Source organism: Cydia strobilella, chromosome 27 (assembly GCF_947568885.1).
Source record: "Cydia strobilella chromosome 27, ilCydStro3.1, whole genome shotgun sequence".
NCBI lineage: Eukaryota > Metazoa > Arthropoda > Insecta > Lepidoptera > Tortricidae > Cydia > Cydia strobilella.
This window is the reverse complement of record NC_086067.1, coordinates 1,141,134-1,391,360: the sequence shown is the minus strand read 5'-3', so window position 1 is coordinate 1,391,360 and position 250,227 is coordinate 1,141,134. Positions and strand designations below refer to the sequence as shown.

The window sequence follows — 250,227 nt, the reverse complement described above, 5'->3', positions numbered from 1 at the left end:
AAATATTAGTTACTATCGCGGTACCTAACCGAAGACAATATTATTTTATGTCTTTTAATTATTCCATTTCAAGTATAATCCAGTGCAGCGTCGATTATGCGTAAACTACAGTTAGTCGTTTTTATAGAAGTACCTGAAACCAGAAAAAATGCATTAAGTACCTAAAATACCAACTGTTCTTTCTTCTTCTCTTCTTTCTCGGAAGAATCGGTATCAGGAAGACTAGAGGTATTAAACCTCGTAAGACCCAGGGCAATTTGCGCGCTTTTGAATTTGGAACTTTCTTTTATTTCTATATGAGTTCAAAGAACTAAACAATGTTTCAAAAAAGTCATAAAAAATAAGTATTAATTTCTTTCAAATTCAAAACCCAATAAAAATGGAGAACAGCTGGAAGTACCAAAACTCAAAACTTCTCAAAAATCTATGAAAACCTCGGGTAGCCCCTTAATAAGTTTGTTATTTTACTTTTGATTAATATAAAACTTACTTTAAATAGGAATAATTCTTAGAAAACCAATTCCCGTGCCAACAAAATCCAATTCCCATGGACAGAAAACATCCCGTGCCCGGATCGAATTTTCAAACTGAAATATCTTTCAAAATTTCATTGATATTTTGTACCCTGAGAGAATATTGGCTTCGTTTTATTTTTCTACGCACGAAGGAAAAGGACCCTCCAGCAGAACATTAAGAAGGCGACGAACGCGGGATGGGAGTTCATGGCAACCCTCAATAGGGACCCATGGGGGCGCCCATACAGAATGGACCATGGACTCCATGGAGCCAGAACTCCTTCGAAGAGTGGTTGAGGGCCTGTTCCCGGAGGCGCCAGACTTCGTCCCACCGGCGATGGCCACCTTAGCAGCGGACCGTCCATATAGTCGTCGTCCCCATCACGGATGACGAGATAAGATGGGCCATGGACCGGGAATTCAATTCAATAATAATAATATATACAAGCCTTCAATCAATTTTTCAGGTAGTATGGCTCCATCGATACTGTCGATGATTTCGCCAACGTCAAAGTGGGATCCACGTGGGATCGAATTAATATTTCTTGATTAAAACATATCGGCCATCGGCCATAGCCAGTGTACGGTAAACAATAAAATTATGGGCCTCTAGGGCTCTAGCCAGACACGGTTAGAGGTAGAAATATCAAATGCTCTTAGAGCACGACGTTGTTCGGTGGTTGTTGTAGTTGTCTCGTAAAACCGATAGCTGGATTTTACGAGAAGCACGTGGACTACCGGCCGTTGACTCCAAAATGGTGGTTAAACACGCTTTGAGATTAATTCTCCATTCACTGCACACTACCACATTAGATTACTGTATAATAAAGCTATCGATATTACACATTAAACAATATTTATGAGCAAAAAACAAAGGAATTAATTACGAGGCTACTATCAAGATGGCGTTCGAACCGGAAGTCCTATACAAGCCTTATTGAGGTTACTTTGGGACGAAGTCGATTTGTGTACCCCCTAATTTATTTATTTCCATATAATGGCTAGCTAAAGATAAAAGGCGAATGTTTAAAAAATATATACATACCATGTAACCATTAGTTATTGAAGAAACCAAATACCGCTACAATTACGACTGTAGTGACCCCTGTGACAAACGCAATCACCGTCATTATCGCCGCCCACGCCCAGCCTTCCCACGGCCAACAATCTTCTGATATTTGGCGTGCTACCAAAGAGAATAGATAATATAGCGTTATTATTCCTCCACATCACACTGGCTTCATGTCAAACTCGTTCTGCGGTCGCGCCTTTGGAACCGACTCCCCTTAATATTAAAAAAGCCCCAAATAAGTTCCCTTTTAAGAAATCAGTACGTGCTTTCTTTGGTGATAGAATGAAGGATTCTTAGTTTTAGTTTTATAATTTATATATTATATTGTATATATTAGGTATATGTATATATATTATATGTATTGTATATGTTTTTTGATGGTCTTGCATATGTATATTAAATTTTAATTTAGCTTTGCGTATTATATTTTGTTAGTAGCCCACAATCTCTCTGCTTTGCCCTAAGGTTGACTGGTAGAGAATGCTTTTGGCATTAAGTCCACCTTTTGTGCAATAAAGATTAAATAAATAAAATAAATAAATTATTGTCATAGTAAACTTTGTGGTCACAGTAAATTTACCATCTATCGACACACGATTAAGACTAAAAATGTATGAAAAAAAAAATAGATTTATAAATATAAGTCGCTTAACTTCAAATTCGGGTAAATTCATTTGTCAGATTATACGGTTTTGGTATTAAGAAAAGGTAAAAGGGTAGATATTTGCTGAGGGGATAACCTATGGATAAATGTTTTTTTTATTATTAGAACACGATATGACTTTGACCCCTGTTCTTTCACTAATGTGTGTTAAAATTGTTTAACTTCAAACGGTGTCTTCAACGCCAGTATAGGCCAAAGGTGTGGCGCCATCTATTAGAGTAGGTATAACTTTTTCTGGACATTCCGTGGCATAGAGTAACGGAGTTATATCTATCTTTGTTCCGAGGCACGTTTTTTTCTTAGAATTGAATTGGTGCAAAAACAAATTATATGAACAATCAATACCATACAATCTTAAAAATATAAGATTGAAGCAAATTGTAATTTTTTTGTTTTTTATGAAAAATAAACAGTTTTTTTTCCGTGTACTTAAATAATAATAATAATTCAGCCTACATACGTCCCACTCCTGGGCAGAGGCCTCCACTAATGAGCGAGAATGCTTAGGTTATTGTTTGTTTCAATTAAAATTATCCTAAAAGTTGATTGATGAATGAAAAGATACATCACAGTCACAAACTGAAAGTAACCTTAAGTTGCAATGGGTTAAGTCAGCAAAGTTTTTGAAAAATCGTAGCATTTTTTTTAGATCACATACGAATAGCAATTTTAGGCCTTTGTCTCTAGTAAATAATTTAATCGATTCAAATCTTAATTACCTAAACAACTTTCTATTGATAGTATAAAATCACGAATAAATAGATATAAAACGCACCAATATTTTTTGATAATGAAAATTCTGAAAACTGAAATACATACATACATATAATCACGCCTATTTCCCGGAGGGGTAGGCAGATACCACGGATTTCCACTTGCTACGATCCTGACATACCTCTTTCGCTTCCTTCACTTTCATAACATTCCTCATACACGCTCGCTCTTGCTCTTGACCTGACCTTTCTTCAGGATTTCCCCGATCTGATCAGAGAAAGTCCGCCGAGGTCTGCCCCTTCCAACTCCCGTTTCTACCTCTCCCATATACACTCTCTTTGTTAGCCTTCTTTCACTCATTCTTTGCACGTGTCCAAACCATCGCAACATACCTTTCTCAATTTTTGTCACTACATCTTCGCTCAGTCCACACTTTTCAAACTAAAATGCGCGGGATTATAATAAGGTGTAAAAAAATGTGGCATTTTATACAGAAATTTCATGGCTGCTCTTGCTTGACGCCACCGTGTGCAAAAATTATTGCACAAAACATCGCAAAATACCTCGGATAGTAAAAGATAATAATAATAATAATAATAATAAAGCCTTTATTTCCTTAACTTACAAAAAAATATTTACAGTTGTGTTTAGTTTTAAAGAGTATATATATCTAACTTAATAAGCTAAGGCCCCTTTCTGGGTATAGGCCTCCTCCAATAGTCTCCAGACTTTTCGGTCTCCTGCTTTGCTTTTCCAGTTCTTTCCTGCCGTATTTTCTATGTCATCAGCCCACCGTTCTCGGGGGCGCCCTTTACCTCTATAGTTGACTGGGCCAGACCATGTAGTAACCTTTTTCGTCCATCTATCGTTTGGTGCTCGTGCCACATGTCCAGCCCACATCCATTTCAGATGCAGGGAATGCTGTAGAGCATCTATGACGTTTGTTCGTTTTCGGATATCTACACATTTTTGTCTATCGCTGAGTTTGATGTTAAAGATAGGCTACTCAAATTCGATTTTTTTAAGAATTAATTTCCAGCAAGTCGAAATCGTCTTAATACCTTCATTTGGTTCTAAATTAGTGTAATCCGAGTTTGCTCCATTCCAGGAGTTGTAGAAACATTTATTCTCTTTTTTAGTTTTTTGCTTGTAGTTTCTAAACAGGGACCGGCCCGCTATCCCTTATCGGGGTTTTATAAGGGTATTGCATAAGGCTTAACTCACCATACCCTTTGCCAGACGAAACCCTTTGTTTTGGTTTTAAAAACCCTTATATAAAGCTACCACATTTGAGTAATCGGTAGCCCAAATACCCTTACAAAACCCTTATCATCCGCTCACCAACACCTTGCATATTGCTTATAAGGGTTAGCCTTATAAAGGGCTTCCCTTTTAGCATATAAGCGTGCTAATTTAAGTCGTCTACCTTGGTCATAAAGCACCACTTACTTCGAATCCGAGCGTTCGTCGGCGGCGACGGCGGCGTTCTTTGACTAGGCACGTATTTTCTTTCCTTTTCATACACTACCGTAGGTATATACTAATCCTGTCTCTTTCACGCAAAGGGAAACCTTTATAAAAAGCGCTTAAAGATAAGGGTAACCCTTATTAAGAGCTAGCCTTATTTTTGGTTAGCTTTTCGGTAAGGGTTAGTCAAAGGTAAGGGTATGAATGGGCTTGCAGTTCAAAAGGGAAAGTCTTTCAATGTGTTAGCCGTGTTTAAGTGTCACCCATTGAAAGGGTTTTATCGCGGAAAGGGTTGTCCGGTCCCTGTTTCTAAAACGGTACGTCAGACGGAAAATTTGCTACAATCATGATAAAATTTGACATCTGAGGATCCGAAAGATACCTTAATATGAATTCTTAGTCAAATATTGTCAAAAATAGCCGCCACTTTTTTTTGTATAATCGCGTTTTTTTTGTATAACCTTGCTGGTAGTGACATTGTAATTGAAGGTGGGTTATTGAGTGGTTTTTACAATTCACAGGATTTCATTGCAGTATTCATAATATGTGTATAAAATGACTAATTACTGTATTTATTTTTACAATTTACTAACTAATTCCTTTATTGGGCATAACAGTAAACTATAAATAAACCTAAAAATAATAATATTATAAACTATAGTTTGTCAAATGACTGCCTCATTTCAAACATAGACAGAGAGAATCATACTATCTTTGTCATACACTAGTACTAGCGCCCAAAAGAAAGGGATGAGTATAATTTTCCTGGTTGTTACTGACTGACAAATTAGTTTGACCAACTATACAAATGAAAAATGAAAATAAAAAACAATTTATTTGGTTTACAATGTGCATTTAAATGGCAATAGGGTTGGAACCTTCTTTTAAGTATAAAATATACTTGTGGCAGAAGGCCCCGCTCTTCCATAATTTGAAGGGGTACAGTACAACCAAATTTTATTTAAAATGTTACAATATGTGCAATATGTTACTTATAATTTACTATAAGACATGCTATAAATTAATTTGTCCATACATTAAATTACATTAAATAAACTTAAAGTATGTAAAGGCTTTAAATAAAAAACGTCCCCCAAGTCAGTGTGCCCAGAAGACTGGCCGCATTACCACGTTGGATGGCAATGCTTATCCTTTGAGCAAAATACTGGCCAGCCCTCTGGGTGCCTCTGGTCACCTGTGGCATCTATGCGCGTCGCTAGGTCTTTGTAAAGCCGACGCGCGCTTGGTCCCCACGGCCGCCCAGCGTTTCGATTCAGCGTTAGCCACTGCCTAAGGTGGCGTATTTGCGGAGTTTAAATGTTATTAATGTGTATTTGACGGATGAATAATGACATTTTTGTATATGTGTTTAAGTTTGACATCCAATCTTCTGCTCTGTTTCGTTTAATTTAATTTATAGTTTGTCAAAGGACTGTCTCATTTCAAACATGACATTACACTAATACTAGCACCCAAAAAAAAGCATGAGAATAGTTTTTTTTGTTCTTATTTACTGCCAATTTGGTTTGACCAAGTATATATGTGTGATGTCTGTTGATTTGACCTGACCTTATTTGATTGTTTTTGTTTTGTTTTAATGTTTTTTATTTTATATGTTTAATTCTGATTGTATGTATTATCTCTACCACATAAGCGTTTTGGCATTCTTAGCTGTAAGTTTATATATGTGACTGAAATAAAGAAATAAAATTAGGTAAGTATAAAATTAGGTAGGTAAGTACTTTCGACTATTTCATTATTTTCCACTGTTTTTTTGACGTGATCTGGTCCTGGCAGAAAATCAGAGCTTTTCCTAATGGGTGAAGCGTAATACTGAGCCAGAACCTTTTTGTTTTGCTGCGACGCACACAGGATTTTTATTTGTATAAAACAGTATTTTTATGTATTTTTTCCTTTTTCTCTATTTCGTAAAAACTAAAAATCTGTGTGACTATTATTTGTTGTTGTAATTTTAATTTTTTTCTGGATTGTTCTGTGTACCTATGTCATTTCTGTATTTGAATATTTTGTGTGTATTGTCGCAAACAAATAAACAGTTTATCTATCTATCTATCAAATACTTGCAAATACTATGTGCACTTACCCGAATGATATATAAGTGTATACGGCCGGGACGCTCTCAGGATCTGGGGGTTCCCGGAATTAATTTTTTCTGTTGCACAGAAAAGTTGAGTACCATTATCAGATATGTTCCAACGTTTCGCCACCGCAAGCCTTGAATAGCCGTAGGCGAATCCTACCCTGATCGTTGCAAATCGTTTTGTTTTATTACCTGAAAATATATCTTTATTAACAGTAGCATTAGGTACAATATCATTGGTGTTTTATTAATTTATCATAACATAAATTAAAAAGGAGATGGCGGGACGACTTGGACGCATTCTGCCCCAAATGGTGGGAAGATGGCGATGACAGGGTCGAGTGGAGAAAACGAGGGGAGGCCTTTGCCCAGCAGTGGGACACCAAAATAGGCTAATAAAAAAAAAAAAAAAAAAAAAAAAAATATTAGTAGGAACGTGTCCACTGTCCAGGGTGGAGCAAAATCCTAAATTCTTGAATACCTATAGCAATGGAACACCACTAAAGGGATGTCTAATTTTTAATTATTTAACCAAATCAAATCAAATGCATAGTGACAGATGCAGCCTACAAAACAAAAAAAACATAATCTTATGCATAATTAGATAAAATTGATTTGGTCCTATTATTTTGATCGTAAATTAACACACTTTCAGATGTTTTATTCAAATTCGAGCAGAATTTTAGTTTTAAAAAGTTACATTTGTTTTAAGACAAACTGGCGGAAAATTTGGAAAATCTGGAAAAGTTGGTGATTTAGGCGGTTTTTTTTTCAGGGTTTGCAATTATTTTATATTAAAAACCTTTTTCATAGGTATATCACAAATAGTGTACCTTTCTGATAGTCGTAAGATTTTTTATATGTATATCTCTTACTCAAAAATATATAAAATATGATAAAATTTATTTTACAGTAAAATTTGACCCGTGCAACGTACATTTAAAAAAATATTGTTTATGTTATCATATAGCATGATATTTTATTAACATCAATTGGTGCTTATAAAATCTAAAGTTTTTTTTTTAATTAATTAAAATTTTGGTAATTGTATTTCAATTTAAAATTAATTTTAATTTTATTCTTAATTTTTAATTTTATGTTTCACAGCTTTTCTAAGCCATGTTGATTGATGAATAAAGTATATAGGTAATAATAATAATTTACTTCACCGTGCTTTCAGTATTAACAGCCTCTTAACAAGAAGGAAATTTGTAAACGAACTTTGGAAGGGATTTGCACATAGCTTCGTCCATGCAGAAAATTGTACACGCAAAAAGGTCAGATTATTTGCTTAAAAAAATGTGTAGGCAAAGGATTAATACCATTTCAATATACGTAGCAAAATATTGAACATAGTACTCACCTTGTACATGATACCAGGACAAGAAATGGTCTCTAATTGCCATTGCCCAACAGTTGATATCTATGGGAGTTTTCTCGTTGTAATAAAAACTTGCGTCTGGCCGTATAAACAATAAATAGTCAGAGCCGACTGGAAAAGAGTATAATTATGGACATGTTAATTTATTTTCAGGCAATTAAGTCCCTCTCAGTCGAATTCAAATTTTAGTTACTCGATCCGTTTTCGATATGATAGGTACTGATCTGTCAGTGTCAAAATTGACATTTCTTCAACAAACGTCACTTTTGACACTGATCAGTATTAAGGTAAACGCGCCCAAGTAGCACAGTAGCTGTATAGCAGCCGAATAATGTCTGGATAATTGATTATCTCTTACCCAGTCATTATTCGGCTGCTATACAGCTATGTGCTACTTGGGCAGCTATCAACGACCCATCGAAAATCTGCAGGTATTACCGATCTATTTAAGTAATTAGATATGTTTTCGTTGCATTAGGTAGCATCGTTGCAGCGGTAGGTAGATACATTTTCACAAGCGTTTGTTCTTTGGGTATCGGGTAGTTTAACGTTATTTTGAGTAGTAGTTCGAAAAAAATATAAAATATGCAAAACACGACTCGGGTGGCGTAGACGCAGGGTTTGTCATACTGGCGCTTGTACTTTCAAGTAAGAACGTGACTTTTCTGTTTAAAACATTACTGTACTTTACTTTTTATTGCTAAATGTATTCATTCAATTGTAAATTCTTGTTTTTACATCACAATTTATCTAAAAAAAGACTTTTTAAACCATAAAACTTTAAACTAAAATAGGACGGTGATAGCTTCACCACTTTTGGATGCAGCAGCTATCAACGATCCGTAAGTCGGTAACGACCACAACGTAATGTTTAGTTTTTCACTATTTTATATTATTATAACAAACAAGTATTTTTATGGACCTTTTTAAACTCAAACAATTAGTCTTTTTAAAAATCTATTACCGACATTTTTTTTTAATGATGAATAGGCAGGCGTTTAACCACGATCCCACCTGATGGTAAGTGATGATGTGGTCTACGGTGGAGCACGCTGACTATGAGATACCTATTAACTCTTGCCTTGAAGAGCCCCAAATTGTACTCATGCGGAAACACAGACTCGGGCATGGCGTTCCACTCCTTGGCAGTTCGCATAAGAAAACTTAAACTTGAACTTAATGTTATGTACTTATGTTATGTTCTTATGTCGTCATATTTTATCTCTTTTTGTATTAGTTTGTGTAAACGATGTGTAATTTTATTTTTCGCCATATTTTATGTCTCTTTTATGTTGCTTTCTTTTTGTCTGTTACCTTCCGTGATTCTCACCTGATGATCTCATCGGAAGATCAGCGCTGGAAGTCGCCAGCAGCATGCTGAGATGGGGCCATTTCGTGACACTTTATTTTCATGTTCTTTTAATGTATGTCTATTGTCTGTGTGTTTACGAATAAAGTATTCTATTCTATTCTATTCTATTCTAAATGTGGACATACACATTATTATCTAGTTTTCTTATTTTAGCGTTGTAAAATTACCCACAAATATGATATTTTTGGAGCACCGTTTGGTTTGGACTGACATAGCTGGCAAAGGTGAAGAGGGATATGGAAGAAGTCCAAATCCCACCTAAGATGACCCAGGACCGAGAAGCCTGGCGAAATATAACTAGGAGAGCCGACCCCAAATAATGGGAAAAGGACAAGGAGAAGAAGAAGAAACTGCGTACATATGCTTATATTTTTTTATGTTACATACTTACTTAGTTGAGTACTAAGATTATTTATTTAGTTGTGATAATATATATATATATATATATATATATATATATATATATATATGTATATTTATAGGTATATATTTGTGTTTATATGGATATGTATTGTATATATATATATGTTTATTTTATATTCTAGATTACAGGTTTTCATTATTTACGTTTGTAATAATTGAACCATAATTTACTTTCTGTTCATAGTTTTCGTTTGTCTATCTTGATCTGTTTATTGTTTCATTCTCAATTGCTCAAAGGTTGACTGGAAGAGATCCCTTATAGGGATAAGTCCGCCTTTGTACATTGTATATATTTATGTTCTTCTATTGTGTTTGTAATCTGTCTTATGTACAATAAAGTGTTTACATACATACATACAAACTGGTTACAAGGTCAATTAAATAAAAATAATATTTTTTTATGACTCGGTAATGCATTTTATGTTCGTGCTTACATATTTGTGGTATTTTCTATAAAAAAGGACCTTAATGTCGATGGCGCTTACGCCAGTATAAACGATGCTCCGATATATACTCTTCGACTGTGTAATATGCCTTATGCAGTAGACCAGATTTAACATATTTTTTAAGTCCAGGAAATGGTAAACTTATTGTAGAACTGTATACACTGTCCTAGAAAAGATTTCTTCACTCTCTTAACACGCGATCTAGTTATTGCTATTTTGTGATTATTTCTAGCACTGTGCATTTTCTGAAAGTTTTGTACATTTTTTAGAGCATATAATATGCAGTCATATATGTATTGTGATGCCATTGTTAGTATATTTATTTCTCTGAAACGTTCTCTTAATGAAACACGTGACGCTAAATTATATATGTTCCGCACTGCTTTTTTTTCCAATACAAAAATGGTTTGTATCGGTAGCTTTACCCCAGACTAGAATTGCATATGACATTAGGCTGTGGAAATAGCTAAAATACACCATTCGGGCTGTTTCCACGTTAGTTAGTTGCCTAATCCTTCTGACTGCGTATGCTGCCGAACTCAATCGGTTTCCTATTTACCCCAGTATTTACCCCAGATCAGTTCACGTTGCTACTCTTATTGTTACTTACCCAGAACCTCCGGTTTTTCATAATAAACAATTGTAATGTTGTTGCTAGATTGTGTACTTATCATAGTGCCGTCAACATTTTTCTTCAAATTACAATAAACAATTGTATTATTATGTTTGAGCTGAAGCGGCATTGACATTTTGAGCGTTTTGTTCTGAGGATGTCCTTCCCTTCGATTATATATGGAATATTCTATGGAACAACAAGACATGTTATTGTAAAATTGGTTCAAATATTTATTCAATAATATCAATGTTTTATTAGTCGAAATAGCAACACGCAATATTGGCTTATAGGGGATATTACTGCAATGTTCTGCCACCAGAGTGCAGCACAAGCCTTTTTAATAAATAGAGTAACTTATACCTATAACAGGTTTGTGACAAGTTTTCAGAGATAATAAAATATGACATTGATGCATCAAAGCGGTTTGTTTACAGAGGACCCACAGGGAAACGAGAATCCGAAATTTCGCTATCTGCCTCTTTATCGATCGAATATGCAAGAGTGACAGAGATAATAATAATATATTCTTTATTGTGCACCACATAATAAAAAAAGAATACAGCTAAAGAACACACATTACATGAGAGATGAGAGATGTTTGATAACGAAATTTCGATTTCCTTGTTTTGCGATAGACCCTCAGATTGTGGTAGCGGCGCCCCCTACGCAGAGTTTCGCGTAATATTCCCTATTAGATCTATTCGGTCGCCGAGCACTTGCGAATGGGTGCTATAACCCTGGTTAGCGTCCTAAAAGCAGTTTTCATCCAATACAACGTAATATTAAGACTTCAGTTACCCATATACCTAAAAATAAAAACTAATAAGGTTAAGCAAGTTTTTCTCCTCCCCCTGACGCATGAAATGAAATATGTCCCGGTTGACGGTTTTTTTTTTTGGTCAAGAATTAATCCATGATTCTAACTATTACCTAAATGTTTTTTATTTAAAGTCCGTCTGTTATGTAAAACTGTGTGTATTAAGAAATCGCACTCGCACAGCTATACTCGTAACTTAAGTAGTAATAACTTACTTTACAATGGTGGAAGGTAGAGTACATGAAGGGTACAGTCGCCATCAGATATATCGTAGCGGCCGAAGCGCTCACAAATATCTGAACACGCCTCTATTGTCAAGGCGTTAGAGTGCGTGTTCAGATATTTTTGAGCACCTTGGCTGCTCGGATATATCTGATGGCGACTGTACACGGAAAGAACATGTCTAGTCACTTTTTTTTTCGGAAAATGAGATTTTAATCTCAAAATGTAGAGCCCTTAATGAACTATTAGTTACAACTTCTGTTACCGCTGCAATTATAAATATACACTCAGTCACAGTCACATACACACACACACGAGCACGCACACACAATCATAGCTTATAAAATATTGTATGTTTAACTTTAGTGCTAATATTTGTTGCTTGCAACATTTTATGATAAGTTTGTCTATGGCGCGCTGTCAGCGCTCTCTTCAAGTGCCATAACCGATTGTAGTAGCTTTTAATTTATCTTTCAATTAAAGTTAATTTTTTGTATAAATCTAATCGCATTTTGATTCAAACATGCGAATGTTGGTCCTTCGAGCCGGATCTTCACGTCAAAATTATACTTTCTAAATATACATATAAAATAAAATAGTCACCAGTCTTCGAGATGTTTCAATACCTACCCCGTACATTATTGTCATTGGTACAGAGATACCATGACAACTCATCCCCTATCTCCATCCCTTCTGCCAGGCAAATGAATTCTATATACGGTTTTCCGTGCTCCACAAATTTTTCCGGGATCACCTTTAACTTATTGGAATCGTTGCCTGAAAAAAAGTTAACCTGAATATTGTTTCGGTGCCCTTCAGTGACCACTGTTAAAGTGGGACATAAAATAGTAGAAAATAAATGAGGGCGCCACTTCCTACGTAACTGTCATATTTTTTAACGTAAACTGCTTAAACATGGAAAAAATTTAGTATGGAATTTTTTAGTTTAATTTTATTTAATTTCTATTATTTTATGTCGCACTGTACCAGTCAGTTTAAAAGTGTTTATGCAAAAGAAGCGGACCTCAGAATGGTTCCTATGAAGTTGTCGTCAATAGAACTTGATGACAGATTTTGTTAGCGTTTGACACATAACCTAACATTTTACGAAGGTTATTTTCGCTGAAATATTAATAATTAACATTTAATTGTCATTTATCTACTAAAAATTTAAGAACATGTAGATAACAAGATACCTATTTTTTTTACATGGGTAGTATAAGGTTTTATTATAATTATAAGAAAAATAATTAATGAAAAAAAGTAAAACTAAATTACAACAAATACAATATTACCCCCCACTCTGATTATCCCCCGGACCAAATGTGCCAAAAATACTGGCGGCATTACCTCGCTGAATGGCCAGGGATATCTTTTGGACGAGGAAAGAACCAGAGCGAGGGTCGCCGCCCCTTTCCCTTAAGCGTCGCCCTATATCCTTAATAAAGGCTTTGGCCTCGGCCTCGGCACACCAAGGCCCAGCCGTCTCGACGGCAACCGGGACAAAATCGTACACCTGTTCAAGGTTCGCGTACTTGCTGTGCTACGTGCTATGTGCTACCTGTTTAAATAAAAATTTATATAAATATAATATTTAAGTATATAAACTGTTGATAAGGTCATGGTTGTCCTTTTAAAAAGCGAGATTACGAAGTAATGTAGGTAAAACGGTTTATTTACACTGTTTGCAAGTTCTATTGACGACGACTTTACATAAGACTATCCTGCTCGGTCATTTCCCCTCACCCCTCATGACCGATCCAGTTATACTAGATTCATGAGGTATAGGTATTTCCACGGGAGTTGAGGTGAATGAAAAAGTGAATGAATGAAATGAGTGAGTGAACGTGAATGTAAATAAAAACGCTTAATTATATTTTTAATAGGTATGAAAAACAGTAAAAACAAGGCAATTTCATCTTCATCTTTCATTTCATTACTTATTCTTTTTGGTTCCTATTCATAATAATTAAGCGTATCTGACTTTATTTATTCATATAAGCCATTAATTTAAATAAAATCGGTCGAGATATTTTATTTGCTGTTTTGTTTTAAGTCGATGAATTAATTATTTTTTCCCTCACTAGCTCGGAAAGCCGTCTTTTATCTTTTTAACAAGCGGGGAAAAAAGCATTTTATCCACTAGTGGGGAAAGTAAATTGAAGTGAATAAAAAAGTGAATGAATGAAATGAGTGAGTGAACGTGAATGTAAATAAAAACGCTTAATTATATTTTTAATAGGTATGAAAAACAGTAAAAACAAGGCAATTTATTACTTATTCTTTTTGGTTCCTATTCATAATAATTAAGCGTATCTGACTTTATTTATTCATATAAGCCATTAATTTAAATAAAATCGGTCGAGATATTTTATTTGCTGTTTTGTTTTAAGTCGATGAATTAATTATTTTTCCCCTCACTAGCTCGAAAAGCCGTCTTTTATCCTTTAAAACAAGCGGGGAAAAACGCATTTTATCCACTAGTGGGGAAAGTAATTTGACCTTGAATGGAGCGTGTTTAAGTAGCTTGACAGATAACAAAACGTAAAACGCTCATAATAATGGTTCGTTCGATATTAATTATCATTAAATAAATGGTTTGAGAATCTAATAAAAAATACCAAATTTAGCTTTATTTAATAATTTTAAGTCATAAACCTTAAAATTCCATAAGAAACGTTAGATTTTTTATAATGATGTTAAATATAATTCTGAACGCACAAGTTAAATCGATGCAATTTCAAAACGCAACGTTGACATTTCATACGTCAGGTCAGAACAGAAATGTCAACATTGTCAACAATTATTTACTTAAAAACAATTCTCACCGACTCACGTAAAAATCAGAATTTTCAGTGTTTTCTGTTATAATATCGTACAAAATAAGTGATTCCAGTGATGAAGATGATCTAACGCCTGTGGATGTTGCACTTTCCTCGCTATAGTGAGAGGAAAAGTTTTGTGTTACACACGGGTGCAAATGTATTTTACTTCTCGTGTGTTGAAACACTTGCTACGCTCAGGATTCTATTTTAGAACCACTCGCTTCGCTCGTGGTTCAACTATAGAATCCTTTCGCTTGTTCGTGTTTCAATTCCACACTCGCGGGTAAAATACAACTTTGCACCCTTGTATAACAAATAACTATTTTCCCTCACTAGCTCGGAAAGCCGTCTTTTATCCTTTAAAACAAGCGGGGAAAAAAGCATTTTATCCACTAGTGGGGAAAGTAAATTGACCTTGGATGGAGCGTGTTTAAGTAGCTTGACAGATAACAAAACGTAAAACACTCATGATAATGGTTCGTTTTATATTAATTATCATTAAATAATTGGTTTGTGAATTTAATAAAAAATACCAAATTTAGCTTTATTTAATGATTTTAAGTCATAAGCCTTAAATTCCATAAGAAACATTTGTTTTTTTTTTTAAATGATGTTGAATGCAATTCTGAACGCACAAGTTGAGTCGATGCAATTTCAAAACGCATCGTCAAAAATGTCAACATTGTCAACCAAAATTTCTCGCCGAATCCGACACGTAAAAATACACAACTTCCAGAGTTTTCTGTTATAATATCGTATTATCGTAAAAAAACGAGTGATTCCAGCGATGAAGATGACCTAACGCCTGTGGATATTGCACTTTCCTCGCTATAGTGAGGGGAAAAGTTTTGTGCTTCACACGGATGCAAATGTATTTTACTTCTCGTGTGTTGAATTGAAACACTCGCGGGTAAAATACAACTTTGCACCCTTGTATAACAAATAACTATTGAATGTACATATGAATTATGATTACGTCAGAATAGTAATAATCACAATTGTTTTATTTCCCATTTTGTGACAACCCTAGCATATTTGTATGTGACAGCGTAAGTACCTACACTGGCGGCGGCATCGCGCGACATCAAAGGCGTTGCGCTACTGTAGGGAAGAATAATAAACAGAACGCCACGCACCGCCCCACCCCGACTCGAATTACCTTGCCCCGCGACAGCAGATTGACGGCCGTTTGCCGGCCGCTCAGTACTATTTTTAAGCAACTTACTCACACTATGACGCATGACGCGTGTACAGACGGGCCGTTCACACATAGCAACGCAAGTGATTTTTGATGTATAGCGTGTCCGCCTTGTGACAGAGAGCTATTCTGAATTAGTTCATAATGAATCTTATTTCGTGCTCAATAGAGTAGTGATTTAATAAACGCTACCTATCGTCTGCGGTTTTTAAACAAAAGATAAGACGGTAATCCGTAGAAGCTCACGGAAGAAAATAGAAACTATATCAAGGTATTAGGAGCTTTAAATACGACTACAAATGTACGGTTAGTAGCAACAAGACAGTGTAGGTACTTACGGTGATTCTGATTTTATTATCTCTTGTAAAGCGATAAAGGATCTCACGTTAGACCGGGCCGTGACCGGGCCGGAGCTTCCGGCGCTTACTTTTATATGGCATGACAGGTGATCACGTGATGCATAGAAAACAAAGCGTCGGAAGCTCCGGCCCGGACACGGCCCGGTCTAACGTGAGTCATCCTTAACTGGACAAGTACCACGTGTGTGGACTACCGGCCGTTGACTCCAAAATGGTGGCTAAACGCATTTCAAGATTAATTCTCCATTCACTGCACACTACCACATTAGTTTACTGTATAATAAGCTATCGATATTACACTTTAATTGTAGTTTATGTGACTGCTGCATAATGAAAGGCATACGAGTGTGGGTATAAACCCACAAGAAACGAATGAAAAAATATTAAAATCGGTGACACGTACTTTGTACCATGAGTGCGCTCTGCCAGACTGACGCCACTGGCGGGCGGTGGTCGACATCCTTATATGAGGACCAGGGCGAGAAAAATTCCGTGCCGTTTTCGTCTTTGGAGTATAGCAAATCGTACACCTCGTATCTGAGAAAAGGATCAGAATAGCATATATTAACTAACAGCAAGGATAAATGCAGTTTATTTTTATAAAATAGAATACCGATGTCAACTCAAAAGATTTGATATACATTTTTATGATAGACATATGCACTACATTTGCATGCATTTTTCTCTTTATTTATTATTCATCTTAGGCTAGGTCATTAATAATCCATACGTTAAGGATGACTCACGTTAGACCGGGCCGTGTCCGGGCCGGAGCTTCCGGCGCTTACTTTTCTATGACATGACAGGTGATCACGTGATGCTTTCCATAGAAAACGAAGCGCCGGAAGCTCCGGCCCGGATACGGCCCGGTCTAACGTGAGTCTTCCTTTAATATTATAAATGCGAAAGAATGCGGGAGATGGAATTGAGATAATATCTGATTTCTGATTTCTGAATTAATGAATTGCCTGTTAATTGATGTAAGCAATTAAGCATATGTTCAAATTGAATGATTGCCATTAGACTTTATCCAGGCGCTATACTTACTCTAGCTGATGTCACTTATTCCACGTGAGTAACGTAGACAAAGTCGCGGGCAAAAGGTTGTATGAATATAAAAGTAAAATATAATTACACTTACAAAACAATACGAAAAATAGGTACCTATATAAACATTATAAGAAACCTAACCTTGGGTGCCGCAGAGTAAGGAACCGACGTACTTTAATCACCGTGTCCAAAATTACCGCCTTCTGCATCTCACAACACAACCCAGCGAGAGTCTCTCTAGGTGTTGGTCGAGGTCGACTCTTCGCTATGAGATTGTTCGCTGACATGAGTATCGGGATTATAATCGTCGAGTCAACATCCCACATGGCGGTTATCTCGTGAGCCGTCTAATTCTTAACACCAAATGTGAGTTGTAATTTTAAATGATTAAGAGTTAGGAGCATTTAAAAATTTGTATAAAAGATGTTTTTCGCATCAACTTTTTACAATAATCAAAAAATCAAAAAAAGTCAAATGTAGGCATAGCTATCTATTTCTATCTTTTCCATAATGTCAATATCCAGAGAGGAAAATCGGGACTACGTTTGTGTAGAGAAGCGGCCGTCTCGGCCTTTCCTCTTAAGCCTAGGAGGATATAACCAAACGGAGTAGCCATTGACAGGCATTCCCCTCTGTCGAAAATAGTCGGCCAATAGTCATACACAATGTATGGACTGACGTTGATCTGACATGGCTATTTTGACGTTACGTATACATTTGACGTTCCCCTCCCCGCAAAAATTGGCAGACTTTTTTGTACAGCAAATTACAGACGTGTCGGCTCCGTTTCAATTCAATATATTCTTTATTCAAATAGGCCTTAGCAACAAGCACTTTTAAATTGTCAAGTTTTAAATATTACCTTAATCTAAATATCAGAGCAATTTATTGATGCAGTTATTATTATTCTTAAAAACATTGAATTATTATAGATATGTCAAAAGGATCGTCAAACACCAAAATTGTATAAAAAATACTAGTCTAGAAACTTTCTAGAATAAAAATCTAAATGTCAAAAAATACGGATTACCTAATATAGGTATTCATTGAATTATCAATTTCATCATTATTAACACAATAATAAATAATTAATTATTTTCAATCACAATCCCACGGTGTTTCATCATTCATGTAGTCTTGTGTGCTATAATAGGCTTTAGAGATAAGTTTACGTTTTACATATTTTTTAAATTTATTAACAGATAATTCAGTGATGATATATCCTCTTAGTTTGGTTATATCCTCCTAGTCTTAAGCAGATTTGGTCAATAAAATTGTTTGACGAACGCTAGTACATTCTTCTATGCGCAAGTCTATCAGCACTTTTATTTACTATTTGTTTACTATTAAATAGTTTTATTTCAGTTTTTTCTAAAATAGTTTAGTAACACACTCACGTGTTGCTGTATTGGACTTCAGATGCCACGGTCAAGGGAGCTGTAACAATATAAAATATTTAATAATCAATCATTAACAAAATAAAATACTTTGATGAAAAATTTCACAACCAAAGTTCATCGCATACTAATCGCAATTTACCCAGAAACAGCTGGTTTGCATTTCCATCATTGCACTACGGAGTTCCGTAAGCGTAAAGATGGCGGGCGGGTTCACATATACTAATCTATGGGCGGGTGGACCGTGGACCTTAATCCCCCCATTCACACTCCTACAATGCAGTCCGCCTCGCAGGACTGCGGAGTAGGATAGCTCACACACTTCATACATTGCAGTCCTACCTACCAGAGGACCTACCACAAAAGACGAAAATCAAAATTTCGCTATCTGCCTCCCTATCGCTCTTGCGATAAACTAGAATATCCAGTGATAGAGAGGCAGATAAAGAAGTTACGCTTTTCGTTTTTCGCGGTAGGCCCTCGTGTCGGTGCTCTTGTAATACCGTTATGTGCTATTTCTAAAAAAATATATAGATATTTTGGTGATTTTTGATCACATACACAGCATATTCCTTTATATATTTCAATAAAACCTGCTAAGCCCGTGTTTTTCATTGTAAAGAAAATGGCGGACTGCAGTCCTGCATTTACATTCACGGTCCAATTCGCTACACGACAGTCCTGCTACGCAGGACGTCATTCCACAGACAATCAATATTAGTAGTACTCTATGTTATTATGTCACGTCGTCCACAACGTGTCCCGTCCCGAACTATGCTAACCCGCACACTCCGCTGGCTCCACAGAAAACCAGCGCCGTTGACCACGCAAGTCGTGCCAGCTGCATTGCTGAGTGGAGACCATTTCGGCTTCACATCTCTATTTCTACTGTTTCGTTTATCTTTGTCTTGAATTTGCTATATGTGTGTTGTATTGATGTGTTGTCTGAATAAATGATTTCTATTCTATTCTATTCTATTCTAATCTGCGCGGCGGACTGCAAGCTGTGGGCGGGGATTGTAGGACTTGTAGGACCCAAGAGGCCAAGAGGCATCTTACCTGAGTTTTGTAGGACGCCATGTAGTCCGCGACCACATTCACAATACTACATAATCAGGCGGACGGCGAGGCGGACTACCATGTAGGAGTGTAAATGGGGGGCTTTAGGGCCACCCGGCCAACCCTCACTAGAGTTTTTTGAGCGTACATGGAATTGGCTTTTTGTGTTTTAGAATAGAATAGAATAGAAACATATTTATTCAGGCAACACATCATTATTACGTTACAAAGATACATTAAAAAAACAAACAAAACAACAAGAAAAAAAAAAGTGAGAAGTGAAAAATACAAAACTAATAGATAAGGATGTGAGGCTGAAATGGTCTCCACTCAGCAATGCAGTTTATGCCTTTGCGTAAAATCTATAGCAATAATAACTGCTGTTGGATCTACGAATAAAAAAAAATTAGGTAATGTATGTATTTCAGTGTATCTTTGAAATAAATTAGTGTAACTCTTCCTAAAATGAGCTAGGTATTTTAAAACCGCCAATAAGCGGGTTCCCTTTATTTGGCATTACCTTTATTTTGTCCGAAACGCTTTTCGCATAACAGACTTCGCACAATTGGTTTTCAATGAATGTTAATGTAGCAGAAACCTTAGGTATTTGTTATAATAATAAAAAATACGAATATTAATTTGTTGAAAAATAAGTTAGCGTAGTATTGTTTACGCCGATTGTCTTTACGAATAAACCTTTAGTCATAAGCTTTCTTGCTTTGACTTTATATGAGTTACTCGAAATAAAAAATGTTTTAATTTAATTTCCGTTTCCGTCGGTCGGCGTAGCTATATCAATGCAAGTCTATGAACGCGCACACAGTTACGCTGACGGAACGCGCGTGATTTGGTATTGGATTTGGTTCGTCGATCGAGCAGTTTCCAGCCTAACAGAAGTGCGCGAATCTTTCCATTCCTTCCTTCATGTGTACGATACATGCACGCCTCGGGGTGGCGTCAAGCGACAACTACCGAAAGACGTTCCATCTTAACTGCACCAGTCACAAGTTGTATTGCAAATTCACCATTAACAGCATAAGCATCAAATAAGCAAACAAATGATAACAATAAAAAAAATAAAAAAAAACAATCACTAAACAACGAGCACTAATTTTTATTTATTATTGTTTTCCATCTATTTTGTTACACTAGCAGCTCTTGGAGCTAATGCGTGTTAATGTAGTAAATCAGTTTGAAATTTCTTCTTCTCTCTTTTTTTTAAATATTATCATTAATTTACTTGTTCATAAATTTTGTCATTAAATTGTATAATCTTAGTTTCAGTTTTAGTTTGTAATCGCCTTGTTAATTTACGAATGTGCATGTACTGCATGTTGTTTCTCTCAGAGCAATAATTGTGTTACCTATAAGTGGAAACTGTTCTGGCTGTTGTGTCAATTCAATTTGTTAAACTATATGTGTGATTATATGCTGTTTGTTTCCCTTTGCAATAAATAAAAATAAATAAATTAACAATGTGACCATACTAAACAAATCTTTTATCAAGCAGACGCCTGCGAACGATACTACAAATTTTTATATTAAAGGTAAAATTCACCGATTCTGGCAGGACTTGAACCTACGACCCTTGCAATCCGTGTTACCCTATTGCAAAATAATAGTCAAGCCAATTCGAGCGATTGCATTCATAGGTGCATTACGTCATTTTTTTTTAAATGGTTAAAGGATGACTCACGTTAGACCGGGACGTGACCGGGCCGGAGCTTCCGGCGCTTACTTTTCTATGACATGACAGGTGATCACGTGATGCTTTCCATAGAAAACGAAGCGCCGGAAGCTCCGGCACGGTCACGGCCCGGTCTAACGTGAGTCATCCTTTACCCGCCAACCTAAAATAAGTCTTTTTTTAAAAAGCTCGGTTTAGTGAGAGGTAATCTGATTCCTATTAATAGTACTTATACTGAGATACACTAAATGTAGGTTCATACAATATTTTTATAATAAATTATTTCGTTAAAGTCGGGGTCCATCCGTCATACGTTCCATTCCGTGTGGCCCCGGGTTCCGTTGGTCATATTGTGGTTTTCATACTTAATCAGTTTATATTACGTTCTCATTTTAAAACTACTTGATGGAATGTAATAAAACTTTGCACATACAATGATATGAGGTATATCTAGGTCTAAGATTAGTTTATATAGCTCTAGTATATAAAACAATCGAAATAGAGCAAAAACAAGTTTTGTATGAAAAACTTAAATTCGGTGTATTTTTTTACTACGGTATCTGAAGTTAACATAAACAATATACCTTATCCTATTGTAAGTACTAAGTTTCAGAGTAATCTAAAATATGAAGAACCGAGCTTGCCGGGGACTCTTAACAGATCAATACAAAACAAATATCATCAATACTAATTACAGGAAAAACTCCTTCCTTCTAAGAGCTGGTAAGTCTTTCAATCAGCTTTGCAAACATCATGATCTCATCGATATGTTCTGCGATAGCTTTAGTTCGATACGTAAGCTAATTACTCAGGACTTTTCCCACTGTTAAGTGTTAACAGTGGAAAAAGTGTTAACTCAACATTGTATCTCTATCCTGTTCTTTTTTCTCTCTTTTGTTCTTCTTGTTAACTGTTTAAACCAATTTTCCCTCTCTAGTAAGATAAGTAAAGTATATTTATAAGTTAGTAAGTATTATTAGTTGTAATTTCGCACACCATGCACTTTACGCAGTTTCTATCTGTGGAAACTTGTAATTGGCTCACTGCTATTATGTTATTACCTAACGTGTTACTTCAGCTGTAAGTTTTCCTAATAAATAAAATAAAATAAAATAAATAATGACGTCCGAGAATATATTTATTAATTTTAATAAAGATTGCTTTTATTAATTTCTTCCCCTTCTTAAAAAAATAATACTTACAGTAGATCGCAGCAACTAATAAACTCATGACGAGTAAATATTTCGAAAACGGTAGAAACTCTTTAATTTTGACCATAATTAGTTCTCAAAGAGCTGGCAAGCACGTTCGATTCTTTAGATGCGCTGTCGTAATATAAACGTAAGCATGTGCGTCATGGTAATGCCTTTTTATTAAGTAGGTAAGGTTGGTCTTTACCGACTTAACTTCTTAGAATTCCGTAGCAAATAATGGAGAAACTGCGTTACAGTTTCATCATATTCATCCGTATTGTCGAAAATCATTTTACTTGGATAATGTTTTTTTTTATCTGGCTTTTACTCCCCGCAATTTTGCACAGGGTGAATTTGCCAATGTCGGTTTTTGACTTTCACACGTGAGGAGAATGTTCGGTTTGGATAATGATTATTATGGAATTTGGAACATTCATAAGACACGTGTTTTTAAGCCGTTACGTAGTAAAATTTTACATTTTACAGAGGCCTAACGAACCAGCCCGGCCTAGCCAAGGTGACAATCGCTATCGCTTCGCCATCGAATCGCTTAGTGTCTCTCTATCGGCGTGCTTCGCCCTTTCTAGACTCGCGCCATCTCTAACGCCTCAAAACCTCAGAATAGCGTACTATGGGTATTTCCACTCAATTTTAACTCAAGGTGTAGAACTATGGGCTACTGCAGCTGAATGCAGTAGACTATTTAGATTACAAAAACGTGCCCTTAGGATAATTTCAAATAAACCTTAAGATTATCCAGCGCAGTCATTGTTTAAAGAGCACAAAATACTTACGCTACCATGTGTTTACATACTAACAGCCTGCAAATATGTAAGGTCTAATCTGGGGTTATATACAACTCGCGGGCAGAACCATGGCCGCAACACGCGCGGCGAGCACCTCCTGCTGGTCCCGCGCTGCCGTCTGGCCAAGGCTCGGAAGTCACTCGGTGTCATGGGTGTAAGGATTTATAACACCCTTCCCAAAGAGGTCATTGACTCAGCTAGTGAGGCAATATTTGTAAGCAAACTTAAGAAAATGCTAATGTGTTTAGCTTGTTACACAATAAACGAATTTATATTCAGAACTGCTGATGTCCCAAACTGATGTAATTTCAAAAATAAATTAAAACAATGTAAAATAAAATATTTAATTGTGATAATCTACTCTATTATGTATTATTGTGATAATGATGTGTATGCTGTGTGACGTGTAAAATTATTTAATAATGTTATCAATAACTTTCTCATTCTCTCATTCTCTATCACTCTTCCATATTAGTGCGACAGTGACAGTTGCGTTTCGATCGCTACGGAGCGTTAGCGATTGGCGTGTTGGCTACGCGGCCTGCCGGCCTAGCCAAGGTGACAATCGCTATCGCTTCGCCATCGAATCGCTTAGTGTCTCTCTATCACTCTTGCATATTAGTGCGACAGTGAGAGTTGCGTTTCGATCGCTACGGAGCGTTAGCGATTGGCGTGTTGGCTACGCGGCCTGCCGGCCTAGCCAAGGTGACAATCGCTATCGCTTCGCCATCGAATCGCTTAGTGTCTCTCTATCACTCTTGCATATTAGTGCGACAGTGAGAGTTGCGTTTCGATCGCTACGGAGCGTTAGCGATTGGCGTGTTGGCTACGCGGCCTGCCGGCCTAGCCAAGGTGACAATCGCTATCGCTTCGACAACGAAACGCTTTGTGTCTCTCTATCACTCTTCCATATTAGTGCGACAGTGACAGTTGCGTTTCGATCGCTACGGAGCGTTAGCGATTGGCGTGTTGGCTACGCGGCCTGCCGGCCTAGCCAAGGTGACAATCGCTATCGCTTCGACAACGAAACGCTTTGTGTCTCTCTATCACTCTTCCATATTAGTGCGACAGTGACAGTTGCGTTTCGATCGCTACGGAGCGTTAGCGATTGGCGTGTTGGCTACGCGGCCTACCGGCCTAGCCAAGGTGACAATCGCTATCGCTTCGGCAACGAAACGCTTTGTGTCTCTCTATCACTCTTCCATATTAGTGCGACAGTGACAGTTGCGTTTCGATCGCTACGGAGCGTTAGCGATTGGCGTGTTGGCTACGCGGCCGCCCGCGCAGCATGGTTCCCCTATCACTAAGGCCGTCACTTTCGCACTCACATACTTGTTAGAACGTGACAGGCATGGTGATAAGCGTACCGTGCTACGACCCCTAAATGCCAAAAAGATAATTTTTATCAAATCAATATAATTCGAAGGGTTTTTGAAAATAACTTTTGGTCGGTTCATCCATTGTTATACGCACGTTGGATTTCCTATGTCTATCTATCGTTCAAACTCAATATTAAGTATTTTATTACTGGGCGTGCGTATTGCTAAATATTTACTTATTCCATTTGAAAAAATATAGTAAGAAAATGTTATTGATTTAAACCATATTTTAATAAGCGAAATTTAAATAACTTGTAGTAAAAATTGTTATTTTTGTATAAAAAAGAACTATGCCGTATTTAATCTAAGTTGACAGATTAAACTGGTTGTAAAAAATGGACAACCGTCCAACCACTGACAGCAATGACAGGGCATCTTAGCGGTCTAGTAAAAGTTTCGGTTTTCGAGATGACGAAACTTTAACTAGACCTATTAGGTATATTTTATGTACCATACCAGCCTTAGGTGTGCTCTGTCGGTGTTTTTAAAGTTGTCTATTAATTACCGGCCAAGTGCGAGTCGGACTCGCGCACCGAGGGTTCCGTACATTACATAATTTTAACAATGTATTTTTTATGTGAAACGTGAGTGAAAGGTAAATTGCGGTTTACGATTTATCACGTATTAAAAAAAAAACTACTTACTAGATCTCGTTCAAACCAATTTTCGGTAAAAGTTTGCATGGTAATGTGCATCATATATTTTTTTCAGTTTTATCATTCTCTTATTTTAGAAGTTACAGGGGGGGCGACACACATTTTACCACTTTGGAAGTGTCTCTAGCGCAAATTATTCAGTTTAGAAAAAAATGATATTAGAAACCTCAATATCATTTTTGAGGTCTTCAAAAATGATAGATATAGATACCCCAAACGTATGGGTTTGATGAAAAAAATATTTTTGAGTTTCAGTTCCAAGTAAACCCCCCAAATTTTTTGTTTTTTTTTTCTATTTTTGTGTAAAAATCTTAATGCAGTTCACAGAATACATCTACTTACCAAGTTTCAACAGTATATAGTTCTTATTGTTTCAGAGAAAAGTGGCTGTGACATACGGATGGACAGACAGACATGAAGAATCTATAAGGGTTCCGTATTTTGCCATTTGGCTACGGAACCGTCTGTACAATGGGGAATGTTCCGAAGAACTTTTTGATCTGGTGCCATCGTCTCGTTTCTATCACCGCACCTCCCGCCAAAGGAGCAAAGCTCATCCTCACTGCTTAGACACATGGCACACCATGAATAAGCGGGCATCCCGCTCGTTTCTTCCCAGAACGTGCAGAATGTGGAATGAGTTGCCTCCTGAGGTATTTCCTTTGTGCTACGACATGGGATTCTTCAAGAAGCGGGTATTTAGGGTTCTCAAGGGTCGGCAATTCTTAAGTGGCTCCTGTGATGTTGCTTACGTCCATGGGCGACGATGACTGCTTCCCATCAGGCGGCTCGTCTGCTCGTTTGCTGAATATCACATAAAAAAAAAAAGAAAAAAAAAAACCCTAACAAGTGATTATCCCTATACCAAAGTTATGAATGCGTAAGTAATGCTGTCTGTCTGAATGTCTGTCTGTCTATTACCTCTTCACACTTGAACCACAGAATCGAGTTTGAAGCCCGGGGAAGGACACAGGATAGTTTTTTATCATAATCATCATTCCAAGCAGACAAAGTTCCTCGCAGAATAACTGCTTTTTAATTTAGGGTTGACTTGTTTTAATTAAAACTTATACTATCAGATACCTATAGCAGATAGTTGACAGCAAAAAGCGGTAATTTTAAAAATACGTTTATGTCAGAGCCATCTACCGAAACATTATGATATTTTTTCCTTTGCACCTATATTCATCCCAATGCATAATCTGACCGCTATTACCAAGACAGAAGGTCACGTTTTGATTAAAAACGTATTAACCTGGTTCAATCAATGAAGTAATAGCAGTTTCAACACTTTTAATTTACTTGCACAGTCATTGGCTTAAGATGTAATTGGTATTGATTCATTTTTTCAATTAACAGATTTTATGATTTATGTACCTACACAAACAGAAAGAAATAGTTATTTGTGCAACAAGAGAGGAAAGGTGGTTTTTCTTGCGAGTGTTTATTTTGAGTCCCGAGAAAGCGAAAGATTCTATAATTGAATCACGAGCGAAGCGAGTGATTCTAAGGTAGAATCATGAGCTTAGCGAGGGACTCAAAAACACGAGATGTAAAATAATTTTGCTCTCGTGTTGCACACATAATTTTTCACCTCAGTAGTGAGAACATATTAAAGGTTAAAATGTATTTCGAATTACACAGAATAAACAAAAAAAAAGTAATATAATACCATACCATACCATACCAAAACCATACCATACCATACCATACCAAACCATACCATACCATACCATACCATACCATACCATACCATACCATACCATAAATAAAATGTAATAAAAGTATAAAGTGGCAGTTCATGGCCTTCACTAAATTAAAAAGCTACATTGTTTCACTCCCTGGAGTGAGGAAAGTCGCACTTTCCTCACTCCAGGGAGTGACGAAAATAGGCTTGTTCGGGCTGCTGAGGTGAAAATTAAATTGTAAAAAGGTACATTTTTCTGCAAGCGTACAAGGTCATGATTTTGTACAAGCCCCGAGGTGTATTTTAATTTATTTGTTGGTACACTAACAAATAGGTTTGCAACAAAAACACGACAAAACAGTGGTTTAAAAAATTTACACTTCTTGCAAATTAGCCCTTGAACTTAGGGAATCCCATGCCCCAATGACCTTCGATCTGAATCCCTTAGTTTTCTAATACCTTTTGTAGCTTATAATATTATAACAGCATGGGCTTTAAGCAATATAGTATCCCATATTCACTTATAAGTTCATTGTTTTTTAGATATTTGGCATCAAAGATGAACAATTTTAGGCCAAAAAACTGGTTTTGTGTTACTTAGTTTAAAATTAAAATCTTTGACACATTTTTTGAGCCATCAAAGATGGACCCAAATGTGTAGATTTCGTATATGTAAGATCCTTCACAGCAATCTAGTTACGAAAAAAGTGTTTTTAGACACTTTAAAAAAATATATTAAAAGAACAAGTAAGTATTCATTTCATTCAAAAGCCGGTAGACAAGAATAGAGATAAAAGATTGAATAACCGATGGCCGTTTGTCTTATAATTCTATCTGTAGTGCAAATATAGGAGATACGCTTCAAAACCCAAGAATGTCCAGATTTGAAAGAATCAGATTTTTAATATTTATTTTAGAAAACGCCCAGGGGCCCGTTTCTCGAACTAATATTATACTAATATTATTAGTCCACGAACTGTCAAATCGTATGGGTTACCATGGCAACACACTAATAATATTAGACTAATGCCTATGGATGGTATAGAAAGGATGCCAATCTCTTATGGCAGAATTGTTGCAAAAGTGACCGCTTTCAGCTTTAAATAATAGTTCCTAATCCCTCCGGTGGCGCTAGTTAGGCTCTGGGACATGAGTATAACATGAACCATATAAGGCAACAAATAACCCGACCAAATTACGTTGGTTGTTTTTGGTAGTATTTCGGTGTATGGTGGCGCCGCCTAATTACTGTTTTTTGATGGACACTTTTCATACATAGAGATCTGGCTCCTTTATATAGTCTCCATGCTAATGCCGTTCGAGATATGGGCCCCTGGTAGGATCCTACTTATACTACATCCGCTAGGTCCGGCCGCGGGGGCGCGCCCGGGCGCCGTCTTTAGCGGGCACGCACAAACAACAAGCATTATTTATTATTTTTCTTTTTTGTTTCTCTGTTTTGTATATGACGGCGCCCCCCCTCCCAAACGTGACGCCATCTAGATTTAACGCTGCAAACTAAAGTGACACAGACGAGAGTGAAGTTGCTAATTTCACTCTGGCGGAACGTCAAGGCATTGCCGGCGGCCATATTGATTACGACAGTTGTCAATAGAGGAGCGCGTGACAAGGCATTGACGGATCGCCGACGCCTGTTAACTAAATCTAGCTTAATTGTATCAGATTGCGAATTAAAATTATATTCGATTATAAAATAACGTATTAGGCACCTGATTGAAGATCATTGTGATATTATTTCTGTAATTGGATAATTATACTACGTAATTATTTCATACGAAGATTCGTTTAATTTGAGTTCCAACGCCCATAGTACTACGTATCATGGGAGACACCGATAATGGCGATAAAGAGCCTTCATATAAGTAATAATCATAATTTTCTATTTGTGTGTGCTAACGAATAAATTATTTCTATTCTATTCTATTCTATTCTATTGATTATGACTATACGTACGCACACAAAAAAAATTTTGTCGGTCCGACAGCTGACGCGGGGCTCCGACATGGCTGAATTTATCGGAAGCGCTTTCCTATATCTGATGTCAGAAGGCGTCTATGAGAAAAACAGCTGCAGGAGAGTACCATATGGCATCAATCAAGTCCGTTTTTTTGAGTTATCTATCGTAAGTAATAAATACAGAAAAACACATATCTCAAATTTTAATTTCATCTGACATCCGATATCGGATCGGGCAATGTGAAAACGCTCGAGTTTCATTACTTGAACCCGATTCAGATTAAAAATCTATTACGGTTTTGGTCTTATTTTGATACGACCATGAATATCGCTCAAGCTGATCGGTGCATGCGAAATGAGGTGGAAATCGTGCGTGAGATGCGCGCCAATCAGCAAGACGAAGGTCGTGTCAAAACCAGTTCAAATTCGTAACAAGTTTCAATTCTGAAAGCCTACCGCGAACACCGAAATTCGTAAATTGCGGGCATCCTACTCTTTTACTCCAATTATGACGTAATTAGAATGACGGAGAAAGATGCCCGCAATTTGAGAACGTCGGTGTTCGCGGTAGGTCCATCGGATTGCTTAGCTCAGTTTCTCATGGTATTGCTATTACCTACAGTAAAGGATGGATCAAAAATACGCTGATAAAAAATAAGTGCATATAAATTGTTGATTATTTTAACAATGGTTTGTGTTTGTGTATCCAAGTCAAAAGCTCGCTCCAGACTACGCGGCGCGAAGCCGCGAACGCGAGTGTGGAGTCGATTTCGCTGATTAGCGAACTACTCCACACTCACGTTCGCGGCTTCGCGCCGCAATTCGCGCACGAGTGTGGAGGGCCGTAAAGGAGAATATTTTGAAAGATGATATGTTTCAGGGTAATGAATGAATTTAGTTTCAAGTAACTATCCTGTTAGTGGACTTACTTAATGATTGTAGTTTTAATTTTAAGGGGATCCCATGCCCCAATGACCTTCGATCTGAATCCCTTAGTTTTCTAATGTTTTTTGTAGCTAATTGTAAAAGATGAATAAGAAATTAGTTTCTAAAACTATTTTTTTAACGTATACCGGGTCATCCTGTATTGTTTTATGTGTAACAATCTCAGGCGATATAAAATTCTTAACAATCGTTTTCACATAAAGGTTTTATCTTTATGTGAAAAGTTTCAACATCAACATAAAGTTAACTTTTTGTAGTTGGAAGAGCGATACAAGGTAACATACTTGCTTTTTCTAATATGTGGTATTTCCTATAAAAAGGGACCTTATTGTCGATGGCGCTTACGCTATTATAAACGATGCTCTGATATAAATACAATGCCGCGCGACGCTGTGCGGCGTAAGCGCCATCGACAATAAGGTCCCTTTTCATAGAAAATGCCCCATATTAGTTGCCGTAGATTCAGAGAGCGGATTTTTTGAAAAATCGTACCTATGTTTTAGATCACAATATGGTTACATAAATTTTAATTAGCAATATTGAGGATTTTCTAGTGACTTCATCGATTTAAATTATGATTATTTGACTTTCGCTCAATACAAAAAATCAAGTACCATATATGTTCTAAAACGCGCTTTAAATATTTGTACACAAAAGCTATAAAACTGAAAATGTGTTCTCTTCGCCGTAATAAGAAAATGCGCAATTTTATTTTTGAGGGAATTCATCGATTACTGTTTAGGGTTCCGTACACAAAGGGTAAAAACGGGACCCTATTACTAAGACTCCGCTGTCCGTCTGTCCGTCTGTCACCAGGCTGTATCTCATGAACCGTGATAGCTAGACAGTTGAAATTTTCACAGATGATGTATTTCTGTTGCCGCTATAACAACAAATACGAAAAACAGAATAATATAAATATTTAAATGGGGCTCCCATACGACAAACGTGACTTTTTTGCTGGTTTTTTCCGTAATGGTACGGAACCCTTCGTAGTCACATTACTCAGTATAAGTTACTCAGTATAATCCGAAAACCTCGCTGGCAACGGGAATAAATCAATATAATTTAAAATCAATAATAAATCAATAGCATAATATCAATTTTATGGGAGTGCATGGCTTTTTGTTGACATCATTCGTGTGGTGTGAATCATAACTCATAAAGATCTTTTGACGAGTCTTATAAATCGAAGAACACCGGTGGCATGCACGAAAAAGTGTCACGTTATGTACAGATCTCCATGGAAACGTTGTGGACAGATCTCCATGGTAACTAAAAGTATGCAATTTTTCATCAATGTTTTCTTATGACGTTATCACGCAAAATTATCGTCCGTAAACCAACTTTACAGACAACCATATTTTTTTTACAGGATGCAGCCACTAAGATTTCTTTTCGCACTGCTTCTAGCAATATTGGCCACCACAGTGCTATGTTACCCTGTATGTATTTTTACATTGTGTGAATACAGGATGGCTCAAAGTTACGATGACATTTTTTTTTATTGCTACATATTGATGGCTCTTTTTTTTTCATCAGATTAGATAAAATTTGGTAAGAATGAAATGATCCTTAGTCTGGACGGAAAAAATACGAAATCTCATTAGGGATTAATAATTGGCCACTCCTAACAAATCAGTTGTTATACTAATTGTTGTTATATAATATTCAAATTAATTAAATTATTAAATAAGATACATTACATAACAAAACAAGGCAAAAAAATATCCAAAAAAAATTGTTCATTGTACTTTTGGGTCACCCTGCCAAAACGATTAATAATTAATATTATATCAAACGTCAAACTTGGATAATAAAAAGATTAAAAATTTGTACCTATTCGTATTCGTAAATTTATTGAATCCATGGTAGGTACACAGGTGTTAAATGTGTTATTTTCTATAAAAAGGAACCTTATTTTTGATGGCGCTTACGCCATTATAAACGATGCTCCGATATAAATACAATGCCGCGCGACGCTGTGCGGCGTAAGCGCCATCGACAATAAGGTCCCTTTTCATAGAAAATGCCCCAAATAATAGTCTGTTTCACATGATCCCTGGTAGGGCACGGAAATTATCTTAAATCTAAAGATTGATTTATAAGATTGCCAATCAAAACAATAAGTGACCATTGTGACGACGACTTTTTTAATAGTGGGAAATTGTGTATGGGATAATATTTAAAGCCGCGGGTGGGGCATATTTATAGAAAAGTTATACGTGTCAGTCATGTAAACCGTTTATTGCATTAAAACTATAACTCCCTAGGGAGTTACATCATTCTTATACAATCCATAACTCTCGCGGAAACAATATTTACCATTCAGTACACCCGCATGAAATAAGATCTTGCAAACTCTAGTCTTTAATTCACGAGTTATAGGCCCCGTTTACATAATTTTGGTTATCCCCCTTCGTTGCACAATGTACTATTAGAGCTTCTTTTAAATATTCCGTCGCTGTAATACGTTACTATTAAATGAATTATACGTTACTGTTAAATTAATTATACGTTACTGTTAAATTTCATCTTACAGGGCAAGCAAATTCTGCGACAGGATGTGAGTTGAAATAAATTTGTTAATTCTGTGATTAAATTATGTGATTAACACCGGGGGTAGCACGGTCGCATTTTTATCGCTTGTCGCCATGCCTGTCACGTTCTAACAAGTATGTAAGTGCGAAAGTGACGGGCATAGTGATAGACGACAAAAATGGAACCGTGCTGCGCCCGGCTGCCGCCATGCAATCGAAGTTACGCTCTCATTTTAAAATGAAATTTGTGGTATTTTCTATAAAAAGGGACCTTATTGTCGATGGCGCTTACGCCATTATAAACGATGCTCCTATATAAATACAATGCCGCGCGACGCTGTGCGGCGTAAGCGCCATCGACAATAAGGTCCCTTTTCATAGAAAATGTCCCATATTTAGGAATACCTCTAATTTATTAAATAAATAAATACATTTTTATAACAAAACTTCCGTGAGACACAGACATATTAAATATATTAATAACGGGTCACGGTACGGGTCGGGGTACGAAGTGAAACATGTCGAGCGTTTTTCGACTTAAAATACGTGAGTGACCCGTTGTAAATATATTTTAATAAATAAATATATAATAAATAGGTTATATACAAATAAACAGGAAATACATCTAAATGAATAGGTGTTGCATTTTTTAATTTCAGGACAATCAGGAGCAAGCTGATGGGGTGAGTTGTTGGGTGATAGCGCGCGATTTCTCGTCCGTGCGTCTAAAGTGTCTAAACCCTAATTACTGCAAATTCAGAAAATAAGCAAGTTAATAATTAAAAAAACACGATCAAGTAAGTTCCGAACAACTGACAGGCTCAGGCTGATATCGTCCGGCGGACTGATAATCAGTGGGCTCTTTTAGAAGTTCTTGAACTTGCATATGTCTCTCATTGCAGCCTAAGCCTGATGGAGTGAGTGAATATATATATATATGTATTATAATAGAGCATTCATACATTATTTACAATGAAATAGTTTTTTTTATACAAAAAAAGTTATTTTTAATAATATAACTTTTTAATATTACGTATCTCTGATTCCAGGATGGAAATAATGACGTGAGTTAAAATTATTTATACAACATATAATAGTAAAAAGTAAAAATTGTGTTGAAGATATTTGCTTATGTCATTTACAGTACAATACAAAATACGCTTTATTGTATAGCACATAGAACAAACAACAGGCGGACTTATTGCAAAAAAAGCTTTAGGCCTAAGGAGAAACGCGATAATCGAAATTTCGTTATCTGCCTCTCTATCGATCGAATATGCAAATACAAGAGTGATAGGAGAGGCAGAAACCGAACTTTCGATTTTCGTATTTCGCGGTAGGCCCTGTGTTTGTGCTAGTGAGGCCCTCTTCGCAGTGTTACATAATTTTCCCTATTGCAAATTGCTTGCAACTTAAGGGGCCCACTAATTGTCAGTCCGCCGGACGATATCATACTGTCAGCTAGAACAAAAGTTGACAGTATCGAACAACTGACAGGCTGATATCGTCCGGCTGACTGATAATCAGTGGGCTCTTTTAGAAGTTCTTGAACTTGCATATGTTTCTCATTGCAGCCTAAGCCTGATGGAGTGAGTGAATATATATATGTATTATAATAGAGCATTCATACATTATTTACAATGAAATAGTTTTTTTTATACAAAAAAAGTTATTTTTAATAATATAACTTTTTAATATTACGTATCTGTGATTCCAGGATGGAAATAATGAAGTGAGTTGAAATTATTTATACAACATATAATAGTAAAAAGTATAGATTGTGTTAGATATATTTGCTTATGTCATTTACAGTACAATATAAAATACGCTTTATTTTATAGCACATAGAACAAACAACAGGCGGACTTATTGCAAAAAAAGCTTTAGGCTTAACGCGAAACGCGAAAATCGAAATTTCGTTATCTGCCTCTCTATCGATCGAATATGCAAATACAAGAGTGATAGGAGAGGCAGAAACCGAACTTTCGATTTTCGTATTTCGCGGTAGGCCCTGTGTTTGTGCTAGTGAGGCCCTCTTCGCAGTGTTACATAATTTTCCCTATTGCAAATTGCTTGCAACTTAAGGGGCCCACTAATTGTCAGTCCGCCGGACGCCGGACGATATCATACTGTCAGCTAGAACAAAAGTTGACAGTATCGAACAACTGACAGGCTGATATCGTCCGGCTGACTGATAATCAGTGGGCTTTTTTAAAAGTTCTTGAACTTGCATATGTTTCTCATTGCAGCCTAAGCCTGATGGAGTGAGTGAATATATATATACATATATTATATAGTTAAAGCATTCATACATTATTTACAAAGAAATAGTTTTTTTATGTAAAAGTTTTGCTTTTTTTACTTATTGAACGTATATGTGATTTCAGGATGGAAACAATGAAGTGAGTTAAAATTATTTATACAACATATATATAGTATAAAGTAAAGATTGTGTTAAAGATATTTGCTTATGTTATTTACAGTACAATACAAAAATGCTCTTTATGGTATAGCACAAAGAAGAAACAACAGGCGGACTTATCGCAAAAAAAGCTTTACCACTGATTATCAGTCCGCCGGATATCAGCCTGTCAGCCAGAAAAAAAGTTGACAGTTCCGAACAACTGACAGGCTCAGGCTGATATCGTCCGGCGGACTGATAATCAGTGGGCTCTTTAAGAAGTTCTTGAACTTGCATATGTTTCTCATTGCAGCCTAAGCCTGATGGAGTGAGTGAATATATGTATATATATATATATATATATATATATATATATATATATATATATATATATATATATATATATATATATATATATATATATATATGTATTATATAATAAAGCGTTCATACATTATTTACAGGGAAATAGTTTTTTATACGAAAAAGTTTTTTTTTTTTAATTATAATATAACTTTCTAATATTACGTATCTGTGATTCCAGGATGGAAATAATGAAGTGAGTTGAAATTATTTATACAACATATAATAGTAAAAAGTAAAAATTGTGTTAAATATATTTGCTTATGTTATTTAGAGTACAATATAAAAATACGCTTTATTGTATAGCACATAGAACAAACAACAGGCGGACTTATTGCAAAAAAAGCTTGAGGCCTAACGCGAAACGCGAAAATCGAAATGTCGTTATCTGCCTCTCTATCGATCGAATATGCAAATACAAGAGTGATAGGAGAGGCAGAAACCGAACTTTCGATTTTCGTGTTTCGCGGTAGGCCCTGTGTTTGTGCTAGTGACGCCCTCTACGCAGAGTGTTGCGTAATATTTCCTATTGGAACTTGCTTGCAACTTAAGCGGCCCACTGATTATCAGTCCGCCGGACAATATCAGCCTGTCAGCTAGAACAAAAGTTGACAGTTATGAACAACTGACAGGCTCAGGCTGATATCGTCCGGCGGACTGATAATCAGTGGGCTCTTTTAGAAGTTCTTAAACTTGCTTATGTTTCTCATTGCAGCCTAAGCCTGATGGAGTGAGTGAATATATATTATATAATAAATCATTCATACATTATTTAAAAGGAAATAGTTTTTTATATAAAATTTTTTTTTATAACTTTTTAATATTACGTATCTGTGATTCCAGGATGGAAATAATGAAGTGAGTTGAAATTATTTATACAATATATAATATGTAGTAAAAAGTAGAGATTGTGTTAAAGATATTTGCTTATGTTATAAGAAAGAAATTAATTGCATTTTATATGGGTGATACTTCTAGCGCAGGTTCGGGCTCGGCTTACTATAGTTGTCCTTTATAGGTGTATTTGCTTTTTGTTTTTTTTTTTTTTTTTTTTCTGTTTAATCTTTAAAGTTTTGTGCAGTCAGCGGTTGAAGTGCATGGTTACTTTCTGAATGAATTCCATTCCTGTTGTGTCTATGCGGTTTTGCAGCTGGCAGTACACACTAACCTTGGCTTGTGCTGTCGGTACTTGTGTGTTGAACTGAATTTTAGTTATATTTGATTTTTGTATATTTAATTTTTATAAGTGAGAACCTGTAATTGGCTCTGTAATTCTATTGTAGCTTTAAAAATGTTTATAGCTGTTGGTTTTCCATGTATGAAATAAAAATAAAATAAAATACAGTGCAAATACTCTTTATTGTATAGCACATAGAAGAAACAACAGGCGGACTTATCGCAAGAAAAGCTTTAGGCCTATTGCGAAACGCGAAAATCGAAATTTCGGTATCTGCCTCTCTATCGATCGAACATGCAAGAGTGATAGGAGAGGCAGAAACCGATTTTTTCATTTTCGTGTTTCGCGGTAGGCCCTGTGTTTGTGCTAGTGACACCCTCTACTCAGAGTGTTGCATAATATTCCCTATTGCAACTTGCTTGCAACTTAAGGGACCCATTGATTATCAGTCCGCCGGACGATATCAGCCTGCCTGATGAGCTAGAACAAAAAATTTATAGCTCCGAACAACTGACAGGCTGATATCGTCCGGCGGACTGATAATAAGTGGGCTCTTTTAGAAGTTCTTGAGCTTGCATATGTTTCTCATTGCAGCCTAAGCCTGATGGAGTGAGTGAATATATATTTATTATATAATAAAGCTTTCATACATTAGTTACAAGGAATTTTATAAATAAAAGATTTTTTTAATATAACTTTTTAATATTACGTATCTGTGATTCCAGGATGGAAATAATGAAGTGAGTTAAAATTATTTATACAACATAAATAATAGCAAAAAGTAAAGATTGTGTTAAAGATATTTGCTTATCTTATTTACAGTACAATATAAAAATACGCTTTATTGTATAGCACATAGAACAAACAACAGGCGGACTTATTGCAAAAAAAGCTTGAGGCCTAACGCGAAACGCGAAAATCGAAATTTTGTTATCTGCCTCTCTATCGATCGAATATGCAAATGCAAGGGTGATAGGAGAGGCAGAAACCGAACTTTCGATTTTCGTGTTTCGCGGTAGGCCCTGTGTTTATGCTAGTGAGGCCCTCTACGCAGAGTGTTACATAATTTTCCCTATTGCAACTTGCTTGCAACTTAAGGGGTCCACTGATTATCAGTCCGCCGGATATCAGCCTGTCAGCTAGAACAAAAAGTTGACAGTTCCGAACAACTGACAGGCTCGGGCTGATATCGTCCGGCGGACTGATAATTAGTGGGCTCTTTTAGAAGTTCTTGAACTTGCATATGTTTCTCATTGCAGCCTAAGCCTGATGGGGTGAGTAAATATATATATATATATATTATTATAATAAAGCATTCATACATTATTTACAAGAAAATAGTTTTTTTATACAAAAAAGTTTTTTTAAATAATATAACTTTTTAATATTACGTATCTGTGATTCCAGGATGGAAATAATGAAGTGAGTTGAAATTATTTATACAACATATAATAGTAAAAAGTAAAGATTGGGTTAAAGATATTTGCTTATGTTATTTACAGTACAATTTAACCATATAATTTAATCTCATTAAGACGAAGTAACCAACAATTCCCTTCACGACTATCCAGTACAATATTCACCTCTATAACTCGAATAAATAGGCGTATTTTTATCACCTATCTCGAAGTTACGTTTACTAACAAATCTCTGTAACTCGAAAAACACAATAAAACCATACTTTACATACTTGTATAATTACCTCTCTCTGATACAAATATTTTATGCGTTTTACCTCTGTAAAACTTTAATAACAAAACTTCCGTGAGACACAGACATATTAAATATATTAATAACGAGTCACGGTACGGGTCGGGGTACAGATACGGAGTGAAACATGTCGAGCGTTTTTCAACTTAAAATACGTGTGACCCGTTATAAAAAAAAATAGCAATATATAATAAGTGGGTTATTTACAAATAAACAGGAAATACATCTAACTGAATAGGTTTTTACTGTTGCATTTTTTAATTTCAGAACAATCAGGAGCAAGCTGTTGGGGTGAGTTGTTGGGTGATAGCGCGCGATTTCTCGTCCGTGTGTCTAAAGTGTCTAAACCCTAATTACTGCAAATTCAGAAAAATAGCAAGTTATTAATTAAAAAAACACGATCAAGTAAGTTCCGAACAACTGACAGGCTCAGGCTGATATCGTCCGGCGGACTGATAATCAGTGGGTTCTTGTAGAAGTTCTTGAACTTGCATAATTTTCTCATTGCAGCCTAAGCCTGACGGGGTGAGTGAATATATATAATATATACATATATTATAATAAAGCATTCATACATTATTTACAAGAAATTTTTTTTATACAAAAAAGTTTTTTTAAATAATATAACTTTTTAATATTACGTATCTGTGATTCCAGGATGGAAATAATGAAGTGAGTTGAAATTATTTATACAACATATAATACTAAAAAGTAAAGATTGTGTTAAAGATATTTGCTTATGTTATTTACAGTACAATTTAACAATATAATTTAATCTCATTAAGACGAAGTAACCAACAATTCCCTTCACGACTATCCAGTAGGTACAATATTTACCTGTATAACTCAAATAAATAGGCGTATTTATATCACCTCCATATAACGAAGTTATTTTTACTAACAAACCTCTGTAACTCGAAAAACACAATAAACCTATACTTTACGCATTTGTATAATTACCTCTCTCTGATACGAATGTTTCATGCGTTTTATATTTTAATTTTTATAAGTCAATGATTTTACAATGAGTTTTATTTTTTTGACAACATTATTTTATAAAAAAATTTTATAGTTTTTATTTTAACGATTTTATAAATGTCAGTAACGTCCAAATATTCTTTATAAATTGCTGTTTTGTTTTATTTTATTTATTTATTTGATTTTAATTATGATTTTTTACATTGTGATATGTGGACCTATGTTGTCTTTTAAATAAACTGATTTATTATTATTGTTATTTACCTCTGTAACTCGAAACCTCTTTAAGACGAACAAAAATCTATAAGAACCTCCCTAAGTCGATGCCCTCTATTTAGACGAAACTTCGTTACCACAAAGTTTTTGGCATTTCCCTTGAGATTCGTGCTATCGATGTTCCACTGTATACCCAACAAATTTTTATTGGCATTTTTTCCTGTGAAACAATTTTTTTTATGTTACATTTAAACCAACGCAATCACAATCTATGTTATTTACATATTGACCGGGATATAGACCGTAAAACCTTGTCGGTTATAATAGATATATAATTTTTATATATACAAATCAATAAATATTATAGGACAATTTTTACACAGGCTTTGATATTAAAGTTGCAATTTTATCATTTCAGGATGCCAGTAAAACCGTAAGTCAAAATATTATAATTATCGATGTTATTTACAAACAAAAAGGAAATTTGTCTAAATAAATCACACCTCTATCTTGATATTATTTTTAAATATTTAAAACTTTTCCAAATTTACATTGCAATTTAATTTGCGGTTGTTTATTATACATGAAATTTTTATGAGATTATACTAAAAACACCTTATTTTATCCATCCATACTAATATTATAAATGCGAAAGTCTGTCTGTCTGTCTGTCTGTCTGTGTGTTCCCTCTTCACGCTTAAACCGCTGAATAGATTTAGATGAAATTTAGCATAGAGATAGGTTGAGTCCCTGAGAAGGACATAGGATAGTTTTAACCCCGAAAATCATCATCATCATCACCTTAAGAAAGTAAAAAGCGGGGTGGAATTGAGATAATTAATGAAGTGCCTGCTAATTTGTGTGCATAATAATAATATGCTCAAGTTGAATTATTGCTATGAGATTTTTGCAGGCGCTATACTGCTGTTACTAAGTCCACGCAGACGAAGTCGCGGGCAAAAGCTAGTATAAAATAAAAATTGTCAAAATCGGTTCCTATGATAAAGAGCTATCCCTGAAAAACCAACATACATACAAGCCGCACAAATTAATTAGCCAATTTGCCGATAGATGGGGCGCTGTACACCATTATAGTTAGTATACTTAAGGTCAAAAGTCTTTCGTGTTTATAGTTACATGAGATAATTAAAAGTTGGTACGGAAATCTCGATGCGCGAGTTAAACAAACTCGCACTTAGAGTTTTGAATGATTCACGGTTAGTTTCACTAGACTTATATTGAACGGGATATAGACCGTGATTACCTTTTGTATTATTTGTGAGCTCCCGATATTTCGACGCAGTTACATGCATCATGTTCACGGGTGACTGAAGATAGCGGGTGGGTGTCAGTTGTGTAGACAGCGCTCGGTCTACCCTCATTCTTGCGCGTCGGCTGCGTTCCCTTTAAACGTTACCATCGGTCGCATTCACACTTGTTGGTCCGGTCGCGTTCACACTCGTTGGTCTGTCCAAACACACTACACTCACGGTGTCACTACGCGTGTTTGATTCGGATATCACTGGTTTTTTTACACAAACAAATAACAGGATTCCACTCATTTGACAGTAATAATAATACAAAAGGTAATCACGGTCTATATCCCGTTCAATATAAGTCTAGTGAAACTCGCACTTGACCGGTTTTTTAAATATTAATATTATAAAGGATGCCTCACGCCAACTAGTATCTTTCTAGTCATACTTTTTCCAACGCAATCTAAATCTGTTAGGTATTTATTATTTGTTTATTTACAAATAGGTAAACTGAACAATGTGACATTAAATACCTACATATTTGAGTTTTAAACTTGTAATTTTATGATTTCAGGGAGGCGAAAAAGATGTAAGTTATAATTTTACAAAATACATAATGTATGTTACTTACAAATAAATAGGAAATTAAATGAAATAAATAGGTTTTTATTGTTGCATTTTTCTTTTTCAGAAAGAACCTTCGAAAGTGAGTTGTTGGATGACAGTGGGTTGAAAATCAATCCGAAAAAAACTTAAGTTAAATTAAATAAACAAGATTAGTAACCAGCCACAACAACGAATAATTGGGTTACGAAGAAACAATTTTATTTTAATTGACAAGTTTTCATATAAAAAAAACGTATTATTTCATCCGACACAATCTAATTCTTATTTCAAATGATAATCTGAATTAAGACTTTATTTGGTACAAATTAAATGAAAACATATAGCATAAAATACCTAAGTAAATATATTTTTCACTTGCAAATGTATGATTCCAGGTTGATAATTTAGTAAGTTGAACAACATAATTATTAAACATCTATATGTAGGTTATTTACAAATAAATATAGAAATACAATAAAACCAGATTAAGAAGATTTTTATGAAAAGGAAACTTGAAAAAAAATGTTAGGCACTATGATTCACTAACGTCTTATTTTTTCGAGATATTACGAGGTCCTTAAAAACTCACTTTCCATTAATCGATAGGTCTGAAACTTTACATACATATATGTAAGTCATATTAAATCACATTTAAAATCGGGTCTATGGCGAATTTATTTATTTACCTGTGTCGAAACGTCGGTAAATAAAGGTAACAAAATAAATTCGATAATTTAAATGTGATTTAAAATGTGTTCAAAACGCGAAAGTTTTAAATAATTAAATGTTATATATTATATGTAAATTGGGGGATAATGCAATATTAAGGATGACTCGCGCTAGACCGGGCCGGGGCCGGGCGGGATGATTTATGTATCCAGAGCAATGGATGATTTATGTATCCATGCCAAATTGCAGCTTTCTAGCACTAACGATCACGGTGCAAAGCTAATATAATAAACATATTTTGGTGATTCTAGAACGATGATGCTTCGGTAAGTTAAAACCACACAAATCAAGTATATTTAGCTATCTACAGAGTTATGTGCAATTTAAACCTTGTCTTAGACAATCTTCTTTTTCTACCTGGCGTTATCCCGGGCTTTGCCAGGGTCCGCTTTCCTACTAGCCTTTCTCCACTTTGCGCGATCCTGGGCGTCCTGTCGTGTGAGCCCGTTTACGCTCATATCGACTTTCACGATATCGAGCCATCGCTTTTTTTGGTCTGCCGTGGGGCCGTCAAGGGCTAGGTTAAGGCATATGTTTCCTACGTAGTCAGCTGGCCTGCGACAAACGTGGCCAAACCACCGGGGGCGACATTCTTGGAGCTTCTCCGCTACGTCACGGACTGCGAGACTGCCACGGATGTACTCGGATGCGGTCAGCGCGCGTAACGCCGCACAACCACCGCAGCATCTTCATCTCTGTAACGCGAAGCTCCTGAACGTGCCTTCCAAGTTTGACAAGTGAAGAAAATAATAAATATTAATTTAAAACTGAAAATATTACACATACATACATACATAAATAATCACGCCTATTTCCCGGAGTGGTAAGCAGAGACCACGGATTTCCACTTGCTACGATCCTGACATACTTCTTTCGCTTACTTCACTTTCATAACATTCCTCATACACGCTCGCCGGTTTAGGGTGCTCTTGACCTGGCCTTTCTTCAGGATTTCCCCGATCTGATCGAAATGTATCTTTAAGTCCGAGTCTGCTCTCGTAAATATGGTTCAGTTTCCGAGTGTTTTTTTTTCTTCATGGCATTTGCCCTTGATTAATCATCATCATCATCATGTCAGCCGATAGACGTCCACTGCTGGACATAGGCCTCCCCCAAGGCTCGCCACTCCGACCGATCCTGTGCCGCTCGCAACCACCGAATTCCCGCGACCGCTCCATCTCGTTGGAGGCCTACCGGCAGTTCGTCTTCCGGTACGCGGACGCCACTCCAGAACCTTCCGGCCCCACCGGCCATCAGTTCTGCGAGCAATGTGCCCCGCCCACTGCCACTTAAGGTTTGCAATTCTGCGAGCTATGTCGGTGACCCTAGTTCTACTGCGGATATCATCATTTCTGACTCTATCACGCAGAGAAACCCCGAGCATAGCTCTCTCCATTAATACATGATACGTCTCCTTGATTAATACGTGTAAAAAATATCATATTGCATTACATAAATCTTCAAATACTTGTGTAATTTTGAGCATCTTCTGCTCAAAATCTTTTGCCAAGTCTTCACTATGACATTGATGCATCAAGGCGGTTTGTTTACAAGTGTCCTACCGCGAAACGCGAAAATCGAAATTTCTTCATCTGCCTCTCTATCGATCGAATATAGGAGAGGCGGAAACTGAACTTTCGATTTTCGTATTTCGCTGTAGGCCCTGTGTTTGTGCTAGTGACACCCTCTACGCATAGTGTTGAGTAATATTCCCTATTGCAACTTGCTTGCAACTTAAGGAGCCCACTGACGATATCAGCCTGTCAGCTAGAACAAAAGCTGATAGTTCCGAACATCTGACAGGCTGATATCGTCCGGCGGACTGATAATCAGTGGGCTCTTTTAGAAGTTCTTGAACTTGCATATGTTTCTTATTGCAGCCTAAGCCTGATGAAGTGAGTGAATATATATAAATTATATAATAAAGCATTCATACATTATTTACAAGGAAATTGTTTTTTCATATAAAAGTTTTGTTTTTTTACTTTTTGAACGTATCAGTGATTTCAGGATGGAAACAATGAAGTGAGTTAAAATTATTTATACAACATATATAATATAGTAAAAAGTAAAGATTGTGTTAAAGATATTTGCTTAGGTTTTTTACAGTACAATACAAAAATGCTCTTTATGGTATAGCACAAAGAAGAAACAACAGGCGGACTTATAGCAAAAAAAGCTTTACCACTGATTATCAGTCCGCCGGATATCAGCCTGTCATCTAGAACAAAAGTTGACAGTATCGATCAAGTGACAGGCTGATATCGTCTGGCGGACTAATAATCAGTGGGGTCTTTTAGAAGTTCTTGAACTTTGCATATGTTTCTCATTGCAACCTAAGCCTGATGGAGTGAGTGAATATATATATATTATATAGTTAAAGCATTCATACATTTTTACAAGGAAATAGTTTTTTTATATAAAAGTTTTGTTTTTTTACTTTTTGAACGTATCTGTGATTTCAGGATGGAAACAATGAAGTGAGTTAAAATTATTTATACAACATATATAATATAGTAAAAAGTAAAGAATGTGTTAAAGATATTTGCTTATGTTATTTACAGTACAATACAAAAATGCTCTTTATGGTATAGCACAAAGAAGAAACAACAGGCGGAGTTATAGCAAAAAAAGCTTTACCACTAATTATAGGTCCGCCGGATATAAGCCTGTTAGCCAGAACAAAAAGTTGACAGTTCCGAACAACTGACTGGCTCAGGCTGATATCGTCCGGCGGATTGATAATCAGTGGGCTCTTTTAGAAGTTCTTGAACTTGCATATGTTCCTCATTGCAGCCTAAGCCTGATGGGGTTAGTGAATATATATACATATATATTATAATAAAGCATTCATACATTATTTACAAGGCAATAATTTTTTTATACAAAAAAGTTTTTTTAAATAATATAACTTTTTAATATTACGTATCTGTGATTCCAGGATGGAAATAATGAAGTGAGTTGAAATTATTTATACAACATATAATAGTAAAAAGTAAAGATTTTGTTAAAGATATTTTCCCCTCACTAGCTCGGAAAGTTGTCGTTTATCCTTCAATACAAGCGGGGAAAAACGCGTTTTATCCACTAGTGGGGAAAGTAATTTGACCTTGGATGGAGCGTGTTTAAGTAGCTTGACAGATAACAAAACGTAAAACGCTCATGATAATGGTTCGTTCGATGTTAATTATCATTAAATAAATGGTTTGAGAATCTAATAAAAAATACCAAATTTAGCTTTATTTAATGATTGATGATTAAAATTCCATAAGAAACGTTTTTTTTTATAATGATGTTAAATATAATTCTGAACGCACAAGTTGAGTCGATGCAATTTCAAAACGCATCGTTGACATTTCATACAACAGAAATGTCAACATTGTCAGCAAATTTTTTACTTAAAACCTTTTCTCACCGACTCGCGTAAAAATACACAACTTCCAGAGTTTTCTGTTATAATATCGTAAAGAAATGAGTGATTCCAGTGATGAAGATGATCTAACGCCTGTGGATGTTGCACTTTCCTCGCTATAGTGAGGTGAAAAGTTTTGTGTTACACACGGGCGCAAATGTATTTTACTTCTCGTGTGTTGAAACACTCGCTACGCTCAGGATTCTATTTTAGAACTACTCGCTTCGCTCGTGGTTCACCTATAGAATCCTTTCGCTTGCTCGTGTTTCAATTCTACACTCGCGGGTAAAATACAACTTTGCACCCTTGTATAACAAATAACTATTGCTTATGTTACTTACAGTACAATATAAAAATACGCTTTATTGTATATCACATAGAACAAACAACAGGCGGACAATGTCAGCCTGTCAGTTGGAACAAAAATTTGACAGTTCCGAACAACAGACAGGCTGAATAATGATATCATCCGGCTGACTGATAATCAGTGGGCTCTTTTAGAAGTTCTTGAACTTGCATATGTTTCTCATTGCAGCCTAAGCCTGATGGAGTGAGTGAATATATACCTATATACACGTATATTATATAAAACATTAATACATTATTTACAAGGAATTAATTTTATAAATAAATGATTTTTTTATATAACTTTTTAATATTACGTATCTGTGATTTCAGGATGGAAATAATAAAGTGAGTTGAAATTATTTATACAACATATACAGTTGGCTAAAAAATAAGTGCATTCCTGTTGCCAGGAAGATTTTGGGATTATACTGAGCAACTTTTACTATGGGACCAACCACGAAATCGCGAAATCAAAACCTCCCTGACAACGGTAATGCACTTAGTCTTTAGCCATCCTGTATATACAGGCAAATTGAACTTTCATTTTTCTGATTGCAGCCTAAACCTGACGAAGTGAGTTAATATATTATATAAACCATTCATGTATTATTTACAAGCAATTTTTTTTTTATAAGTAAAAAAGTTTTTAATTTATTTTAAATAATATATATTTTTGATATTACGTATCTGTGATTCCAGGATGGACAGGATAAAGTGAGTTGACATTATATATGTATATTGTTAACTGATAATTTATAAACCTATATTATATTAAGAACCGGGCAAGTGCGAGTTAGACTCGCTCACCGAGGGTCCCGTACTTTTTAGTATTTGTTGTTATAGCGGCAACAGAAATACATCATCTGTGAAAGTTTCCACTGTCTAATAGCTATCGCGGTTCATGAGATATAGCCTGGTGACAGACAGACGGACAGCGGAGTCTTAGTAATAGGGTCCCGTTTTTACCCTTTAGGTACGGAACCCTAATTACACTACATAATACACAACCTGCGGCCGTAGCACGGTCGCATTTTTATCACCTATCACCATGCCTGTCACGTTCTAATAAGTATGTAAGTGTGAAAGTGACAGGCGATATCATCATCATATCATCATATCATTATTCATAAAAAAACAATTTTACATTGTTGGGAAAAAAATATATATAAAAAAAATTAAAAAAAATTAGAAAATAAAATAAAATTAGAAATTAGATAAAAATGGAACCATGCTGCCACCGCTGGAGGTTGATTATAATTTAACAATTTGTCACGCTTTGAGCTTGTTTTGATACGAGCTTAAAAAACGCGCACGCTGATTTGTGCCAGGGATGTTGCGAATATTCGCATCCGCATCCGCAACCGCGGAACTTCCGCATTATTTTCAACATCCGCATCCGCATCCGCATTAAGCTCCGCATCGATTTTATCGGATGTGGAACAGGTAGGTACAGGAACGTCTTAGCGGCGGCGTAAGTGCTCGGTAATTTCGTCATTAGCCAATAGAAAGTGTAATATTTGACGTTTTTTATGTGCCTAATCTCGACATCCGCATCCGCATCCGCGGACGTGAGCCTCTAAAAATCCGCAACATCCCTGATTGGTGCATGCGAAATGAAGTGAAAGTCGTGCGTGCGATGCGCGCCAATCACAAAGGCGATCGTCAGTCATATTAAAATCAGTTCAAAGTTGTTAGTTACGATTTAGTTGAAATTTGGTATAGAGATAGTTTAAGTCCCGGGGAAGGACATAGTTTTTATCCCAGAAATAATCCTTTGTGGGGGTGAAAAGGGGGGTGGAAGTTTGTATGGGGAATCGATACAAAGCAGATTGAATAGTAAATTTTAATACGCTACCCAATTAAATTACTAATTCCACACAGACGAAGCCGCGGGCAAAAGCTAGTTAGAAATAACACAAAAATGACAGTATATTTCACAGGTAAAATGATACCCAAAAGCTTACTTAATAAAAGTTCCTTGTAGGTAGGTATCACATCCGGGGCAAAATTTGGAAATGTGTGTGTGACATTAAATCATAAAGTTTTGCTTGCGTACTAATTTTAATGAAGGTTGATAAAATGATAATGAATAATGTCAGTGACGTCAGTTAGCCGCGACCACGACCAGTGAAACCTGTGTCGAAACGTCGGTAAATAAAGGTAACAAAATAAATTCGCGATAGACCCGTTTGTAAATGTGATTTGATATGTGTTCAAACCGCGAAAGTTTAAAATGTTATAATGAATAATGTAATTTTATTTATGGATAAATATGTAAAAATAAATATTCAAATATATTTTTGACCTTAAATTATATTTGTGATTCCAGGGTGACAATGCTGATAAGGTGAGTTAAAATCATTGTGGTTAAGATATCTGGCTTAGATATGATAAAGATAAAGATAAAGATAAAAATCAATTTATTCAAGTAGGATCTGTTGGATCACTTTTGCATCGTCAAAAATCTACATATTATCTTACACGAAATTAATACCAAACTAGAAATAAAGCATGCATGCGCATAAAGTGCGATTACCTAATGGTAGTTACATAAAAATTATACATACCTACTTGTTGGCTGAATCAGCATTTTGCATCGTCAAAAACAAAATTATAAGCACAATAATCAAATTCTAACAATAATAGGTATATAATAAATTTACAATAATTTCCAAAACAGACAAAAAAGAAGTTTTAGGTAGTTACATTAAACAGTTATTTAAAGGTCTAATTTATATAAAAATAATTAATTATTAAGCTTCATGCAGTCGTTCTTGTTTTGATTCAATTTAAGCCAAGCAGTTTTATCGTTAAGATAGTCTTCGACACTGTAGTATCCTTTTTTCATTAAGGAGGTTTTTAAATATTGTTTTAAAGCTTTCATTGACAAATTAAACACCTCTTTGGGCAATTTGTTATAGAATAATATACATTGTCCCGGAAAAGATTTATAAATTTTACGCACACGAAACTTGTGCATTGCAATTTTATGATTGTGTCTAGTACTATTCATTTTGTATTCATGATCTGTAGTTAGTGTCAATAAGTGACTTTTCTTCAACCAAAAACTTCACTTTCATTTTATTTATTTTATTATTGAAACCAGTTACACAGCATTACAGTATTACTATGTACTAAAAGGGGCCCACTGACTATCACTCCGCCAGACGATATCGACTTGTCAGTTAGAACAAAAATTTGAAAGTTCCGAAAAATTGACAGGCCGATATCGTCCGGCGGACTGATAGTCAGTGGGACTCTTAAGGCACTGACAGATCAGATCCATATCGCATTCACATACATAGGTAATTAAGTATATTTTTTTTGTATCTTTAATAATAAGCTTTTAAGAAACTAACAAATTTGGAACAATGTGTCTAAATAAAGAAATTATTTATTTATTTATAACCTAAACTTTGACATAGATATCGATACATATAGCATTGCGATACAGCGGGGAAATGCCGCCATCATCCTTGGTACAATGCCTCAAGGGCCTATTTTAGATTTAAGCTAGTTATTAATTTCGTTTACGTAGTACCACTGTATATGTATATCTTGTAGATATCGATTATATATAGGTACGACATTAAAAGTATATTACTTGGAATATACTTATATTATTACATTGTTAGTTAGTTCGTTATTTAGCTAAATATTAGTACAAATGAAGTTGAACTCTACATGTTAAATTATGGATTTATTTTATTATCTATTTTTCAGGACAAAGTGGAAGAGGTTACGGCCAGAGTAAGTGATTTTTTATCACACTTGTCTTTTAGTCTCTAGCAGTCGACTATTCAAGAAAAATTGGTACTTCCCAACCTGGTTCTATACCCTACTATCCTACCGACTGCGCCATGTAAAGTACTTATTTGGGCAGTGTTGCGAACGCAACCTTTTATTTGTATAATGCAGTAGCTAAACGCAGCCGTCGGGCTCGGTTAATATGCGGAGGCTTTTTTAAAAGCACCAATAGGAGCGCTCCACATAACTTGTATCGCGGCCAATTAGAGGCACCTAAATTTAAACCTTTTTACTATTCAAATTTCGCTTAATCACTCGCATCAGCCTCCATACTATTACCACCACTTCTACACCTTTAACCGTTTTCGTCAACTGTACCTTGTAACGTAACCAGCACCTATTCAAGATTATAAGTTTACTTCAAATCGAAGTATTATTATTTGTCGTCGAGACGCTAAGACTATTTATTCATAATCAGTCCTAACCACATATCATGCATAAGTCTACCCACACAAAGAACCTATGTTAGAACATAACTGATCTTATTTGTTTTAAAATTGAACGAAACAAAATAAAAGCGACTCTGTTTCCTTTAATAATGACTTAAATTTCATTGGAGGTAGTGTGTACTACTATTAGGACCGTGGGACGTCATAGATTAAATAAAGGGCCTTCCAACGCAAGTGCACTTTTTCCTGTGAGTTAAGAGGAAGGACGTTGACTTCATGGAACATATTTCTACACGATTTATTGTATATTGAGCATAGCTATATCCCTTCGTTTGACTTTTATAATGATTATAAAATCGAAAAAAATCAAACAGGGGCATTAATAGCTGTGGTTAATAAACATTAAATCGCCTTAAAATTCATTTTTTAATACCAAGTGAATTATGTTTACAGTTGGAAGTAAGTGCTATTCATTTATGGAATAACTAATAATAAATTATATTTCACCAGTAATTCTACATAATGTATGTCAATATCACTATTAAGTATTTCTATTTTGAACATTTTAATAATATCTTTTAATTTACAGCTGGATGTAAGTACTTTATACTTGTACTTTTCCATTTATCATACAAGTGCAAGCTATTTATTTGATTTTTATTTTTGCATCACAAATTTTACTACAAGAATGTCAATTATTTTTGTTCCTAATATAGCCCGAAAAAGATACTCCAGTAAGTATAAATAATTAGTATAATAATAAAAGTATTAAACGGTCTAATACCCAAAAAACCGGGCCTTTAGTTAGTTATGCTGGGCATTTTCCGCAAATCGACATCCAATGTGCCTATTTTGCGCAAAGTCTTCAGGTTGCTAGTTGCCTCTTTTAGTGTGCATGGATTACCTAGGTATTTGCTCCTATACACTTCTACCTGTTTACAGTCTAGGAGAATATGTTTTGTTGTTTCTTCTTCTTCCATGCACGCTCTGCACATGGGGCTATCAGTTTTACCCATATTATGTAGGTGTTTGTTTAGTGTGTTATGTCCTGTTATTAATCCTACTATTTAACCGGGCCTTATTGACCTTTCTGTGGGACTGGTCGATCTGTGTAAATTGTCTTATGATATTAGAATAGAATATAATGGTTTTTATTCGTAAACACACAGAAAATAGACATACATTAAAAGAACATAGTGAAAATGCCTCAGGCGTTAAATCCGCCATTTGTACTCTTTTTGTGTAAATTTGTGCAATAAAGTTTAAATAAATAAATAAAATAAAGTGTCACGAAAGGGCCCCATCTCAGCATGCTGCTGGCGACTTCCAGCGCTGATCTTCTTACATTTATTTAATGATTTATTTTTATTTATTTAGTTATGAGCTATGTATAACCCAGTAATACCATTTTGTTACTTGCCCAAACATTATTATCCTTAGAAATCGATTCAAGTTTAACCATTTGTTATGGTTTTATACTGGTTTTGATATGACCCTCACTCCTGTGTCGTTGACTCGTTTATCAGCATCAGTCGTAGTATTCGAGGTCGTATCATAATAAAATCAAAATCGTAACAAGTTGTTAAGTCTTAATCGAGTTCCTAGTGTCTAATATTCTCTAATATTAAAAATATATATGTTTTCATTACAGCCAGTGGTTAGTACGTTAATTATTTTTATTTAGTTATAGCCAATATATTTTGCATTTATACATTAAGTAATGTTAGGTAATAGTTTTTTATTAATTGTGGTCGACAGCTAAAAAAAATATCTCTATGATTGCAATAAGTACAAATAAATTTATTTAGTAATAATAAATAATAATAATCCCTCAAAAGTTTTCAACGTACGAATTTATACTTGTAATTTACATTTACAGTTGTAATTGTAGTAATTCGTTTTTTTTACACCGGGATAAACTGACTCGTTTTTTTATAGCATAATTAAGAATACATTTTTTTTTCTGTTTCTAGAATGCGGTACGTAAATGGCTTTCAATACATAAGATGTATTTTACCTTAATTTATTGAAGGACTCTAAATTAGTTTTGTTTTTATGCAGATTACCGTAAGTATAATTTCAAATCGAAATTATTTAGTTTTGATTTTATGGTCTACCTATAAATTTAATATTTCACATAAAGAAAAAGAAAATTAATTGAATAGGAAATTAACATTAAATTGATCAAAGTTTGTTGGGTGATTGAAGGTTTGACTACAATATTCTTTTTAATTAACAGGACCGATATGTAAGTTTCTAAATGTTACAATAATATTTTTAAATAATTAAAAAAAAATATTTATTACTTGATGACAATGATGACGTAATACGTACTTGTGTGATTATTAAAATTATATTTTTCTTCTCTCGGCGCATCACAAAAAGTGAGTATACATTTAAGTTGTTATTTTTATTTTTACGCGTTTTGGGGCCACACAAAATAAGCACTTCAAAAGGGAAGGGACAAAGGGAAGGGCGGATAGATTATTGACCGACCGAGAGCGAAGGACTCCGTTTTAGCTCTAGCAAAAATGCTTTCTTATGTCCGGTTGTTCTCTACAGGTCACTTGGTAGGCTGATTTGCTAGGTTCGATAATTAATAAATATATTAGTGTATATAAGCCCCAGGGGATGATACGAAGGGTTCTCGGGGGTGTAAAGCAGAAGACCGATATATAGGTTTATTACCGGACTGACATTACAATAATGCCGGCGCCAGAGGGCGCGCGGAGAGACTTAACCCTACCCTCTACCATTATACATACATAACATATATATGTAGTATTATTTTGTCCATTCAGTTTTCATTTTCAAAATTGTGGAGCCATGGGGTATCCCGAGTCCTACTACACCTAATAGAGCCACTAGTTTTTAAAGGGAATATTCAGTTAATTAAATACAAGTAAAAATGCATGAAAATAAAACAATTAATAGATACAATATGATAATTATAACTCTTCTTTCTTTCTAGTAAAAGGGGGTAAGTGGTTTCATTAGTTACTACTTTCTAGTAAAATAAAATATTACTGTTGTTTTTGGTAATTAATTTATTATCTTGTCAACAGGGACCGGTAAGTTATTTTAGTTTAGTATTGCATTAAATTTAGTATATATTTTAAACATAAGTATCAAACTGATTTTTACTTATTTTGCTGTATATATTTTATGCAAAATTCCGCAACATGGTTAGGAGCCTAGCTAAGTTAACAATCTTACGTCGAAAAACACCAAACAAACAGAAGAAAATAATAAAAAGAATCAGGCTTATGCTGAAATCCAATTAATCCGCGAAAATATAATTATTACCATTATTTAACTATAAATATTTTCATTATTTAAGTTTTTTTAAAAAACGATTTTCATTTTGGCTAAGCCCACTGTCTGGTTCGTCTGTCTATTACTCGAATGAATAAAAACGAGAGGAAAATCGACGAACGAAGGCGCTCTCCTTGCCATGAAATGCAGTGAAATGCAATTGCAATGCAGTTATGCCAATTTTTTGAACACACGATTTTACGGAAATTTAAATACTAGAATTTTAGATATTTATTTTTTTGATTTTTTGCCCAAAATAACAAATATGGGTTTCTTTTTAGCAAACTGTAAGTTGACTTACTGTACTTTCACAAATATTTAAGTTTATAAAATTCAATATGATGTGTTACTTTGTAATTTGTGGTTTGTAGTTTAAACATTTTTATTTTGTATTCTTCCAGGAAACGGTAAGTTCTTAAAGTGGCTGATTTATGTTTATCGCAAATTTCAAAACGATCAAACTCTATCAGCTTTTGGCCTTGAAAACAATTAGACTACGATGATAATAGCGTCCATAGGCCACGGTAACAACAATTAGACTACGATGATAATAGCGTCCATAGGCTACGGTAACTGCTTACCATCAGGCGGGCCGTATGCTTGATTGCCACCGACGTGGTATAAAAAAAAATTAAATAATTATGCTTTTAAATTTTTGGCGTGCTTCTTAACATTGTGTGTAGGTATTATGAAAACAGAAAATGTTTGGAATAAAATATGTATGAATAAATTAAATACATGAATAACAGAAAATGATTATTTTTTGTTTCAGATGGAAGTTAGTTGGTTTTCAATGATTTTAAATAATATTATTTAACCGATATATTGTAGGCAACTATATGAAGAGGAATCATAATTAATTTCTGAATATTTAATTTTACAACATATATTTCAAATTCCCAAAATATTTTTAAATCATGAATTATATTTTCAGATGAACGTAAGTGGAAATTGGATTTATTTAAATCACGTTTAATTTGAAACCTTGTACTCTACCCTCTACCCGTTACATTCTAATCAAAACATTTTTATTTTATTATATATGTACATTTATATACCTATTACATTTTGTACCTGTAATTACCAGCTGGCGCATTTTATTATTATTTTATTAATAATTTCTACATTTTTACAGTTTACGGTAATTCTTATTTTTTTTAATGTTATAATTAAACTAATAAAATATTTTGTTACCTAATTCATAATATATTTACCTACTAACATAGCGAATGTACATTTTTAGCTTTCGGTAAGTATTTCGCTATCTGTTATTATTAGGTAGATGTTTATGGCAGCACCAGTCTCTCTCGCTATAACGTAAATCCTTAAGGAGTTCGTTTAGGAGGTGCAAGTGCGCACTGCTTGCTCTTAGAGCTGGTCAAAGACGCCTAGTCTTACTAAGATGGCATATAGTCGAGAAATTCGGACGGGCACCGCCGTGGCGGGGTGGCCTAGGGGTTCATGGCGTTAGCCGCGATAGCTAAAGACGCCGGTTCGAATCCGGCCTTCACCACTGGAGGGCTTCGTCACTTTTTCTTTAATATATGACATCTATTACAGTTTTTAGATGTTTATTATTAAAATCAAAATTTCATGTGTCAAGTTATAAAAATACATATCTTTATCCAAATTATAACTATAACTTGTGTAGATTGTGATATTAGAAAAAAAAAACAGAAACCATCTCTACCCCAGACTCAATGTTAAAATTGTATTACATTGATTTGTTTTCATTTACAAGTCAAGTTTAAAGAGCGTGGTTTAGAAATGGATATTTATTCTCATAGTATAAAATGAGAATGAACAGTATATATCTTGTATGTAAATAAAGAGTTTAATTCTTCAATAATAAATATATATATATATAATAAATACAATATAAATTATCCTAAACTAACTTACACGAATTTATATTACAATTGTCAATACATATAAATAACATTATTTAATAAATTCAAAAATGCAATTTTATTACATAATTTTATTTACATTACATTATCAAATAGATTCGAAAATACAATTTAAAAATGTCTGAGTAAGTAATCATATGTCAACAATTTTATCCATTTATGTCAAAACAAAATTCGGGAATAATTATTTACTAGTATCTCCTAAGGATTGTCATGATCTAAATAATGGTCTGATTTATTTCCGTATTTCCGGTCTTCAGGGGCACAACTTCTACAAACGGTGCACCAAATTTCATGCGATTTTAGATAATTGCTGGCTAAGTTGGAACAACGAATTCAATGATGATGAGGATCAGTCAAATGCCGCAACATATTGCAAATCGCATGTGCATTTCGGTGACGTTTGGAGAGGCCATTACATTTTAATAATTAGACCAAGATAAATCTGCAAAGATTTTGATAGCACACGCAGTGCTAGTGTTATTTTAAACGTCAAACTTCTATGAAATTATGACGAGTTCTATCACCACTTTCTAAATTTTTTTTTATTAATTCTGTTATTTTTATTTCAAAACTAACGCAGAACGGTGAAGTAAGTATTATTAAATTTATTTATTGTTAATATCTTAATATTATTCATATAAATATACATAGCTAACCATATATTTCTTGTTTTTTAGCATGTTGTGAGTATTATTATAATGACTTAATACACTTTATATTTACCTAAAATTGAGTTTTAAGATACAATTTTTTTATTTTTTTATAAATAATGAAAAAATTAAAAAATATATCTTACTTACCTATTTGTTTTAGCGAGTATATGTAAGTTACTTAATTAATATTCGTTATATTTAAATACATAATAAATAAATAAATATTATAGGACATTTTTACACAGATTGACTAAGTCCCACGGTAAGCTCAAGAAGGCTTGTGTTGTAGGTACTCAGACAACGATATATATAATATACAAATACATAAAAAACACCCATGACTCAGGAACAAATATCTGTGCTTATCACACAAATAAATGCCCTTACCGGGATTATATTTATTTTGTTTTAATTAGTATATTCACAAAAGCGTAATTATTAATTATAAAAATTAAATAACCTATCCAGGAGCTTCCAGATCTATGATATCCATTGTTTTATTACGTAATGGTGATAATATGTTTATTTAATATCATCATAACACTTATATCACTACGACGTACGTAATTTAATATTAATTCAGTATAATTTTGCCTCCAGTTGGTCATGTAAATACAATCTAATTCTTTCGGAATCTGTCCTCGACATCTATCAGAAAGGTCCCTATTACAGCGTAATCAAAATTTTTAATAAAATACCAATCTCTTTAAAAACAATTGAGAAACCAAATCTTTTTATAAACTCTTTAAAATCATTCTTACTGGAGAAATGTTATTATGCAGTATAAGAGTTTATGAAATGTAGCCACAACAATTTAAATTAACAACTTGTAGATTTATATTTAAGATTTAGTTAATATTGTAAAATACAGTTGCTAAAATATGTAATTTGCTATGTCCTGATCAGGGTCCATGAGATACTGTAACTTTATTTATAACAATTGTATATTGATGAATACCATGGTTGCAATAAAGTATAAAATAAAATAAAATAAAATGTCCAAAATGTCCGTATATCTAATGTTCATTGTTTTATTATTGCATTTTACGTCTGAGCTCTGAGCTATTTTGGTTGTGCACAGTCAACTATATTATTTATGATAATAAGCTTTTTCATAAATTTTATTGTATTAATTTTAATTTACAGTCCGAGGTAAACCTTTAATAAATAAAAATAATAAATGACATATTCTTTTCTGAGGAATATGTTCGGAAGTGAACTATTCGTGCCGAATCTATGTTATACCTAAACGCTAAAAATCTTAAGGGGCCCACTGACTATCAGTCCGCCGGACGATATCGGCCTGTCAGTTAGAACAAAAATTTGACAGTTCCGAACAACTGACAGGCCGATATCGTCCGGCGGACTGATAGTCAATGAACCCCTTTAGGTCCCTTTAAGTACGGTACCTTTATCATATTTAATTTTGTGTACAAAAAAGTCTGCCGATTTTTGCGGGGGAGGGGAACGTCAAATGTATACGTAACGTAAAAATAGCCATGTCAAATAAACGTCAGTCCATACATTGTGTATGACCATTGCCCGACTATTTTCGACAGGGGAACGCCTGTTAATGGCTACTCCGTTTGGTTATATCCTAGTATTTAAGGTGTAGTATTTAATTTAATTGCATTCACATTAATCGAATTTCATTAGGTACCTATTTATAAATTAAATTATTTTCAGTTATGGGTATGCATACTTTTTTTATTTAAAGCATAAGTAAAGTTTTAATATAATAATAATTATTTAAAGACCCCCAATAAGTGCCGGAAACAGAAGGAGGAACATTTCCTAAAATGACAGTAATAAGACATTAAAATATTTTATATTTCTAATATGTTTCTTTATAATAAATATAAATCTTTGATTAAATATAGACAATATGTTTTTTAATTACAGAAAACTGTAAGTAAATATAATGTTTTTACTGTTTTTTTTTAAGTTATCATTTCAATGTCGCGAACACAAAAATAAATTATCATTATTATTTCAGCGTTATGTAAGTACATAACTGTATTGATGTGGAATAATACAACTATACTCAACAAAACATACTAAAACGCTATATTTTTTATCCTGCAGACACCTGTAAGTACAATATATATAATATTTTAAATAATTTGGATTTCGTTTCATCTTTAATGACCATTACTGTTTTTTTCTTAGCGTCCAACGGTGAGTTCTTTGTTTTGATCAGATATATTGTAAAATATTGACTTGCAAATTTTAATAAATAAAATGGATTATTCTCCCGCATAAATAAATATTATAAATAAATAAATATTATAAATAAATAAATATTATAGGGACATTCTTACACAAAACACAAATTAACTAAGTCCCACGGTAAGCTCAAGAAGGCTTGTGTTGTGGGTACTCAGACAACGATATATATAATACCATAGAGTAACTTATACTAGAGCGGTTACTGTCATAGTAAATTTTGTAACCCCAGTAAATTCACTGCCATCTGTCGACACACTTTAAAACTAAAAATAAATATTTATAAAAATACGATAAAATGTATTTAAATATGGATAAATGATTTTTTTTATTTGCATTAATTATTTTTATGATTTTGACCTATATTCTTTCACTGATATGCGTTAAATTTGTTAAATAACAAACGAAACCGTCAACGCCATCTATACGACAGTAGGCCAAAGCTAGTAGCGCCCTCTGAACGAGAATCAAATTTTCTTGATTTTCGAGGCACGTTTTTTTCTTAGACTATCCATCTATTACGGAGTTATATCTGTCTTTGGTAAGAGTTTGAGTTTAGAGAGAATATTGTAAAATATTGACTTGAAAATTTTAATAAATAAATATTATAGGGACATTCTTACACAAAACACAAATTGACTAAGTCCCACGGTAAGCTCAAGAAGGCTTGTGTTGTGGGTACTCAGACAACGATATATATAATACTTATACAAATACTTAAATACATGAAAACATCCATGACTCAGGAACAAATATCTGTGCTCATCACACAAATAAATGCCCTTACCGGGATTCGAACCCAGGACCATCGGCTTCACAGGCAGGGTCACTACCCACTAGGCCAGACTGATCGTCAATCAGATATTTTTATTTTATGATATAATACTTAGTCGTCGTAAGTCAGATATATTTTTATTTTAAGATTCTTTCAGCACACCTCTTTTTTTACCTTCAAAAATGTTTATAAATTAACAAAAAATTAATGATGATTTTTTATATATTTTCAGATAGTAAGTAGTTTCAGCTGTTAACATTTACCCATAAACTTAAAATAATTTGAAATTAAAAACCGTAAACATAAAAAATTATATGTTTTTATTCGTTTATATAGCCAGGGGTAAGTTACTATTTACAGTATTTTCTTTTGTCTGCTGAGTATTTAAGTTTTCACATCACCAATTCGAAAAAGGGCTTTTTCTTCCCTGCTAGGAGGGATCAAAGTGGCAGTTTTCTTCTCTGCTAGGAGGGATCAAAGTAACACTTTTCTGTTCTAGGACACTATTTCAACATATTTTGCGCATTTTTTTTTAGCTTAAATAATATTTTTAAACATTATAATTACCTCATAATAGGTGATGTCAAAAGCAATATGTGTCACATGGTAGCAAAATTATTTCCATCTTAGGCGTAACAGATTGGAATCCCTCACTTCGCTCAGGATTCTACTTTAGAGATTCAATTGTACGCCCTCGCCGTAAATATGTCATTTTGCTCCCTTGTGACACAATCTACTATTGTATACCATCCCCATTGGGATCGTTTGTGTAATCCCCGTCGAGAGCAACCTTTTCCCAACTCAAGAGCAATATTTTGCCTACTCAAGAGCAACCTTTTGTCGACTCAAGATCAACATTTTTCCTACCTACTCAAGAGCTATTTCGACCATCTCCATGTGTCGGATGATGGAGCTCAAGGGCAGCTATTTAGATTCCTTCAGAAAAGATAGAGATAGAGAGAAGACCAGCTCCACAGTCAGGGCTCGGAACCGGTATTTTTTAAAAACCCCGAAATAGCCCAATATTTTGAATTTATTTTTTTATGCTCATTACGTAGGACCGAATCATGTATTTAGGAAACAATTTTGCATTATTAAAACGTCCCATTAAAAAATTAAATTATAAACAAAAGAACGAAAAAGAACGTAATAATACCGGTATTTTTGTATGGAGCAAATACCGGTTTCCGACCCCTGTCCACAGTCCTTCATTCTCTGTCTGGCGAGGGCGTGACATTCACACATTAGGTGTATTGTCTCTTCTTCGCCACACTAACGCTTATTATAATTATTTAATTTTCAGTGCCTTTGCATCACCCGAGCTCCACTGTCTAACCTAAAGAAGTATGGAAACTTAAAATTCAAGTTCATTAAGGTACGTTAGCTAAAAATCAAAAGTAATGCGCTTATACTGATCGACACAATAAATAATAGTACTACCGTACAGAAAGGAAACTTTCTACATATGGATGGTATAGAAAGGAAGGATGCCAATCTCTTATGGCCAAGAATCTTATTGGCAGAATTGTTGCAAAAGTGACCGCTTTCAGCTTTAAATAATAGTTCCTAATCGCTCCGGTGGCGCTAGGTAGGCTCTGAGACCAAAGAGTATTGCATAGAGTAACTTATACTAGAGCGGTACTGTCATAGTAAATTATGTAACCCCAGTAAATTCACTGCCATCTGTCGACACACTTTAAAACTATAAATAAATATTTATAAAAATACGATAAAATGTGTTTAAATATGGATAAATGTTTTTTTTTTATTTGCATTAATTATTTTTATGATTTTGACCCATGTTCTTTCACTGATATGCGTTAAAATTGTTAAATAACAAACGAAACCGTCAACGCCATCTATACGACAGTAAGCCAAAGCTAGTAGCGCCCTCTGAACGAGAATAAAATTTTTTTGATTTTCTAGGCACGTTTTTTCCTTAGACTGTATCCATCTATTACGGAGTTATATCTATCTTTGAGTATTGTAATATATAGGAGACTCTATGACATGAACCATAGAGGTATAATAATGTAGAGATGAAACGGGGGAGGGGCAAATAACCCGACCAAATTACGTAGGTTGTTTCTGATATGTTGTCAGGAATGTTAAAACGTGTTTTTAATTTTGTCGCATTGCGTATGTTCTGTCCCTCACGGTCGCACGGGTGCACATCTATATAAAATACTAGGTGTATGGTCTAGGTACTTCAGTGTTTAGTGGCGCCGCCTATTTACTGTTTTTTACGGTCACTTTTTGATACATGAAGATTCATTTCCTTTCTACCTTCCATATTTCTACAAAACCGAAGTTTGACAGCGGTTCAGGGTCGAATCTATGGATGGTATAGAAAGGATGCCAATCTCTTATGGCAGAATTGTTACAAAAGTGACCGCTTTCAACTTTAAATAATAGTTCTTAATCTCTCCGGTGGCGCTAGTATGGTATAACATGAACCATATAAGGCAACAAATAACCCGACCAAATTACGTAAGTTGTTTTTGGTAGTAATTCGGTGTATGGTGGCGCCGCCTAATTACTGTTTTTTGATGGACACTTTTCATACATAGAGATTTGGCTCCTTTATATAGTCTCCATGGTCGAATCATGCTGTCCCTTTAAACTTCTTTTCCAAGCTATTTTATTTTAGGGAGGTCGCAGTTCTAACCTAATCTAACCAATTTATTCACGGTTTTCGATTCTCCAGGGGCCGCAGTTCAAACATAACCGAAACCACTGTTTTGCTAGGTATTTTATTCAACGGAGGGACCAGTATCATTTCATTCAGTCGCGACACATGGGACATCTAGTGTCGAGTAGCAGTACTGATAGTTACGTTACTTGACGCTAGATGTAGACTACGAAAATAGTAGTCTTTTTGGTAACAAAACCGATGTATGGAGTGAGCACTATATGTCTTCTTAATATCCGTAACACACTACCGCACCGCATCGCGACCTTAGTGCGCCGCACCCGTAAGTGAGAGCGACGAAAAAATATATTTTTCTTGCTCTCACTTATGTTATGAGTGCAGCGCACCGTGACCTTGGTGCGGTGCGGTAGTGTGTTACGGCTATAATTCTCTGTAGCCCGTTCCAGACTACGCGGCGAAAAGCCGCGAACGCGAGTGTGGAGACGATTTCGCTGATTAGCGAACCAGACTCCACGCTAGCGTTCGCGGCTTCGCGCCGCGATTCGCGCACGAGTGCTTTTGGTAGAAGCCCTTTACCGACGGAGGATCTCATGTTACAGGTGACGACGCCGCGCTACGTGACTGACGCGACAAGCGGCACGACGACCGTCTGCCCGCCCTGCGTGTGCCCCAACTGCTGACGAGTTATGCCCGATTTATAATAAATTATATAAATGACACAGTCTTTTATTGTTTTACTAACGACCCGCCCCAGCTTCGCACGGGTTAGACAAAACCTTAACAAATGAATATACACATGATATGATATACACCTAAACCTTTCTCAAGAATCACTATATTGATAGGTGTAAACCGCATGAATATCCGTTTAGTAATTTTCACATACATACACACAGACACGAAGCGGGGGACTTTGTTTTGTAAGGTACAAATTGCATACATACATATAATCACGCCTATTTCCCGGAGAGGACGGTAGGCAGAGACCACGGATTATTTTATTTATTTTAAACTTTATTGCACAAGAACAAGAAGAAAGTACAAAAGGCGGACTTTTAATGCCACCACCACCACTGGTTGTTTTGTTTTTGTTAGTTAATGCTATATATTATACTATCTGACCAAAGAGTATAATAGTATATGTATAGTAATAGTATATGTATATGAATCTGACTGCTAAGTTGGCATTGGCAGCAAGCCGAACATGGAGACTATATAAAGAAGCCAAATCTCTATGTATGAAAAGTGTCCATCAAAAAACAGTAATTAGGCGGCGCCACCATACACCGAAATACTACCAAAACAACCTACGTAATTTGGTCGGGTTATTTGTTGCCTTACATGTTATGGATGGTATAGAAAGGATCGCAATCTCTTATGGCAGAATTGTTGTAAAACTGACCGCGTTAAGCTTTAAATAATAGTTCCTAATCTCTCCGGTGGCGCTAGTTAGGCTCTGGGACATGAGTATAACATGAACCATATAAGGCAACAAATAACCCGACCAAATTACGTAGGTTGTTTTTGGTAGTATTTCGGTGCATGGTGGCGCCGCCTAATTACTGTTTTTTGATGGTCACTTTTCATACATAGAGATTTGGCTCCTTTATACAGTCTCCATGTTACATGTTATACTCACGTCCCAGAGCGTAACTAGCGCCACCGGAGAGATTAGGAACTATTATTTAAAGCTGAAAGCGGTCACTTTTGCAACAATTCTGCCATAAGAGATTGGCATCCTTTCTATACCATCCATAAAGACGAATCTCACTAAATGTCACGAGGAGGGGGGTTTTGGCAAATATCTACTGACAAGATTTGCTTGACCAACTATAGTTCCGCCTTTATATATTTAGTCACATGATACGGGATAAATGCAGTAACAAAACGCTAAGTGTCATTGTCTCCATAGATAAAACACAATAAGGCATTTTCTCAGGGCATTTTTCTCTGTATTACTAACGCAGAGTTACCAACAAAACAATTTTTTTTAAAGAAAATATATAATTTCAAATTATTTGTAAACTAAATGTTCATTCAGGAAAATAAGTACCTTTATTGTAATTTATATCAAATGGTAAATAAAGACATTTTCAAAACAACGGACAGTTCTTTTACAAGCTAATATTTCAATTTCTAGTTTCTCACATTGGCATTACTGTATTCATCTCAAAAGTTATTTGTAAAAGCCTTAACTCACTGACTATACAAAATTTAAAACGTCAAAGAACTAGACTGTTTTGTGAAAATTTTCTCATAAAATTTTATTTAAATAGTTTAATTACTAAATTATTATGTCCGACAACAAAGATGCGACTAAAAAGGAGGTCGATCCGGAATTGGACGATTTACTCGACAGTAAGTTCTTAAAATAATCTTGTGATTCATTACCTAATAAGTATAACCTTTATTTTTTATTTCCGCTTGTAAAGTACCTTAAATATTTGCATACTAACAAGCATTACGTACAATAATGAACTTTGTCAATACGAGAACGGGTAAAACGAAGAATGACGAAATTTCGTCATTAGCCGGGTTCACAGAGCGAGCATACGCGCGAGGCAACTTCCTTGCTTACAAAACGGACAGCGTAGACGTAAGACGTGCCTCTGCTCTGCCTCGGCCGAGGCGCGCGTGTTTTACACTGGCCGTTTTGTGCGCGAGGAAATTGCCTCGCGCGTAAGCTCTCTCTGTGTGGATCCGGTTATTAAGAAGCTTTTCACTTATGTCCTGGCTTACGTTGGTTTAGAATAGAATAGAATAGAATTCTTTGTTGCGAAACCATGGTACATAGAGTTGTTACAGCAAAAGTACTTTTTACAGCTTACTTTTACAATAATTAGTCATTGTGTACTTGGTTTCATTATCTTCAGTATTATCATATTTGTGACGTTTTCAATCAAAAGGTACCACATTGTCGCTTAACATAAGGACGAAAATTGCTTATATCTTTATACGAAAAACCTGTCAGAGCGTCCTTATGGCAAGCGACAATGTGGTACCTTTGACTTGAAAATGACACATTTGACCATGTGAGCATAAAGGGGCCCACTGATTATCAGTCCGCCGAATGATATCAGCCTGTCAGTTAAAACAAAAATTTGACAGTTCCGAACAACTGACAGGCGGATACCGTCCAGCGGACTGGTAATCAGTGCCCCTTAACAGTTTTCCTAATAAAATAAACTTTTTACTTTCCCCAATTATTTTCACTATAAATAAATGTATTTTCTTTGAAAATTTGCTTGACGTGAAATGAATAGATAAACAAATAATTCATAAAGTGTGACAATAATATAAAGTTAGTGTAATGTTATAAACCACTTGCATACAATGCTTACCATCAAGCGGGCCGTATGTTTGATTGCCACCGACGTGGTATAAAAAAAAATACACTGAAGTCTAAAGTATAGGGGTTAGGGTTAGGTCTCACAAATCCACTGCTAAAAAGCCGCTACCATACAATCAAAGTTACACTCGTTTTAAAACAAATATGTCAAATATTAATTTAATTATAAAAGAATAAAATAAATAAAAAAGCCTTTTATTTCTGGGTAATAAAACTTAATCTAAAAATTTAAACCTAATTTGTATAATATTGAAAAATTACTCCAGAACCCTCCTAGGAGGTGTAGGCCTCTTCCAGATTCTTCCATTTTTTTCGTTCTTGGGCCTCCCATATCCAGTTGGCCCCTGCTATTTTAATTATGTCGTCCGACCAGCGTGCCAATGGCCGTCTTCTCTTCCTCTTTCCGTCTGGACCTTTCCAGGCCGTTGTGTGAAAAGTCCACCTCTCATCCTGGAGTCTGGCAACATGGCCAGCCCATCTCCATTTGTGTTTCTGGGCCTGGCTTAGTGCGTCTATAATCTTAGTTTTTTCTCGGTTTATGGAATGTCTGATCTTGTAAATTTTTCTTATTTTAATTATATAATTAATTAATTACTTTATATTAATTTCTTTTAAAATTAGTGTAACTTTGATTGTATGACAGCGGTTACGTTTATGTGACTCATAAATACTGTAGCTAGAATAATACTCTTTGGGCTATTAAATCAATTTCACTTGATTAACAATGATTGATTCCAGGTGCTCTCCAAGACATGACGAAGAAGCCGCCCGCAGCCGGAGAGACACAGGAGCCGGTGTGGAGCGAGGAGTTTGTTAAGGAAGCAGCGGCGCAGTTTGAGAGCAACATGGCCGCTTTGCTTGGCAGCTTCAGTGGTGTACCTGGTGAACGTAAGTAGAGTTTATGACCTCTAGTCACCCAGAGGACTACCTGTCACTAAGTTGCGTTACAGCATAAAACTCTGGGGAAACAGGTACAAATACAATGTGGAATGGAAGCCATGTTTATAATACAAAAAAGGGCTATTTGAACATTAGTTCTCATTCCCTCGTATGAGACTTGTAGCGAACATTTTATGCCACTTAAGATTTTAACCTTAAGTGGCAGTGGGCGGGGCACATTGCTCGCAGAACTGATGGCCGGTGGAGCCGGAAGGTTCTGGAGTGGCGTCCGCATACCGGAAGACGAACTGCCGGTAGGCCTCCAACAAGATGGAGCGACGACCTGGTGAAGGTCGCGGGAATTCGGTGGTTGCGAGCGGCACAGGATCGGTCGGAGTGGCGAGCCTTGGGGGAGGCCTATGTCCAGCAGTGGACGTCTATCGCCTGACATGATGATGATGATGAAGATTTTAACAGTGCTCTGTGTGTACAATTGTACATACTTGTTTTTCTCACGTAATTTATCAAGCACTTAAAACACTATGAAAGTCAGAAAGAGCAGGGAATGTCATCTAGATGGAAAGACATACAAAACAAGATAGTGCCAAGACTAAATATTATGAAACTTGCGGCTTTTTATCAGTGTCTTGTTGTTAAATAGTCTGCCATCCATACTAATATTATAAATGCGAAAGTGTGTCTGTCTGTCTGTCTGTCTGTTACCTCCGATTTAGTTGAAATTTGGTATAGAGATAGTTTGAGTCCCGGGGAAGGACATGGGGTAGTTTTTATACCAGTAGTCATCCTTTAAGGGGGTGGAAGTTTGTATGGGGAATCGAAAAAAAGCATATTAGATAAAAAATAAGCTACCCAAATTCAGCAGTCTGCGCCGGTCCGTCACCGTCAACGCAAGCTCCTGATGACGGTCCTCGGTACGGAGTGAAACATGTCGAGCGTTTTTCGACTTAAAATACGTGAGTGACCCTTTATTAATATGTTTAATATGTCTGGGTCTCACGGAAGTTTTGTTATTAAAACTACCCAAATTACTAACACCACGCAGACGAAGTCGCGGGCAAAAGCTATTACAATATAAAACTATTGTCAACCATTGCGTTTTCAATGCAAGACTAAAAGAGTTTCTTTTACAAAAATGTTATTATTCTGTAATACATTTCATAGATGATAAGAATATTAAATTAAGTTTTTTTTTTCTTGTATAGTAACTGCCAATAGTGCCAATATGACCCAAACAACAATAATCATAATCATAATCATAAATATCATAATCATTTTATTGGTAAAGCTAATTTACATGTCAGTCTGGGTGCAACTTAAAAAAATTACTGGAAATAAATAATCCTTACATAGTAAGCGCAATCACATTACATAACAATTTAATTATATAAATCTTACTTAATTATAAAAGTCAACACTTAATAGAAAGTAATCAAGTAATTTTTACAATTATAATTCCTTGGTCATTATGAACTCGTCATAATTGTAGAACGGGCGCTCAATAAGCCATCTTTTTAGGCGGTGCTTAAAGCTGCTTACATTAGGAGCCGCAGTTATATTTTTTGGTAGGTGGTTATATACCTTGGGGCCCGTCACAAGAGTCAGTTTCGAGGACTTGGCTAGCCTGCGGTTGATAGAAACGAGCTTATCTGCATTTCGAGTATTGCGACCATGTAGACAGAGACAGTGTTCTCTGTGCTCAACGATGTGCAGTGAGGAAGGTCTCCTGAGGGCCACACCCTGAGGGTTAGAAGTGGCAAAACATTGGCAGACAAAAATTTAGTTTTAAAAAGTTTGATCCCTTTACACGAACAAGAAGAAGAAGTGCCTATATGACTTAAATGATCTCATTAATCTAGACACGTAATAATTATTAATAATACCTAAATATATTATTATCTGTGTCTATCTTGCTGTTATTTTATTTTGAGGTTTTGAAATAAAGATTTGTTGTGTAATTATATAATAAATAAATAATTTTATGATTAAAAACATTTTGTGTTTCAGAGCAAGAAATCAGCCAGGAGCAGATAGCACAGACATTCTCGAAAATGGCTGGTGAGTAAATTTATTCTCTAAAGTCCAATGTGCATTATAATGTATCAATCAATTAATCAATCAATCAATTTATTTTGCTATAATAAGGGTTGGTTTACAGGTGTTATTACAATAAGTATTTTTATGTACACTCCTTAATTAGCCATAATCTATAGCATGCAAAATATTCACAATTATTTACATATGTACAAATACAATTTAAACTTAACTAAAAAATAAATAATATTATCAGCCAATTAATAAATATTTCTAACCTTATTGCATTATAATATACATTAATATAGCAAAAAATCATTCAATTTATAAAATCTGCATTCTAAAAGCCACTCACGTATTTTTTTATTAAATTGGTTATCGGACACTTCTTTAAGCTGTTGTGGTATTTTATTATATATTATACACTCCGTTTCAATCTAATTTGAACCTTTCATAAACCCAATAAAGTAGCATTTTTGTTTTTTTTTTAATTGCTGTCTCAAACGAAACTGCCTTTACGGTCCCCACGACTTCGCGCGGCGGCGGCAGCGGCGAGCGGCGGCCATAGGTTGGAGCGAGACACAGCGATCGGACCTTTCGTTCCCACCTATGGCCGCCGCGCGATGTCGTGGCCGAGCCGTTATTACGAGGTTAAGATTGTCCCATTATGTAGTTATGTAACTATGTTTGTAAGGGTCAAATCTTGCAAGTTAAATTTGACCCATTTCCCGGTTTCCGATGAAGTTGAAAATTTGCATAAATATTATGGTACCATCGAGCTGATGATGGAGACAGGAGGTGGCCGTAGGAACTCTGTGATAAAACAACGAAACCTAATTGTGTTTGGGGTTTTTAGAAGTGTCTCGATGAGTACTAGTTGCCTGTGGAAAAAAAAAGTAAAGTCAGCGATAAAAGTTTATACCAAAAGTAAATTTTTTGTCAAAAACTTATTACTCATATTGATTGTATGTGATGTGCAGAGGCGGCGGCCGCGGTGCTGAAGCCGGCGGGCGCGGGGGGTGCGGGGGGCGCGGGCGGCGCGGACGGCAGCGAAGCCCCCGCGGCGGACCCTGCTAAAATCGACGAGGTACGCTTTGGAAATTACGCTTTGTATGGGTGCGGCTTTTTGGCAACAAGTTCGTGTGACTCTTGTGAATCTTTTATTATTATTGACAGGTGTCAGCAGCCATATCCCAGACCTTACAAAACCTGAGCTCAAACTCTGAAGGTCTACAAACGCCTTTCAGCGACCAAGACCTCGCGAATATGTTTGGCAACTTCAATCTCGGAGAAAACCAGGTGAGGATCTACCATCATACTCATACTCATACATACCTCAAAGAGTTATTGTTATCTTTATTCATTTAAGAGTCCCCGGCAAGCTCGGCCGAATTGCACCTTCCCATACAAATGTAGTACCATACCTTATAGACAAACATACATATAAATTTCATAAACTTAAAAATTAAACGCTATTTTGGCAATAGAACGTCGTGGCTCCGTTGAATCGTTAACGTGAATTATCATTTCCTCTGTCGAAAATAATTATCATTTCTTCTGTCGGTTCTTATCGATATTTTAGAATCGATGCCGTGTTCTAATCGATCTGTGAATCGATGCTTTTGAATCGTTTCGCGCGGCTTATGTTTCTCATCACTAAATTACGCTCGTGACGTCAAAGTACCTACGCAAAATGTTACACGCTCGGTCTCCCTACAAATTGCCGAGCTCTTTACTTCTATCTTGATATAGTTCTGTGGTAGTCATCTTCCTCGCGTTGTCCCGGCATTTTGCCACGGCTCATGGGAGCCTGGGGTCCGCTTGGCAACTAATCCCGAGAATTGGCGTAGGCACTAGTTTTTACGAAAGCGACTGCCATCTGACCTTCCAACCCAGAGGGGAAACTAGGCCTTGTTGGGATTAGTCCGGTTTCCTCACGATGTTTTCCTTCACCGAAAAGCGACTGGTAAATATCAAATGATATTTCGTACATAAGTTCCGAAAAACTCATTGGTACGAGCCAGGGTTTGAACCAGGGACCGGACAACCCTTTCCGCGATAAAACCTTTTCAATGGGCGACACTTAAACACGGCTAACACATTGAAAGACTTTCCCTTTTGAACTGCAAGCCCATTCATACCCCTACCTTTGACTAACCCTTACCGAAAAGCTAACCAAAAATAAGGCTAGCCCTTAATAAGGGTTACCCTTATCTTTAAGCGCTTTTTATAAAGGTTTCCCTTTGCGTGTAAGAGACAGGATTAGTATATATCTACGGTAGTGTATGAAAAGGAAAGAAAATACGTGCCTAGTCAAAGAACGCCGCCGTCGCCGCCGATGATCGCTCGGATTCGAAGTAATGTGTGCTTTATGAACAAGGTAGACGACTTAAATTAGCACGCTTATATGCTAAAAGGGAAGCCCTTTATAAGGCTAACCCTTATAAGCAATATGCAAGGTGTTGGTGAGCGGATGATAAGGGTTTTGTAAGGGTATTTGGGCTACCGATTACTCAAATGTGGTAGCTTTATATAAGGGTTTTTAAAAGCAAAACAAAGGGTTTCGTCTGGCAAAGGGTATGGTGAGTTAAGCCTTATGCAATACCCTTATAAAACCCCGATAAGGGATAGCGGGCCGGTCCCTGGTTTGAACCTGCGACCTTCGGATTGCAAGTCGCACGCTCTTACCGCTAGGCCACCAGCGCTTGTTCTGTGGTACTGTGGTGTGGCACCAGTTCTGTGGTTGTACCGCTCTCATTTAAAACTACGTGTTGGATTGTAATGAAACTTTGCACATACAATGACATGAGGTATATCTAGGTCTGAAATTATTTTACATAGCTCCAGTTTATAAATCAAGCGAAATGGAGCAAAAACAATTTTTTTATGAAAAACTTAAATTCGCTGTATTTTTTTTAAATGGTATCTAAAGCTACATAAACTAATTACAGACATAGATATACCTTATCCGCTCCCCCCCCCCCTTTCACCCCCTTAAAGGATGACTTCTGGGATAAAGACTTCCCTATGTCCTTCCCCCGGACTCAAACTATTTCTATACCAAACTTCAACTAAATCAGTTCAGCGGTTTAAGCGTGAAGAGGTGACAGACAGACAGACACTTTCGCATTTGTAATATTAGTATGGATGTTCTAGGAAGGCAACATGTTCCTCCCCTTCATGCAAGGGATGATGCAGTCCCTCCTCTCTAAGGAGGTCCTCTACCCCTCCTTGAAGGAATTAGTGGACAAGTACCCCGCCTGGCTCGAAGAGAACAAGGGGAAAGTGCCCCAGGATGACTATGACAGGTGGGCATTTTGAATTAATTGTTATATTTCAGGCACATGTTCCTCCTCTAAGAAGGTAATCTACTCCTTGAAGGAGTTGGTGGACAAGTACCCCGCCTGGCTCGAAGAGAACAAGGGGAAAGTGCCCCAGGATGACTATGACAGGTGGGCATTTTGAATTAATTGTTATATTTCAGGCACATGTTCCTCCTCTAAGAAGGTAATCTACTCCTTGAAGGAGTTGGTGGACAAGTACCCCGCCTGGCTCGAAGAGAACAAGGGGAAAGTACCCCAGGATGACTACGACAGGTAGGCATTTTGGATTCATTGTTATATTTCATTAACAACATGTTTCTCCACTTCCTCCTCTAAGGAGGTCCTCTACTCCTTGAAAGAGTTAGTAGACAAGTACCCCGCCTGGCTCGAGGAGAACAAGGGGAAATTGCCCCGGGATGACTAGGACAGGTGGGCATTTTCGATTAAACTTTGTACGAATTCCAGAAGTGAAATGTAGAAGAAAATTAAACGATTGAAAACAATTATCGTTCCAAAAACTTGTTATTTAACTGTACAGCGAATAAAATAGTTTGTGACTCCCCCCTCCCCCTTGTCACAACATGTCACATTTTCTTGACCCCTAAACTCAGTCTGTTAGCGCTGTGGCAACACCGCTAGCTTCGCCAACCAATGATGTGTGGAAACGCAGCCCTGCAGCCCCAAGATGCCAACATAGACGGCGGGATCGGCGTCCAACCAGAAAGCGCGATGCTAGCGCCAGAGTTTCACACACACGACGCATCTTCGGGCATCGCTGCGAGCGCATCGCTCTCTTGCAATATAACCACCACGATAAACGCGCGTGTCCTAGACATAGAACCTATACATATAGTTATTGTACATTATAATAAAACCCATTAAAATGGTAATCTCAAGTTGATACCTTGTCTTATTTAAACAGCGCAAATAGGCGCTAACACAGTCAAATAGTCTATTAACATGGTCGGTTTTTAAAATTTTGTTATATACATTTGTAGTTGTTGATCCACCCATTTAAAATCTAATTTCTTGTCAGATACTGCCGGCAGCAGGAGCTGATGCAGCAGGTCTGCGCTGAGCTGGAACCGGAGCAGGAATCTGACCCTGAAGATGTCAAGAGGAAACGGTTCGAAGTGGTCCTTGAACTCATGCAGAAGGTAGCTTTCAACCCTTTACCCGCCAAAGTCAATTGACGCGCGCGGCTCCTATTAACCTCCCGACGGGATCCTATTACCAAAGATAGATATAACTCCGTAATAGATGGATACAGTCTAAGGAAAAAACGTGCCTCGAAAATCAAGAATATTTGATTCTCGTTCAGAGGGCGCTACTAGTTTTGGCCTACAGTCGTATAGATGGCGTTGACGGTTTCGTTCGTTATTTAACAATTTTAACGCATATCAGTGAAAGAACATGGGTCAAAATCATTAAAATAATTAATGCAAATAAAAAAAATCATTTATCTATATTTAAATACATTCTATCGTATGTTTATAAATCTTCATTTTTAGTTTTAAAGTGTGTCGACAGATGGCAGTGAATTTACTGGGGTTACAAAATTTACTATGACAGTACCGCTCTAGTATAAGTTACTCTATGCTATTAATAAGACTCAGCTGTCCGTCTGTCACCAGGCTGTATCTCATGAACCGTGGTAGTTTGAAATTTTCACAGATGATGTATTTCTGTTGCCGCTATAACAACAAATACTAGAAACAGAATTAAATAAATATTTAAGTGGGGCTCCCATACAACAGACGTAATTTTTTTGCCGTTTTTTGCGTAATGGTACGGAACCCTTCGTGCGCGAGTCCGACTCGCACTTGGCCGGTTTTATAATTTCGTCCTATTGCGCATGTTCTGTCCCTTACGGGCGCACGCGTATGGCCCGTTTACAGAAAATGTTTGATTTTCTATAATTTTGACAGAAATTTATACATATTTTATTTTCCAGATGCAAGACTTAGGCCAACCGCCCACAGAGCTGGTTGGTGACATGGCCGTGCCCCCGCAAGGGTTCGCCGCACCCGACAACTCACAGTGCAGCGTCATGTAGTGACATGACATGACAGGTGACATGATGACAGATTGATGACGAGAGATACGGTATACTGCCAACTTTCACATTTATTTAATCTTTATTGCACAAAAGAAAACTTATCGTACAAAAGGTGGACTTAATGCCAAAAGCAAACTCTACCAACAAGTTTGAGAACAAATACAATTAATTTATTAAATATTTTGATTTGTGTTGTGTTGTATTTTGATTAGCTAAAGACGCCGGTTCGAATCCGGCCTTCACCACTGGAGGGCTTCGTCACTTTTTCTTTAATATATGACATCTATTACAGTTTTTAATTCATAGTCTACCAGTCAACCTAAGGGCAAAGCAGAGATTGTGGACGGTGCTAACTAATACTAACAAAATATAAAACGCAAAGCTAAATTAAAATTTAACACATATGCAAGACCATCGAAATATATACAATACACATAATATATATAAAATATAATATATAAATTATAAAACTATAACTACGAATCATTCATTCGATCAGCAAAGAAAGCACGTACAGATTAAAACATAAACATATTTATTCCTCTTTACAAATTTAAGTTGATGCTTACACATAATAATTTCTATAACTACCTTTTTCTATAACTACCATTGTACCTAGCTGTAAGTGTTTAGTGAGTAAGTTCTTTTTTGTAACTGAGGTGGCGCTGTTTGTAGAAGGTCTTTACAATAAATAAATGTCTTTTTTCTTTCTAATAAAGAGCTATAAGTACAGTGCAGAATTTGAAAGAACAGGGTTTGTGCCTTTCAGTTGACCTGGTTCCTACACTAGGCGGGGCCTGTCCCGCAGGAAAAACCACTTACACACAATTACACGTACACATTTATATTATTCAAACCTAACAGCGGTTTCACATTGGTACGCCCATAGAGTAACTTATACTAGAGCGGTACTGTCATAGTAAATTTTGTAACCCCAGTAAATTCACTGCCATCTGTCGACACACTTTAAAACTAAAAATAAATATTTATAAAAATACGATAAAATGTATTTAGATATGGATAAATGATTTATTTATTTGCATTAATTATTTTTATGATTTTGACCCATGTTCTTTTACTAATATGCGTTAAAATTGTTAAATAAACGAAACCGTCAACGCCATCTATACGACAGTAAGCCAAAGCTAGTAGCGCCCTCTGAACGAGAATCAAATTTTCTTGATTTTCGAGGCACGTTTTTTCCTTAGACTGTATCCATCTATTACGGAGTTATATCTATCTTTGGTACGCCTATATGCGTCTATACCAGATAGCTCACTCCGCGATATCGTCGCGTCGCTACAAGTACACGCGGCCCACACCAATTTTGGTGTCTAGCCATAGTGGTTGCCGCGCACCGCTACGGAACGGACGCTTGCGCCACCTAGCGGTCATATCTGTCGTTATAGACGCGTTTTATTAGAGTGAATCTTCTGTACCTAATACTGCTATTTATTCTGTGTTTTTAAAAACCAGCTTTTACGCGCGTAAATTCTGATTTTCAATACGCCCAATTGTTAATCGTTGAGTGAATCTAGTTCAATTAACTAGCGGCCTAGACATCAAATTGGATGCCGGCGTTTAATGAACAGCCTAGGCGACTAATTAGCTGGCTAATTTAACCAGATGGCTGCGACATATACGTCACTAAATGTATACTTACTAAATAAACCCTGATTCCATTGGAGTTAGGTAGGCATACTAGAATAGTCCGCACTTACCCCAACGTACCTTTTTGAAATGTACATGTTGGCAATATACCGATCTTATTGTTCGTATGTATAAATTATATAATATATATTATATTTATTATACTTTTAGTAAACTAATGTAGAAGCCATATTGTTATAAAAATAACTGTATGACTATAAATTATGACAGTTTGACATACTTTTTTTAAAACATTTTTCAATATTTTACGAGTTCCCGAAGTTTTACAAGGGACTACAGTATGTACAGGTTTTTAAAGGGTCGGCAACGCGCATGTGACACCTCTGGAGGTGCCGGCGTCCATCGGGTACGGTGACCGCTTACCATCAGGCGGGATGTATGCTTGTTTGACACCGACGTGGTATAAAAAATCACCAGCGTCCATATGCTACTGCGTTCTATTACATTAAAAAGATCAAATTGTCATAATTTGTATGTATTCAGTATCACAACTATTGGTGCTTAGTGAGTATGTTAAGCTGTGTTTATACCCTGATCAACGAGGATCGAAACCTTTAAAATATTATTACCGCTTAGTTTCTTGTAATAGTTTATGTTTACAAACAGCAGAAACTGGACAATGTTTGATTTTTAACGGCCTTTTAGACCAGGTGGTAGTGACCCCAGTAAATCGCAGGATTACAGAGCGCTTGCATTAGTTGTAGGATTTATTTTCAATATAAAGGTTTTTTTCTCATACAAATCAATAATTCGACAGTTACAACATTAGGAAGAAAATTTTAGGTGCCGGATTATCGAGCGCCTACTGTATCTTTCTATTATATTATGTCGTCTTTAGTACCACAACATAAGCTTGTTATGGGACTAAGCCAATTTTGTGTAAAATTGTTCCATAATCATTATTTATACTTATTTATTTATTATGCCATTTGGGTGAACGCCTGCTGCTTAGCGCTGAGTAAGGAATGCAAACCGGTTTTTAATTATATGGAAAAACCGGTTAATAACCGGTTATTAACCAAAATTTCGTACAAATAAAAACCGGTTTGCATTCCCTAGCGCTGAGTAATTTATAAAAGATTTCTTACTTTCTTTGCGAAAATACTAGAAAAGGAATCAGTTAAAAATTGATATCTTCAGGTGACCTCGTTGATCGGATTACACATGAGACTAAAATGTATGATACGGTTTAAACGGTGTGTGTTTTTATAGCATTTCTATTAAAGTGAGGTGTTGACTGGTGTAACTATGGATGTGTATTTGTAATTGACAATTAGTAGTAGTAGTAGTAATAATAGCTATTTATGCAACAAGTGCGGAAATCATCTTTACGCACGTGTATCATACAATGTTTACTATGCATTGTGCGAGTAAATAAAAAAAAAACATATAATGGCAAATAAGTTTAATTATTAAAATATTGTAAACAAAAAGCACTAGTGCGGAAAAGTGCGAGAAAGTAGCACCATATGTACTGTAAAAAAAAATTAAAACAAAAAGCACTAGTGCGGAAAAGTAGTACTTTCCGCATGATATGGCTCCGTAGGAAACGCACTTTTCGAGCACATGCATTGTAAAACTCTTTATTGTACAAAAATAAACATACGGCCAAGGAATTAATTTCAATACGATTTCGTACATTGTCACCGTGAAAATAGTATATAAGTAAATGGTACGCTTTTAAGTGGAAATGCCCAGATGCGTAAAATCTAAGACAATTTCGTGCTTCGAATTTGACAGGTAAACGAGATGGCGCTGTACAGCTCCATACATTTTGAGCATGGAGACTGTATAAAGGAGCCAACTCTCTATGTATGAAAAGTGTCCATCAAAAAACAGTAATTAGGCGGCGCCACCATACACCGAAATACTACCAAAAACAACCTACGTAATTTGGTCGGGTTATTTGTTGCCTTATATGGTACATGTCATACTCATGTCCCGGAGCCTAACTAGCGCCACCGGAGAGATTAGGAACTATTATTTAAAGCTGAAAGCGGTCACTTTTGCAACAATTCTGCCTTAAGAGATTGGCATCCTTTCTATACCATCCATACGCAAGACAAATGGCGCAGTACAGCGCCATCTGTTTTAAATGTCAAACTAAGGGGAACGTTTTTTTCTTAGACTTTACCTCTCTATTACAATTAATTCTCTTTGCTACTGTATAACATCGTCTAGATCTATTACTCGACTTGTGTCAGATTGTCCTATAACTATAATATAAATGTGGCATTTTCAATCAAAAGGGTACTTATTGTCGGTTAAGGCGCTATTTCCATACAGCTTCAATTTGAAATCAACCTTATCGCCAAGCGACAATGTGGTACCTTTTGGTTGAAAAAGTCACATATATAACTATAACTATTAAATAATATATATTTATAAAAAAAGCTTGACCAGCTATAGTTGCACCAGAATATCGGTCAATTTTAAATTGTGAATTTTTATATAAAACCCTCAGACTTATTGTATTGGTGGAAGTATTTTAATGTTTTAAACCGCTTTTGACATTTAATTTTTAGTGCCAAAGACTTTAAAGAATAACACTTATATAAATAATTTCACATCACAATATTATATAAAGACAAAAATATGTACATTTTAAATATACTAAACCGGGTCACTCACATATTAAATTATTTTATTTTAAAACGGGTCACTCACGTTTATAAAGTCGATGATTGCTCGACATGTTTCGCTCCGTAACGAGGAGCATTTCAAAGAGCGTTAGCGTGAGTGACCCGGAATATATTTAATATGTCAGTGCCTTACGGAAGTTTTGTTATGTTTACTTTGTATACTACATATTTAAGACTGTGACTCACATCGCTATTTAAATGTAAACAGCGTGACACTCAAAAATCTGTACATGATCGATCGACGCCTTAATATTCGTGTTTAGATGTTTTTGGGTATCTTGTTCGCCCAGATATATTCGACGACGTGGTCAAAAAATGTAAATTAGACATTTAAAAAAAAACGATTGTTTAAAAAATAAATTATGAAACTTAAAATTATGTAACAAATTATAATCAATACTTGCAGTGATTATTTTAGATTAATTAACTAATTTTAAAAAATCAGAAAAATAGTAAGTACCTATATTGGCAACTATATTATCTTTTAAAATATATAAAAAGCTATTTGGTTTTAATTTGGTGGTTTACAACGTTTGCGAACACTACGATTAGGTAAATTTCTGGTAAGGTTAATGTGGAGTATATCGTATATAAGGGAAGACCGTCTACAAGCTCTTTCGTCGCTTTTAAAGACGCAAGAGGCGTTTGCAGTGGCGTAACTAGGTGGGGGCAGAGGGGGCATGCCCGCCAAAATGGGCAAAAGGCAGCAGCAGGGAAACTTGTCAGTCGTCAGGGGGCGCAAATTTGGTGACTGCCCCGGGCGCCATATTCTCTAGCTACGCCATTGTGCGTTTGTACAATCAAGTGTAAAAATATTGGTGCACACATCATACTCAAAAATATGTCCCATAGCTCTTATGTCAGCGAATTAAGAACTATGGGACATATTTTTCAGTAAGTTATATGCACCCATATTTCTACCCGTGACTAAGGAGCGAAACACTTCCTTTCTGTGTCTGAGCGACGTACAGTCAAGGGCATAAATATATATACATTCCCAAAGTTTTAAAAATATGTGTACGCTCTTACACCTTAGACAATAAAGTCGTGTTCACATATTTTTGAGCCATTTGTCTGGATCGATATTTTTGCCTTCGACTGTACGTATACAAATACGATTCTTGTCCTATGACGATCTTCTGCGCAATACATTTTATATGACGATCTTTCCCACATTGACCTTACTACTGATTTAATTTCTGTACCATATAAAATTGTGGGTACAGAAGTCGATGCGATTCTTTATTGTGTACATATTTACGACATTGTGACAATTAAACCGCGTCGCATACAATTGACAGTTCGCTGGTGACATCGCCATTTAGTAAATGTCACTGGTTGTCCTTAAAGCATGTTGAATTTGCCTTCAGTTTGTATAAGAGTATGCGAATTGAAACTCACTCTTTAATAACTAAAAGTATTGTCGTTTTGTACTATTATTGACATTTGTGACGTTTTCAAGTAAAAGGTAACTTAATTGTTAAGTATAAGGCGCTAATATGTGCCGTTTTCAAGCAAAAGGTACCACATTGTCGCTTATCATAAGGACATTCTGACAGGTTTTTCGTATAAAGATACAAGCAATTTTCGCCCTTATGGTAAGCGAACGTGGTACCTTTTGATTGAAAACGTCACATATTATAAAAATAGCACTAGAAATCATTCTTATTGGCTATGTGTGCGATAGTGGCGCCCGCCAAGCGGCTATGTGACATACCCAGTGATTAGATATTATATTAGTGAGCGCTATCAACACATTTATTTCTTCTTTTATCACACTTAGGACATAGCCAATAGACATTGTGGTACCTTTTGCCCGAATATGTCACAAATATTTTATATTATTTGTTTGTGAAGGTAACGGATTTTCTGTCCGTAATTGATTTTATTTATGCACATATTGTATAGTTGCGTTATTTAAATTATAATTACATTTGTTTAGTTGACTGGTTGTTTCATTCTTTGGACGTTCCTAATTCCTATTTAGATCACAAAAAGACAATAAGTCAGTATTTATAAAGTTACATAGAAATTTGACAGGTACGATGACATTGCCACACTTTGTCATTTCAAATGCTATGCAGAGTTAGCTTGGTCCGTTTTTAGGGTTCCGTACCCAAAGGATAAAACGGGACCCTATTACTAAGACTCCGCTATAAGTACAGGTACTATACAATGTGTATGGCCTTTTTTTTTTTTTTTAACGTTGGGGAAATGCGTTTACGCATGCCACCTGGTCCGGGGGAACCAGGAGGGATGACGGACTAACCAGAGGACTACCGTCTAAAACCACCAACGAGTGCCGAATCCGCCTTAGATGGGGTGCCGCAGGGTCGCTAAAAGCATTCGACCGCAAGCGCCCCAGCGGGCGGCCCGCAGGCCGTGAGCATTTTTGGGTGCCACTTGGTGAGTGACCCGTCCTGTGAGCTAGAAAAACCGCAGGGACTCCCCCGGAGCCCTGCGCAGCCCGCTACGGTGGAGGCAGCAGGCGCGCATAGCGCCTGGCTCTGCCCCCAGCCCGTCGTCGGCGGAGTGGATGCGCTACAATGTGTATGGCCTAGCTAACTTAGCGGTTTCACTCACGTATTTTTTAGTCACTCGCGCGACATGTTTCGGAGAGCCTAGGTTTCCATTTTCAAGCACTAACAGTGCCTGAGTGAGTAGCGGTCACGACGGGTGGGCGTCACGAACTCCCCGAAACATACGTAGGCTCTCCGAAACATGTCGCGCGAGTGACTAAAAATACGTGAGTGAAACCGCTAAGTTAGTATGTCTCACGATAGTTTAAATTCGATTAATGTGTATGGCCGGTGTGAGTTGTTTGCGTTGCGGGTCCAAAACGACATCTCTATTTGGGGCATTTTCTTTGAATATAGGGACCTTATTGTCGATGGCGCTTACGTCGCACAGCGTCGCGCGGCATTGTATTTATATCGGAGCATCGATTATAATGGCGTAAGCGCCATCGACAATAAGGTCCCTTTTTATAGAAAATACCACATTTACGTTTTGGTACATTAGCATATTAATGTACAGCGTTAATTTAAATTGTTACGTCAATCCGAACTAGAAACGTCTTGGGTTTTAACAATCGGAATAATTACCCATTGTCGCCCTAATGCATATAAAACGAAAACAAATTTGAATATGGAACAACTTGAAACACGTAAAAAGCATTTTTTTTAGGGTTCCGTACCCAAAGGGTAAAAACGGGACTATTACTAAGACTCCGCTGTCCGTCTGTCTGTCACCAGGCTGTATCTCATGAACCGAGATAGTTAGACAGTTGAAATTTTCACAGATGTATTTCTGTTGCCGCTATAACAACAAATACTAAAAAACAGAATAAAATAAATATTTGTGTCGTTTTCAAGCAAAAGGTACCACATGTTAGATTATTTTAAACCGGGTCACTCACGGGTCCTCGTAAATTGAACCGAAACATGTCGAGCTATTCGACTTAATAATACGTGAGTGACCCGGTTTAAAATAATCTAATATGTTTGAGTCTCACGGGAGTTTTATAGTTAAAAGGTACCAGGTATTGTCGCTTGCCATAAAGCCGCTCTGACAGGGTTTTCGTATAAAGATACAAGCAACTGTCGTCCTTATGGTAAGCGACATAGACATAGTATAGTATAGTAGTTATAGACATGAAACCGAGCGACCAGGGGTAAGAGAAAGACATATTCATGTATTGACAGGTTAATGTATGGCGGCATAATCCTTTTTCTTTTTCACTCTTATTAATTTCGGTATTTCGCCATCGCCTCCTACCTATGCTGCCATAACCCGACATGCATGAACATAAACCCGGTCGGTGATAAGGACAAAGCATGACACTATTTTCTCTTTCCTCTTATAGTAATCGCAATAAGACTATCTTTCTCTATCAAAGAGTGTCAGGCCCTTGGTAAGCGACAATGTGGTACCTTTTGATTAAAAACGTCACATTTAGGGGTGAGGTTTGCGTAGTAATATAAGATATAAATATAAGTTGTCGATGTACGTTGAGTTAGTTACATTATAGACGCTCACGAGCAAGCACGTGTGTTTCACTTCTCCGAGTCCCATACTTACCACAGGGGGCTCCCATACAAAAAACTTGTTTTTTTGCCGTTTTTATAGATAATGGTACGGAACCTTTTGTGCGTGAGTCCGACTCGCACTTGGCCGGTTTTTTTAGAAATGAAAAGTAGGTCCAATAATTTATTTGTAAATTTAAATAAAAAATTACATATTATCGTAAACACGTGTCGGCAAACCAGTTATAAAATATACTTATTTATAAGTAATGGATCTTGTGTGAAGGGCCAGAAGGTGTACGACCGGACTGGTGATACTTGTTTTGATGGTATTTCCCCGAGCCAGGTTGAAATTTAAATAAGCAATAAGTTAAAGATTAAAGTAAATACTTATGATGATGGAGAAGACCGGCAATAGGTACGGTACCGTGCCACGCTCTTCCCTGCTATACAGGATGATGCAGTAAAACAAATACTTCTGCACAACACGTATAATTTGTTAAGCACTGGCTCTAAATTTAACATAAAACACAAAAAAAATACACATGGAATTTAAAAAATTATTATAACCAAAACAAATTATTTTTCTGTCCGCTTTCCGCACTGGCGTGAACAGGTGTACGTGCGAAAGATAACGGCGTATAAATTTAGCTGTAGAAGGAAAGAAATGGATTAATGAGATGGAGATTATGGACGATAATGGCTGTTTCAACGGGTGATAGGTGCCTAAATTTAATGCCGAATATTAGTTTCGTCTGACAATTAGGGGCTATTAGAATTTTGAAAATGCCGTAAAGAAATGCGGAATACGGATAACAGCGGCTTTACAGAATTAAAAGAAATATGGCACAAAAAATAACAATGAACAATTATAGGATAATTAAACGGGAACCGATCCCATACCGTTAAAAGAATATTCAAGCTCCGTAGACGATGACAATTTGCTTGTTCCTTTCCAAAGAAAACGTTCGGCCAACCAACGCTGTACCGTGACCTATCGAACCACGCAGTATGCGGGCTCGTGTCCTCCGTGGGTCTGATAGTACCTGACCGCCGGTCGACGACCATCCACTGCCGACTGCCCGTCGGCGGTTGTGCCTTGTCGTTGATACGGCCACCACGTACCACCGGAGCACTGCTCGACGGTGGCCTTAAAAAGGGTCCTGGTGCAGGCAACTACGGCCAACAAGGCCGCGGAACGACGGGAAGAAAAGCGCACTCCAAGTTATTATTGGCAACTTCCGAAGAAAACGTTCCTCTCGATTAAAGGTTTACTTGACGGAAACAAGGAAAAAATTGAAAAAATATTCGCGGACCACGAACAGACCTTTCCACGTCAATCTCAAAATCAATCTGAAGTCCTCCGAAGAAAACAAATTTCTTCTTTCCGAATCAGAATTGAAATTCAAAATTTAACGCAATTGTAACCTGCCTACATCGAAAATATCACAGTCCAAAAAAAGGTTCCATGTGTTTTTTATAAAGCGCCATCTAAGAGAATTCCGCGCTAACGATAACCCACTAGCCCTCGCATAACAAACCACGAAAAAAACCCGAAGAAATACGCAAAGTACGTTGATATGGAAGAAGTTCCACAAACCACCGATAGATGGCAAAAAAATAAATATGTAGCGAACGCTACAATGATCAATCCAAATGGGTCAGTAGGGAGAAGTCAGAAACTATCTGTTCTTAGGAACCATGGCTTGGTGGTCTAGCGGTAAGGGCGTACGACTTGCAATCTGCATATCGCGGGTACAAACCCTGGCCTCGTCGAAACTTATGTACGAAATATCTTTGATATTTACCAGTCGCTTTTTTCGGTGAAGGAAACCGGACTAAGCCCAATAAGGCCTAGTTTCCCCTCTGAGTTGGAAGGCCAGATGTCAGTCGCTTTTGTAAAAACTAGTACCCACATCAATTCTTGGGATTCGTTGCCAAGCGGACCCCAGGCTCCCATGAGCCGTGGCAAAATGCCGGGACAACGCGAGGAAGATGAGGATGGCGTTCAATTTTTTCAAATTTTTTATTCAAATTTCAGGATCATATCACAGGAATATTGACCAGGTTCGATTCCCGGTTATGTATGAGTTAAAAGAAAAGTTTGAATGTCATTATTATTAAATCTAAAATCGACGCCATGGTTCCTAAGAACAGATTTCGCTATCTCTCATAGTTTCTGACTTCTCCCTACTGACCCATTTGGATTGATCACCCTGTATAGGTTGATAATTAATATTTTTCAACTCTTGATCACCGATTAAAATTTACCGTGTATTAATCACCTTGCGGTTTCTTCCATTAAGGTTTTACCAAAAGCGTCAAAAAGAGGATAATTATCAGTGACCATAATAATGATGACGTAAAATACGTCACATCAATTCACGTCAATTAGAACTTAAGAGGCCGTAGTCGATTTTGGAGCAAAAATGTAAAATTGATAGATTTAGTCGTTGAAATTATACGTTTTGTTACGTAATATCTAAATAACAAGTATTGGGTTCTATTAGCACGTCTTCTCATCTTGCCTTTTAATAATGAGGTCGCGAGCGTGCGTCCCCGGTAATATATGAAGAGAAGGGGCAGTTTTAAATATTCATCAAAAAATGATGGTGGTAAATTATACAAATTGATGTATAAGAATAGTTTCAGCAAATGTTGTAGATTGTTTAAGTATCAAAATTAAGTTGAAATTAAGTCGATTTTCAGAGAAATTGTCACTTGTTTTGAAGTAATTTCTGGAGAAAATTGATTTCGTTTAACTTTCATTTCCTCGAACTCTTAGTCATATAACAAAAATGTAATCTGATAAAGGTCAAGTCCAGAATATGTGTAATACAAATTTACCATTTTTAGCAGTCCCAACTTTACGAAATTTACAAATGAGAGCGACAAAATCAGTGCTTTACGCGTGTTTTCCTAAACGTCCATTAGAAAAAAAATCATTACTACTTTAGTGAGTCTGTTTTCAAAAAACTGATCTGATAAAAGGCTGATAAGAAGACGTGCTAATAGAAACCAGTACTTGTTATTTTAATTAGGTAACAAAAGGTGTACAATTTCACCGACTAAATCTATCAATTTTACAATTTTGCGACTAAAATCGACACCGGCCTCTTAAATCTAATTTAAGAACCCATTTGTGAGTGATTAATCATGAATATCAGGATTAAACGACTTCCTATACCTAACTGTTCTAAATTGATATTCAGAAATAAAACTATGAAAACGGATTATATCGCGTATATTGAATTTATAATACGTTTCGAACTCTTTACAGCGTTCGTGGTCAACAGGTTGATATTCAGAATTAGTGACGATGGTTTTTAAATAATGTGATTCATTTTTTCCATGAAAAATTCTTCGGCCGTTTCAAGGTTACATGTCACAAAATTTGAGTTGAATTGGGCCCCTGTTCAAAAACTATGAATTTGTTGGGTTTGAGCATTAACTAGATACTAGAGCATATCTAAAATACCGATCAAGTGCAAGGCCGGCTGGCGTACTGCGGGCATTTTTCTCTTTTACTCCAATTAAGGCGTAATTAGAGAGACAGAGACAGATGCCCACGATTTGCGAACTTCGATTTTCGCGGTAGCCCCTTTGAGGATTGTTCCTAACCTAATAAGTTTTTGCATTGCATTTTCGGTACAAGCTTATTTTATCTCTAACTGTACTTTTCTTTCCATAGGCAAATACTTTAATACTCATCGAGACAATTCTAACAACCCCAAACGGTTGAAATTTGGTATATAGATAGTTTGAGTCCCGGGGAAGGACATAGGGTAGTTTTTATCCCAGAAGTCATCCTTTATGGGGGTGAAAAGGGGGGGTGGAAGTTTGTATGGGGAATCGATAAAAAGCAGATTGGATAAAAAACAATAAGCTACTCAAATTACTAACTCCACGCAGACAAAGTCGCGGGCAAAAGATAGTAGTACTATCATAGTACTATATACTACCTACAAAAGTATACCTAACCTTTGTATAGGTAGTTGCGTTCCACACTTCGCCGCGGCAAACTCGGTAAGTTAGTTCAAACAGATTCAACTTAATATGCGAAACATCGCAAAATGGCGTAAACATTCCATTCACGTTGGCTTGTGTCAACCTGCCAGCTAGTGCCGTGGGAATGTTCCCGAGAACGTACCAGGATTTCTCCGCTTTAGGGAATTTTGAATTTAACTAGATTACATAAGTAATGTTTCAAGTTTTTCGCGTTATCCTCATTCTGTGAGGCGATACTTGACGCATTTTAAGGTAACATTCTTTCTTAGAAAATACTAGCGACCCATCCCGGCTTCGCACGAGTAGTTCAACTAATTTACACAAAACCTTTACAAATTATACGTATAAACCTTCCTTTTAAATCAATCTATCTATTAAAAAAATCGTATCAAAATCCGTTGCCTAGTTTTAAAGATCTAAGCATACATATATAGGGACAGACATACATACAGAGCGGAAAGCGACTTTGTTTTATACTACGTAGTGATAATAATTAATTTATAGTTTTACTCATTATATTGTAATGGCATGAGCATATTAATATTGTTTTTATGGCGTCTAGTTCTAGTAAATAATTCTCTCCCCTCTAGTACAGTCGCCATCAGATATATCGGAGCGGCTAAGGCGCTCACAAATATCTGAACACGCCTCTATTGTCAGAGCGTTAGAGTGCATGTTCAGATATTGTGAACACCTCGGCTGCTCCGATATATCTGATGGCGACTGTACATAAGTAATTAAAATTATATTAAACACACCATTATTATTACGATCTGAGGAGGAGCGGTGTCTCGTGACATAGGTATTACTATACTTAAAAAGAGGCACCAACCTGATTCTTGTTAAATAACTCGTGATATTTAATAAATCATTTTTATTAGGGTTCCGTACCCAAAGGGTAAAAACGGGACCCTATTACTAAGACTCCGCTGTCCGTCTGTCCGGCTGTCCGGCTGTCCGTCTGAAACGGCAAAAAAATCACGTTTGTTGTATGGGAGCCCCACTTAAATATTTATTTAATTCTGTTTTTAGTATTTGTTGTTATAGCGGCAACAGAAATAAATAAAAATTTCAACTGTCTAGCTATCACGGTTCATGAGATACAGCCTGGTGACAGACGGACAGACAGACAGACACCGGAGTCTTAGTAATAGGGTCCCGTTTTTACCCTTTGGGTACGGAACCCTAAAAATGTGGTCTTTACCTACAACTTTCAATAAAACTTTGTTAGACTTGTTAGACACAACAATTTTCAAAAAATTCCTACATTCTAGATTTTTTTACAATGTAAATGTCAATAAATTAGTATATATACTTGTTTAATACCGGCCTTCTACCATAATAAATTTCTTTGTAATAAAAACTGTAAATGGCAATTTAATTATGACAGCGCGTTTAAGTCTTTTACTACCAACTAACCTCGTATTTACCTGCGGCTTCGTCTGCGTGAGATGATAATTTCCGTGATAAAAACTATCCTATACTTATCTTTCTCCGGGACTCAGACTATTCCCACACCTAATTTCATCTAAATCCGTTCAGTATTTTAAGCGTAAAAAAAGCCACAGACAGAAAGGCAGAGTTACTATCGCATTTACATATAATATTGTAGGACTTCCGGTTCGAGCGCCATCTTGATAGTTAGCATCGTGATTAATTACTTTGTTTTTTGCTTATTAATATTGTTTAAAGTGTAATATCGATAGCTTATTATACAGTAAACTAATGTGGTAGTGTGCAGAGAATGGAGAATTAATTTAGAAGCGCGTTTAACCACCATCTTGGAGTCAACGGCCGGTAGTCCACGTGCTTCTTGTAAAGTCTAGCTATCGATTTACAAGAGCTAACATATCACCGTACACGGTCTTGTACAACCGTACAATTTTTGTCGTTTGTAAACCTCTTAATACCTTGATACTGGCGAAATAGTCCCACTGGGCTGAAGCCATAATTTTAAAAGAAGAAGATATAATATTGTATATAACACGGTGTAACATGAGGAAACCGAATAATTTCAACAGCATATTCCTGATCATATTTAAACACTAAAATGTCCTATAAACTTTTCTGTAATTCGCCTAGTTTCAGAGTTAATACCAATTAAAAAAAAAAACAAGTCGTCGTAACACTGTAAAAACTAGGTTTTACGAAAAAAAAGTTAGTCTATTTTAAGTGACAAGTTTACCAATAACATTTACTTTTTATATACAAATACATTTAAAAAATCTAAAAAAAAAACCAAAAAAACTTATTACATTATTTCCTTCTTTTGGCCTTATTTAAACACTAAAATGTCCTATAAACTTTTCTGTAATTTGCCTAGTTTCAGAGTTAATACCAATTAAAAAAAAAACAAGTCAAGTCGTAACACTGTAAAAACTAGGTTTTACGAAAAAAAAGTTAAAGTCTATTTTAAGTGACAAGTTTACCAATAACATTTACTTTTTATATACAAAAACATATAAAAAATCTAAAAAAAAAAGCAAAAAAACTTATTACATTTTTTCCTTCTTTTGGCCTCAGAAAGGCGTGGTTAAAATCTTTCGGTTTCCTCGTGAACACCTGGTATAGTAGAATCATTTAGAATCATTTATTCATAAATAAATATTATATAGGGATTATTTATTTATTTACCTACTTATTATTAGATAATTTTTATTCAGCAAATAACGTAAAATTATTCAATAAACTACGTAGCTAAATAAAACGCTCGCCGCGTTATGATTTACTTATTTAAATATTCAACAGTAAAAATTTATGTGAATGATTGTTTTTGATCATTTTCGTTTATTGAGTTGTCATTTCAAAGATCGATATTGGGTAAATATCATGATCATGACGTGAATCAAATGAGATGAACTATTAACATCTATTAAATATCAATCAATAATTAGAGCATTTTCTATGAAAAGGGACCTTATTGTCGATGGCGCTTACGCCGCACAGCGTCGCGCGGCATTGTATTTATATCGGAGTATCGTTTATAACGGCGTAAGCGCCATCGACTATAAGGTCCCTTTTTATAGAAAATACCACAATTGTGTATGCCGTAACCGTACTGTATACCGTACCTAAGTTACGCACATGTGTACTAAAATTAGTGTTCGACCGAAAACGGTTTGTAATGCCTAAACCGAAGCCAAAGATTCGGTTCAGACTTACGGCCCAATTCTAATAGCTAAAGACGTCACAGCGATACGATACCGATCAGTCAATGTCAAAAGTGTAATTTCTTTTTCATTATTATTTACAACGACGGGACTTAATCGCGTAAAATAGTTTTAAATTTACCTCCGACGTTTCGAGGACGGCGTTGTCCCCGTGGTCGTCTTCTCCGAGACCACGGGGACGCCTGCGCAGTTTTGGCAACTGCACAGGTAAAACGTAGCGTGTGTGGCATTCGACTGTGCAGTTTTATAACCAGCTTCGACTGTGCAGTTGAACTGTACATGCAAAACTGCGCAGGCGTACCCTAGTGTGTATGGCCAGCTTGTATTGTATACAGGCCAATAAATAATGCAGGGCTGACGTCTCCCTCGACATTCTGCTGACGCGAGTTGTGATGTCACACCATACATGTTATGCTCAGGGTTGTCAAAAACAAATTATTGGCCGTGTGCAAATAAAACTTAAATGAACCTGAAATAAAACTATGTAAACGCTCATAATTTAAAACTAATACGGGACTTAATCGCGTACAAACTTACGTTTATTTATGGCCTGACGTTTCGAACGTGACGTTACGTTCGTGGTCACAGGCAGACTGGCGAGGAATTGTATCAACATCTTCTTGCCGCGCGGGTTTTGCGAACTACCCGCACTTGATCTTGATTATTAACTTGTACGCTAGGGTTGTCACTTGGCCTACACAACACTCACGACATCCAATGGTATGTGGCGGGATGTTTTTTCCCCCTTACATTTGCTAATTACTGGATTCCACAAAGACGAAATCCCCTGTCCCTCATTTTGATTGAAATTTCGATGTTTTCTGATTTCAATTGCTTCACGTACCTTCCTTCCTTCGTTTTAAATTATGAGTGAAAATCGTGTTAGTTTAAATCAGTATATAATATGTAAATATGTAAACGCAACCTAAAGATTGTCTGGAAGAGATCGCTATTTAGCGATAAGACCGCCTGTTGTTTAACATCTTCTTTTCTGTATTATTTGTATTGTTTTCTGTAATGAGGTGTGCAATAAAGCTAGAGTATTTGTATTTTATTTTATTATTGTAAACATATTATATCTCGTATATGGATTTAAAATACATTCCGTTTCGAACCCTTTACAGCGTTCGTGGTTAACGGGAGACTGAAGAAAAATCCATCCATCATCATCATCATTCCATCCATGTTTGTAATCTGATATGCAATAAACAATTCTATTCTATTTTATTCTAAAATATATACCTCTGTCATAATTACAATGTGCAAAACTACCCACATACAAAAATAATACATATTTTGAGTGTCCGATTTATTGTGATAAAATATCAATTTTCTATTTATTTGACTACTTACATTTTGTTATAAAACTCGACATATGTTTTCATTCCAATATAATCTTAGCATCAATATCAGTATCTCCAAATATAACAGGTATTCTAATGTTTTATTATAAAAACAGTATTAGCCATTAATCAATTAATCGTACCATTCGTGAATTTGTGCGCAAATGAGATGATTTACAACTGAAATTTACTACACCCTAATCTGATTCGAAAAACCCCCCAAATTCTGGAAATTCCTAAAACACAACGCGCTTTATATTTAAATCGTTGCCCCTAACCTAGCCAGTGGTCATTAACTCATTACTCATTACCGGTTCAGTGGCAGCCCTAGCTACCACCAGCGCACGCGCATCTCAAGTCCGTCATAGTTTGACAGTCGCGGCGCGGAGCGGTCATTACGTCCGCGAGAAAGTGTGTGCTCTGTTTATATTTGAGGATATTTTTTTTATCAAGTGAGTATTATATTTAGATTTAATTTATTTAATGAACCTAAACAATTTTTTTATGTGTGTATATTAGTAGTTGTGATTTATAAAATTGAATAAGTATTAATTAAATAGGTAGTCATTGCAATTTTTTTTTAAACAATATACTTATTTTCAAAAATTTCATAAAAATGTTAGGAAGGAATAAAACGTGAAAATAGTTTAGGAATATTGAAGTATATCAGGTATTTTTTTATTTTATTTTAGATATTTTTTATATTAATAAAGTCATTTGAGAGTTATAATCAAAGATATATAGAATTTAATGTGACTTATAGTAAACATTATATTTTATTATCAAAGTTTAATTCAAAAACAATTAGTAATATATAGTTTACCTAATTTTATTATCATATTTATCACCTATGAATATATAAGCAGCTTCTTATGGAATGGTAAAGGAATACATACCTAAACTTCATCATAAATGTTGCAGTATTATTTTTACTGTGGGACTTAATCAATCTGTGTAAGAATGTCCTATAATTTTTTTTTTATGTTATGTAAGTGAAGGAAGCGAAAGAGGTATGTCAGGATCGTAGCAAGTGGAAATCCGTGGTCTCTGCCTACCCCTCCGGGAAATAGGCGTGATTATATGTATGTATGTTTATATGTGTTATTTTTAGAAACTAATCAAAAATCAAGTAAAATATGAACCCTTTGTAAATAAAATAATGTCTAACTTACATTGTTACTTTTATTAGAATAAAATAATAACCATGTTTCTTGTTATTGTGACGTAGGTTACACAAGAAGTACATAAATTATAATCTTTATTCATTTATGGAATATGTATGTATGTATAAACTCTTTATTGTACAAAACACAGCACAAATATGGCACAGAAATAGGCAGTACAAAGGCGAACTTATCCCTTTAAGGGAATATGTAATATTCTTTTTCAAATTCCAAATAGGAAAAATGAAGGTAGATTTCGTTTAAGCTAATTTTGTACCAATAGGAACAGGGGGAGGAACGGAGGGGGCAAAATGAGGGGTTGTCATTTTAGACGTCATATATTCATAGACATTTGATATTAATTATGACTTTCCCACACTTCAGAGTATGATTGGTCCGACTAATCTGTAAATGTCTAGTTTCAAACCTACAAGATTAGATAGATCCAAATTGAGATATAAATACGCATATCATGCAACATGGCTCATAACAGTGAAAGTTAGTTAATTATTAGTTTAGCTGTTTTCTAGAGTACCCGCAACGTTCAAGATTACGAGCAATCAAGTCGAATTTATTCTAAGATTCAAAAGCAGCAAGTAAGTTTGGTCTCGTATGGAACACACAACTTTTTAAATCAAATCAAAATCAAAAATCATTTTTTGTAACTTAACTAAATAATATGTTGGCGACACCAGTTTTTTGTTGAAAATAATATGAAAAGTACAGGGGAAAAACGGTAATTTGTCAATTTTATGACATGCAGAAATACTTATATTTAAGCTCTTTTGACGAAAAAAATATTCGCCTGATTTTGTTTCTCAATGAACGTACCTCAGAACGTTTAGTTGACAAACCAATGTTTACCAAATTAATATTTCCTCTCATATTCATTTAGATGCGGAATATAAAAAATTAAATTAAAATAAACAATAAATATTTGGGAAAGTAAAACATCATCAAATGGTGTGAACTAAACTATATTTTCATGTAACTATTAGATTAAGGAACTCCAAATTGTGTTATATGTTACGTACTTAATATACCTAATTATAGAACTTAGTGTAAAAAGAGATTGATATATAACTCCACAGTCAAACTAATTACAGTTTTGTGGAGCTTTGTTAAATTGTAATTTTTAACATTTGATTATAATAAATAAATAAAAAACCGGCCAAGTGCGAGTCAGACTCGCGTTCCAAGGGTTCCGTACATTACACAATTTAAACAATGTATTTTTTATGCGAAATGTCTTTAAAAAACCCGTAGGGGTCGGATCAAAAACTAAGTAATTAATTCCGACTCACGCTTGACTGCACTAATAGGTTTTCCTATGATCTATAGGTAAAGATCTATTTTGTGTATTTTTTTCTAAATTTTTGGCCCAGTAGTTTCGGAGATAAAGGGGGGGGGGGTCATTTTTAGCCTATTTTCTTGAATAACTTCTAAACTGTTTATCATAAAATTATATAAAAAATATATTTGAGATTCTCACAATGAGCTCTTTCATTTGATATGTAACACGATATAGTTTGACAAACTTTATTTTTTAATTTTTTCATTTACCCCCTAAGTGGCCCCCATGTTTAAAATTAATTTGTTTACGTTACATGTCCATCTTTGGGTCACAAACTTACATATGTGTACCAAATTTCAACTGAATTGGTCCAGTAGTTTTGGAGAAAATAGGCTGTGACATACGGACAGACAGACCGACAGACAGACAGACCGACAGACAGACAGGCAGACAGACGGACAGACAGACAGCGAAGTCTTAGTAATAGAGTCCCGTTTTTATCCCAAAGGGTACGGAACCCTAAAAAAACCGGCCAAGTGCGAGTCGGACTCGCCCGCCGAGGGTTCCGTACTTTTTAGTAGGTATTTGTTGTTATAGCGGCAACAGAAATGCATCATCTGTGAAAATTTCAACTGTCTAGCTATCACGGTTCATGATATACAGCCTGGTGACAGACAGACGGACAGCGGAGTCTTAGTAATAGTCCCGTTTTTACCCTTTGCGTACGGAACCCTAAAAAAAAGGCTTTTTACGTTTTTCAAGTTGTTCCATATTCAAATTTGTTTTCGTTTTATATGTATTATGGCGACAATGGGTAATTATTCCGATTGTTAAAACCCAAGACGTTTCTAGTTCGGATTGACGTAACAATTTAAATTAACGCTGTACATTAATATGCTAATGTACCAAAACGTAAATGTGGTATTTTCTATAAAAAGGGACCTTATTGTCGATGGCGCTTACGCCATTATAATCGATGCTCCGATATAAATACAATGCCGCGCGACGCTGTGCGGCGTAAGCGCCATCGACAATAAGGTCCCTATTCATAGAAAATGCCCCAAATAGAGATGTCGTTTTGGACCCGCAACGCAAACAACTCACACCGGCCATACACATTAATCGAATTTAAACTATCGTGAGACATACTAACTTAGCGGTTTCACTCACGTATTTTTAGTCACTCGCGCGACATGTTTCGGAGAGCCTACGTATGTATCGGGGTACGTGACGCCCACCCGTCGTGACCGCTACTCACTCAGGCACTGTTAGTGCTTGAAAATGGAGACCTAGGCTCTCCGAAACATGACGCGCGAGTGACTAAAAATACGTAAGTGAAACCGCTAAGTATAGTACCTGTACTTATGTAATTATGCTATGTTATCATTCGTATCTTTCCATCGCAAAGTTATTAGAATCTAAAGCTAACTAAATTGTGAACGCGCTAAAAAAACTAAATTGTTACATAATTTTATCAGTATTTGGACTCATAAGATAACTGGATTATACAATATAAGTTTACCTTTTTTATGAATTTATTATTTGTTTTATACTATTTTACAAACACAAATTTAAAACTATTTAACTAACCTAAGACCCGTTCTGCGGCATGCCTGGTCCAAAAGTCCCCATCACACTCGCAGCGTTGCCGCGCTGTATGGCGATGGAGACTTGTTGGACAAGCCAAGACCCAGATCGGGGATCGCTCCCCCTCTCTCTCAGCCGCCGACCCAGTTCTCTGAACAATAAATTATTATTAATTATTATTTATTGAAATATTAAATAACAAATAACAAAATTAAATAACTATGACAGAAGTAACTAGTTAGAGGCACAGTAAATACATAACACGTAGAACCGAACCGAACATTGCACGTAGAACCGAACCGAACATTGTACGTAGAACCGATGGCCGTTGGGCGGAAAGATTCTCGAGTGGCGACCACGTACCGGAAGGCGCAGCGTGGGTAGGCCCCCCACAAGGTGGACTGATGACCTGGTACAGGTCGCGGGAATCCGCTGGATGCGGGTGGCGCAAGACCATTGTGGCACTGGCACTACTGGCACTCTTTGGGGGAGGCCTATGTCCAGCAGTGGACGCCCTCTGGCTGATATGATGATGAAATACATAACTGAATAATTGCATAAAATAGGGCATAGGTCAAATTGCACTTTAGTAATGACTTCAAATACTTATTTAAATAATTACCAACGGTAATTATTATTCAATTTAACGTTCTCTAGATAATTCTATGTGTAAATATTTTGCGTTACAAATTGATATTAATTAGGAAATTGTACAATTAATTGATAAATAGTTAATTAGTGTATAATTGCTTAAAAGCCTTAATTAAGTGTAGAATGTTTAAGTCATGTGTCATATTGCATTATAATTTATGTTTAGATTGTTAAGAATCGAAAGTACGAGTAAGTTATTATGTTCAATGCTTATACGATTTGAAAAAAAAAAACTTTTTTCAAGATAATTTTAAAAATTCCTGTCGTATGTATTTATTTTATTTGTAATTTTTTTTGTGCCTAAAATACTGAGCAAAAAGCCGCTAAGTAGATCAAAATCGACCAAGGGGTTCAAGAGATATCACAGTTTTAGGAATTTCTAAATAAATGTTGGTTAACAACGAATCTTTTTAAGCTCGAGTTACTTCAAATTTAGCATCTTGGGCTCCCCTGGTATTAACATTGTTTAATTATTTCGTTAAAAGCGTATTATTAAAATAATGACAACGGAGGGCTATATGGGGACCGTGTGAGAGAGACAATTTTTTTTTTATTGCAACAACTAATATTATAAATAACAATTAAATTGTAAAATTTAATTGTTATTTCGGGTCGGGTGTAAACCCGTAAGTTATATTTAACCTAGATAAAATCTATAAAAGAGCTTAATTTACAAATAGGAGTCAGAGATAGCGAAAAAGTTTAAGGAAATAAGAGCTGGGGGTGCACTAAACTTCATAAACTATTTTTGACACTTCTGCTTGCTCAATTAGGTAGATTTTTTTTATTTAGTTATTCTGGAATTATTGCCTTCAAAATAAAATAAAAATCGAACGCGCTCGAGTAAGTCAAGGTAGCGATTTTTTTTGCAACTGTGACCCTGCCACCCTTACGGATCGCTAAAATCGTCAGATTGTTGAAATGGGTACTATTTAACAAGTAATTAATCCACCATATCTTAATCTGACGCGCTCGAGTATTTCAATTCTATTCTGACGGGCTGTCCTAAACTCCCTGCTCGGTGTCAAGGACGCATACTTGGTGGAGGTACTTAACAGGATGCAAGTTATCCCCCATATCTTAATCTGACGCGCTCGAGTGACTCCAGAAATCCCCTCTTGGGCTCCCCGACAACAAATGTCTACAATTTTATGTAGGTAGGTATTATAGCACAGTAGTTTTCCCACTATGCATTTCACAATGCAAGATGCAAATAGGAAATCAGAAGATGCTCATAGCCTAAACCAGTAATGTAGGTATGCTAATGGCAAATGCATGATATTTGTAATTTAAATTATCTGTATTAAAAGCCTCACGAATAGCGCGCAATAGTGATTTATATGATAAAGACTATATACATACTTAGGTACCGTAAAATGGGGGGAGTAGGAGCAAAACTGACATTCAAACCTCGATAACATTTTATTTTTACATATGCAAACTGAATGGTGTATAGTATAATAAGTGTTCCGGACGTTTGTATTTTAGTTTTTATTTTATTTTGGGTAGTTCCATTTCATAACTTTGACGATAAACAGGAAAAACCACCTCATCCCGTAGTCCCTCGTAATTGGGGTGAGATGGGTTTTTATACAAAGGTGATTTTGGAAGATTGTTGGATCGTTTTTTTTAAATTAAATATTACTATAGCTCCATTTTAATTTGGAATACAATATTTTTGTGGAAGTAGCCCTAAAAACCCATCTCACCCCCCTTTCAAACCTTCTCTCCCCATTCATAACACAACTCTCCCCGCGAACCCTACTCACCCCATTTTACGGTACCTAAAGAATAACCACAACGTTTTCAACTTCTGCTTGAGTGAGGCAACAGATTTCGATTTCCTTACGTCCACTGGTAGATCATTCCACAGCTTAACCAAATTAACTGAGTAGGCAGTGAAAGACCGATATTGAAGTACGCACGCGACTTGAGCTTACTGTGGGACTAGGGTTGCCACCCATACTATAATATATAGTATCGTACTATATTTTAGTCACTTGTACTATATATTATACAAAAACAATATAGTACGAAAAATACTATATTTTCATCACTCAAGAATGGGGTATAAGCCCACTCCTGACTACGCGGCGCGAAGCCGCGAACGCGAGTGTGGAGTCGATTTCACTGATTAGCGAACTAGACTCCACATTCGCGTTCGCGGCTTCGCGCCGCGATTCGCGCATGAGTGTGGAGGGCCCTATACAAATGTCACTGATATCGCATCGTATGCGACTTGGATTTTTAATCCGCCTCGAGTCGGCGTCCTACTTTTTTTTTCCCAGTAAATACTATATTTTTTCAATATTTTGACAAAAATACTATATGTGTATAGAAAAAAGGTGGCAACCCTAGTGGGACTTTCAATTTGTGTAGGTAATAATACATCAAAACGTCAAATTGTGTATTTTATACATCTGTATCTCATTCGCGCCATACACACACCTACCTATATTATATGTAACATACTATTTATTATAATTTATATTAAAGTCAGAAACAATACATATGTGTCGTTTTCAAGTAAAAGGTACCACTTTGTCGCTTACCATAAGGACGCTTTGATAGGTTATTTGTATTCACAGAAAACTAGCAAATTTCGTCCTTATGGTAAGCGACAATGTGGTACCTTTTACTTGAAAATGTCACATATATTATATTATGTATATAAGTGTCATCATTATGTCCCTGCTAAAGAAAAGAAATAAAATACAAACAAAGTTAGATTAAGTCTTCGTCAACACATGTACGCGAAATGAAAAACAAAAACATAACAAACAACTTGACTTAAGCGCTTATTAAGGGGCCCACTGACTATCAGTCCGCCGGACGATATCGGCCTGTCAGTTAGAACAAAAATTTGACAGTTTCGAACAACTGACAGGCCGATATCGTCCGGCGGACTGATAGTCAGTGGGCCCCTTTAGTGTGAAAATAGGTAAGCATTGAATATTTTTGGCAATTCGAGACAAAGTATTTTTTTACATTTCAAATATTGTTATCGATGTTCTTATATTTTATCGGGAAACTCAAGTGTTCGAAAATCCATGACGCCGGCCCCGTCCACCCGACACCGGTGGCTGGCTCGGCAACCGTACCTATAGATTGAACGTAAAGAAAGACCGAAGCCCTCGTACGCGTATACGTATAACGCGTCTGGCCAACTCTATCGTAGCACCTGCAATAGTCTTTAAGACCAAGTTCGGCCTGGCCAGCCACATTCGAGCTCATAATAGGCGTAATCCATAATTGCTGAGGTCGCCGTTATCGAAACCGATGAGGAGGACTATATATATATACATATATATATATAGATTGAATAAGCGCTTTATAACAAACGAATCACGACATAGACATAAACAGGTAAAAAATTTACATTATTTTAAGTGGATAACAGGTGTAAGACACCGCCCAAACTGGTTTAAATTACGAAAACGCCTTGCGTAGAATACGTCACTACGTTGTAAGCAAGTCGATGAATTCGATAAAAAATGTGCATTTTTAGGGTTTCGTATCCAAAGGGTAAAAATAGGACCCTTTTACTAAGACTCCGCTGTCCGTCTGTCTGTCACCAGGCTGTATCTCATGAACCGTTATAGCTAGACAGTTGAAATTTTCACAGATGATGTAGATCATTCTACTGTTGCCGCTATAACAACAAATACTAAACAGTACGGAACCCTCGGTGTATTGTATTGTATTGTAGTTCGGGCGATTTTCCGCAACTCGACGACTGGCGCCTATTTTGCGTGACATGGGGGTGGGCTAGTCCTGCCAGCCCAGCTCCTCGAGGAAACCTATCAAACCTTTGATGTTGAGTAGGACCTCGGGGAGGTCTCTCGGGGATCCGAGATGTTTTGCCCTGTATGGGGCCACTCCGCTGCACTCCAGCACCACGTGAGAGGCTGTTTCTTCTGTCTCCATGCATCCTCTGCATAGGGGACTGTCTGTGACACCTGTTATAAAAAGATGTTTGTTAAATAGTCCATGACCTGTTATGACACTGGTCACCATGCTCAGTCGGGTCTTTCCTAATTGAAGGAGCACCCTTGTGAGCTTTCCGCTGATGCCAGGCATGGCTTGTTTGGCCTGTCTGCATCCAGTCTGGTTTAGCCAATGTTCTGTGTGTAGTTTCCCTGTACGTGCCAGCAGCATTGAGCGTACCTTGCTAAACGGTATCGGGAGGATCGGTTCTGGGCCAATCGCTCCCGCACTCGATCCTTGCCTGGCAAGCTCGTCCGCAGCATCGTTACCCCGGGATCCGCTGTGTCCTTTGATCCATTGTAGGGTGATCTTATTGTTATGACATACCTCCATTAGTCGTTCGTGGCATTCGTGTATAAGTTTGGATGTGACTATATGGCTTTTTAGAGCCATCAAGACTGCTCTACTGTCGGAGAGTATGCGGATGGAGGATCCTACTACCTTCCTTGCAGTGATGGCAGCCGCCGCGTTTATGATGCCCATGCACTCAGCCTGGAATACCGAGTTATGGGCTCCTAGCGGAGTGGTAATTGACATGTTCAGGTCTTCTGAGAAGGTTCCAGAGCCCGATCCGCTGTCTGTTTTGGACCCATCAGTGAAGATTCTGAGCTCCCGAGGATTGAGTCCTTCGTAATTGTCGTCCTCGTATAACTGTATTTTGTACCTTTTGTCGAAGATAGCTTGTTTATGAATCCGATCCGTGCCCGAATTGAGCACTGGAAATTCGTCATATACCTTAGCCAGGCAAGTTGTGTGAAGAGCTCCTATGATGTTGGACCATATATTAAGGGCTCGCAGCCTTACCGCTGAGAGACTGGCCTCTTGTTGTATGTGTAGGTGCAGCGGTGGAAGGCTTAACATGACCTCCATGGCTGCAGTCGGTGTGGACCTCGTACAGCCAGTGGTGGCCGCGCATGCGAGCCTTTGGAGTCTTTGTATCTTGTCTCGTACGTTGCCTAGGTTTGTTGCCTCGGTGTGCGAGTCCGAATCGCACTTAGCCGGTTTTTTTTAAATAGGTATATATTTTTGCATACAAATACACTAATTTTAATGAAACCTCATACTGGGAAAAAGGTGGTGGATATAGGGCGTGTCAAAGAATTAAAAGCTCAAAATTGTCGGATTAAAAGCATTTCGTCCAAGAACTTAAAACTTGTGTAGGTTTTATTACCAAAGACCGGAAAAACGCCCGTCATTTCGAAAACATAACCATAAAATATACTAATCTATGAACATAACCTCGTTCCGTACAACCATACTAGAGTTAGACATAGTATATACAAGTATATACATTAGTTATACACGCCCCACGGAGCGACCGGGGGTAAGAGAAAGAATATTCATATAAAATTTGGGGAGCATAGGATTTTTTCTCTTTCACTCTTATAAATTTCGGTATTTCGCCATCACCTACCTACGGTGATAAGGACAAAGCATGGCACTATTTTCTCTTTCCTCTTATAGGAATCGCAATAAGACTATCTTTCTCTATCAAAGAGTGTCAGGCCCTTATTGAGTACAACAGAGGCTTCCTTATTTATGTTACCAATATCAACGTCCGTCTTAGAGGATATAAAATAAATAAATAATAATTTACATAATAAATAACCGAGTAAAGTAGGATTAAAAGTCCGAGTTAGAGGTGACTTTGGAAATTAATTGTATCGAGCGAAGTGTCATAATTCGTATATCGGAAGCTATGTTGTTAAAGATAATATAGTCAAGAACTTCATATATTTTTTCCACGTCTACGAATATCAACGCCTCTTAGAAAAACATGATCATATAAGGAGATTTTTCGCCTTCTGGCTCAGGGAACCGCCTGAAGTTCGTCTTTTCTGGGTTAGATTTTTTTGCCATGCAGATTTCTAGAGAAAAAATACGTGTTATTTTTACTTCTATCCGATATCGGGTCAGACAATGTGAACACGTTCTTACTAGTTTATTCAGAGTCCAGTGACTTTTGACTCCCATTAAGCAAATGTGCCATTTAAATACGTTATTTAGTTGCTGATTTAACGTCATAGCGCTCGTGATGTGCCCATAACCGGTAGGTATTGGCTAGACATATTATATGTTAGACATATACCGCCACGTGGAATGGAACCTTAGGACTATAATAATACAGATTTAGATAATATGAAAGTTGGTTTTTAGGGTTCCGTACCCAAAGGGTAAAAACGGGACCCTATTACTAAGACTCCGCTGTCCGTCTGTCCATCTGTCTGTCTGTCCGTCTGTCTGTCTGTCACCAGCCTGTATCTGATGAACCGTGACAGATGATCTATTTCTATTGCCGCTATAATAACAAATACTAAAAAGTACAGAACCCTCGGTGCGCGAATCCGACTCGCACTTGGCCGGTTTTATTATTGATTGGTACATAATGTCATCGTGACACTTCGCATCTGCTTTAGCTATGTGCACGATAGTGGTGTACGATAGTGGTGCCCGATGGTGCCTATGGGACACATTAGTATTTGACATAATTCGCGTTCCCCTCTGTCGAAAATAGTCGGCCAATGGTCATACACAATGTATGGACTGACTGACGTTTATCTGACATGGTTATGTTTACGTTACGTATACATTTGACGTTCCCCTCCCTCGCAAAAATCGGCAGACTACGTACAGAAAATTACAGACATGGTGTCTCCGTTTGGTTATATCCTCTAAGTCATGAAATACACCATTTTTCAAATATCAATAAAATAAATCTAATAGTTTTAGAGTAAAATTACTGTGACATACGGATAAACAGACGGACATATATGGGGTTCATTTTTTGCCGTTCTGTGGACGAAAAAGCATGACCTAGAAAGGCAGATTATCTTGGGTCTAAAGCCTGCTCCAGACTACGCGGCGCGAAGCCGCGAACGCGAGTGTGGAGTCGATTTCGCTGATTAGCGAACTAGACTCCACACTCGCGTTCGCGGCTTCGCGCCACGAGTGTGAAGGGGGCTAAATGGATGGCAAGCGTGCGCGAGGAAAAGCCCCACGAGATGGTCTGATGTTGTAAAGAGGGTGGTTGGCGGCAACATGCAGTGGCCCATATGACCGCACAATATGTGACGTTTTCAATCAAAAGGTACCAAAGTATGGATGGTATAGAAAGGATGCCAATCTTTTATGGCAGAATTGTTGCAAAAGTGACCGCTTTCAGCTTTAAATAATAGTTCCTAATCTCTCCGGTGGCGCTAGTTAGGCTCTGGGACATGAGTATAACATGAACTAACAAATAACCCGACCAAATTACGTAGGTTGTTTTTGGTAGTAATTCGGTGTACGGTGGCGCCGCCTAATTACTGTTTTTTGATGGACACTTTTGATACATAGAGATTTGGCTCCTTTATATAGTCTCCATGTACCAAAGGTTGATTTCTAATTGAAGCTATATGGAAATAGCGCCTGACTGACAAGCGACAATAAGTACCCTGGTTGAAAATGGGACATATGGAGACAAAGCATGGTCGCGATCCTCAGCAATGAGGAACCGAGGAAGAAGAAATACGGAACCCTAAAAGCCATATTTAACATCTAGCTTTGTTGACATGTCATATTTATGTAAAACGTATGTTAAGTAGGTAATCTGGTTATGTAAAATAGATATATAATTGACTAACGCCAAATTAAGATAGTTAGGATAGGTACATACGAGTATCAACTATATTTTTCACATCACCAATTCGAAAAAGGGCTTTTTCTTCCCTGCTAGGAGGGATCAAAGTAGGGTTGCCACCCATACTATAATATAGTATCGTACTATATTTTAGCATAGAGTCACTGATACTAGAGCGTTACTGTCATAGTAAATTTTGTAACCCCAGTAAATTCACTGCCATCTGTCGACACACTTTAAAACTAAAAATGAAGATTTATAAAAATACGATAAAATGTATTTAAATATGGATAAATGATTTTTTTTAAATAAATAAAATAAAAAATTTTATTTGCATTAATTATTTTTATGATTTTGACCCATGTTCTTTCACTGATATGCGTTAAAATTGTTAAATAACAAACAAAACCGTCAACGCCATCTATACGACTGTAGGCCAAAACTAGTAGCGCCCTCTGAACGAGAATCAAATTTTCTTGATTTTCGAGGCACGTTTTTTCCTTAGACTGTATATTATACAAAATCAATATAGTACGAAAAATACTATATTTTCATCACTTAAGAATGGGGTATACAAATGTCACCGATATCGCATCGTATGCGACTTGGATTTTTAATTCGCCTCAAATCGGCCCTATTTTTTTTCCAAACTTCCCAGTAAATACTATATTTTTTCAATATTTTGACAAATATGTGTATAGAAAAAAGGTGGCAACCCTAGATGAAAGTAACACTTCTGTTTTAGGACACTATTTTAACATTTTTTTGCGCATTATTTTTTTAGCTTAAATAATATTTTTAAATATTATAATTACCTCATAGGTGATGTGAAAAGTAATATGTGTCACATGGTAGCAAAATTATTTCAATCTTGGGCGTATACTACATACTTGAATCCCTCACTACGCTCAGGATTCTACTTTAGAATCCCTCGCTACTCTTGGGATTCTATTATAGAATCCTTCGCTTCGTTTAGGATTCAATTGTACGCCCTCGCCGTAAATAGGTCATTTTGCTTTCTTGTGACATAATCTACCTACTTTTTCAGGGGGACTAGCACAGGTGACAATCGTTGGCAGAAAACGCCCATCGAAACTTATAGTATTTTATACAATCGTGATATATATAGGTAATGGAGAGCTTTTCAGTCGAGTATGCTGAGTGGCCTTATAGGGTCCAAGATTGAAAAGCTTGATTATATCACTATTGACTATATTGTATACAATATCTATCTACGAGTCAACAAAAATAATACTTTAAACTAGTAGAATTATATTAGGTAAACAAACCAAAAGTATACAGCTAAGATACTTTTGGTTCCCTTTTAATAGAAAATGCCCCAATTGTTCTTATTCTTATTTTATAGGCATAAAACAATAACAAATAAGAGAGGTATGGGCACTGTGAATGACATCTCGCTTTGTGTGGTAGGGCACAGCACAGCGGATGTCATTCCAGATCTAGAGCAGAGCCCAACTGGGGAGGTACCTCCACCTTACAGAAAACCGCAGCCAAATAACACTAGACCCTACTAATAGTGTTGTGTTCCCGCCGGTGAGTAAGGTTGCCAGAGCTCGAGGGAGAGGAGTGTTAGGGTCGGCATGCGCATGTAACTCCTCTGGAGTTGCAGGCGTACATAGGCTACGGAGACTGCTTAACATCAGGCGGGCTGTATGCTTGTTTGCCACCGACGTAGTATAAAAAAAAAAGTCCGCTTGGCAACTAATCCCGAGAATTGGCATAGGCACTAGTTTTTACGAAAGCGACTGCCATCCGACCTTCCAACGCAGAGGGGAAACTAGGCCTTGTTGGGATTAGTCCGGTTTCCTCACGATGTTTTCCTTCACCGAAGAGCGACTGGTAAATATCAAATTATATTTCGTATATAAGTTTCGAAAAACTCATTGGTACGAGCCGGGGTTTGAACCCGCAACCTTTGGATTGAAAGCACGCTCTTACCGTTAGGCCACCAGCGATTCTACCTATGTATTTTTATAGGCTTTAAACAATAACAATATAACTATGAAAACGGATTATATCGCGTATATTGAATTTATAATACATCCCGACGTTTCGAACTCTTCAGCGTTCGTGGTCGGTTCGTGTCACCCGTTGACCACGAACGCTGTAAAGAGTTCGAAACGTCGGGATGTATTATAAATTCAATATACGCGATATAATCCGTTTTCATAGTTTTATTTCATGAGTAACTATCGCGGTAACCGAAGACAATATTAATAACAATATAAATTATATCCAAATTTTCCAATGATTTCGCGACCATGAGTTCATAACATCCTTATTTACCTACTAGTAAGTTTAATGACTATCCTCACCCTGCCAACACGTGACTAGTTATAACATCAACACTCATAAATCGAGATCAATGGATCTTATACAGTGTGGAAAGAATTAATAGGCCCTGGAGGGAAAGTACCTCAAAACCTTAAGGCCCCTTAGCACGAGAGCTTAAAAAGCGTTGCGTGTGGGACGCACCCATAAGACAAGTAAGAGCGAGAAAGAGATATTGCTTTCTCGCTCTTACTTATGGGTGCGTCCCACACGCAACGCTTTTTAAGCTCTCGTGCGAATGGGGCCTAAGTAAGCTCATTTTTGAAAATAAACAAAACTGCATTCAAAGATTTTGCATTTTTTTTTTTCAATTTGGCTTGTCTAAAAATATTCTTGAATACTAATAAATATTGGATTTTATGGATATTTTGTACGACAGACGAGTGTAAGGCCTAATGTTTCTTGGAGAAATATAATCGAATAGTAGATTAAAAAAGCGGTTTTTTAATCTATTATTCGAAAAATTTTTAGTCGGTTTGATTCCAGGGTGAAATAATCGAATTTCAAAAAATCTTTGAATGCAATTTGTTTCTATTAAAAATAAAAGAATGTTTGAGCAAAATGAGTTAACTTAAGGTTTTAAGGTACATTTCCTCCAGGGCCCACTCATTCTTTCCACACTGTATATCTTAGGAATAAAATATAATACTAGTTAACAGGTGGACAGTGGACAGTAGTACGCCAAACATCACGTTTTCGTAAACAAACATCTAAAAACTTAAGGCCACACTACTTAAAAAGTCAAAAAGCTACGAACATAATAGCAATCTTAACTGAATTTAGTCCTTATTGTCTTCGAGTTAAAGTTCACAATTTTTTAGTGAACAGGACGGTGGTATGCAATAAGTGTTCAGTAAACATTTCATTGGTCGACAATTTATTTATTTAGATTAGCCAATATTTGATTCAGACAAAGTATTGATGACGTCTTTAAAAAGTGTTCCGATCGAATATGATGACGTAATATTATCACGTTTATCTATATCTGACAAGTTCGCCTTATTTGTACCATGGAGACTATATAAAGGAGCCAAATCTCTATGTATGAAAAGTTGATGAAAAGTGTCCATCAAAAAACAGTAATTAGGCGGCGCCACCATACACCGAAATACTACCAAAAACAACCTACGTAATTTGGTCGGGTTATTTGTTGCCTTATATGGTTCATGTTATACTCATGTCCCAGAGCCTAGCGCCACCGGAGAGATTAGGAACTATTATTTAAAGATGAAAGCGGTCACTTTTGCAACAATTCTGCCATAAGAGATTGGCATCCTTTCTATACCATCCATAATTTGTACAAATGATGCGTTTTTCTCTTGTTTTATGTTTTTTTTTGTACAATAAAGAGTTTTACTACTACTACTACTACTGACTAAGCTGAGTTTTTATCCAAATAGGTGCTATAAGTTCTATTGACCAATTTGCTAAAGTCGTCGTCAATAGAACTTGCAAATAATGTAAACACCATTTTACTTTCATTACTTCGTAATCTCGCTCTTTAAAAGGACAACCATGACCTTATCAACAGTCTATATGTGGTCTATATACTTAAATATTTTATTTATATAAATTTTTAGTTAAATAAAATGTTAATTATTAATATTGCATGGAAAATAACCTTAACTAACATAGCGGTTTCACTCACGGTTTCACTAAAGTGACTAAAAACACGTGAGTGAAACTGCTGTGTTAGTTAAGTTAATATGTCTCAAGATATTTTAAATTCGAAAATAACCTTCGTAAAAATGTTAGGTTATGTGTCAAACGCTAACAAAATCTGTCATATTTGTTAACATTATTTGCAAGTTCTATTGACGACGACTTTACCTAATCGTTGTGTACCGACTTATCTGTTTTTGTGCTAATTTTGAACTATAACTGGTGGCTGTGTGAACTGCATAGAGTAACTTATACTAGAGCGGTACTGTCATAGTAAATTTTGTAACCCCAGTAAATTCACTGCCATCTGTCGACACACTTTAAAACTAAAAATGAAGATTTATAAAAATACGATAGAATGTATTTAAATATAGATAAATGATTTTTTTTTATTTGCATTAATTATTTTTATGATTTTGACCCATGTTCTTTCACTGATATGCGTTAAAATTGTTAAATAACAAACGAAACCGTCAACGCCATCTATACGACTGTAGGCCAAAACTAGTAGCGCCCTCTGAACGAGAATCAAAATTTTTCTTGAAGCGAGTTTTTTCTGTATCCATCTATTACGGAGTTATATATATCTTTGGTGAACTGTAGACCTCGCAAGTATAACTTAAAACTGAATAAATGTAATGGCTCCGCCATTTTTATAAATTTCCAAAAACTGAATTTGTAAAAAAAATGTATTTAAACATCGAACCTGCTCACAAAATTTCACGAGAATCGGTTGAGAATTGCGACCGGGGGAGGACATCTGGACATTCTGGACATATGAGAACATTTAATTTGCCCAAGCTGAAACGGAGACTTCGCTAACTCTCGGTCAATTAAGATCGGTGTAATATTTTTTTAAATTGTAATTCAGAATCGGAATCAGATCATTTATTTGCTTTCACGTATAAATACATGCAAATACAGTTACATTATACTCTAATAAAGTACTTACATGCTAAGATTGCTTATTCTAAGGTTATGTATGTAAGTTATGCATAATTATTAAGATTATAGGTACGTACATGTCATTCAATGGGATTAAAGAAAAAAAACCATTACAATAATTTAATGTCAAGAGTAATTAGTTAAGTGCATTCACAAAAAAATCATTAATTGTGTAATACGGCCTATTAAATAGTAAAGTAGTCTTTTACTAACAAAACTTCCGTGAGACACAGACATATTAAATATATGAATAACGGGTCACTCACGTGTTTTAAGTCGAAAACGCTCGACATGTTTCACTCCGTACCGAGGAGCGTCATCAGGAGCTTGCGTCGACGGTGACGGACCGGCGCAGACTGCGGGCCGCAGCCCTCCGCGCCCAATGACTCGGCGGTACGGAGTGAAACATGTCGAGCGTTTTCGACTTAAAACACATGAGTGACCCGTTATTAATATATTTAATAGTCTGTTACTTTTTAATTAACATTCGTTTAAGGCGCTTCGCGCAGTTTTTGGCCAAAAACTGTTACTTTTTAGAGCTTATAACTTCTAAATGAGTCAACCAAAAATTATGAAAAAAATATATATGCATCTTCACTCTATGGACAACAATCGCAACATTCGACTTTTTTCCTGAAATTTGTAGTTTCACCGAAAAAAAAATAACACGACAGGCCGTTTTGCGGCTAACTTTGCTTATAACTTCTAAACGGCTTAATCGATTAAAATTATTTTTAAACTAACAAATATGTTTTAACAGGTTCTACAAATGCAACATAGCTTTTCTTAATCAAAAAATATTTTCTTAAGAAATCGAACGTTTTTCCACATTTCATGCGTATGCAGCCTGAAAATGGCGTGGCCGGCACCCGGCAGTCGTGTGCCAGCTTTGAGACGAGGAGGCTGTGTCGCTCGTCGCTCCGTGCCTTCCTTGCACTATGTTCGCTTATGCACAAGCAAAGTGCTATAATATCGGAGTTATTGTGGCCAAAGAATAAATAACTGCAGAGCGCTGATTTGGTTACGACGCGCATTAGCGAGCGCAACACGGTATTTTGCGGTCTATTACAATGAATGCAATGATAATATCCGTATATATTATACTATAATATACGTATGTTTGAGAATACTTCATTTGAAATAAATAAATAAATGTTTTCTAACCGACATATTATAATGTCATTCAAGTTTTACGTTTTGAATAATGTTCCATTCCATCTCGAAACAATAAATAATTGATTTAACATAAGCTACCTATTACCTATTACGTTGTATGTATGAATAGTACCTGTTAAAAACATTGTTTTTGTAGTTTAAAAATAATTTTAATCGATTAAGAACTAGCAAAACGGCCTATCGTATTTTTATTTACAGAAAAACTTACTATTAAGTTTATTGTAGGTTTAGTTAAGTAGTAATTAGTGTTAAATAATGTAATTGTAGTTATGTCTGTAAATTTTTCATGGGTGATCCTTGCCGGTTAATAAACGTTTTATTATTTTATTATTATTTGTATCTCCTTCTGGATTTCAGTAATAATTTCATTGGGTCAACTTGGTGTATTATGTCTTCTAAATGGGTAAACAAAAAATTATGAAAAAAATATATATGAATCTTCATTTATTGTTCAACAATTATAAAATTTAACTTATTTCCTGATATTTATAGTTTTACCGTAATAAAAATAATAAAACAGGCCATTTTGCGGCTAACTTTGGTTATTTTTACTAAACGGCTAAATCAATTAAAATTATTTTTAAACTAACAATAATGTTTTAATAGCTGACGGTCTTTCCACCGCGATACAACCGGCCGACGATTTGTTTTATTAACAATATCATCTAAACTACCATCTGACAAAGTATGAAATGGGATGCGATGACTGAAAAGATTTTTTTACATGTTCATGTGACCAGCTAACGGTCCACCGAGATACAACCGGCTGACCATTTTTTTAATTCACAATAGCATCTAAACTATCATCTGACAGAGTATCAAGCGGGAGGCGATAACAATTTTTTTTGCGTGTTTCGGTGGCTGCCATTCCTCAACCCATCAACGGAGCGGCAGCTGACGTCCACAGGGGTTCATCATACATAGCCATTAACCACTAAAAAAATAAATGACTGCAAAGCGCTGATTTGGTTGTGGCGCGCTTGTAATAAAAACCGGCCAAGTGCGAGTCGGAGTCGCGTTCCAAGGGTTCCGTACATTACTCAAATTAAACAATTTATTTTTTATGTGAAACGTGCGTGAAATGTCTTTAATAAACCCGTAGGGGTTAGATCAAAAACTAAATAATTAAGTCCGACTCACGCTTGACTGCTTATTTCTAATAAATTTTCCTGTGATCTATAGGTAAAGATCTATTTTGTGTATTTTTTTCAAAATTTTATACCCAGTAGTTACGGAGATAAAGGGGGGAATGCTCATTTTTTGCCTATTTTCGTGAATAACTTCTAAACAATTTAAAAGTGCTTGTTGCTAGGCCTATTTGAATAAAGAATATATTGAATTGAATTGAATTGACTGTTTATCATAAAATTATAAAAAATATACATTTGAGATTCTCACAATAAGCTCTTTCATTTGATATGTAACACGATATAGTTTGAAAAACTTTTTTTTTTTAATTTTCTCTTTTACCCCCCAAAAGTGGCCCCCGTGTTTAAAATTAATTTGTTTACGTTACATGTCCGTCTTTGGGTCACAAACTTACATATATACACCAAATTTCAACTTAATTGGTTCAGTCGTTTCCGAGAAAATAGGCTGTGACAGACGGACAGACACACAGACAGACGCACGAGTGATCCTATAAGGGGTCCGTTTTTTCCTTTTGAGGTACGGAACCCTAATAATGATCATGTTCCCACGTAATGATTGAGAAAACTTCGAACTTCGAAAAATAACACATTTGTAGTAGTATATGAAGCTAGTAGGTACTTTAATTTTATAAGTTAACTATTAATGGCATTATTTATATTTATTTATTACGGATAAAAAAACTGTATAAAATAAACGCCTCAATTTAGTACATACCAAGCTTTAGCTATAAATCTTAATCCGTCGATTTGACTTAGGTATTTATTTGTAAGAAACAAATAAAACACAAATTAACTAATTGAGGCTTGTAAAGTATAATGCATAAGGGAATATATTTTTATTATAATTTACGACCTCCACTACACGCATGATCTACTCATACTCAAACAACAAAATATCTGCAAAAGATACACAAATACGAGGTATAGCGCCAAATGCCGCGCGCCTCTGGGCTGTAGGTTATTCTTTGAACCTCGTTCCGCCGCAGTCGCCGCACCGAGACGAAATTCACGTACGATCGCAGTGAGCGGGGTGCGGGTACAGAGACGCTGAGACGCTCAAGGCCAAATCAGCGAGAATCGTCTTAACAAGATTTAGTACTTGCACCTCATAATAAATAAATAAAAAGGGATACCTTTAATAACAAGTTAATCCGTGGAGTTAAATAGTTGCCAAGCTAAGTCAATTTACTTTAATTTCTAAGTTAATGTTATGTTTGACGCCATGAAGTGTTTGTTTGTAAATCCCTATTATAAAAATAAATGCTATGAAATTATAAATATTTTGACGAACGCAAGTCTTCATCGAGTTTACCAGTCTTATTTGTTTACCGGTTTCTGAAGGTAGTTATTATTTTATTATATATATAGGTACATTGGATAAGGATACCGGTTTTGTAAACTACCTACTTAATCGTCAAAAACCTGTTTTAATAATTAGATCTACGCGTTACCCTTTAACCCTATATTGCTGTTGCTCAAATGTTATTTACACTCATTGACATAGTATATACAAGTAGTTATAGACGCGCCACCGAGCGACCGGGGGTAAGAGAAAGAATATTCATATAAAATTTGGGCAGCATAGGATTTTTTCTATTTCACTCTTATAAATTTCGGTATTTTGCCATCACCTATGATGCCACCCGGTCGGTGATAAGGACAAAGCATGGCACTATTTTCTCTTTCCTCTTATAGGAATCGCAATAAGACTATCTTTCTCTATCAAAGTGTCAGGCCCTTATTTACACTAGATAGGTACGTACGAGTTTCATAATTCATAATTCTTTATTGCAACCATGGTACAGTATAGATGTAAATTATAATATACAATGTCTCACATGGACCCTGTAAGGGCACATCATATCAACTGCTTACTCATAACATATTATTATTATATTTATTGTATTGTATGTAGCAAATTATTAATTTATCTAAAAAAATATCAGGTCATAAAACAATTATTCTAATTACACATGAGATCATTAATAAATAAATTATTGTACAATAATCATATTATAAAATTGTTTTGTTATAAATTTAGGTAAGTATGTATGTCATAGTAATTTAAATAAGTATGTCATTTCTTGCCTCAAGCCTACGGACAGGGGTCCGAAACTCCTCGCTTCGGGCAAACTCGGCTCCGTTCGGCCAAAGATAGATATAACTCCGTAATAGATGGATACAGTCTAAGGAAAAAACGTGCCTCGAAAAGCAAGAAAATTTGATTCTCGATCAGAGGGCGCTACTAGCTTTGGCCTACTGTCGTATAGATGGCGTTGACGGTTTCGTTTGTTTTTTAACAAGTTTAACGCATATCAGTGAAAGAACATGGGTCAAAATCATAAAAATAATTAATGCAAATAAAAAAAAACATTTATCCATATTTAAATACATTTTATCGTATTTTTATAAATATTTATTTTTAGTTTTAAAGTGTGTCGACAGATGGCAGTGAATTTACTGGGGTTACAAAATTTACTATGACAGTACCGCTCTAGTATAAGTTACTCTATGATGTTATTTACACTCATTGACATAGTATATACAAGTAGTTATAGACGCGCCACCGAGCGACCAGGGGTAAGAGAAAGAATATTCATATAAAATTTGGGCAGCATAGGATTTTTTCTATTTCACTCTTATAAATTTCGGTATTTTGCCATCACCTATGATGCCACCCGGTCGGTGATAAGGACAAAGCATGGCACTATTTTCTCTTTCCTCTTATAGGAATCGCAATAAGACTATCTTTCTCTATCAAAGTGTCAGGCCCTTGTTTACACTAGATAGGTACTTAAGAGTTTCATAATTCATAATTCTTTATTGCAACCATGGTACAGTATAGATGTAAATTATAATATACAATGTCTCACATGGACCCTGTAAGGGCACATCATATCAACTGCTTACTCATAACATATTATTATTATATTTATTGTATTGTATGTAGCAAATTATTAATTTATCTAAAAAAATATCAGGTCATAAAACAATTATTCTAATTACACATGAGATCATTAATAAATAAATTATTGTACAATATTCATATTATAAAATTGTTTTGTTATAAATTTAGGTAAGTATGTATGTCATAGTAATTTAAATAAGTATGTCATTTCTTGCCTCAAGCCTACGGGCAGGGGTCCGAAACTCCTCGCTTCGGGCAAACTCGGCTCCGTTCGGCCAAAGATAGATATCTCCGTAATAGATGGATACAGTCTAAGGAAAAAACGTGCCTCGAAAAGCAAGAAAATTTTATTCTCGATCAGAGGGCGCTACTAGCTTTGGCCTACTGTCGTATAGATGGCGTTGACGGTTTCGTTTGTTTTTTAACAAGTTTAACGCATATCAGTGAAAGAACATGGGTCAAAATCATAAAAATAATTAATGCAAATAAAAAAAATCATTTATCCATATTTAAATACATTTTATCGTATTTTTATAAATATTTATTTTTAGTTTTAAAGTGTGTCGACAGATGGCAGTGAATTTACTGGGGTTACAAAATTTACTATGACAGTACCGCTCTAGTATAAGTTACTCTATGATGTTATTTACACTCATTGACATAGTATATACAAGTAGTTATAGACGCGCCACCGAGCGACCAGGGGTAAGAGAAAGAATATTCATATAAAATTTGGGCAGCATAGGATTTTTTCTATTTCACTCTTAAAAATTTCGGTATTTCGCCATCACCTACCTATGATGCCACCCGGTCGGTGATAAGGACAAAGCATGGCACTAATTTCTCTTTCCTCTTATAGGAATCGCAATAAGACTATCTTTCTCTATCAAAGTGTCAGGCCCTTGTTTACACTAGATAGGTACTTACGAGTTTCTTGTCTCAAGCCTACGGGCAGGGGTCCGAAACTCCTCGCTTCGGGCAAACTCGGCTCCGTTCGGCTCAGCATTGCTCCGAACAATTATTAGGGTTGGCACAACCTGACGTCCTTTTGAGTGCACGACCACAGATAAGAAAGATAATGATTTGAATTTTGCCAACCCTAAATAGCCGAAAGGGATAGTGCCATATATTAGAAAGGGATAGCATTGATTCGACCCTGAACCGCTGTCAAACTTCGGTTTTGTAGGAAGTTTCCTTTCTGTACGGTAGTACTATTATTTAATTTTATTCTGTGTTACGGGTCAGGTAGGTATTAGGGTGGTCCAAAAAACTTTTTTTTTAGCGTGGTCTAACACTAAATAAGATTGCAATGAGGGCTATCGTGTTTTTGCTCACCAGTTGGCGCCTCTGTTCAATCAATCTTTAAGTAGTATGGCTCCATCGGTACTGTCGATGATTTCGCCAACGTCAAAGTGGGATCCACGTGGGATCGAATTAATACTTCTTGATTTTCTTCAGCCAGTGTACGGTAAATAAAATTATGGGCCTCTAGGGCTCTAGCCAGACACGGTTAGAGGTAGAAATACCAAATGCTCTTAGAGCACGACGTTGTTCGGTAGTTATTGTTGTTGTTGTCTCGTAAAACCGATAGCTGGATTTTACGAGAAGCACGTGGACTATCGGCCGTTGACTCCAAAATGGTGGTTAAACACGCTTTGAGATTAATTCTCCATTCACTGTACACTACCAAATTAGATTACTGTATAATAAAGCTATCGATATTACACTTTAAACAATATTAATGAACAAAAAATAAAGGAATTAATCACGAGGCTACTATCAAGATGGCGTTCGAACCGGAAGTCCCGGCGCCTCTGTTGATGGTGGTCCAAAAGACTAAAGAACAGTTGTCAGTCATTGAAGTGACAAGTGACATTTGACATTTCGAACTATGGAAAAGACCACCATCTACACTAGCGCCCCTAGCGGCGAATTCATACGCGTTAGCCCTCATTGATACTTATTACATGTTGAACTAGCAATATTTGCATTAATTATTTTTATATTATTTTGACCCATGTTCTTTCACTGATATGAGTTAAAATTGTTAAATAACAAACGAAACCGTCAACTCCATCTATCCAAGTGTAGGCCAAAAGTAGTGGCGCCATCTGATCAAGAATCAAATTTTCTTGATTTTCGAGGCACGTTTTTTCCTTAGACTATCGATCTATTACGGAGTTATATCTATATTTGGTTTACGGTACCTACCTAATATTTGATGACCTTAGCACATTTAATTTAAAAGTGCTTCTTTTTCTTGATGGACTTGAGGGCGGTGTTTCCCGTAGCCAATGTCACGTAAAAGGGTAGGAACAAAATAAATGCTCTTAGAGCACGACGCTGTTCGGTGGTTGTTGTAGTTGTCTCGTAAAACCGATAGCTGGATTTTACGAGTAGCACGTGGACTACCGGCCGTTGACTCCAAAATGGTGGTTAAACACGCTTTGAGATTAATTCTCCATTCACTGCACACTACCACATTAGATTATTGTATAATAAAGCTATCGATATTACACTTTAAACAATATTAATGAGCAAAAAACAAAGGAATTAATCACGAGGCTACTATCAAGATGGCGTTCGAACCGGAAGTCTTAAAAGTGCTTGTTGCTAGGCCTATTTGAATAAAGAATATTTTGACCTTGACTTTGACTTTGACTGTATTACTACAAATAAAATATATTCTATTCTATTCTATTCTATTCTACTGTTAATTGTAATGTTTTCTTCATTAAGTTGACCTCAGGTTAATGTATTTAAGCACTTTGACAGCAACTCATTACTTTATAACGACTAGTAGGTGTTTTTTCCACGTCAATATAAAATTATATAGAATAGAATAGAATAGTTTATTACTCAAACAGTTTTACAAATCATAGTTACGGGGCCCCGCACTAGGTTGCACCTGTATCGCGGGGAACCAGTTACATTTGTACAACAGAATTTCGTTTCGTATGCAAGTCATACTTTATCATATAACATAAATTTAATACTTAAAACTAAAAATATAAATATTTTTTTTATATATATTAGCCTATTTTGGTGTCCCACTGCTGGGCAAAGGCCTCCCCTCGTTTTCTCCACTCGACCCTGTCATCGCCATTTTCCCACCATTTGGGGTAGAATGCGTCCAAGTCGTCCCGCCATCTCCTTTTTGGTCTGCCTGAACCCCGGCCTGCACCGTCTATGGTGCTCCGTGGGTCCCACTCAGTAACCATTTTGGCCCACCTTTCCGGGTGCATGCGACAGACATGTCCCGCCCAGTCCCACTTAAGCTTAACGGTCTTGACACCTACATCTGCAACTCTAGTTCTGGAGCGTAGTTCCGTGTTTCTGATTCGATCAGTTCTACGAACACCTAATATACTACGCTCCATAGCTCGCTGGCAAACCTTGAGTTTCGATTTTAGGGCCTCAGTTAATGACCAAGTTTGTGCACCGTAAGTTAGGATGGGCAGGATGCACATGTCAATATTATTTTATAAATTAATATATTTAATTGATTGAGTACCTTAAGAATTGAAAAGCACGATATAAAAACGAATATCCGTCCACTATTGACCGGTATACAAAGGTGATATATATACATGCCTATGATAAAATTACAAAACAGTTAAAAACCCACATAAGTCTAGTCACTAACTATGGCGGAACACAAGAAAGACACAAACCAAACATACCTATACCTACATACATAAATATGTAAATAGACTGCTAAAATCGTATTCCCGTCTTTGGGCTCGCATGAATGAATAATCTCAAACGAAACCACTCTGAACAGAATCGTAACCTGTTCTATATTCATTTATTTTATATATTTATGAAATATGTATGCTAGTTGTACAGTATCTATGGGCTACTAGTTTCCTGAAATTAAGATTTTCATTTCATTAACTCCTGTTTTTTTTGTTCCAGTCATGATTTCGGACTCCGAGCTCCATGAGCCCAAACAGGGCGGCGACATCACATTCATGGACATGATCGACGAGGCCGAGGCTCGCGGCGAGTCCCAAATACAGAAGTTCTTATCTGGATCCACGATATTTCTCACTGGAGGAACTGGGTTCTTGGGGAAACTGCTGGTGGAGAAGTTACTAAGGTAAAACAAACATAGTTGAGGAGGCCTAAGTCCACCGCGAGTCCCAGATACAGAAGTTCCTGTCTGGATCCTCAATTCTTGTGACGGGGGGAACTGGGTTCTTGGGGTAACTGCTGGTCGAGAAATTACTAAGGTAAGTCAATGTGAAGCAAAATAGACATCGCATCATGGTTGACGAGGCCGAAGTGAGTCCCAGATACTATAAAGTTCTAGTATAGCTTATAATAAGTACTGTGGTATTGTGGGGCCCTCAAATTTAGTTCAAAACCTCGAGTTTATACTATACCAAAGCTAGGTTTTGGCCTAGGCGTTCGTACCTAGTATAGGAATTTGTGTTAGGTTCAATGAAATAACAATTATGTACAAAAATCTGATGAAAGAAATTTTTGCCAATCGCTTTTACGACAATTTTACTTACTCTTTTAACGAAAAATTGCCATTAAAATTCAAGTGATTGTAGTGAAAGCTTAGACAGCGTAGCCTAGACCCACCGACATAGATCTAATCCACACTCTAAAAAGACCTATCTTCATTCCCATCCAAGGCGCTTAATCCCTTTCAATATCCATTGACGAAATCCTCAAATCCATAGAGTAACTTATACTAGAGCGGTACTGTCATAGTAAATTTTGTAACCCCAGTAAATTCACTGCCATCTGTCGACACACTTTAAAACTAAAAATGAAGATTTATAAAAATACGATAGAATGTATTTAAATATAGATAAATGTTTTTTTTTATTTGCATTAATTATTTTTATGATTTTGACCCATGTTCTTTCACTGATATGCGTTAAAATTGTTAAATAACAAACGAAACCGTCAACGCCATCTATACGACTGTAGGCCAAAACTAGTAGCGCCCTCTGAACGAGAATCAAATTTTCTTGATTTTCGAGGCACGTTTTTTCCTTAGACTGTATCCATCTATTACGGAGTTATATCTATCTTTGTCAAATCGAACTAAAAGTTGTAAGTCATCGAACGCTAAAGGCACTTGCGTCATTTTGAAACTATGTCCTAAATGTGCGCTGGCGACCGTGGCATGTATGCGTGCGTCACATCACAAGTAGATTAGTTAATTAATCCGTATGTCTTATACAATACCGTTTAACCTTTAAGGTTGGAATTAGGTGAGGAATTTTAATGGTGTCGGAACTGTGTCGAAAAAAAGCGTAAATATAACAAAAACTTTAGTTAGAACTACTTCTATAGATAGACTGTGCGTGTTGGAGTGTCTGCCATCTTGTGACCTGAATTGAAAGCGAAAACAATTCCAACTCCAGCTTCCAACCCAAGTAGCAAAGTGACGTCAGCGACGTCATAATGACGTAACAATGACGTCATTATGACGCCATAAAGACGTCCCTGACGTCATAATGACTATTTCTATATTTAGAGACCGTGCGTATTGATTGGTCTGCCATCTCGTGACCTGGAATTCACGCTTCTAATAAGGTCTGCAGGTGCTGCCACTATAACTTCACTCTGGCTCTATTTCGCATAGTAGGGTCTGCCATCTAGTGGCTTAAATCTAAATAAGTGCGAGTGGGACTCGCGCACGAAGGGTTCCGTGCCATTATGCAAAAAATCGGGAAAAAAACCTTTAATTTTTTTTTAATTCGCTTGTTTCACTTCACCCGGAAATCGAACCGACTAAAAATAAAAAAAATAATAAACGCTATTTTATTCTACTATTCGATAAAGTCAATGTTAGTGATAACATTTCTCCAAGAAACATTAGATCTTACACTCGTCTGTCGTACAAAATATCCGTAAAATCGAATATTTATTATAAAAAAAAAAGTTACAAGCATAATTGAAAAAGAAATGAAAAATCTTTGAATGCAAACATTGTTTATTATCAAAAATAAAATAATGTTTCCTTCAAGCAAAATGAGCTAACTTAAGGTTTTGAGGTACTTTCCCTCCGGGGCCCATTCATTCTTTCCATGTACCTATAATCTAATCTACCTATATGATCTACACTATATTATACATTCAGCGGTCGCTCCGTCAGTGATGCAATACCGTTAGAACGCGTACGCACTGTACCATCGTCAACACAATTAAGAAGAAAGGGGACAACCGGTTTTCCATAAAATTATAGTCCCCGTTTTCTTCTCTGGATTATAGAATATATAGAACTAGCTTTTGCCCGCGACTTCGTCTGCGTGGAGTAAGTAATTTGGGTAGCTTATTTTTTATCCAATCTGCTTTTTATAGATTTTCCATAAGAAACTTCCACCCCCCTTTTCACTCCCTTAAAGGATGATTTCTGAGATAAATTAAACTACCCTATGTCCTGCCCCGGGACTCAAACTATCTCTATACAAAATTTCAAATTTATCGGTTCAGCGGTTTAAGCGTGAAGACGTAACAGAAAGACAGACAGACAGACACACTTTCGCATTTATAATATTAGTATTGATGGATTTTTATGCAGTTTGATGTTTTACGATCTTTTGATTATTATAAGAATAAGGAGCGAAAAACTAATTCCATACAAATTTGTATGCGGCTCCTAACTAATTGCAAGTGGAGTTGCAGGCGTCCATAGGCTACGGTGACTGCTTTCAGTCAGGCGGGCCGTATGCTTGTTTGCCACCGATGTGGTATAAAAAAGTTGTTAATATACATCAAATTGCGTAAAAAAAATCTATAAGTAACAATCGGGAAGGAGGAAAATGGGGACAACGTTTGTATGGAGAAGCGGTCGCGCGCTATCGTCTACTTTCCTCTTGACTTGAGTGATGATGTTAGTACGCAACTGGCGTCAAAAGTGACCAGTCATTAGACGTGGAAGCGTAATCTAACACAAAATTGACCAATACTAGTCCACATTTCTGTGCAATAGGGGTTATAATGATAACAATTATTAAGCGCAAGCCACAGTATAGTCGTTCGATTTGTAGCTGGCCCCGAACGACATCCTGTGATTGTTGTAAAATCGCACGTGCTACTACCTGCATTAAAAATGGTTCAGTCACTAACCGATTATTGAATTACAACTATGGAAATTGCAATAAATTCATTTATTTCTCAATAAGTATTACAGTTTCTATTACAATCGAATATTAAAATGAATACATATTAAGATCGTCAATATATAATAATGTACAATTAAAGTATTTATAGAATTAATTGGCAATAAGATTCAAAATGAACAAATGGGAAAATAATTTGCGATTTTTTGGTCCCTCTACGGTTACTGAGTGCCGGCCAGTCGAACGCTACAGAACCAGTCTAAAATGTGTCATCGAGATGCGTATAGTGTTTAGATTTCAAACAGTCCCCTTTCGGCTTATGCCAAAGCATAGACAAATCTATTGTTAAATGAAACCGCACGTGCTACTTACTAGCATAAAAAAATGGTAGGGCCGTTTTAACCGGTTATTGAATTACCACTCTATGAAGATTCCAATATGGTTTAAAATGAACTAATGGGAAAACATATTCCATAGCTGTGTGGTCTTTGCGGTTACTGAGTGGCGGCGAGTCGAACGCTACTAAACCAGTCTGAAATGTGTCATCGAGATGCGTAACAAAGGCGCGTTATCGGAGAGCACACCTACACTGGTTTTTTGAGCGTTGGACTAGCCCGCGCTCAGGTGCCAACTAGAATTACACGACCCTTTTTAGGGTTCCGTACCCAAAGGGTAAAAACGGGACCCTATTACTAAGACTCCGCTGTCTGTCCGTCTGTCTGTCAGCAGGCTGTATCTCATGAACTGTGATTTTCAACTGTCTAGCAGTTGAAATTTTCACAGATAATGTATTTCTGTTGCCGCTATAACAACATATACTAAGTACGGAACCCTCGGTGGGCGAGTCCGACTCGCACTTGTCCGGTTTTTTTGAGGTAGTGGCACGTGCGGTTTTACTTAACAATAGACAAAGGAGTTCGGGGCCAGCTACAAACCGAACAACAATACACAACGTGTATTTTTAATACGACCCTTTAAGGGGCCCAGTTATCAGTTCGCCGGACGATATCGGCCTGTCAGTTGTTCGGAACTGTCAAATTTTTGATCTAACAGGCCGATATCGTCCGGCGGACTGATAGTCAGTGGGCCCCTTTAGGCTTCGTCAAGTCTTCCGTACTTACCTACCTTGGTTTTCGATATTCTATCTGAAATTATAAAAGAGCTATAGGAAAATACGGTACCTACACGGCGGGAAGTTGATAGCTCGAGATATTTTATTGAAGAAATTTGAACTTAAAAAATTTTTTCGCGATTTCGTGGCTGGTCCCATAGTAAAAGTTGCTCAGTATAATCCCAAAACCTCCCTAGCAACGGGAATGGACTTATGTTTTAGTCACCGTGTATATGTTTCTCTAATAATTATCTGGTGATTATTTTAAACTAGCTGTGCCCGCGGCTCCGCCCGCGTGGAATTCGGTCTGTGTCAATAAGCGGCTAATTCACTCCTAATTTTCTCTCTCTCCCCTGGAGGTGGAACTTGAAGTAAAGCTGACAGATGGATACGCTAGTTTTAAATACAGTCAAATACCCTATTCCATAATATATATATATATAGAGTCCTCCATGTCGTGTCCGACAATGGCGACCTTTACAAATTCCTCTGATGAGCACGTGTATGGCTCGCAAAACCGAACTTTGTTTTAAAATCCGGTCGCACTGTGCACAATAAAGCTTCCCTTGTTGCTTCCTTAGTAACCTGTGTAACAACCACAATCAGCTCAGAGCCTAGCCATAAGATAATTATGCAAACAAGTGTAATAGCAAATTAATAAATTATTACCAACATGGCACCACGGAAACATCAGATCGTATCGTTCCGTAAGTTATGGACTTCTTTCTTAGATTTGTATATGATTTTGCATAATCTGCACTTTGTTGCATTTGCTATCTGTTAGTGCATTAAGATTTACATAATTCATTAAATACCTACAGAGAATCTTCAAGTCAAATAAAGATAAAGATAGTTTATTAGTAGTATGCATATTACAATGCGCTTATGAACGTCAAATAAAGCTACTCCAGCTCTAACCCTATACCTCTGCCTTGAGAAGATTTAAATCCCCTCTCAACTGGAGGAGGGCATTCCAATATGGGACCGGCAATAAACTCAGCGGCAAATTGATATGAATTAACCCTTTACCAAAATTGAAATGGAACTGGGCAGGCCATATTATAAGAACAAACAAAGACAAATGGGCCAAAGATGTGAATCACCAAGTCCATCACATCATGTGATGGATTGGTGTCCTAAGTACAATAAGAGGAAACAAGGAGGTCAATACTGTAGATGGGAGGACGACATAAAGAAAACAGCAGGAACAACATGGATGAGAATAGCAAGAGACCGATTAGCATGGAGAAATCTTGGGGAGGCCTATGCTGCAAAGCAAGACAATCTGCAGAAACGACATAACCGGTGCCAAAAGAAAAAATAGAATAAAAAGAAGAAATATTATAAAATAAATAAATAAATATGTAAGTAAACATAAGTTTAGGTACTAGAAATATGTATGTAAGTTAGATTGTTAATAAAGGCTTTTATTATTATTATGTGTATCTCCGTTTTAAAACTCTCGGGTCTTTCGATCCCGGTCATTTATAAGGCGTGCGTGGGGATATAGATCCAACGCGTAGAGGCCGTTTGGAGAGATTTGATGTCATGTAGAACGCCTGCTGGAACCCATTCATGGGTACATCAATAGATACCCGTGAACCGGTTTCAGCAGGCATTGGAAGCTATTGTAGAGAATATGGACAGAGTACTGGTCTATGGTTTAAGTTTGGGTGGAAAAAAGTCTGGGCTATTGCAAAGAAGTCCGGACACCTGCCATAACATTGCTTGCACAAGTTATCGAGGCAGGCGGTGACTCGCCACTCGTTAGATGGGCACCTGATGCGCCATCGTAAAGACGGCCAGGCGCAACACCGGCGTGAGCGGCTCAGGGGTGTCGAGAGGTATGCTGCGCTTTCTCCGAAGTTACTCGCGGCGTTATGCCCTTTAACACTTCCACCCCTGGAGCATATAGCTCTTACGACTCCCCTCTGGACATCCAATGAAGGCAAGCCAGAGCTGAGAGTCCTGCGGGTCCCCTTGGGACAACATTTCCTGGGGATGAAAATTATGGAATTTTGTCTATGAATGAAAAACACAATTATTACTAGGTAAGTAAATGATAACTTTATTAGAATCCATATTGTTGCTTCATCTTTCTTCCTATAACATTAAAGATTTTGTGCTATCATGATATTATTTTTCTTTCAGGTACAGGGACAACTACGGATAACAAACATGAAAAAATGTTATTTCATTTGTTGTGTGAATCCATCTACACCAACAAGACATCCACTGCTGGACATAGGCCTCCCCAGGGATCTCCACAACGACTGGTCTTGCAAGACCGGCCAAAATATCGAGAAATAAATAATATAAATAAACATGATAAATATCCCGTTTTCTATAATAGTTATAATTAGAAGGCCATGCAATGTTGTTACTCACTGTACCTACTTGAATCCAAAAAAAAATATAAAAAAAGTTTTAATTTTATTTTACAATTACTACTTTATTATTAGTACATTACGATACAAGTACGAAAAGTAGGAAATTGGCAACGAGTGGCGATAAATTGAAACACGACCGAAGGAAGTGTTTTAATCGACACGAGTTGCGAATTACCTTTTCGCACGTGTATTGTACAACGTTTTACAGTACATAATTATGGCCCTTTACATTTTCGACATATGCACGTATTGTACTAATTACCGCACTAGGGCGGTAACGTATATGTAGCACCATATGTACTAAAAAGTATTTTACAGTACATATGGTGCAACTTTCTCGCCCTAGTGCGTAAAGAGCACTTTTCATGCATATGTCGAAAGTTTAAAGGGCCATATGTACTGCAAAACGTTGTACGATACACGTGCGAATAGGTTATTCGCAACTCGTGTCGATTTAAAACACTCTCTGCGGTCGTGTTTTAATCTGTCGCCACTCGTTTCGAATTTTCTCTTTTCCGCACTTGTATCGTAAATAACTATTTCAAACTGCAAGGGTACGATGATAGATCTCAATTCAATATAATTTTGCAACATTTGGCATTATTAGGTTATAAATTGTATGGAGATGAAATCTATCATCGTACCCTTCCAGTTTGAAAAATACTATAGAGGCTGGGCAGTAAGGGATTGCTTTTCTTGTAGAACTATATTTAGCGCTTTAAAAAAAAACTGATACCTGACACTTACAAACCTGGACTTCCTTGGGCTAGTGCTACTAAGAATCGTCAGTATTCTCCATCCTTTCCGAGTTGGAAGAACCCAAAGAGGTGAGATTTGTGAAAGTCAGGTTTTCAATATATGTGGCGTTTTCAACCAAACGGGTACCTACTTATTGTTGTCATATTTCCATAAAGCTTCAAAATGAAATCAACCTAATCGACAACCGACAATGTGGTACCTTTTAGTTCAAAACGTCACATATTTTTATAAAATGTTATAAACTAATTTATTAATAATAATGAATATCTGGGAGAAAAAGAAAACATAAGTAAAAACTCAAAAATGCTCGTTTTCCCAGAGATAAGACCTAGCTAGATCGAACCCCTTACAGCAAATTTCATCGAAATCGTTAGAGCCGTTTCCGATATCACTGAAATATATTTCGGTTATATCGGAATCGGACAAGAATTCGAAGAATAAAAGGTATAAGAAACATAAGATAACACAAAAAGGACAAAAAAAAGTACCCCTGATGTACCAGTCTCGAACCCGAATCCTCTTGCACGTATTTCCACGAACATACCGCAACGCCATTGCATCATACTTACACTGCATGAAATTGTCTACTACAAGCAATCACGGAAACACTGTTTGCATGTGTGAGTAATAGTAGGAAATAGCATGACAGAAACACTCTGTCGACTTTAAAAGTGTTTTTTACACTAATGAAGTATTCAATGTTTATTATAATAGTTCAATATTTATGTAAAGAGTGCGCTAAACATACTTTTAAGTATACAGATACCAACACTATTCCACAAAAAAATAAAACCTGAAAATTTGCGAAAGTGACGCCATCTAGCGGGGTTTAAGCTTTGGGTAACCTAGTCGAACCACCTTAATGATAAATGTAATTGACAGTAAATTAACAATTCTATTGGATGACGTCATAAAAGACGATACCAATAAACAACTTCCTTATTTAACAGAAGTGATAATTAGGTAAACCAACATATACATACCTATATCGCGGTGTCCCATCGGTTACTAATCGTAATCGATTATCATCGGGAAGAACTGGCGGAAAAAAAATTAAAGGAATTTGAATCTTATGTTATTTTATTTTAAGTTCAAATTTCTTTAATAACATATCTCGAGCTATCAACTACCCGCCGTGTAGGTACCGTATTTTCCTACAGCTCTTTTATAATTTCAAATAGAATATCGAAAACCAAGGTAGGTAAGTACGGGAGACTTGACGAAGCCTAAAGGGGCCCACTGACTATCAGTCCGCCGGCTGTCAGTTAGAACAGAAATTTGACAGTTCCGAACAACTGACAGGCCGATATCGTCCGGCGGACTGATAAGTGGGCCCCTTAAAAGGTCGTATTAAAAATACACGCTGTGTATTGTCGTTCGGTTTGTAGCTGGCCCCGAACTCCTTTGTCTATTGTTAAGTAAAACCGCACGTGCCACTACCTGAAAAAAAAACCGGACAAGTGCGAGTCGGACTCGCCCACCGTGGGTTCCGTACTTTTTAGTACTTATTGTTATAGCGGCAACAATAATTCATTATTTGTGAAAATTTCAACTGTCTAGCTATCACGGTTGATGAGATACAGCCTGCTGACAGACAGACGGACAGCGGAGTCTTAGTAATAGGATCCCGTTTTTACCCTTTGGGTACGGAACCCAAAAAGAAACTGATATGACTTTGACTAGTAGTAGAATACCCTATTATATCAATATCAATTAGCAGAACCATTCAAATTTATATTAACGTAGTGTCATCTCACGTGTGCTACAATATTAGACCACGTTAATTTTAGCGTGGCCACAGAATACGTAATAGTACCTACTACCGTACAGAAAAGAAACTTACAAAACCGAAGTTTGACAGCGATCCATCAGGGAAGAACAAGGGCCTGACTCCTGACACTCTTTGATAGAGAAAGGTAGTCTTATTGTGATTCCTATAAGAAGAAAAAGAAAATAGTGCCATGCTTTGTCCTTATCACCGACCGGGTGGCATCATAGGTAGGATGCGATGGCGAAATACCGAAATTTATATAAGAGTGAAAGAGAAAAAATCCTATGCTGCCCAAATATTATATGAATATTCTTTCTCTTACCCCCGGTCGCTCCGTGGAGCGTCTATAACTACTTGCATATTATACTATGTCTATGGAGAAGAATCATGCTTACCCTTTCTAATGTGACACTATCCCTTTCAGCTATTTAGGGTTGTTAAAATTCAAGTCATTATCTTATCTGTGGTTGTGCACGCAAAAGGACGTCAAGTTGTGCCAACCCTAATAATTGCTCGTAGCTATGCTGAGCCGAACGGAACCGAGAATGCCCGAAAGGATCAGTTTCGCCCCACTGGCGTGGCCAAAATTAGCACCTATGACCTGCTCAACAACCATTTATTAGGGTTCCGTACCTCAAAAGGAAAAAAACGGAACCCTTATTTATAGGATCACTCGTGCGTCTATCTGTCTGTCTGCCTGTTCGTCTGTCACAGCCCATTTTCTCCAAAACTACTAGACCAATTAAGTTGAAATTTGGTACACATATGCAAAATTTGTGACCCAAAGACGGGCATGTAACATAAACAAATTAATTCTAAACAACACTTTTGGGGGGTAAATAAGAAAATTTAAAAATAAAGTTTTTCAAACTATATCGTGTTACATATCAAATTAAACCGGCCAAGTACGAGTCAGACTCGAGCACCGAGGGTTCCGTACTTTTTAGTATTTGTTGTTATAGCGGCAACAGAAATACATCATCTGTGAAAATTTCAACTGTCTATTAGCTATCACGGTTCATGAGATACAGCCTGGTGACAGACAGACGGACAGCGGAGTATTAGTAATAGTCCCGTTTTTATCCTTTGGGTACGGAACCCTAAAAAGAGCTTATTTAGAGAATCGCAAATATATATTTTTGGTAATTAGAACATAAATAGTTTAGACGTTTCTTTAAAAAAATAGACAAAAAATGACCATTCCCCCCTCCCCTTTATCTCCGAAACTACTTGGGTAAATTTAAAAAAAAAATACACAAAATTCTTTACCTATAGATGACAGGAAAACCTTAACATTAAATCATTTTACGGTTTAGACTCACTTGTTTTTGTCACTCGCGCGATATGTGACTAAAACAAGTGAGTCTAAACCGTAAAATGATTTAATGTTAGTATGTCTCACAACAGTTTAAATTCGATTACAGGAAAACCTTTTAGAAATGTGCACTCAAGCGTGAGTCAGACTTAATTTCTTAGTTTTTGATATGGGTATGGGTATAGGTTTTTTAAAGACATTTTCTTCACGTTTCACATTTAAAAAAAAAACGTTAAAAATTATGTAATGTACAGAACCCTTTGAACGCGAGTCTGACTCGCACTAAACACATAAAAAACACTACACAAATATACTTATATATGTGTGAAAAGTAGCAAGTACTATTTACCTATCTAAAAATAGTTATGCACTTCCTATCGTTTGTATGTAAAGTGCTATTTTATTAGTGTTTATAACTTGACAACATAGTAATTTAATGGTAAAATATACATTGTTTTATGAAGTAATATTTTACGTTTTATGGCTGTTTACCTTTGCACCCGTAGTCCATGATTTAAAGGTTTTTAATATACATATTAGCTACTTTTACGTAAGTAGATTCATGGAGAAAAATTAAACTGAAAATAGTAACTTTGGTCCTGAAAAAATCATTATAGAATTTAATTGTTCGAATATTTTAATTCTAATTTCTTACTCTTGAAACAGCCAAATTTTTTTTCGCTGTTTCGGGGTTGGTCCCATAGTAAAAGTTGCTGAATATAATCGCAAAACCTCCCTGGCAACGAGAATGCACTTATTTTTTAGCTACCGTGTATGTATCTAAGTATGTATTTATCTATATAAGTATGTATATCGTCACCTAAGGTCTGTTTTTAGGGTTCCGTACCTAAAGGGTAAAAACGCGACCCTATTACTAAGACTCCGCTGTCCGTCTGTCCGTCTGTCCGTCTGTCTGTCTGTCACCAGGCTGTATCTCATGAACCGTGATAGCTAGACAGTTGAAATTTTCACAGATGATGTATTTCTGTTGCCGCTATAACAACAAATACCAAAAACAGAATAATATAAATATTTAAATGGGGCTCCCATACAACAAACGTGATATTTTTGCTGTTTTTTCCGTAATGGTACGGAACCCTTCGTGCGCGAGTCCGACTCGCACTTAGCCGGTTTTTTTATTCCGTAGACTAAAATGATGTTTCATGTGTAAGACATGACATTTCTTAGTACCACATGAAATGTCATTTTAGTCTACGGAATTATGGATGGTATAGAAAGGGTGCCAATCTCTTATGGCAGAATTGTTACAAAAGTGACCGCTTTCAGCTTTAAATAATAGTTCCTAATCTCTCCGGTGGCGCTAGTTAGGCTCTGGGACATGAGTATAATATCATAGAGTAACTTATACTAGAGCGGTACTGTCATAGTAAATTTTGTAACCCCAGTAAATTCACTGCCATCTGTCGACACACTTCAAAACTAAAAAGAAGATTTATAAAAATACGATAGAATGTATTTAAATATAGATAAATGATTTCTTTTATTTGCATTAATTATTTTTATGATTTTGACCCATGTTCTTTCACTGATATGCCTTAAAATTGTTAAATAACAAACGAAACCGTCAACGCCATCTATACGACTGTAGGCCAAAACTAGTAGCGCCCTCTGAACGAGAATCAAATTTTCTTGATTTTCGAGGCACGTTTTTTCCTTAGACTGTATCCATCTATTACGGAGTTATATCTATCTTTGATAATATGAACCATATAAGGCAACAAATAACCCGACCAAATTACGTAGGTTGTTTTTGGTAGTATTTCGGTGTATGGTGGCGCCGTCTAATTACTGTTTGTTTTGTGGACACTTTTCATACATAGAGATTTGGCTCCTTTGTACAGTCTCAATGTACGGAATGATAAAACAGAATATAGTAGTACCCATAATAGTACAAGCTTTGCTTAGTTTGGACTCCTAACTTTGGAGAACTCGATCTGCGTAAAAATGCCCCCAAAATATTTATTCATATTTAAATGACGCTAATCTCAGTTTAAATTCTAAAAAGTCTTATATTCGTAACCTCCTTTTTAAAAGTCGGTTAAGATGAATGCAAGTAACGGATTAATGGACGTTCTAAGAAACCCCGTTAGAGTTCTATTGATGCCAAAAAAAAAACCGGCCAAGTGCGAGTCGGACTCGCGCACCGAGGGTTCCGTACTTTTTAGTATTTGTTGTTATAGCGGCAACAGAAATACATTATCTGTGAAAATTTCAACTGCTAGACAGTTGAAAATCACAGTTCATGAGATACAGCCTGCTGACAGACAGACGGACAGACAGCGGAGTCTTAGTAATAGGGTCCCGTTTTTACCCTTTGGGTACGGAACCCTGAAAAGATGCCATTTAGGCGATTCACACATTGACAATGCTTGTCAATGTGTGCGATATGCGTGTGTGTTAATTCGATGGTCGCTTGTAGTGACAAAATATGAACTTTCGTGGCCCCCAATTTAATATTATTTGACAACTGTGAAATGACTAAGTGCCAATTGCACCATCCGCATTTCACAAACTGATCAACGTCGCCGGCGCGCCGCGCTATCAAACTTTCCATACAATAATTTTGCGAACTAACGATGACAAACAGTTTGGTGCAACCGATCCTAATATGACCCAATAACACCACCGGCAGGGGTGCGAATCTCCTCGCTTCGGGCAAGCACGGCTCCGTTCGGCTCAGCATTGCTCCGCGCAATTATTAGGGTTGGCACAACTTGACATCCCTTTAGTTTGCGTGCACGACCACAGATAAGATAATGACTTGAATTTTGACAACGCTAAATAGCCGAAAGGGATAGTACCATATATTAGAAAGGGATAGCATGATTCGACCCTGAACCGCTGTCAACCTTCTGTTTTATAGGAAGTTTCCTTTCGGTACGATAGTACCTATATACTATTATTTATTTCAATTTATTTTGTGCCACCGGGCCACACAGCTAATATAAAACCTATGGTCATTGGGTCAATCATGACGCCATCAGACATATCGGGGCGGCCGAGGTGCTCATAAATTTCTGAACAAGCACTACGCCTTAATAAAAGAGGGTTAAGATATTTGTAAACACCTTGACCGCTCCGTTATATCTGATACAATGACATATGAATACACTTGACACTTGACGGATTAAAGATACCTAGTAACACTACTTGAATACTTTCTAAATAACTGTTGTCTGTAAATAATTGATTGTAGGTGTGTCAGCGACAGTATTCTTGTGGCAATAAATATTCTTTTTCATTCCCGACAACTACTTGCGTGGTCGTATCGTAGCCATGCGAATGAAACCTTTCACACAAACACGTACTCTCCAATCGTCCGCTCTCGGACACTCCTCAACAATTTTTTATCTTTTGCACCTGACTGCGACTTGCTTGCCGACAAAAATTATAAATTTTTAAAGATTTTTTTACGTTTTTGTGAATCAACATAGGTAGCTTATTAATTATTGTCTTATTTATCGTATAACTTTATTACATATAGCTTTAATTACTTAGTTTTACAGCGCATTGGCGCCCTTAGCTGTAATGCTGTCAAATTTTATTTCAATAAATAAGTGTGGCATGTCATTAGCTCTGTGAACGGTTATTTGCAAATGTCAAACTAACTTTTTGAACAATCGTCCACACTCCACACTAATAATTGACAATACGTTAACTAGTGAGTTGTTTTTTTAGAGTTCCGTACCCAAAGGGTAAAAGTAAAAACGGGACCCTATTATTATTACTCCACTGTCCGTCTGTTTGTCACCAGGCTGTATCTCATGAACCGTGATAGCTAGACAGTTGAAATTTTCACAAGGATGTATTTCTGTTGCCGCTTAACAACAAATACTAAAACCGGCCAAGTGCGAGTCGGACTCGCGCACCGAGGGTTCCGTACTTTTTTGTATTTGTTGTTATAGCGGCAAGAGAAATACATCATCTGTGAAAATTTCAACTGTCTAGCTATCACGGTTCATGAGATACAGCCTGGTGACAGACAGACAGACGGACAACGGAGTCTTAGTAGTAGGGTCCCGTTTTTACCCTTTGGGTACGGAACCCTAAAAAAACTACAGTTTATACTTCTATAGTCATGTATAATCGGTTAAATTACTCCCCACTATTTCATACTGAAACCAGTGGGGCGAAACTCCTCCTTTCGGGCATTCTCGGCTCCGTTCGGCTCAGCATAGCTCCGAGCAATTATTAGGGTTGGCACAAATTTGACGTCCCTTTGCGTGCACGACCACAGATAATGACTTGAATTTTGACAACTAAATAGCCGAAAGGGATAGTGCCATACATTAGAAAGGGACAGCATGATTCGTCCCTGAATCGCTGTCAAACTTCGGCTTTGTAGGAAGTGTCCGGTAGTACTATTATTTATTCTGTGCTAAAACTACCACATTTATGAGAATCAAGGGCCGTTAGGGCAAGGGACACTCTTTGATAGAGAAAGATAGTCTTATTGCGATTCCTATAAGAGGAAAGAGAAAATAGATGCTTTGTCCTTATCACCGACCGGGTTTTTTTCATGGTCGGGTTATGGCAGCATAGGTAGGAGGCGATGGCGAAATACAGAGATTTATAAGAGTGAAAGAGAAAAAGGAAATGCTGCCATACATTAACCTGTCAATACATGAATATGTCTTTCTCTTACCCCTGGTCGCTCGGTTTCATGTCTACGGGAGACTTATATAAGTCTGTAACGTTACGAATATATAACTGTTACGAATGCTGTAAAGGGTTCGAAACTGAATGTATTTTAAATCCATATGTACGAGATAGAGTATAATACGTTTACAATAATAAAATACAATACAAGTACTCTTTATTGCACCGCCCCCGAAGACCCCGCCCGACGTTGCTTAACTTCGGTCAAAAATCACCTTATGGGAGCCCCACTTAAATCTCTATTTTATTCTGTTTTTAGTATCTGTTACAATACTACTATACTATACTATGTCTATGATGGGAGCAGAACGTATCGCGATCCGTGTCTTTCATTCTTTCGTGGATTTGCCTCTCCTCCAGTTTGCAAAGACAATTATAACTAAATTTGGATTTTCCCTATCCCTCCTCAGAATCAGCGAAACAAAAAAATCGTCATACTATTTGGTCTCCATTCCGGCCTTCACACACTGACTATAATTTAAGCATGCGGCGCACGTATCGATAGCCTTACGAATTACGAATGTTCGCTGCCCGCTGCCCAGCGTAAATCAATCCGATTGTTTTGTTTAGAGCCATTGAGAGCATACCGAATTAATTATACAGTATATTCTAATTTTATTGTCTCCGCTACCCAAAGATTGTCTGGAAGAGATTCTCAAGCGATTAGACCGCCTGTTGTTATCTATCCAATTGTCTATTTGTTTCTGTACTTGCTTTGTATAACGGTGTGAGGTGTACAATAAAGAATAAAAAAATATGTCGTTTTCAAAAGCATATGGTACCACATTGTCGCTTGCCATAAGGACGGTCTGACAGGTTTTTCGTATAAAGATACAAGCAATTTTCATCCTTATGGTAAGCGACAATGTGGTACCTTTTGATTGAAAACGTCACATATATAAAAAACCCGACAAGTGCGAGTCGGACTCGCCCACCGAGAGTTCTGTACTTTTTAGTATTTGTTGTTATAGCGGCAACAGAAATACATCATCTGTGAAAATTTCAACTGTCTAGCTATCACGGTTCATGAGATACAGCCTGGTGACAGACAGAGGGACAGCGGAGTCTTAGTAATAGGGTCCCGTTTTTACCCTTTGAGTGCGGAACCCTAAAAAATAAAATTGAATTTCGTAAACTTTAAAATGGTAAATCTCGTTAAGCAGATCTTGAAGAGACCAAGTCAAATCGCGTTTTAAGCATGTTAATCAATAATCAATCATATTATAATTGTAGGTACTGGCGTTGATGATAATAGGGAATATTACGCGAAACTCTCCGTAGGGGGCGCCACTATCACAATCTGAGGGTCCACTGCGAAACAAGAAAATCGAAATTTCGTTATCAACTCTCTATCACTGATTTTCGCGTTTCCCGGTAGGCCTTTGTAAACAAACCGCCTTGATATTTTATTATCTGTGAAAACTTGTCAACAGTTAAAGGCACAGTATATGGATGGTATAGAAAGGATCGCAATCTCTTATGGCAGAATTGTTGTAAAACTGACCGCGTTAAGCTTTAAATAATAGTTCCTAATCTCTCCGGTGGCGCTAGTTAGGCTCTGGGACATGAGTATAACATGAACCATATAAGGCAACAAATAACCCGACCAAATTACGTAGGTTGTTTTTGGTAGTATTTCGGTGCATGGTGGCGCCGCCTAATTACTGTTTTTTGATGGTCACTTTTCATACATAGAGATTTGGCTCCTTTATACAGTCTCCATGGCACAGTATGTATAAGTTACTCTATGGTTCACGATACGTGCTAGTGCTGCACTCTGGCGGCAGAACATTGCAGTAATACCCCCTATTGTAGACCTTAATTGGATTATTTTTATTTTCAGAACATGTCCAGACATAAAGAAGATCTATCTTCTGGCGCGACCAAAGAAGAACAAAGAAGTACAGAAAAGACTACAGGAACAATTTGATGACCCGGTTAGTATTCCAATTATATTTTTAATAATTAATTTAAAAAATCCTGATCAAAACCTTCACCGTCGTCTAATGACTTAAAATCTATCTGAGAAGGTTGTGTATCACAAATCGTTTATAGAAAACTACACTCAAATTATCTGTTTGGGAGCTACATTGCCACATACACACATACAGATGCAAAAATATACATGCTGAACTAATAACAACCCTCTTTTTGCGAAGGGAGTCTATACCGAATGTGTATAGGGTTTTATTTTTATAAATTTCAAATCCATATTTTCTGAAGTTTCAGTTCTGGAGTTTCAATTCGTAATTTTCAAATTGGTACCATTTTGTTATTATAATCGCATCTCGCTGAAACCAATATAAGTGTGAGCTAGATACGCTGCGAGTGTTATAAAAAGGAAATCAAATAGAGATCAATTCTGAGAATTCGAATGGCTCTTAAGGAAAAATGAACGCACAATGTGTACAAGATGCTGCGATGCATTCAAATGCATAATGCGTAATCTTTCTGCTTTAAAATGCATCTAAACCAATATTTTGCATTTACATTCATCTATAGTGTAATCTTTTGAATAAATGATTTATTCACTTGAATACAGCGTATGCCTTATATACTATAGTTTACACACAGCTTTACAATAAAGAAATCTTATCTTATCTTATCTTATCTTTGTCAAAGGACTGTCTCATTTCAAACATAGACGCACCCAAAAAAAAGTGGTTCTTATTTACTGCCAATTTGATTTGATCAACTATATATTCTGCCATTTGGCATGTGAAACTTGGATTGTATACATGTAAAACAAAAGCCCCTAATCGTAGCCGATCCCAGCGTTTTCCCGCTTTGAAGAGGAAAGCGACTGCGAACAGAGAATCCGCCAAATGTCAAAAAGCATACGGCCCGCATGTGTCAAAGATTCGGAAGTTCTTTCAGCGCAATCTCATAAAAACCAATTCTCTTCTTCCAATGTAGACTCCGAATTCACTAGTTTTTTTTTTATAATACTGGTTTTTTCTTTGTTACAGCTATACGAACGCCTACGCAAGCAGGTCCCCGAATTCATGTCAAAGATCGGTGTGGTCGAAGGGGACGTGGGGAAAGTGGGGCTCGGGATCAGCGAGAGTGACCGACAAACCGTTGTTGATGAGGTAATAACTTCACAAATATATTTCAAAACGTACACACACATCACAAGCTGCATATACTCAAAACTCTAAAGCTGTTCTCTATTCTGAGTTGGCGGTGGGTGCTGCATCTGAGCGCTTGCGCCATCGACCCTGAGCGTTGGGAGGAGATTGCTGGAAGGTCATCTTGGCGTTCTACCATCCATAACGGTGTCAAAATATTTAAAGATAACCGCCTCACCAGCCTAGACATAAAACGCCAGTTGCGGAAAGAAAGACCTAAGCCCTCCTACGTGTACACGTTTAACGCAGCTGGCCAACTTTATTGTAACACGTGCAATAGAGCATTTAAGAACAAGTTCGGCCTGGCCAGCCACATTAGGGCTCACGCTAGACAACGTCCATAATGATTACCTATATTTAGGGTCGCCGTCATCGAAAACGATGAGGACTATATATACTCAAAATATGATCGTTAGGAGAAACATAGGTATGCACTCTCCTCTTTCTCTCACATGTTCTTCCCAGTATTCTAATTCAGGACTTCCAGCACCTACATAGATAGAATAATAACATTTTATTCGTAAGCACAAACAAACAGGACATTACATAATATAAATAATGGCGTCCACGCCATAATAACTTACTTGAGGTCTAGCAATCTTCGGTACCTACATATCTGTTGGCTAGAGCATCCATCCATTCCATTCCATTTTTAGCATTAGCAGATCACTCCACTTATTAATTATTAACTAAGCACTGTGGCGTAGGTAGGCGTGGGCGAATGGTGCCTTCGCCCACGGCCTCGCACTTAGGGGGGTCTCGTAAAGCCAACCTTTTTATTACCTTGGAAAAACACATTGAAAAGGGCCTCGCAGATGTGATTTTCGCCCATGGCTAGATTAGTTCACGCTAAGTGGACTTCCCAGGTAGCAAAATGACGTCAAATGACGTCAGCGACGTCATAATGACGGCAATATTACGTCATTATGACGTCATTTGACGTCATTTTGCTACCTGGGTAAGCATTACAGAAATGTAAAACATTATGTCTTGTTCTCCTCAGGTTGACGTGATATTCCACGGCGCAGCCACACTCCGCTTCAACGAACCTCTTCGGGATGCAGTATTCATAAACGTCAGAGGAACGAAAGAAATGATGCTTTTAGCCCGAGCCTGTACCAAGCTGAAGGCGATGGTCCACATTTCCACGGCATACAGGTATACAACAGCGTTTTGACGAAAGATACCGGTGGGTAGGCCTCTCCAAGAAACACATCTATACTAGGTGCACCCTCGTCCAAGTCTTCTCTTGCGATTTTGACCAGATAAAAGTAATCATATTTAAAAACTAAGTTAATAAAAATAATCCTGTAACAAATGACATTATTAAACCCGACCCACTGAAACTGGTCTCTTTTTTTTCTCTGGCTTTTTCTAGTGGGCCTTACGGCAAAGTCGCCGAAGCCGTGAAGCCGTGAGGTCCCATTTAAAAGGCCCTAATTCACTAGCTTTCCTGGCTGTCATGCTTCAAAACTTGTATCATCAAATAAGGCGTGTCACCAAATAATGCAAGTTTACCTTAGTTATATTTTTTGTAATAAATGCCTATTAAATTAAATCTTCGTCCACAGCAACTGCAACCTGAGCGAGATAGACGAGGTATTCTACGAGAGCCCCATCCCCGGAGACAAGCTCATCGATCTAGCAGAGAGCCTGGATGAGAAGACGATTAACAGCATCACGCCTGGGTAAGATGTAGAGCGAGATAGCAGCATGTAGAGCAAGATAGACGAGGTGTCCTATGAGGGCCCATCCCTGGTCACAAAATTATTGATCTAGCAGAGAGCATGGATGAGAAGACGATTAACAGCATCACGCCTGGGTAAGATGTAGAGCGAGATAGCAGCATGTAGAGCAAGATAGACGAGGTGTCCTATGAGGGCCCATCCCTGGTCACAAAATTATTGTTTTAGCACTGAGCCTACACACAGAATATATAATAGTACTAGGTACAGAAGACTCACTCCCTAACAAAACGCGACTACTACGGGCAAGGCGGCGCAAGCGCGTGCAGGCGTCCGTTCCATAGCGGTGTGCGGCAATTACTATGGCAAAACCTCAAAATTGAGGCAGCCGCAGGTACTTGTAGCGACGCGACGAAATCGCGGAGTGAGACACGCCTGGCCTAGATGAGAAAACGCTGAAACAGCTTTACACCTGGGTAAATACAACATCAAAATTGAGGTGACTGCGGCTAATTTCAGTACTGCAAGCATTATCAACTCATGAGAATTCATTTCCCGTTGTATTACCTATCTGAAAACCAACTGGTTATAGCAATAAGATATAAAGTGCAAAGTGGATAAAGGGCAAAGTGGATAATCCTTGTGTGCTCTCGAGCATACGGCTGTTCGTCCCCAACGACTATGTGCGCGCGGGCGCTCGACGCCGGCACGCGCTTTTCGCAGTCCCCGTGACGCGCACGCAGTACGCGCGCCGAGCGCCCACGTCGAGAGCCCTCGAACTTCTAAACGGTTTAGTTGGCTCGGTCCAGGATGCTGACCTTTTTAATGACAAGTTGTGTCTTTTGTGCTCAAAAATATCCCAATATTTAAATGTTTTTGTCACACGTCCCTAGACTGAGGCGGTTGGGAGATATGCCCGAATGTTGTTTTATTATGTTTAATTATGTTATTTATGATGAATTGTTTGGTTTGTTGTGTTTTACTTGTCTTGGGTTGTGTATGAAATGTTTTTTCCTATGTCATGGCGTTTGGCCTCCGCTGTGAGCCGGACATGTTTTTGTAAATAAATAAATAATAATAATAATAAAGTAAAGGATCACCATTTTCGTATCCAAGTTGGTAGTGGAATGTCTTTTATCCTTACTGCCATCAACAGATCATTTAGGACTTTTAATAATATAAGAGTATTTGTCAGAAAATTCAGCTTCCGTGTGGCAAAAAGCTTTATAAAAAAAGTAGTTTATAGTTTATTTGCCAAAGTGTACAAGTTTTTCTTAACCTATAACTAGGCTATGCCTGTCTTGTGGAGTCAGATTGAAAACAATACTAATTTGAATTACATCCTACGCTGAAGTTTTGATTATCTAATAATTCTAATATGTATTTTATATATGTACTATTTTTTTTTAATAGTCATAGGCTTAATCTAAACAGGAACAATCACAATTTAGGTAGAGTAAGAGCTTTAGATTTCTCTTCTTACCCATTTCCCTTTTTTACCCCTGTGGATCGTGATTACATATGGCCTGTTTTTAATCTACATAACCTTATACCTTCAAACGAGCAATTCTTGTATATATCTATCTATCTATATATATATATATATATTTCGGGGATCTCGGAAACGGCTCTAACGATCTCGATGAAATTTTGCTATATGGGGGTTTTCGGGGACGAAAAATCGTTCCAGCTAGGTCTAATCTCTGGGAAAACGCGCGTTTTGAGATCACTCGTATATGTTTTCCGAGCGAAGCTCGGTCTCCCAGATATTCATAATTGATGCGGATAATCAAAGCTAATGTTTAATGTTTTCCATTACAGACTGATCGGAGACTTCCCCAACACGTATGCGTACACCAAGGGCGTGGCCGAGGATGTGCTACAGAAGTACTCTCAGGGTCTACCAGTGGCTGTAGTCAGACCTTCGATTGGTAAGTCAGGATTTGTTCTCATTTCTAAAGCAGGCGTCCAACCGGCAGCGATCAGAAACTAAAATTACAGCTTTATTTTCCTAATTTGTCCAATATTGGTACAAAGAAGGATGATTAGGTACATAGTAAACTGGTAAACTGTCATTTTAGTATTTGGATAAAAACAAAGCTTAGAGATTACAAGGACTTTTTTATTTACGTAATTTTTTTTACATCTACCTACGTAGTCGATCATTAGTAGCTTTTTCGCTGCCGGTTGTATTGTAGAATAGCTGCCATAACACATGGATTATTGGTTCAGAATTCTACAGATAGTTTTCGTCAAGATTAATTTCATCTACATACATGTGTGTAAATAATTCTTTTATTTATCTAGTGATCGGAACAGCGAAGGATCCAGTAGCCGGGTGGATTGACAACGTATACGGACCTACAGGGGTAAGTAAAAGGATAAACTGATTTGCAAAAAAAACCATTAAATTAAGAGGTCCCCAAACTGTCAAGGTTATCTAAAACCGAATCAGAGCACCCCGCTATCCACGTGGTCTTGTCTGTCGTACCCCTAGAGAGCAATTGCGAAAACGGAGGCGCGGAGGGAGGCCCGCCCACGCCCGCTCACTACAATTTGCTCCGCAGCTTCGGCTTGCTTTTCCAATGATATACTAAGTAAGCCCTGTTAATCTAATTCTAAGAATACAGGTAGTAGTTTTATTTTACTAAATCGATTGCCATCTAACCAACCAAATCAAATAAGACCGGATTTCTCACGTTTTTCTGCAAAACGAACTGATAAATGTTAAATGAGATATTTCAAGAAACTCATTTATACCTTCGATTCTTGCTGAAGCCAGTTGCCTTGGCCACAAGCGCTGTATCCTATTTCGACCAGTTGCTCGAGCGTAGCAAAGCTCTCATCTACCTACAGGTAGACTTTCTCAATCGATTCTTGTGAAATTTTGAAAGCATTTCGACAGGTTTTGGATATTTATCAAATTTGCGGAGCATTTTTCCTGATATTTTTTTTTTACTACGTCGGTGGCAAACAAGCATACGACCCGCCTGATGTTGAGCAGTCTCCGTAGCCTATGTACGCCTGCAACTCCGAGGAGTTACATGCGCGTTGCCGACCCTAACACTCCGCACCCTCGTGGAGCTCTGGCAACCTTACTCACCGGCAGGAAAACAACACTATGAGTAGGGTCTAGTGATATTTGGCTGCGGTTTTCTGTAAGGTGGAGGTACTTCCCCAGTTGGGTTCTTCTCTAGATCTGGAATGTCATCCGCTGTCCTGTGCCCTACCACAAAAAGCGAGATGTCATTCACAGTGCCCATACCTCTCCTTCGGGCTTAGTTTATGGACATACCCAGGTCCGGACGTAGTTTAAGCACATACCCGGGTCCAAAGGACATACGTACCCGGGTCCTAGGACATACCCGGGTCCTAGGACATACCCGGGTCCAAAAATAATTGTTTGCTCTAAATACTTTTTCTCCTCTTACCAGGTGATAGTAGGCGCCGAGCTCGGCCTCCTGCACGTGCTGCACGCGGCGCCGCAAGCGTCCGCGTCGCTGGTGCCGGGCGACGCGGTCGCCGCCGCCTGCGTGGCCGCGGCCTGGAGCGTGTCGCGCGCCGAGAACCACCAGGCGCCGCCCCGGGACGCCCCGCCACTCTACCACTGTGTGTGTTCCGAGACGGCTCCTATTACATGGAGTAAGTTTTGTCAGTCAGTGTTGCTCTCGACGCCCTTTTGGGAGGGTGTGAGAGGGCTCTTCCGCATCCCTGCTGTGGAGCCCGTATGGTGTCGCACCCCACTTTGTGGGTTGGTCGTTCGCCGTCATTTTGGGGTCGGCTGTGTGTCCTAGTAAGTTTTGTCTTCTACCTCTATCTGTCTGTCTTTAAAACAATCCCAGCATCTCCACCAACTGAAGTAAACGCCTTAATAAAGAATTTTTAGTAGATGAAAATTAGTAAGTAATAAAAATAATAATAATTGGATCTCATCTTAATTGAAGTAACTTAATTTTAATTACAAGTTTACTGTATACTGAATCAATGTTTAATGTATGTTGTTCCCAAACAAATATTTGGAACTGTATAAAATAAATAAATATTAGGGGACATCTTACACAAATCAACCTAGCATCAAACTAAGCAAAGCTTGTACTATGGGTGCTAGGCGACGATATACATATATATGTCGCAGACCGTTTGTTATGACGGCTGCGTCTGATGGAATGTCAAGCAATGTCAAATATTCAGATTATCTATGCTTGAGTGTGTTTGACTGCGATACAGTGACGTTAGTTTCAATGACTCGAACAGCTGTCATGATTGTATAATTGTACCTGGCTGATTAAAACGACAGTTTTGAAAGAAGGAGCGGTGATTTTGAGAGGGGCCGTCATTTATGAAAGAAAAATAGAAAAGCTAATGTATCGCAGTCAACTACACTGCATTCCAGTTATTAATTAATTAAATAAAGTTAAGGTTTGTCATATCAAACGTGGTTATTATTAAACTACATAATGGCGGATAACCCGCCGACATCAGAAGTGGTCAACCCAGACCGTTTGGAAAGAGAACCCAGCCCCGTGGTCGGCAAGCTTTTGCCAAGACGAGACAATCGTGATTGTATACCTTTAGAGCCAGCAAAAGAGCAGAATGACAACGAAGATGGTGGGCAAAAGTGGCGTCTTATGTTAGAACAACAAAATCAAAACTTCCTAACATTGTTAGAAGCAATTAAACCGCAGACTCCGACAACCAAGATGATCCAGCTGCCAGAATTTGACCCAGATAAGCATGATTTGAATGCAAAGGCCTGGATTACAACCGCTGACATGTGTATCACCGACAATGGCTTAAATGGTTCGTCATTAATAAATGTGCTAAGCCGCGCGTTAAAAGGTCAGGCATCAGCATGGCTTTCAGAAATCTCATTCCCAGGGATAACATGGAACGAATTTAAAGATATTTTCGTCACAAGATATGACTGCCCAGAGACAACAGCGGCTTCACTTATAAACCTAAACAACAGCACGCCAAAAGAAGGTGAGTGTCTGGCAGCCTACTCCTCCAGAATAATGACGTCGCTTATGTCGCGAATGAAAGACTTAACACAAGAGCAGATTGTTATTTCAATCGTTTTAGCACACATATCACGTTTAGACCCTCGTGTGCCACGACTAGCTTATACGACGGAAATTCAAACTAGACGTAAGCTACAACAAGAGCTACGTGCATTGTCCTTTTTGAAACGGAAATTACCCGACACGAAAACCGAAACAGACTTCGGAAACAAACGATTTAAGACTAACAGCCATATCAGATGCTTCAATTGTGGAATGACAGGACACAAAGCACATCTGTGTCATCATCAATACAAAAGAAATTCGAAGATAGATGTAACACGCCAACCAACGAATACAATGTCGTCGAAAACTTCAACCAAGGACGACAACAGTAACGTCACATGCTACAGATGTAATGCTCGAGGCCACTACGCAAACAGATGCCCAGCAGCGGGCAGTCATGCTCGTCCCGGTAGTGGCGGTACTAACAGCAACAACAGAAGCAGCTCTGGTGCAGCACCCGAACAACGTCGCGTAAACGTATGCATGGTCAATGCACCTATGGGAAAGCTCAGTCACTCTGGTAAAGTATTCGATTTTTTTTACGATTCCGGAGCCGAATGTTCGTTGATTAGACATAGTGCCTCTTCTAGATTTAATGGTGAGCGTACTTGTGCTGTTGTTACTATGACAGGCATTGGACAAACATCTATTAATAGTTATTTAAAAATTTCAACCAGTATTCTTATTGACAATATTAACTTGAATATACTACTACCTGACAGTTACCTTCAGCATGATATTATTATAGGACGCGAAATTTTAAACAACAATATTGCTATTATTATGACATCCGCTACTTTATTACTCACAAAAGTCAATAACAAGAAAATTGCAACAGCAGTTTTAATGTCCAACGTAGAGTCGACAGTTAAATCGCAAGAAGGAGAGGTAGAGTTAATGGTAGAGCCCGTGGTAGGGCCAAACATAGAACTAGCCGTACAATTAATTGAACCGCCGGTAAAACAAAACTTAACAAAAGATCTACCAGATTTCAACAACATTGACACTGATGTTCCTCCCGAATATAGATCCCAACTAGTTGGTATCTTGAATGACTTTAGTGACAACTTTACCATTGGAACACCTCCTCACCCTGCCGTTATAGAACCAATGCAGATTCGTCTTAAGGACCCAAACAAAACAGTTTGCCGACGTCCTTATCGCTTAAGCCCAGATGAAAGACAAATAGTACGTAATAAAGTCAATGAACTGCTCGCATCCAATGTCATACGCCCAAGTTCGTCACCATTTGCAAGCCCTATACTCCTTGTGAAGAAGAAGGACGGCTCAGATCGTATGTGTGTGGATTATCGTGAACTAAATGACAACACTGTTGCAGACAGATTCCCATTACCATTAATATCTGACCAGATAAATAGGCTTCAAGGCGCTCGTTACTTCACAACCCTTGATATGGCCAGTGGGTTTCATCAGATACCGGTACATGCAGATTCTATCGAAAGAACTGCTTTCGTAACACCAGACGGGCAGTACGAATACCTGACTATGCCCTTTGGTCTTCGGAATGGGCCCTCGGTTTTTCAACGCGCTGTCAATAAAGCATTAGGAGATCTCGCTACCAAATTCGTTGTAGTCTACATGGATGACATAATGATTGTGGCTTCCGATATTAAACAAGGCTTGCAGAGGCTTCGCATAGTTCTAGACATTTTAACGAAATCTGGATTTTCATTTAACTTAAAAAAATGTTCGTTTCTTAAACAAAGAGTGGAGTATCTTGGTTATGAGGTTACGTGTGGCGAAATCCGACCAAACCCAAAAAAAATAGCGGCGCTAGTTGATACCCCGCCACCAACAACAGTCACCCAGCTTCGACAATTTATCGGTTTGGCCTCGTATTTCCGCCAGTTTATCCCTAAGTTTTCCCAAGTGATGGCGCCCTTATATGCACTCACAAACGTCTCTAAAGGTAACATTTCATGGGAGAGTTCACATGAAAAAATCAGACAAATTGTAATTTCGATTTTAACAAGTAACCCAGTCTTGTCAATCTTCGACCCGAATTATCCATTAGAATTGCATACTGACGCCAGTTCCATTGGGTATGGTGGAATTTTAATTCAGAAAAAGGATGGAAAACGTTACGTAGTTGCCTACTTTAGTAAGCGCACCACAACTGCAGAATCAAGGTATCACTCTTATGAATTGGAGACTCTCGCAGTAGTAAACGCAATAAGACATTTTAGGCATTATTTGTACGGGCGAAAATTTACAGTAATGACGGACTGTAATGCACTTCAGTCAACACGTAAAAAGTTAGACCTTACCCCAAGAGTACACAGATGGTGGGCATTTTTGCAATCGTTTGACTTTGACATTATACATGTTGAAGGGAAGCGGATGCAACATGCTGACTTTTTCTCTAGGAATCCCATTTCGGATCGTGAGGATAATCCTGAGGATAAAATAAATAATTTAATCAGTAGAAGAGAACAAAGAACTATTAACATTGCTAATCTTTCATCCAATTGGTTGGTAGCTGAACAACATCGAGATGAGGAAATTTCTCAACTAATATCTAAAATTAAAAACGGCGACCTTGACACTGAAATTGCCAAAACGTACGAACTCAGGTCCGGTATATTACATAGAAAAATTCAGCGCTATAACAAAAGTCGGTGTCTTCCCATATTGCCCAGAGCACTAAGATGGTCTGTTGTACATACTACACATGAGTCCTTAATGCATTTGGGATGGGAGAAAACTTTGGAAAAGATGTACGATGCATACTGGTTCGAGAATATGTCAAAATTTGTTAGAAAGTTCGTGGATAACTGTGTAACTTGCAAAATCGCAAAGTCACACACGGGTAGAGTTCAAGCAGAACTGCATCCTATTCCAAAGGTTGCCATTCCCTGGCATACACTCCATGTTGACGTTACTGGAAAGCTAAGTGGCAAAAATGATACAAAAGAATATGTTCTCGTTGTTATCGATGCTTTTACGAAATTCGTTTTGCTTCACCATACCCTGCACATCGATACCGTTAGTAGTATCCGAGCACTCAAAAATTGTGTTGCTCTATTTGGGGCACCAACTCGGATCATAGCTGACCAAGGTCGCTGTTTCGCCAGTACTGATTTTCGTGAGTTTTGTACAACTCATAACATAAGTTTACACTTAATTGCTTCTGGCAGTTCAAGGGCGAATGGACAGGTGGAGCGAGTCATGAGTACACTAAAGAATATGTTTACAGCAGTAGAAACGAGTAAGGATCGTTCATGGCAAGACTCGCTTCCAGACGTACAGCTAGCTCTTAACTGCACAGTTAGTAGGGTTACTAAATACAGTCCCTTAGAATTGCTAATAGGAAGAGTCGCGCGCCCCCTTAATTTAATGTTTTCAGATGAACCTGAAGTCGATATTAACCTAGCTAGATCTAGAGCTACCGAGAATATGACAAGATGCGCAACCTACGACAAAACGCGATTCGATTCCAATAAAGCCAAATTTACCCGTTTCGTTGTTGGTGATTTTGTACTTATCTCTAACGAAGAAAGAAATCAAACAAAACTTGATCCGAAGTATAAGGGACCTTTTAGGGTAGTAGAAGTGTTGGACGGCGATAGATATGTATTGAAGTCTCTCTTGGGTAATCGTCAGTACAAGTATGCTCACGATAGGTTACGGAAAATGCCTGATATTGTACGTCCCATAAATCTAGACAGTAAAGATATAGATGATGCGGAGACGGGAACAAGTTCGCAACATTCAGTCTAAATTAGAACCTTTCTTTTTTAAGTTACAAATAGTTAAACGCTCACAAACGACATCAATCAATGTATGAATTTGCACTGGTGGTTAGCCAGTGTTGCAGATTGCGGGTTACGCAATGAGTAGTAGTTTTTCATTGGTGGTTAACCGATGATGCAGATTGCGGGTTACGCAATGAGTAGTAGTTTTTCATTGGTGGTTAACCGATGATGCAGATTGCGGGTTACGCAATGAGTAGTAGTTTTTCATTGGTGGTTAACCGATGATGCAGATTGCAGGATACGCAATGAGTAGTAGTTTTTCATTGGTGGTTAACCGATGATGCAGATTGCGGGTTACGCAATGAGTAGTGGTTTTTCATTGGTGGTTAACCAATGATGCAGATTGCGGGTTACGCAATGAGGACTGTGTGTTGATAGCTGAGCGTGATGTCGTTTTTGGCGGTTAGCCATCCTGGTACTGAGAATTGCATAATAGTTCTAAATAAATAATCTATTTTGCGATCTTTTTTGCGTATGATTTTGCAAATTGGTATAATATGCAAAAAGAGAATTATTGCGAACTTGTTTGTCTTTGATAAAATTGTACCAGATTGATCCAAAGGAATTTAATTGTGCATTAAACACGCATGGCAAGCCATTGCTACAGCTTTTCGAAATTCACAACCTGCTTATTACTGATTTTCACTAATCACTTATGGCTATGGTCAGGATAGCCGAGTGACCTGTTATTCTCGTGGAACTTTCACTTACAGGTACGCCTTCCCACGGGGGCGTGTGAAATGTCAGAATGGCCGTGTCGCAGACCGTTTGTTATGACGGCTGCGTCTAATGGAATGTCAAGCAATGTCAAATATTCAGATTATCTATGCTTGAGTGTGTTTGACTACGATACAGTGACGTTAGTTTCAATGACTCGAACAGCTGTCATGATTGTATAATTGTACCTGGCTGATTAAAACGACAGTTTTGAAAGAAGGAGCGGTGATTTTGAGAGGGGCCGTCATTTATGAAAGAAAAATAGAAAAGCTAATGTATCGCAGTCAACTACACTGCATTCCAGTTATTAATTAATTAAATAAAGTTAAGGTTTGTCATATCAAACGTGGTTATTATTAAACTACATAATGGCGGATAACCCGCCGACATATATAAATACATACTTATATACATAGACAACACCCATGACTCAGGAACAAATATTTGTGTTCATCACACAAATAAATGCCCTTACCGGGATTCGAACCCAGGACCATTGGCTTCACAGGCAGGGTCACTACCAACTAGGCCACACCGGTCGTCAAATGTTGTATAATTTATTATTGCATTTTATTAGGTTACTGTTGTTGTTACTAACATAATGTATAAGCTATAACTAACAAATTTATGGACCATATGTTGTCTCAAATCAAAAGTTTTAAAAAAGTTTATTCGTTCTCTGAGATTTAAATTCAAAATTCCAAAACAAAGTTATAAACAGCATTGTGCAAAACTTCATCTGCTACCTCTCTACATCCGGCGTAATATATCCGACGTAATATATATTATGAAAATTGCTCAGAACCATGTAGACTGTCCTGATCTACTAGCCAACTTGAATTTCACAGTCCCCCCACGCATATCCTCTCGCACCAAAAAAACCTTCCATATTCCCTCCGTTCATACTAATTACAGGAAAAACTCCTTCCTTCTAAGAGCTGGTAAGTCTTTCAATCAGCTTTGCAAACATCATGATCTCATCGATCTGTTCTGCGATAGCTTTAGTTCGATACGTAAGCTAATGACTCAGGACTTTTCCCACTGTTAAGTGTTAACAGTGGAAAAAGTGTTAACTCAACATTGTATCTCTATCCTGTTCTTTTTTCTCTCTTTTGTTCTTCTTGTTAACTGTTTAAACCAATTTTCCCTCTAGTAAGATAAGTAAAGGATATTTATAAATTAGTAAGTATTATTAGTTGTAATTTCGCACACCATGCACTTTACGCAGTTTCTATCTGTGGAAACTTGTAATTGGCTCACTGCTTCTATGTTATTACCTAACGTGTTACTTCAGCTGTAAGTTTTCCTAATAAATAAAATAAAAAATAAAAATAAAATAAAATAAAGAAATTATAGTTGACATTGTTTGTAGTTCCTAATTCATCTTATTTCTATTTTGATTTGATTTGATCCTTTCTTTAAATTTAGCTTAACTATTCTGTTTAAAATAGGTAAAAAATTACATCTTATTATTTAGTAAGTAACAAAAACGTTTGTAAGTGGTCCTAATTACTAACTTGCGCCCTCTATTCCAGCTAAATTCATGTCCCTAGCCGAGACCCACGGGCTGAGCGTGCCCCCCGCACAGGCCGTGTGGTACTACATGCTGACGCTGACTAACTCCAAGGCCATGTACACCTTCCTCGCGCTGCTGCTGCACTGGATCCCTGCTTACATCATCGACGGAGTGTGTATGGTCCTCGGGAAGAAACCACAGTGAGTATCCTCCCTAACTAGCTAGTTGTACGTCAAAAGAAAAATTAATAATTTATTTTTTGGTTTTCTTTAAATTACCACCATAGCGGAGGTTGAATTTTCGGTCGCGGAGTGTGGCTGAAATTTGCGTGCAGAATGCCAATCAAAAAAATTAACGAGGTTAATAAGCGCTCGTGCTGAAGAAAGAGACGTATAGGGCGCGCTACGCGCGCTCCAATGCCGGGCGCCCTCATACTAAAAGTCGGCCCCAACCCGGCTTTAAGGGGTGTTGCGCGCGCATTAATGACGGGCACCTTTGGACCTAAGAGTATAAATCGTAAAACTAAAATTTTTTTTAACATCATCATTCCTCGCAGACGAAATCGCAAGCATATATATGGTCAATATGGAGAAGACCAATATATATAATTATATAATTTTTTTGGTTAAGAAGACCGTCATAAGGCAAGAACTATTATCGTAAGTCAAGTATGTAAACAAACGCAAGAGTTAGACGTGACGAAAGAGTTTTGTAGACGGTCTTACCTGATAGACGGTTCTCCACATTGACCTTAAACTCAAAATCTTTCCAGATTAAGAAAAGCCTACACAAAAATCGAGCAATTCGCGGCCGTGATAGAATTCTTCGCGCTCCGCGAATGGCGTTTCCACAATAGCAACATGACGCGCCTCTACAACGAGTTGTGTGACGCCGACAAGCATATCTATGACTTCGACACCAGCGCCATCGACTGGAACGAGTTCTTTGCGAACTACATGAAGGGAATTAGGGTTTATCTCTTAAAAGATCCAGTTACTACTATACCGGAGAGTATTAAGAGGTATAAAAGGCTTATGTGGCTGCATTATGCGCTGTTAACTGTAATTGGTTTGTTAGTGTTGAGGTTTTTATGGTTTATTGTGTCGTTATTCTTTTGAGTATGTGGATCATTGACGTCTCTGAGGACGGGCCTTGCGGGCACTAAGAATTGCTAGTTCAGCGTTGTGCTTCACGAATTCGAGCGAGCGTAGCGCGCGCTAATTTCGACCAATCGCGCGCGATGCGAACTCATCAACCAATAGCTTTGTAGCCACCAATGTACTGGACCCATTCTTATTGTCCATGATTGCCCGTAAGGCCCGTCCTTAGATATAATACGTCAATGATGTGGATAGTTTAGAGAGGTTAATTAGATGGGTGTATTGAAAGGGTGCATAAAAATGTGTTTGGGCCATTTTCATCAAAAGGATACTTATTGTCGGCGTCGGCGCTATTTCCATACAGCTTAAATTTGACTGGACAAACGGCAATCACCTTTTGGTTTAAAACGGCACATTTGGTTACTAGACCAGCGGTGGAACAAAAATGGGTTTTGATAATATTAAAGTTTTTTCTTTTTCGATATGTCATTGTTAGCATGTTAAATAAGACTTTCGTAAAAAGTTAGAAATTTTTAGGGTGAGCGTTCGGATATATTGAAATATTTTAATTTCTGCTAATAACTTTGTAAATATAGAATTAAAGTTACAAAAAACTTTAACATATTCAATACCACTTTAATTTATACACAATATTCGGTTTTTAGAAATCTGGAACATGTGCTTTCTGGTGAACTTAAAAACATGAATTATTTTGTAAATAAATAATTAGAGTAGCTGATATTGCAAAATTACGATATTATGGATCAGCTTATTATCCTTGTAAAAAATTAGAAATGTAGACAATGTGCTTCTCTAGATATTGATATCTGGTTAAGCAGTATAGCCAATATTGAATTAAAGTTTGTAGAGTTAATATTAAACGGTCATGACAATGATCTTAGTTCCCACACAAAAGATTAGAAATATAAAATTTGTGCGTCACTAAATACTGATACGTATGCATTCCGTGCTTATATTTACGTTACATTTCAAACGCGCGGCATGGTTGCGCGCGCCGCGCTGTGCGCCGCCGAGGCAGCGATCAAACGGTACTGATATATAGGTAGATCAACGGTATATAGATCAACGGGCTAGCGGGTAACCTAACCTTGCTAGACGCGTGCAAAATAATATTTAACAAAATTCAAAAAAATGTTCTAAAAGCAATCTGTATTTTTAACAGGTTAAAATTAAGTATCTAAATAGTCATAAAAATAATAAACCAGAACATTTGGTCGAGTCGTGTCTTTAACCTTGCCAGGCGATCTAAAAAGTATGGCACTTACTTGCACGCAAAATTAAGTTTGTTTACTATACAAATTGTATGCATTACAAAGTTATCTTTGCACACAAAATTAAGTTTCTCTACTATACAAAGCGTATGCATCGCAGTTATTTTTGCACGCAAAATTATGTTTGTCTACTAAACAAAGTGTATGCATTACAAAGTTATTTTTGTAGTAAATTAAAGACCACTAGGTAGGATGTACAGTCAGCAATACTATTCGCTTAGCACCTTTGCATACAAACCTATACAGGGGTGGTATCTTTTCTCTGCAGCTAACTGTACAATGTGATTGTAACTATGAGGATGGTGTATATTTATGATGTATGAGGACATTTCTATTAAAAGTTATGTTAGATTTTGAAATTTTTATATTGAGTATATCTACTTATATAAAAATTTGAATTTTGGTTATGGATTTTATATTATATAACATACAAAAAAAAACAACAATAAACAAAAAAATATATATAGGGCTGTATCTCCTAAACCGTCCGTCGCAGCGCAAAATAATAACATTTTCGTCCGCCTGCAGTGGACCCTTAATAAACATTTTAAAAAAAAACAAAGAAAAAAAAACAGAAAAAATATTTACAGGGCTGTATCTCCTAAACCGTTCGTTATAGCGCAAAAATAATCAAATTTTCGTTCCCCTATCAGAAGCCCCTAAGTAACATACAAAAAACACAATGAAAACATAAAAGAAAAAAACAAAGAAAACAATCTTTTTATAGGGCTGTATCTCCTAAACCGTGCGTCGGAGCGCAAAAAAAGTAAAATGTTCGTTCCCCTCTAAAAAAGATAGATATAACTCCGTAATAGATGGATACAGTCTAAGGAAAAAACGTGCCTCGAAAATCACGAAAATTTGATTCTCGATCAGAGGGCGCCACTAGTTTTGGCTTACTCTCGTATAGATGGCGTTGACGGTTTCGTTTGTTATTTATAATTTTAACGCATATCAGTGAAAGAACATGGGTCAAAATCATATAAAAATAATTAATGCAAATAAAAAAATCATTTATCCATATTTAAATACATTTTAACGTATTTTTATAAATCTTCATTTTTAGTTTTAAAGTATGTCGATAGATGGCAGTGAATTTAAAGCGGTTACAAAATTTACTATGACAGTACCACTCTATCTTATTATATCCTCTTTGCCTCTAAGAAACCCTTTTTTAATATGAGAAAAAACAAAAAAAAAACGAAAAAAATATTTACACGGCTGTAACTCCTAAACCGTGCGTCGTAGCGCAAAAATAATCAAAATTTCATTCCACTTTAAGAAACCCTTAATTTATATTTAAAAAAAAAAAATCTTTATAAGGCTGTATCTCCTAAACCGTGCATCGTAGCGCAAAATAATAAAATTTTCGTTCCATTGCAGTGGACCCTTAGTTAACATTAAAAAAAAAACAAAAAAAAAACAGAAAAATATCTTTACAGGGCTGTCTCTCCTAAACCGTGCGTTGAAGCGCAAAAATAATCTAATTTTCATTCTCGTTTGAGAAACCCGTAAGTAACATTCAAAAAATACAATGAAAAACAAAAAAGAAAACAAAAAATTAAAACATCTTTATAGGGTTGTATCTTTTAAATATTAATAAGGGTTTCTTAAAGTGGAACGAAAATTTAATTATTTTTGCTCTTCGCTCCGACGCACGGTTTAGGAGATACAACCCTATAAACATTTTTTTCTTTGTTTGTTTTCTTTTTAGTTTTTCATTGTGTGTTTTGTATGTTACTTAGGGGCTTTTCAAAGGGGAACGAAAATTAGATTATTTTTGCGCTACAACGCACGGTTTAGGAGATACAACCCTATAAAGATTTTTTATTTTTTTGTTTTCTTCTTTGTTGTTCGATTATGTTTTTTGAATGTTACTTACGGGTTTCTCAAAGGGGAACGAAAATTAGATTAGTTTTGCGCTACAACGCACGGTTTACGAGATACAGCCCTGTCATAGGACATTTCGATGCTAGTGCGGAAAGTGTGTCATTATTAGACATTTCCGCACGTGTATCGAACGACGTTTTTCAATACAGTTGCGAAAAAATAAGAAAAACAACAAGTAAGGAATTCGAAACTTTTATATTATTAATTCTGTGACATCATTGACATTGACATTATGAAGAGGTGTTTTTTTAGCTGGGTGTTATTATTATTGAACCCACTTTAATGAGTTTTTTTTTAAATGCATGTTCTATAAGACAATTGTACATATAAAACATTGTACTATTATTACCCAAATATCGTTAATTACGATTATTTGTGTATCGTACATTTATAAAAACAATATCGAATGTTGCCTTTGGAAATTTAAAGCAGAAATAAAAAACGCCTCTCCTTTGACAGGCGTTCCGTTCTATTCAGACAACTTATTAAGAACGGTTTTTCAATATTCAATATATAAAAAAATAGACGTGTTATAATGATGAAGAGGTAAGTAATAAAATATGAAATATGTATATTTTTCGTATTCTTACTTTAACAGTAGGTTTTTATGTTGATTACTGAGTATTGAGTATTGAAATAATCGTTAATAACGATATTTAGGTAATAATAGTACAATGTTTTATATTTGTAAAACAATACAATGTGTATAATGTTGTATGTAGTGGGTTCAATAATAATAACAAAATCCATTCTAGTCGAATAAAAGCTATAAAAACACCTCTTCATAATGTCAATGTCAATAATTAGAGTTTTGAATGATTCGCGGTGGTTTTGAAATATCGGGAGCTCACAAATAATACAAAAGGTAATCACGGTCTATATCCCGGTCAATATAAGTCTAATGTCAATAATGTCACAGAATTAATAATATAAAAGTTTCGAATTCCTTACTTGTTGTTTTTCGCAAAGGTATTAAAAAACGTCGTTCGATACACGTGCGGAAATGTCATTCTTCGAAAGTATGTAAAGTATGACATACTTTCCGCACTAGCATCGAAATGTACTTTCTGTTTTTTTTTTTTTCTTTTTTTTTAATGTTAACTAAGGGTCCACTGCAATGGAACGAAAATTTTATTATTTTGCGCTACGATGCACGGTTTAGGAGATACAGCCTTATAAAGATTTTCTGTGTTTTTTTTAAATATATTACTTAAGGGATTCTTAGTGGAATGAAAATTTGATTATTTTTGCGCTCCGTCGCACGGTTTAGGAGATACAACCCTATAAAGATTTTTTCTTTGTTTTTCTTTTTAGTTTTTCATTGTGTTTTCTGTATGTTACTTAGGGGTTTCTCAAAGGGGAACGAAAATTAGATTATTTTTGCGCTACAACGCACGGTTTAGGAGATACAGCCCTCTAAAAAAAAATTTTCTGTTTTTTTTTCTTTTCTTTTTAAATGTTAATTAAGTTGAAAGAAAATTTTATTATTTTACTCTACGACCCACGGTTCAGAGATACAGCCTTATAAAGACTTTTTTGGTATTTTTTTTTTTATATTACGACGCTCGGCTTAGGAGATACAGCCGTGTAGAGTTTTTTTTCTTATTGTGTTTCATTGTGTTTTTTGTATATTAAAAGTGTTTTTAAAGGGGAACGAAAATTTTATTATTTTTGCGCTACGACGCGCGACGGACGGGTTAGGAGATACAGCCCTATATTTCTTTTTTTGTATATTTATATAATATAAAATTCAATAACCAAACTTCAACTTTATATATAAGTAGATATATTTAATATAAAAATTTCAAAATCGAACATAATTTAATAATAGCGTCGTAGCGTAAAATAATAAAATTTTCGTTCAACTTAATTAACATTTAAAAAGAAAAGAAAAAAAAACAAAAATTTTTTTAGAGGGCTGTATCTCCTAAACCGTGCGACGGAGCGCAAAAATAATCAAATTTTCGTTCCACTAAGAAACCCTTAATTAATATATTTAAAAAAAAAAACACAAAAAACCTTTTTAATTCTGTATCTCCTAAACCGTGTGCCGTAGCGCAAAATAATAAACATTTTCGTTCGCCTGCAGTGGACCCTTAATAAACATTAAAAAAAAAAACAAATAGAAAAAAAAACAGAAAAAAATATTTACAGGGCTTAAATAATCAAATTTTCGTTCCCTTAACAGAAGCCCTTAAGTAACATACAAAAAACACAATAAATAACATACATCATAAATATACACCATCGTCATAGTTACAATCACATTGTACAGTCAGCTGCAGAGAAAAGATACCACCCCTGTAAAGAAGTTTGTATGCAACGGTGCTAAGCGAATAGTGATAGAAATGATGATAATTTAGTATAATTTCATAATGACATAATAATATAATATAAGTATGTACCTATTTAATGATATAATTCGTAATGAAACATTTGATAGAATTGTATAATAACAGAAAGATGAATATGTAGAATTATATTAGTGTATAATCACATGAAATAATTACTAACAACACTATTAGCACGTAAGGTTTATCTGTAAGTGCTGATATGTATAATAATAAACAAATAGTATTGCTGACTGTACATCCTACCCAGTAGTCTTTAATTTACTGTACTACAAAAATAACTTTGTAATGCATACAATTACTATAGTAGACAAACTTAATTTTACGTACGAGTAAGTGCCATACGTTACTTTTTAGCTCTTCTGGCAAGGTCAAAGACCCGACCAAATGTTCAGGCTTATTTTTTTGTGACTATTTAGATACTTCAACCTGTAAAAATTACAGATTGCCTCACGAACTTTTTTGGAGCCCTAAAAAATCTTAAAAAATATAAGGGTTGATTTAGCCCCGCTACCCTGCAGCCAGACCTCCAGTGCTGAGTTAGGGTATGATAGGAGAAGTATCAGGCAAATTTTCAGCTTGCCTCAAGGACCTACTCCAAAATGTCTACCAGCTCTCGGACCACTAAGTAACTACAAATAATCAGTCCACATAACAAACATTTTGTACTCATTTTGAAGTCATAATTACATTAATTTCTCGTAATATCGGCATCTAATTTATGTGCACGGTAAACAAACTAATGAATGACAAGAAAAGTACGAAGTACTTACGAAGCTGAGCGGGGGGTGGGGCGACCGGGCGAGGTACCTATAGGTATAGATAGATACGAATGCTACGATAGGCTCCCGCGTGCCGCGCCGGCACCTTGGCGGACCAGCGCGGCGTATGTATGAATTTCGCGCCTTTTTAAATAGATTTGGCTATAACAATGGAAGCTACACACAGAAATTTCTTACTTTTCATAATATGGTTGCATATATTATTTTATAGTATGAAACTTATCTTTATAGACTTTAATTCAATATTGGACCTTACAGGACAAAAAACGCATATTAAAATTTAAGCAGCAATCCTATTTTTCTAATTTTTCGGCTTTGTCTATTAACTTAAGAATTTAGAGATATTATTGTGGATTTTTTAAACTTTAATTCAATATCGACAAAATAATAAGCTAATTTTAGTTTGACAAAGAAGCACGTTAAATTTTTTTCTAAAAATGTAACAGTTTAAAGAGTCATACATAATTTAAACGATGAAGCTTAAACTTTGCACTTTAATTCAATATTCAAAAAGCATCAATCAAAATATATAAATACCTAATTTATACCTAACGCTCGTTCTAACTTTTCCTCTTAAATTACAAATATGCTTAAAACATGTCCCCTGCCATATAAGCATCACTTTTCCTTCTTTAGAATTATCATAACTTTAAGGTCAAAAATATGGTCCCACTATCGGTCTATACATTATTGTGTCGTCACTTTGATAAGGTCTCGTCTGTCATACTGCTATCAATTATTGTTTCGGTATTGGTATTATTGATACACAAATATACAAATTATATACGAAAATTTAAACAAATACTTTAGGTTTAGCAAATAAACTAGTTTTATTTTCAAAGACTAAAAGAGTAGAATCTGATTGTATAACAGAATTTTGGACGTATAATAGAAATAATGGATAATTTTATTTAAGTACTTTTTGGTTACTTTGCGTGATAAAAAGCACTTTATCTACACATATCAATTACCCTCTATGACGATCTCTGAAAAATAAAGGAATTTAATTTGACCTAATTTCATTGTATCGGTCGAGATAACGTTTTATTTGAAGTGAAAGGCACTGTTTGTGGTTCCTGAACACATATAGAACTTGAGAGAGATGTGTGTAGACAAAGCAGTGTAATTTAACTGTACATAACTAGGCATTAAAACACGTGATGTTTTTTGAAACTCGCACGCTCGTTTCATAAACCCTTTACTCGTATTTTAATGCCTTCCATTATACGTAGCAATGACAGACTATACTATAAAATGACAGTTTGCAGGGATTAAACGTACAATGATAGTTATAAAAAATGGTATTTGCTCACATTGTATCTAAGGTGATTTGTGTAAATTATGTGATAACTTAATTAAATTTAAGTGTTGTTGTATTTATGAAGATGTAATAAATTGTAAAAAATATAATAAATAATTGATATTAGTTTTTAGTTTAATTGATATTAATGTGAGTTTATTAGGAGAGTTACAAATAAATAAATGTTCAAATCAGTTTCATTTTTTTATTAAAACTTTGTTTCAAATACAAAATGGCCACGACAACACACAACAATTGTTTTGTTAAATTTTGGTTGCAAGACGAGTAAAACGAGTTATATTTAACTGCATAAATTGACAAAAATAAGAATAGGAACTAAAACCGTGCAAATATTTTTGAAAGTAGAGTTATTGGTCAAACATGATAAAAACCATTCTGGTTCACTGTTCACCATAGGCTCACTGCTCACTTCTCAAACTCATCTACCCCCGCAGATACATTTTTATGTAGCACATCATGAACGTAACGAAATACGTTGATTCACTGTGTACTACTGGTTCACTGTTCACTTCTCGAACTGGTTCAATCTTCGCAAACTCGTAACTTCCATGCCGTAGATCTTAAACGTTGCCGTTTCCTCCTTAAATGTTACCTGCAACAAATTTCATACAAAATGTCCAATACATTGCTTTCGCTGCTTAAGTATCAATACTATTAACCTGTTCGACGCCGTGTCAAACACAAAAGCTGTCATCCAGACGCCACGTCACCGAAGTGTCAAAACTGAAATTGAACTTTATGCACATGCATGTAGGTCTATGTTGCTCTGCGGTCTATGACCGATTAATCGGTCTTTGGTGTTGAACCTACGGTGCGTTTATATAGGTCACTGGCTTCCAAAAAAAAAGGTGGTGACATTGACGTCTGACAGTTCAGTGACCGTAAAACCATGGAGACTATATAAAGGAGCCAAATCTCTATGTATGAAAAGTGTCCATCAAAAAACAGTAATTAGGCGGCGCTACCATACACCGAAATACTACCAAAAACAACCTACGTAATTTGGTCGGGTTATTTGTTGGTTCATGTTATACTCATGTCCCAGATCCTAACTAGCGCCACCGGAGAGATTAGGAACTATTATTTAAAGCTGAAAGCGGTCACTTTTGCAACAATTCTTCCTTAAGAGATTGGCATCCTTTCTATACCATCCATAGCGTTGAACCTACGGTGCGTTTATATAGGTCACTGGCGTCCAAAAGGTGAAGTGACATTGACGTCTGACAGTTCAGTGACCGCAAAACATATGGCACAGTACAGAGCCATCTGTGTTGGATGTCAAACTACGCACTTTTTTTCTTACCCCCTTATTGATAAACGTCTACCAAAGATAGATATAACTCCGTAATAGATGGATACAGTCTAAGGAAAAAACGTGCCTCGAAAATCACGAAAATTTGATTCTCGATCAGAGGGCGCCACTAGTTTGGCCTACACTCGTATAGAGGGCGTTGACGGTTTCGTTTGTTATTTATAATTTTAACGCATATCAGTGAAAGAACATGGGTCAAAATCATAAAAAATAATTAATGCAAATAAAAAAATCATTTATCCATATTTAAATACATTTGATCGTATTTTTATAAATATTAATTTTTAGTTTTAAAGTGTGTCGACAGATGGCAGTGAATTTACTGGGGTTACAAAATTTACTATGACAGTACCGCTCTAGTATAAGTTACTCTATGCGTCTACTAAAGTTGACAAGCCGCTAATAATGGGTTGTCCCTTTCCATCATACCAATACGTCGGAAAGGGACAAACGATTATAGCGGCTTGTTAACTTTAGTAGGCGTTTATGAATAAACATCAAACATTTATTCAGCAAATAGGATACAGGGGCACTTTCACATGTAAATTTTTACAAACAATAAAATTAACCCAAAATTACAAAAAAAAAACTATTACATAAATATAAATGTCAAATTACACAAAAAAAGCTAATAACAACAGAAGTACTAACATTGTTTAGAGATGTAAAAGTCTCTAGGTGTCAGAGATAAAATGTATATAATAATAAAAAAGATCATCAAATTATCCAGAGATGTAAAGGGTGGAGACTTGAATTGTTATATAATTAATAAAAAGACAAGATATTAAACTAGAACTCTACCTCTCTAATACAATAAATTTTCTTTGGCTCTACATGGCTCTACTATAGGCATCTTAGCTTAGGCTCCACAATTAGTATTCTTTTGCTAAAAGTTTATAACAGAAAAAATATAAATTTCTCACTCACCTTGGACTCTTTACGTTCATTGCCCTGCTCGGCCTGTCAAATAAGGATAGTTAAATAATGATTCGGTTTTATTTAGGGCATTTTCTATGAAAAGGGACCTTATTGTCGATGGCGCTTACGCCGCACAGCGTCGCGCGACATTGTATTTATATCGGAGCTTCGTTAATAATGGCGTAAGCGCCATCGACAATAAGATCCCTTTTTATAGTATATATATTTTATATTATATATTTTTTTTCGATATTTGCGGTAGATCCTCTGCTTAAAAAAACCTCCTCTACCTCCTCCTCCTCTATTTAGAAAAATAATTACAGTTGGTCCTAAATAAAAAAAAGAAATGAAATGAAAATTAAATAGTATTGGAATAAAGAATACCTCTTGCTCAGCCTTGATCACGGGCGGTATGTTTGCGACGAGCTTCTCCGCTAGAGATTGAACCTGTAGCAAGCAGATAATGTAGTTTTAATTAGAGTTTTGAATGATTCACGGTTAGTTTCACTAGACTTATATTGACCGGGATATAGACCGTGATTACCTTTTGTATTATTTGTGAGCTCCCGATATTTCGACGCAGTTACATGCATCATGTTCACGGGTGACTGAAGATAGCGGGTGGGTGTCAAAGTTGTGTAGACAGCGCTCTGTCTACCCTCATTCTTGCGCGTCGGCTGCGTTCACTTTCAACGTTACCAACGGTCGCATTCACACTTGTTGGTCCGGTCGCGTTCACACTCGTCGGTCTGTCCAAACACACTACACTCACGGTGTCACTACGGGTGTTTGATTCGGATATCACTGGCGTGCGTCGAAATATCGGGAGCTCACAAATAATACAAAAGGTAATCACGGTCTATATCCCGGTCAATATAAGTCTAATGTAGTTTTAACTTTTTATATGAGGCATTTTCTATGAAAAGGGACCTTATTGTCGATGGCACATTCCCAAAGTTTCAAAAATATGTGTACGCTCTTACAACTTAGACAATAAAGTCGTGTTCACATATTTTTGAGCCCAAGAACAAATTAAATTATTTTCTATGAAAATATTTTAATTTGTATTTTTTCCAGTAGACACACCAGCTCTAGCTCCAGCAGCAGCAGATTCCAGATATAAATGCTATAGACACTGGAGGCTTTGGTCATTTTTAGGATTCCGTACCCAAAGGGTAATAACTAATAACGGGACCCTATTACTAAGACTCCGCTGTCCGTCTGTCCGTCCGTCTCTCTGTCACCAGGCTGTATCTCATGAACCGTGATAGCTAGACAGTTTAAATTTTCACAGATGATGTATTTCTGTTGCCGCTGTAACAACAAATACTAAAAACAGAATAATATAAATATTTAAATGGGGCTCCCATACAACAAACGTGATTTTTTGCTGTTTTTTTCGTAATGGTACGGAACCCTTCGTGCGCGAATCCGACTCGCACTTGGCCGGTTTTTTCCTTCGTATATGACATTTATTTGTCTGGATCGATATTTTTTCCTTCGACTGTAACTAAAAATGTTATTTATTCAGGGACCGTAATTATATATCCGCAATGCAGGCTTCGTCAGGCGAACACAAAATCACAATCAGCTACAGGCTTCGTCACAAAATAATACCACAATAACATATCGCCGCTATACTTCTGCAACACTAGGCAAAAACACCCGTATTCCGAATGAAAGAGAAGCGACATTTCCATCAAATGATTGTTGCAGATATGAGGTTGAGTAAGCATAGCGACGATATAATATAATATATAATAATGTAACTTAGGCTAGAAACGACAAATTCCAATCCTACACACCGTGGGCTGGTAAAACTCGACAGATTTTAAAGGTATATGCTTGACCGTATTTAGGCACTAAAGTGAGGCATTTTCTATGAAATGGGACCTTATTGTCGATAGCGCTTACGCCGCACAGCGTCGCGCGGCATTTATATCGGAGCATCGTTTATAATGGAGTAAGCGTCATCGACAATAAGGGCCCTTTTTATAGGAAATACGACAAATATCATACATTTTTTCTGAAATCGGTCTTGTTTTAGATGAGATTTTTTGTGACAATTTGTTTATGTAATAACTTGAAAAACGCCATTTTGGCTGCGACGCTGCCACCGTATGACTTGGTTTAGAACTTTAGACATACCATAGAGTAACTTATACTAGAGCGGTACTGTCATAGTAAATTTTGTAACCCCAGTAAATTCACTGCCATCTGTCGACACACTTTAAAACTAAAAATGAAGATTTATAAAAATACGATAGAATGTATTTAAATATAGATAAATGTTTTTTTTATTTGCATTAATTATTTTTATGATTTTGACCCATGTTCTTTCACTGATATGCGTTAAAATTGTTAAATAACAAACGAAACCGTCAACGCCATCTATACGACTGTAGGCCAAAACTAGTAGCGCCCTCTGAACGAGAATCAAATTTTCTTGATTTTCGAGGCACGTTTTTTCCTTAGACTGTATCCATCTATTACGGAGTTATATCTATCTTTGGACATACTATACCTACTGACAGACATTAAACTTTTAAATGAAATTTTAAAAAACTTTTACTTATTCATTGTAATGTTTTTTTTTTCACCAAGATGTAAACAGAACCAACGTGTCGTGTACGGAAAACGCATTTTTTTTTTAAATCAAAAACTTGCCTGATTTGACCAAAACACACAACATTTTTTTGCTCCTTATGACCTCAGGAATGCCTGGTTAAAATCTGTCTGGTTTTAACAGCCCACAGTGTACATAACGTTAGAAAGATGATGACTTTTATGACTTATGTAAGATAGTTGTAATACTTTAATTTGTAATTGTTATTTATAAAATTGTAATTGTGATATAATGTAAAATTCAAACGCAATATGACTATGCATGACTTACTGTAGGATATTGCGAGAAGCAAGCGCGTGCGTGTCCGATACAGGGAGGTGGTACAGCTCGCCCGTAGCGGTCGCGGTCCGACGCGTCGAACATGTAAAACCCTGGGATAAAAACGTTCCAGTTTATAACACAGATGAACCTTATCGACGCCGTGACACAAAAGCTGTCATCCAGACGCCACGTCACCGAAGTGTCAAAACTGAAATTGAACTTTATACACATGCATGTAGGTGTATGTTGCTCTGTGGTCTATGACCGATTAATAGGTCTTTGGCGTTGAACCTACGGTGCGTATATATCGGTCATTGTCGTCCAAAAAGTTAATGCTCATTACATCAAACATTTATTCAGCAAATAGGCCACAGGGGCACTTTAACATGTAAATTTTTACAAGCAATAAAATTAACCAAAAATTACAAAAAAAAAACAATTACAAATATGGAATCAATGAAATATTAGATACTTTGTTAGAAATGTATCCAGTATCCTGTCGAAGTACACAAAAAAAAAATATATACAAACAACAGACAAGTACTAAAATGTGACGTTTTCAACTAAAAGGTACCACATTGTCGCTTGTCGATAAGGTTGATTTCTAATTGAAGCTATTTGGAAATAGCGTTTTACTGACAAGCGACAATAAGTACCCTTTTGGTTGAAAATGGCACAAATTGTTTAGAGATGTAAAAGTCTCTATTCGGTCAGGATCCTTATAATACGAGTATACAGACAAGAGGTTAAACACACACGTCGCAACTTATCGCAAATTCAAAACCAGTTTTTGATAAGTTTTCGTAATGCACACAAAGTTTTTTTTGTACATGTGTTGTGATTAGCGTTGAAAAAACCGGGAAAATTTCAAAACGGCTCGTTTTTTTCAAGTTTCTTTAGAAAATAACAATGTTTTTTACAATATACTTAATTAGGAATTTAAACAGGTAGGTTAAGGTTGCATGTTTTCATCCCTACTTGTGATCGTCATGAATAAATATCTTTTACAGTACATATGGTGCTACTTTCTCGCACTAGTGCGTAAAAGAGCACTTTTCGCGCATATGTCGAAAGTTTAAAGGGCCATATGTACTGTAAAACGTTGTACGATACACGTGCGAATAGGTAATTCGCAACTCGTGTCGATTTAAAACACTCCCTGCGGTCGTGTTTTAATTTTTCGCCACTCGTTTCGAATTTCCTCTTTTCCGCACTTGTATCGTAAATAACTATTATCTTATATTATAAGTTGTATCATATAAGAGCTGCCATTTAGCACTGACCTCTGGGCGTCTTGAAGAGTGCGACAGCGAAATCTCCATCCCCCGCCACCAGCACGCCGTGCCTCTCTTCTCTGAAGAACGCCGTCAGCTGCCAATACAACCGATGAGAGTTTTTATCGATTTATTGAGGGAGCACTCAAAGCCTACATATTTCTGTATGGCTCTAGTTATGCTTTTATTCTACTTCTTTTTTAGGGTTCCGTACCTCAAAAGGAAAAAACGGAACCCTTAGTAATTTAGTCATTTATTCAATATTGCATTGTCATGTACATAATAAGGTGTTACATTTCATATAGCCAATTCATGACACCCTGTAAGGGCACACAATAGTACAGTTTTTCTATTCTATTAATTCTAATCTACATATTGTAATTAAGGTAACATAATAAAAATAACATATTAGCGTATCAGTGGTTTAGTAACCTATTAGTTAGTCTAATAAATTAATTTAGTAACTTCAACAATAGCGACGTCAACAATGCACCGATAATAATGTCTGATTGAATTAACTTGTCAAATTATTATAATTATTATTTATTTAATGAATGTCAATTAATATTAAAGTGATGGCAGCAATATGTCAAGTTAACAGTCTTACACTAATTCGGTGTCATATTTATCTAACGTATTATCTTCCAGGAATGATTCGACTTATAGGATCACTCGTGCGTCTGTCTGTCTGTCCGTCCGTCTGTCACAGCTTATTTTCTCCGAAACTACTGGTCCAATTAAGTTGAAATTTGGTATACATATGTAAGTTTGTGACCCAAAGACGGACATGTAACGTAAAGAAATAAATTTTAAACACGGGGGCCACTGTGGGGGGTAAATGAGAAAATTAAAAAATAAAGTTTTTCAAACTATATCGTGTTATATATCAAATGAAAGAGCTCATTATGAGAATCTCAAATATATTTTTTTTATAATGTTAGGATAAACAGTTTAGAAGTTATTCAAGAAAATAGGCAAAAAATTATCATCCCCCCTTTATCTCCGAAACTACTGGGTCAAAAATTTTGAAAAAAATACACAAAGATCTTTACCTATAGATCACAGGAAAACCTATTAGAAATGTGCAGTCAAGCGTGAGTCCGACTTAATTACTTAGTTTTTGATCCGACCCCTACGGGTTTTTTAAAGACATTTCACTCACGTGTCACATAAAAAATACATTGTTGAAACTGTGTAATGTACGGAACCCTTGGCTTGAAACGCGAGTCCGACTCGCACTTGGCCGGTTTTTCCAGTTTGACAATACTTTTTACCGTTTATTAAACTCTCTAAATATAAGGGTTGTTACTTTTTAGCGTTTATTTAACCATAAAAGTGGTATTTTCTATAAAAAGGGACCTTATTGTCGATGGCACTTACGTCATTATTAACGATGCTCCGATATAATAGTACGCAATTTGACATGTAATTATTAAGTATTCGCGAAATGTTGTAATTTGTAATTTAGTAAAATTTTGAGTAGTTTTAGGATACTTTTTTATAGTTTTAGGATAGTTTTTGCTCCTTATATTTCTTTCTTGCTGTGCATGCTTGCTTTGGATGGCATTCTTATGCAATACCTACCACTCATGTACTCTTTGTAACTATGTTGAATGTTCTGTTTAGTGTGCCTTAAAAAAAAAAAAAAAATACAATGCCGCGCGACGCTGTGCGGCGTAAGCACCATCGACAATAAGGTCCCTTTTCATAGAAAATGCCCCAAATATGAAGGGGGTTGTCTACCTGTTCGTTCAGGTTGGACTCCACGTTGCCTTCTTGTCGCGGCTTAAACACCACCACGCGACACACGCAGTTGCCCGGCGTGTAGAACTTGCGAAGGATCTGCAACGAAAGTTGTAATTAATCTTCAAAGTTTGAAATATGTAATCATCTTCCTCGCGTTATCCCGGCATTTTGCCACGGCTCATGGGAGCCTGCACGAGGTCCGCTTGACAACTAAATCCTAAGAATTGACGTAGGCACTAGTTTTTACGAAAGCGACTGCCATCTGACCTTCCGACCCAGAGGAGGAACTAGGCCTTGTTAGGATCAGTCCGGTTTCCTCACGATGTTTTCCTTCACCGAAAAGCGGCTGGTAAATATCAAATAAAGTCATTGGTACGAGCCGGGGTTTGAATCCGCGACCTCCGGATTGAAAGTCGCACGCTCTTACCGCTAGGCCACCAGCGCTCGCTAAAGTTTGAAATAAAATATGTACCCCACAAAATCCTTAACCTTCATATTATCGTCACGTGACAACCAAAACTCACTAATTACTACCACAAGTTAATAGCCATAGCATATTAATATATGATAAGGTTGATTTTTGTTAAATTATTTTTTGATAAATTTTTTGATTTTAGTGAGTTTTGGCTGTCACCTGACGATACGTATGGTATGTTTAATTTTTTTTTGTCATAATGCATCTAATAACCATCAGAGCCCGGAATTTTCGCGGCAAATCAAAAGATTGCCACAATCTAATAGTTAGTGTTAGCAAAATTTTTTTTTCGATATCGATATTAGTTGTGTAATAGGAGAAAAAAACTGTCAAAGAAATAAAGTAAAAAATATTTAATAAATAAAAAATACGCGTGTTTCCGTTTGAATAGAGCAACGCACGGATTGCGGAGGTTGCGGATTCAAGTCCTGCCGGAAGCGTAACTTTCCATTTTTTCCTTTAATATAAAATTAGAAGTATCGCTCGCAGACGTATCTGCATGTTAAAAAAATTATTTATTCTAAGGTTAATAAAAACATAATGAAATAAAATGAAACCTGTTCTATCTGAAGTATTTTAGTGTCCTTTGGCCTGTAGTGCAAGTAGCTGTCTTGGTACAGCTGGTCTCCACTCAGCAGAACAGCGTCCATAGTGGAGGAGCACCAGCGGCAGACATCTTGGACGCGGGACATCGCCACCGCCATCACAGCACACGCTAGGGCCTGGAAAATTTTAGATTGTAAAATGTTTGTTTCATAAAACTTAGCAAAACTTTGTTAAATTTTTCTCTTTCTAACAAACACAAATTTCACAAAGGGCCTGACACTCTTTGATAGAAAAAGATAGTCTTATTGCGATTCCTATAAGAGGAAAGAGAAAATAGTGCCATGCTTTGTCCTTATCACCGACCGGGTGGCATCATAGGTAGGAGGCGATGGCGAAATACCGAAATTTATAAGAGTGAAAGAGAAAAAATCCTATGCTGCCCAAATTTTATATGAATATTGTTTCTCTTACCCCCGGTCGCTTGGTGGCGCGTCTATAACTACTTGTATAAACTATGTCTATGATGGATAATGATAACTTGTAAACTGCGCCGACTTGGTGGCGCCACTATAACGTCGAAGGTTTTTTAGCCGTTGATAATCGTTGTCCATATCTGTCATGTGTAAATTGGTTGAAATATGACGATATTTCCTAATGAAGTCAAAAAAAATCACGCTGGCTAAGAGCTTTAATCGAAAACGCTGCCCAATCCGTTTGAGATATAAAGTTCCGTTTTGAGCCATATAACTTGTATGAAATGTGAAAGACGCTAACTTCCGTTAGTTTCCTATTTTACCACCTTATGCGCTGCGATCGATTTTCTTACCCCCACCATGCACTTCGCATAATGTCAATAGGCATTAAAAATGCGAAAGTACCTAACTGTCTGTCGATTTCAGATGAAATTTGGTTTGGAGATAGTTTGAGCCCCGGCAAAGTACATAGGATAATTTGTATTAATCGTCATCATTCCACGCAGACGAAGTTGCGGCCGAAAGCTAGTATTATAATCCATATCCATACTTAATATTATAAATGCGAAAGTCTGTCTGTCTGTCTGTCTGTGTGTTACCTCTTCACGCTTAAACCGCTGAACCGATTTAGTTGAAATTTGGTATACAGATAGTTTGAGTCCCGGGGAAGGACATAGGATACTTTTTATCCCAGAACTCACCCCTCAAGCTTGGTATGGGGATAGTTTGAGCTGTGGGAAGGGATATAGAATAATTTTATCCCCGAAATCATCCCTTAAGGGTGTAAAAAATGGGGTGGAAATGTATAGTGTGGAACAATTTGGGGGTGAAAAAAGGATGTATTAAAAAGCAGATTTGTTTAAGAATTAAGGTACCCAAATTACTAATTCCACGCAGACGAAGTCGCGGGCAAAAGCTAGTATGATATAAACTATAATTTTCCCACCCTAATTAGATCAAGAAATACTGAAGTAAATACCTGGTGACCGCGGGAACCGTGAGGGAACTTGCGACAAGCGATGGAATGGCGCGCGCTCAGGAACTGTGAGCCATCTTGCAGGACCAGCCAGCCGTTTGCGTTGCGACGACCTGAAATAACAGTCCGTTTAAGCTGACCCTGCATAGACAAAGTGTGGCTTTGACTTGACTTAATGAGTATGAGTAGGTATTTGTGAGGGCTTCCACAGTGCGCCGCCATCTAGATCGTTCTTGAGCTTCGTGCTTGAGTTTGCTCCAAGTCTTCACAATAGCCTTCGCGTCTACAATAATAGTATTGCCAAGCCTGCTTTGGACGGCATCGTTTTCGATTTCCTTGAGGATTGAAGTCTAGGGCAAAGTGTGGCAATGGCACTATCATATCTTCATAGGGATTAAAGTTTAAGATTTTCTTTTCCTTAGCATCCCTGGCCCTCTGAGCATCTTTACAGGTGATGCCACCAGGACGCTTCCCTGTCTCCAATGGTAGAAGGTGATGACTCACCTCTCAGCTTGGCTTGTTCTTTCTCCCTGCGTGGCCCTCTGGGCATCCTTACAGGTGATACCACCAGACGGATGCTTTGTCTCCAGTGGTAGACGGTGATGAGATGACTCACCTCTCAGCTTGGCTTGTCCCTAGTCCCTGCTTGGCTCTCTGAGCATCCTTACAAGTGATGCCGCCAGACAGATGCTTCCTGTCTCCAATGGTAGACGGTGATGAGATGACTCACCTCTCCGCTTGGCTTGTTCTTTCTCCCTGCGTGGCCCTCTGAGCATCCTTACAAGTGATGCCGCCAGACGGATGCTTTGTCTCCAATGGTAGACGGTGATGACTCACCTCTGAGCTTGGTTTGCTCCTTGTCCTGAGCCTCCGTGGCCCTCTGAGCATCCTTACAGGTGATACCACCAGGTGGATGCTTTCTGTCTACCTCGGATGCTCGCCGTTTCAGACCGTCGACGCCAACCTGAGTAAATATTGTTGAGTTAATACGGTAACGAGTCTGGTGCCTTCGTTGTAGTACTAATCTCACATCAATAAAACAAAGGGTTAGGTTTCTAAAAAAGTGTTTTGATGAAATAATACGACGTAGCGGCAAACCATGTACAAGATGGGACGAAGACATCAAAAAAACGTCTGGAAAAAACTGGATCCGAATGGCTCAAGACAGAGACAAGTGGAAATCGATGGAGGAGGCCTTCACCCAGAAGGGGTCTAACGCACAAAACAAGAATATATAAAAAACCTAAAACAAATTTCAAATAAAAATGTTTTCTTTATACAATACGAGTATATGTAACTAGGAAAACTCAGTGCTTAGAATAAAAGGCTTTTTTATTTTTATTTTATTTATTTAATACTTTTTTCACATCACCAATTCGAAAAAGGGCTTTTTCTTCCCTGCTAGGAGGGATCAATGTGGCACTTTCCTTCCCTGCTAGGAGGGATCAAAGTAACTTTTCTGTTCTAGGACACTATTTAAAAAAAAAACTCATTTTTTTTAGCTTAAATAATAGTTTTAAACATTATAATTACCTCATAGGTGATGTAAAAAGCAATAGGTATGTGTCACATAGTAGCAAAATTATTTCCATCTTGGGCGTTACACACTTGAATCCCTCACTACGCTCAGGATTCTACTTTAGACCCCTCGCTACTCTCGGGATTCTATTATAGAATCCTTCGCTTCGTTTAGGATTCAATTGTACGCCCTCGCCGTAAATATGTCACTATTTTTAATAATTGCTTAGTAATTCGAATATAATGTGTCTTTCTCCTCTAACTTTTGAACCGGGAGTATACAATAAAAATTATAAAATTTTGAACATGATCGGTTAATCCAATCAATCATGAGTTTTTTTTTCAAAAAACTTATTTTCTAATTAAGAGGACGTAAGTGACGGGAAGATGGCTTTTTATATCGTATGAAAGACTGAAGGTACGGAACTTTCCATTAAGTGCCCGACACGCACTTGGCCAGTTTTTTTGTAAAACCCCATATCACATACTATAGCTATAGCTACTAATAGTAGCCGGCACCACTTTAACATCAGGCGTAGATTGCGTTGGTTCCTTCAGTAACTTCCTGATGGGTGCCACATGCGTGTAGCTGTCTAGATAGCTCACCTTGCTAGTGGCGGGCACCAGTTTCACATCAGGCGTAGACTTCACTAATGGTGGATCCTTCAGTAACTTCTTGATGGGTGCCACATGCACGGAGATGTTGTAGAGATGGTAGTTCTTCTTTAGACGGTCTTTAGGAGGGATGTTTTGGAGGTAGCTGTTGATATTTAATATATTTTACAGTACATAAGGGGCTACTTTACCGCACTAGTGCGATAATTAGCACATTACGCAACTATGTCGAAAATTTAAAGGGCCATGTGTACTGTAAAACGTAGTACGATACATGTGCGAATAGGTAATTCGCAACTCGTGTCGATTTAAAACACTCCCTTCGGTCGTGTTTTAATTTATCGCCACTTGTTTCGAATTCCCTATTTTTCGCACTTGTATCGTAATGTACTATTACAGTATATGGTGCTACTTTACCGCACTGCGATAATTAGCACATTACGTAACTATGTTTAAAAAAAATGTCGAAAATTTAAAGGGCCATATGTACTGTAAACCGTTGTACGATACATGTGCGAATAGGTAATTCTAAACTCGTGTCGATTTAAAACACTCCCTTCGGTCGTGTTTTAATTTATCGCCACTCGTTTCCTATTTTTCGCACTTGTATCGTAATAAAAAAAATATCGTTTATTTCAGGCTTTTAGCCCATAATACAACATGACGTCACAAAATAATAATAAAAGCAAAATTAAAATACAATACAAAAATAATGTAATGCATCGCACTATTACCGAAAACAGACAAAGTTTATTATAGTAAAATAATGTCTACAGATCGTAGTTTCTATAATAGAAAACTGCGTGAAGTTGAAATTGAAATCAAAAAACATTGTAGGTACAGACAGTAGTGCATAATTATTTACAGTACATATGGTGCTACTTTCTCTCACTAGTGCGTAAAAGAGCACTTTTCGTGCATATGTCGTAAGTTTAAAGGGCCATATGTACTGTAAAACGTTGTACGATACACGTGCGAATAGGTAATTCGCAACTCGTGTCAATTTAAAACACTCCCTGCGGTGGTGTTTTAATTTATCGCCACTCGTTTCGAATTTCCTTTTTTCCACACTTGTATCGTAAATAACTATTTCCATCGTATTTTCACGGAAACGTAAGAACGTGTCTTGCTATTTCAGTCAATCTCGGTACAAATAGTACTGAGGTTGACTGAGGTAACATGATAAATACGAACGTTTCCGAGAAAATACGATGGAAAACAATTACTCACTACATCTGTAACATCAATCATGATTGTATAGAGAGAGTATAGAGTCATAGAATGTATTGGTTCTCTTATATTCCACGACTCTTTCTTTCCGCACACTATACAAGATTTTTTTTATATTTAATCAAAATTGATTATAATATGTTTTTGCCAACATTTGCCAAGAGTTAAAAGTACTATTTAGTAACTTACGCATGCGCCAAAAGTTTTGGAGACGTGAACGTGAGAACACACGCCGTTCCAACATCCTAAAAACAATAGTAGATTGTTAACCAAGGGATGAAAGGCACTCATTCCTGCCGAGGTGTTTTGGCGCTCGAACGCAGTGAGAGCGACAATAATCCGAGGCTCAAATGATGCCTTTCACCCGAGTTAAACTCTACTTTTCATTTCGAATACGAGGAAAGTAAAATGCATGTGATTTTTTAAAAACATGACTAAGTATACATCTTTATAGTATTTCTTGAGGGTACTTTCAATTAACAATTTAGGCAAAAGTATCGTTATTTATGGAATGGAGAATGGAAAGTCAAATATCAGAATGGAAATTGTATAACAAATCCATTTGAACTCAAATTTCAATTGCTTAAAAAAATCGTACTTCGAACAGTTCGAACGTTAAAACGCTTTAGTGCACACGTATCATTTTCTGCACACCTTTTAGAACAATAATAATCTTTCAGAGCATGAGAAATGAAAAATATTATTATCCTCTAGCGTCCCACAGTCGAGGAATTAAAGGAATGAACGAAGGATTGGAGTGAATGAATTTATTAGGAAAATTGAACTAAAGTAATGAAATATTGAACGAATAGATGAATGAAAGAATGAAATAACTGAAGATCAAATGAAATAGTTGAATGAAAGAACCTTTCTCTTTGATGATATTTATCGTAAGGATTCGCCTAGCATCATTACATTAGTTTTACATTTCTTAGTAATCTTCAAAATATTTATATCAGTACGGTTTCACTCACTATTATTTGCCTCGTCGCTCGGCGGGCGGCGCGGGCAGTGCACTACGTACAACCGCCGCGGACACTCGTGCCTGAGGAAGGATTCCCGAAGAATCCAAAACATGTCGCCAAAAGCGACTAAAAATAATAGTGAGTGAAACCGTACTGATCTAAATATTTTGAAATATGTCTCACGATAGTTTAAGTTCGATTATTACCCGCAAAGATAGATATAACTCCGTAATAGATGGATACAGTCTAAGGAAAAAACGTGCCTCAAAAATCACGAAAATTTTATTCTCGATCAGATGGCGCCACTAGTTATGGCCTACTCTCGTATAGAGGGCGTTGACGGTTTCGTTTGTTATTTATAATTTTAACGCATATCAGTGAAAGAACATGGGTCAAAATCATATAAAAATAATTAATGCAAATAAAAAAATCATTTTTCCATATTTAAATACATTTTAAAGTATTTTTATAAATCTTCATTTTTAGTTTTAAAGTATGTCGATAGATGGCAGTGAATTTACAGTGGTTACAAAATTTACTATGACAGTACCGCTCTACCTTATTATATCGTCTTTGTTACCCGTATATCTTTTTTTTTTTAATCTTTATTAAAGGGCTTTTTCGAGTGAACGAATATGTCGCCCCAACCCGTATATGTCGCTTTTTGTACTTTCAAAGACCGTTGATAAGAGACGTTGACCGTTGTAATGAATGAATGAAAGAACGAATGAATGAACTAAAGATTAAACGAATGACTGTAATGTTACCCGTCCGTCCGTCCTCAAGCCGGTGGGTCCAGCAGCATGCGGCTCCAGCATATAGTATGGCGGTGTCGGACCTCTTGCGGACCATATGGCCGCCGCGAACGGTGCACACCATACAATTCCGTGCGTGTTGCGGCGCGTGAAGAAGTGGTCTATGGCCGATCTGGAACATGGAAGGCAAGGTCGTGTCCGCAGATGGTCAAGGCGGCAATTCATTATCTACAGCAATCTTAGAATATTTTGATCAGTTCAGTTCAGTTCATTCAATTTTAATTTTCATCTGCACTTGTAGGTTATAGGGTAGTTAAGGCGGTTCCCTGAGCCAGAAGGCGAAAAATCTCCTTATATGATCCTGTTTTTCTAAGAGGCGTTGATATTCGTAGACGTGGAAAAAATATATGTAGTTCTTGACTATATTATCTTTAATATCATAGCTTCCGATACACGAATTATGACACTTCGCTCGATACAATTAATTCCCAAAGTAACCTCTAACTCGGACTTTTAATCCAACTTTACTCGGTTATTTATTATGTGATACTATAAAAAAAAAAGAAGAAAAAACAATCTTAACTAAAATAGTAATTTCATAGCTTTCGAATTTCGATATTGTAGGGTAACGTTTTTAAAATAAATAAAAATCGACAAAATTCGATCAAAATTGAAACTTTGCGCGCATGATCTTTCCCGTTCTTTCTTGCGAAATGTGACAGAGAGAGCGGCAAACCGATGGAACGGCCTTAACAATTTTTTATTAACTTTTTGAACACTTTTGCTCAAGCGTCAAAACGTGGCCAATATCTTGACTAAGTGAATAATAACGTATATAAAACTTATCTGTCAGCAGGACAATTGCTTTGACAGCGTCCGTCATGACCACTTTAGTGGTCGCTGGCGTGGCAGGCACGACAGCACACGGCCTATTTAGTGGCTCTTGGCGTCCAAAAGGTTCATGGTACCAGCCGATCAGGTTTGTTTTGAGAATCAAATGTCTTTATGGGACCCATTGTCTTAAAGCAATACAAAAGTCACAAATTATAGTCAGCCTGGCACCCGCACTTTACTGACGAAACGCTTCTAACAAAATAGCAATACATCGTGACGTCACCATGTAACGTCGCTATTGCTTAGAAGCCGTCGCGATTTTGTCGGTGAAATGTTGCGTTTATATATATAGGTATTGCTGCTGTACAATATTATTTTTAATAAAATGTAAAGAATCGAATGGTAACACTATTTTTTCCCTTCTTGAATATTTATAAAGCCGGACACGTGCGAGTTGCGAGTCGGACTCGCCCACCGAGGGTTCCGTACTTTTTAGTAGGTATTTGTTGTTAAAATGGCGATGACAGGGTCGAGTGGAGAAAACGAGGGGAGGCCAAAATAGGCTAATATAAAAAAAAAAATTGTTGTTATAGCGGCAACAGAAATACATCATCTGTGAAAATGTCAACTGTCTAGCTATCACGATTCATGAGAAACAACATGGTGACAGACAGACAGACGGACAGCGGAGTCTTAGTAATAGGGTCCCGTTTTTACCCTTTGGGTACGGAACCCTAAAAACGCTCATAACACCACCTACACACAGGTAAGGAAGTTGTAAGTATTCTCGTTTAACTGGCATACTAACACTTAAAATTGATCGACCATTAAACAACATTGAAATATAAACTACCTCAACGTGTCGGCACCCTCGGGTTTGACCTGCTCGATCCGTCCGCCCGACACCTCCTGCAGGTCGAAACGGACGTAGTTCGAGCCCAGGATGAAACGCTTCATGACCTGTTACAAATACAACTCGTTTTTTTAATAAAGAAAGTAATGATTAAAAACTCCGTAATAAAACTTGCACAAATGCAATTTTGATTTATCAAATTAAAAATTCAAAACTCAATGGAACAGGAGACTTTTTTACAGGCCTCTGGGCTGCTAGTGGATAACATTTTTAGGCCTCCACTAACCCACCCAAAGATCTATAAAAAGATTACCACTCATCTTTAAATCGTTATTTTGTCAAACCGAAATTGCTTTGACTCGGCAATTTTTGAATTTTATTTCTATTTAGAGGACGATTTTACTGAAGATACAGATGTGCAAGATGCGAAAAAATTCCAGTGGTTCTTAAAAAAAAACTTCAAAATTTTAATGAAAGTTGGACATGTAAAGTTTAGACCATCAGTAATCGAAGGTATTCTGGAGGGCCACGCATTGCAGCAATGGTTATTCCTACCTGTAAGGGCATCAGCACATCATCTCCAGGTCTAAACTCGTAGCCAAGGTTGTTGATGGACGCCGTGAACAGCTTGCAGCCCTCTGATATCACCTAGATGTTAAGGATAAATCGTGTATAAGTGAGACTATAAGAAACACTAGGAACATGAATTAATCTTACGCTTAAGACATACTAACTACACTACTAGCTATATACTCGGAGTACCTAAGCGAAATGGAATAATAAAAACCGGACAAGTGCGAGTCGGACTCGCCCACCGAGGGTTCCGTACTTTTTAGTATTTGTTGTTATAGCGGCAACAGAAATACATATGATCTGTGAAAATTTCAACTGTCTAGCTATCACGGTTGATAAAATACAGCCTGGTGACAGACAGACGGACAGACAAACAGACGGTCAGACGGACAGAGGAGTCTGAGTCTGAGTAATAGGGTCCCGTTTTTACCCTTTGGGTTACGGAACCCTAAAAAGAGGAAATCCTAAGCTCATTCAAATTCGTCGGCATAGCTCAGAACGTTGGTATTTGGGCACAACCGTACCGATGGCCGCTGGGTCAGATTATTTTACAATGGCAATCGCGAAGCATAAGCACGGGACCGCTCTCAGCAAGATAAATAAAATAAAAAAATAACAATAATTTTATTGACAGAAGCATGTACAAAATAGGTGTTGAAGTCCCTGACTTTTGAGCTAGGTAAGAACCTGTGTTACAGAAGTCAGTGTCCTCTCCCAGACAATGATTCACGGTTAGTTTCACTAGACTTATATTAAAAAAGGTAATCACGGTCTATATCCCGGTCAATATAAGTCTAATGAAAACCGTATAGAAAACAGGAAATAATACATTATAGCTTAATAACTAAGATGGAGAGAATCTTGTCAAAATCGCAGTTGCTGATCAAAAACGGGTTGCGATTTTCATTAGATGGGAATGAGAGCAGAATGGAATCAATCGTGGAGAATCTGCAGGAGTAATATTTCGGGGGGAGGAAAACTTTCTAACCTGATCGATGGTGTTCCTTGTCCAGAGATGCGGCTGACGTACGTGGGACATGCAAGCACCGGTGATTGCACTTGCGGCTGACTGCAGTATTGCATCACGACAGAACCTGATACAAAGGGAAATATTATAGTCATACTTGTTATGAACAAAATGCTGCACTTCATGATAAAAGCAAGCCGCTTTGCACAGTGATAGTAGGGACCAAATTGAGCGATTTGACCCGCAGCAGCGGCAGTTTCACCCCTTAGGAACAGAGATGGCGCCACTTCTTTAAAAAATATTTCAAAAAATTCTACAAACTAAACCAATGAACCGATTTAAATATTTAATATCTCAAATGAAAGCTCATTATATACGTTACTTTTAAAAAAATACTCAAAAAAAATATACTGAATACTTTTGACAAAAAACGGCATCCTAAGTTTTTTTTTTTACTCGATTCATAGTTTTTACTTGATTTCTCAAAAAAAATGTATGGAACATGAATAGTTTAATGCATGTATATATTACTGAATAAATAACAAGTATTATAAAAAAAACCCGACACCGATACCTCTCATACTTCACGAAATATGAAAGTTTGAATGTGAGTGTAAATTTCTTCAAAATATATTTCAAAAAATTCTACAAGCTAAACTATTTCACCGATTTCAATGTTTAATATCTAAAATAAAAGCTCATTATATACATTACTTATAAAAAAATACTCAAAAACATATACTAAATACTTTTGGCAAAAAACGGCATCTTAAGTTTTTTTTTCTTACTCGATTGATAGTTTTGACTTGATTTCTTAAAAATAAATTATGGAACATGAATAGTTTAATACATGTATATATTACTGAATAAATAACAAGTATTATAAAAAAAACCCAACACCTATACCTTTTATTCTTCACGAAATATTTAAGTTCAATTATGCACGCTCTTACAAATAAATTTATTTAAAAGAAATCTTGAACCGCAGTAAGTGCACTGATTTTAATATGGAATGTGTCATATGAAAAGAAATCACCCAATTTAGTTTATTTAATGAAAAATAAATAAATAAAACCTGAATAAAGTTTTTTCCTGGTGCTGAATTACAAAAAAATATAACAAAATAGAAATTCTTTCTATTTAAAGTGACTACATTCGTAAACAAAAAACATGTCCTCTTCGGGTTCACCGGTAGATGTAGAACTGAAAAAGAAAAGTCGTTTTGAAGGACTCGTATCTTTCCAATACTACAAAATCACCGATCATACATGAACTGGTTGCTGTAGATTACTGTTGAATTATTTTTGTGCCTGTAAATTACTGTTGAATTATTTTTGTGCCTAGCTGATTACCATTAAACTTATAATTTTGTGCCAAACCTATAATCAGTGGTCAGCAACTCAGCATGCAAAATAACCCTGGATTGAAAATTACATTAACTTAATTTTGATTTGTACAGCCACCTTTGCATGATTTACACTGGGCTGTGCATGGTAAGCTGACGCGACGACAGTCGACACCCACAACGCATAGTTTCGCAGCCAGATTTGGAGCCACAATGGTCCAAGAGGCTTAATTGCGACCAAATCGCTGTAACTGCCGACAATTCTGCAGTGCAACTCTCTTTTTCCTTAGTCCATGCCTAAGAAGATGTACATGGTATGGAAACTTCTGGTTCCAGAGGAGCGTTTCCCCATATATGGCCCGCTTGGTAAGCTGCTCGAAGTGCATGTTTATAGAGAGCAGCTGATATAGGTGGCAGGCTTGTCACAAGCTTGTTTTTTGAAATTGTAACTATAGCAAAACAATAACACAAATCTAGGGTTACTTTATACTAAAATTAATATATGTAGGTGCACACCTAACAACTGACAAAATCAAAAACTTAAAAGTTGACGTACTCCTATTTTCCCGTCTTTTTATAGTGGCCAGAGAAAGGCAGCTTGATCTGAACGAATTCTTCCAGTACGAAAACCAAATTTGTCCACCTTCGTTGTCAGTCAATGGAGGGCTTCGTTCAGGGAACAAATCTCTCGGCCAATTTCAAAGCAGATGATTTGGCCGAGAAATTGGAACCTGCCTACCCTGCCACCTTCATCATTTATTTATTTATTTTATTCAAACAAAACTTATACAGTCTGACAGTATACACCAAATCACTGTAAAATCTAGAGCTTTCAACTTATTAGCTAAGGTACACAACACTTTACAATAACAATTTTATAACCACTACCATCCATCGCCTCGCAATACTTCAGACAAATATTACATACACTTGCCCATCGACTTGCAAACAAATCACTTTCAGGAGCCCATGACAGAAGCGCGTTCAGAAATTTTAGAGCGCGAATGAGAGGAGATTTTTGGTGTGCTACAGTGCGCGTTGCTGGGACTGCAAGAAGGTTATGGTGTCTGGGCCTAAGTTCCTGCTTGGATAGGAAAGGTGCAGACAGCCTCACTATCTGTGACACTAGGTCGGGGCAGTCGGAATCATGCACTTCAAGCAGCTTACCAAGCGGGCCATATATGGGGAAACGCTCTGAAACCAGAAGTTTCCATACCACGTCCATCTTCTTGGGATGGACTAAGGAAAAAGAGAGTTGGACTCCAGAATGGTCGGCAGTTACAGCGATTTGGTCGCAATGAAGCCTCTTGGACCATTGTGGCTGCAAATCTGGCTGCGAAACTATGCGTTGTGGGTGTCGTCGCGTCAGCTTACCATGCACAGCCCAGTGTAAATCATGCAAAGGTGGCTGTACAAATCAAAAGTAAGTTAATGTAGTTCTCAATCCAGGGTTATTTTGCATGCTGACCACTGATTATAGGTCTGGCACAAAATTATAGGTTTAATGGTAATCAGCTAGGCACAAATATAATTCAACAGTAATCTACAGCAACCAGTTCATGTATGATCGGTGATTTTGTAGTATTGAAATGGTACGAGTGCTTCAAAACGACTTTTCTTTTTCAGTTCTACATCTACCGAAGAGGACATTTAAGTTTTTTGTTTACAAATGTAGTGACTTTAAATAAAAATCATTTCTATTTTGTTATATTTTTTTTGTAATTCAGCACCAGGAAAAAACTTTATTCAGTTTTTATTTATTTATTTATTTATTATTTATTAAAATAAATTGGGTGATTTCTTTTCATATGACACATTTCATATTAAAATCAGTGCACTTACTGCGGTTGAAGATTTCTTTTAAATAAATTTATTTGTAAGAGCGTGCATAATTGAACTTAAATATTTCGTGAAGAATAAAAGGTATCGGTGTCGGGTTTTTTTTATAATACTTGTTATTTATTCAGTAATATATACATGTATTAAACTATTCGTTCCATAATTTTTTTTAAGAAATCAAGTAAAAACTATCAATCGAGTAAGAAAAAAAACTTAAGATGCCGTTTTTTGCCAAAAGTATTCAGTATATGTTTTATGAGTATTTTTTTATAAGTAAAGTATATAATGAGCTTTTATTTTAGATATTAAACATTGAAATTGGTCAAATAGTTTAGCTTGTAGAATTTTTTGAAATATATTTTGAAGAAATTTACACTCACATTCGAACTTTCATATTTCGTAAAGTATGAGAGGTATCGGTGTCGAGTTTTTTGTGTAATACTTGGTGTTTATTCAGTAATATGCACATGTATTAAACTATTCATGTTCTATACATTTTTTTTGAGAAATCAAGTAAAAACTATGAATCGAGTAAAAAAAAAACTTAGGATGCCGGTTTTTGTCAAAAGTATTCAGTATATTTTTTTTTAGTATTTTTTTAAAAGTAACGTATATAATGAGCTTTCATTTGAGATATTAAATATTTAAATCGGTTCATTGGTTTAGCTTGTAGAATTTTTTGAAATATTTTTTAAAGAAGTGGCGCCATCTCTGTTCCTAAGGGGTGAAACTTGCGCTGCTGCGGGTCAAATCACTCAGTTTGGTCCCTTCTATCACTGTGCAAAGCGGCTTGCTTTTATCATGAAGTGCAGCATCCGGGCAAAAAATGGCCATAACAAGTATGACTATTAAGTCTGGTTATGCCGGTGACTTGCGAACACGACGAGCGAAGCGAGGAGGAGTGTGTTAGGTGAACTGTGACCAAAATTATGCAAATTTAATTATGCAATTTATTCAAATATAGTATAAAGTTATTTAATATTAAAAAATAACAATTATAACGCGCCAACCACAAACGTCAAGCCAAGCTCGCGTATTGGACGACTTCATTGCTGCACCCGTTGAGCCAATCACGGCTCCGAATCGCAACGCGCTGCGCGTGAGCGACCGTATACAGATACGTTCCCGCCGCTCCCGCGCAGTCCGGCAACCGACGCGGTACAATTGATACACCTCAATCTAATATTCTGTTAATTCTTAAAAGTAATCAGTGTTTAACTCTTAAATTATCCAATTGTGTACTCTACCAGTGCAATACTTAGCAGAATACACTTTTAATCTGATATGTGTGTCTTTTCACTTTAAAATATAGCCTCGTCATCGAACCCCGAGCTAGCTGGCGCTACAAAATGGCTGCCCAAGTGTGAGGCTATAGTGAAAAAGTGAACATTTGTGCCGTGATTCGTTAAAATAAACAATATAGTGTAATAAAATGCCGCCTAAATCAAGGAGAAATCGACGTGTGTCGACGCCGACGCCAGATGACCTCGAGCCCGCTCGAGAAGGTTCTTTCACCAGAGATGACGTCGCGACGCTAGTGGAGTCGTTACAACGGTCGCAAACCAACGCCTTCAGGGAACTGCTGGAAAGCGTCATCACAACCTCTAGGCACCCGTCGTCGTCTACTACATCGACACCGTTTCCGCTTCCAGTAGAAGGAGGAAATTTCTCTCGCTGCAAAGCTCGATTCGCTGGAAATTCAGAGGAGTCCATCGAAGGTTTTATTGACGCCATTGAAGCCTACAAAGATTGTGCAAATATCTCGGACGATAACGCCATTCGAGGGTTATCTATGCTATTAACGCATTCAGCCGCAGATTGGTGGCAGGGCATAAAACCTGAGACAACTTCATGGGCCGAAGTAATTGACAGCTTGCGCCATACCTACGGCGACAATCGAGCTCCGCCGCGCATTTACCGCGACCTATTTGCTACACCTCAAGGCGACGAAAACACTCATATTTACGTCGCGAAGTGTCGAGCGCTGTTTTCAAAATTGCCGCGCAACGAGTTAACTGAGAAAACACAGTTAGACATGGTGTACGGACTTCTACACAAACGAATACGTAAACGTGTTAAGAGGGAAGAGTGCGCAACGTTTAAGATATTGTTACAAAAGGCGCGCGCTGTCGAAGAATCGTTGAACGAGAGTACGAACGATACAAAGGCCGCCGCTTCCAAGAACGTGAGCCACGCCTCGCCGAGTCGACCCGTCGCCGTGTCAAAGCCGCCGCGCGCTACCGCGAGCGCGAGCGCCGCGCCGCCGCCCCGCGAGCCCCGCGCGCCTCCGCCGCGTCTTTCAGATGATAACAGTGATAATAACAATACCGCGTCCGCCGCGAAAAAGTCGTATAGTAAGAAGTGCGGGTATTGTAAACGTTACGGGCACGTAAAAGAAGAATGTAGAAAGTTAAGTAAAGACTCTAGCACGTCTAACGATAATAATAATAATAACGCATCAGATGTTAATGTTTTACGTTGTTATGGATGTGGTCAAATTGGTGTTATACGCGCAAATTGCGAAAAATGTAATGCTACATTCTGTACTGTCAACTGCAGCATGGATTCGTCCAATCCAGGGTTAAAGGGCACTGGTAAGCAGTCTAAGAAGCTCTCCCCGGTGAGTAGTTCACTTAACACTATACCTTATGTTCAAAATGAGAAGCTTGACGAGACCTTTTTGTCTCTCACTGATTTTCGACATGCACTTCCTGCAAATTTTTTTGGTGACGGTTTAGTAGCAAGGCCGGTGACGCCCCGCGCCGCCGACAGCTCCCAGGACGACCCCGTAGTTGTTCAACAATCGTGCACACTTTTTGCAAAGTCCTTTATTGATAACAGTGATAAGCAAGTAAATAGTTCCCATAGTAAGGAAATGTCATTTTGCACTGTATCAAATAATATTAGTAACATCCCTGTGCTGCCAGAGCAGGTCATTGACGCCAAATCTAGGTTGACTACAGCTGTTTTTGGAACAGCTGATATCAGTATTAAGAATGGTCACAGTATAACTAACTACAGTATGTCATCTTTGGGTCACAGTATAGATAATTCCAGTATGTCAACCACAGCTTGTGAGGGAATTCTATTTTCAGCTGTGAATTTTTCAGGGACAAACCAGAAGGTTGAGGACTCCACGGAGCCTGCACCTGGAGCCCAGATTGACCAGAATGACTCTGAGGACCCCGTGTTGGATTTATTTGACACTTATGAGGAATACACAAATAGACATCAGCGGCCAATTTTAGGGATTGGAATCCTGGACATGCAAGGTATTGCCTTAGTGGATACTGGTGCAAAGAGAAGCTTGGCAAGTCAGAAGCTCTACTCACTGTTACTTGAGAAAAAGCAACAGTTCTGCGAGAAGCAAATGAGAGTGAGATTCGCTGATGGTTTACCTCAAATTAGAAATGTGCTCAATATTACCTTAGATGTCAAAGTGAAGGATAGAGTAATACCTCAAGAGTTCCTGATCTTACCTGAAGCTGAAGAAAATGAAACTTTACTGGGAATCGATTTTCTAAAAGCATCTCGCCTCAACCTGGACTTTGATACCCATACTTGGTGTTTTCCTGGTGGTGAGAGGTATCCCATACAGTATGAATCTGACATGCCAACGCAATTGTCAATTGCTACAAGCAATATACTTCATGCTGAAGAAGGATCAATGCTCAGCGAAGGTGAAAAGATTAAATTAGCCAAAGTGTTAGAGAGAAATAGTGCAGTCTTCAGTCTAGGGGGAGCGCCCACTCCAATTGTTGAACATCATATTGACACTGGAGACCATGCACCTATATCTGTACCTCCATACCGGCTCACACCTGCAAAGAAGGAAATAATGAAAGCGGAGATTGAGAAGATGCTCCGGGAAGGGATAATAGAGGAATGTGAATCTGCTTGGACCTCACCGGCAGTTCTTGTCCCTAAGAAGAATAATACTGTCAGATTCTGTGCTGATTATAGAAAGCTGAATAGCATCACAAAGACAGATAACTATCCCTTACCCTTAATTGATGAGCTGCTGCAGTCGACCGGAAGACATTGCTACATAAGTACCATAGATCTGAGATCCGGATACTGGCAAGTAAGTGTGAATCCAGCTGATCGAGATAAGACCTCGGTGATCACACCATTCGGTACCTACCGTTTTGTACGGATGCCATTCGGTTTAAAGAATGCACCTGCAACCTTCCAGCGGTTGATGGATAAATTCAAATCCGGTGCCAGCTTGCAAAATACTACAGTTCTAGCTTACCTGGACGATCTCCTGGTGATATCTGACAGTTTCGAGAAACACCTGCAAGACCTGCAACTTGTGTTTGACCGACTACGTCAGTTTGGCTTAAGAGCAAACCGAGAGAAATGTGTTTTTGCCTGCAAAGAGGTCAAGTACCTTGGACACCTCATCACCCCTGACGGTATAAAGCCAGATAATGGGAAAGTTGAAGCTATCTTAGCCATGAAGGAGCCTAATAACCTCAAGCATCTTCGGACATTTCTCCAGACCTGCGCTTGGTTCAGAAAATTTGTTCCAAATTTCTCAGCGGTAGCTCAGTCGCTCACCAAGCTTACCAAGAAAAATGAACCATGGAAATGGCAAGATGAGCAACAACAGGCCTTTACGGAGCTCAAAACCAGATTAACTTCTGCTCCAATCCTGGTGCAAGCGGATTACAGCAAACATTTTATTCTACGGACTGACTCGAGCAACTATGCTCTTGGAGCTTGCCTTATGCAAGGCAAAGGCCATGATGAGCGTCCCATTGAGTATGCCAGCAGGCTGCTCACTCCGGCAGAACGCCGTTACAGTACAACTGAAAGAGAGTGTTTGGCTGTGATCTGGGCTGTTGAGAAGTACCGGCCCTATATTGATGGTCATACAGTTTTAGTGAAGACGGATCATCAGCCGTTGAAATGGCTGTTGACTCACAAGTCACCAAGTGGTCGCCTTATCCGGTGGGCACTTAAACTGCAAGGTTTTGACATCAAATATGAATATACACCTGGAAAGGCCAACGTCATAGCAGACACATTGAGTCGACCGGTCTGCGATGAAAACTCCAAAGAAGAATGTGGAGTCTGCTCTATAATTATTGATATTCCACAGGTTAACCCGACGGAACTACGAACTGCTCAGCTCAATGATCCAGAAGTCGCCAAGATTGTTCAAGACCTGGAAGACTCTGATCCCATTAACTCAACCAGATGGCTAGAGAGAGGATATGTCATGGCCCAAGGGGTCCTCTACTATTACAATCCCAACTCTGAGTCGGAGGAAGCTCAGCTGGTAGTACCCAACTCTATGAAGGAGGCCGTCTTAAAAGAGTACCACGACGCCCCAACAGCTGGTCATCAGGGCGTAGAAAGGACTCTCGCACGCATTTGTCACAAGTATTACTTCACAGGAATGCGCAAATACATCACGGAATATCTAAAACAATGTGAAGAATGTCAACGCCACAAGAAAAGCGACGCTGACCAGCACCGACGGCAGTCACCTTTGTTTTGCGTTAATGACCTAGTTCTGGTAGGCTTCTAAAGGTTTAACAAAGAAATTCATGCCAAAACGGGATGGTCCCTATCGTATTAGTAAAGTAATTAGTCCAACTTCTTATGTTGTAGCTGACATACAAACCAATACCGACCTGGGTAAATACCATAGTTCTGACTTGACACCATTCACACCAGGTCAAGGTATTCCTTCGGTGCCTGTCCAACCACGGCGACTACGTGGTCGCCCTCGTAACTTAGCGCGAGATGATAATGTTACCAAGTCCCCAACGGGTCGTTCTGGGAACTTGGAGGGGGAGTGTATAACGCGCCAACCACAAACGTCAAGCCAAGCTCGCGTATTGGACGACTTCATTGCTGCACCCGATGAGCCAATCACGGCTCCGAATCGCAACGCGCTGCGCGTGAGCGACCGTATACAGATACGTTCCCGCCGCTCCCGCGCAGTCCGGCAACCGACGCGGTACAATTGATACACCTCAATCTAATATTCTGTTAATTCTTAAAAGTAATCAGTGTTTAACTCTTAAATTATCCAATTGTGTACTCTACCAGTGCAATACTTAGCAGAATACACTTTTAATCTGATATGTGTGTCTTTTCACTTTAAAATATAGCCTCGTCATCGAACCCCGAGCTAGCTGGCGCTACACAATATATTTCTTTAAAACGAACATCTATAAAATAAAACTAAAATACATCTAGAAAATGTGGCCCCTTTGGCATGGTGCCGAGGATGCTGGCAGCATTTCCCCGCTGTATTGCGATGCTAATACCTTGCGCGAGAAAGCTGCCAGCTCTTCGGTCGCCAGTGAAGTCGACTAATCTTTTTGATAGTTCTTTAAAAATCTGTAGAGCATTAGGACCCCACGGGCCAAGGGTCTCAACCCCAAAGGGCATGAAAGTATACTCGGGGCCAAGACCCCTGTATTTACATTACATTAAAATAAGAAAAAAAATGTAATTTATGATATAGACTAGAGCAAATAGTCTCTGTGACCAAATGAGTTCATTTGGTCTATAGGAGCTTAGCAATCACTATAGTTTATAAAGAAAACCACAAGAGTCCAAACAAGCGATGTAATGACGGAAGAAGTTTACAATAGAGAGAAAACGAATTAGTCCGAAAAATGAGCGATAGAAGATAGGAAAGTTTAAGATCGAAAGCAAAAGCGTTCTCGTATGCGACTATGCGTGCGCGCGCGGGCAAAGCGACGTGCGTCGTGCTCGGAGTATGGATCGGCACTGTCAGGAGTGTCAGGTGCGGGCGCCGCTCGACTGGGAGCCGGTGCACAGCCGCGCCGTCCCCTGCGTCTCGCCGTCCCCGCGGTGGCCCTCGCGTAGATGAGTGGGAGTGCTTAGGTGCGCACCTCAGGTCCGATCGGTAGGACGAAGCGGAATGACAATTCCTGGTAGTCCGATTAATCGGACCAAGTGGAAAAAAACTTATGTGCTCCGATTGGTAGGACAAAGGCAGTACCACGTGGCCAGAGCGCAGAAAGACAGGCTTACTTTAATTACTCTCGATATTTATAATATTAGTAGGGATTATTTTGGAAAAAAAAAGATTTCCAGGACCAATCTAGTTTGCAATCTAGTTTGCGCCACCCCCCCTCCCGCTGGGCCCTGGCTGAAGCCTGGCACAAACCAACCAACCCCCCCCCCCCCCCTTGATGCTACTTCAGTCAACCTCAGTACTTTTTATAGCAAGACACGCTCGTACATTTCCGTAAAAACGATGGAAAATAATAATGCACTACATATGTAGATGTACTCACTTGTTAGAGTCTGGCGGACGCGAGCCTCGCAGGATGGTGCGGCCTTTTGCCATCTCCACGTATGCTGTTAGCACCTATCGATACAATCATTAAGTTATCAATAGAAATCAGTTTTTAACACATTTATAGCACATAAAAACGAATAATTATTTTTAACAATTTTGTCACTCTTGTCTTGTATCGTCTATATTCTGTTTTTTTATTCCGTTGACTAAAATGATATTTTATGTGGTACTAAGAAATGTCATGTCTTACACATGAAACGTCATTTTAGTCTACGGAATAAATAAAACAGACGGTAGTTTTGTCAGTGTCGCCATGGCTAAAACGCCTTTACTACCAGCTTTACAATCTTACTTTTGTGCCAGGCAAATCAGACACCACCAATTTTAAATTAAAATGTAGATATCTTGATAATCACTATAATGTGGGTAGGCTAAGTGATATATGAATAAAGTAGTCTATGCTCGGTTATGGTCGTCTGTATATCTCATGACATGGCGCAGTCGATAGGATTCGAACCTACGCTCCCAAAGGGAATCTGATTTCCAAATTTTCCAATCAAGCAAAGATTTTTCAAGGGAATAGATTTAAACGAATGAGACGAAAGTTGTCAAATATAATAATTAGCATCGATAGAGTCAGACCAAGATAACTCTGCAGTGATTTTGATAGCGCAGTCTGTGCTAATGTTATTTTAAACAACATAATTTCATAGAAGTTAGACGTTTAAAATAACACTTGCACAGTGTGCTATCAAAATCGCTGCAGACTTAGCTTGGACTGACTAAAGGAGTCCACTGATTACCAGTCCGCCGGACGATATCGGCCTGTCAGTTGTTCGGAACTGTCAATTTTTTGTTCCAACTGACAGGCTGATATCGTCCGGCGGCCTGATAATCAGCCCCTTAACACTACAACCACTGTCAGTCTCCTACATGTCAAAATACTCTTGGCTAACGACGATGACATATCCATTGTCCGCTCACAAAAAAAAATGTAGGGAGACCCGAAGCAACGTGGAAGATCAGCGCTGACTTTCGGGTCAGCATTATGCTGAGGCGAGACCATTTTCGTGGTAAACTTTAACTCCTACCTATTTTATAAATTCCTATAGTTTTAGATATACTTCTGTATGTAATTTTAGTTTTAAGTTTATCACGAATAAAACATTTGATTCTGACGGGGTTCGAACACGCCGCAATGTTGAAATCGGCAAGTACTCGGCACGGCTCCGATTCGGTCTGTACGGCGCGAGCCAGGAAAGACCATGAGTGGTGGAGGAGGTGGTGGGAAATGTCCGCTCACCTTGCACTCATATCCCTCGTCGGGCACGGCGCTCTGCACCACCGCCTTGCCCGGTATCTTGGAGAACTCCCACCCGATCGAGATTGGAGTTATTGAGAGCCTGAAACAAAAACACCATGTTAAACTTGTTCAACATTTGGTGGCATTTCATAAGCGTGATTTTCTGAAAATTTCGATACGTAAATACTGCAAATATAAATACATATCTTGCCTCATTAGATCAGAATAAGTCATATATACCTCGAAACTGTTGTTTCTCTAACGCAGCCCATAATTGGCGTCCCTACCAAGATAGCCCTAAAAGGTTAGCGATTCTAAGATTTTATCCCTCTTCCAGTGGTGTGAGGCGGTGACTCTTGTTGTTGTTGGTGTAGTGACATGTGTATTATGTACACAAGTTCATGTCAGAAGGGGCTCCTACTTAGCTATGAGCTCCTGGTACTTTTATCATTCGCTTGGTGTTATACGAACAGTGGCAAAAATATGCGAGTTATGCTAGTGATGTTATTTGTATGAACTAACTTGTTATTCCCTGGACGAGTAAGGGCATCCACATTCTCTCGAAGTTCATCTGTCGTACTAAACACAATGAGCCCAGCTACTCCCAGCGGAAATTACTTCCGAGAGAGCGACGCACTGAGGGTCGAAGAGAAAGAAGCTCTCCTACAGAGCTATGAGCGCCTGGTACTTTTGCCAGCCGCTCTATAGTGTTTTTGTACATGGTGTGGAGCAATAAAGATGATATCCCAGTCGGTCCGATGCTGTGACAGTCGAAAAAAGCTTCTGCTGAGCTATGAGCTCCTGGTACTTTTATCAGCCAAACACAGAATTTAATGGTGTTATCTATGGATTATTGTTCCAAAAATCTTACGTGGTGTATAATTTTGAGGAGATGTAACGGATTTAACTTAATATGTCCCCGAAATATTAAAAAAAAGGTTTGAAAGAGCTAACTTGTTATTCCCTGGACGATTAAGCGCCTCCACACTCTCTCTGTAAGTATCTGCCAGGTCATCCGTCGTACTGAAGACAATCAGCCCAGCGCCTCCAATAGGAGATGACTTCCCAGTGGGCCCGACGCTGTGAGGGTCGAACATGCAGAAGGAGCCGGCTTCGCCTTGCCAGATCGCCACGCAGTAGTCCTTCGCGCAGAGCACACCGTATTTGTTCTGGAAATATCATTAGTAGCGTTAGTAAAAGGAACGAAATGACCGCCCATAATAGTTCTACTGTATTAGGCCCTTAGATTTGACAGACAATTATGAGTAACGTCATAACTCACGATTTTTTTTACCTTTAAAAAAATTACTTTCAGTACTCTGTATACACTTACCGATTCAAAGAATCTGGCGATGGCCCGACGCACATTGAGAACGGATCCGGAATCTCCTGCCTTCAGATCGCCATTCACTACATCGTCGCCTACAGTTGTTCTAACCTGAAACCAGACAAAGGTTACACTTTCGTTACAAAACCTAAAGTAACATTAAAGCTAGTCATAATAGTGCCGCACACTGGCAGTCACCCTTGGTGGCTTACTCGCACTTCCCAGTGACATCGTATACAATGGCACCATATTTGACCACAACGTTTGCAATAAAAGCATTAGCTACCCATAAAATACATTATCTACGTTTAACTATCCATCCATACTAATATTATAAATGCGAAAGTCTGTCTGTCTGTCTGTCTTTCTGTCTGTGTGTTCCCTCTTCACGCTTACACCGCTGAATGGATTTAGATTAAATCCATACTAATATTATAAATGCGAAAGTCTGTCTGTCTGTCTGTCTGTCTTTCTGTCTGTGTGTTCCCTCTTCACGCTTAAACCGCTGAATGGATTTAGATGAAATTTGGCATAGAGATAGGATGAGTCCCTGAGAAGGTCATAGGATCGTTTTTATCCAGAAAATCATCCCTTAAGAAAGTAAAAAGCGGGGTGGAATTGAGATAATAACGGAGTGCCTGCTAATTTGTGTGCATAATATGCTCAAATTTAGATTACTATGAGAATTTTTCCAGGCGCTATTCTTACTCTAGCTGCGGTTACTAAGTCCACGCAGACGAAGTCGCGGGCAAAAGCTAGTAGTTTATAAAGGACTTACTTAAAAGTAGTCATCCTATAGTCCCGCACACACTCTGTAGCTGTCACCCTCGGTGGCTTGCTCGCACTTCCCAGCGACATCGTATACAATCTGTCACCATATTTGACCACAACGTTTGCAATAAAAGCATTAACTCCCCATAAAATACATTATCTACGTTTAACTATACTTTATAAAGGCCTGTCGTGAGCGGCCGTGCGAGTCGGGCTTTGGCCCGCAGTACACGGCGCGCCCTCGCCCAGTGAAGACGTGTCGTTGCTCCGTGAAGACGGTCCTCGTAAATTGGATCGAAACATGTCGAGCTATTCGACTTAATAATACGTGAGTGACCCGTTTTAAAATAATTTAATATCTTTATGAAGGACTTACGTTAAAAGTAGTCATCCTATAGTCCCGCACACACTCTGTTGCGGTCACCCTTGGTGGCTTACTCGCACTTCCCAGCGACATCGTATACAATCTGTCGCCATATTTGACCACGGCGTCTATGAGGGCTGGTTTCCAGTATATGTACGGCTCAATGTGTGCGACCGCGATGGCTACCATTGACACAGCGGCGTCCTGTAAAAGAAAATATGTGTATTAAAATTTAGTTTAAGATTAAATATTAAAACTTAGTTTAAGATTAAATAAATTGTATGCCGGAAAAGGGTAAAACTGTTGATACTCATCAAAAATGTACCTAGTTAGACTTATTGTACCTACACAGTTTACACAATAAATATTTCTAATTTCTGATTTTAGATTTCTGCACTTTACAGTTACATATTTTTTCGACGTTTCAGCTGAGTTGCACTAGCTCAACTCAGCTGAAACGAAAACAATGAAATTAAATCGCGGTAGACCCGTTCGTATAATTAAATATGTGTTCGAAACGCAAAAGTTTAAAGTGTTACTTTACGGTTAGTCCCCGATTCGCCGGACGTAAACGCAAATCCGGCGAAACAGGAATCCGGCGAAACAAGAATCCGGCAAATCGGGAATAAACCTAATTATTATAATTTTATACTCCCAAAAATATGTGTCGTTCTTAAGTAAAAGGTATACAGTCAAGGGCATAAATATATACACATTCGCAGTTTCAAAAATATATGAACGCTCTTACACTAATAGACAATAAATAAATAAATTAAAATTAAAATTCTTTATTTCAGATCAAAAGCGATCCATATTTTGTTAGTAACATTTTAGCCTTAATACTATGTTAGCAACCTATATCTACTTAGACCTACCAATGACTACTTCTGTCCAGTACCTAATGAGCGGGCAGTCGTGTAGTCTTGTTCATATATTTTTGAGCCATTTGTCTGTATCGATATTTTTTGCCTTCGACTGTACGAAGAGGGACCAGTAGACCAACAGGGCACTAGTCCCCACTAGGGCCCCATACACACCTGGTTGTCCCTCGCCGGTTCGCTGAAGTAGTTCTCATGTTGCGCGACGCGCCCGCGCACCGACGCGACCGTGCGGCCCGTGCGCGCCATGTACCTGCCAACCGCATCGTCGTTCAGGGGCTCCACTAGGGCTTCGGTCTCTGAAAAATTAACCTCATGTTAACATTGCCTTTCAGACTTCACAGGATCGGCCAATCTAGGAGGATATTAAGCAACAAATGACAAAATGGTACGGCGTGCGAATCAAACTGTGAAAACCGCTACGACGACAACCGCTAGAACGGGAAAGAACATACGCGCCAAGTGTCAATTTTGATCGAATTTTGTCGATTTTTTATTTATTTTAAAACTTTACTTTACAACATCGAAATTCGAAAGCTATGAAATTACTATTTAAGTTAAGATTGTTTTTTCTTCTTTTTTTGTTTATAGTATCACATAATAAATAACCGATTAAAGTTGGATTAAAAGTCCGAGTTAGAGGTTACTTTGGGAATTAATTGTATCGAGCGAAGTGTCATAATTCGTGTATCGGAAGCTATGATATTAAAAATGATAGTCAAGAACTACATATATTTTTTCCACGTCTACGCCTCTTAGAAAAAACATGATCATATAAGGAGATTTTTCGCCTTCTAGCTCAGGGAACCGCCTTAAAGCTAAAGTGTAACAGTAGATGCTTTTCTATTCTATTATGTAATATTATACTTATACGAGTACCTTCTCCCTCGCCCTCGTCCTCGCCTCCTTTGGGCGCGGGTCGCTTGTCCTTCACCATCGAGGTCAACTCGTTGATGACCTTGACGGTGTACAGCTTGTATGGGGCCAGGCATTGCTTGCGATCTAGGGGGCCTTGGAGCGCTAAAATGAAAAGATATTATGAAATTTATACTTTAGATTTTCTGGAACGGCTTAAGACAATTCTGACATACACAATCAATCAATCAATTATGTTTTTATCATAGATAGACTTTTGATGAAGAATACATTGCAGCAAAGAAGAAGAGAGAGAAGCCAAGAAGAAATTAGATTGCGTTCCGTATCAGGCGGCATTCAAACAGAAGGCACAGTATAAAGATATGTATAGTTAGTTGGTCAAGCAAATATTGTCAGTAAATAGGAACAAAAAAAACTATACTCATCCTTTTCTTTTGGGGGCTAGTACTAGTGTAAGACAAAGATAGTATGATTCTCTCTGTCTATGTTTGAAATGAGACAGTCCCTTGACAAACTATACTTAGAAATATTTTCACTGACACGAGTTTCAGGGTATACTCAGGTCGTGCACGCAAAGGGGCGTCAAGTTGTGCCAACTCTAATTAAATAAATTAAATTAAATTAAATTAAATTGTCATTTATTTCAGGCCTAATACACCCATATGTGTTAGTAACTTACATAGCTAATAAAAATAATGTTAGTGCTATTACAAAACAAATTAACATATATATTACATATATATTATAATTATAATAAGTGCTCGGAGCAATGCTGAGCCGAACGGAGCCGAGTTTGCCCGAAGCGAGGAGATTCGCACCCCTGGTAATATAATACTGGTAAAGTGGTACTTACTGAGCTTGTCAATGAACTCCGAAGGACTAGCAAAGACCATGAGGACGGGCGTGGCCTCGCGCGGCACCGGCGTTGGTTCTGGCTCTGGTTGCTGCTCGCCCTCTGCAATACGTAACATAAGAAAGATAAGGTTTAGTCAGGTAACTCGGGGTCCATTGGGTTGTTCCTATTGGCACCGTATGCGTTGGATTGGAGGGCCTGCCAGGCTGCCACTTCGTGATCTAAACTGACTGATATTTACATTTAGCGCCAACAAACGGGGGTCACTTGTGGGCAGCACAACCCACAAAAATTATTATCTACACATAATTCGAATATATTTAAACCTCAAGATATAGTAACATTTTCATTAAAGCCTTGCTATACAAACAAAAATAACAGTTTATAATTAACTCACTTTTCAGTATTTTTTTCGTAAATGGAGGTATTTAAAAATGATTAAATGTTTAATTAGTACAATTTATAGATGAAATTATAGTTTAAAGTAATTCAATTTAATATTTTCCATGTCATTATTATTTTTACAGTACATTAATTTGGTGCTTCATTACGACACCCTGTGCTATAATAAGCACATTACGTAACTACGTCGAAAATTTAAAATCTATGTGTTACGTGCGAGTAGGTAATTCGCAACTCATGTCGATTTAAAACACTCCCTTCGGTCGTGTTTTAAAATTCGCCACTCGTTGTGGATTTCCTATTTTCCGCACTTGTATCGTAAATAACTATAATGTTATGGGTTAATACATGAATTTTTTTTACACGTGCGAGTAGGTAATTCGCCAGTCGTGGATTTCCTATTTTCCGCACTTGTATCGTCAATAACTATAATGTTAGGGGTTGATACATGAATATTTTATTTTTCATTAACTCACCGCCTCCCGCTTCTTCCTCGTCGTCCCCGCCGCCGCCCCCTTCACCGGCCATCTCATCCTTGATGCGCTGGAGACGGATCTCATCACCTGCACACACATACGCCAAAATATCATTCACTATCCCCCAAGGGCCTGACACTCATTGATAGAGAAAGATATTCTTATTGCGATTCCTATAAGAGGAAAGAGAAAATAGTGCCATGCTTTGTCCTTATCACCGACCGGGTTTATTTTCATGGTCGGGTTATGGCAGCATAGGTAGGAGGCGATGGCGAAATACCGAAATTTATAAGTGAAAGAGAAAAAGGATTATGCTGTCATACATTAACCTGTCAATACATGAATATGTCTTTCTCTTACCCCTGGTTGCTCGGTTTCATGTCTATAACTACTATACTATGTCTATGCTGTCCCCATACAAAATGATATGATAGTCACACGTCCAAGTGTGCTTCCACTTAGAATTTGTGATAGTGGAAGCACGGACTACTGAGGAAAAGCATCATGACCCTACATTGGGGGCACCCGGACAGGGAACGTGTAAGTTTCTTAAATTGTATCGGAGACTTGTAATGGTCTATTGTATTAACAAGGAGTATTGTATTAACATTATCGATTCATATTGTATTATCAAGGAGAATAATTTGTGTGAAAAGATATCTCCTTCCAAAATCCCCAAATTCTTTCCAAATTTCACGGCTCGAACATACCAAACATGTGAATATTCTCATGCCTGACTAAATAACGCGTGGTGTCGTTTAACTGAGAGGCACTGTTTGATCCCTTTTTTTACGGAGTGGGCGAATGCATTTACGCACCGTCCCCCCGGCCGCGGGAAAGCCATTGATGGGGGGGGGGGTGTCGCCGCTCCTGACCCCTCTCAGCTGGCAAGAGGGGAGGGAGAACTTGGCCCTACCCACTAAAGCCACTCCAGCGTTTCACCCTCTTTGCCGTTTGCGAGAGCGCCCTGGGATGGGATGGGAAGAGAGTAAGCCTCATAAGATTAAAATAATGCTAAAAAAACACTATCTTAATATTTAGTTACTTACAACCTCATTTTTGGACCAAGCCAGGAGAAAATCCACGTAGTGACGTGTCAGGAGCTCAAAACAGTGGTAGAAAGAAGAACGGAGTGGCGGTTACTCCACCGACAAGATCCAGGCTCTTAAGAGTTATGATGATGACAACCTCATATATATATTATATTTATTAAATAGTAGTATTATAAATGTAAAAATAAAATAAGACCATACTTTTAGCGTACAATCTATTAGAGTGTAGATTAGGCTAACTCTGTATTTAAATTAAATTTGTAATTTTCTTTTTTTTTATAGTTTTTTTTTTTTCTTCCTCCATGGCCTGTTTGTTCCCTAGGGTAGGGATATGGTCGAACCCGAGCATTCATTCTCACCCTTCTGTATTCGGTGCTCGGTCAACATAAGACGAGGCATGGTAGGCGCAGGATCGAAGGCAACCACTTGTCCACCGGCCGACCACCACACTCCAAGTTGGTGGTAGTCGCCGAGGAGCAACGCAGTCTGAAAAATGTGCAAACGTCTATTAGACCACTTATTACGAAGTGAAAAGTACTAATACAAAAAGACACTAAGTTATTGCTACTATACCTTGTAGTGTTATTAGAGAAACAACGAAATTTTGAAAAAAAAAATCGATCGCGATGTTGAAGGCTTTGACCAATTTACCAATTAGGCTACTGATTGTAGTGTGTGTGCTACGTCTCACCCACACACAGCCATAGCCTTAACATGTAAGTGGATTGTACGTGTTATTTGAGCTTTATACCTTTAGTTGTTTGTCTTTACGTCACACCTCACATGGCGACCCTGCCAGAATCAAGTAACGCATCAATTGCTGATCTTGATAGCAATGTATTTCACATTAGCAACTTGTATGTAGACCTTACCTTGGCGCACAAAGTTTGCTAATTGTTAGGTAGTTAAATGTGTAAAAGATTTATGTTGGCACGTAGGCGGAGATCGAAGGAGTCAGCAATCAAAGAGAAAACCAGCGTGTGTATCGAATGATGTGTGTAAAGTGGACGAGTACATCTTTCTTATTACTATCCTAAACCTATTGATTAAAGCGCCACCTATAGGCCTTCTCTTGAACTACGTACCCTGGTGGGTGCGTAAAGTAGATAAGTCATCGAGGGTTCGATACAGAATAGAGGGTGTCCCATAGATGGCGCTGTTAACGCAAGTTAACAGTTTACAAATTGGTAGGCACCTGTGTTGGTTTTGACTGGTCGTTCCACATCTTGGTCATCAGGTCTTTAATCTCTAAAAATCAAAAGCATCATTATATCAGTAGGTATCACTATCGCAACAGTAAATTTGTTTTAGTTTTGTGCTAAAAAGAGTAAATTCTGCTTACGTTTGATTTCTTCACCCCCTTCGCCCGCTTCCTCGCCCCCGCCGCCCTCGGCGCCTTCCTATAATGACCATAAAAGTTATAATTTGTCTTAGCAGAAAACCCGGTCCATTGCCCTAGTCCTATTACAACAGAGTAGGAACATTGAGCTCTCTCTCTCTCTACATAAAATATCTCACTTAACAGTTCCTTTCATGACATAGGGGATATTACTGCAATGTTCTGCCACCAGAGTGCAGCACTAGTCTTTTTAGTAAACCATAGAGTAACTTATACATACAGTACCTTTAACAGGTTTTTGACAAGTTTTCAGAGATAATAAAATATTACATTGATGCATCAAGGCGGTTTGCTTACAGAGGACCTACCGGGAAACGCGAATCCGAAACTTCGCTATCTGCCTCTTTATCGCTCGAATATGCAAGAGTGAAAGAGATGTTAGATAAAGAAATTTTCTTGTTTCACGATAGACCCTCAGATTGTGGTAGTGGCGCACTGGCGCTCCCTATGCAGAGTTTCGCGTAATATTCCCTATTGAGCTATCACCTATTAATTTTTTGCATTACAATGTTAGAGTTAGACAAAGAAAAGTCTGCAACGATTTTGATAGCACCGCAGTGCAAGTGTTATTTTAAACGTCAAACTTCTATGAAATTATGACGTATAAATAACACTTGCACTGCGTGTGCTATCAAAAGGTGATGAAAGGGGGGTTGAAAGTTTGTATGGAAATCAAACATTTTATTGAGTGCGGGACTTAAATCTTTGTATAAAGGCATATTATTAGAATAGAAGAAAAAATATTTCAGCGATTTTAAAAATTCACCCTTTAAAGGTGTTAAAAAGGGGTTGAAAGTTTGTATAGGGTTCAAATTTTATTTTAAGCTAGGAATTAGAAACTTCGTAAAAGGTATGTATTTCATTCAAAGAGTAGAAAACTGATTTCAGCGTTTTTGAAAATTCTCTCCCAAGGTGGTGAAAAGCCATCAATATTAACATGAAACTTGGTGAAAGGGCATTATATTAAAATAGTCGAAAACTAAAATTGAAGATTTGTTAAAATACGATAAAATGTATTTAAATATAGATAAATGATTTTTTTTATTTGCATTAATTATTTTGATGATTTTGACCCGTTCTTTCACTGATATGCGTTAAAATTGTTAAATAACGAACGAAACCGTCAACGCCATCTATACGACTGCAGCCAAAACTAGTAGCGCCCTCTGATCGAGAATCAAATTTTCTTGATTTTCGAGGCACGTTTTTTCCTTAGACTGTATCCATCTATAACGGAGTTATATCTATCTTTGCTTATTACTTACTCCGGCAGGTTCATCTGGCAACCGCAAAGGCAGCCTAGTTTTAGGTTCCTCCAACTCAATGGAGAAGGTGTTGGCGCCCATCTCGAACTTCTGTGACAAATCTTCGACGTTGATGGTCTTGTTGCCCGTCTTCTTCACGTGCTGGAGATAATAGTCGGCGCCGGCATCTACAAATAGTAGATTGTACAACAAGGGCATAAAGCGATCCATTCTTATCCGAGACAATTTATTGGTTCGAGCGCAGCGAGTAGTAGAGGATAAAAATGGACATTTATGCCTGAGTTCCCTCGATTCCTCATGGATCCCATCATCAGAACTGCTTTTTGACAAAAACGGGACCAATCTGTATGTATATACTTACAATCAAAAAAAGAATTTTCAAAATCGGTCCAGAAATGACGGAGTTATGGAGTAACAATTAAAAAAAAAAAAAAAAAACAACCGAATTGAGAACCTCCTTCTTTGAAATCTTGAAGTCGGTTAAAAATGGACATTTATGCCTGAGTTATACACTATAAACAACTTTATGCTGTCTACACACGACTTAAAGTCGAACTTTACGAGCATGAGAAGTGAATAATATATTTGAAACCGGTAGATTTAGAAGAATTTAAAAACACTGGCAGGATATTTTAACGACAAGGTGATTACAGGATTGTCAAAGAAACATCAATATTGATTAGAAAAGTTATTATAACATTTAAATCACATTTACAATCGGGTCTCGATAGACCCGACCCGGTTGTGTTCCCGATGGTCGGGACGGGTAATAAATTCGCGATAGACCCGATTGTAAATGTGATTTTTAATACAGTTGCTCAAAAAGTGGTACTTTTTGTGGCTGCGTAGCGTGCGAGAAGCTCAATTTCTCGAACTAGTGCTTTTTACTTTTTAGTTCCAAACTATAGTTTCGAAACGCAGTTAAATAGTTATTTACGATACAAGTGCGGAAAAGAGGAAATTCGGAACGAGTGGCGATAAATTAAAACACGACCGCAGGGAGTGTTTTAAATCGACACGAGTTGCAAATTACCTATTCGCACGTGTATCGTACAACGTTTTACAGTACATATGGCCCTTTAAACTTTCGACATATGCACGAAATATGCTCATTTACGCACTAGTGCGAGAAAGTAGCACCATATGTACTGTAAATGTAATTTAGCTTGAGCAGGTACTGGGGCCTCACTCGTTACTCCTCGGTGTCGTTGAGCAACCCGCGCCGGGCCCGCGGCGGCCGCGGCCGGGGCGCGCACGAGTATGAAGGTATCGCGGGCTGCGGCAGCTCAACTATCAAGGGCTGTATACGTACTTTTGGTTTTGGTTTGGTTTGGTGGTATGATTCTACTAATGATATATTAATTTATTATTTTTTCCCAATTGTATTAAAAAACGTCGTTTACAACACGTGTAAAATGTCTTTTCACACTAGTTGTAAAATGTACTATTAATATGAAGTAAAGTTTTTTTCTAAGTCACTAAATGTTTTTCATCCTTTTAATCTCAACAAAACCTATCCCTTAACCATCTACATATTCAGAAATAGACATCTTAAGCATAAACCCTCTCATTCATAAAACTTGGCAAACCGCTATTAAATTTTGTCACTTTCGAACAAACGAACATGTCAAAATGGCAGATAGGGACTAACGATTATCAACGGCTTCTTAAACTTGACAGACGTTTAAAATATTTTAATGAATACAGAATTTTAAGGGCTCTCCACACTCATGCGCGAATCACAGCGCGAAGCCGGGAACGTAAGTGTGGCGTCGATTTCGCAGATTGTTCACGCCTTCGCGCCCAGTTCCCCGTTTTTGTCGGTTAATTAGCCCGCGAAGCGCGAACTGGGAAGACTCCACATTACACACTATTTTGACTCATATGTGGCAAGATAAATAATAATTATATTATATAATAATAATAACTAGCAGTTAAGCTCAATCAGCTGCTGCTTTTCCGCTATCTTGGCGAGAACCAAACTGCGAAATCGCCGTGAAGTTTGCGAGTGTGGAGTCATACGTCAACGTCGCGACATGTTCTCTCCGCGAAGTCGCGCCGCGATTCACGCACATAGTCTGGAGAGCCTTCACAGACAGAAAAGTTTCAAAACCATAACGAGTGTTAAACATAGGCCTTTCAGTCTATTGCAGACTATACAAACAGTTTCAGTTACGGTAACACGTTTCTCATGGCTGTGTAAGCCAATACGGGTTAAACGTAAGACTGACAGATATTTAGATTAGTCTTAATTTTTGTGTAATCATAATTAACATTGTTATTTCAAATTATATTTGAATAAAGACTGACCTAAGCAGTTGAACATGTGGTCCTGATGCATGTGTGGAGGAGGCACCGCGTCGGTGGCTGCCGCAAACGCAGCGACAGCTGGCAACGCCAGCGTTCGTCCTGCCTTGTCCTCATCCTGCAAGATAATATTATAAGCATAGAGTAACTTATACTAGAGCGGTACTGTCATAGTAAATTTTGTAACCCCAGTAAATTCACTGCCATCTATCGACACACTTTAAAACTAAAAATTAAGATTTATAAAAATACGATAAAATGTATTTAAATATGGATAAATTATTTTTTTATTTGCATAATAATTATTTTTATGATTTTGACCCATGTTCTTTCACTTATATGCGTTAAAATTGTTAAATAACAAACAAAACCGTCAACGCCATCTATACGACAGTAGGCCAAAGCTAGTAGCGCCCTCTGAACGAGAATCAAATTTTCTTGATTTTTGAGGTACTTTTTTCCTTAGACTGTATCCATCTATTACGGAGTTATATCTATCTTTGTTATAAGACAACATTTAAAATACAACAGGAAGTATTACTGCCACGGAGTAGGATGGAGATGGCAAGTGGGCGTTCCCGTCTATCCGACAGTTAGTAGCGACCGACTCACTTTATGCACAGACTATGCTCAGTTGTTGTGTAAACTTCATGCTCGAATGACATTCACGTCGTACGTACGCTCGTCTAACAAAAATTGATAATTAAATTTAAAATGCCGTATTGTGCAGTATTAAGCTGCAGAAATCACAGCGGTTTAAAAAATCTTTCACGTGGAGGTATTTCCTATCACCGGTGGTTATTTATTTAAATATAATCCGATAAATACGAAAAATCGGTTTCTTTTGCATTATTTACGAATGTTCGTTAAGTAAATCTATATTTTATCAGTTAGAACTTAGAGTTCACAATCCTTTGTCACTATTCTTTAAGTTTATCTGGAATATTCGCTATCCTAAATGTCAAATAACTTCGCTACTCAGATGCTGCGCAATGTCGATATTTATATCGATAAAGTTAAAGTTACGATATTTCAAGTTTGATGTTTGGTAGTTCGGTAATAAATTATTATTTTAGACACGTTTCTAATTATTATTTGGGATAATCAATGTGTTAGTAAATATGGCAGCTCTGGTCATCAAGCACTAAGTTAAGTCGGGGTCATTTCATGGCAACCTTTCAAACCTTCGTATTCCTTTACATACGTTTTTGTTTTTTACACCCATCATATTTTCATCGTTAATATAATTAGACTAGGTACTTAATGCACTTATGCGTACAATGCATGCAATGTGCCATGAATAAACGTTTAATATTTTCTATTTCTTTATTATTAATTATTGTAGGTTACCACAAGATGCCGATATTAAAAATAAATGGATCAATGCTACTGGGCAAGAAAATTAGTTTCCGCAAAAATATAGCACCATTTGCTAGGAGCATTTCTTAGAGAAAGATTTCTGGGGATAAAATTGCCATACATCTCATCTAGCGTCCACACGCCTAAAACTTAGTTACTAATTTAGTAATTATTAGTGACATTCGGGCTCACTAAATTAATAAAAAGTGTTCCGTACCACGCAAACTAGCGTCAAATATTGGAATTTTGCCGCCCCCCTTCCTGATTTGATAGGTCACAATCTTACAATCAAATCAAGTGGGATCGATGAGCCAGTTTCATGTATGCTTTCACACCATACAATTAATTTGACAATTTAATCAGGTTGTCCCGTCTAGATTGGCCTTAAATGCTGCCACAAGAAAATTTATTGTTAAAGACGAATACTTACCTATGTAAGTAATTGCAGATTTGTGATTACAAAATAACAGCAATACTGAGTTAATAGACCTTTAAAGAACTATGATTTTATCTGTTTGACTTTAAGATATATTTAATGTTCACATTAACAACCTAGTTGGTCAATTAATAAGAAACAAATTTCTAGTTAGATATTTGTTGTACTGTACTACATATTATTTTTCATACAATCACGATTATCACTAATAATCATAAATAAAGTATCATCTAAATGTGTTAAAACATACGGTAATGAAATATCAATACCTAACTGAACACACAAATATCGATAAAACACTCCGATTACACTGTCCCCTCCCTATATCGTCGAATGGAAAGAAGTTCCAACGGTTAGCTACTCGCAGGCGTGTAGAGGTCTCCAAAACACCAGTGTAACGTGACCGTGAGATCCGTAACAAACCATGCGTAATTAGACCTTACTTATACTGGTTTTTTAGCCCTTTTCTCGCCTGTAATAAGTGATTTTAAAATTATATAAAATAACGCCATCTGGTGTTGAGTAGTTGTATTAGGTGAACGTTGAGCGAGCTTTGGTGAGATGAATGAGATAATGAAAGAGTCGTATGTCATATAGCTTTGACATTATATTTTAAACCGTCACTCATGTAGCCTACAGTTGATATTCGTTCGAGAAATGTCCACCGGTAATAACTTTTTGGTATGGAAAGTTGCTACGAATCAGAGCAATTTTGTAAGTGTGTGACGTATTTTAACGTGGCTATGAATGTGTGAGTTTAGCGACACTGGTTTTCATACTAAATAGGAGTCATTTCACATCCACTAGTTTATTAATTCGTGATTACTGCAATATTCTGCTACTAGGGTGCAGCACTTACACAAAGCGTACGTGTACACTATGCCTGGAAAAGTGTTAATAGTAATCTACTTATATCGTGAAAGCTGTGGTAGTAAGAAGCTATGTGATGTAACCTCAGACAAAGAATTGACACTAGAGCCTTTGATGACATCTTTTTTGACAGAAGGGACAAGCGTGGTAGATCATATGTGGTATTTTCTATAAAAAGGGACATTATTGTCGATGGCGCTTACGCCATTATAAACGATGCTCCGATATAAATACAATGCCGCGCGACGCTGTGCGGCGTAAGCGCCATCGACGGTAAGGTCCCTCTTCGTAGAAAATGCTTCATATACGACTAAAAACGTATTTCTCCAAAGCTCAAAAATCAAAAAGGTGGTCAAAGATCGTAGGTTTAAACCTCGCAGTTCTGCTGTAATTCTTAGAGCAGAAAAATTCGTTCTCAAAAAGAAAAGGACTAAAAAGTCGGTCCGGATCCTGATTATACACAAGTCGTTACCCCTTCCATTAAAGGTGTCGTAAAAAGTCGTGACCAAGAATGCTTGTAAATGCGGTTTAAATTGGCTAGCTTATGCCAGAGATATTAGCGTATGAATGACGTTCAATTTTAAAATTAAATCAAATGAATTTTAAATAATTTTATACAACAATTTTTGCTCATTGATTGAATTAATTTATATTAGGTATTTTTTTTAATGAAATTTTAAATTTTGAATTTTATTCATCCATGACTTCCCAAATGTTAGTGTTTAAGTGATTTAAATATCATTTTAACTGTTAATTTAATTTAATCGAATATATATTTTTTCTGAAAAAAATATTAATATTATTATATAGAAATTAGTATTCATTTAATCATATTTGTAATTAAATTGTTTTAGAAATAACGCTTGTATACCTATGTTGAAATGTTACTATTTTAAGCTGTAAAATTATGTACTTATATATATGTAACCAAATGTGATTTTTTCCTAAGGAATAAAGAGATAATGATAATAATGATGACATGACTTACCCCAATGCCGGCCTTTTTGGCAGATTTGCCGAGCGCGGAGTGTTCTCCGCGCGGCCCGGCCATGATGGCTGCGGCGCGTTTCTGAATCCACGCGAAATCCTTGCTCTGAAAACAACCAAATTAAATATCTATTGAGATTTGAGACACAAAGATACACTTTCAAAAAATCCGAAATCGAAAAGCTAATGTATGCTATGTAAGGAACTTCCCATCCATACGGTGTATTAGCTGGTTAATTTCCCCCTTATATTATTGGTTCTAACAAGATTTTTGTCATGGTCGTTATTCATTTTTTTTAGGGTTCCGTACCCAAAGGGCAAAAACGGGACCCTATTACTAAGACTCCGCTGCCCGTCTGTCTGTCTGTCACCAGGCTGTATCTCATGAACCGTAATAGCTAGACAGTTGAAATTTTCACAGATGATGTATTTATGTTGCCGCTATAACAACAAATACTAAAAAGTACGGAACCCTCGGTGCGCGAGTACGACTCGCACTTGGCCGTTTTATTTTAACATTGTGGTATCGTTTGCAGACATTTCTGCTTAATACATAATTAATTTCCTTAGTCTTATTTCTTACAAGACCTCAAGTTTAGGTTCAAAAGCACCCGACTCTATGTTAAGCTTATGGGCGTGACCTCAACAGAGGAAATATTGAATTTGTCATTTCTACCAGGAGGCAGATTACTCTAAATGTTGCATCTACCATGCAGGAGGTAGATTACTCTAAATGTTGGCTGATTTTTATCTAAAGCTCAAGTCTTTGCAGTGTAATGCGTTTGAACTAACCTCAAGTTTTGGCTCTGGAGCCCCCAACTGCATATTAAGTTTAGTAGGCGTGACCTCAACAGGCGAGATGTTGAAAGTATCATCACTGCCAGGAGGCAGATTACTCTCAATGGCGGCTGCTAGTGCATCAGATAGATAGATAGATAGATTCTTACAAAGCAGAGCATAGAGCAAACAGAATGACATGGCAATGGTAGACAGAACCTCATGCAATCTTGTGTAAAGCTTACGCCATAATATAGTGTAGACTAACCTCTAATTTGGGTTCAGGAGCACCCAACTCCATGTTGAGCTTAGTAGGCGTGACCTCAACAGGGGAAATGTTGAAAGTATCATCAATGCCAGGAGGCAGATTACTCTCAATGGCGGCTGCTAGTGCATCAGATAGATAGATAGATAGATTCTTACAAAGCAGAGCATAGAGCAAACAGAATGACATGACAATGGCAATGGTAGACAGAACCTCATGCAATCTTGTGTAAAGCTTACGCCATAATATAGTGTAGACTAACCTCTAATTTGGGTTCAGGAGCACCCAACTCCATGTTGAGCTTAGTAGGCGTGACCTCAACAGGCGAGATGTTGAAAGTATCATCACTGCCAGGAGGCAGATTACTCTCAATGGCGGCTGCTAGTGCGTCGGTGGAACTGCCGACGCAGACGAGGCAGGCTGTGGCTGTTAGGTCATCTGATAGGTAACCTGCGGGATGGAATTTGTATCGTTCGTATTAGAAACTAAAAGGAGATGGGGCCACTGAGATGTTCAGTTAATAGTGTTACTATTTGTATCCTTTCACGGGCCTATACATCCCGGTCTTTTGATAGGCATGCATGGGGATATAGATCCAACACGTAGAGGCCCCCTTGGAAAGCTTTAATGACATGTAGAACGGCTGCTGGAACCCGTTCACAGACGTAACAAAAGACACCCATGAACCGGTAGCAGCAGGCATTGGGACTATTGAAAGTAAACAGTATAACGGTCTCGGTCTATGGATTGAAGTTTGGGTGGACAATAAGACTGGGTTATTGCAAAGACGTCCGGACACCTTGCCATAGTGTTACTATTATTACTATTACTAATTACAGGTGTCATTCCTAGTTACAGTTACTGATATCAATGTTATGCTCCTAAGTAAATACTTCAAGTCCTTGAATATGAGTTTTCGACCTTTTTGCTTCAAACTCTCTATTGTAATTTTTGAGTGTTTCTTTAACATTTTGGACGTCCTTGACGGATATATCGGCACCGCAGGTCCAACGCCAAAGACGGATTAATCGGCCAAAGATCAGTGTGCATAAAGTTCAATTTCACTTTTGAGATATCGGTGATGTGGCGTCCGAGTGACAGCTTTTGTGTTTGACATTTATGGGGAATCATAATTTTTACAATTTCCTTAATGTTGTCTGCCTACACTTACCATTCTCGTCACACCCATGAGGATCAAACATGTAATACTTGTTGTCAGCCTTAAACACCGCCATGGAGCTCCCTCGAGCAGTCACCACCGCGTATGACGCTTCGTTAAAGAGCTTCTTCAAGGACTGTCGCAAGGACAGTACTCCTTCCGACGGCGTCAGGGATCCTGAAACATCATCATCGTGAGATTTGTGATGGGTGATGGTTGGCAGATTGTTAAAAACAATTGCTATTAAATCTAATCATTAAATTTGTCTACAAAATGGGGCAGTAAACATGATATTTATTAGAGATGCTCTCAGAACAGAAGAAGTTTTAATAACAAAACTTCCGTGAGACATAGACATATTAAATATATTAATGACGGGTCACTCACGTGTTTTAAGTCGAAAACGCTCGACATGTTTCACTCCGTACCGAGGAGCGTCATCAGGAGCTTGCGTCGACGGTGACGGACCGGCGCAGACTGCGGGCCGCAGCCCTCCGCGCCCGATGACTCGGCGCGGGCGCCGGTGGCGGCAGGGGGGGCGAGAAACTACCCTCGTTTACGGCATTATTGTCAAATGATGGGTTGCACACAACACTCACTACGTCATTCGCTAATGGTTCGTCCACACTGTCCACCGACGTAGTACCCAAAACAGTTTTCCAGCTCGGAGGCACTGACCAACCACAATCACGGTTAAAATTCGGATGACGACCAATTTCGATAGCCTCCCGTACTTTTCGCTGAATCACAAACTTTTCTTTCGCCAGCATAGTTACCTTATCGAAACGTATATAGTGAGTCGAATCCGAATCCAACACGTGTTCCGTCACCGCAGAACCCCGGCTATCCCTGTTCTTCATACTACGTATGTGCTCGGACAATCTGGTGGAAATGTTTCGGCCCGTCTCTCCTATGTAGTTTTTCCCACAGGAGCAAGGAATCATGTATACACCCGGACTGTTCAAAGGCTCCCTATCCTTTGGCGAACGCAGCACCTGTCCTAGCTTCATATGAGGACGGAAAATCGTCTTAATGCAGTATCTCCGGCGTAATAAGTGTCCGATTTTATCCGTCACGCCCTTAATGTAAGGTAGGTATAGGGGCAATCTCTCTGCCGTAGTTAAACGGGGACGCGCTGATGCGTTCGCAACACGATAACTCTGCCTCCAGTTATAGCCATTGCATTCCAATACCCGCCTCACGTGACCCAGCTCATGGTCCAAGTACTGTGGATCACAGAGGTTCAAGGCCCGATTAAACAGTGTTCTGGGCACAGAAGATAAGTGGCACGGATGATGGTGCGAATCTGCCCTCAGATATCGATCTGTATGTGTTGGTTTACGCATAACCTTGTGGGCGGATACAAACCACAGTGTATCGTAAACCAACACATACAGATCGATATCTGAGGGCAGATTCGCACCATCATCCGTGCCACTTATCTTCTGTGCCCAGAACACTGTTTAATCGGGCCTTGAACCTCTGTGATCCACAGTACTTGGACCATGAGCTGGGTCACGTGAGGCGGGTATTGGAATGCAATGGCTATAACTGGAGGCAGAGTTATCGTGTTGCGAACGCATCAGCGCGTCCCCGTTTAACTACGGCAGAGAGATTGCCCCTATACCTACCTTACATTAAGGGCGTGACGGATAAAATCGGACACTTATTACGCCGGAGATACTGCATTAAGACGATTTTCCGTCCTCATATGAAGCTAGGACAGGTGCTGCGTTCGCCAAAGGATAGGGAGCCTTTGAACAGTCCGGGTGTATACATGATTCCTTGCTCCTGTGGGAAAAACTACATAGGAGAGACGGGCCGAAACATTTCCACCAGATTGTCCGAGCACATACGTAGTATGAAGAACAGGGATAGCCGGGGTTCTGCGGTGACGGAACACGTGTTGGATTCGGATTCGACTCACTATATACGTTTCGATAAGGTAACTATGCTGGCGAAAGAAAAGTTTGTGATTCAGCGAAAAGTACGGGAGGCTATCGAAATTGGTCGTCATCCGAATTTTAACCGTGATTGTGGTTGGTCAGTGCCTCCGAGCTGGAAAACTGTTTTGGGTACTACGTCGGTGGACAGTGTGGACGAACCATTAGCGAATGACGTAGTGAGTGTTGTGTGCAACCCATCATTTGACAATAATGCCGTAAACGAGGGTAGTTTCTCGCCCCCCCTGCCGCCACCGGCGCCCGCGCCGAGTCATCGGGCGCGGAGGGCTGCGGCCCGCAGTCTGCGCCGGTCCGTCACCGTCGACGCAAGCTCCTGATGACGCTCCTCGGTACGGAGTGAAACATGTCGAGCGTTTTCGACTTAAAACACGTGAGTGACCCGTCATTAATATATTTAACAGAAGAAGTGTATAAAAGATAAGAAAAATCTGCATAGCTACGAAATACATTGCATTGAAAAAGTTTTTATTTTTATACAGCTAAGAATAGAACGTAGTAACATTTCAGGGATTCACGTTAGTAGGCTGTAAACTGTCTTTTTCATTAGAAATTTAGAATAAATCCACAGGGAACTACATTCTGGCACACGATATATTGTTTACGAAAAGACGGAGGCCTTGGTCATTGTTTCTTTCGTATATGGTATTTATTTCAGTTTTTAATTTGATCAATCATACATATGTAATAATGACAAGTTGTGTCTACTAAAACCGTGTCTCAAAACAAGAGAACAGTGTCTTATTTTGAAACGCTGTAAGCGATCTTCTGTCTCCTGATTAATTGATTATAATAAATTTAACCGCTGGAATAAGATTAAAGCCAGAACTCACCAACGAACGCCCCATCTTGGACTTCAGTCTCAATACAGTCGAAGTCGGATATCCTGAACCTGGTCATGACGTCAGCAGCAGCCAGGGTCCCTGCTGGGGCCGGTTCCTCTTCAGCTTCACCCTCGGCCTCAGTTGGGGTGGTGTCCATGCTGATGCCCATCTTTTCTAGGTTCTCCATGGTGCTTTCATAGAGGATATCACCACGGATCAGCGTCTGAAAAAAAAAACGTAATGTTTATTTTTGTCTTCATTGGTCTTTTAGACTTTTTATAAAACTGTATTTTGTCAATAAAATATTATCTTATCTTATTTTATCTTATCTTATCTTATCTGTGGTAACGGAGGTGTACTTTAAACTCGGTGACAAGTTTGTTCTGCTTGGATGGACTGGAAGTGATGGCCGGACGTTGCGAGGGATGACATGCTTGCCAATGGTCTTTCAAAAGAGAATTCTAAGTGTACAAACGGTTTCCTAACATAGATACTTATCTACTTTTCTGTGCAGCAAATATGGCGACGTGGGTGCTTAAGTTGGGGTACTCACTGAACAAAGTGGAGGAGATAGTTGAAAGTGAAGTCTAAATAGGTTCTTCATGGGCTGGCTTCTAGGGATAAACTAAGATAGCATAAGGTAAGAACTACCTCGTTGACTTCCTCTTGTGTCCATTCGTCAATTGGAGCTACATGTGCCATAGGAGTGGCTTGCTTGTTGCGATGTTCTTCGAAACGAGATAAAAATAGAGAGAGAGAGTTACCTCGTTAACTTCTACCTGTGTCCACTCGTCAATCGGTGCTACACGTGCCATAGCGATGGCGGCTATAGCTATAGGAGTGGCTTGCTTGTTGCGATGTACTTCGATACGAGAAAGAGAGTTACCTCGTTAACTTCTTCCTGTGTCCACTCGTCAATCGGTGCTACATGTGCCATAGCGATGGCGGCTATAGCTATAGGAGTGGCTTGCTTGTTGCGATGTTCTTCGAAACGAGAAAGAGAGAGAGTTACCTCGTTAACTTCTTCCTGTGTCCACTCGTCAATCGGTGCTACATGTGCCATAGCAATAGCGGCTATGGCTATAGGAGTAGCTTGCTTGTTGCGATGTTCTTCAGGGAATCGGTCGTCGCCCTCGTGGAAACTGCCGCGGATTACCCAGCGGTTTTGGGCCACCGCTAGAAAGATAGTAGGTTTAACAAGTTTGACATTAAAGAACATAATATCAACTGGTAACTGGAGTTTATTGCTGTAGGCAATTTAACTACGTCCTTTCTGCTACTTTTGCGGTCATCCCGACATGGCGACCCTGCCATAACAAAAAGTCGGTTTTCTTTGGTTATAATTGAATCTATAAAGGGGTGAGCGAGGCGAGTCGTGCAAATAGATTTTTGGAATTAGAACTATATGTGACGTGCGTAGAGTTCTCATTTAAGTGACAAAATATCTAGACTTATCGGGTTTGACCGCCCACCCGTTTGATGATACCTCCATAAATTATGTCCGTACTAATGTGGACGGTTAACCAATTCCTGTTTTCTTCTCACACACGCTTTCTTTACAAAATCTCTTCAAAGAATTGTTTGTGACCTTTTATGTTACTTTTGACGCATTATTTACCAGAATAATCATTGTTAATATTCTCCAGATAAGGAAGGGCGGTACCTCCTATCACAGGCTATATTTAAAGATTAAAAGGAGATTCCAACCACAAACTTTAAGATTATGTACTGTTAAAGTAAAATAATATTTTTTTTAGTGTTCCGTACTTATGGGATCACTTCGGTCTTGCAAATCAGTTAAGTTAAGTTTAATTATAATTTAAGAAACACAAACAAACAACAAAGCTAACAAAGAGAGTGTATAAGGGAGAGGTAGAAACGGGAGTCGGAAGGGGCAGACCTCGGCGGACTTTGTCTGATCAGATCGGGGAAATCCTGAAGAAAGGCCAGGTCAAGAGCACCCTAAACCGGCGAGCGTGTATGAGGAATGTTATGAAAGTGAAGGAAGCGAAAGAGGTATGTCAGGATCGTAGCAAGTGGAAATCCGTGGTCTCTGCCCACCCCTCCGGGAAATAGGCGTGATTATATGTATGTATGTATAATGTCAGACTCACGAAATAAAACTATGAAAACGGATTATATCGCGTATATTGAATTTATAATACATCCCGACGTTTCGAACTCTTTACAGCGTTCGTGGTCAACGCGGTGGTGGTGGGCGTTGGTGGTCGCGATATAATCCGTTTTCATAGTTTTATTTCATGAGTAACTATCGCGGTGAGACTCACGTTTAAGATTATTGATAGGCTCGGGCAGTGGTCCGCCCGGGCGCTCCATGACGCTGACGGCGCTGATGCTGAAGGGCTTGCGGCGCAGGTCGCGCGTCGCGGCCAGGAAGTGGTCGCAGAGGCCGGAGGTGCGCTTGAAGCAGAGGAGGCACGCCTTGCCGCCGCCTTGGAGGCCTACCTGAATGGACATCCGACTCGTATGATATACATCATGACATGGTAACGTCGAAATTAAACTATCGTGTGACATATTTCAAAATATGCCAAAAGACTAAAAAAATGCAAAATATGCGGGAATGTCGCCAAAAGCGACTAAAAATAATAGTGAGTGAAACCGTATATTACCGTACTGATCTAAATATGTATATGGAACGTGTTAAGAGTTAAGGGGTTTAACTTTAAGTGCTGGGAGCCTTGCCAAGATCACAATCATTGATAGACAATGTTAATCGGAACTTAAATAATGTATAAGATAAGATAAGTTGCGTCAGACGACGCAACGGAGCCACGCTGTTATGTCGTCGCCCAAATCTTAAATACTTAAATTATATTGTATAATTGTATCTTTGTATTTTTATTTGTTTTGTAGTTCGCAGTACCTTGGTAGTAATACCGTAATGCTGTGTAACTAATTTGAATAATAAATAAATAAGATAAGATAATATTTTATTATGTATTGTATTGTTTTGTGTGTTTGTTTTTGTTGTTGTTGTTGTTGTATGGAAATAATCACCTGACTTTTCGTAGCATCTGTCATTTCTTTACATTTTTTATTTTTGTTGGCGTTTGTAGATGTATGATTGGCATTTTGGCTAGGCCCCTTGATGAGAAATTGACACAAATACCTAACCCCCCTAACCAAAAACATATTTTGTTTTTTTTTTTTTCAAATCCCTCTCGCAACTCTTTTTACAGAAATTAAATCTCTAGTCCTTGCGATACTAAGTTAAAAATAATACACAATTTATATCCTTAACTTGAAAAAAATGGGGGTAATTGTAGCAGATTTTTGAACAGCCGTTATTAAAATAAGCTTGATTTGACAAGTTGCCGCAATACTAACCCTGATTCCATATCTGTCGGCGGGCCACGGGTGGTACAGATAATACATGCCACCTTCGTTCCAGATCGCAGTCTCCAGCACCCCGGGAACCTGTCAATAATGATGTTAAGAAAATAGGATTAGTTCACCCCTTAAATCAGAAGGTACGTCCGGTACTTTCGCGGTACCCTCCTAAGTTAAAAGGCGGTCTCAAAAATAAATAAACTTAAAAATTGAACTTTCCGAATAAGATACACGTTTTCATTTTCAGATCTGGGGGCCGATTTATGAATTTGATCGTCACTCGAAATCTGTGGAAACAGGCGAATTGATATTTTAGAAATACGACCAATAGACATTGCTCACATTGGGATTCTAGTGGTATTGACCATTCGTTTTTAATTCTATTAGCAGAATTTAAATTACTAAAATCGAAATCGATCGCTCGAAATTCAAAAATTGGCTCCCCATAGATTCCCAATTTCTATCGCTCGTATTTTTATCGCAAGACTTATGACTCAAATAGGCGACATGTATCGCGCGCTGTTGCCAGACATGTCGAGCAAAGTCCGGATAGATAGTGTATCCCTAGCTATATAATTTCTTAGCCTTATTAACACTTACGATATAAATCTAAAACCTGATTTACGAATCCAGGCAGGCGAGAATTAGTTTCTAGTAAACGTTAAATTATGGGATTAAGCATTATGAAAGTTGTCACCTGAAGTATTCCAGCGTCTGCAGTTCTAAAGAACTCGTCAAGGCCACGACACAGATCGAACACCTTCGGGTTGTTTGACACCAGCTTACCCCACACTGCGATGCCTTGTTCCTGCCGAAATTAAAATACACGTAATATTTGAGTTGAAGCCACGATGTCTTAAAAATTGGTTACCCATCGCAACCTCGAAAGCTTTTTTTGTCCGATGTTTCATTTGGTCGGTATATTTTTATTTCACAACACGTGATATTTTCAAAAACAGTCGACATTTGAGATTTCAGAAGGGTTCCAAATCAATCCTCGTGTTTTCTCCGGGATGTCTTTATCAAAAGTAAAAAAAAAAATGTTTTTAAATAAAGCACGTTAGGAGCCAAACGAGCAGACGTATCGCCTGATGGCAAGAGATTACAGTCGCTCATGGACACCCGCAACACCAGAGGAGTTGTAAGATTGGAGTACGCTTTTTTTCTTGAAGGTTTGAAAGTTTAAGAAGTGAACTGTGTGATCAAATATTCAAACGCCGATTAAGAGATTTTTTGTTGGATAGACCGTTGTATTCTGTTAGTGAATTTATCAACGATGTATAGATTTGACGATCCTCTACATGAGATACTATCTTGACATTATTTTGAAATACCTACTAGTATCCTGTAATTATATAATTTTTAAATTGATATTTTATTGATTATGTTCTTGTATATCTGTTTTGACGATCATAATATGAATTCTTATAGATTGACATGCCTGCAATTTATAATGTAATCTGTATTATGAAATAAATTAATCGAAATCGAAATCTAAATCTAAGTCGTTTTAGTAGTACATCCCACAAATCAAAATGCAAACAAATTTATATTTGGCAAATAAAACATAGGGTACGCTACACTACAGCACAGCTAGATGGATACAAAAACGTACCTTATGTGTATATTCCTTGTCTTTAATCTTGAAGCTTTCCGCCATCTCACCGAGCACCAGACGCCTAATCGGACCGCCACGTGGCAGTAAAGACTCCTGAAAGCATCATTCAGTGAACAACATTTTTTACCAGTTCAACATAACCACAAGAACGAATATTGACAAAAATTTAGAAAGGTACGTTGAGATGGTTTGGACACGTGGAAAGAATGAATGAAAGAAGGCTAACAAAGAGTGTATAAGGGAGAGGTAGAAACGGGAGTTGGAAGGGGCAGACCTCGGCGGACTTTATCTGATCAGATCGGGGAAATCCTGAAGAAAGGCCAGGTCAAGAGCACCCTAAACCGGCGAGCGTGTATGAGGAATGTTATGAAAGCGAAGGAAACGAAAGAGGTATGTCAGGATCGTAGCAAGTGGAAATACGTAGTCTCTGCCTACCCCTCCGGGAAATAGGCGTGATTATATGTATGTATGTATGTAACATAACCATTCTTACCACTCACTACGAAGTCTAGCTGTAGAAGGAAATCCCAAGGATTGTCTCTGTGGCTACCTAGCTAGCTAACTAGGTAGCTAGTAAGCTATCGAATTCGGATACCATAACTAATTGGCTTATTGTACAGTCGCCATCAGATATATCGGAGCTGCCAAAGTGCTCAAAAATATCTGAACACGCACTCTAGCGCCTTGACAATAGAGGCGTGTTCAGATATTTGTGAGCACCTTGGCCGCTCCGATATATCTGATGGCGACTGTACACGAGCGGATAGCCAAGCCACACGCATTCTTCACTTGGTAGGCGTTTTTAAGTCCAAAAGGCATACGCCTACATTCATACTGTCCTGTTGGGGTCATAAAACGGTCAGTGTCAAATATTATCAATAGAGAACTTAAAATAGGTAGAATTTATTATATTTTTATTAGATTACCAGATAACGCGCAGATTAGTGTAGATAAACGTACATACAGGTGCTCGCGACCGCAGTAAGCAACTAGAAAGTTAATTTGATGTTTGTAGGACAAGTAAGTTTCTCTGTAGAAGAGATAGATAGAGAGAGAGTAGCTCACCCGATATACTACATTATAATATATCCAATTTAGGGGTCTCATCAAGGACGTCTTCCATAACGAGTGATAGAGACAGAGATAGACAGTAAGAGAGGGAGAGAGAGAGAGGAAGCTCACCCGATACACATTGTAGCCAAGGTCTAGCGTCTCATCGAGGATATCTTCATTCCATGCTCGCGCGCGGAGGCGCCGCAGCATCCCGAGCGCGACGAGGCAGCATGGAACCGCCGTGAACACTTTGAACGTTTGGTATCTGCGATTAATTAACTTTTTTAGCTTTTTTTATTCCTCATTGCTCAAGACTAGTGTGGTAATCCATACAAATGTTGGCGACAAACGACGGAATTTTTTGGTCATATTGCCAGAAAGAGGGCCAAAGGGCCATAACCTGTGTAGGATTGTCAAAATACCCTATCGATCATTGATTGGCCTTCAACCTAATTTTACTATAAACTTTTGGCAAAAATTTCACTTTTAGAATAGAATAGAATAGAATAGAAATCATTTATTCAGACAACACATCAATACAACACATATATAGCAAATACAAGACAAAGATAAACGAAACAGTAGAAATAGAGATGTGAAGCCGAAATGGTCTCCACTCAGCAATGCAGCTGGCACGACTAGCGTGGTCAACGGCGCTGGTTTTCTGTGGAGCCAGCGGAGTGTGCGGGACAGCATAGTGCGAGACGGGACACGTTGTGGACGACGTGACATAATAATAACTTTTGACATTTTCTTTTATCACTGACTGTATTTTTCTTTCCAGAGGCTTCTAATATCGAGACCATTCTATAGCCACCTCCTGTGTCCATCATCAGATCAGCTCAATGGTACCATAGTATTGCATTTAAATCTTCTGGAGGCCGGCAGGCGAGGAAGAAGAAAAGATACCTGTGACTGGCCATGTGTCTGGTGGCTCGCAGTATCCACTTCTCAGCATCCAACTGCTGATACTGCGAGTGGAAGTTCTTGTTGGCCACGTCCACCACGCTGTGGAGGATTGTCTCCGATTTGGGCCTAGAGACCATGTCGTCTCTGCAACGTGAAAAAGGTAACGGTAAATAAGGGCGCTTGGAATCATGGTTTTTGACAGCATCAGGTTATCCGCCATAGCTCATTTAACTGATCACGACGGACCAACCCAACCCCATGAAAAAAAAAATTGAAATCTAACCTTACTGTTAAAACATGAAGTAAAAATTTGAATGGAGATAAAAATGTGGGTTGGTTTGGTTGCCCTCTGCAGAACGACGTACTTATCGTAAAAATATTTCTAAATTGTAAGAAGGTTTGGACGAGAATGTGTGTTTACAGTTGTTGTACTTGTAGATCTAGTGGTCCCGATGTCGTGCCCTGAGTATGTAAACTAAAATAGATGGCGCTGTACGGTGCAAAATGTTGTGTAGTAACTGAATTGACCAACTTTGAGTAACATCATAATATACGGAGCAGTACAACAATGTAAATCAGCTGTCAAATTCGGTGCACGAATTTATTTTTGAATTTGCATATCTTGTACAGTCGCCATATATCAGCTGCCGAGGTGCTCAAAAATATCTATAAGCACTCCCTCTATTGTCTTGATAATAGAAGCGTGTTCAAAAGTTTGTGAGCGCCTTGGCCGCTCCGATATATCTGAAGGCGACTGTAAAATTAATCCTTTGGTCTATGTCGTCAGTCATTAGGACTATGGTAAAATCGTGCGTCTCTCCCTTCCGACCAGTACAAGAAGAAGTCAAAATTTTGTAAGGATCTTAGGAATCTGTTGAAGACTATTCCCCAAATTTTTCGATTCTTTGTCAACACCAAAAAAGTTCCTCGAAAACCAGAAAATTCTCATGTCTATTGTCCAACTATATACAAGTGTAGCGTCGTCCCACAGTGCATCAGTTTGTCTACATTACCTGCCAAACATGTGCGCCTCTCCTTTAGGACAATACAGGAAGAAATCCTCCCCACGAAAACCCATGATCTGGTCCATGGTGGGCGCCACGGGACCTTTCTCGGGCGCCATTGGCAATGTTGGCGCCGGCTGAAACAAAATTAGGTGTCGGAACATTTTTCGTTACACAAAGTTCCGAAGAGTTAAAGCCAAAGTTCGTTACAGAAGATCATTTTGGACCACTTTTGAGCTCCATCGATGAACAACTGTCAGATGTATACTAACAATAATTTAATATGTTTGAGTCTCACGGGAGTTTTATAGTTAAAATTGTCAGCCGGGCTAGCACATGATTGGCGCGAGAGTATCTCGCCGCGACATAGACCCGTCCCTCTTTAATTCATACAGTTAGTTAAAGACGGGTAGTCTATCTCGCGGCGAGATACTGTCGCGCCAATCATGTGCTCGGCCTACAGATGCTCAGATTTAGCAGTAAGGATAGCAAAAGTTATAAGAGATGCTTCTTTGTATTCGAAATTGTAAACCTATTTCGATTATCTTTTCCTACTTATATCGCGGTACCACTGACGCGTGGCTGAGGGATTAGAATTGTAAGAAGTATAGAAAAGTAGCCTCACCTCTTTGGGCACCTTCTGATAGAACTCGCGAAGCTTCCGACGCGAGGTGGTGCGCGACGTCGCCAGCGAAACTGCGCTCAGGGATTGCAGCGGATATTCTCCCTGCGGACAATATATATTATGAACCATTAGTAAATAACATAAACACAAACTCACATGCACGGTTACATAATATGGGAGAAAATATATTTACACGCCTCTAAGACACTGACAATAAGGTCGTGTATGTCGATAATTATGGTCGTGTGTAGAGTTAGACCAAGAAAAGTATGGACGGTGTTATGTATGTGTGCGTGAGCGCACCTCCCCGCTTCCATTGGTACATGTATTAAAGCAGTGTGTCTATAGCCATCGGTTGTTTCACTCGTGCCTCGTGCCCTTTCCAAATACAACATTGGCGGCGATCTACCTACGCGAAATTAAAAATGTCCACGTCCAGTGCGCATTTCGGAATTTTGCCAACATTTGATCACCATTCGCAGACCTGGAAAACATTTAAATCTCGCTTATTGCAATGGTTTGTGGCAAATAAAATAAATGCGACGTCGGACGCGACAGGCGAACAAAGGCGAGCGATTTTACTAGCACACTCATTGACGGTACTTACAAACTCGCAGCGGATTTAGCGTTGCCCAAGAAGATAGAAGAAGTGCCATACGAAGATGTATTAAAGTTGTTGGAAAACCACTTTGTTCCAAAGGTGTTTGGTTTTAGTGAACGGTACAAATTCTATTCGGCCGTTCAACAAAACGGAGAAACGCATACCCAATGGGCGGCAAGGCTACGTGGTTTGTCAGCGGATTGCGACTTCACAAACGTAGAGGAAGTTCTTCGCGACAGATTTATGATGGGCATGCTGCCGGGACGGGAGCGGGACAAGATTTTCACGCAGGACCTCAAGGAGCTGACGCTTACCAAGGCGGTGGAGTTGGCTAACGCGGTGCGCTGCGCGCGGGAGGTGTCGGCGGGTGCGGGACAAACGGCCTCGACGAGTGACCAGCTGTTCAAGATCACCAGCGAGACCAAGGATTCGGCCGCGGTAAAGGCCATTTAAAAAAAATGTGCAAAACAGTAAAGTGCATTATGGCGAATGACGTGAGCGAGGGAGACGACGGTAAGTTGTTTAATATTCGTTCCATAAAGGGGGAACCCATGTTAGAATGGGTAACCGTACAAGGCGTGCCCTTACAGTTTGAAATTGATAGCGGGGCAGCGGTCACGGCGATGTCACCGCGGCTATTCAACAAGCATTTCTCTAAAGTGACGGTTTGCGCGCCTAAGAAAAATCTGGCGTCATATAACGGCGGTAACCTGGCCTGCATAGGTATGGCGCCAATGCCCATAGAATACGCGGGGCGCACACAGCTGATTGATGTTTACATTATTCGCAATGGTGGCCCGCCGATTTTAGGTCGAGATTTCATTTCATCATTTAACTTAGAAATGACAACAACAGTTAATTACTGTACGCAAAAACGAGATAAAATGGAAATATTGCAAAGTAATTATCCAGCAGTGTTTTCAGACGATTTAGGCCTATTTAATAAGTACAAAGTAGGGTTGCAGCTTAAACCAGACGCGAAACCGGTTTTTTTCAAGGCGCGATCGTTAGCATTTGCGCTAAAAGGAAAAGTAGATAAAGAAATAGACCGCTTAGTAAGTAGGGGTGTTAAAGCCTGTTGAGTATTCGGAATACGCATCTCCAATAGTTCCGGTGTTAAAAAATAATGGCACCATGCGTATCTGTGCGGATTACTCGGTCAGCATTAATAAGCAGCTGTGTGTGGAACAATATCCGTTACCCACAATTAAAGAGTTGTTTACTAAATTACACGGAGGACAAACGCTTGAGTTAAAGCCAGAGTCTCAACATCTTACCTGCATAAATACGCATCGTGGTTTATTTTTCTATACACGCTTAGTTTTTGGGTTAGCAAGTGCTCCGGCCATATTTCAGCGCGCGATTGATAATTTGCTTAACGGTATGGAAGGAGTACTGTGTTTACTGGACGATATATTAATAACCGGTAAAGACGACACCGAACATTTGCAAAGATTAAACGCGGTTTTAAAAAGATTGGAAAACGCAGGGTTAACCTTGCAAAAAGAAAAATGCGTATTTTTTCAGGAGCAAGTGCAATACTTAGGCTATATAATTGATAAAAACGGGCTTCACAAATCACCTGACAAGGTGAAAGCAATCTTGGAAGCGCCGGTACCGACCAATGTAAATAAATTACAATCATTTTTAGGTTTAGTAAATTACTACCGTAATTTTGTGCAAGGGGCATCCATGATACTTTCACCATTGTATGATTTGTTGAAGAAAGGAGTCAAGTGGGGTTGGAGAGAGGAGCATGACCAAGCATTTGAAAAAATAAAAAAAAGCCTAGCCTCGGATCAAGTTTTAGCTCATTTTGACCCAAATGCCAATCTAGTTTTGACCGTTGACGCATCACCATACGGCCTGGGTGCTATTTTGAGCCAGATACAGCCGGATAACACTGAAAGGCCTATTTCATTCGCTTCACGTACTCTTAACGCGGCAGAAAAAAAAAATTCGCAACTTCAAAAAGCAGCCACGGCAATCGTGTTCGCAGTTAAACGCTACCATCAATATCTATTTGGGAGGTCGGTGCCCTTTACGTTGCGAACCGATCATAAACCTCTAATCTCCATTTTCGGCCCTTATAAGGGCATTCCCGAAGTTACGGCTAATCGGTTGCAAAGGTATGCCATTTTCTTAAGCGCATATAATTATAAAATTGAATATATCCGGAGTGCCATGAATAGCGCAGATTATCTGTCTCGAGCTTGTTTACCTGACGACGGCGATAACAGCGAAGGGCCACAGCGGGGGCGCGCGCGCGGGGAGGGACAAGACCCGTTAATACCAGATGATCGCGCGTCATACATCAATTTTGTTATCGAAGGATGCTTACCGTTAACTACGGACGAGTTGCGTAATCAGACAAAGATTGACCCAGATTTAAGTAAGGTTGTAGGTTACGTTTGTAAAGGCTGGCCCAAGAAAATTAATAACGATAAGTTAAAACCGTATTTCCAGTGTAGATTGCAGTTATCTTATGAAAACGGCTGTTTGATGAGAGGCCATAAGGTCGTGATTCCTGCGACTATGCAGTCACGTGCGTTATCTGAGTTACATAATTCTCACTTAGGAATAGTAAAAACCAAAGCGGAGGCTCGGTCCAAATTTTGGTTCCCTAAGATCGACGAAAAGATTGAACAAATGATAGGTTCTTGTGAAACTTGTATTAAGTTGAGGCCCGCTCCCAGTCGTGCACCTTTAGCTCCTTGGAAATTCCCACCGGATCCTTTTACGAGAATCCATTTAGATTTTTTGGGCCCAATCAATGGCAACACCTACTTAGTGATCGTAGATGCTCATAGTAAATGGGTTGAGGCGTATAATATGAAAAGCGGTACTAACACGTCGGCGGTGTGCGAAAAGTTGTACGAGTTTATGGCTAGGTTTGGGTTACCGCAAGTGATAGGTAGTGACAACGGGTGCGCATTTACGTCAAAAGAGTTTAAGGAGTTCTGTTTGTTGAATGGCATAACACCGGTGACGTCACCGGCGTACCACGCGGCTAGCAATGGGCAAGCCGAGGCTTCCGTGAAAATAGTCAAAAAGGGAATAAAATCCTGTTTAATAAATAGTCGAAATATTAAAGATTGTAATAATAAGTTACAAAAATATCTTTTTGACTACAGGAATTCAATACATTCCACGACGGGGCACTCGCCTGCTCAGTTAGTTTTCGGCCGTAAACTTCGGACACGCCTTGACATACTTAACCCTTCGACTGCGTCCTCCTCGCACACGTCATTGGATAATTATGTAAAAAAACAACAGTGTTTACAGAGTAAAGCGTATAGTGGAAAAAATAAACAAGAATTTAATATAGGCGATAAAGTTTTATACAAAAAGAACTTTAATAATAATAAGTTTACATGGTGCAAGGGTATAATTAGGGAAAAGTTGGGAAAAGTTGTATATTTAGTACAAGATTGTGAACATTTAGATAAGTATAAAAAACATAAAGACCAAATAATGTTATACAAGGGACAAGAGGACGGTTCGTTTCTAGATGACATCTCTCTAGAAGATTTATTTTCATCAGAACAAACCCTTCCATCGTCGGGTACTACTACCGGCAGCGAGGTGCAAAATAGTGGGGGAGGAGAAGGCGGCCAAATAGTCGGTCTAAGCGCAGAAGGTGCAGAGTTAACCGGTTCTTTGCCGCCGCCCAACGACGACCCACAGGAACGGTTCGAGGACGCCGAGTCGGACGACACCCCAGTGGAAGGGTCAGATGATCCAGGTGTATCCAACCCGTCTACTACTGTCGGCCAGGACAGAGTCAAACGAAACCGTCCCCAAGTTAATTATAAACCCTATTTTAAGTAATCCTTATATTTAGACTAGTTGTAAACTATGGGGAGGATTGTTATGTATGTGTGCGTGAGCGCACCTCCCCGCTTCCATTGGTACATGTATTAAAGCAGTGTGTCTATAGCCATCGGTTGTTTCACTCGTGCCCTTTCCAAATACAACAGACGGTATAGAAAGGATGCCAATCTCTTATGGCAGAATTGTTGCAAAAGTGACCGCTTTCAGCTTTAAATAATAGTTCCTAATCTCTCCGGTGGCGCTAGTTAGGCTCTGGGACATGAGTATAACATGAACCATATAAGCATAGAGTTATATCTATCTTTGATATAAGGCAACAAATAACCCGACCAAATTACGTAGGTTGTTTTTGGTAGTATTTCGGTGTATGGTGGCGCCGTCTAATTACTGTTTTTTGATGGACACTTTTCATACATAGAGATTTGGCTCCTTTATATAGTCTCCATGAAGAAAAGTCTGCAGTGATTTTGACAGCACACGCAGTGCCAGTGTTATTTATAAGTCATAATTTCATAGAAGTTTGACTTTTAAAATCTCTGCAGACTTTTCTTGGTTTGACTCTACTAACGTACATATAAATTTCATAAACTTAAAAATTAAACACTATTTTGGCGACAGAACGGCGTGGCTCCGTTGAATCTTCTGCTCTTGTGTCTGCCTGCAGTTTGATCCGGAACCTCCAAAACACTTCCTCGCGTGGTCAGAAGTCATAATCATAATCACTTTATTGCGACCATGATTTTAAAGGTGTTACGCAATATTTAAAAAACAGTTTCACATGGGCCCTGTTAGGGCAAAGCAAGGATGTATGTACATATTTACACTAGAATATTATATTATCACGCAAAATTCTTAAAAATGTCATTATAAAATTAAAAATCGTAAAAATTGTATACATTTAAAAAAAAAAACCGTAAAATTCATCAATTAAATAACAACAATCAATGCCATAATTCTATTTTTTTTTTATTTAACACAAAACAAGATAACAAAACAATGCGGACTAAAAAATTTTTATTATATGTGATGTCAAATTCATCTGTATAAAAGTCGTCAACTGAGTAGTAACATTTCTGTATTATTTTCATCAAGTCTAATCATATCATAAAGAAACATCGGCGAAGAAATGAATAATTGAGAACATACCTCATGTTTCCTTTCGATGAGCGCGTTGTTGTTCATGCTGACCCATTCTGATTCGCAATGCGCGGGTAGTGCCTTCAAATCCAGCTCGTACCGGGGCTGGCGGATCAGTGGCTCGCGGGCTAGTACCTGCAAGTATATTTTAAGTTTAGACTAAACTTCAGATACTCCTGGATCAATTTTATTCAAACATAGCTAAGAACCATTGCGAGGAAACTCGCTTTCACATTTAAAAAAACCGGCCAAGTGCGAGTCGGACTCGCGCACCGAGGGTTCCGTACTTTTTAGTATTTGTTGTTATAGCGGCAACAGAAATACATCATCTGTGAAAATTTCAACTGTCTAGCTATCACGGTTCATGAGATACAGCCTGGTGACAGACAGACAGACGGACGGACAGACGGACAGTGGAGTCTTAGTAATAGGGTCCCGTTTTTACCCTTTGGGTACGGAACCCTAAAAACCGCATGGAAATCGGTCTATCCGTTTGAAGCTACGATGCCACCCCATAACCATTCCGGTCGCAGAATCGCAGAAAGTAGTAACCAAAAGTCAGATGTGTCGTACCAGTTACTACACTTTGCGACTGTGTACAGTTTTGGTTACTAAGTGTGGTAACAGTGTGCACACAATGCGACCAAAATTGCTTCTGTAACTAAGTGTGGTCGCCGTGTGTACACTTTTCGGTCACAAAGTGTCGAAACATATTTTATACACTGCAAAGGTGTCGTAACGGCGACGACACTGCGACTGGAATTGTGACCGAAAAACACGGTGTCGACTCATTTGCGTCGTAACGGCGACCGAAAATGCTTGTATGGGACAGACAGACATTGGCGTCAAACATATAACACCCCTCTTTTTTGCGTCGGGTATTAAAAAGTAACAATATTATATATCCATGCATGAAACATACCTCAGTATCAGTGATGATAACTGGCGGCATGGGGCACTCTCGTTTACCAGCATCCAGCCCCCCACATTTTTTAAACTATTACGTCGGTGGCAAACAAGCATACGGCGCGCCTGATGTTAAGTCTCCGTAGCCTATGTACGCCTGCAACTCCAGAGGATATAGCTACATGCGCGTTGCCGACCCTAACACTCCGCACCCTCGTTTAGCTCTGGCAACCTTACTCACAACACTATGAGTAGGGTCTAGTGTTATTTGGCTGCGGTTTTCTGTTGACCACAAAGAACGAAGGTGACTCTATAGCCTAGGGACGTTTACCTCAATATCAGTGATGATAACTGGCGGCATTGGGCACTCCCGTTTACTAGCGTCCAGCCCCCCATAGTTGGCCACGAAGTCAAGTACAAAGGAGGTGACGCCGGCGTAACGAAGGAAGGCAGCGCCACCTTGCCTGCAACACAAATAGCACAGATCATGCCATTGCTTTTTGTACCACGAAGGTGGTTAACAATACCACGCCTGATGTTAAGCATCCATCGCAGTCTATAACAAGGAGTCATCCTAGGGAGCATAGGAAACCTTACGCACCATCAGGAACACACAGTACACTGCCGTTGAATAAACGCTAAGAGAGAGAGAGATCCATTTTTTCTCTGCATGTGAGGGTCAAATAGGTACTTTATAATACAATCCTACTAGGGCAAACGTCAAAATTTGGTGATCATTCCTGAAATTTAGTAGGCAAAAGAGATTCCATTTTCATGTCCAGACCATTTGACATTTAGAGACAGTGAGGACCTACACCGTCTTGTTATTCCTTTGTGGCATCTTTAACTGCTAAGTTTTTTTATATGTCGGTGAGAAATAAGCATAAGGTCACCGTAGCCTATGGACGCCTACAACTCCAAGGGTGTTGCCGACCCTTTAAAACCTGTACACTCTATTTTTGAAGAACCCCTTACTGTAATCCGTCAACCTGGACAGGGAGAGAGCTTATAAGTGATAATTTATGCGGCTGTTCATTTTCACCCTGCGTGTGTGGGTCGAAGATGTAGCAGACTGTTCTGCACTGCGAGCCAACTTCAGGTGGATGTCCGCAGATTAAGAAATAGCGGTCGCTGACCGTCAGGATAGACATGTAGTTAGAGCGAGAGAGACATATGTTTAAAATGAGACGTACAATCGATGCGGCTGTCCATTCTCGCTCTGCATGTGAGGGTCGAATATGTAGCACACTGTTCTGCACTGCGAGTCAGCTTCAGGTGGATGTCCGCAGATCAAGAAATAGCGGTCGCTGACCGTCAGGTTAGACATGTAGTTAGAATGAGAGAGATATGTTTAGAATGAGACGTACAATCGATGCGGCTGTCCATTCTCGCTCTGCATGTGAGGGTCGAAGATGTAGCAGACAGTCTTGCACTGTGAGCCAGCTTCAGGGGGTGGGGGATGTCCCCAGATCAGGAAATGGCGGTCGCCGACGGTAAGGATGGACATGTAATTGGTGCCGACTCGCTTCTCCATTAGCCTGAAAATTGGTAAGAATTGTAGGAAGATAAACATGTGACAAAGAAATAAAACTATGAAATCGGATTATATCGCGTATATTAATTTTATAATACATCCCGACGTTTCGAACCCTTTACGCGATTCACGTATTATTAAGTCGAATAGCTCGACATGTTTCGGTCCAATTTACGAGGACCGTCTTCAGGCGAGTCTGGAGTCGAGTTCGCAGATTTGCGAAATCGACTCCACACTCGCGTTCGCGGCTTCGCGCCGCGATTCGGGCACGAGTGTGGAGGGAGCTTATGACAAAAGCTAACCCCATGAGATCAGGCGCTGAGTGTATGTTGTCCGGATGCTTGGCCAGAATCCCTTGGTCCTTCTCCTGGATTTTGACGGTGTACTTGTGGTCATTGAAATAGAAGGAGGTGAGGAGTTGCTTCAGCTCCAACTGACGCTTGCCTAAATAAATGAATAAAGTAATCATTAATAATTAGTTCCTCCTTGAAAAGTGGACGGTGCAAATGGGAAGGGCTGATTTCGACTTTGACGAAGTTAATAACATCCCTCGCAGACATTTCTGTTTGATACAAAACTAGCTTTTGCCCGCGACTTCGTCTGCGTGGACTTAGTAACAGCAGCTAAAGTAAGTATAGCGCCTGGAAAAATTATCATAGCAATCATTCAATTTGAGCATATTATGCACACAAATTTGCAGGCACTTCATTAATTATCTCAATTCCACCCCGCTTTTTACTTTCTTAAGGGATGATTTTCGGGATAAAAACTATCCTATGTCCTTCTCAGGGACTCAACCTATCTCTATGCCAAATTTCATCTAAATCGATTCAGCGGTTTAAGCGTGAAGAGGGAACACACAGACAGACAGACTTTCGCATTTATAATATTATTATGAACTAGCTTTTGCCCGCGACTTCGTCTGCGTGGACTTAGTAACCCCAGCAAGAGTAAGAATAGCGCCTGGAGAAAGTCTTATAGCAATTATTCAATTTGAGCATATTATGCACATAAATTAGCAGACACTTCATATTATCTCAATTCCACCCCGCTTTTTACTTTCTTAAGGGATGATTTTCGGGATAAAAACTATCCTATGTCCTTCTCAGAGACTCAACCTATCTCTATGCCAAATTTCATCTAAATCGATTCAGCGGTTTAAGCGTGAAGAGGGAACACACAGACAGACAGACTTTCGCATTTATAATATTAAGTATGGCTTTTTTTTTCTTTTTTTGGATTAATTTAGTATATATGCGATGGGATAGCGCATTGGTGATTATGACTTGGAACTCCGGTAGCCGTTTAAGAAGTGTCTTACGGTAGATGTCGCTAGAGCCTCCCTAATGGTGGAAATATTCGCTGCATCGGGTACGGTCTTGGTGGCTCAGATGGTAGAGCACTGTACTAGTGATCCAGTGCTCATGGGTTCAAGTCCCACCCAAGACAGTGAATTTTTATCGGAGACGTTTCTGCTCGATACGAAATTAAAATTAAATTAATTTGACGAAGTCATCTCTATCTTCAAATAATAAGTAGATATGTGTTATGTCCTCTTAAGTCCCAGTCCACTATAAAGGGCGTATTCCAAAATTTAATTTAAACTTTTATTAAATGAGACAAAGGTTACATCTTACCCTTGTAACACTTCAACGCCAGCATGCACTGGTGGTAGAACTTATCCCCTGTATCGACAATTTCGTCCACATCCCGTCGAGTAAGTTCTGAAGCTGCCTTATCGTTCAGTAGGGCGCGCGCTACGAACGCTATGCACGCTGTTTGGGTTCCTGGAGGAATAGATATGATTTTAAATTAAAAACTCATTTTTCCCCTCACTAGCTCGGAAAGCCGTCTATTATCTTTTAAAACAAGCGGGGAAAAACGCATTTTATCCACTAGTGGGGAAAGTAATTTGACCTTGGATGGAGCGTGTTTAAGTAGCTTGACAGATAACAAAACGTAAAACGCTCATAATAATGGTTCGTTCGATATTAATTATCATTAAATAAATGGTTTGAGAATCTAATAAAAAATACCAAATTTAGCTTTATTTAATAATTTTAAGTCACAAACCTTAAAATTCCATAAGAAACGTTAGATTTTTTATAATAATGTTAAATATAATTCTGAACGCACAAGTTGAGTCGATGCAATTTCAAAACGCATCGTTGACATTTCATACGTCAGAACAGAAATGTCAACATTGTCAACAAAATTTTTACTGTTCTTCTCACCGACTCACGTAAAAATCAGAATTTCTAGTGTTTTCTGTTATAATATCGTAAAAAATTAATGATTCCAGTGATGAAGATGATCTAACGCCTGTGGATGTTGCACTTTCCTCGCTATAGTGAGGGGAAAAGTTTTGTGTTACACACGGGTGCAAATGTATTTTACTTCTCGTGTGTTAAAACACTCGCTACGCTCAGGATTCTATTTTAGAATCACTCGCTTCGCTCGTGGTTCAACTATAGAATCCTTCCGCTTGCTCATGTTTCAATTCCACACTCGCGGTAAAATACAACTTTGCACCCTTGTATAACAAATAACTATTATAAAGGAAGTTTTTAACACTTTCGTTCCATATCAAAATGAGAAATCTGTGATGAAAACCAAGTGAGGAGTCAAGAAACAGACACGACGAAATTTTTAATGCGTTCGAACACTTCGAGTTCTGATTCACAAATTCTACATAGTTCATTCAGCAGTCTTCACCGTACAAGCAATTTTACGAACCCTTGTCTCCGTGTCCTTTGTGTAAGTACATATTGATCTCTGTAGTGGTGTTAGATAAAAATACCTAATTTACCTTTACAATAGGGGGTATTACTGCAATGTTCTGCCACCAGAGTGCAGGACTGGCATCTTTAGTAAACCATAGAGTAACTCATACATACTGAAGTTTTCAGAGATAATAAAATATGACATTGATGCATCAAGGCGGTTTGTTTACAAAGGACCTTGTAGTGTGTGTACTATGTCTCACCCCCACATGTACGTAGCTGTAGTATATAATAGCATATACGCGTTAGTTTAACTGAATATATTCGTATTTAGACTCAACAGTTGTATCATTGAAGCCACACCTTACATGGCGATCCTGCCAGTCCGACCGGGAAACGCGAATCCGAAATTTTGCTATCTGCCTCTTTATCGCTCGAATATTCGATTCAAGAGTGACAGATATGTGATTTTCTTGTTTCGCGATAGACCCTCAAATTGTGGTAGTGGCGTCCCCTACGCAGAGTTTCGCGTAATATTCCCTATTATGCACAGTCATGAAACTCACCACTTCCAACGCCGCACCGGTACCGCTTGGAGTTGCAAGCTAACTTGCCACGCAGCATCATCTTGTTGCGGTCCACTTGGCTGAAGTTGTGCCATATCTGGGAAACACAAGACGTTTACAAACTTAGAAACAAATATTAATTGATACTCAACACTAAGTGTCTTCAAGACCGAGTGAAGAATGTCGAGATCGACGCCGCACCAAAGTGCAAGACGTCGGATACGTCATTATCAAACTTAAATGGAGCTGGGCGGGACATGTTGCCAGACAGGTGGGCCAAAATATTAACGGAATGGTGGCCGCTATCAGACGAAAGGAGTGCCTGGCGTCCGTTGCCTCGTTGGGTGGACGACATTTGGAAGACTGCGGGTCACTTCTGGATGAGATTGGCTCAGGACCGGGATAAGTGGCGTACTCGAAGAGAGGCCTATGCTCAGCAGTGATAGAATGATGCGACAATATGATTGGTCGAATAGATTTGTAGCCCACCAATACTAAATTTACGGTCGGGAATAAAAAAATGTGAGGCTGTGACAAGGACAAACAATAATAGCGCTTTCTCTGCTACTCCTATTGAAAGATACATAAGACTATACCGTTCGGTCATTTCCCCTCACCCCTCATGACCGATCCAGTTATACTAGATTCATGTCTTGAAAAACCAAACTAATCCCAATATAGCTGAGTTTCCCTCCACTATTAGCTTTCTTAAAAAGGGACCTGGAGGTAGATAGATTATGTTACATTTAGGTGATACCTACACCTTTCTCCATCCTTCTCTGGAGAAAACATCCCGCTTAAAATGAGATAAAGTGTGTGTGAGAGAGAGAGAGAGAGAGAGAGAGAGAGGGAGAGAGAGAAAGAGAGAGAGAGCGGGAAGGATAGGTACCTTCTTCAGTTTGGCGCACTCGTAAAGCTCCTTGTTGATCTCCTCGGGCGGGACCCGCAGCATGCGCGGGCGGCGGCGGCGCCGGCGCCGGTACGGCGGCACCCAGCGACGCAGCGTCAGCGCGGGCAACTCTAGTTTCTGCAACAATAACGGGATTTTAGTTAGACCAAAGATAGATATAACTCCGTAATAAATAGATACAGTCTAAGAAAAAAACGTGCCTCGAAAATCAAGAAAATTTGATTCTCGTTCAGAGGGCGCTACTAGTTTTGGCCTACAGTCGAATAGATGGCGTTGACGGTTTCGTTTGTTATTTAACAATTTTAACGCATATCAGTGAATGAACATGGGTCAAAATCATAAAAATACTTAATGCAAATAAAAAAAATCATTTATCTATATTTAAATACATTCTATCGTATTTTTATAAATCTTCATTTTTAATTTTAAAGTGTGTCGACAGATGGCAGTGAATTTACTGGGGTTACAAAATTTACTATGACAGTACCGCTCTTGTATAAGTTACTCTATGGTTAGACCAAGATAAGTTGACAGCGATTTTGTTAGCCGAGACGGTGCAAGTGTTAGGTACTTTAAAAGTTAAACTTCTATGAGATTATGAAGTTTAAGAGCCCATCAACGTGCTCACTAGCGCCACTGCTAAATAATTGTGATTATTTAAATTAATTAATATCCTTAGGCAACGTTTCTGGAGTACAAACAGTTGTATAGTATCTGTACTGTTTCCCCATAATACTATTCCATATTTTAGCCATGCGTATGCGTAAGCATAATAGGCACAAGTCGCTAATTTTATATCGGTGCATTTCTTAATTTCATGCAAGGCATCGATGAATCGACTTAATTTAAGGGATATTTTAATGGACATGTTCTTGCCAGTTTATTGTAGCATCAAGCGCAGTAACCGTGATGGCCCCATCAGCATCGAAGCTTCACGTCCGCACAGCGCAAGCACTTTCGTGACACTAGTTATTTCACGTCGCATTTACACTACGAAATTAGTTTGCACGACACTAATTTCACCAAAAAATCGTGCAGGGCACGAAATTGATTTGTTTTCATGAAATTAATGCGTACCTTACGAAAATATTAAATTACACGTGAAACTGTTGGTAAAACTACTGTCACGAAATCAATTTCACGCCACTAATTTCGTAATGTAAATCCCGATTTAAGTACTAACCAGCGGTAGCTCTCGTCTTGGAGGCCCCGGCGGCTTCCACGGCCTGCAGACTAGCGTAGGCCTCCTTATGTCGGGCCACCGTCGCTTGAAACGCCTCCTTCGCTCTTCGGCGCGCCGCAGTTGTTCTCTGTGATCAAAAACGATAAAATATTTTTATTTATTACATATGTGTGTCCTACTGCTGGGCAAAGGCCTCTCCCCCTCTCCCTTTCCAATCCTCCCTGTGCTGAGCAAGATCCCGCCAATCCCGCTGGAACGCATCCAAGTCGTCCCGCCAACTCTTTCCCGGTCTGCCTCTGCCACGACTACACTGGGGATGCCAGCTAGTGGCTATTTTGGCCCATCTGTCATCATGCATCCGGCAGACATGTCCAGCCCAGTCCCACTTTAGCCTGGCGATCTTCACCCCAACATGGACGGCTCGGGTTTTGAAGCGAAGCTGTGTGTTCCTCACCCTGTCAGATCTTCACCACTTACACACCCAGGATACCCAGGATACTTCGCTCCATTGCTCACAAACCTTGAGCCGGTATTTCTGCGCCTCGCCTCAGTTAGAAAAATTTATAAAATAAATAAATACAACGATTACACCGTTTCCACACTGATCTGCATGATGATGAGCAAGACAACGCTATGCACGTATATAGCGGTGTCCTGATCACACCGGAATTGCGTGTGGATCTTAAAAGGCCTTAAACTCAAGTGGCCTAAAACAACAGACGCTCTTAACTCACAGTTAAAAGTCAAAGGTCTTACATTTCTTAGAATTTTTGATAGAAATACTTGTAACTGAAAATATAGGTACATTATAATTTATAATGATCATTAGCCGGGTCCACACAGAGCGAGCATACGCGATACGCGCGAGGCAATTTCCTCAAACACAAAACGGCCAGTGTAGGTAGACGCAAAGAGGATATAATATATAGGATAGAGCGGTACTATCATAGTAAAATATGTAGCCACAGTAAATTCACTGCCATCTAGCGACACACAATTAAAACTAAAAATGAAGATCTATAAATATATCACAAAATGTATTTATATATGGTTAATGTTTTTTTTATATTTGCATTAATTATTTGTATATGATTTTGACCCATGTTTCACTGATATGCGTTAAAATTGATATATAACAAACGAAACCGTGGCGCCATCTCTTCGAGAATCAAAGTTTCCTGATTTTCGAGGCACGTTTTTTCCTAAAGGCCCCTCCACACTCGTGCGCGAATCGCCGAAATCAGCGAAATCGACTACACACAAGCGTCCGCGGCTTCGCGCCGCTTAGTCTGGAGCGGGCTTAAGATTGTATCCATCTATGTAGACGTGACGTGCCTCGGTCAAGGCGGCGCGCCCGAGACACGTCTACACTAGCCGTTTTGTGCGAGAGGAAATTGCCTCGCGCGAGTCGCGTATGCTCGCTCTGTGTGGACCCGGCTATCAGTTAACGTGAACTTGCTTACTCAAGCAAGAGCTGAGACTGCGTTTTCGGCGGTGGCTCTTCCTCGACCGTCTGCATTTTCACCTTGGAGCGCCCTTGTTTAGGCGGAGGTGCATCTCCGGCACTGAAAAACAAAAGCATTATCTTCAAATCGTTTCCCCTCATTTTTCCTCGGCTCATTTAGGTAGGAGTAGGAGTCAGCTAAGCAATCATAAGAACTAACATAGGCACTAGCTTTTTTACAAAAGCGACTACCGTCTGAACTTTCAATCCAGAAGGGAAACTCTTATTTGGACTAGTCCGGTTTCCCCGTGGTGTTTTCTTTCACAAAAAAGCGGTTGGTGTGATATTTGATATTTCGTACCTAAGTACATCAAAAAACTCGAGGATCACACCCGCGACACAATATTAGAAATTAAAAATAATTGTAACTAAAATATATGCCCCTCCTCCCCTAGGTAGGTATCTTGCAACGAATCAGCTAGGGGACACTCTTGCTTCAGTTTGAAAGTCGTATGCCTAAAGCCCGCTCCACACTCGTGCGCGGGCGTTGCAGATCTGCGAAATCGACTCCACACTCGCGTTCGCGCCGCGATTCGCGCATGAGTGTGGAGGGCCCTTAACGATATGGATTTAAAAAGCTTGGTCGATTCAATGTCCGTTATTGTTGTTAATGATGCAGGGTGGATGCAGGTATTTGTAAGAGAGATGTCTATACCCAATTCTATTTGACCAATAATTTTTAAGTTTTAACATAGTTTTTATAGTTGGTCAAACCAATTTGTCAGTCAGTAAAAACAAGGAAAATTATACTCATCCCTTTCTTTTGGGTGCTAGTAATAGTGTAAGACAAAGATAGTATGATTCTCTCTGTCTATGTTTGAAAAGAGACAGTCCTTTGACAAACTATAAGTCTTATTTTATATACACTACTAACAAAATGAGATCACTGTTGTCTTAAAAAGTTAATAAACGAATTGGATTGAATTGTATACAAAATACTTACTTTTTACTGTCAGGAGGCATTATTCTGTCTTCGAAAATTGAACCAGTAGGTACTATTTTCCGGAACGACGGTACGTCGCTGTTATATTTTTTTCTGAAATGAAAATTTTAAAGTACCTAATTACACTTAGATAGTCAAATACCATAGGATCTACAACATGACTATTTTTACCCGAATAGGTAGAATTAGAAAAGGGTTGTGTTGTGTCAAAAGTTTAAGGTGTCCTAATTTAAGGGACCTCGCTTATAAACAACACGAAAACAAGTGACCGACAGATGTACTACTCACAGTACTTAAACTAGAAAGCAAAGAGAGTACAGCGGGTACCTATTCTTGCTTTTGGCATTTCCCCTGTTGGGGTGGCTCCCTATTCGAGCGAAATAACATTACGTTGTGCCTTACCTCTATAAAAACGATATTATTAATACTTACACAAGCACACATTAGTTTTTCAATTTTTTTTACGTTTTATTTTAATTTTATTTAATTAAAAACAACACAATTCCACAAACGCAGCCATAGATTTTTGTATTTATTAACGTCGTGATGCCCTTTTGTTTCGCATGGAAAAAAAACATAATGTTGAAAAATAAACGCTTTGGTTCCAAAAAGTTTTTATAGTTTGTCCACGGACTGTGCTTTCAAGTAAACATAGACAGAGAAAGTTATACTGTCTTTGTCTTACGCTAGTACTAGACTAGCACCCAAAGGAAATAGAGTATAGTTTTTTTTGTTCTTACTTACTGACAAATTTGGTTTGCCAGACTATTTCATTATTAGTTTGGCAGTATATTTCATGGTCATAGCCAACCGAATACGTGAAAAAAATGCTGCCAAGATGGCCGCCACCAAGCTGTCACGTCACTGTCACTGTCATGTCTGCATCTCATCTCACGGGCCTCACGGCTTTTGTGAATTCGATTCGCTTATTGTTTACTATATTATTCTAATTTATAAATAATAATTTATTAAAGCTGCATAAAAATCATTGAACTGTTGCTTTAAAGCCGCAAATCTCATAGAATATCCGTTGGACTGCAAGAAAACAATGGATGAAAAGTCGGAACATGATGAAACTTCCGCAGAAACCGAGTTTAAAAAGCCTGTGCTGGTCGGTCGCATTGGGAAATTGCCTAAAAAGGTTAAGACTGAACCTGAGAAGGTTCCCCCATCCGAACAGAAGTCTGAACCGCCGAGCAAGCCTGAATCTAGCGCGAAAAGTAACCTCCCGCCGGCGGTTTTATTGAAAGAGATTTCCACTCCTATACCGTATAAAGAGCCTAAGTGGTCTGGCCTTTGCCCTGATGGTAAGTTATTTTATTGTTAAAAATGATTGTTGTTAACTTGTTACTGAATAAATCATTTTTTTTTCATGGAATGTTATTGTAAACTATTATATGATCCTTGCACAATCAAATTCAATATTGAGTAATTAAGCAGTCTACATCAGAAATAGGTGTGTAAAGACTGAGCTGCTATTGTCGTTATGTTATATCTTCTTGATGTTGTAACTTTTATTTATATTTTTCTTATTTAACTGTGTTTAGTCATGTTATTTTTTGTCATTTTTCTTCTTGTCTGTTGCCTTCCGTGATTTTTCTCACTTGACAGTCTCATCGGAAGATCAGCGCTGGAAGCCATCAGCAATATGATTTCGTGGCACTTTAATCATATTCTATGTTTTATTTTTATATTATGTAATATTTGTTTGTGCTTACAAATAAAATTTTATTCTATTCTAATATAAATAAATAAATATTATAGGACATTCTTACACAGATTGACTAAGCCCCGCGGTAAGCCCAAGGAGGCTTGTGTTATGGGTACTCAGTCAACGATATATAATATATAAATACTTAAATACATAGAAAACACCCATGACTCAGGAACAAACATCTGTGCTCATCACACAAATAAATGCCCTTACTGGGATTCGAACCCAGGACCATCGGCTTCACAGGCAGGGTCACTACCCACTAGGCCAGACCGGTCGTCAAATATGTACTGCTATTGTGGGTAACTAAAGCTAGAATGTCATTTTTAAGCTGGACTTGTTGACTGTTGACTTGCAAAACCTAAAGGCACTATTTTATAACCTAATTGGTTACATCTTTGACAGAAAAAGAACTAAATATCTTATACTTCATATGAGGAGTGTCTTTTTAAAAGGGGTTATTTCTATGAAAACCACATTAAAATAAAAGCTCTATTGAAAAGACACTACAGAAGTCCCGATAAACTGGTACGAGGCGAGGTGCTCACAATATCTGAACTCGCACTCTGACGCTTTGACAATAGAGGCGTGTTCAGATATATGTGAGCTCCTTAGCTGCTCCGATATATCTGATAGTGACTGTACAAGCCAGGGCTAAAACCCTTGAACCCTAACTTGAAACTGCATTTTGATTCCTTTCTAGGGTTCCGTACCCAAAGGGTAAAAACGGGACCCTATTACTAAGACTCCACTGTTCGTCTGTCTGTCACCAGGCTGTATCTCATGAAACATGATAGCTAGACAGTTGAAGTTTCCACAGATGATGTATTTCTGTTGCCACTATAACAACAAATACTAAACACAGAATAAAATAAATATTTAAGTGGGGCTCTCATACAAGAAACGTGATTTTTTTGCCGTTTTTTGTGTCATATTATTACACAAAAAACGGCAAAACCCTTCGTGCGCTAGTCGGACTCGCACTTGGCCGGTTTTTTTGTATTCTTAGTCCTACAATATTTATGATGTGACGGTGTGCTACAAATATTTTACAAATTTATTATATTTTTCAGGTTCCGACTATGCCCTGGAGGTCATAAAGTCTGGTATGATAGTGGATAAAGTGCCACTCACGCAGCAACCATACTATGTGTTTGGACGCCTCGCCAACTGTGATGTTGTCATGGCACATCCTACTATATCCAGGTATGAACAACAAAACTCTTAAATTCATCATCATTCAATTTAAGAGCTGTGGGCTCTTGTCGGTGCAGTGTGATGAAATTGTCTCCACCTTGGTTGATCCGAAGCCAGCCCTTTAGTGTCCTGGTACGACACGGCCCCTGCATGCTCCTTTACTTGACTCAATATAACTATTTCTTGGTCTTCCCCTACCTCTCCTTCCATTTATTTTCCCTTCTATGATGTTCCTGATGAAGTGGTCGTGTCGTAGCAGCGTAATTATATGTGGTATTTTCTATAAAAAGGGACCTTATTGTCGATGGCGCTTACGCCATTATAAACGATGCTCAGATATAAATAAAATGCAGCGCGACGCTGTGCGGCGTAAGCGCCATTGACAATAAGGTCCCTTTTCATAGAAAATGCCCCATATAGCAACAAATTTATTAATGTCTTGGAGATATTATTGATAATAGGTTAGATGACAAATTTTCAGTAATGGTATCAATCGATCAGGTTTATTTTTAGGAACACATGTCTATATGGGACCCATTGCATTAAAGCAATACAAAAGTCAGAAATGATAGTCATAAGTCCGACCGTCGTACTTCAAACGCTCCTAACAAAACGATAAGTGAACGTGACGTCAAGTTCACTGAGAGCCCATTTTGAATGTATGGACAAAATAGGAAAATTGCGTTTTTGTCGGTGAAATATTGCGTTTATGTATATAGTTGCTGTACAATCTTTTTTTGGATAAAATATAAGAAATCGAACGGTACCCTTACTTTTTTCCTTTTCGGAAGTTGAAAAATTACTTATATTTTGAAACTTTCAAGTCCTGTATTTTTGTATGATTTCCATATATTATTTTAATGTCTACATTATTGTGATAAATTACTCATTTAATATCTATGTTATAATAATAATAATATATTCTTTATTGTGCACAATGAAACATGATTAAATACAGCAAATTAACATAAAAAACTAAGCAGCAACAGGCGGTCTTATCGCTTAAAAGCGATCTCTTCCAGACAACCTTCAGGTAGTAGAAATTAGCGCAAGGAAGAAATATGTATAAGGGTAGCAAAAATAAATGGAGAACGAGTACAGGAAAAAAAAAATATATCAGCACAACTAAATATATAACAATATCAATACATGCATATATGTAATATATACAATAAATATATATAATAATAATAATAATAAAAGACGTTTATTCAAGAAGTTGTAACATAGGTACATAATAAAAGTACACGATAATGCTTACAAACTATATATATATTCATACATACATGCATAAACATGTTATGTTACTAGATTTTGTTATAAAATTCAACGTGTGTCTTCATCCCTATTAGTTTACATTGAAAATGTAGGATATTTCTTTTATTCTAGACATCACGCAGTCCTCCAATACAAAGCTTTTGCTGAAGGTGACGAGCCACCTTCCGGCTGGTACCTCTATGACCTCGGCAGCACCCATGGGACACATCTCAACCGGGACAGACTGAAACCAAACCATTATAACAGAGTCCGTGTGGGGCACCAGATCAAGTTCGGCAGCAGTACAAGGACGTATATAGTTTTGGTAAGTATTTTACCAGTAAGACCAGGCGTGACTCACTCCGCGATATCGTCGCGCCGCTACAAGTACATGCGGCCGCCCCCAATTCTGGTGTCTAGTCCATAGTAATTGCCGCGCACCTCTACGGAACGGACGCCTGTTCGCGCTTGCGCCACCTAGCGGTCATGTCTGTCGTAATAGAAGCGTTTTGTTAGAGAGTGAATCTTCTGTACCTAGTACCAAAGATAGATATAACTCCGTAATAGATGGATACAGTCTAAGGGAAAAACGTGCCTCGAAAATCAAAAAAATTTGATTCTCGTTCAGAGGGCGCTACTAGCTTTGGCCTACTGTCGTATAGATGGCGTTGACGGTTTCGTTTGTTATTTAATAATTTTAACGCATATCAGTGAAAGAACATGGGTCAAAATCATAAAAATAATTAATGCAAATAAAAAAAAACATTTATCCATATTTAAATACATTTTCTCGTATTTTTATAAATATTTATTTTTAGTTTTAAAGTGTGTCGACAGATGGCAGTGAATTTACTGGGGTTACAAAATTTACTATGACAGTACCGCTCTAGTATAAGTTACTCTATGCTAGTATTATTATTTATTATGTGGTAAGACGATGAGTTTTGCAGGCGTAAGGCCTATGGATCTCTCCGCGTGATCTAGGATTTATAGCTACGCGTCGCGCACCTTACAAGGTGCAAAAACCAGTTCGCTATCACACGCGCTCAACGACGGACGCTGCGCTCGCTTTAATTATACGACAAAAAACCGGACAAGTGCGAGTCGGACTCGCGCACTAAGGGTTCCGTACCATTACGCAAAAAACGGCAAAAAATCACGTTTGTTGTATTGTACTTAAATATTTATTTTATTGTGTTTTTAGTATTTGTTGTTATAGCGGCAACAGAAATACAAGTGAAAATTTAGCTAGCTAGTCACGGATAACTAGTCACGGTTCATGAGATACAGCCTGGTGACAGACAGACTGACTAACTATAATAAATAACAACAGACAAATACTAAAATTCTTTAGAGATATAAAAGTTTAAGTGTCAGATACAAAATATATGTAATAAAAAAAAAACATCAAATTATCCTTAGAAATGTAAAGGGTCTCCAAGACTGGAATTCTTGTATAAATAATTAAAAGACAAGAAATTAGATCAGACAAACAGGCAAGAACCGAATGAAGTGTCTCACTTAATGCCACTCAATAAATGTATCTTACTGTACCTGTATGATCTTGGGGGCACCCAAGGAATCCACTCCCTTCGGTCGTGTTTTAATGTATCACCAGATCACCCCTCATTGCGATTTCTTACTTTCCGCACTTGTATAGTAAATAACTATTATCCCACCATATTTTTTTCCCAGGGCCCAGACTTCGATTGCGAAGGCGAATCCGAACTCACCGTGACAGAGATAAAACAACGCGCGCAAACCATGAAGCAAGAAAGAGAGAGGATGATACAGGAGGCCGCGGAACAGAGAGAGAAGGATAGAGAGGCGGAGGAGAGGCGAAAGGAGGAACAGGGGATAGATTGGGGGATGGGTGAGTTACATACTTTATTTTCTATTATCTAAAAGTCAGCTGCCAAACCTACTGTAACGTTTTTTCAATCCTCGTTCAACGTCATTACTCTTAGCCGGGTCCACACATAGCGAGCAGCCTCGCGAGGAAATGTCCTCGCGCGGCAAACGCCCGGCCTCGCGCGGCGCGTGCTCGTGTAACTTTTGCCTCGGCACGTTTGCCTCACCCGAGCCAATTTGCTCGGCAAGATGGCGTCATTCAGTCAGCTGTTCAAAATGGCGTCGCATTATTTTGCTTTTTAAACCAATTCGAAAGAAAAGGAGGAAGAAAAGAAGGAATCATAGGAGATTTTGGGTGCGGCAATTATATAGACACATATCGCAATATATTTTTTCCGTGTTTTGACAACTTTTGACGTAAGTACGAACAAATCACACGCAAACGTCTGAGGCGGCTTTGAGCATGGCGAAAAACCGCCGCCGCTCGGGCGAGGAAAACGCGCGCGCCGCCTCGGCCGAGGGACGTCTACACTGGCCGTTTTGTGCGTGAGGAAATTGCCTCGCGCGTATGCTACACGCTATGTGTGGAGTTGTGGACCCGGCTATTAAGGTTTACTGATGGTGATGACTAGTACGCGATTTTGCATCGATGACGTAAATTACCGGTCTATAGAACAGTCAGCGCCGTTACGTAGATATTTTAAAGGTTCATTTATGGTGTTTGTAAGCTCATAATCCATGTAACAAAAAAAAACTTTACATGTACACTTTCATTTTCCAGGTGAAGACGCAGACGAAGAACCAGATCTCTCCGAGAACCCTTACGCGGTCACCAACAACGAGGAGCTGTTCCTACAGGACCCTAAAAAGACCCTGCGCGGGTACTACGAGAGGGAGGGACATGAACTGACCTATGATTGTGACGAGAGAGGCGCGGGACAGTTCTTATGCAGGTAAAGATGTGTTTAGAGCGCTGTAGAAGTTATTTAGAGTAATATAGAAAAAAATAGAGTGCTGTGGAGGTGATTTAGACTAAGAAATTAGAGGGCTGTGGAGTTAATTTAGAGTAAGGTGAAGTATATTTCGTGTGATTCGGAAGCTTCAAAAGCCTATTTGTAGCGAGTCATACATGTGGTAGTATTTAAAAAGTAATAAAGAACCTGACCTCTCTAACGAACCTTACGTGGCCACCAACAATGAGGAGCTTTTCCCACGGGACCCTCAGAACAAGGGTACTACGGGAGGGAGGGAAATGAACTCACCTATCATTGTGACGTGAGAGGCGCGGGACAGTTCGTATGCAGGTAAATATGAGTTTAGAGTAATTTAAAGTGGCGTAGAATAAATTAGAGTGCTGTGAAGCCGATCTCGTTCAGTTAAATGTGAGTTTAGAGCATTGTAGAGGTGATTTAGAGTGATATAGAAGAAATTAGAGTGCTGTGGAATCTATATTATTTGAGCAAATATGAGTTTAGAGCGCTGTAGAGGTAATTTAGAGTGATACAGAAGAAATTAGAGTGCTGTGGAGTCGATTTAAAGTGATATTATAGAAGAAGTTACAGTACTCTAAAATTTATTTCGAGAAAATATAGTACCCTAGAGCCAATTAGTAAGTAATAAACACTTCATTCTATGAAACCAGGATATATAACACTAGATATAGAATTGAAAGTACAAAGGCGAACTTATCCCTATGGGGGATCTCTTCTTTATTTAGAATAGTGTAGAATAAAGTCTCATGCGAATTTCATTGTATACAGGGTAGAGTTGCCGATAGAGGACACTCGCGGCCAACCAGTCATCGCTGAAGTATTGCACAAGGGGAAGAAGAAAGAGGCCGTTGTGGCATGCGCCCTTGCGGCATGCCGCTTGTTAGACCGTGCTGGGGTACTGCGACAGGCATCTCATGGTGAGTTTACTTAGTTACTGCTAGCCTTTCTCCGCAGACGTCTTGTCTGGTTGCTCTTGGCATAGGCCTCTCTCATATTCCTCCACGAGTCCCTGTCCGGAGCCCGTGAGCCATGGTGAGTTTATCTCTTCCTAACAAACACAAAAACTTCAAACTTACAGTGGATATCTAATATTGTCTTCAGTTACCGCGATAGTTACTCATGAAATAAAACTATGAAAACTATTGAATCCCGACGTTTCGAACCCTTTACAGCGTTCGTGGTCAACGGGTGACTGAGGAAAAACTACAAAGTGCAAAAATAATTACATACTAAAAATAAAGACAGACAGACGTTGGACTCTTTTTGAGTCAAGAGTTAAAATTGAGAGATCTGAAGATAGAGCTCAGATCTGAGACGAATAACGAACATCAAACATTTATTCAGCAAATAGGTCACAGGGGCACTTTTACATGTCAATTTTTAAAAACAATAAAACAATTACATAAATATAAATGTCAAATTACACTTTAAAAAAAACTAATAAAATATAAATAGTCAATAGTCAATATATAATCTTTATTCAAATAGGCCTATTATTGATGCAGTTATTATTATTCTTAAAAAATACGGAATAAATTAAATTCGCTCGATTACGCTAGCCGACGGCAGGATTAGCAGGGATCCCGAACATAAGTATTAAACTCTCTTGGTGCTCAACAAGTTTTAAAGAATTAGTGTCTAGTTTCTCATAGCATTTAGTTTCCTTTCTTTATAATAAATATTTGTGTTCATTCCGTTCTTTTATTAAAGAACCTCGTCTTAGAATCGTAACAAACTATCATTTTCTGTAACATGAAATGATTCAATCAGTAGGCAGATATAGGGACCGTGCGAGTTGGAGGGTCTGCCATTTTGTGGCCTGAATCGGAAACATAAACTATATATTGACACTTCACGCCAAAGCGAGTGTCGCCCTCTACCGTTCATATACGTTTTCTTGTGTATTGTATAGGTAGATTCTGCCATCTTGTGGGCTACATTCGAAGCTTAAACTTGATAAAAAGATAGATATAACTCCGTAATAGATGGATACAGTCTAAGGAAAAAACGTGCCTCGAAAATCACGAAAATTTGATTCTCGATCAGATGGCGCCACTAGTTTTGGCCTACACTCGTATAGAGGGCGTTGACTGTTTCGTTTGTTATTTATAATTTTAACGCATACCAGTGAAAGAACATGGGTTAAAATCATATAAAAATAATTAATGCAAATAAAAAAATCATTTATCCATATTTAAGTACATTTTATCGTATTTTTATAAATATTTATTTTTAGTTTTAAAGTGTGTCGACTGGGGTTACAAAATTTACTATGACAGTACCGCTCTAGTATAAGTTACTCTATGCTTGATATTTACACTTCGCGCCAATAAACTGGGGAACGTGTGCTGTCCCCTACAGTTTATGCACGTTCCCTATTGAAGTCTCCTTTATTTCAGAGTCGCGTCGCCGCAAGCAGCGCGACTGGGGCGCCGACGACTACTACGACAGCGACGACGACGCCTTCCTCGACCGCACCGGCGCCGTCGAGCGGAAACGCGACCGGCGACGAGACATGTACGGCGACAGCAAGGAGGACCCGCTCACTTACGACAAACTGGTGAGTCAAACATGACACGTTCCTCGACCGCACCGGCGCCGTCGAGCGGAAACGCGACCGGCGACGCGACAAGTACGGCGACAGCAAGGAGGACCCGCTCACTTACGACAAACTGGTGAGTCAAACATGACACGTTCCAGACATGACAAATCCGATCAAAAACATTACAATGTAAAATAAGTTTTTGGCAAAAATTTCATTTTTGGTACTGTACTTTTCTTTCCACGAACAACTAATACTCATCGAGACAATTAGCCTCACGCATGAAGTTTATATTTGAACGAAATATGTTTTATTCGGATGTTTGTTACCGTTATATCATGTTACAAATGCATTTCCGTTTTTAAATTTCAAGAATAAATGACAAGTTATAAAGAATTAAACAATAAACTACAAAACTTAAATTTTAAATTACCATTTAATCACTTAAAATTATAAATAAAAAGTACAAAAATTTGCCCGCGAAAAGCTAGCGAGCGAAACGCTCGAAACGCCACGTGACGTCACGCGTTCGACAGATTAGTGTCATTAGTAGCAAACGTCAGTTGGGCCGCCCAACGTGTGACGTCATCACGCTCTGTCGAATTCGCGCCAAAAATTATGAGCGTTTCAACCGCTCAAAAATTTTCAACATTTTAAATATTTTTTAATAAAATAATGTTAAGGTTTACAAAAGTATTTTTATCATTTCCGGTGTTCCAACGATATAAATTATGAATCCATAAATAAAAATAAATTCATGCATGGAGCTAATTCTAAAAACCCCAAACACAATTAGGTTGCGTTGTTTTATGACAGAGTTCCTATTACCACCTCTTGTCTCCATCAACAGATCAGCTCGATGGTATCATAATATTGCATTGTCACCCGATTTACATATGTATGCAAATTTTCAGTTTCAACGGAAACCGGAAAGTGGGTCAAATTTAACTTGCAAGATTTGACCCTTACAAACATGTTACATACATATTACACACATACTTACATAGGTACATTGCAAGTTAATAAAAAGCTTGTAAAGATGCAAGTCTCGCAACGCAATTCTTCTACTACAAAAAAGTTTTGAGATGTAATGATAATGATACCAAGTCGGTTATTTTAGTCAGTGCCAGGGGAAGTTAAAACCGTATCAACATTAGATATCTTTAATTTTCTAATACTTATAATGACTTTGCCATCACACGGCTGCATAATGACATATAAGGGATCATCGTCAACTATTAAAAATTATTCTAATTGAACATAACGCTAGCGCAGTTTGGACACATAATGAGGGCCAACGCGTATGAATTCGCCGCTAGGGGCGCTAGTGTAGATGGTGGTCTTTTCCATAGTTCGAAATGTCAAATGTCACTTGACACTTCAATGACTGACAGCTGTTCTTTAGTCTTTTGGACCACCATCAACAGAGGCGCCAACTGGTGAGCAAAAAAACGATAGCCCTCATTACGAGTACGGTACCAGTAAAGCGTTATTACAAGACGTCGAAAATGGCCTGAATGGCTTCGAGAAAAGGATGGTACGGTCGTGCCTAAAGAAACAAAGGTTTTGCTCGACTTGGCGGGGGCACTCCCGTACCCCCAGATACCTCGAGAATGGCATTCTGATTATTAGTATGGCTTAAGGCTCTGACCACGTGTTAAGACCTATCTTAACAAGCAGGTAACAGATAAGTAGGTATTAGCATACCTAAATACCTACTTACCTAATCTAGACAGATTAAGTCTCTCAATCGTCTGTATGTGGCACCACAGTCCTATGATATGTAAAGGTGACATCTACCGAAACTATTTTGTACTAGTATAAGTGCTCAACAAGCTTAGTTAGCTATGTCAATGTATGTAATAGTTCATAACCAATGTGTAGTGTCATAGTGTGGCGCTGTACTTAACTATATAAGCTTCTACATGTATGTAGATAAACTCACTTTTTCTAACCAGCCTTCTGTAAACATTAAATTTAGATATCAGTATTCCCTGCTTTCATTTGGTCGCCATTACCTCCAACGCTGAACACCACGCTAACTTTGCCTCAACCTGGCAATGACAATGCATATGTACGCCATACTTAACGTACAGATGTAGTGCATAATCCTTCACCATCATATTTTCACGGAAACGCACGAACATGACATGATGTTATACTATTTCATTCAGTCTCAGTACAAAAAGTACTGAGGTTTATCTGTAGCACTTGGCATGAAAACTTAGCGTGGTCAGACTCTGTAGTCTAAGCCTAGTATACAATTATTTACAAATGCCATCACCATTTCTTACTTGCTAAATATACATTTCTTCATTTTCAGTTGGATCAAATCAAAGATCTAGAAGAGAAGATTGCCGCAGAACAGAAGACTCTAGAACGACTGCGAGCCGCCAAAAACCAACCTCAGGATATGGATGACTACATGCAAGCCATACCCGGGACCACTATGGCACATAAGGCGGAGATATCTAAAACTAAGGTTTGTTATGACTAATCCTTATATCGACGAACAGACAGACAGAAACAGCCTCAAGATATGGACTACATGCAAGCCATACCCGGGACCAATATGGTACATAAGGCTGAGATATCGAAGACTAAGGCTAGTTATGGACTAGTCCTCATAGCGACGAACAGACAGGCGGCGGCGGCGCGACCACGGGGTCTTTATTCACTAGCGTATGCGACCTACTGCGAACTACTACCGTATCTTCTAACGCGTCCGAGTGTACCGACTTGTTGTCCATCTCTCCACCACTATACACTTGGTTGCCGGTGGAGCCTTTGCTCCATGTATGTGTCTCGGTAGACGTGGTCTTGCCGGACGAGGGGGTAGGGGTGTCGGTGAGCGCGGGGGCAGGCGGGCCCTTAGTGCGCGGTCTAAGATTTCTCGTACTCTTCGTAGACATCTTCTTCTTTCTTGAAACACACGCGGGGGTCCCTAACTATATACAAATTTACCTGCCTAACGCCTATGCCCTGACGCTACAGAGCGCAACGTCAGTGCCCCTAAGCGTAAATCCCTCGGTGCACTGAATCTCCCGCAATGACAAAGTGCAATGCCTAGAGCGTTCGAAAGCAGTGTGATGGTATCACCATGTGACACATGCAACGAAAGTTGCCAGGACACGTGAGTGGAGGAAAACCTACAACACAGCACGGTCCGACCGGCAAGCCGGTATGGTGGGGTATGGAGGGGTAATTAGGTAAGGTCTGAGCCGAAGCGTACTTCAAGGCTCAGCGCGTTCGTTTTTCGAGCTTCTTTTTTTCTATCTGAGTGGAGAAAAATCTCGACACAGCGCGTACTTGTTTCTTTCTTCTTTCTGATTGGAGAAATCTCAACACTCAGCGCGTACTTGTTTCTTTGTTCTTTATTCGGCTATCGAAGGACCATAATTGTTGAGCGTAGACTATTTTTCCGATGAAGCTCGTACGCGAAGACTGGAACACGCTGATAATGAATAATAATAACAAAATCCATTCTAGTCGAATAAAAGCAAAAAAACACTTCTTCATAATGTCAATGATGTCACAGAATTAATAATATAAAAGTTTCGAATTCCTTACTTGTTGGTTTTCTTATTTTTTGCCAACTGTATTAAAAAACGTCGTTCGATACACTTGCGGAAATGTCATTCTTCACTCGTCCCGAGTCTTGCCACTCGCCTACGGCTCGTGCCAAGATATCTCGGTACTCGTGAAGTAATGACATACTTTCCGCACTAGCATCGAAATGTACTATTATTGTGCATGTTTTCAATTATGTTATTTAGGTTAGACATAAGCATGCTGTCGCGAATAGGTATAAGTAGGTCTAGGGATAAACTAACGTGTAAATATAAATGACGATTCTGTTTGTGTAAATTATTGTGATAACTGTTTTATTTTACTATTTCGTGTGTTTTATGTTTTATTTCTATATTTTGTGCATAGTTATAAGCCAATCAATGTTTATTAAATATTAAGAATCAATGTCCCACAATAAATATGAAACTATGAAATATGCATGTTTTTCGTATTCTTACATTAACAGTAGGTTTTTATGTTGATTACGACGTTTAAAGGAAACTAATATTAACACTCATCAATAAGTAGTCATGAATTGGAACAAGTATAAATTTAAAAAAATTGGAAAAGCAAAAAGCAGTTCGCGAAAACCAACTTTCCGCACGCTAAACAGCCACGAAAAGTAGCACTTTTTGAGCAACTGTATTAAAAAGAATATTAACTTACTTACTTACTAAGGTTTGTTATGACTAGTGCTTATATTGACGAACAGACAGACAACCTAAGGTTTGTTGTTATGACTAGTCCTTATATCGACGAACAGACAGACAGACAGAACCAGTCTCAAGATATGGACTACATGCAAGCCATACCCGGGATCACTATGGCACATAAGGCTAAGATATCTAAATAGAAGACTTCTTGCCTCGCACAGTTAACCTGTGGAATGAGCTATCGTTCGCGATATTTCCGAACCAATACGATTTTCTAACCTTCAAGAAATCTTAGGGGTCATCCATTAATTTGTTCACAAAATTTAGATTTGTGCCATTTTCAACAAAAAGGGTACTTATAGTCTCCTTATTGACAGGCGCTATTTCCATAAAGCTTCAATTTGAATTTAACCTTATCGACAACCGACAATGTGGTACCTTTTGGTTGAAAATGTCACATTTTTAGTAGAGATGCACCGGATATTCGGTTACTATCTGGTATCCGGCCTAACCGGCCCTTATTTTAATATCCGGCTGGATACCGGATAGTGATTTAATATCTTTATTTTACTTATTAACTTTACTTGATTTCGAAGTAAACAAATTGGATTTAATATCATATCATTTATTCCATTGTAATCATGTTCATTTGTACATACTGGTCTTACATATTGGTCAAGTAGGTACATGATACCCTGCTAGGGTGTACAATATTGGATCTTAAACTACTTATTTTGAACTTATACCTAGTTTTAATTTCTTATATAAACTTTTAAATAAAATTGTGTCAAAAAAAAAAACAATAATAATAAGATAAAACTAATTCATGCATTAATCATTAATAATCATAAATTATAGTCATACTCATACTCGAATGAAATTTAACAATAAATTATTAATAGTTATCATAAAATTCATAAACAATTTAATCATTTCGCATTATTCAGACTTTCATCATTAAGAAACAGTCACGGTCATAGTGGTACTCGTTTATTATTTTAAAACAAATATTAACATTCCACTCACTCGCACGCGCACTCATTTCGAACCTAGAAATGAGTGCGCGTTCACTACGAAACATATCAAAATCTTCACAATGCGCACCTGAAAAAGCGAAATGTAGGTATAGTTCCGCCGGTCGAATATTCGGCGGTCGGATACCGAATATTAGGCCGATGGTCAGGCCTAACATCCGGTATCCGACCAAACAACTATCCTTGCATCTCTAATTTTTAGATTATCTCGATTTACCAACTTGTTATATATAGTTTGTCAAAGGACTGTCTCATTTCAAACATAGACAGAGAGAATCATACTATCTTTGTCTTACACTGAGGGCCGGATCTAGAGTAGAGCGAGTGGAGCGGCCGCTCTGGGCGCCGGATGGCAAGGGGGGCACTAAAATGGCAAATGAGAAAAAAAAGGGTAAAAAGCTTTAACGAACGGCACCAAAACCCCATTTCGCTCTACCCTGATTAAGGACTCGGGCCGGCACTGTACACTGGTACTAGCACCCAAAAGAAAAGAACGAGTATAGTTTTTTTTCTATTATTTACTGCCAATTTGGTTTGACCAACTAGGTATATTACAGATGGGCATTAGTAAGCTGCAGAGCGAGTTGTCCTCCCGGCGCCGCCTCGCTGAGTTAGCCCGCCCGGCCGCCGCGCCGCCCATACTCACCAAGAGCGCGCCCGCGCCCGCGCCGGGACCGGGACCGGGACCGGGACCGGGACCGGGACCGGGACCGGGACTCAAGACCGCCAACTCCGTCGTCTATGGAAAAAGGTTCGTTTTTCATTCATAGTGTTTACTCTAGTTCCTCATAACGTGAAATAAGAATTGAAACGCCGATTTGCAACACAATTATATTATTAATAAATTAAACGCGTATACATGTTATTTCTTTGAAGGATATTGCAAAAATAAAAAGCTTGACAATGGCCGCGCTTATATAGGTCGCAGGAAACCCGTAGCGCGCGATGTGTGCAGCGCAGCGCCATCTACCATGAAATTGAGTATGCTTTCTTGCTTGCCGCAACACAGTTTTAGAGTTTTTTAGTCCTAGTCATAGAGTAACTTATACTAGAGCGGAACTGTCGTAGTAAATTTTGTAACCCCAGTAAATTCACTGCCATCTATCGACACACTTTAAAACTAAAAATGAAGATTTATAAAAATACGATAAACTGTATTTAAATATGGATAAATGTTTTTTTTTATTTGCATTAATTATTTGTATTATTTTGACCCATGTTCTTTCACTGATATGCGTTAAAATTGTTAAATAACAAACGAAACCGTCAACGCCATCTATACGACAGTAGGCCAAAACTAGTAGCGCCCTCTGAACGAGAATCAAATTTTCTTGATTTTCGAGGCACGTTTTTTCCTTAGACTGTATCCATCTATTACGGAGTTATATCTATCTTTGCTCTTAGTAAATATTTTTTCATTTTCAACCTTTTCAGAGTTCCGTACACAAAGGGTAAAATAGCTAGACAGTTGAAATTTTCACAGATGATGCATTTCTTTTGCCGCTATAACAACAAATACTAAAAAAGTACGGAACCCTCGGTGCGCGAGTCCGACTCGCACTTGGCCGGTTTTTTTTTTTTCATTATTTATTACAAGATAGATGCTAGTCGCCGAGTTGCAGAAACCTGCCCGACTAAGACTATAAGTAAATTATAGTCTGTCAAACAACTTTGTCAGTAGGAAAAAGCGCGAAATTCAAATGTTATATGGGACGATAACCCTTGACGCCTACATTTTTTATATTTGCCATTTATCTACAAAAATCATTTATCCATATTTAAATACATTTTATCGTATTTTTATAAATCTTCATTTTCAGTTTTAAAGTGTGTCGATAGATGGCAGTTAATTTACTGTGGTTACAAAATTTACTATGACAGTACCACTCTATCCTATTATATCCTCTTTGGTAAACTGCAAACCGAGTTACCTGAACACGCACTCAAGCGCCTTGACAATAGGGGAGTGTTAAGATATTTTTGTGCACCTTGTCCGCTTTGATATATCTGATGGCGACTATACAAACCAAACTCGGCAAACTTTGTGGCAAACACGGTACAGTCAAGGGCATAAATATATATTAGACCGCGAGCCAGGCGCAAATTTTGTCAGTCATCGCCTCCCGGGCGAAAACTCGTATAGCGGTTAACGGCTATGTATGATGAACCCTCGTGAACGTCAGCTGCCGCTCCGTTGGTGGGTTGATGAATGGCAGTCACCGAAATGCGTAACACGGTCTTTCCACAGCGATACAATCGGCTGACGATTTTGTTTATTCACAATAGCATCTAAACTATCATCTGACAAAGTATCAAGCGGGAGGCGATGACTAAACTTTTTTTATAGAGTTTATTTGCTGCCATTCCTCAACCCACCAATGGAGCGGCAGTTGACGTTCACGAGGGTTCATCATACATAGCCGTTAACCACTATTTTTCGCCCAGGAGGCGATTGGTCATGGAAATCTGTTCCTGGCCCGCGGTCTATATATACATTCCCAAAGTTTAAAAAAGATGTGTACGCTCTTACTCCTTAGACAATAAAGTCGTGTTCACATATTTTTGAGCTATTTGTCTGGATCGATATTTTTGCCTTCGACTGTACATATATAAAATACCGTTTTCTTCTTTGCAGAATAAGACTAAAGGACGACAAAAGGCAACTCCCGAAACCGACGCAGCAAAAACAACAAGAAACTGAATTCATTGAAGAAATGGACTCCGACGAAGAAGAAATACCAAATACAGCCACAGATAAAACGGACAAAAATACAGATAATAAAAATTCAGACATGGACACTATTACAGATAATAAAAACTCGGGCATGGACAAAAATACATATAACAAAAATTCAAGCAATACGGATAATAAAAATGTAGATACAACCACAGATAATATAGACAATGCCACAGAAATAAATAAAGCAGAGATGAAAGAGAAGAGAGTGTTCGGCCCCATGAGGCCGCCGGAGAACTATGTAGTTCCGGAGAGTTATTTTGAGCAAGAGTCCGATAGGGATATGCCTGAAATGACAGATGATGTGTAAATATAGTTGTATTGAATCATTGCTCGTTTTATTTTAGTTGGAAGAATTTACTAGAATTACTAATTACTAGATGCAACGGATAGTTATTTGGCCTGATACCGGATGTTCGGCCTAACCATATTCGGTATCCGGTCGCCGAATATTCGGCCGGCGGAACTATACCTACATTTCGGTTTTTCAGGGGCGCATTATGCAGGTTTTGACCTGTTTCATTGTGAACGTTCGCGCGGACGATTTCTAGGTTCGAAATGCGTGCGAGTGGAATGTTTAAATTGTTTAAAAAAAACGAGTACGATTATGACCGTGACTGTTTCTTAAATCCAATTTGTTTACTCCGAAATCAAGCAAAGTTACTATCCGGTATCCGGCCGGATATTAGATTAGGGGCCTGATAGGCCAGATCAGGGA

General features: G+C 37.9%; 4 protein-coding genes and 1 long non-coding RNA gene across 7 annotated transcripts; 4 read left to right on the top strand and 1 right to left on the bottom strand.

The window, feature by feature from the left end:
* The first annotated feature begins 60,124 nt into the window (after nucleotides 1-60,124).
* LOC134753685 (uncharacterized) lies at nucleotides 60,125-62,212 on the top strand. Its single transcript, XR_010128839.1, has 2 exons — nucleotides 60,125-60,217; nucleotides 62,095-62,212. It is a non-coding gene; the product is annotated as an uncharacterized LOC134753685 (long non-coding RNA).
* A 1,506-nt stretch (nucleotides 62,213-63,718) lies between these two features.
* LOC134753484 (peroxisomal biogenesis factor 19) lies at nucleotides 63,719-79,416 on the top strand. 2 transcript variants are annotated; one of them, XM_063689361.1, is made up of 9 exons: nucleotides 63,719-63,853; nucleotides 65,583-65,732; nucleotides 67,749-67,799; nucleotides 68,756-68,862; nucleotides 68,952-69,074; nucleotides 70,932-71,014; nucleotides 71,303-71,371; nucleotides 72,135-72,255; nucleotides 73,053-79,416. In XM_063689361.1, the coding sequence occupies exons 1-9, from the start codon at nucleotides 63,790-63,792 to the stop codon at nucleotides 73,152-73,154; spliced, it is 870 nt and encodes a 289-aa protein (XP_063545431.1). In that variant the 5' UTR covers nucleotides 63,719-63,789; the 3' UTR covers nucleotides 73,155-79,416. The 2 variants fall into 2 exon arrangements, with proteins under 2 accessions (XP_063545431.1, XP_063545430.1); XM_063689360.1 differs by lacking the exon at nucleotides 71,303-71,371 and having other exon boundaries at nucleotides 70,932-71,083.
* Nucleotides 79,417-90,426: 11,010 nt separating this feature from the next.
* LOC134753650 (fatty acyl-CoA reductase wat-like) lies at nucleotides 90,427-156,426 on the top strand. 2 transcript variants are annotated; one of them, XM_063689591.1, is made up of 11 exons: nucleotides 90,427-90,468; nucleotides 116,430-116,613; nucleotides 133,469-133,562; nucleotides 134,595-134,717; nucleotides 135,760-135,914; nucleotides 136,328-136,444; nucleotides 138,263-138,372; nucleotides 138,749-138,810; nucleotides 139,876-140,083; nucleotides 147,536-147,716; nucleotides 148,289-156,426. In XM_063689591.1, the coding sequence occupies exons 2-11, from the start codon at nucleotides 116,432-116,434 to the stop codon at nucleotides 148,632-148,634; spliced, it is 1,578 nt and encodes a 525-aa protein (XP_063545661.1). In that variant the 5' UTR covers nucleotides 90,427-90,468; nucleotides 116,430-116,431; the 3' UTR covers nucleotides 148,635-156,426. The 2 variants fall into 2 exon arrangements, with proteins under 2 accessions (XP_063545661.1, XP_063545662.1); XM_063689592.1 differs by lacking the exons at nucleotides 90,427-90,468; nucleotides 116,430-116,613 and adding an exon at nucleotides 116,631-116,746.
* Nucleotides 156,427-156,444: 18 nt separating this feature from the next.
* On the bottom strand, nucleotides 156,445-232,046 carry LOC134753659 (uncharacterized). The gene is made up of 52 exons (XM_063689600.1): nucleotides 231,963-232,046; nucleotides 230,979-231,080; nucleotides 229,516-229,642; nucleotides 228,312-228,449; nucleotides 227,423-227,519; nucleotides 225,771-225,920; nucleotides 224,436-224,577; nucleotides 223,967-224,137; nucleotides 222,931-223,063; nucleotides 221,703-221,828; nucleotides 216,122-216,223; nucleotides 215,506-215,633; nucleotides 214,493-214,636; nucleotides 213,713-213,848; nucleotides 212,528-212,623; nucleotides 211,610-211,720; nucleotides 210,910-210,999; nucleotides 209,847-210,024; nucleotides 208,571-208,734; nucleotides 207,568-207,781; nucleotides 204,786-204,950; nucleotides 203,877-204,064; nucleotides 202,574-202,678; nucleotides 198,924-199,038; nucleotides 196,614-196,780; nucleotides 195,292-195,349; nucleotides 195,145-195,197; nucleotides 194,309-194,435; nucleotides 192,898-192,984; nucleotides 192,020-192,121; nucleotides 191,170-191,310; nucleotides 190,450-190,589; nucleotides 189,425-189,616; nucleotides 188,284-188,388; nucleotides 187,905-188,119; nucleotides 186,951-187,050; nucleotides 185,643-185,716; nucleotides 175,191-175,296; nucleotides 174,185-174,277; nucleotides 173,630-173,736; nucleotides 171,955-172,114; nucleotides 170,412-170,467; nucleotides 168,984-169,137; nucleotides 167,697-167,823; nucleotides 166,863-166,972; nucleotides 165,422-165,586; nucleotides 164,387-164,485; nucleotides 162,653-162,740; nucleotides 161,379-161,479; nucleotides 158,867-158,929; nucleotides 158,492-158,524; nucleotides 156,445-156,844 (listed from the first exon to the last, which is right to left on the bottom strand). Exons 1-52 carry the CDS (start codon nucleotides 231,980-231,982, stop codon nucleotides 156,758-156,760), a joined length of 6,252 nt encoding a protein of 2,083 aa, XP_063545670.1. The 5' UTR covers nucleotides 231,983-232,046; the 3' UTR covers nucleotides 156,445-156,757.
* A 788-nt stretch (nucleotides 232,047-232,834) lies between these two features.
* On the top strand, nucleotides 232,835-249,838 carry LOC134753647 (kanadaptin). Its single transcript, XM_063689587.1, has 10 exons — nucleotides 232,835-233,269; nucleotides 234,750-234,882; nucleotides 236,263-236,455; nucleotides 237,826-238,003; nucleotides 238,763-238,934; nucleotides 239,742-239,890; nucleotides 241,373-241,533; nucleotides 243,839-243,997; nucleotides 247,330-247,523; nucleotides 249,408-249,838. The coding sequence occupies exons 1-10, from the start codon at nucleotides 233,011-233,013 to the stop codon at nucleotides 249,817-249,819; spliced, it is 2,010 nt and encodes a 669-aa protein (XP_063545657.1). The 5' UTR covers nucleotides 232,835-233,010; the 3' UTR covers nucleotides 249,820-249,838.
* The last annotated feature ends 389 nt before the right edge of the window (nucleotides 249,839-250,227 follow it).

Excerpts from the sequence above, each read along its gene's own strand:
- LOC134753484 (XM_063689361.1), top strand. The coding sequence starts at position 63,790 with ATGTCCGACAACAAAGATGCGACTAAAAAGGAGGTCGATCCGGAATTG. Across the intron at positions 65,733-67,748 it reads CAGTGGTGTACCTGGTGAAC|AGCAAGAAATCAGCCAGGAG; the intron begins GTAAGTAGAGTT and ends TTTGTGTTTCAG. Across the intron at positions 69,075-70,931 it reads TCAATCTCGGAGAAAACCAG|GAAGGCAACATGTTCCTCCC; the intron begins GTGAGGATCTAC and ends TGGATGTTCTAG.
- LOC134753650 (XM_063689591.1), top strand. The coding sequence starts at position 116,432 with ATGATTTCGGACTCCGAGCTCCATGAGCCCAAACAGGGCGGCGACATC. Across the intron at positions 133,563-134,594 it reads AGGAACAATTTGATGACCCG|CTATACGAACGCCTACGCAA; the intron begins GTTAGTATTCCA and ends TCTTTGTTACAG. Across the intron at positions 147,717-148,288 it reads GTCCTCGGGAAGAAACCACA|ATTAAGAAAAGCCTACACAA; the intron begins GTGAGTATCCTC and ends AAATCTTTCCAG.
- LOC134753659 (XM_063689600.1), bottom strand. The coding sequence starts at position 231,982 with ATGCCTCCTGACAGTAAAAA. Across the intron at positions 207,782-208,570 it reads CACAGGAAGAAGTTAACGAG|ACGCTGATCCGTGGTGATAT; the intron begins GTAACTCTCTCT and ends TTTTTTTTTCAG. Across the intron at positions 187,051-187,904 it reads AATCGTCCAGGGAATAACAA|GCTCTCAATAACTCCAATCT; the intron begins GTTAGCTCTTTC and ends TTTTTGTTTCAG.
- LOC134753647 (XM_063689587.1), top strand. The coding sequence starts at position 233,011 with ATGGATGAAAAGTCGGAACATGATGAAACTTCCGCAGAAACCGAGTTT. Across the intron at positions 243,998-247,329 it reads CGGAGATATCTAAAACTAAG|ATGGGCATTAGTAAGCTGCA; the intron begins GTTTGTTATGAC and ends GGTATATTACAG. Across the intron at positions 247,524-249,407 it reads TCCGTCGTCTATGGAAAAAG|AATAAGACTAAAGGACGACA; the intron begins GTTCGTTTTTCA and ends TCTTCTTTGCAG.